The sequence below is a fragment of the Gorilla gorilla genome, chromosome 10 (genome assembly GCF_029281585.2).
Source record: "Gorilla gorilla gorilla isolate KB3781 chromosome 10, NHGRI_mGorGor1-v2.1_pri, whole genome shotgun sequence".
Classification (NCBI taxonomy): domain Eukaryota; kingdom Metazoa; phylum Chordata; class Mammalia; order Primates; family Hominidae; genus Gorilla; species Gorilla gorilla.
Genome location: NC_073234.2, coordinates 88,140,421 through 88,428,778, shown reverse-complemented (window position 1 = coordinate 88,428,778; position 288,358 = coordinate 88,140,421). Strand labels below are relative to the sequence as shown.

Below are 288,358 nucleotides of genomic sequence, written 5' to 3'. Positions count from 1 at the left end.
CGTGTGTCTGTAGTCCCAGCTACTTGGGAGGCTGAGGCAGGAGAATCGCTTGAACTCAGGAGGCAGAGGTTACAGTAAGCCGAGATCACACCGCTACATTCCAGCCTGGGTGACAGGACGAGACTGTGTCTCAAAAAAATATATATATATGTATATATACATTATATATATATACACACACACATATTTTTATTATATATACACTATATATAAATATATATTATATATAATATATATAAATATATATTATATATAATATATAAATATATAATATATAATATATAAATATATGTTATACATAATATATAAATATATAATATATAGTGTATATATAGTGTGTGTGTATATATATATACACACACACACACACAATATAAGTTTGGGTTTCTGGTTGAAGTTTTGCCATTCACTAAATATAATGGTGAAATATTTGCTATCAGAAAGATAGTGAGAAAAGTCACACAAGAAGAGACATACCATCAGAGATGCATAGTCACATTTCAGCATCCAGATTCCTTTCCCTTTACCCTGTTTCAGGATGCTATCTCCCTCTGCTCTCTGGATCTTCCAGCTTTTGCTGGAATTTGCTCAGATGATTTTCCAGACATTTAAACTGATTCATCATCTGTTCCTTTCCAGTTGCTTCTACACATTACTCCAACTTCAGAAGGCAAAAATTATGTTCAATAGATTGTAGGCAAAAATCGGACCTTATTCTATTTTACTTGACCTTTATCTTCTTAGGATCAAACCATACAGCACTATAATCTATACTACATGGGAAATATGTTTCCACACTGAACCATTTAAACAAATACATATTGTCCCTACTGGGGGCAAAATGTATTTTACTGCTGGTAGTTTTATATTTAATTGAAACTTTTACAGCTACAGAAATAAGTGACTGTGTGTTTAGACCAGCTCAAAATGTTCTATATCCATTCAAATTATTTGCATATTTCAGAGTAGTTCAGGAGATTTCATTTTATTTCCTGTTTAGAAACAGTCTCAGTGTGGACTTTTTTTGGAAAATTAAAATGGGATGATTTTCTTTGTTCTTACCTGTATACAGGACTATGGCATGCTTTATACACAGTTCTAAAATAAACAAGATCTCTTTTATGAGCTACTTCTTCCTGTTTGAATAATTTTATTAACTCATATAGAATGCAAGGTGAAGCTTCTGAAACCTCTACTTGAATAACTTTGGCAAGTTTCACTTCTATACCCATGAAATAGATGCAAGCCCCCCAGAAATAGTAATCCCTATAAACCAAATCATTTTCCCTAAGAATTGGAAGCTATTGACATTGTAATACCTTGCAAGAGTGTTTGTAGCTTTACATGATGATCATTATTAATATAAATGACTGCAATATAATTATGAGTTGCCTAGGTAAAAAAAGAAAAGATCTAGAATAATTACAAATAAGTAACATGTAAGCCTGAGTTGCTAGCTGAAAACAGAAGGTAATTCTGCTTAATAAAAATCACTTTCGAGAGATGCAGCAGATTATAAAACAACTAATTATTATCAGACCCTATCCTGGTAAGAATGAGTATTTCAAAAACACCCAGAGGTATATACGGTCATCAACCAAAAATTGATTATGCACAGGTGGATTGCCCACATTGCAGTCTCCAGTCACAGCAGATTTCCTTGCTCAGCTGCTTAACACCCCCTTAGGCAAACTCTGCTCTCCAGTATAGCATTTCTGTTGCTCAGTCAGGCTGCCCTACTCTTTTCAAATTATGCAAGGTCTTGGGCAGCCCAGTCCTCCTGTCCCGGCTCTGCAAAGTACAATCAACCTCGCCTAGCCTCCCACTTCCTTTGCATTCTCAGGTGGCTCTCCTAGGTCTTCAGGTGAGTGCATGCCTCCAAAACATTTCTACTTTACTTTCCATTAGGAGTCTTAACTGTTCCCTGAAGTGCCCTATGAACAAACACAAATCTCTTTCTAATCCCTTCTCATCAGGGGATTGGGAGAGTCTAAACTGACCCAGAGACATTTCTAGTTTTCAAAAGTAATTCTTGGAGGCTGCCCTGAAAAGGGTCAGGGGCACAAAAACCGCAAAATGGAAAATTAGAAAGCCCTCATATCATTCTAACCAAGGCCAGGAAAACATTGGAAGGACATGTACTTTTAAGGACTCCTAATAGGTATACAATTACAACATATTTAGGAACTTAGAACAATTATAATCAAGAATTCATATGATTCTTTTCAAATTACTGCTATGTTTAAGGACTCATAAAACTAATAACTATGCGTGTTGATGTCACTCCTGTATTTACAATGGCAAAGAGGTTACCTGGTGCAAAATACAACTCAACCAATAACTACTGTTAGAAAATATTCATATAGAGAACTAATCCAGGTGCCTCTTGTTTATAGTTTATGAATATCCTTATTTGATCTACTGGGGGAAAAAACAACTGGGTGTTAGTAATTAATAAAACAGTTGACATGATAAACACCCCCCAAAAATAATTTCTCTATTTTCTGCAATGTATTGAGTTGACTATAATGCAGTTTGATTCTCCAACTGAAATAGAGAAATTAGAAAATACATTCAAAATACTACAATAAATTTATTTTTCTAATAAAGTTAGATTTTATTTTATGTCATCACTAATGGGAGCTCTATTCTTTCTCTTTTAGTCCATTTTTTCCTTCTTTCTTTGCTCCATGTATCATTCGTACTTACAGAGAGTCAACTCCATGCCAGGCACTAAGAAAACACAAAATACTCCCTATATTTGCTTTCGTTACCTATGTTTTTGATGTCATATTCAAGAAAATCTTTGCACAGATTAATGCCCTGAAGCATTTCCCCAAAGATTCCTTCTAGTAGTTTCACACTTTCTGGTCTTAGTTTTAAGTATCTAATATATTTTTGTTTGATTTTTGTAAGGGTGAGAGATAGGGTTCTAGTTTCATTATTCTGTGTATATCCAGTTTTCCTAGCACCATTTATAACAGACAAATGGACTTACATGAAGCAAAGCAGCTTCTTGAAAGTGAAGGAAATGATCAATGTAGTGAAGAGACAATCTACAGAATGAGAGAGAATACTGTAAAGTATCTATCTGAAAATGGATTAATAACCAGAATATACAAGAAATTCAAACAACTCAATAGCAAAGAAGGAACCAAACAAATAATTTAATTTAGAGAATGAACAAAATATTTCAATAGACATTTCTCAAAAGAAGACATACAAATGGTCAACAGGTACATGAAAAATGCTTAATATCACTAATGGTTAGAGAAATACAATTCAAAATCACAATGAAGTATCATCTCACCCAAGTTAAAATGGCTTGTAACAAAAAGACAAAAAATAATGGAGGCTGGTGAGGATGTGGAGAAAGGAAAATCGTTATACACTGTTGGTGGGGATGTAAATTAATATAGCCACTATGGAAAATAGTATGGAGATTCTTCAAAAAATTAAAAATAGAACTGCCATATGGTCCAACAATCCTATGACTGAGTATATATTCAAAAGAAAGGAAATCTGTATATCAAAGATATATGTGCTCTCCCGTGATTATTGCAGCACTATTTATGACAGAAAAATATGAAATCAATGTAATTTTTCATAAATGGATGAATGGATAAAAAAAGTGAGATTTATACACAATGGAATATTATTTATCTCAAAAAATAATGAAGTCTTGTCTTTTGCAGCAACATGGATGGAACTAGACATCATTATTTTATACAAAATAAGTCTGGCGTAGGCAGAAAAATATTACATATTCTCATTTATATATGGGAGTTGAAAAGTGGATCTCATAAAGATAGAGTAGATTAGTGGTTATTAGAAGCTGAGAAGCATAGAAGGGAGGGGAGAATGAAAATAGGCTGGTTAATGGGTGTGAAATTACAGTTTGATAGAAGAAATAAGATCTAGTGTTTGATAGTTCGGTAGGGTGACAATAGTTAAGAGTAATCTACTGCATATTTCGAAATAGCTAGAAGAGAATAACCAAAGTGTTCCCTGCACAAAAAGATACATATTTGAAATAATGGATATCCCAATTGCCCCAGACTTGATTATTACACAGTGTATGAATGTGTCAAAATGTTACATGTACCCTGAAAATATGTATAACTGTTATGCATCAATAAAAATATAATTCCTATAGTTAAATTATGGTTGTCACAAAAGCAACTTATTATAGGGAACATGATCTTTTTGGGGGCATCAGGAAAGGCTGTTCTGAGTAAGTGGCCTTTGAATGGAGATCTGAGAGACACTACTTTAGATCAGATTCATCGGAGTACAGATACAGATGATTTTTTGTACAAGTGATTTATTAAGTGGATTCTCTCAGGAGTGGGAATAGCAGAAGAGGAAAGGAGGCAAGAGCTAAACAAATGTGTGATCTGGGGCAAAGCAACAGACAGCACTAGATAGAGCGCAATTCTGCAAAGAAATTATCAGCTGTGGGCTCTTATGTGTAAAGGCATAGAGAAAGCAGTTAAGGAAGTACATAGATTGATAAAAAGAGATTCGGGTAGACCTGGGCAGAACACTGACAGTATCTGCTGCTGGTACCTCTCATTTCAAAAGGACTGATACAGTAACATGTGCAAAGCTACTAGCAAGTATTCTAGGCAGAGGAATATTACATACCAAGGCACTGTGATAGAATAAAGCATTCAAAGAACTAAATTAAGTCCAGTGAAGAGAACATAGTGAGGCAAGTAAATAGCACAAAGTGAAGCTGCAGAGGTAAGATAAACTAAACCATCTTAGGCTATGTAGGCTATACAATCCAGAATAATACTATCTATTCAAATAAATAAATCCCAAAATGTCAATGGCTTAACATAATGTTTATTTCTCATTTACTTGACATTCTAATATAGTTATTTGTGATTGATTAGATGGCTTTTTGCATGGGATAATTCAAGACTCAAGTTTTTTTCTGTTTTCTGATTCTCTCATCTCTGTGACCTTAAAGTTGGCTGTGTCCATGCAGGAGATAAAAGAGAGAATTGAGAAACTGCAATGATTCTTTAAAACCCTGGCTTAGAAAGGATAATTATGACTTCCACTCATATTTCTTAGAGAACTAGTAAAAAAGGAAAGAAACTGGGAAATGTAAGTCCACGTTAGGTCATTGCTTTGACAGGTCCACACTATGTTGCTTTAAGGATTTCAGTTTTGGGTGGTTTGTTTTTTGTTGTTGTTGTTTTTTGTTTGTTTGTTTGTTTTTGACAGAGTTTTACTCTTGTTGCCCAGGCTGGAATGCAGTAGTGGGATCTCGGCTCACCACAACCTCTGCCTCATGGCCTCAAGCAATTCTCCTGCCTCAGCCTCCCGAGTAGCTGGGATTACAGTCATGTGCTACCACACCTGGCTAATTTTGTATTTTTAGTAGATTCGGGGTTTCTCCATGTTGGTCAGGCTGGTCTCGGACTGCCACCTGCCTCAGCCTCCCAAAGTGCTAGGATTATAGGCTTGAGCCACCGCGCCCGGCAGGGTGGTTTGTTTTATGTATAATTGAAACAAGGGCTTATGTGTTGAGGCTCTCCAATGTTCAACTGGTAGACAGAAAATAATGAGACTGCATGAAAGAGTAACATCCAGTTAGAGTTAAAAAATGTTAGGATACTGCATGTAATGGTTCACAAAAGAAAGGAGAGACAGACAGGCAACCTACAAAATGGGAGAAAATTTTCGCAACCTACTCATCTGACAAAGGGCTAATATCCAGAATCTACAATGAACTCAAACAAATTTACAAGAAAAAAGCAAACAACCCCATCAAAAAGTGGGCGAAGGACATGAACAGACACTTCTCAAAAGAAGACATTTATGCAGCCAAAAAACACAGGAAAAAATGCTCATCATCACTGGCCATCAGAGAAATGCAAATCAAAACCACAATTAGATACCATCTCACACCAGTTAGAATGGCAATCATTAAAAAGTCAGGAAACAACAGGTGCTGGAGAGGATGTGGAGAAATAGGAACACTTTTACACTGTTGGTGGGACTGTAAACTAGTTCAACCATTGTGGAAGTCAGTGTGGCGATTCCTCAGGGATCTAGCACTAGAAATACCATTTGACCCAGCCATCCCATTACTGGGTATATACCCAAAGGACTATAAATCATGCTGCTATAAAGACACATGCACACGTATGTTTATTGCGGCATTATTCACAATAGCAAAGACTTGGAACCAACACAAATGTCCAACAATGATAGACTGGATTAAGAAAATGTGGCACATATACACCATGGAATACTATGCAGCCATAAAAAAGGATGAGTTCATGTCCTTTGTAGGGACATGGATGAAATTGGAAATCATCATTCTCAGTAAACTATCGCAAGAACAAAAAACCAAACACCGCATATTCTCACTCATAGGTGGGAGTTGAACAATGAGATCACATGGACACAGGAAGGGGAATATCACACTCTGGGGACTGTGGTGGGGTGGGGGGAGGGGGAGGGATAGCATTGGGAGATATACCTAATGCTAGATGACGAGTTAGTGGGTGCAGCACACCAGCATGGCACATGTATACATATGTAACTAACCCGCACAATGTGCACATGTACCCTAAAACTTAAAGTATAAAAAAAAAAAAAAAAGAAATAATCCAGGCACAGAAAGAAAAAAAAAAGAAAAGAAAGGAGAGACAGAATATTCCAATGTGAGCATTATCAATATGTCAAATACTACTGAGAAATAAGGATGGGACATAAAAAATAACAATTGGCTTGATGGGATTGAGTCTTTGATGACCTAGGGTGGAGGGTTTTAGCAGAGTGACATGGGTGGAAGTCAACTCAGAACAGATTGAGGAGAGAGTAAAAGGATAACAAGTAGAGACAATTAGTAGAAGCAATTCTTCTGGGATGTTCCACTGTTAAGTGTGGGAAGGAAATAGGGTGGTGAGTGACAAGTATTGAGGGTGCAGAGAGGATTCTTTCCAGTGTTTTGGGATTAATATTTTCTTATGTTTATTTTGTTAGTTTGCTATTATCTATAATTTAAATATATTTAATGAGAAGATCCAGGGAAAGTTTGAATATACAGGAGAGAGCAGGCATAATTAACATAATCTGGACTCTGAACAGGTGAGACAAAAGAAGTACGGGTAGAGGAAATGGCTACAAGAGAGAAAGGAGAACACTTTTCTTATTATAAGACCAAAGAAGGAGGATAGAGTGGTACAAATATAAGACTGTCATAAAAGTTTATGGAAAGAAAATTGGAGTTTCCATTTAATACCCTCCCCCTCATTTTTTTCTGTAAACTGGAAAGTATATTCATTTGCTGAAAACTAGAATTCAGAATGGGAATGGGGTATGTCAGAGAATAATTGAGGTTTGAAATAATGTTCACACATTTAGAGGACTGAATTGACCATAGGAACATAAGAAGAATTTTGAGCAATATAGAGATTCCAAATATAACAGGTAATTATTAATTTATGATTTATGGCATTATTAATTTCCCCTATTAATCTTTTCACAGAGCATTTGCATGCATACATAGTGAAAGTGGATAGTTGAGATCAACCAGGATTGGAATTTTGTTAAATAAAATAAATACGTGTAAAGACTAAAGGGCAAGGAAGTTTAAAGTATAGCAAGATATGGTAGAAATTATAAAAGCTACATGGACTCTAAACTGGATTAAAGACAGAGAGAAAGGAATAAAGATGACAAACTGAGAAACTGGAAGAAAGCAGAGCCTTAAATGGACGAGAGGTCCCAAAGGGAAAAGGGGTTAATGGAACCTGCACAGGCAACATAGAATAGGAGGTTGTGGCTAAGGAGTGCAATGACCGAATCAGCCCTTTTGAAATCAGAGAAGTTTGTGTGTTTCTGGTTATTTCTAAGATGGCAGCTGAGGTGTGATAAGTGTTGAAATTCATGAGAGGTGACATAAAAGCATTAAGAAACCACAGGGTTTCTCCATGGGGATGTTGGAGTCATCCAGGACGGGCCAGGTGCCAAGATATTTGCAAAAGGAGAGAGGAGTCTTGAAAACTGTGCATGTGCGACAATTTACAAAATGGTTGTTCTGAACCAGGTTCTTTGAAAAGTGCTGACTGTTTAGGAGTGAGTAAAAGTAAAACTTTCATATCCCCGGAGAGTGTGGATCAGAGCTACAAGTCACCTGGGGGCATCAAGTTAATGTATTGCCACATGGGCCTTGTTGCCCATAGAACCAAATCTATTTCTGCACATATCCAGACTGTCCCTAGGTCCACTTTATTTATTTTATTTATTTATTTATTTATTTATTTATTTATTTATTTATTTATTTATTTATTTATTTTTTGAAACAGAGTCTCCCTCTGTCACCCAGGCTGGAGTGCAATGGTGCAATCTCGTCTGTCTGCAACCTCCACCTCCCAGGTTCAAGTGATTCTCCTGCCTCAGCCTCTCAAGTAGCTGGGATTACAGGAACATGCCACCACACCCAGCTAATTTTTGTATTTTTAGTAGAGATGGGGTTTCACCATGTTGGTCAGGCTGGTCTTGAACTCCTGACCTAGTGATCCACCCGCCTCGGCCTCCCAAAGTTCTGGGATTACAGGAGTGAGCCACCGCACCTGACTGGTCCACTTTATTGAGAAGAGCACTCCAATTTAGGAAACCATTTCTTTTCTATTTTACAGTGCTCATTGGAAGAAAAATGTGTCCCAGGATCAAATTATTTTTGGACAAACTACATACTTCATTTACTTTTTATAGGTCATCATATTATACAAAATTCTGAGATATCCTGCAGAAATTTTTTAAATCTCTAAATTATTTAATCATGAACCCATTTTTATATTACATCTATTGAAATGATTTAGCAAAATATTGCAACACAATAACAATACAAGCTATAACTTACTAAGTATTCACCAAGGCTATATAGAGTATTTTACACACAATATTTTATCAAATCCACACAGTAATTTATTAAGTGGGGCCAGGCATAGTGGCTCATGCCTGTAGTCCTAGCTACTCATGAGGCTGAGGTGGGAGGATTGAGTCCAGGAGACTGAGTCTGCAGTGAGCCATGATTGCACCACTGCACTCCAGCCTGGGTAACAGAGTGAGACACTGTCAAAGAAAGAAGGAAAGGGAGGAAGAAGGAAGGAAGGAAGGAAGGAAGGAAGGAAGGAAGGAAGGAAGGAAGGAAGGAAGGAAGGAAGGAAGGAAGGAAAGAAAGGAGGGAGGGAGGGAGGGAAATGCATAGTTTCTTATTCAAAAATTATTGAGAATTTCAAGAGAGTAATCGCACAGCATTAAACAGGGCCCTTTGGGAGCATGGAATTTTGCACAACTAAACAGATAGTATGCACATGAAGCCACCTTTGTCACTATTAACACTGCCTTCACATATGCTATGGTCACTATAAAAAGAAACTGGATGTCATTGTAGTGGATAACATTATCATTTAAACTATTGAGCAATCTCCCTAAATAGAATAGCTCACACACACTTCCAGTTTAAAAATTTTGCACCCACTGTTGTGAAGGCCAGAGCCTGCCTCTTAATCAGTATTTGTTTAAAACAATGAAATATTAATTTGAACTAATGTTCATTACCATCACCATTTTATGGTTCCAAAGTCATCATGAGCCTAAATGACTTACTGTTTTGGAGTCCAACTCACTATTCTGGATGCTGAAACATTTTTTTCCTTCAAAATCAATTGAAATTATTCTAATACTAAGTGCTGTAAATGATTAATAGCAAAATCAATTTGAAAGACACTGCATATAAAAGACTTTTTAGAATGTATAAATTTGAGAAGATAAATGGTCAGAGCAGCCACTTACTCAACAAATATTTGTTGAACAGCTACATTTCTACAGAAAAATAGGATATCTATTATAATTTCAAAGGATGATTTGGCTGAAAAATCATGGGGATTAATTAAGCATCATTGTACTGAGTCCCATGAAGAATTCTGAATTAGTGAAGCAAATACAAATGATCATCAAAATTGAGTATAATCCTTGAAACTAAAATCTCTTTTGTCAAGAGCTACCTGCATTTAATGTGTTCATTGTTATGTAATCCTGTCATATGTTCTAATATTTTTTCTTTTTATGACAAAATTTAAACATTTCCCTAAAAAATTTGTTGATTGAGTCATACTACTTTGAGTTATTTGCCTGTTCTAAACTTGCCTTGATTGACTTAAATTGGGTGTATATGGCCATGGTAAATGAGCAGCACACAGTAAATTCTGAGCATACACAGGTTGATGGTCACAATCAAACAAAATTTACGCAAAATTAAATTGACATTTACTGGTTTGTATGATCATTATTATACTGTAGGGTAATTAAGTGTAAATATTAGGGAGTTAACCAAAAGGGCTGAAATTAGTATTACCTTTAAAAAATATAGTAGTACTATAATTAGCTCTGAGTCAGGATGTTTCATGGAAAATAAGAAGCCTTCCTTTAGGGATCTATTGAATCCAGACCATTTTCTCCAGCTTTCTAAAATTGGCTTGGTTGCAGATGATAGGGGAAAAGAGCAGGTTTGTAGAGTGATATATAAGGTATGATAAGATATTTTCTTTGGGACCCCTCTTTCCCCCATTAAATTCATGCAGCTGGATCCAGAGGGCAAATACATTCAGGTAGCAGGTGCACTCTCCCAGAAAAATATGAACTTGATATGTGCTTTCCTGTTTGTTCTGTCTGACAGATGTAACCAAGTCGTGGTACTGGGAAAGATACACAGCAGACACTGGGAACAGAACTAGAGAGACAGGATACAATTTTCATGATCAAAATATTGGACTATCATAATGAAGAATAATCTTATAGATTAAGACAATGTTTGGCCACTGAGTCAAAGTTGGGAAAGGTTAGGGAGAAATAAGGAGTGCAGTGTATGATTTTCTGTCACTGTCAGAAACCTTGCAGACATATAGTGTGTCTGTGTTGGTATGGTTAAAGGTGCAGAATCAAAAGCCACATGACACTAAAAATACAGAAAATGGGGTAAGATGAGTGAATATTATAGTACTTACAAATGACAGGACTTGGAAATAATTAAGTGTGAAAAGAAGGAGAGGGAAAAGATTCAACCAGGGTTCCAAGATGCAAAAAAAAGTGACAAAAAGAATGATGGTTTATAACTAGAAAGAAAAAACACAAGGGAAGATGATAAGTAAGTTCAGTTTGTCCATTTGTATTAGAGGTGACATCAGAGCACTCAAGGCAAATTTTCATTAATTCATGTGAGTAAATTTGGGTTGGAGAGAAGGCTCACAAATGGAGATACAGATGTGAGGACAATTTGCATAAAAATGATAGTTGGAAATCATGAAAATAGATGAAATGATAATAGAGAAGGCAGTAAGGATAAAAATTGCTAATCATCTACATGAAAGTGGGGGGAAAAAGCAATTGTGGATTGTGCTTCGAGAATCAGAACCCTAAAAATATATTGCTACAGACTACAAAGGGAAAGAATATTCAAATCTTAATCTCCTAACAGCCCAACTTCAAAATGTAAATGAATTCAAATTTTCTTGTTAAATAACAGGACCTCAATCACCATCCCACTTCATTGGTCAATACAATCTCTTTTGCAGGTGAAGGAGCTTATTTGTTTCCTCTGCAGTCATTGTGTTAAATAAGAGTTGCAGGTATCTCTGTATTTGACAAGCAAAGTGCTGACTTGATTTTCCTTTGATCAATATTAAAATTATTCTTTCTCTTTGTATTTTCTGTCACACAATTATATCTATAGTATCCCGTAAAATATGGCTGTGTGGGAAACATTAATTGTACTATTATTTGATTCCCTTTCCTTTATGATTCTCTAGTGACTCTTCTTTGAAAGAACCTAGTAATACTGTGCATTTCGTTGATATGTTGCTTGTCTTGTGTTTTCCCTTGATGTCTCTGAAATTATAGCTCAAATGTTAATAGAAATCTCCGTATTTTAATAGGATTCTCTTGTCTACAAACTCAATATCAACTCAATTATATATTCTAAAAAGCTATTTACAGCTTTAAACCTAATGCAAATCAGGAAATTTAAGAACTGTGAGTTACTCAACAGTAATAAGAATTTCATAAATAGAAGATGACTTTTGTCTAATAGAGATAAATTACTCAACATTTTAACTCTATGCTAATTCTAATAACAGCATTATACCATGAAAATGAACTCAGAACTTAGGAACATTATCATTGGAGATATCAAGAAAATTGGTTGTTCACTTCTTAAACAGTTGAAATGCCTTTTATTATTGCCATATTCTATCTGACCAAAAAAACTCAACCATATTCCAGCATGAAGCACTTTAATGATGTTATATAAAAATTCAACCAATGAACAAGAGAGATTATTTCTAAATTTAATCAGTCTCCATTCTAGACCTATTCATAATAGTAGAAAATGAAACTTGATGATATCATAGACGTGATTTCATTTTTATTATAAGAATGCCTTTTCTAATTGGAAAGAAAATATATATACCATGGAAAGACTGAGAAAGAGATTATTTCCAATTCTGAGACTTTCTAGTAAATTTGAAAAGAAAGTAATGCATTGTTTTATTGAAAGCCCTACATATGTTTAAGGTGATTAATTTCTCTTCCAGTTCAGTTCTTTTCTTTGCTTGACCCTTTCCCTTTTGTGTCTGTATGAATTCACATGTGCATAAATGTGATATATTGCTCGCTGACCTCATATTTGAGAGGCTGACCAGAGAAATGTGTGAGAAAAATCAGTCCCACTCCTTTTGAAGTAATCAAGATCTCTATGTCTCTGGTAACTTTTGTTTCAATTGTATTTTTAATAAGTTTGGGTTTTTTAATTATTATTTTGATATTATTTGCTATATTGAATTATTTGGCTAATAAGAATAAGAGGAGAAAAATATATAAGAATAAATACTGAAAATGAAAAGAAAGAAAAACAACTGTGAAAAACAGCTATTTATAGCAAGAGATCAGAGTAAAATTTTTACTTCCTATCCATATCTTAAAAATATTCTCTCTCTCCTTGCCTCCCTTCTTCTTCCTATGTCCATCTCATACTCTCTCCCTCTCTCTATAAGGCTGGAAGAAAGAAAAGTATCCCTTGTCCCCTTCTACAAAGAACAATAAAGAAAATGACAATTTAAATAAAGTGTTTTAGAGTGCTAATTTCTTGGCCAAGTTTTGATATATTAAGTAGTATAGTGTCTTCTTTGCTCAATCATCAATTTATTAACAGAGTAAAGCTCTTAAAAAATTAATAAAAATATAGACCTGGAATCAGATACAGAAAAAAATTCTTTTTACCAAACATATTATAAAAATATGTTAAATACAATTATTAAGGACAACATTCATCTTGAGAAGGAAGTTGGAGACAATAAATGGACAGAAAACATGATCTGGTATTTTGCAAAAATATGTTTAAATAAAACAATATGCAGACAGATTATTCTTTCATGTGTAGAGAGCTGCCAAGGGATGCACAACTTGTTTGCCTTTCTTTGAAACTCCAGCACAACAAGAAAAGGACAGTGGTGCTGGCAAAGGGAGAGTGCTGAGGAACACTGAGATGTAGATCTCCAGTTGGGTCTCCCTTGAACGAACACATCTGTATGCAAAGCTGTTTCTAAGAGCATGCCACAGAAAAATAGACTGCATGCTGAAGCCAGAGCATTTCTCCTGCAGCACCAGGTAATACTAAACTGAGTGGGTTTTTCATTGCAACTCTGATCCTTGGCGGAAAAAGCTCTAAGTCACAAAGATTAAGACCACCTATTCAGGCTGAGCATGGTGGCTAATGCCAGTAATCCTAGCGATTTGAGAGGCCCAGTCGGACGGATCACCTGAGGTCAGGAGTTCAAGATCAGCTTGGCGAACATGATGAAACTCCGTATCTACTAAAAATACAAAAAATTAGCTGGGTGTGGCGGGGGGCACCTGTAATCCTGGCTACTCGGGAGGCTGAAGCAGAAGAATTGCTTGAACCTAGGAGGTGAAGGTTGCAGTGAACTGAGATCGTGCCATTGCACTCCAGCCTGGGCAACAAGAGCAAAACTCCACCTCATAAAAAAAATAAAAACCACCTATGACAGAAATTTTACAGATAATCCATACTCTGTGATTAGAAATTAAGTGTATAGCTATGAACAATTTATTATAATCTGAATTGGTTTTTTAGTAACTCACCTTTTTTAAGTTACTCCTTAAACAAATCTCTATAATGATGTTAAAGTGGCTACAGGGGAACTCAATAATTGTGTCTTCTTTCAGTACTAACATAGCTTCACAAAATATGTTAGAGATTAATGTTTTCACTTTATAGAAAAGTGCATTAAAGCCAAATGAAAGAAAGGTATTCTGTCACTATTATATAACTGAGGGCTGTCGAATCAGCCAAAATTTCATTCCTCTGCGATACTTTTAACTTAAATTTAAAATATTGACTTTCATGAAAGCCTAATACATTAATGAAGCAAACACATATTAAAAAATAAGCCACTGAAGGCAACTGTATTCCTCTGCTTTCATGCTGCTGATAAAAACATACCCGAGACTGGTCAATTTACAAAAGAAAGAGGTTTATTGGACGCACAGTTCGACATGTCAGGAGAGGACTCACAATCATCGTGGAAGGTGATAGGCACATCTCACATAGTAGCAGAAAAGAGAAGTGTTACCATGGTCTTGGGAAACTCCACCCCTGTGACTTTGCAGGGAACAGCTTCCCTCCCAGCTTCTTTCACAGGCTGGCATGGAGTGTCTACGGGTTTTCCAGCAGCATGGTGCAAGTTGTCAGTGGATCTACCACTCTAAATTCTGGAGGATGGTGGCCCTCTTCTCACAGCTTCATTAGCTGATGACCCGGTAGGAACATTGTGTGGGGGCTCAGGCCCCACATTTACCTTCTGCACTGCCCTAGCAGAGGTTCTCCATGAGGGCCCCATCCCTGGAATAAACTTCTGCCTTGACATCCAGGCATTTCCATACATCCTCGGAAATCCACGTGGAGGTTCCCAAACCCCAATTATTGACTTCTGTGCACGCACGGACTCAACATCATGTGGAAGCTGTCAAGCCTTGGTGTCTGCACCTTCTGAAGCAACAGCTGGAACTGTACCTTTGCCCCTTTTAGTCACAGCTGGAGCAGCTGGGATGCAGGGCACCAAGTCCCTAGGCTTGCATACAGCATGGAGACCCTAGGCCCAGCCCACAAAACCATTTTCTCCTAGGTGTTCAGGCCTGTGATGGGAAGGGCTGCCATGAAGGCCTCTGACATGCCTTGGAAACATTTTCCCCATTGTTTAGGGATTAACATTTGACTCCTCATTACTTATGCAAATTTCTGCAACTGGCTTGAATTTCTCCTCAGAAAATGGGTTTTTATTTTCTATCACATTGTCAGGCTGCAAATTTTCCAAACTTTTATGCTCTGCTTCCCTTATAAAACTGAATGCCTTTAACAGCACCCAAGTCACCTCTTGACTGGTTTGCTGCCTAGAAATATCTTCTGCCGGATACCCTAAATCATCTCTTTCAAGTTCATAGTTCTACAAATCTCTAGGACAGGGGCACAATTCCTCTAGTCTCTTTGCTAAAACAATGAGTCACCTTTGCTCCAGTTCCCAACAAGCTCCTCATCTTCATCTGAGACCACCTCAGCCTGGATTTCATTGTCCATATCATTATCAGCATTTTGGTAAAAGCCATTCAACAAGTCTCTAGGAAGTTCCAAACTTTCCCACATTTTCCTATCTTCTTCTGAGCCCTCCAAACTGTTCCAGCCTCTGCCTGTTACCCAGTTCCAAAGTTGCTTTCATATTTTCGGGTATGTTTTCAGTAGCGCTCCACTCTACTGGTACCAATTTACTTTACTGCTCAGTTTTCACACAGATGATAAAGACATACCCAGGTTTGGGCAATTTACAAAAGAAAGAGACTTATCAGACTCATAGTTCTACGTGGCTGGGGAGGTCTCACAATCATGATGGAAGGTGAACGGCACGTCTCACATGGTGGAAGACAAGAGAAGAGAGCTTGTGCAGGAAAACTCTCCCTTATAATAGCCATCAGATATCAGGAGACTTAATATCATGAGAATAGCACGGGAAAGACCTGTCCCCATGATTCAATTACTTGTGTGGGAAAACTCCCCCTTATAATAACCATCAAATATCATGAGACTTACTCAATATCATGAGAACAGCATAGGAAAGACCTGCCTTCATGATTCAATAACCTCCCACTGGGTCCCTCCCACAACACATGGGAATTTAAGATGAGATCTGAGTAGAGACACAGCCAAACCATATCAGCAACCAATGTCATTTCAAGTAAATAATATACCCAAATCAGCTGTTTAACAAATATCAAGGGGCAGATGGGGGCTTTACTGTTGTTAATAGCACATGCCTCTTTTTAGGTTACAGTCACGATAGCTTAGCTATACACAGTAGAGTTGCATATAAACGCCTGAAAATAACAGACGGTATTTTAAACAAACATATTTCCCACTGTATCATCAGCATAAAGTTAGATACAGATTGCCTGTTTTCACTCTGATGCAGCATCAGTGAACTCATCAATGGCACATCTTTATTAAACTGAGTATTAATTATAACTCTACTATGTCTTCAGAGTGTAATGTCAGAGGTAAAACTGTTGCTGCTTTTTAAAAAATATTAATAAACCAATTATTTTTCTTCACTTTGTCAAATTTTAAATATAAGTTCTGTTTTGACTAATGTAGCAATTAAATTTGTTCAAATTGTAATCTAGATACACAGGCACATTAGCATAAATGTGCTTCTCTTCACATATCCTGACAGAGAAAAGTAATAACCAAATGGAAGAGAGTGAAATATAACTCAGAATTCTCTGGAGACCTCTGTCCTATTCTGCTGATTGGGAAGTTTCTAGCTCTTAAATTATATAGGAATTAAATAGTATACCCTTAAGCCTAGCCCACAGGATTTACAAGCTCTAAATTCCAGTATTTATTTTATGTATTCCCTATGATAAAAGTATCAATAAACTACAGATTTTTTTCCTGAAAACCATTTTTTAATTTAAAAACAAAGATTCAGCATTTCTAATGCTTAGTGGTAAGATTAGGAAATGTTACACAAACCATTACTTGTGAGATGTGACTTGGCAACACATGTATCCAAGGGCCTAATTTTCAACTCCAAACTATTAGATGAGTACAGTAAGTGAAAAAAAAAAAATTTCTACAGCATTTGCCTTGCAATTAAATGGGGAATTAATGTTTGAGTAGGAAGACATATTTGTGAAAAAGTAGTATATAAAATTACTGAATATTAAGATAAATAATTTTATATTATTTATAATTATATTAATATAAAATAAAAGCATACAAAATATCAACATAATTTTAAGTATAGACCCAAATACACACTAATGAACTTATAGATTTTTTAATTCCCCAAGAATGTTTGAGTATATTAATTATAATATTAACTATTCAGAATTTCAATTAATTAAATATATGGTTATTCACAATCTACTATATCCTATGACAAAGTATATAGCAATAAAAACAAGATAAAAATTCTTACTTTTCTATGTCTTAAAGTTCTTCATATTTAAATGTTGAAAAAATTACTTTATAATTTAATAATATTGAAAACGTTTTAAAATTATTTTTAATATACTTTGTGTTTTCATATTTAAGAGAATTTTATATTTTTTAATTTTATATTTTTTGATATATTTTAGATTTAAGAGAATTTTGTGACTGGCTAGCATAACGTCCTCAAAGTGTATACATGCTGTAGCATACATCAAAATTTCCTTCCTTTTGAATAAAGGCTGAATAAAATTGTATGCATATACCATACTTTACGTATCCATTCATCTGTCCATGGGTATTTGGATTACTTCCACATTTTAACTACTATGAATAATGCTTCTATGTACATGAGTGCTATGGTCTGAATGTTTGCGCCCTCTGAAAATTTGTATACGCAAACCTAATCAACAATGTGATGGCATTAGAAGGTGGAGTTTTCGGGAGGTGATTAGGTCATGATGGTAAAGACCTCTCAAATAGATTAGAGCCCTTTGTGAAAGAGGTCTACAGAACTGATTCACTCCTTCCGCCATGTAAGGACACAGTGAGAAAGCACTGCCTATGAAACAGAAAGTAAACCCTCACGTGACACTGAAAGGATGAGTGCCTTGATCTTAGACTTCTCAGCTGTCAAAATTGTGAAAAATATATTTCTGTTGTTTATAAGCTAATCAGTTGATTTTTTTTTTATAACAGCCTAAAGGGACTCAGACAATAAATATACAAATCTCTTTTGAGACTGTGATTTTCATTCTTGGGGGTATATACACAGAAGTAGAATTGCTGGATCATATGAAATTCTATTTTGTATTTTTTTAGGAACCACCATACTCTTCCACATCACCTCTATCATACTACATTTCCACTAACAGGACACAAGTGTTCCAATTTCTCCACATCCTCACCAACACTTGTTATTTTAAGTATGTGTGTGTTTTTATAATAGTCATCCTAATCGCTGTGAAATGATATCTCATTGTGGTGTTGATTTCATTTCCCTAATCATCAGTGATGCTGAGCATCTTTTCATGTGCTTATTGCCCATTCATATATTTTCTTTGTAGAAATGTCTTTTCAAGTCCTTTGCCTACTTTTGAATTGAGTTATTTGGTTTTGTGTTGGTTTTTTGGCTATTGAGTTGTAGGAGTTCTATATATATTCTGAATATTAACCTCCTGTCAAATATGTGATCTATAAATATTTTCTCCCATTCCATAAGTTGTCTTCTCACGCTACTGATAGTCTCCTTTCATGAACAAAAGTTTTAATTTTTATAAAGTCTATTTTTTATATTTTTTCTTTTGTTGCCTGTGCTTCTAATGTCTTATCCAAAAAACTCATTGCCAAATGCAACGTCATGAAACATTTGTCCTATGTTTTCTCCTAAAGTTTTATAGTGTGATGTCTCCTACATTTAGAATTTTTATCCATTTTGAATTACTTTTTATGTCATGTTAAGTAAGTGTCCAATGCCATTCTTTTGCATGAAGATATTCCATTTTCACAGCACCATTTGTTGAAAACACTATATTATCCCTAGGATAACCTTGATATCTGTTCAAAAATCATTTTATAATATATGTAAAGGTTTTTTTCTGGACTCTGTGTTCTATATTACCTTGAGCTATATGTCTGTAATTACACTAACACTAGTCTCTTTTGTTACTATAGCTTTGTAGTAAGTTTTGAAGCCAGGAACTATAGTTCTCCAACTTTGTTCTTCTTTTTAAGATAATTATGGCTATTAAGGATCTTTTAAAATTCTGTAAAATTTTAAGATGGATTTTTCTATTTCTGCAAACATGTAATTTTGATAAGAATTACAGTGAATCTGTAGATTGTTTTGTGGAGTATTGGCATCTTAAGTCTTCAATCCATGATTATGGAATATTTTTCTATTTATTTGTGTATTCTTTAATTTGTTTCAGCAACGTTTTATTATTTTTATGGTACAAATCTTCCATCACCCTGGTTAATTTGTTTCAGCAATGTTTTATCATTTTTATTGCACAAATCTTTCATTTCCCTGGTTAAGTGAATTCCTACAACTTTCATTGTTTTTGATGCTATTGTAAATGGAATTGTTTTCTTAATTTTTTTCATATTGTACATTGCTAATGTATAGAAATGCAAGTGATTTTTGTACATTGACTTTGTAACCTGCTACTTCATTAAATTTGTTTATTTGTTGTAATAGGTTCCTGTGGAATTTTTAGGGTTTTTTAAATATAAGATAATATCATTCTCAAACAGAGATAATTTTACTTCTTCCTTTCCAGTGTGAATGTCCTTTATTTCTTTTTCTTGCCTGATATATCTGGCTAGGACTTCTGGTACTATCTGGAAGAGAAGTGCCAAGAGTAGGTACCTTTGCCTTGTTCCTGCTCTTGAAGAAAACACTTTCATTCTTTAATCACTGAATATGATTTTGACTGTGGGTTTTTTTATATGGCCTTTATTGTTTTGAGGTAAATTTGTTCTATACCTATTCATTGAATTTTTTTATCATGAAAGACTGTTGAACTTTATCAAATGTTTCTCTGCATCAATTAAAATGATCCTATTGTCCACCACGTTCATTCTGTTAATGTGTTGCATTACTTTGATTTATTTTTGTATATGAAATTATTCTTGCATTTCAGGAATAAATCCCTATTTATGATATATAATTGATATGGTTTGGCTGTGTCCCCACCAAATCTCATCTTGAATTCCCACGTGCTGTGGGAAGAACACAGTGGGAGTTTATTGAATCATGGTGGCAGGTCTTTCCCATGCTGTTCTCATGATAGTGAATAAGTCTCACGAGATCTGACGGCTTTATAAGGCAGACTTTTCCTGCACAAGCTCTATTTTTGCCTGTTGCCATCCATGTAAGATGTGACTTGCTCCTCCTTGCTTTCTCCATGATTGGGAGGCCTCCCCAGCCATGTGGAACTGTAAGTCCCATTAAACCTCTTCCTTTTGTAAATTGCCTGGTTTCAAGTATATCTTTATTAGCATCATGAAAACAGACAAATACAGTAAATCAGTACCAGTAGAGTGGGGCACTGTTGAAAAGATACCCAAAAATGTGAAAGTGACTTTGGAACAGATAACAGGCAGAGATTGGAACAGTTTGTAGGCTTCTGAAGAAGACAAAAAAATGTGGGAAAGTTTGGAACTTCCTAGAGACTTGTTGACTGGCTTTGCCCAAAATACTGATAGCAATATGGACAATAAAGTCCAGGCCAAGGTGGTCTCAGATGGAGATCAGGAAATTGTTGGGAACTGAAGCCAAGATGACTCTTGTTATGCTTTAGCAAAGAGACTGGTGGAATTGTGGCCCTGCCTAGAGATTTGTGGAACTTTGAACTTGAAAGAGGTGATTTAAGGTATCTGGCAGAAGATATTTCTAAGCAGCAAAGTATTCGAGAGATGACTTTAGTGCTGTTAAAGGCATTCATTTTTATAAGCGAAGCAGAGCATAAAAGTTTGGAAAATTTGCAGCCTGACAATGTGATAGAAAAGCAAATTCCATTTTCTGAGCAGAAATCCAAGCTGGCTGTAGAAATTTGCAAAAGTAATAAGGAGCTGAATGTTAATCCTCAAGACAACGGGGAAAATATTTCCAGGGCATGTCAGATGTCTTCATGGCAGCCCTTCCCATTACAGAACCAGATACCTAGGAGGAAAAAGTGGTTTCATGGGCCAAGCCCAGTACTCATGCTGTGTGCAGCCTAGGGATGTGATGCCCAGTATCCCATTTGCTCCAGCAGTGGCTGAAAGGGGGCAATGTAGAGCAAAGGTCATGGCTTCAGAGGGTGCCAGCCTCAAGCCTTGACAGCTTCAATGTGGTGTTGAGTCTGCCAGTATACAGAAGTCAAGAATTTGAGTTTGGGATCCTCTGCCTAGATTTCAGAGGTTGCATGGAAACACTTGGAAGTCAAGGCAGAAATTTGCTGCAGGGATGGGGCTCTCATGGAGAACCTATTCTAGGGAAGTGCAGAAGGGAAGTGTAGGGACCGAGCCCCCACGCAGAGTCCCTGCTGGGGCACCACCTAGTGGAGCTGTGAGAAGAGGGCCACCCATCCTCCAGATCCCAGAATGGTAGATCCACGGACAGCTTGCAACACACACCTGGAAAAGCTGCAGACACTCCATGCCAGCCTATGAAAGCAGCCAGGAGAGAGGCTGTACCCTGCAAAACCACAGGGGCGGAGCTTCCCAATACCATGGCAGCCCACCCCTTGTATCAGCGTGACCTGGATGTGAGACACAGAGTGAAAGGAAGTCATTTTGGAGATTTAAGATTTGACTGCCTCGCTGGATTTCGGACTTGTGTGGGGCCTGTACCCCCTTTGTTTTGGCCAATTTCTCCTATGGCTTTATTTACCCAATGCCTGTACCCCCATTGTATTTAGGAAGTAACTAACGTGCTTTTGATTTTACAGGCTCATAGGCAGAAGGGACTTGCCTTGTCACAGATGAGACGTTAGACTGTGGTCTATTGAGTTAACACTGAAATGAGTTAAGACTTCGGGGGACTGTTGGGAAGGCAAAATTGGTTTTGAAATGTGAGGACATGAGATTTGGGAGGGGCCAGGGACAGAATGCTATGGTTTGGCTGTGTCCCCAACCAAATCTCATCGTGTATCCCCACTTGTTGTGGGAGGAACCCATTGGGAGGTAATTGAATTATGGGGGCAATTCTCTCCTGTGCTGTTTTCATGCTAGTAAGTCTCATAAGATCTGATGGTCATTATTAGGGGGAGTTTCCCTGCACAAGCTATCTTTTTGTCTGCTCTCATCCATGTGAGATGTAACTTGCTCCTCCTCTCCTTCTGCCATGATTGTGAGGCCTCCCCAGCCATGTGGAACTGTAAGTCCCATTAAACCTCTGTGTTTTGTATATTGCCCAGTCTTGAATATGTCTTTATTAGCAGCATGAAAACAGACTAATATAATAATGCTATTACTATGTTCTTGAATTTGGTTTACTAGTATTTTGTAAAGGAGTTTTACATCAATGTTCATAAGGAATGTTGACCTATAATTTTCTTTTCTTTTAATATGTTTGTCTGGCTTTGATTTCAGGACAAGGCTGGTTCATAGATTTAGCAAGTTTTTCCTTCTCTTTAATTGTTTGGAATAATTTGAAAGGTTTGATGTTAGTTGTGTTTTAACTGTTTGGTAGAATTCAGCAGTGAAGTCATCAAATCAAGGGCATTCATTTGTTGATTTTTTATATCTGATTAAATCACCTTATTATGAGTTTTATATTTCTTCATGATTCAGTTGTGGTAAGATTCGTGTTTCTAGGAATTTGTTCATTTCATCTCAGCTATACAATATTTTTTGCCATTAATTGTTCTAAGTACTCTTTTATTCTCCTTTTGATTTCTGCAGAATTGAAAATAATGTTTCAATTTCATTTCTGATTTTAGTAAATTGAGTCTTCTCAATCTGGCTAAAGGTTTGTCTACTCTGTTGACATTATCTGAGAACCAACATTTGGTTTCATTGCTTTTCTCCATTTTTCAATACTTTCTTTCATTTCTCTCTGATTTAATTATTTTCTTATTTCTTCTAGCTTTGTGTTTAATTTGTTCTTTTTTTCTGGTTCTTTAATTTGCAAAGTCAGGTTGTAGATTTGAGATCTTTCTTATTTTTTAGTGTAAGCACATATAGCAATAAATGTTTTCCTTTGCACTGCTTTTGCTGCATCCTGTAAGTTTTAACATGCTATGTTTTTGTTTTTAGTTATAACTAATCGCTTTCTAATTTCCCTTGTGATGTCTTCTTTGTTCATTAGCTGAATGTGTTATTTTCACAAATTTGTAAGTTTTCCTGTTTTGTTTCTATTATTGGTTTCTAACATTATCCCATTGTGGCCAGAGAATATACTTTGTGTAACATCTATCTTTTCAAATATATTGAGACTTAATTTGTGGCTTAGCATATAATTTATATTGGAAAATGCCCCATGTTTACTGGAAAAGTATGTATTTTGTTGTTGGTAGAGTGTTCTGTGTGTGTATGTTAGATCTAGCTAGTTTGTTGTATTTATTTATTTTTTTTTATTTTTGTAGGTACATAGTACGTGTATATATTTGTGAGGTACATGACATTTTCATTATGTTATGTACATCCTGTTTTCTTACTAATCTGTCTGGTTATCTATATTAAGAGTGAACTATTAAAGTCTCAAGCTATTATTATTGAACTGTGTATTTCTCCTTTCAAGTCTATCAATTTTTGCTTCATATATTTTGATGGTACATTATTATGTGTATAAATGTTTATAAATAGTATCTCTTCTTGCTGTATTAAAATTTTGCTTAAAATATGATGTCTTTCTTTGTCTTTTGTAAACTTTTATGATTTCAAATATATTTATCTCATATTATTAAAGCCACTCCTGCTCTTTTTGGGTTACTACTTGCATGGAATTTTCTTTTCTTTTTTATTATTATTATACATTAAGTTCTGGGGTACATGGGCAGAAAGTGCAGTTTTGTTACATAGGAAATTACATGCCATGGTGGTTTGCTGCACCCATCAACCCGTCACCTACATTACATATTTCTCCTAATATTATCCCTCCCCTCACCCCTCACACTCCAACACACCCCGGTGTGTGATGTTCTCCTCCCTATGTCCATGTGTTCTTATTGTTCAACACCCACTTATGAGTGAGAACATGCGGTGTTTGGTTTGCTGTTCTTGTGATAGTTTGCTGAGAATGATGGTTTCCGACTTCATCCATGTCCCTGCAAAGTACATGAACTCATCCTTTTTTATGGCTGCATAGTGGAATTTTATTTTCTATCCTCTCATTTTTAAAATTTATATATCTATTTGTATCTAAAGTGAGTCTCTTGTAGATAGCATACAGTTATGTCATGTTTGTTTAATCCATTCTGCCTATCTTTATCTTTTGATTAGAGTTTAGTCCATTTACATTCAAAGTAATTACTGATAGGGAGAAACTTATTTTTGTATTTTGCTATTTATTTTCTCCATACTATATGGCGTTATTTGTTCCTCATTTGTTGCATTGCTATATTTTCAGTTTAATTAACTTTTTTTGCAGTGAAATATTCTCATTTTCCTTTTCATTTTTTTAGTGTGCATTCTGTAACTATTTTCTTGGTTGTTACAATGGGTATTACATTTAACAGTATGAAGTTATAATATTTTGTTTTTAATTCATACTAGTTCTCCTTCAATGACACATAAAATAAAAACCCTGGTCCCTTTCAGCTCCTTTCTCACTCCTTTCAACTATTAATTTCACAAAATTATATATTTATATGTTGTGTGTCCCAAAACATAAACTAATAGTTGGTTTTAATGCATGAATCTCTTAAATAATGTAGAAAACAAAATGTAGAGTTATAAATTAAAGTTACAACCCACTAGCTTTTAGACTAATAATTGCTTAGTAATGTACTAGTCTTTTAAATCATATAAAAAACAAAAAGTTAGGTTACAAAGCATTGTGATGATAATTTTAGCTTTTATTATTTCCCATGTCTTTACCTTTATTAATATGTTTATTTCTTCAGTTGCTGTGTAAGGTACTTTTGTTGAACATGTCAGCCTACTGACTTCTGGCCTTCAAAGTTTTCAATGAAATATTTGCTAATAATATTACAAATTATTCTTAACTTATGATGGGATTACATCCTGTTAACCCATTATAAATCAAAAGTATTGTAAGCGAAAACTGCAATGTAAGTGAAAAACTGCAACCCTAACTGTTTATTATGGGTTACTAATACGCTAATAAACCATTAAAAAGCCAAAAAACTATAAGTCAAACCATCATAAGTTCAGATGCTCCTTAACTTATGATGAGGTTACAGCTCAATAAACCTACTGTCAATGTGAAAAATTACCAAGGAAAACCATTGTTAATTAGTTGCAGTAAGGACCCCTTGAATGTGATGAATCACTTCTCTTTTTTATTTTCTTTGCTTTCAAGATTCTCTCTTTGCCTTGGATTTCAAAAGTTTAATTATAATGTTCTCTGGGCTGGTCCGCTTAAGTTTATCCTGCTTGAGGTTTGTTGAGTTTCCTGGTTGTTTATATTTATGTCTTTCATTAAACTTAGGAAGTTTTATTGCCATTATTTCCTCAGATAAGCCCTTTACCCTTTTCTTTCTCTTCTCATTCTGAGACTGCCATACTTGTCATGTTGGTCCACTTGATTAAGTCCCACAGGTTCATTAGACTGTTTACCTTTCTTCAATCTTTCTCCTTTTAATGCAAAAATTTCAATTGTTATATCTTCAAGTTTACTGATTTTTTTTGCCTTGTTAAATCTGCATTTCAATTTCTTTAGTAATTTTTTATTTCAATTATTGTATCTTCAGCTCTAGAATTTTTGTTTTAGGTTTTCTTTCTTATTGATTGATTGATTAATTTTTGAGACAGGCTCTGGCTCTGTCACCCAGGCTAGAATGCAATGGCATAATCGTGGCTTACTGCAAGGTCTGCCTCCCATGCTGAAACCGTCCTCCCACCTCAGCCTGCCAAGTAGCTGGGAGTACAGGTGCCCCCCACCAGACCTGGCTAATATTTTTCTATTTGTGGTAAAGATAAAAATTATCATGTTGCCTGGGCTTGTCTCGAACTCCTGAGCTCAAGCGATCCTCCCGCCTGAGCCTCCCAAAGTGTTGGGATTACAGGCGTGATCTGCCATGCCCAGCCTGTCTTTCTTTTCATTCATATTTCCATTTTGTTCATACATTATTTTCTTGACTTTCTCCATGTTTTCATTTAGTTATTTGAGCATCTTGAAGACAGTTTTTTTTAAAGTCTTCGTCTAGTAGGTCAACTCTCTGGTCTTTCTAAGTAACAGTTTCCTTTGGTTTATTTTTATTTCCTTGAGTAGATGATACTTTTCTGTTTCTTTGTATGCCCTAAAAGTTTTTTTCCTCAGTACTGGAAATTTAAATGTAATAACATGGTAACTCTGGAAATTAGATGCTCCCCTTTCCCTATGGTTTTGGTTCGGTTTGGTTTTCATTGTTGTAGGCTTTCTCTATGCCAAAGACCCTTCTGAGGTGTAAATTTAGGGTCCTCTCAGATTTTTTTATGCGCCTGTTTCTTTCCCTGGGTATACACAGTGGCTTTCTAACTTCCCCTGTAAATGCAGTGGCTTTTGAATATCATAGGCTTTAATGTTTAGCTCACAAATGGGGCAAAACAGAGAGAGAGAGAGAGAAGAGGGTTTAAAAAAAGGCACTAGCCATTTAAATCCCCTGGAAGCTGCTTTAGCCAGAGGGCGTGCGAGTTGCAACAGTGTGTGTGTCAGGGGCGGGGGCACGCAACAATGGCTACCTGCCTCTGTTTATGCACCTCCATAATAAGAAGCAGCAATCAGCGATTAGAGCACAGATCCCAGATATTTGGAGGATAGAGTCTTTATTGCCTACTCTAGCTTCCATAAGCTATGTACAAGCTACTTCTGCAATTCCTCTGCCTACCATGGGGCTGAGGATAGAGGATAGATAGCTTCTATTGAGCCAAGAGCTGAAATTAACTGCAATTTATTATTCAGATCTTCTCTTGGGAGTTACAACTTTCAATAGATTAGAGTTTCAAAATAATTACATCAGACAGATTTAGCTAATACAATTGTTTTTCTAAATAGAGAGACAGGCTCCTGAGGCTTTCTACTCAGCCATCTTCCCAGAATTCTATAAGGAAGATATATTTATGTAATGTAAATTAAAATGTCTATATAAAAATGTCTACTATTGGTTATTTTTAAGCTAATGTTTTAGTATTCTTGATGCTTATCCCTAAAGTTATAAGGTCAAATATTTCACTGCCAATTACGGTGCTTTTTTAAATTAAAGCCATTTTCTACACGTTCAGTTAGAATACATTATTCCCTCAGGTTACTTCTATATACCCTTTATGTTTATTTCTGCTATTTCATATAACATTGTATAACTGACAGCAAGAGCTTTGTCTTATTTGTACCTAGACTAGTTTCACATATAAACATAAAAGTTTATCTGTAGTCTGCCTATAGACTGAAAATAAGACATAACTATTCAAGGAATTCGTAACTAAGTGGACAAATTACTATTATAAGAGTAAGTGATACATTATTAAAAATCAAAAAAATAGCATGGTAGAAATATGGACCAAGAGCTACATATGTCAAGCACAAGACCAACTCTGTTGTAGTAATATTTTCTTCACTTTTCAGATTTGAAAACTAGAATATAGACCAGTGGTTTTTGGTCTTTGAAAGTGTTCGTATTGCTATATATATATATCCAAATAAAAGCAGCCATAAAATAAAACAGAGATTTCAACCTAAAGTTTTTAATTTAGTTCTTTCATGCTGGAACTGAAAAACTTAACATTCTATTATTATGCCATGCTCTTCTTTTGTTCTACCTTACCCTGTTTATTTAATATTTCAGTAAATTTATGTTCATTATTTGAAACCAAACATTATCACCTCCTGTACCAAACATTATCATTGTAAAACCTATAGTCTTTCATAGTGCTTCTTTAACATATGTCTGTCATAACAGTTACCAAATCATATTGAATTTGGTTGTATCTCTTACTTTTCACATTGTTAACTTTTTCTAAAGCAACAAATATGCCTGACTTACTAAGTTTCTGGCACTCAGCCCAATCCCTGACTCTTGACAAATTCCCAATAAAAGATGATATAGAGGGCAGCAGTTAGAACTAGGATGGGAAACATTTTCTCAGTAGTGAAGTATATTCCATAGCTTGGAATTACAAATAAAAGAGTACGGTGTTTAAGGACAGTGATGCCAGTCTGGCTGGAATAAACTATTTAGGAAAACAACATATGGTCTTATGTAATATTTAATTCAACTAGCAGAATTGAGTAATAGAAAGCTCTAGTGAGTGTCAGAAAAATTATAATTTAAGATTTCAATCAGTTCAAACCACTATATTTAAAGTACTGCCAGAAGGAAAAACAGTATGTATCATGTGTAGATGCAGACATCAGTTTTGACAGGTGAAATTATGAGTAAACTGATTTCAACAAATTCTGGGTCAGTACATTCTAACAGTTAGCACAAAATCGACCACTATATCATTTAGCTTCTTGTCACTTTGTCATGCCCAACAATAGATTTTTTATAATACTTAATACAATGTAAATGTTATGCAAATAATTGTTATGCTGTATTGGTTCTTTGTTTGTATGATTTTTTATTGTTATTTGTTATTTTTTGTATTAACTTTCAAATATTTTCAATCCATAGTTGGTTAAATCTGCAGATGTAGAACCCAAAGATACAAAGGGCTAACTGTAGTCCTAAATTAGACTCAGAAATGTTCTTATAAATCCAGAAATTATATTTTAAATATTATTTTTAGTTTTATTAATACTTTTATATGTTTATACAATACAATGTGATGTTTTGATATATGTTTACAATGTGGAATGATTAAGTCAGGTTAATTCACAAATCCATCACCTCATATACTTACCATTTTTTGTAGGAAAAACATTTAAAATTTACTCTCTTGACAATTTTGAAATATACAATGCATTTTTTATTATATCGACCATTCTGTGAAACAGATAAATAAAGCTTTCTCCTCCTGTCTAACTGAAATATGTACCTTTTGATCAATATCTCTCTTCTCCCTAACCACACACCTCTCCCAGGCTTTGGTAACCAACTCCCTACTTCTATGAGTTCAACTTTTTTAGACTTGGTATATAGTTGAGATTATGAAGCATTTGTCTTTCTGTGCCTAGCTTATTTCGCTTAGCATAACATTCTCCAGGTTCATTCATGTTGTCTCAAATGGCAGGATTCCTTCCCCCCTTTGTAAGGCTGACTAGAATTCCACCGTGTATGTATACCACATTTTCTTTATCCATTCAACTGATGATGGACACCTAGGTTGCTTCCATGTCTTAGCTATTGTGAATAATGCTGCAAAGAAAATGAGCGTGCAGATATCTCTTTTGCCTACAGTTTTCAGTACTTTTGGATATATACTCAGTAGTAGTATTACTGAATCATACAGTAATTCTATTTTTAGTTTTCTGAGGAAACTCCACACTGTTTAACAAAATAACTGTATTAATTTGCATTTCTACCAACAGTGTGCAAGGGTTTCTTTTTCATCAGACACTCAACCAAAACTTGTTAACTTTTATCCTTTTGATAATTGCCACTCTAACACCATGAGGTAATATCTTATTGTGATTTTAATTTTTTATTTCCCTGATGATTAGTGATGATGACCTTTTTTTCCACATACCTTGTATGTCTTTGAGAAGTATCTAGATCCTTTGCACATTTTTTGATTAGGTTGTTTGTTTTAAGCTATTTAGTTGTTTGAATTACTTATACATTTTGGATATTAACTCCTTAATATCCAAATACCATGGTTATGGTTACAAATATTTTCTCACAATCCATGGGTTGTCTCTTCACTCAATTAATTGTTTCCTTTCCTACACAAAAGCTTTTTGAGTTCGATGCATTCTACTTGTTTATTTTTGCTTTTGTTGCCTGTGCTTTTGAAGTCATAGCCAAGAAATCTTTGTCTAGAACAAAGTTGTGGAGCATTTCCCCTATGTTTTATTCCAGTAATTTTACAGCTCCAGTTCTAACATTAAAGTCTTTAATCCAGGTTAAGGTGATTTTTGTATATGGTATAAGATACATTTCCAGTTTTATTCTTGTAGATGTTCAGTTTTCCCAACACAATTTATTAAAGAGATTCCCCTTTTCCCATTGAACGTTCTTGGCATCTTTGTCAAAAATTAATTGATCATAAATGCACAGGCTTAACGGACCACAAATGCAGTACCATGCTGCTGTAATTACTATAGCTTTGTGGGAGATTCTGAAATTAGATAGTGTGTTGTCTCCAGCTTTATTCTTTTTCATCATGATTGCTTTGGCTATTTGAGGTGTTTTGTAGATACACATAAAATTTAGAATTTTTTTTCTATTTCCATTTAAAATGACATTGGAATTTTGACAGAGATTGTGCTGAATATGTGATCTACATATTTGAGTAGTATGGTCATTTTAAAAAATAAATTCTTACAACCTATGAAAATGGGATGCTTTTCCATCTATTGTGACACATACAATTTCTTTCATCAATATTATAGTTTTCAGTATACAGACCATTTCCCTACTTGGTTAAATATAATCCTAAGTATTTTTTATGTGATTGTGAATAAAATTGACTTAATTTCTTTTCAGGTAGTTTGCTCTTAGTTTAAAAAAATACTACTAATTTTCATGTTGATGTACTCTGAACACATCGATTTATTTTAACAATTTTATTAGTTGGTGGAGTATTTAGTATATACATACATACATACATACACATATATATATAAAATCATGTCATCAGCAAAAAGATAATTCTACTTTTTTCTTTTTATTTGGATGTTATTATTATTATTAATTTGTCCAATTGCTTTGGCTAGAACTTTTAGTACTATGCTGAATAGAAGTGATGAGAGTGAGCATCTTTAGCTTGTTTCTAACTTTAGAATAAGAGATTTTGACTTTTCAGCACTGAGCATGATGTTACCTGTGGGCTTATCATATATGGCATTATTGTATTGAGGTACAATCTTTCTATGCCCAATATTTTGAGAGTTTTTTTAATGAAAAAATGTTGAATTTTGTCAAATGCTTTTTCTCCATCTGTATGTCCATATCTCTCCAAAGGCTTGGAAAGCTTTTAGACAGTATTTCTTTAAATAAACTTTCTTTTCCTTTGTCTTCACTTCTCTTTTGGGTACTCCAATAATTTGTATACTTCTAGGTTTGATGGTGTCTCATAGATCCCTTCTGGTTTCTTCAATCTTTTTCAATTTTTTTTGTCTTTTTTTTTCCTCTAATTGGCTAATTTAAAATGACTTGTCTTCAAGCTCACTAATTCTGTCTTCTGTCTAATCAAGTCTGTTGTTGAAATTCTCTATTGATTTTTTTCACTTCTGTCATTGTATTCTTCAGCTCCAAGATGTCTGTTAGGTTCTTTTTCATGTTTTCTATTTCTTTAGATAACTTTTTATTTTATTTATATGTGGTTTTTCTAATTTCATGTAGATGTCTATCTGTATGCTCTTGCATCTTACTGAGCTTCTTTAAGATTATTATTTTGAATTCTTTTTTAGGCAATTATTATAGCTCCATTCTTTTGGGTATTGATTATTGAACTTTATGTGTTTTCCTTGATAATGTCATGTTTGCTTAATTTCTTTTCTTTTTTTGAGACAAGGTCTCCCTCTGTCACTCAGGCTGGAGTGCAGTGGCACAATCATAATCCACTGCAGCCTTAGACTCCTGGGCTCAAGCGGTCCTCCTGCAGCACCCTCATTCTTTGTTAGTCATGTAGTTTTGTATTGGTGTCTGTGCATTTGAAGGAGTAAACCAATCTTTGAGTCTTACAGACTGATTTTGGCAAGTGAAATTATTTTTCTGTTACATAATCTGGGCTGATTAAATTGTCTATGGGGTTGCAGTTGAGTGGTATTTGATATGGGTCACATAGCTGACGCTGGGTTCATGGGAGAGACCACAGTTAGTGGGCCTATTCCCAGGGACTCTAGTAGGCATGTGTGTTATCTGTTTCCTGGGTGGACTTGACCGTCTCCAGAACTTTGGTCTGTGGGGTTGGCACTGGGATGAGAATACACTTCAGTGTTTACAGATCACAGGCTGGTTGCCAAGTGTGCTTATGAGTGTGATTTCTTTCAAATCTCTGGAATGGCTCCTGTTGAATCACTGGATGAGTTCCTGGGCTGACCATTTTACCCCAGTCCATGGCTGAGATGGGCTGAAACTGAGACATGGGGTTGTTTCAGGTCCATAGCCAAGACAAAAATCTTCAAGCCTGTCTTTGGGTTCATGAATAGGTGTTTCTTTATGGTGGGTTCCTGAGTTGGCAGGCCTGCTCTCATACTGTAGTTGAAAGGGACTGGAGCAAATTTGTAAGGATGTGTCAAGATCAACGTGGCTTTGAAGTGAGGGCATCAGCCTGCAGGAGTGCTGCTGTACATGCCTCTCCAGGTCCTCAGAAAGGCTCACCTACTCTTAGTCTACTGATGAGAGGAGCCAGACCAAGACCTAGGGCTATTTGAGGATATGCTGAGGGACAGAGGCTGGCAAACCTGCCACAGGGATTCAGATGCATCTGTCTACCAGTACAACAGCTAGGCAAAACCACTCAAATACTACAGCTGGAAGGGGCTAAAGCTGAGCTTCAGGGCTCTGCTATGGGGCTGATATTGATAAGTCCAACCTGGTGGCACCAGTTCTTCCCTATGTTCTCCCGACACTTTCCTATGTCGGAAAGATTGCTCACAGATGGCAGCTAGGAGAGGTTGGAGCTCAGATTCAGGGCCCTTTATGTAACTGCTGTGGAATAGATGCCAGCAAGTGTGTCCATATAGGTCTTCTAGGAATTTTTTACATAGATGAGATAACCCCAGGGCAGAGAGGAGTTGGAACTGAGACAGGACTCCTTCAAAATTGGCTATGGGATGGAAACTGGCTGCCTGTTCAGTTGGCACAGATAAGTGCACCTCCCAACAGTTTTTTGTGTATGTGTGTGTGCAATCTGGATTACTTTCAGCCTACATTACAGAGGTGATGGAGTGGAGCTTCAGGGCCCCTTTAGAACCTGCTGTGGAATAGAAGCTGGCATGTCTATCACAGTAGCACTGATTAGGGTAATCTCCCAGACGTTTTACGTACATGTGGGACAACATCTTGGCAGCAGCCAAGAGAAGCTGGAGTTAGGAGAGGGACCCTTCAGGATATACTAGAGTAAGAAGGCCAGCATGCCTGTCCTGATGGCTGAGAGGAACTAGTCCTCAGCAGTTCTGTGTGGGCAGGGTAACTCTTGGGCTGTGGCAGAAAGGTACTGAAGCCAAGACAGGGCCTCATCAAGATCTTCTGTGAAATGAAGGTCAGCAAGCCTGTCCTGATGGTTCAGATAGGCCAATCTCCCAAGGGATCCCTGTCCCCCGACTATAGTGAGTTTGCCTGGAGCTGATACTGAGCTCCTTTAAGATCTGCTTAAAGAAGACATGAAAACTGGCACGCCTGTCCTTGTGGCTCAGACAGGTGCCTCTTTAAGCACTACCATAGCACAGGCTGTGGCAGAAAGGTACTGGAGCCAAGACAAGGCCCCTTTAGCATCTGCTGTGGGACACAGGCTGGTTAGACTGTCTCAGTGTCACAGAGGTGCAGATGGGCGAGTCTCATTTGAGTCATTTTGCAAGCAATACTGCGCTGAGACCACAGCTGAGTGGGACTGGAGCTGAATTACAGGATAACTTTTGGGTCCACTGCCAAGAACAATATGGGTGGTCAGACAAGCCTGTCTGCTGGGGCACCAGTGTGCCTGATTCCTGCTGGACCCCTTGGCAGATAGTTTTGGTAGTACACTCGAAACTTAATGGGCCTGTAACCAAGCCATTTGGGGAACAGAAGCACTTCTAGATCTGATACATGTAGCACAATCAGCAGATCTGTCAGCTGGGTGTGAGTCTGCATGCTCATAACCACCATCCTACATCTTGGACTCCACTGGGGTTATACAGCCTCCTACCTGAAACTTAAGACTCCCACAAAGAGACTTTTTTCCATGGGTTGGTACAGAATCTTGTTGTTTGGAGAGAATTCAAGTGGGTAGCAAACTATCCCACCATCTTGCTGACATCAACCTCAAGGAACTAATTTATCTTAAAAAATCTATTCTGTTTATCAAAAAGTCCTAAAAACAATGAGTTAGCCCCACCATCTCTGAAAGTACTGTATTCTCTTAAAACAAAACAGGACTTTTAGATCTAAAGCAGAAGATGTATAAGATGAGCCTTTTCCCACTAACAAGCTACCAAAGACAGTCAAAGTACACAAGCCCCATGATCAAAATTTGGAAAATTTGACACCATAAAGATAACTGCAATGGACTCAAGCATATCAAATATGTCCTAACTTTATTAATGACATTCAAAAAGAAAAACTCAAATTGGTTTCCATATCAAAGATAGTAGATAACTAATTCACCGTTTTGAAAAAAGTAAGTAAAAAAAAAAATGAGCTAGCATTGACTCTGCCTTTTTTCTATAACTGTCCTCTGTGTAACCAAGTAGCAGATGAGGAGATGTTTCCATTATAGAAACATTCCAGAGAATAAATGAATATAGTTATTAGAGTATTAAAATTTTGCAAGTCCTACTGAATTAATACATCCAGGAATTGATGAGAATCAATGACAGCTACCATCACAAAAAGAGAAACAAGTGGATTTCTCATGCTGGATATACAACTACCCTTAAAGGTCTTTCAAAAAATAATTTTTTAAAAAAGAAACAAACAAAACAAAATATTTAGCAGTGACCCTGAATCTAATTAAACTTTTAGATTTTTATAGTATCTCTAGGTAATACAGAGAAAAGATAAATATTTTATATCACGTGTATACAGTGAGCAATACCTTCATGATATGAAACTTTGCAGAGCAAATAACAGAGTTTATCCAACAAATAACTAGAAGAAAACAAACCTGAATAAAAATTAAAAGAGGTGCAAGGTTGCAGTTTAAGCCATTTGCGATGCATGTTCCTTATTGAAATGATCTTGATTCAAACAATGAGAGAGAAATAGAGAAAAAGAGAAAAAAGACAAAATATTCACCAACAAGGAAGACCAAAATAATATCAAAAAAATGAAAATTAACTAGATATTACAGAATTGTTTATTAATTTTAGGTGGGATAAAGGTATTGTAGACATTTTTTAGAGTCTTAAAGTTTGGAAGAAACATTAAAACATTTATGAAAATATGATGTAAAGCCTGTCATTTGTTTCAAAGTAATGTTGTGGGGGTGAGATTGTACTGAGTGAAAGTTGACTAGTATTGGGTAGGGTTGGGTAGTGGGTGGAGGAATTAGGTTTGGGAAAATCAATGAGCTTGGCCATGCTGATTATTGTTGATACTGAGTGATTGGTATGTGAAGGTTCTTTATAGTTTTATCTCTATTTTTGTCTATGTTTGAAACTTTCCATAATAAAAAATTTTAAGAAAACACAAAACATAAAGATAAGTAGAAAAGTCATTATGCAGAAGTTTTTAAACTGCTACTAAGATGGGAGCCAAGATGGCTGACTAGACACAGCCAGGAGAAACACTCCCAACTAGAGACAGGGACATCAGAAACACTAGCAAACTCCAAATAGATCTTCAGAGAGACTATAATAAGACTGAACAGAGGGAGAATGCAGACACTGGGCTGAAGGAGGAGGAAACTGGGAAACCTGTACAGGGCTGCTGAACTCCAGCAATTGTTCACGGCCTCCAGCAACTTCTGGGAAAAGGGCATATTGAACAGGTGAGGAGTTCCTTAATCTTGTAATGAATCTCTGGAATTCTAGCAGCAGGAGACCCCAAGACTTCCACAGACACTAGAGCTGGCAGGGAGAGCTGCTTAGAACAATAGCAGGGGCAGGACTCCAACCTGTATGGAGCCTAAAAAGTTTGGCATGGGAACAGTTGCAGTGGGGCATGGCCAGGGACACTCATTCCCCAAGGTTTGCCATGCTCTTTGTAGAGAAGGCTAAAGGAGGCTTTAGCCTCTGAGTGACGGTCAGATCTGGATAGAACAGAGCATTTGTTCTCATGGGATGAGGCAAGTCTCTTCTGAACACCATCCTGTCTGCTGACCTCTCTTAGGATCCCAGCCTGGAAATACCTGATGTAGTGCAGCCTTAGACGCCCAACCAGGATGTTTTCCTGGGGAAAACATCATCATAGCTCCTTGGACAGCAGATTGTGCCTGTCACAGAGCTCAAGGAGACTGGTCTCCACTGATACACACCAGCCCACCTACAGCCTTGCCCCACTGTAGCCATCCCCTGCCACTCTGCTAGCATATCTTCCCCCATGCATCTCCCACCAATTTGTCTATTTGTGTACACAAGTGAACCTCACCTCTCTTTCCCCACTGATGTGCATGTGCACATGCACCTCACCACCTCACCACTACCAGCATGAGCACACACCGTTATCCTACCCCAGCTGACATGTGGGCATCCTGCTCCACCGCTGCCAGAGACAGCACAAATGCTTGAATAGACTCCAGCAACCTCATCCCCACCAGTGCCCTGTCTCCTCCATGCTGGTGGCAGGGGCAGTGCAAGTACTCACAGGAACACCACTGACTTGCTCCTGCCGGTGCACTGACCATGGCAACTGGCATGCACCCCACCACACCATGGCTGCTGGCACATATGAGCAAGCATAGATGTCACTGCCACTGTGCCAACGAAGCACTTTGGCCAACATGCACCACTGAAGTGTTGTGGTAAGTAGACTGGAAACATTTCAATACTGCCAGTACAGCAGGTACGTAACCTAAAGGGAACAGAGAACTAAGCAAGGGTCCCAGTACTAGTCCCTTAAAATATAAAATAGGATATATATACATATATACACACACACACACACACACACACACACACACAATATACAGCTCTGTATATGTGGAGATAGATATAGATATATCTATCCCTATATAGATCTGCTGTATAGATATATTTATATCTATATAGAGAGAGGGATGGGGAATTTATTATGTATTATCTCACATGATCACAAGGTTCCACAATAGGGGATCTGCAAGCTGAGGAGTTTATTAAGTATTAACTCACATGATCACAAGGTTCCAAAACAGGACATCTGGAAGCTGAGGAGGAAGGAGAGCCAGTCTGAGCCCCCAAACTGTAAAACTTGGAGTCCAATGTTTGAGGGCAGGAAGCATCCAGCATGGGAGAAAGATGTAAGCTGGGAGGCTAGGTCAGCCTAGTCAGCCTAGTCTTCTCACATTTTTCTGCCTGCTTCATATTCTAGCTGAGCTGGCAGCTGATTCAACGGTGGTCACCCAGATTAAGGGTGGGTCTGCCTTTCCTAACCCACTGACTCAAATGTTAATCTCCTTCGGCAACACCCTCACAGACACATCCAAGATAAATACTTTGCATCCTTCAATCCAATCAAGTTGACACTTTGTATTACCCATCACAGGAACCCATCAGGTTAACAGCAGACATTTCAGCAGTATCCCTACAAGCCAGAAGAGATTGGAGGCCTATATTCACCATACATAAAGCAATAAAATTCCAACCAGGCAATGTATATCCAGCCAGACTAAACTTCATAAATAAAGAAGAAACATCCTTTCCAGACAAACACATGCTATGGAAATTTGTCACCACCAGACCTACCTTAAAAGAGGTCCTTGAAGGAGTGCTAAATATGAAAATGAAAACATTACTGGCCACCAAAAAACACACTTCAGTACATAGAACATTGATACTATAAAGCAACTACATAATCAAGTCAGCATGATAACCAGCTAACAACACAATGACAGGATCAAATCTGTCCACAACAATATTAACCTTGAATGTAAATGGGCTAAATACCCCCAGTTAAGAGTGGCAGGTTGGATAAAAAAGCAAGACCCAAATGCATGCTGTCTTTACGAAACCCATTTCACATGCAATGACAACCATATGTTCAAAGTAAAGGGTGGGAGAGAAATCTATCAAGCCAACAGAAAAACAAAAAAGCGAGGTTGCTATTCTAATTTCAGACAAAACAGATTTTAAATTAATAATCAAATAAAAAAAAGAGGGTCATTAAATAATGGTGAAGGATTTAATTCAATAAGAAGATCTAACTATTCTAAATATATGTGCATCCAATACAGGAGCACCCAGATTTATAAAATGAGTTCTTAGAGAATTATGAATAAACTTTGATAATCACACAATAATATTGAGAGACTTTAATATACCCACTGGAAGTATTAGATAAGTCACTGGGGCAGAAAACTAAAAAAGAGTTTCAGGACCTGAAATCAACAGTTTACCAGATGGACCTAAGAGATGTCTATATACAAATCTCTCCACCCAAAATTTACAGAATATACATTCTTCACATCTGCACATGGCACATATTCTAAAATAAGCCACATAATTGGCCATAAAATAATTCTCAGCAAATAAAATAAATCATACCAACCACATTCTTTGACTATAATGCAATAAAAATGGAAATCAATACTAAGAAGATCGCTCAAAACCATACAAGTACATGGAAGTTAAACAACCTCCTCCTAAACATCTTCTGGGCAAACAATGAAAATAGAGCAGAAATCAAGAAATTCTTTGAAATTAATAAGAACAAGGATACAACATACCAGAATTTCTAGGACATAAAAATGTTTACATTCCCACATCAAAAAATTAGGAAAGACTCAAATTAACAACCTAACATCACACCTAGAGGAACTAGAATAACAAGAGCAAACCAATCGCAAAGCTAGCAGAAGACAGAAAATAACCAAAATCCGAGCTGAACTAAAGGATACTGAGTTGCAAAAGAACCACATAAATGATTGACCAATCTAGGAATTGGTTCATTGAAATAATTAATATGATAGACAGACCACTAGCTAGACTAATAAAGAAGAAAATGATCCAAATAAACGCAATCAGAAATGACAAAGGGGACATTAACATGGACCCCACAGAAATAAAAAAATGCCTCACAGACTGTTATGTACACCTCTATGCATACAAACTAGAAAATCAACAAGAAATGGATAAATTCCTGGAATCATACAACTTCCAAGATTTAGGTAGGAAGAAATTGATACCCTGAGCAGACCAATAATAAATTCTGAAATTAAATCAGCAATACAAAGCTTGCCAGGTAGAAAAAGCTCAGGAGATGGATTCACAGCTCAATTCAAACTGATGAGTAAAGAAGAGCTGGCACCATTCCTACTGAAACTATTCCAAAATGTTGAGGGGGAGGGACTCCTCCCTAACTCTTTCTAGGAGGCCAAAATCATTCTGATATGAAAACCTGGCAGAGACAGAACAAAATAAAAAAGAAAACTTCAGACCAATATCCTTGGTTAAAATACATGCAAAAATCCTCAATGAGATATTAGCAAACTGACTCCAACAGCACATCAAAAAGCTAATCCCGCCACAATCAAATAGGCTTACCCTTAGGATGCAAGTTTGGGTCAACATATACAAATCAATAAATATGTTTCATCACATAAACAGAAGTAAAGACAAAAACTACATCATTCTCTCAATAGATGCAGAAAATGCTTTTCAGTAAATCAAACATCCCTTCATGTTAAAACCCCTCAATAACCTAGGAATTGAAGAAATATAATTCAAAATAATAACAGACATTTATGAGAAACCAACAGCCAACATCAAACTGGATGGGTAAAAACTGGAAGCATTCATCTTGAGAACCAAAGTAAGACAAGGATGCCCACTGTCACAACTCCTATTCAACATAGTACTGGAAGCCCTAGCCAGAGAAATCAGGCAAGAGAAATAAATAAAAACCATCCAAATAAGAAGATAGAATGTCAAACTATCTCTGTTTGCAGATGATCTGATTCTATACCTAGAACACCTCATAGTTTCTGCCCAAAAGTTCCTATATCTGATAAATAACTTCAGTGAAGTTTTAGAATATATAATTAATGTAGAAAAATTAGTAGCATTTCTATATATCAAAAATGTCCAAGCTGAGAGACGAATCAAGAATGCAATTCTATTCACAATAGCCACAAAAAGAGTAAAATGTCTAGGAACACAGCTCAACAAGGAGTGAAAGATCTCCCCAACGAGAATTATGAAATACTGCTAAAATAAATCAGAGATGGGGGAGGTGACCAAGATGGCCAACTAGAAGCAGCCAGTATTTGTGGCTCTCATGAAGAGGAATGGAAGGGGCGAGTAAACACAGCACCTTCAGCTGAAACATCCGGGTATTTGCATTGGGGATAATCACAAAACAACTCAACCCATGGAGAATGGAGAAAAGTAACGAAGGACAGCAGCCAATCTGGGAGTGATACTGAGCCAAGGGAACCTCCCCATCCCAGGGAAGTAGTTAGTGAATGTGCGACCCCAGGAATCCATACTTCTCTCATGAATTTTTGCAATCTTCAGGTCAAAAGATCCCCTCATGAACCTATTCCACCAAGGCCTTAAGTTTGACAGAGAGCTTCATGGAATCTTGTCAGAGGAGCTGCTCAGGCATGCATGGAGACCCCATGCCATAGGTAGTAGGACTTTCCGGGCAGCCTGGCAAAAACAGCTACAATGCTGGCAAAATGGGAGGTTAGATCCCCCCATATCAGCCTCTCCCTAGGAAAATGGCAGAATCCAGGGGACCAAGCAGCAACAGTCTGCAGGCCCCACTTCCATGGCACGTCACAGCATAAGACCCACTGGCTTGGAATTTTAGCCAGCCACCAGTAGCAGGATTATACCTACCTGAGACAAAGCTCCCAGGGAGAGGGGTGGGCTGTCATCTTTGCTGTTTGAGTAATTTAGCCATTTCAACCTTAGGGCATTGGAGAGTCCAAGCTGACCAGGGCTGCAAGGTATCTTCAAGCACAGCACAGCTGCACTATGAAAATATGGCCAGGCTGCTTTTTAAAGCAGATCCCCCATCCTGTTCATCCTCACTGGGTGAGATCTCCCAACCAGAGTCTCCAACCACCTTCTCCCACCATCAGAGATTTGAAAACTCCCTGGGACAAAGCTCTCAGAGGGAGGAGCATGTCACCATCTTTGCTGTTTTGGCAACTTACCCATCCCAGCCTTCAGGCTTTGGAGAGTCGAAGCTGGCCAGGGGCAGGAGTGGTGTCCCAGCACAGCACATCTGCACTATGAAAATGTGGCCAGACTGCTCAGGTCCTCGATCCCGCAACTCCTCACTGGGTGTAACTCCCAAACCAGGGCCTCCAGGGAACCCCACCGGTGTTCTCTTCCCAACAGAGATTTGAACACTCTCTAGGACAGAGCTCCCAGTAGGTGGAGCAGGTCACCATCTTTGCTGTTCAGATGACTTAGCTGTTCCAGCCTTTTGGCTTTGGATAGCCCAAGCCAATCAGGGCAGAAGCAGTCACCCAACACAGCACAGCTACTCTATAAAAATGTGGCCAGACTGCTTGTTTAAGTGGGTTTCTGATCTCATTCCTCCTCAATGAGTGGAACCTCCCTACTGGGGACTCCAGCCACCTACTATACGTGTGTTCAGACTGGCAACAAGTCCATACCTCCCTAAGATGGAGCTCCCAGAGGGAGGTGCAGGCTGCCTTCTTTGCAGATTCACAGCCTTCGCTGGTGCTACCTCCAGGTACTGGAAAATCCAAGGTGACTAGGGACTGGAGTAGACTTCTAGCATACCACAGCAGCCCTCTGGAAAAGTGGCCAGATTGTTATGTGGGTGCTTTTTCTGATATCTAATGCTATGCAGAAAGCAGAGGATCCTCTCCCATCTGAGTGATCACTCCTGCTTGTAGGGCACAGAAAAGGCACCCAGACCTGCATCAGCAAGCCTGCACCTTTCAAGTCCTTGATGGTGGCACTAATCACCACAGTCCCTCCAGATACGCGATACTGTTTTTGATTTACTATTTTTTTAGGTTGAGGCAGCTCTAATGGCTTCCATTTGGTTTTTCCTACCACAATAGCCCTCACCCTTACCAGTCAGGGAGCCAATGTGGGGATTCTGAGACCAAATCAAGATTCCTCAGAATTAGTTCCTAGCACGTTTGCCTGGAAAACTCTAGGATCTATTCTTTTTAGAATTGTCTCAGGGTCTTAAGCTACTATTGCAAAACATACTAAAACTTTTGCTTTATTTTTTTTTCAAGCCTCTGTCTAATGGTGATTTTTTTTTTCCCTTAGCAATAGGTGAGGATCTTTTTTTCTTCCTTCAGCCTTTGTAGAAAACATGATAACACAACCTTTTTTCAGGCACCAAGGAATTGAGGTCATCTCTTTTCTTTGATAAGAGTTTCAAGAAACAAACCGAGTAGTCCTATAGTTCCATGAGATAAAATAAGAGCCTCAGAGTTTAAGAACTACCAGCAAAAGCTGAAATAGACTCAAAACCAGTCTGGAAACCAAGAGGCACTGGCCAGGAGTAACCTTATCAAGTTCTCACAATGGGAGCAGTCTACCAAGGATTGCCATCCTGGACATGTCATTGGATGCTTGGTGCCACAGTTCATTGACCTAAGATATTTCTGATAACACTGAAGAGTAACGTCTTAGCTATTCCTGTTATATCTGTGATTTTGCATTACTCTCTAAACAGTCAAGTTCAGATTGGAGAATCTGATTGATTTAGTCTAAATCATATGATGCTTTGCAGTCTAATTGTAGGAGCTGGATTACCACCTCTTTCTTAGATTCTCAGAATGCTGTTCTCCCAAAAAATAACAGAAAATGTGTTCAGATAATAATAGCCAAAATAGTCCAATGGTCACTATGCCACCCTTGCAAAAAAATGTGTTCAGTAACCTATTGTATAGCCAAAATTGTATAGCCAAAATGTGTTCAGTAGCCTAGTCACCGAGATGAAACCTTATTCCCAAGGCAGTTTATATACCAATGCTTCACTTGACAATCTGTCTTTCAAAATGAGCTGAGTGACAGAAAAACTTACTGCCTATGAAGAAAGGCTGTGTAGTTAAACCAGCTATGATTTCATATCCTAGCTTTACCTATCACAAGATGTGAAACTGTGGGCAGTTATTTAACCTTTGGTTAAATTTGGTTTTATTGTCTATAAAATTGAGATTAAGATAGTATTTACCTCAATGGGGTAGAATCTTAAGGGGCACATAGCCATTCCTGGCACATAGTAAGTGTTTAGAAAATGTATGCATTATTACTGATATAATTTCTGCTAGTAACAGTGTTATAAAAGAAAAGAAATAGAAATAAAAAGAAATATTTATAATTATTGCTGACAACTATAAAATAAAACAATTTTTTTAAATGAAAAGAGTGAAATTACACTTTGAAGGTCAATTTGAGTTTTATCATTGGTTCCTCTTTACTAAGGCATTTCTCCATTTCCCAAGATTTACAATGGAGTTTTATACCCTGAGCTAGATAATCTTGTAGGAACCAAATAGCACCTTCAGAATGGACCCAAAGCATCTCCTGATAGTTCTTAGATTTGTGTAATAATCTGGAAAGCAATAATGTATTTATAAATGTTCTATTTTATCTGTTGCAAAACACCTGGGAACAGTATAATTTGTATTAATTTAAATGCCCAGAGATCACTATATATTACATCCAATGCAAATGCTTCTTTCTGTCCTTCCTCTTCTGATCAGCCAGATTAATTTTTCAATTTAGTTTAAATATTAGTAGCTTTTCTTTATCATCCCTTTTTCCCCTTCTCACAACAGAGCTGAGAGCTCCCTCTCCATGTGATATAACATAATATTTTAGATAGTTAAAAATTTTCTTTAAACCACTGAATTTCCTAGTCATGTCTCTGGAGAAAAGCGATTATTCAATTAATGTTGGGCACTACATAAACTAATTAATTCTATGAAGGAGGCATCAGGCTCAAAGTGAAGATTTTTTTAAAAATTTGGTATTAAAATGAAATGATTGTAGCTCACACTTATTAAAAAAAATCTATTAAAACTTAGAGTGAACATTAATTTTGGTCTCTATTCTGCTTTAAGATTGAAGAGATTGCTAAAAACAAAAATCACCATTGATCATCTCATTGAATTTTTTATTGAAATTACATAAATTATAGTTATTCTAAACTGTTATACTATCTATAAATAAGCTATTATTACTAACCATCTGTTCTACCATATGATGTTATAGTTTTGATTATGCAAATAAAAGTTTACTGTAGAAAAATATTAAATTGCAGAATTTTGTCAAAAGAAGGTATAAAATTGTTTATGTTTTGTGGGGTAATATATAACTTAGCACTAACTTATATATAGCATAATACATGTATAATATACCATTTATCAATTATTTATATACTAAAATGAATATATGCATACATAGGCATTTGTATGTATTTTTAAATTCAGACTCAAAATCAATTCATGGCATTTTCATGAATAATAGGAAATTACAACCCCATAAAAATAAGACAGTAAAATTTCCATTTCCTGAATTCAAAATTTCTAGACTTATAAGTTAACATCCAGTCATAGGAAGTACAACAATATACTCAGCCCATTTTTTTATCAAAAAATGAAATATAATGACCTAAGTCTTTATATTTATTACTATCTTGGTACATACACATTTTTGGAGACTTCACTAGAAACTCTCCTTTTTCATTCTTTAAAGCTAATCTCAAATAATTCTCTCATGACTAACCTACATCCTCATTCAAAGCATTGTTAATAGAATACACATAAAATTTACCTTCAATTTCCATAGTAATCACTCTGATTTACATAAAATTTACATAATAACCATTATAATTAAGTAGCATTATAGTAATGGTTATAAAAACAACCATCATAAATAGCATACACTGAAATAAGCTTGGCAGACACAGGAGCTTTAAGTAATATCCATATTTAATTGTTTTATATTACTGGAAATATATGTATGCCACTAATCTCTTGTAATATTTGTGTTTAACTTCAGCACGCAGCTGTAGAAATATATTACTTTTTAATTTTGAGAATAATATAAAGTATTCTGATGATCTGTTAACCAGGAATGTATTAACATATTTTCCATTTGTGACCAATAGTTAGAAACAAGTGAAGGGATTAAATTACCAATTATTTATTCTCACTGTGTCATTGTAATATGTTTCTTTTTTAATTCTCACAGTTGATTCATCTTTTTGGATCAATTTTATTTCTTGTCTTTAATCTTTATTATTTTTATTAAATGGTCTTTCACTCCAACACTTTTAGTCTGTTTTTTTTCCTTCCAGAATGTTTCAGTCTCTTATTTGATATGCTACTGTGCAAATAATGAATGAAGAGCATGACATGCAGTGAGAGTAATATTTCTTTACATAGAGGATGTATTAATTGGGATTAGCGTCAAAGAAACAATTGCACTGGACAGAGTTAAATAAGCAAGATTAAATAAGCAAGTCTTATTGAAGACTATTGCAATAAGTGGAGAGAGATTAAATTAAACCCTATTGAAATAAAAAGATGGGGTACACTACTGGAAAAGGACTGCAGTACATGAGGGAAAGGGTGGTCATTGTAATTAGGCCATCTACACTTGCTACTTGGTGATACCAAAATTATGCTTCTAACCTCCATAAAAATAGGAAGGGAGACGTGCGAATTTTCTTTTCTTTTTAAAATTGTTTTTTACTGTGGTAAGAATATTTAACATGAGAACTATGGTGTTAATGAATTTTTAAGTGTGCAATATTGTTAATTGTAGGCACAATGTTGTACAGCAGATTTCTAGAACTTATTCCTCTCAATAACTGACATTTTATACCCATTGAAAAGCAACTCCCTGTCACCACCTCCTCCCACTTCTGGCAACCATCATTCTACTCTCTATTTCTATAAGATTGGCTATTTTAAGTATCTCATATAAGGGGAATTATATGAGATAATAATGATAATTATGATCATGATAATTATGATGATATAATATATGATATTATTATGATGATATGATATGATCATTATGTGACTGATAATTTCATTTAGCAAGATGTCCTCCAGGATCATCCTTATTGTCACATATAGCAAAATTTATCTTTTAAGACTAAATCAGTTTCCGTTTTATGTATACACTATATTCCTTCTTTCATTCACCTGTTGATTGACATTTAGGTTGTTTCCATAACATGGCTATTGTAAATTATGCTGCAAAGATAATAAGAGTGCAGATTACCTCTTCAAGATCCTGATTTCAATTCTTTTGGATATATATCCAGAAGTGGTATTCATGGATCATATGGTGTAATCCTAAGGCAATTTTTTGAGGAATAATCATACTGCTTTCAATAGTAGCAGCACCAGTTTACATTCCCAACCATGCACAAGTTTTCCCACTGGTCCATTTCCTCACTAACACATCTTTTTATATTTTTAAATAATAGTTATATTAACATACTGAAGGTGATATCTCATTGTGATTATAACTTACATTTCTCTGATGATTAGTGATGCTGAGCATCTTTTCATATACTTGTAGGCTATTTGCATGTTTTCTTTGGAGAAATATCTATTCATATCCCCTCATCCATTTTTAATGCAGTTAGCGTTTCTTTATTTATTTTTGCTATTGAGTTGTAGGAATTCTTTGTTATTTTGGATATCAAAACTTTATCAGATAGAAATATGGTTTGCAAATAGTTTCTCCAATTCTATAGGTTGGTGTTTCACTCTGTTGATTGTTTCCTTTGCTGTGCACAAGCTGTTCAGTTTGATGTAGTTCCACATACCTACTCTTGCTTTTATTTCTTGTGCTTTTGTTGTCATATCCAAAAAATTGTTTCCAAGCTCAATGTAATAAAGGTTTTCCCCTTTTTTGGTATGTTTTCTTCTAGAAGTTTTACAGTTTCAGGCCTTAATTTCAAATCTTAACCTACTTTCTGTTGATTTTTGTATAGTGTAAGATATACACTATACTCATTCTTTTACTTGTAAATATTTAATTTTCCCAACAACATTTGTTGAAGAGACTGTCCTTTCTCTATTGTGTATTCTTAGAAGCCTTGCAAAATATTAGTTGATCATAAATGTGTGGATTTATTTCTGGGCTCTCTATTCTGTCCCATTAGTTTATATGTCTATTTTTATGCCAGCAGCACACTGCTTTAATTACTATAGCTTTAAAATATATTTTGAAATCAGGAAGCACAATCCTCCAGGTCTGTTCCTCTTGCCCAGGTCTCTTCCTCAGCTTTGTCTATTCAGAGTCTTTTGTGATTCCATATGAATATTAGGATAATATATTTATATTTCTATATTAAATGCTATTGGAATTTTGATGGGGATTTAAACTCATTTTATGAAGACAGCATTACCCTGATTCCAAGGCCAAAGAGAATACAAGAAAAAAAATCTCTAATAAATATAGATACGATGAGCACCATCCAAATACTGGCAAACCAAATCAAACAGTACACTGAAAGAAATATATATATATTTATTTATATATTTATATATGTAATATATATATTTCATTTAGTGTACTATGACCATGTGGCATTTACCTCTGGGACATAAGGATGGTTATGATTCAACATACACAAAGCAATTAACATGATGTACCATATTAATAAACTGAACGATAAAAATCATGTTCTTATTTCAGTAGATCCAGAGAAGATATTTGACAAAATTTAACACCCTTTCATGATTTAACTCTCAACAAACTAGGTACAAAAGAAGTTTACCTGAATGTAGTAAAGCCCAGATTAGAAAATCCCACACCTAAAATCATACTTAATGATGAAAAACTGAAAGCAGTTTTCCCTCTAAGATTAGGAACAAAGCAAGGATACCCAGTCTTGCCACTTCTATCCTAAATAGTACTGGCAGTTCTAGTTAGAGAAATAAGGCAAGAAAAAGAAATAAAAGCCATCCAAATTAAGAAGTTAGAAGTAAAACTGTTTTCAGATAACATGATCTAACATGCAGAAAATTCTAAAGGCTCTACAAAAAAACTTTATTACCAATTAATGAGTACAGCATACAAAATCAACACATAACATATAAAAATTGTGTAATTACATACTAACAATGAACCATCTGAAAAATAAATTAAGAAATCAATCCCTTTTACAATAGCATCTAAAGGAATAAACTACTTAGAGGTAGACAAAACCAAAGAGATGGAAGACTTGTACACTTAAAACTACAAGCCATAGATGAAAGAAATTAAAGCCATAAATAAATAGAAAGATATCCAATGTTGCTGGATTGGAAGACATACTATTATTAAAGATGATCATACTACTCAGGAATTGTTTTTCTTAATGATTACATTTCAAAGGCATGGCTCCCAGATCCTTGAGAAAGACATTGCTAGGTGAAAAACTTGCCAGAATCTGGGAAAAGAATCATATCTTGAAGGAGAAATGCTTGAAGAAAAAGGAGGTTGGGGGCTATAGTCAGGAAGAAATCCATCTAAAGTTTTTAGTCAAGCTGAGGGGAGTATTAAGGCCATCTTGTTCACTAAGTTTGGCTACAAATATAAGAAAGCCCAAAAGAACAATGGCTTAATTTTTTTTAATGTTCCTATATCTCTCACATATAGACACGGATATTTGCAGTCCACAGTGAAGGGCAGTTCTGTCCTAGAAAGTATTCAAATCTATGTCCCTTCCAGATCCAGATAATCATTCCCCAATTCCTAGGGGGTGATCGTTTTCTCTATAGCTTAGCAGCTGTCCTATTCCCATTTTAGGCAGCAGAAAATGGAAAAACTAAGGAGAAAGGATGACAGAAGAAAGGAAACAGTAATAAATATAAATGTCTTGCATTTACTGTCTCTTGAGGAAAGTTCCTAGAAGCTGCCATAGGACATATCTTTTTATATTCTTTGCTCAGATAATTCTGTCACAATACAATATTTTGGTCAACTAAATACCTTTCACACTTTACTTTTTTTCCCACAGATACAACACGCTTATTATCTCCTCAGAGAATGCAATCTCAATGTCCCATCCAGTTACCAGATGCAGTTCAATGTTAGAAACTCTGGGGGATGTGTTATTCTTTCTATCGTGTCAGCTTGTTCTAGCAACTCATAGTACATTAACTTATGAATCAAGTGACAAATTCTCTGTCCCTATTCTAGTATTGAATGCAAAATGGGAATGGGGTAAGTCTATTTGGAATAATTTTAGATTTATAAAAAGTTGCAAAAATAGTACAAGGAGTTTCTTTATACCCTTCACTAAGCTTACAACAATATTTGAATCTTGCATAATCATTGCAGAATTTCATATTTGTGCAAAAGGAAACTAAAGATTTTTTTTTAAGACCTTTCAAAATCTCTCACCATTGCCTTTTTGTTGTGGTTACAAGATCCAATCCAGGATCTCTTATTGCATCTAGTCATCATAGTCTCCTCTGATCTGGAACAGTGTCTTAGAGTATTTTCTTTTGGGGAGTGTGTGTGTGTGTGTGTGTGTGTGCGCGCGCGCGCGCACTAAAATTCTGAAGAGATTTGGTCACATAGTTTGTAGAATGTTCCTCACCTTCAGTTTTACTGATTTTTTTTTCTCATGTTGAGACTTGGGTAATGGATTTTATGAAAGAACATCACAGTGGCGAAGTGCTCTTCTCAGCACATCATATCATATCAATGTGACTTATCACTTTTGTTGTTGATCTTGATCATTTGGTTAAGGTAATGTCTGACAGGTTTCTTTATTGTCAGTTACTTGAACTTTTTTTTTTTTTTCTTTTTTTGAGACGGAGTCTCGCTCTGTCGCCCAGGCTGGAGTGCAGCGGCGCGATCTCCGCTCACTGCAAGCTCCGTCTCCCGGGTTCACGCCATTCTCCTGCCTCAGCCTCCCGAGTACCTGGGACTACGGGCTCCTCCCACAACGCCCGGCTAATTTTTTTTTTTTTTTTTTTAAGTAGAGACGGGGGTTTCACTGTGTTAGCCAGGATGGTCTCGATCTCCTGACCTTGTGATCCGCCTGCCTCGGCCTCCCAAAGTGCTGGGATTACACGCGTGAGCCACCGCGCCGGCCGTTACTTGAACTTTTTAAACCTATCCTTTGGAAACCAGTCACTAAGTCCAGCCCACATTCAAGTGTGTGACGGGGGCGTTAAGCTGCCCCTCTTGGAGGAAGTAGTATCTACATGAATTATTTGGAAATTTACTGAAAGGAAGATTTGTCTCTTCTCCATTTATTTATGTATTCATTCCTTTATTCTTATCAGCATGGACACAGTTATATTTATCATTACTTTAGATTATAATCTAATAAATGCTATATATTCTTGCTCAAATTTTTCCCACTTTGGTTATTAGAAGCTCTTTCAGATTGGCTCCTGTCTCTCTTACATGCCCACCAGCATTTTGTTTTTAAGTACTTCTTTACATTCCAGCATGGAAGATTCTCCAGGTTCAGCTTATATTTTCCCTGCACCAACTCTAAAATTATGTTTCTTCCTAAAAAAAATTACAAACACAAACATTGGTTCATTATAACAGAGAATGTTATTTGGATGCTAATATCTGGGCACTTAGTATGCCTATTGCTACTAAAGTGTCATTACCTCTGGGCCCTCTCCACCAACAGATGGGAAATATATGTATAAACATTAACACATATATATACACACACATTTATATTTGTTTTTCTATGTATGCCTATATTATAATAAACATAAATTTATGCTGATATTGTCAGATATATTTATAATGGAATAATATAACCCTATAAAGGGAACCAACAAGCATAAATTAAAAGCATAGACAAAACAGCACAGTAGGATATATTTACTGTAAAACATAATTTCAAAACACCATCCACAAATTCCTTGATACACATATCTATCTCCCCTAGAATATAGGCTGGATTTAGAGACTGGCTTCTAATAAATAAAATAATAGAATGTAGCAGAAATGACACTGTGTGACATTAAAGGTAGTTTAGAAAAGGCACCAGATTGTCCAGCTGGCTCTCTCTCAGAACGCTCACTCTTGAAACCCAACTACTATGCTGTAAGGAAACTCATGTGAAGGGCCATTTAAACAAACTCACATTGACAGACAGGGGTCCCCAATATTTTTGGCACCAGGGACCAGTTTCACGGAAGACAATTTTTCTACAGACAGAAGGTGGTAGGGGAGTGGGGGTTTCAAGATGAATCTGTTCCACCTCAGATGATCAGGCATTAGTTGCATTCTCATGAGGAGTGTGCAACTTAGATCCCTCCCATGTGCCCTTCACAACAGGGTTCTCACTCCTATGAGACTCTAATGCACTGCTGATCTGACAGGAGGCGGAGCTCAGGCGGTTATTCTCGCTAGCCCACTGCTCACCCTGCTGGGCAGCCCAGGTCCTACCAGGCCACAGACTGGTGCCGGTCTAACGCCTGTGGTTTAGCGACCCTTGTTTTATGTGATCCTGCCCTTGAGCTGTCCCAAATGATGAGGAGTAGATCAGAGGTGAACTAATCCCACCCAAATATGCCCAAATCACAAATTCATTAGCAAAATAAATGGTATTGCTGTGCTCGAAGTCACAGTTTTAGGGGTAGCTTATTATACAGAAATAAATAACTGAACAATTGAAATGTGTATATGTTTTTCAGTAGGATTCAAAATGATACTATATATAGATTTATTACACATGTGTGGTAATAGTGCTTCAACATGAATGGGAAAGATAAGCCAGAAGTTCAGAATGGTGGGAAATTGTTGAGAAAGAATAAGAATGGGCTTGGGAGCATCCAAGGGAGGTGTGGGCCCAGGGAGCTGTAATGTTTTTGTTATTTTTTGTTTGTTTGTTTTAGAGATGGGGTTCTTGCTGTGTTGCCCAGGCTTGTCTTCAATTCCTGAGCTCAAGTGATCCTCTCACCTCAGCCTTTCAAGTAGCAGGGACCATATGTGAGCACCACAATGCCTGGCTATTAGTTTTTTTTTTAAATGTGACCTGCAAAAAACTATAATTTGATAAAGCTAAATGGTGGGAATATAAGTTTCTGTTATATTATCCAACATATTCTGGTACTATTAGATTATGTCCTGATAAGAAAAGTAATTAATTTGTCACCTAAAGTAAAAAAGAGAGATTAAATTTCACAAAGGTAGCACAGTATAGTGAATAAAGGCTGAAGCTTGGAATTAGAAAACTTGGTTTTTCAATTTGGATTTTTATGGATGCTAATCATTCACTAGTAGCAATCATGTTACAGACAAACACTGGGGACCAAATAAGAATCAAAAGGTATCACTAGTTTTGTAATAGATAAAACTAAGACATCCATTTCAACAGAGCCTTGTATCTCTATCCCTGACTCTAGGCCTCAGAACTCCAGTGTCCCTGACGCCAACTGAAGCACAGGACAAAAGATGGAACCAATGAATAACAACTGTTTGGATAGCTTACTGCATGGAATTTCATAACCAACACTACGTTTGATTTCAGATTCTGCCACTTGCTAGTTTGTGACCTCACATAAAATATTTAAACAGTCTAAGCCTCAAAGTTTTCATATTCAGAAAAAGAGGGTATTTACATCTCCCTGTGGGGTTTTATGAGGATTAGAATTAAGGTGCTTGGCTGGGTGCGGTGGCTCACGCCTGTAATCCTAGCACATTGGGAGGCCAAGGCTGGTGGATCACCTGAGGTCAGGAGTTCGAGACCAGCCTGGCCAACATGGTGAAAGCTTGGCTCTACTAAAAATACAAAAGTTAGGCAGGCTTGGTGGTGGGTGCCTATAATCCCAGCTACTTGGGAGGCCGAGGCAGGAGAATTGCTTGAACCCAGGAGGCGGAGGTTGCAGTGAGCTGAGATTGGGCCACTGCACTCTAGCCTGGGTGACAGAGTGAGACTCCATTTCCAAAAAAAAAAAAAAGATAAAGGTGCTTATTTTTCAGGACAGGTATATAAACAGACACCCAAAAATAAGCCATAGTTTTAAATACTGAAGTCAATCCCTCTTAGAGCTATTCCAAAGATATGTTGAATATTTACCAAATCCGAGGAATATCTGTTCATCTTATGGATGATTATTTTAAACTAATCCTACAAGCATAAATGAATGCAAGATAAATGTAAATTATCATCATATAGAATAGCATATGAATTATGATAATTTTTAAATACAGCTTCAATATGCTCAAAAATATTATTTATATTGATTTTAACACAAAATAGATGGCCCACAATTTGTATGACTTACAATTATATATAACCCAATTAATTGGAATACAATTGTCTAATGCTTTTTAGAACAAACATGAAAATTGATCACTCATTGCTAAGAACTAAACATTGTTGGAATAAAACTGGAGTAAAAATAGGGGATGATAACTCCTCTGGATACATGTTTGGACAGTTTAGGATGAGTGGCCTTTCTGACCAGGACAATATGTCCAGTAATGATGAGGTCAGATGGCAATTCTCTCCTAATCAAAGGATATCTACTCATTCTTCTCCTCAAACCCAGCCCGAAGGAACATTTCTGTTACTGTGTTGACACAGAGAAAGCAAATTTTAACGAAAAGATTATGAGCTTTGTAAGTCAGATAGAGATTCTTAAGTCCGATCCCATCACTTCTCAATATGTGTGAACCCAAGGATAGTAATGCCCACCTCATTATGTTGTTTTGGAAATTAAATGTAGTAATATATGTAAAAACACACAATACAAATTGGTGCTCAGTTAACATTAGTTCATTTTCACTTTTCCCATTGGTTTCAAGAAATATCCGATTATTGCTTTGTTTAAGCTCAAAATAAGGTGAATTGTTACAGCATGCAAAGACACAAATTTTCCAGGTGTGGGTTAATGCCAAGATGACTGAACTATACATAAAGACAGTTATGATCAGAGTTATGATCAGCTAACATCTCTGATCTAAAAATCTCATTTATCCGAACCTCTGCACATAGTAATAAACAGTTTTATTCTCTCATTGAATTAGGAGAAAATTTTCTAAACACCTCCTGGAAATTCGGGGGTACAAATATGAAGACCAAGTAGAATACACCAGACTGGGAAATCGTGGGTTATAATAAGATGGAAAACAACAGAGGATCACTTGGTGGCATCCTCTAATCTAATCACTGTGAGCGGATTACGTGGGCACAGAGGACATAGCAGGTATTATGTTCCTTATGCATTCATTCAGTCTGATGAGACAGGGACACAGTGCAGACCATCTTTTGGAACAGCTCTGCCATCAAAATGGTGTCCAACAGACATTTTACACTGAAAAGATTCCTCCCACAGGAACTGTCAAGGTGCACTAGGGAATTTCCAGTTCTAGAAACTGTGGGGCTTTGGTTGATAATAATTAGTTCTTGGACTCATTTGCATGCCACGGGAGAGAATTATTGCCAGACCCTTGTATTTATAGCTTCCCAGGTGAGAAATTTGAAAGTCCTGAAGGTAACAGAATTTCAAAGTAAAATTTTTGCACTTCCTCATTGCAAATGAGTACACGTGGAGGTAATCTCCAACATGAGAGAATAATTTATAGGAATATAGAAAGTCCCTATTAAGAACGTATAGGGAACTTATAATTCTCTAAAAAGGATATGGATATGGAACAATTAATGGATACAGAATCTTAAGAAACAAAAAAGTAGCTAAAGTAGATAAAAATTCAGAATGAGTATGCTTTTCTACCTTAGAAAATAGACTGGGATTATTATAGAACAAAGAAAGGAAAAGAGTCAAATTGCAAAACACAAATAGCAAAAGATTATCAGACTGAAAAGAAGGCACATAGCAAATGTGAACTATCAGGACCTAGTTTATGACCAGCTGAATTAAATCAATATGACACATCTCTAATACAACATGTCATCGTACACACAGCTCAGCTCTCTGTGTCCTTCTGTTGTTTGTGATAAGAGCAATCATCCTATTTCCCATTGTTCTTTAAAATATAAACACAGCTAAGACCAGAATCAACATGACCAAAAAGACTACCAAAATGTGCTGATAACTAAGACGTTCCATAACTGTCACATTTAGATTCTCATTACAAAATAATCCCAAACAAAACCAATAAGCAACTACAGATTATTTTCAAAAAATGTAAATATTTGTACAAATATAAAATATTTTCATGTAAAAATATAAATGTAAAATGTAAAAATATAAAATAATGTAATTATATAAAATAATGCATAAAATATAAAATCATTTTACAAATGTTGAATGTCTCCATTCCAAGTGATCTATAATTCTCTACTTATTCATTTATAATATTCATATTAAAAAGGCAGTATCTTAATTTCCCTTTAAAAATGTTCAAATTATGCCTCTTAATGTCAGTCAGAGAATGGGAATTAACATGGGGTCAAAAATGTGAGAAAAGTATGACTACTTTGTCGTTTATTTCTAATTTTGGTTTGAAATAAACCAGCAAAGAAATCTTCAATGACATAGATATCATTTTCTTCAAATGGTGCCATGCTTAGGTGTATCAGAATTGCTTCTGGGGAAAAACGGCTGTAATATACAAATATGTGAGTTATACACTTGAAAAATTTTCCAAGTAGAATCTTCAATCTAACCAAATTTGTCATAAGTTGAATAGATATTGTTTCAAAACCTGCTACTATTTCAGAAGCTAGAATGACTTTTTCTTACTTCATGTTTGCTGCTATAACAGATATACCACCAACTGAGTGAATTATAGAAAAACAGGTATTGATGGGACGTATCTCAAAATAATAAGAGCTATCTATGACGAAACCATAGCCAATATCATACTGAATGGGCAAAAACTGGAAGCATTCCCTTTGAAAGCTGGCACAAGACAGGGATGCCCTCTCTCACCACTCCTATTCAACATAGTGTTGGAGGTTCTGGCCAGGGCAATCAGGCAGGAGAAGGAAATAAAGGGTATTCAATTAGGAAAAGAGGAAGTCAAATTGTCCCTGTTTGCAGATGACATGATTGTATATCTACAAAACACCATCATCTCAGCCCAAAATCTCCTTAAGCAGATGGGCAACTTCAGCAGTCTCAGGATACAAAATCAATGTGCAAAAATCACAAGCATTCTTATACACCAACAGACAAAAAGAGAGCAAAATCATGAGTGAACTCCCATTCACAATTACTTCAAAGAGAATAAAATACCTAGGAATCCAACTTACAAGGGACGTGAAGGACCTCTTTAAGGAGAACTACAAACCACTGCTCAATGAAATAAAAGAGGATACAAACAAATGGAAGAACGTTCCATGCTCATGGGTAGGAAGAATCAACATCGTGAAAATGGCCATACTGCCCAAGGTAATTTATGATTCAATGCCATCCCCATCAAGCTACCAATGACTTTCTTCACAGAATTGGAAAAAACTACTTTAAAGTTCATATGGAACCAAAAAAGAGCCCACATTGCCAAGTCCATCCTAAGCCAAAAGAACAAAGCTGGAGGCATCACACTACCTGACTTCAAACTATACTACAAGGCTACAGTAACCAAAACAGCATGGTACTGGTACCAAACAGAGATATAGACCAATGGAACAGAACAGAGCCCTCAGAAATAATGCTGCATATCTACAACCATCTGATCTTTGACAAACCTGACAAAAACAAGAAAAGGGGAAAGGATTCCCTATTTAATAAATGCTGCTGGGAAAACTGGCTAGCCATATGTAGAAAGCTGAAACTGGATCCCTTCCTTACACCTTATACAAAAGTTAATTCAAGATGGATTAAAGACTTAAATGTTAGACCTGAAACCATAAAAACCCTAGAAGAAAACCTAGGCAATACCATTCAGGACATAGGCATGGGCAAAGACTTCATGACTAAAACTCCAAATGCAATGGCAACAAAAGCCAAAATTGACAAATGGGATCTAATTAAACTAAAGAGCTTCTGCACAGCAAAAGAAACTACCATCAGAGTGAACAGGCAACCCACAAAATAGGAGAAAATTGTTGCAATCCACTCATCTGACAAAGGGCTAATATCCAGAATCTACAAAGAACTCAAACAAATTTACAAGATAAAAACAAACAACCCCATCAACAAGTGGGCAAAGGATATGATCAGACACTTCTCAAAAGAAGACATTTATGCAGCCAAAAGACACATGAAAAAATGCTTATCATCACTGGCCATCAGAGAAATGCAAATCAAAACCACAATGAGATACTATCTCACAGCAGTTAGAATGGTGATCATTAAAAAGTCAGGAAACAACAGGTGCTGGAGAGGATGTGGAGAAATAGGAACACTTTTACACTGTTGGTGGGACTGTAAACTAGTTCAACCATTGTGGAAGTCAGTGTGGTGATTCCTCAGGGATCTAGAACTAGAAATACCATTTCTAGTTCTAGACCCAGCCATCCCATTACTGGGTATATACCCAAAGGATTATTAATCATGCTACTATAAAGACACATGCACACCTATGTTCACTGCAGCACTATTCACAATAGCAAAGACTTGGAACCAACCCAAATGTCCAACAATGATAGACTGGATTAAGAAAATGTGGCACATATACACCATGGAATACTGTGCAGCCATAAAAAATGATGAGTTCATGTCCTTTGTAGGGACATGGATGAAGCTGGAAACCATCATTCTCGGCAAGCTATCGCAAGGACAAAAAACCAAACACTGCATGTTCTCACTCATAGGTGGGAATTGAACAATGAGAACACATGGACACTGGAAGGGGAACATCATACATTGTGGCCTGCTGTGGGGTGGGGGGAGCGGGGAGGGATAGCATTAGGAGATATACCTAATGTTAAATGACGAGTTAATGAGTGCAGCACACCAACATGGCACATGTATACATATGTAACTAACCTGCACATTGTGCACATGTACCCTAAAACTTAAAGTATAATTTAAAAAAAAAAGAAAAAAGGAACAGAAATGTACTTTCTCTCAGTCTGGAGGCTTGGAAGTAAAAGACCAAGGTGCTGACAGGTTTGGTTGTCTGGTAAGGGCTGCTGTCTGTTTCCAAGATGGCATCTTGTTGTTGCATCCTCTGAAGGAAGGAATGCTATGTTTTCACCCAGCAGAAGGCAGAAGTGCAAGATTGCCAAATGTTGCGTGAAGCCTTAATCCCACATAAGGGAGGAGCCCTCATAACCCAGTCATCTCTTAAGGCCTCACTTTGGCCATTATCTATCACACTGACCATTAAATTTCAACACCTGAATTTTGAAGGTGACACATTCAAACAATAGCTACATTCTTAATTAAAACATAACTGCTAGAAGGCAAGAATGTAATTCTACATTCTGTTTTTTTTTTCCTTCTGGTGTTATAGCATTCTTCCATCTGCATATTAGAAGATCAAAGATAGTAATTATTTGACAGAAATAATTCTTGTGATTTTAAGTATAGGCTCTAGAAAATCTAAGTGGCCCGAATTTAACTGTTAGTATTCCCCAAATTTAACTGTATTTAACTGTTAGTATATTTTTACCTTCCACTCCTTCCTTTCTACCAACCACTTCTCATTTCACATCTTTGCTTCCTTTTCTTTTATTCTTTATTTTCTAACTATGCCTTCCTATAAAATGAAAAAAAAAATGACCCAGTGACCATTTTTTTTATTCCCACTGACGGCACTCACAGCTAACAGGGTTACTTAACACTGTCCTATTCCCTAGGAAACAGGGAAGCAATGTTGAATTGAGTTAGCTTCATCTGAAAAGATGGGTATTAACCCCTGGCCAGAGTACAGGTGAAACAAAATTTACTGATAACAATAACTCCTTTTTGGCTCTAGTGTCATTCACCATTTTTAATCCATCAGAGAATTCCTATTCATTGATATCAGTGTCTTTAGTACATCTTGCTACTATCATTTATCGATTTCATTTTAACATATAACTGAAGAAATTCATTTTTACCTAGGAACATAGTTTTTTAAAACAGGTAAATTTATTAGTTCTCTTGTTAAAAATTCTTATCATTTGAAAGAAAACACTGTTTTTTGTCCTCCCATGCAAACAGCCTATATGGGACTATATTAAACTAGGTCTGCTTTAGTCTTTTATAGTCTACCTGCTAATATCTGCCCAAACGGAAAAAACAACAAAAACTCAGAAGATTTTTCTGAGTTCAATGTTTCTTCACAAAGGGAGAATTTATAAGTATTCATCAATATAAATCACAGGACGAGAATATAATTAAAGTCATTAAGAATGCACTTTGTAGAGCTCTCCTCTAGCATCTCTTGGCTTTTAGACATTGATTAAATAAGAAGACACTTTGAAAAGGATGGAATCTCTGATGCATTTGAAATATTCAAGTTTTAAGGAATCTATTTTAGATAAAATGAGAACCCTTGCTGATCCTGGCCCACTTTTAAAGACACATTCAAACCCTAAGCTTTTGTTATTTCTAAAATAGATTGTTAAGTGATTTTCCTTTATATTTTCTCCCTTTCTTCCTGAAAGGACCAACATCTAAACACCGACATTGGTTTGTAATGGAATTTCTGGAAATACAGAGGATGGTTACAAATATTCTTAGACTTTTTACTTACAAAATAGGTCTTGTGTGGCTTTTTGATCTTGTGTTTGTATATGCCAATATTCTAATTGTTCAAATGAATACAATACACAAATAGCAATCAAATAAACTGAGTTGTGGATGCTAATCAAATGCAGTACTTGACATTCTGAGCTTCACATTTCCTCAGACATCAGTACAAATTTCTGGACATCATGCACTTTTTTGAATTTCACAATGAGAAACAAGAACATGCTGATCACAGAGAAATGGTCATCTTTCTGTTAAACTAAATTTACCTTCTCTTCCATTTCTTTACATCACTAACAATAGGTTTTTTAGTCCAACTGTAATAATACTTCTGCTGTGAACATACACTTCCCTGTAGGAAAGTAAAAACAGGCAATTGACCCTGGGGTGACTCAGAAGAAAATAAATATACACACATATGCAACTTATACAGAAATAGGAAAGAAAACTTGTAATGATTAGCAAGGTGATTATACACATGTCAGAATATAAGTGTTATGAATGTCTATCAACATTAGATTTTCCGGTCTTCTTAATATCATTGTCACTCAGCTAATGAGAAGAATCATCAAGCTTTTCAGAGAAAAAGAAAGGAGACCAGTAACTAAGAGTTAAACTTTCTCAAGTAGAGTATCCTTAAAGTAGCACAGTTACAATAGGAAACATAAATCAATACACTTTATTTGCCAATAATATCCATAAGCAAAAATAATCATTTCACAATGAGAAATTTCCAAGGTCCAATAACACATTAAAAGTATTGTCATTTGTTATAATTGGTATTAAGACTAATACAACTAACGTTCACCTACTTTTCTCAAGTAAGGTAAGTATGGAAAACATTCCTGTAATTGATTTCCACATATGTTTTATAATAAAGCAGCTTATTTGCTTAATGAAGTATTAGCCATTCTATGTAAATAAATAGAACTGTCTAGGTCATTAGTAATGAAACTTATTTTGACCTTAAATGAAATCTTACTGTATTTAGTGTTCTCATTAATTTATAGATTTTCTAAATATCAGTAACTTTATATATCCCTGGATTTTGATATATTCTTGGATGTAGGGAGTTGCGAACAAGAGATTCCACTCTTGGAAAAGTGAAAAAGTTTAGTAATGAGAATAAACACAGTTTGTAGAATTGCTAGGAATGCTGATGAAAAACTGTCTTGGCTAGGCTTCCAAAAGTGACTTTTTGGAATACCACAGTGGTTCAGAGCCTGAAGGGGGTCAACATCATGATCTTTGCCAAAAATTTACATGTCCCAAAAATATTCCTTCTCCTCTCATTACTCAAGTATAAACCAAAGTATTATATGAGTGTATTTGATTTTCCAAAACTAATCTGTAACTGTAGCTACCCAGGGACTGAGAATAGTAAATTGTGCATCTCCAGTTTCTATATTCCAGTAAAAAAGTATTGAAATGACTTTTGAGAAAACCAGTTCACTTTCTTTAATTATACTTGAAAACCAAAATGTTTATAGTACGGGCTAAATCAACCAAAATTTCATCCCACTGAAGGCAATTTGGTTTTACCATGGACCACCACAATTTACTATGAAAGCATTTTTTTTTGCATAATTTCCAGCTGAAAGGAATGAATGAATCATGAGAAATCCATCATCATTCATTGAAAAAAAAATCCTAAAATTGCTAATACTTCTCCTATTTATTGATGGAAGGTCAAAATGGTAATTTTCATTTATCAAATGTGAAAATCATGTCCATGAGACAGAGCACTAGTCAATCTGAAATTTATTATATTTCATACACGAGTTTAGACTATCATTTCTTGCGTATCAACCCAAGCATACTGTGAGAGTTTTAAATAAGAATCTTAATAAAGCTATTATAGTTATGTTTTAAAGAAGTGGATTTGTTTAAATATATATGAAAATTTTATAAAAAAATAAAACAGCAATCGATGACACAAAAATAAATTTTGAACATTTTATTATAATTTTAAATAATACACAGGTTGATGTTGAAGGGCGAAATGCTAATTCTCATTTGGCTTATGTCTTCTCCAACAAGGGGAAACTAGGGAAGTTTAAGGATATCTAGAAGCCCTAGATGGCACTAATAGGGATACTGTAGAAATTATATGCTTGGGTTTTACAAAGTTATTCATCTGGCAGATTGTGGCAGGGTGGGAAGTACAATCAATTGAGTTTAGGTGGTTGAATAATCAAAGCCACATTTTTATTTTGATGTCAACCTAGAAAAAAACTGATGTATGAGAAAGATACGAACCTTGAACATGGGGTATTAAATATTTCAGTTACAATAAAATGAGTTATTATTTACTGAAAGTTTTAAAGGCACATTTGCATCTCATCCAGTTTTCAGAATTACACAATGAAATATACGAATTTAGTTTCTACATTTTACAGATGAGGAAACTGAAGTGTACAGAATATGTTACTTGCCAAAGGTAAACAGACAATAACTGGTAGGGTCAATATTTGAATTCATGCAATCTGATCAGCCTTTTACTATGCTACTGCTAGAAAGTCAAATAAATACATAGATGATGAGCTATATTAAACGCTATTGGCCAAATAAGTATGCATGCAGGTGACAGATGAATTAAAACTAAGATTTAAAAATAAAATAGGTATGTGAAACTTCTTTATTCGGTTTCCAGACTGCAACCACGCTGGTTCCCAATGTTGCCTTAGTAATTTTTTTAATAATCCGTACAATCTGTACAACACAATGTTCACAACATATCCCTTTGAGAAAAGTTTAGCGAATAGCATAAAAATGGTGTGATATAAAATCCAATTTCATTGGAGTCCTTACATTTGTTAGACCATGCCCTTAATAACATGCTTAGTACCCCCCTACCCAGGCCATGGTTCAGTAAATATATTACAGTTTCACCCACTGAGAGGTTATTTTTACAGAGATAAAGTGTAATTCCATACATGTAATACCTGGTCATCATCTTATGTCTTGAGATTAGTACAGTAATATTGTAATGTTGGCATGAGTGACATTTTACCAATTCCCGAATATTAGTCTGAAAACTACCTCTCGCCATAAAAGCTATGAGGTAACTATGCAGGATTTTCCTGGTGATATGGCTGTGGCTCCAAGAGTCTCAGAAAATCCTAACTCAGGCTTTCCCACAATCTGATATGATCTACATTAGACAAGCTGACCACTTGCCACCCTTGAGATTCTCTCCTGGAGAGGAGCTATAAAAGACTGGAGATGCCATATTTACTGAAAATTCTGTCCTTGTCATCTTAAATCTTTTGCTGAAATGTCTATCCTATAAACCTAAGGCAGTAAGTAAAATTTCAAAAATCTTTTTCATTTTTAACTCCCCCACATTGGACTATTTATCACAAAGTAGATTTTTTAAGCACCTAATTTATTGTACAAAAGATTGAGAAAAGGTCCCTGACTGTATCTCTGGGACTAATTCTAAGCCCAGAGAAGATATCATTTCCAAACAGATCCCAAACTCTTCCATGGGAAGGTGAGTTAGAATTACTAAAGAACACCTCCACATTCTTGCCTCCAACTCAAGTAAAATAGCACATGGCTTATGCATTATAGATTCTGTCAACACTTGCTGTGTTAACTGTAGCTACCAACACCAGCTGACTATAACATAAAGCAATGGTTCTCAAACAGGCTGCACATTAAACTTTAATGTTTAAAACGTGGAAGCCCTGAAACCTTCCCTAAGGTTTAAAACGTGGAAAAGCCTTTAAAACGTGGAAGCCCTGAAACCTTCCCTAAAGCTATTCATTCAGTTCATGTGGAAGGGGACCCAGGCATTTCTGTTTTTGAAAGCTCCCCAGGTTTTCCTACTGCATTGCCAGGATTGAGAGTCACTAAGGTAAATGATCAGAGATTGCCTTATCATCGTTGGGCCATCGTTCCAGGAACCAGGTGAATCTTATTAGGTCCATTTAATGAATTTCCCAAAGACTAAATTTACCATGGTTCACATTATTTTTTTAAATTGTATCATGCCCTACCCAAAGCTTTTCCAAGCATCTGTCATTGATGACTATATCAATAATGCTATCAATTTTCAATGCTCTATATATCCTCCACTCATCCAACCTGCATTAAACCTCTTCTTCTAAAACCTTCTCACCGTGCCCTTTGGTGAAAAATATTATCTTCAATAACGAAGAATATTTTTCCCCTATGATATCTTTTCTTTTACAGTGGATTGCTAAGGTTATAAGTCTCTCTCCTCTCTAATTCTTCCTGTAGGAGTTTCAAATTTATTGGTATTTTATTTTTGTTATATTTTATTTTTAATTGTTATATTTTATATTTAAAAGTAAATGTCTTTGCATATTGATTTTTATCTTTATAAGCTTCTGTTATCTGTTTATATTTTCAAGTGAATTTTCTATTTTTTAAACACATTAAACATTATTATTTTATATTCTGGGTTTGACTATCCCCCAAAATCAAAGGTCTTCACTGGTTTGAGTCTACTAGGGCTATAATTTTTTTTTCTGACTCTTATTCAGAGTGCATTGTTTTCTTCTGTGTTTTGTAAATTTTGACCCGGCACTCTTGTTTTGGAATTTCAACTGCACAAATTCTTTGAGGACTAGTTTGAAACTGCATTCTTTTAGAGAGTCTTTATTAAATTCTTCAGAACCTAGAGGCATTTTGAACAGTTTCAAGTTAAATTCTCTACTTAAGAAGTTTCTGTTTATACATGTTTTATAATATGAGCCACAGATTTGTGGGGGCAGATTTGTAGTTACTCCTTTGCAAGAATTTCATTTTTATCCACCTAGCATGGACATGGGAAAGAAGGATGGGCAAATTTATTTTTCATTTACCCATACACAAATGAGTAAATGAAATCACTTTCTGGGGTCTTCTCTCCATCAGAGGCTCCTATATACTTTATCTCCAGCCTATCTCATCATGATTCCACAACTGCAAAATTGAAGCTTATGAACAATAGCATTAAAATCCCTATTTTTACATTGTTTTAGATCTCTGTAGTTTTCTTACTTTCCTCTCAGTCTGGTGACTTTTTTTAAGACTTATTTTCTTATAGGAGTTTAAGGTTCCCAGCAAAATTGTTCAGAAAGTACAGACATTTTCCATATACCTCTGTCTCCAAACATGGACAGATCCCTATCAACATCCCTGAACTAGTACATTTATCATAATTGATGAACCTATATTGACATATGATGATCACCCAAAGTCCATACTTTACATTAAGGTTTACTTTGGGTGTTATATATTCTATGGGTTTGATTAAATATATAATGACATATATCCATCATTATATTAATAGTATTATGCAGAGTATTGCCCTAAAAATCCTCTGTTCTCTGCCTATCTATCCCTCCTTCCCCATGAACTCCTGGAAACCGCTGATCTTTTTACTGTCTTCAAAATTTTGCCTCTTCCAGAATATCATATAGTTAAAATGGTAAAGTATGTTGCCTTTAGAGATTGACTCCTTTCACTTAATCATATGCATATAAGTTTCCTCTGTGTGTTTTCGTGCTTGATAGCTCATTTCTTTCAGCACTGCATAACGTTCCATTGTCTGGACATACCACAATTTATTTTTCCACTCACCCACTGAAAGACATTTTGGTTGCTACCAAGTTTTGGTAATTATGAATAAAGTTGCTATAAATATCGTATTAACCTTGGTTTTTTTAGTTGTTTTCAGGGATAGAGATAGAGTGACATAAATAATTCTATACTACCAGAAATGAAAACTTATAAAATTATTCATATTTTGCTTTTCCGAGGATGTATATCCTGAAAAAAGATTGTGGACACATTAGAGCCAGTGAAGACCTGTCATATGGTAAACAAAATATTTATTTTGTAATCTTCAAAAACAGAATTAGAATTCACAAATTAAAAAAAAAAAAGCTTGAGGTTCATGTACACAATGCTTATAGTATTCTGTTTTCTATGAGATGAACAGACATAAGTAATAGAGTTTAATGTCAATTCAATACTAGGACAAACATTCAAAAAATTGGTTTAAAAATGGAGGTAGTAAACCTACCTTCCACTGAAAATGTTTTAGAAAAGCTAAATAATTACTTTGTAATTTAATATAGAACAACATATTATTTGGTGTTTGACTAGATTATAAATTATCTTTCACTTTAGTATGCAAACTTTATCAATCAATGATTTTTAAGTCATGTTAATTTAATAAAAAAACTAAAAAAAATGACGACTAATTCTCTTCAGGTTCACATGACCGAAATGTTTTCCAAGTTAATTTCATCATTACAGTCTGTAAATCAGGCATTTTTTCAGTTAAATGATCGTTAAGTAGAGTGATGTTTTCTAAATATATCTTGATTCTGTTCAATGTGAAATTACTCTAGCAGACAAAAAATAAATCGAACTTTATTTTTGTTATATATTTCCAAATTCTCATGTGTTTCAACAATTGTCAAGTTAAAGATTTCCAGGTTTCCTTTTTGGTTTTGTTTTATTTGTTTATTTTTTACTTCTAACTTGTATATCAGAAAGAGTATGGTCAACAATTTAAAATAAAGGTACTTCAGTTGCATGACGTTAATATTGAATGTTTAGAGTTTGCTTATGTGGAGAAATTAGTATTCGGGTTTAACAACAGTATTGTAACAAATTGAACCAAAAATTATATCAAATTCTAAGTATAAATAAAGGCACAGCATCAAAAACTAGCCCAAATTTGCATGTGTATCTCTTAATAACCTTGCATATGAAATTGTCATTTTCTATAGAAGCTGCATAGCATTTGTTTCTTATAAACTTTTCATTTGTTTGCTTGCCTTTATGTTGTTGTGTTTCAGGAAATCCCATTTCATGTTTCTTGTCACAATGTGTTCCTAGAAAACAAGTCATAAAATAGTAGTGTTATAATTGCATGTTGTGTTCCTGACCAAAAATTCAGCCTTGAATAAATCTTAGCCTGAAATAAAATGGCATAAAGGCAAAAACATAAAAAATACAAATCTGTAATTATTTAAATAATACAAAATGCTCTGATAATGTAAAATAAACATAAATGTCATGTGCTTATTGATTATGGGGGGAATCCTATAGCAATGTTAGATATGACTATTCTACTTTAAATTTTATCTAAAACTAGTAGCTTAGCTAGAAGAGGCATCAAGCATTTACTTAGGAGTGATTTTTCTTTATGTTCTTAAAATTTAGGATATGTGGGAGATGATGATCCTGGTATCTTTAAAAAGGTTTATAAGGGTCTCTGAACCATACTCTTATTTTTTCCCCCGAAATAAATTTCTCAGTGGCAGAAACTTTAAAAAAAAAATCATTATTCTGACCTTGGAAGTAGAATTTAAGTAGTATATTTACTGCTTCTGGTTTTGTTTTACCCACTGAAAAGCATTTAAAATATGAGGTGCTATATTTTACCCATCTCCAGCAAGAAGGAAACAGTTTTATTCATCATCTTCAAGATTTATTTTATCTACTGAGTTTTCACAACACTCCCTGATTCAAATGCTTAAATGCTTATTGCCCTTTTTAGCATTTAACCTTCCCACCCAAAGTCAGTTCCATGTGTCTTTGAATAAACCAAGAAGAAAGGGGAGGTTGGAATGACTTTTTATTTTTTTAAGTAATGTCCTACCGGGATGAATTGATGACTTCATCATAGTGAAAGCTAAAGGGGTGAAGACTATATCCCAATAACGGTTAATAGCTACTGAAAACTGTTAGGCATCAGAAACTGTGATAGGTACCACATGCACTTTATTTCCCACCCCCATGCCAACCTTTGCAAAATGTTTTTATTATTTCTCTTCTAAAGATAAATAAATCAGGGTACAGAGAATTTAAATAATTTTTTCAAGATCATACACAAAATGAATGAAAAACTGGACTTTGAACTGAGGCAGCCTGTCTTCTAAAATCTGCACTCTTTCCCCTCCCACACTGACTTTTTCTAGGAACCTAGAAAGTGTTAGGAAAAATTACTTGGGGCTTAATACCAAGAAAAGCATATTTGATAGGTAATTTGTTTTCATGCAATTTCACAACATCTAATAAGTGGGTATTTTATGAACATCATGTTATGCTGATTGCATGCAGTATTCAAAAATCTTTAAGATGACATTGTATGTTCGATATGCTTATACTATAGAAACTAAGTAAAGGAATGTAATCTATCTGTGCCAATTCCATCCTAGTTTTGATGCATTTGTCAATTATATACATCCTGATTCTGCTTTCAGAATCAGATAAAACCAATAAAATGAAGATTGTTAATCTTTTTCTTCCTGTAACATAGCAAACAACCTTGCTAAGGTGATTTCCACATTCTGTTTTCCCATTGAAGAAATTTTCAGAGAATCATTAAATAGATGAGTTTAGCTTCAGCTGAAACTATCACAAGGACAAAAAACCAAACACCGCATGTTCTCACTCATAGGTGGGAATTGAACAATGAGAACACGTGGACACAGGAAGGGGAACATCACACGCCGGGGCCTGTTGTGGGGTGGGGGAAGGGGGGAGGGATAGCATTAGGAGATATACCTAATGTTAAATGATGAGTTAATGGGTGCAGCACACCAACATGGCACATGTATACATATGTAACTAACCTGCACATTGTGCACACGTACCCTAAAACTTAAGTATAATAAAAAAAAAATAAAATAAAAATAAAAAAATGATTTGATTTATTTTGCAACTAAACCACACAGTGTGGAGGGAGTAGATTTTTGTTACAGGATGCCAACCTTCATTCACCAACCTACATGGCTTAGGCAAATTCTACTAAGAATGTCTCTTGATGGGCATAATACTGAATCACAGACACCACTGAGATTTCCCCCGCTGAACTATAGCCACTAGATAAACTCCCAAAGTTAACTAGTCTCAGTCTAGAGATTTTAGACTTTAGCACTGTGTACTTGGATACTTTTAAATACATTCTGGATGTTCCAACCAGCATTTTCATTCAAGTGTCTAACCAAAAAGCAAATCCAAAAGTTATATTTGTTGAGCTCTTTAACCCTAACCAAAGCAAATATAAAACTGTTTATTGAGCCACTAACTGAATGAGGTTTTGTGCTGGGCTTTTTTTAATATGTTTGGGGTTTCTTTCATAATTCAGCCAACTAGGTTAAGAAAGAAAAAAAATCTAAATATGTCTCAACCAAAAAGGTACAAAAACAGCATAAAATATTTTTCTAAACCAAACTTAAGCCAAACTGGTAATTAATTGAATTCAAATTTGTGAGAGATAGGCGTGAGGAGAAGTATTGCATTGGCTTCACATATGGCATTGCAGTGATTTGAAGATACTCTTGTGATACTAAACATCAATAATGAATTTCAGCAACTCATCCCTCAGGCACGGTTATGTCTGACTACCTCTTGATATTTTGCTAAAATGCTTTTCACTTGAATTTTTTCCACAGTTCAGAAAACCAAAATGAATTCTCTCTTCTCTCTCTCTCTCCCTCTCTCTTCTCTCTGTTCCTCTCTCTCTCTCACACACACACACATGCACACACACGTGCACACATGATAGCTCCAATCGCATTGTTTAAGAAAAAAACAAAACTTAAAAGTTACTGTGAGTTCTACTAGGTATGCATTTCTCACTGTCACTTTCAAGATCTTCTATAATATAGCTCTCTTGGTCTATTTTGTGTTGCTATAACAGAATATCTAAGACTGGGTAATTTATAAATAAAAGAGGTTTATTTGATTCATGATTCTGGTGGCTGGAAAGTCAAAGATTGGGCAGCTGCAACTGATGAGGGCTTCATGCCGCTTCCGTTCTTGGCAAATGTAGAAGTCTGGGGTGGTGTGTGCAAAAAGATCACGTGGTAAAAGAGGTAGAAAGAAAGAGAAACCAAAGAAGCCAGACTCTTTTTAACAACTCTCTTGCTCTTACAGCAACAAATCCATTTCCACAAGAGTGGGAACTCACTCATGCCTGAGGAAGGGCTTTAATCTATTCATAAGAGATCCAGACCTGTGACCTAAACATGTCATACTAGGCCTTACCCCCCAATACTGCCACAATGGGGATCAAATTTTAACACGAGTTTTGTTGAGGGCAAACCATATCTAAACCACAGAAATGGTCTTAATCTACCTTTACAACATTGCAACATAAATTACTCCTCTAGAAATCCTGTTGCCACTAAATTGAAATAATTTACTGCAACCAGTTGTAACCAATTGTAACCAATTGAAATAATTTACTGTAATTGGCTAAAAGTAACCAATAACCTTCTATTCCTGTGGCTTGGTTAATACTGTTCTTATATTGGGAAATTCAGTTGTTAAGGCTTTGTTAAGCCAAATGTGGTCCATGGACTAAGGGCTTTGGCATCACCTGAAGGCTGATTGGAAACTTATCTCATGCCCACTCCAGATCGATTGAATCAAAATATTCATGTTAATAAGATCTTAGGTATGGCATATGTACATTAAGGTTTGAGCCATTTCAAATAATACTTTTTCTGTGACATCTGACTGATGTAATAGTTTCCTCTTTTGATCTTCATATTCAGAAATTGTCATCATTTTTTAAGTCTATAAGTATTTATTAAGCTGCTACTATGTTTCAGGCAAAACTGAGGAGAGCTAGTGTTTAAACTGAGACTGGTTAACTTTTGAGAGCTTATCTGGTGGCTGTAGATCAGCAAGGAAATTCCAGTGGTGTCTGGGACTCAATATGTGTATTTCCATCAGGAAACATTCTCAGTAGAATTTTCCTAAGCCATGTAGGTTGGTGAATAAAGGGAACTTGGGGAGTTGACCTAACATAACAACAATCCACACCTTTCACCTTGTGTTATTTGCAAATCAAATTTTAAAAAATGGAAAGCTCTCATTTATAGATGAGGAGTTGTAAAAATGCAAATAGTTTGAACTATCTGAAGGGTGAATTATAGATGGGAAAACAGTAGAAAGTGGAAAAGGTAATCAGAGGCCTAATTATTCAACTGAAAAAATGACGATATATAATATATCCAAAAGTATTAGATGCAAGGCAATAATTGCCTTTTATGGTAGATTATTTTTCCAGAGATTCAAAAAGGAATTGTGCAGTGGAAGTAAAGTTAATATTAAGAAGACTAGATAGGAGGTTGTTATAAAAATTCGAATTAAGAAGATTAGAAATTTGAACTAGAGAGTAATGGTAGACATCTATTCATTCATTCAACAGGTATTTATTGAGATTCTTTGAAATGCAGTGAATTGCAACCAAGACAATCTAGATAGTAAAACTTGTTTCACAACTATTTCACTTAAAGTTATAAGTTTGCTAGCTACATCACAGGTCTTCTACATTTTTATAGGAAATAGTTTTATCAAATTCTTTGTCATGTGTGGATCACCATATCTTCCAGACCCTTGTAATTGTTTGTCACCCACTGCCAGAATTCAAAGCCAATACCACATATGGCACATATTTTATTAAAGCAACTGTCAGTTCTGGTGCCTATTTTTCTACAGAGGCCATCCATTCAGCTTATCAAGGTTCCCAACCCTGGGATTGCTCAGATTCCTCTCTGTTCCACCAACGCAGTTGCTGAGAGTTAGCCTGCCTTTGCAAGAGCTCTTCCAAGCAATGGCAAGAGGATAGTTTCTGAGTTATTCTCCCTTTATTCCATAAAGCATCCAGCATTATAAGTAGAAGATACTCAATATATTTTTGTTGAAGCAAGCCAATATACCCGTTATTGCATATTTCATTATTATACTCTTAGCTCCAAACAGGATACGTTTAACAACTTTGTGTGTGTGTGCATATGTGTGCACATGTGTATGTGGGTGTGGGTTTATGTGGGGGGTGTGATTATACCACTCTTCATTTGTTATTTTACTTTCACTATTTTAAAAACCGAACTTGGATTTCCAGTTCTGGTTCAGCATGAAGTTGACAGTTCATCCTAAGAATAAGTAAAAAGCTGAACAAACTGAAAAATTAACAACTGTTTTTATATCTGCAAGATAAGTGAGGTTACAGGGCAAACCACTACCCCCAAATTGGAGTGACCTCTCATGTTCTGCATAATAAATATTACATACACACACACATATACATGTAATACATAAAATATATAAATACAATGAACATACTAAGAAAGGAGAGAGAGTAGAATCTCATAAAATCCCCAATTACATCCACAAAAAGCAAAAAAGTGTGAAAGAAAAAAATGGGAATGAAGACAAGGGCAATAAATAGAAAACCAAAACAAATATGGTAGATACTAATCCAACTATATCAATAATCACTGTAAATATCAATGGTCTATATACAAATTAAAAGACAAACATTGTCAGATTCTATCTAAAAGCAAGACCTAACTCTATGTAGTCTACAAGAAAGCTATTTAAATATAAAGACATATGTAGAAAAAAAGTAAATAAATGAAGAAAGATATACCATGTAAAGACTAATCAAAAGAAAGTGGGAATAGGTATTTATTTTCAGAGTTAGACATCAGATCAACAAAAATTATTAAGAATGCAGAGGGGTATCACATGATGATAAAAGGGTTAAACCTCCAAAAAGACATAACAATTCTCAACGTGCATGTACCTACTAATAGAACGTCAAAATATGTGAGGCAAAAACTGGAAGAATTGCAAGAAGAAAGTGATAAAGCCACTATTACAGTTAGAGACTTCATTATCCTTCTGTCAGAAATGAACAAATCTAGTAGACAGAAAATTGGTAAGGACAAAATCGAACTCAACAACACATCAATTAACTGGATATAATGGATGTATATAAACTACTCCATCCAACAAAGTATATAAACTACTTCATCCAACAAAGGCAGAATACACATTATTTTCAAGCTCACACGGAACATTCACAAGATAGACTACATTATGGGCAATAAAACATATGTACCTTAACAAATTTCAAAGAATAGAAATCATACAATATCTGCTCTCAGACAGCAATAGCGTTAAATTAGAAATTAATAACAGAATATCTGGAAAATATTAAACATAATTGGAGATATCAACCATGTTTTTAAAAAATATATGAGTCAAAGAACTCTTAAAAACAATTTTAAAAATATATTTTAAACTAAATGAAAATAAAAACACAATTCATCAACATTTATGAAATGCAATTAGAGCAGTGCTTACTCTTACCATATAACCCAGCAATTGGGCCCCTTGGTGTTTACCCAAAGATGTTGAAAACTTAGGTCCACACAAAAAATCCTTCACATGGATGCTTATAGCAGCTTTATTCATACTTGCCAAAAATTTGAAGCAACTAAGATGTCCATTGATAGCTGAATGGATAAACTAGTATATCCAGATAATAGCATATTATTCAACACTAAAAAGAAATGACCTATCAAGCCATAAAAATGGAGGCAATATAAACACATGTTACTAAGTGAAAGAAAGGCAATATACTATATGATTCTAACAATATGGCATTCCGCAAGAGGCAAAACTATGGAGATAGTAAAAATGTTAGTGGTTGCCAGGAGTTAGTGGAGGGGAGGAAAAAATTAACAGATGAAGCACAGAGTATTTTTAGGGAAGTGAAACTATTCTGTATGATAATATAATGATGGATACATGTCGTTATACATTTATCCAAACCCAGAGAATGTATGAAACCAAGAGTATATCCTCCTGTAAACTATGGACTTTGGGTGATAATGATGTAACAATGTAGGTTCATGAATTGTAACAAATGTACCACTCTAGTGGAGGATGTTGATACTGGGGGAGGTCATGTATTGTGGGAGCAGAATATACGCTTAATCTCTGTATCTTCTGCTTGGTTTTTGCTATGAACCTAAAACTGCTCTAAAAAGGAAAGTCTATTTAGAAAAAAATGAACTCAAGTGGTATTTACCATTGGATATTTAAAATAAATGGACAGTTGTTTGTTATAATGGTAAGTTATTATTTTCATGTTGAACCTTCATATAGAAGCAAGTTCAAATATAATACATTCACTAGAGAATTATCTATACTTTTCACTAACTTTTATTATTCTGATACAATAATAACAACTATTATTTAACAAGTGCCTATATGTGCTGGTACATTTATGCATTTAACTTAAAATTATTTTGTTATCTTAATAACTTCTATGAGGTGGTCATTAATATTATGCAGATGTTGACGATTAGAAAACTAAGAGATAAAGAAGACAAAAAAAAAAAAGTTGTCCAAAGTCATATATTTTACAATTAGTAGAAACAGAATTTGATAACAGAAAGTTGATTCCTGAGCCTACTTATTCTTAAACGCTATATAATTGATATGCTTTGGCTGTGTCCCCACCGAAATCTCATCTTGAGTTGTAACTCCCACAATTCCCATGTGTCATGGGAGGAACCTGGTGGGAGGTATTTGAATCATGGGGGTGGGGCTTTCCCGTGCAGTTCTCATGATAGTGAATAAGTCTCAGGAGATTGAATGGTTTTAAAAATAGGAGTTTCCCTGCACAAGCTTTCTCTTTTTGCCTGCTGCCATCCATGTAAGGTGTGACTTGTTCCTCCTTGCCTTCTGTCATGATTGTGAGGCATACCTAGCCATGTGTAACTGTAAGTCCATGAAACCTCTTTTTCTTCCCAGTCTTGCTTATATCTTTATCAGCAGCATGTAAATGGACTAATACAATAATATTACCTCTATTTTATATTTTTTAATTTATATTTTTATAATTTTATTTATTTAAATTTGTGTTTTATTTCAATAGGTTTTTGGGGAACCAGTAGTATTTTGTTACAAGAATAAGTTATTTAGTGGTTATTTCTGAGATTCTGGTGCACCCATCAACCAAGCAGTGTACACTATACCCAAATTATGGTCTTTTATCCCTCACCCTCTCCCACTCTTTCCCCTGAGTCCCCAAAGTCCATTGTATCATTCTTATGCCTTTACATCCTCATAGCTTAGCTCCCAACTATGAATGAGAACATATGATATTTGGTTTCCATTCCTGAGTTACTTCACTTAGAATAACAATCTCCAATCTCATCCAAGTTGCTGTGAATGTTTTTATTTAATTTCTTTTTATGGCTGAGTAGTATTCCATGGGGTATGTATACATACACACACACACACACACATGTATATAAGTATATATATATGTATATGTAGATATATACATATGTATTTATATAGGTATATATGCATGTGTATATATACTTTTTTGAATATATATATATATCTATATATATACTTTTTTGAATAATGAATTTTTTCCTTTGGGTAGTGGGATTTCCTAGTAGTGGGATTTCTTCATCAAATGGTAGATCTATTTTTAGTTCTTTAAGGAATCTCCACAGTTTTCCATAGTGATTGTACTAGCTAACATTCCCACCAACAGTATAAAAGGGTTCCCTTTCACCACATCTTCACCAACATCTATTATTTTCTGATTTTTTTTTATTATGGTCATTCTTGCAAGAGTGAGGTGGTATCACATTGCAGTTTTATTTGCATTTCCTTGATAATTAGTGATGTTGAGCATTTTCTCATATATTTGGTGGGCATTTGTGTATCTTCTTTTGAGAATTTTCTATTCATGTTCTTAGCCCACTTTTTGATGGAATTGTTTGCTTTTTTCTTGCTGATTTGTTTGAGTTGTTTAAAACCATAGCCAACATTATACTCAATGGGGAAAAGTTGAAAGCATTTCCCTGAGAACTGAAACAAGGCAAGGATGCCCACTTTCACCACTTTGATTCAACATGGTACTGGAAGTCCTAGCCAGAGCAATTAAACAAAATAAAGAAATCAAGGGGATGCAAATTGGTAAAGAGGATGTCAAACTGTCACTGGTTACTGATGATATGATCATATGCCTAGAAAACCCTAATTACTCAATCAAAAAGCTCCTAGAACTGATATTTGAATTCAGCAAAGTTTCAGGATACAAAATTAATGTACAGAAATCAATAGTTCTGCCACACACAAACAATGACCAAACTGAGAAACAAATCAAGAATTCAATCCCTTTTACAAAGCTGAAAAAAAAAAATAAAATAAATAAACTTAGGAACACACTTAGCCAAGGAAATGAGATGTCTACAAGGAAAACTACAAAACACTGCTGAATGAAATCATAGACAACACAGACAAATGGAAACAGATCCCATGCTCATAGATGGGTAGAATAAGTATTATGAAAATGACCAAATTACCAAAAGTGATCTACAAATCAATGCAATTCCCATCAAAATACCAGCATCATTCTTCACAGAACTAGGAAAAACAATCCTAAAATTCATATGGAACCAAAAAAAGAACTCACATAGCCAAAGCAGAACTAAGAAAAAAAAAAACTGGAGACTTCACATTACCCAACATCAAACTATACTATAAGGCCATAGTTATCAAAACAGCATGGTACTGGTATAAAAATAGGCACATAGACCAATGGAACAGAACTCCAAAATAAAGCCAAATACTTCAAGCCAACTGATCTTTAACAAAGTGAAAAAAACATAAAGTAGGGAAAAAGACACCCTATTCAACAAATAGTGCTAGGCTAATGGCAAGCCACCTGTAGAAGAATGAAACTGGATCCCCATCCCTAACCTTATACAAAAATCAACTCAAGATAGATCAAAGACCTAACTCTAAGACATGAAATGATAAAAATTCTAAACGATATCTTTGGAAAAACCTTTGCAGACATTGGCTTAGGCAAATACTTCATGACCAAGAACCCAAAAGCAAATGCAGCAAAAACAAAGATAAATACATGAGACTTAATTAAACTAAAAAGCTTCTACACAACAAAAGAAATAATTAACAGAGTTAACAGACAACCCACAGAGTGGGAGAAAATCTTCACAATATTCTCTCTTTAAAACGTGAACGCTTATCAAATGCTAAAATCAAGGCATAGAATTTGCACTGAACAAGAATGTACACTCTGAGTTGAGATTTCTCATTATTAGTACTATTGACATTTTAGACTAAACCTTATTGTAGGGGAGCTGTTCTGTGCATTTTAAGGTGCTTAGTGCATTTTAAGGCTTTTACCCAATAGATTCCAGTAACACCCCCAACCTATGACAGTCAAAAATGTCTCTAGATATTTCCAAGTATGTCCTGTGAGGAAAAAAATCACGCTCTGTTAAGAACCTGTCATATTTTTTCCCAATTTAAATGAGAATGTATTGAGATTGTCATTAGTCTTTGATGCAGCCTCATATTAGGTATTGTTAGTTGATTTTGCTTCATCAAGATATAGCTCAAATTGAGAACATTTTATTCTGGAAACTCCCTATCTTGTTTTCACATCAGGATGTCTTTTTAGGGGTGAAAGCTATTTTTAGAAGTTCTTTTCTGTCAGTCCCTTAATTCAATCTTTCATGATATCCATCAATGGACAAAAAATAAAAGACCACAATGAGCCATAATAATCCATGGAAAAAGATGTTTCAAGAAGCCCCCCTTCTCCTGAAGCTATTGCAAATGAGCCATTATGTGCAAGTTCTTAAGGAGTAGCTCTCAGGTAATAATGGTTTTTTTAAGTGAATTTCTGGTCTTACACATGAGAATGTAAGTAAATGTAATTGCTCTTCATCAGCTTATCAGATAGCTAGCTTTATACAGGATATGAACTATGTTAAGAAAGTTCCAAGACAATGTAAGACATTGTTAGTAACATTTGTTTCCCTCAAATCACCATGATTTGAGAACCATGATGGCTGTGGCTACATTAGTGTACACTTGCAGCCATTTTCATTCTTTCTCTTGTAAGAATGTATCACATTATTATCACAATCAACTAACACTATTATAATCAACCACATCATCATCTGTGCACATATGGTCACATGAGGATGAGTGACAGGTGTAAGTGCAGATTCCATGGAGAATGAGACAGTTTTCTCTAATAATTATTCTCATTCACAGGCCCTTTTATAAACTCCTAGGTTTGTGAACCAAAGCTTTGTGTTCAGCAAACTGTGGGAGGAAATGCTTATTAAATAGATCATGGGTAATTTTCCATTGGACATCTGAGTCACCTACCAAGATGTCATAAACATTAGACTGTGGAAAGCAGTTCCATGTGTTAGAAGTAAGATGTGACCCTTTATATTCTAATCAGAATGAAGAAGCTCAAAGTTCCAAGTGGACATTTTACAGTATAGGTAGAAAAGTCCTGTACAAAGTATCCTTGTTTCCTAACAGTTTACTGTGCAGAGAACAGTAAGCTTTCTTTAAAAAGTCAAATTTTTAGGTATTTTTTTAGTTAACTTTTTCATAGTGTTCTTCTTCCTCTTATGTTCTTATGATTATTTCATAAACAGAAATAAATTAGTTCAATTGCTGTTTTGATTTTGACTAGTTTCAAATGAATATGTAAATTACCATTTTTATTATTTCTTCATACTTGAAATTTGTCAAATACCTTGATACTTGGTTTTCTTAATACCTTTATTAAGGTTAATAACAGTTTTCTTAATACATTTATTGTAGAAAATTAAATTTCAGTCATGGTGTCTGAACAATCAAAATATATTTTCATAAAGTACTAGTCCTTCTATATTAGTTGTCTATTGCTATATAATACAACACCTCAAATTTCAGTGGCTTGTAATAACTATTTATATGGCTCATGAATCGGCAGGTTAATTTGACAGCTCTACTAATCTTAGCTTGGCTCACTCATGCATCTGCAGTCAGCTCATGGGTCAACTTGGAATTGGCTGGTCTAGCAAGGTCTAGGCTAAGGCAATACAGCTCTACTTCACATAGCCTCTTACTCTCTAGCATGCCAACGCAGCTTATTCACATTGCATTGGGTAGTGTTCCAAGATAGTGAACAGAAATGTTCAAGGCTCTTGAGGGCTAAGCTTGGAAATGGCATGTAACATCTGCTGCATTTTATTGGCCAAACCAAGTCCCAAGACCAGTCCAGATATAGGAAGAGGGGAAAGAGACTCCATCTCCTGGTGAGAGAAGCAACAAAGTCAGCAAAAAGGCATATATAGGAAGAAATGACTGTGGCCCTTTCTGCAATCAACCACACCTCTGTTAGTGACAACTTTGACATTTTGAATGTAAGCAAAATGAGCCTGTGTATTTACAACTATGTTGTCAACATGTGGTAGGTGTAGATTGATCCTGTTTAGCAATTAGATAACCCACTGTGAAGTTGATAAGACTGACAAGATTACAGATATAATATGGGAGATTGCCCTTTTTGTGGAAAGGGTTGAACATTTCATGATTTATGCGAAAATCCTTTCTGTACTAATAAACATGACAGGAGAGAAACAGTAACAGAGAAAAATTTGAGCAATGTCTTTCAAATTTAGGCCTATTTTGATGGAGTTCATGTGATGTAGTACCCTATGGATTATTATATTTTTTAAGTCAGTGGGGTCTCAGTACATAGACGGTATTTGAAGGAGATGAAAATGAGGCGGAATGTTCTGCTCTTTAATGTAGGAAAAATTGTAATGTGCACACCTTCCATTTCAATAGAAAAGCCCCATGCAAATGTAGTATTCCAAGCAGAACTAAGAGTCACTACAATACTGCCTAGTAATACTACTTCTAAAAAGCTATCATAATGCATAGCTGGATTTCAGCAGTCTTATTGCTCATGAATGTTCAAATTGCTGTGAAAACATATTTAGAATAATTATCTGTTTTAAGCTACAACAAAGATATTTTCTTTTTTCCTAGTTAACTATGGAAATATGTACAAGTGGAAATATCAAAATTTAGAAAGCAGAATTAAAACATCACCTGTGTTATGAAAGTGAATGGTAGACTACGAAGTGAAACAGCAATTATAGACAACTATACACTAAAGGTATACACATTTTTTTGGACCCAATCAAATGTGGTAGATTCCTTCAATCCTTTGGAAGAACAACTACTTGCATTGGTAGATAACTGCTGACCACATATGAGGAATGCTGTGAACTAAGGTCAGTAATTAAAAAGAAAAAAATTCACGTGTATATCACTTTGCAAAGTGTGTTCATATAATTTTTATCATGTTATTCTCATCAAACCTGTAAGGAATACAGAGCATTATAATTGCTTCATTTTATATGAAAACATTGAAGCTCAGAGAGATAGATGACTTATCAAATGTCATACTGTTCATATATGGAAGACCATGGGAAATATGTGGGTTTTCTTATTACACATCTAGGACTTTTCTTCATACATTATAACTTTTTCATCACATAACTGCAAACACCAACAGCAATGGAGATGTACCTTTGGTCCTTATTTAAATGAAACTAGATTCCAAGTGTAGCAAATTGTAAGATGGTTTAGAAGTCTAAAGGACCTCCTAGGGGAAACTCATGCTGGGAGACAGAGGCAGGAATGCTAAAGTTTATTCAACAAGAAAATTTTACTTATTAAATACCAATAATAATTTTGAATGTGGTGGCCATCACTTAAAGCCATCTTAAGGTCAGCCTTGTGTATGCATGGATTCATTCCTGGTCCTGGGGAAAGAATGAGAGGGCTGTGGTTAAGAAAATTTAAAAGAACAATTTTTTTTTTTGAGACAGAGTTTCACTCTTGTTGCCCAGGCTGGAGTGCAATGCCACTATCTTGGCTCACTGCAACCTCTGCCTTCCAAGTTCAAGTGATTCTCCTGCCTCAGCCTCCCAAGTAGCTGGGATCACAGGTGCCTGCTCTCAAGCCCAGCTAATTTTTGTGTTTTTAGTAGAGACAGTGTTTTGCCATGTTGGCCAGCCTGGTCTTGAACTCCTGATATCAGATGATCCACCCGCTTCGGCCTCCCAAAGTGCTGGGATTACAGGTGTGAGCCCCAATATTTCAATACATTCTGTAAATTTTGCACAGTAACAACACAACATTGCTATAAGATCCCTTTTTCTGAAAGTAAACTAAAGGAGGGATAGGTATTCTTCCTCTCCCCACAGTTCCAAAGATCAACAGCTTTATACTAGTGTTGATTCTCACTTAATGAAGGTATTAGTTCATTCTCACACTACTATAAAGAACTACCTGAGGTTGGGTAACTTATAAAGGAAAGAGGTTTAATTGACTCATAGCTCTGCAGACTCTACAGGAGGCATGGCAGAGGAGGCCTCAGAAAACTTACAATCATGGCAGAAGGTGAAGGGGAAGCCAACATATCTTACATGACAGGAGCAGGAGGAAGAGGTTGAAGAGGGAAGTGCTACACACTTTAAAACAAGCATATCTCGTGAGAACTCACTCATTATCATGAGAACAGCAAGAAGGATATCCGCCCCCATGATCCAATCACCTCCCACCACATCCCTCCCCCAAAATTAGGGATACAATTCAACATGAGATTTGGGTGGGACACAGACCCAAACCATATCAGTGCATGACTGCAGTGACTGTTGGCTCTATATTGGTGACTGGTAGGAGACTGATTTCCTGCTGTGTGGTGGCAATGTCTAGTGGAAGACCACGGTATGAGCAAAGCAATAGGCTGAGAAAGTGTCTTCATGAGTACAATGTGACCAAAACTTATACTTCGTCTGAGATATTTGTAATAAATGTAACTATTTCTACTTCCTAAAATAAAACACAACTTCGCTCTTTGGTTGCTTTCACCATGTAAGTTACTCTATCCTATTCAAAGATACTCAGTATAGTCAAAGGGTTTTCCAGAAAAATTCAAGTCCCTCTCCCCTCCAAAGTTCAGGAACTGTGAAGGAAAACAGTATTGCAAGACTTTTCAACCATGTACATTCACCCCTTGCTAACATCTTTCCCTTTAGGATTTCGTGCATTTCAAAATCAGGGGAGAGATATGGAATTCATCGATGGCCTCCTGGCAAGGAACTTTCTTTCCCTTGGCCCATGAACTGCACTGACTGTCTGTACTTTATTGTCTGGTATATAACTTGGTTCACCTGATGTTCTGTATATATGCTGCCACTTGTTTCCATAACCATGGATCTTTCCATTCTGTGTAGTTGGAGCTACCCTCACTCTATGACCTGCTAGCATAAAGTCAAAATTTCTTATTGATTGGACTTCTTTTTTTTTGTTTTTTTGTTTTTTTGTTTTTTTTTTTTTGAGATAGAGTCTTACTCTGTCACCCAGGCTGGACGCAATGGCATGATCATGTCTCACTGCAACCTCCCCCAGGGTTCTAGTGATCTCCTACCTCAGCCTCCTGAGTAGCTGGGATTACAGGTGCCCACGACCACCCCCAGGTAATTTTTTTGTATTTTTAGTAGAGATGGAATTTTGCCATGTTGGCCAGGCTGGTCGTGAACTCCTAACCTCAGGTGATCCGCCTGCCTTGGCCTCCCAAAGTGCTAGGATTACAGGCATGAGCCACCATGTACAGCCTAACTAGACTTCTTATACTTCCTAAACATCAAGACAACACAGGGGTTTGGACTGTCTTCACTGCACCATGATAAGGAGTTTAAGACACTGTGTGAGTTTGCCCAGAGGCACCTATGTAGACGCACCCACAGAAGTTGATCCCATATTACTTCCATGCCATAGGAGACACAGAGCCATGACAAATACAACATTTCTCTGGAAGGTTTGTAGTCTCCCGAGGACACAACTACAGAAATGAGGCACTAAACATAACCTGAGTGTTTCCACATTTTTATATTCACTTCATGAGCCTTAAAAACTCAGGTTTTGCCAAAGCGGTGACATCTTTTTCTAGACATTATCTTCCTCTCCCCTTGAAGCCCTAAATGCTTCTGCTTAAACAGATGAAATGTATAAAGTAGCTAGGAAATGTTAGTATATTATTTGAAATAAAACTGAATTGATTTCTTCTTTCAAAAATAGATTATTCACATCATTATCAAATGTAATTTATACCTGAAGATTCATTTGGAAAGGTTGCCATAATTGGTCATTAAAAAGTTGGACACCTGAGCCAATACAATTTGAGTCGTTATTGCAAATGTGATGTCAGCTGTGCCTACAAGCAGATGAAATCTAAGAAACTAGCTTGTAAAACTTTGTTGCACTGGGGTGGACACATGACCCAAAAAGCTTATTTAGCCCAGTGATTTTCAGACTGCACCCCACACTGAGATCCAAATCTGTTTCTAGGAAACCCACTTGACAATAGGAGCATTTGTATTGGTTTACATAATAGCATTTCAATTAAAATATAATACAAAGGAAACATTAATTCTTACAAAAATATATAGATGATACAGTGAGAAAGAGATAAAGAAGTAGGTAGATAAATGAAAATATCTGTTTTAACCCATAAATTAAGTGCTTTCCTGACACGCAAATTCATACTAGTTTATGGCAATATGCTGCTCATGGTGGAAAAAGAGGACTAACTTGATTTTCTTTTGTAGAACAATTACTGTTCTAAGCACAGTGCATGTTACTTTTACCATTTATTTCTCACAGGAATCATTTGCAATGGTATTACGATCCCCATTTTACAAACAGAAACAGGCTCAGCAAGGTTAAGATGCTAGCTCAGAGTCAGAGAGCTTGAAAGACAGAAATAGTTTTCAAGTTAACTCATGTGTGTCTGAACTAAAAGTCCATACTTTCCCTCTACACCTATTATCACCATGTTGCTTATAACATGGTACTGAGTGCTGTGTAGTACAGACACATTCACATTAGGTATAACATCTAGAAAAATATGTAGATTCCACTTACTGCTACAATATCTGTGGTTCAAGAAAAGGCAATCTGTAATTTAAACTGGGAAATAAAAATCACCAATTTTTTTGTACTACAAAATTGTAATATGTATGGCTCTACTTTAAAAGTCTGTCTAATTCCTTAGCATTGAATAAAATTCTGTTAATTATAGCTGTTTTATGAAAAGATATAATCTTATACCTACCCTGCAAATATTCCACAATATGCATATTGGGGAAATAAAATGAATGTTGAAATGGAATGTTGAAAATTAGTATTCATTATTTTATTCCCCAAATATGCATAATTTGAGACAATGTATTGCCTAGTATTACACCATGTAACTTTTTAAAGACAAAGACCTGATCTGTATTTTCTTATTTTCTCATATCATTCAATGTTTTTGTATATTCAATATTCTTATATTATTCAATATTATTCAATATTCTTACAAATTTACTCTCTAAAATAATGCTACATTAATGTAAGTCAATTACATTTATTTCATTATATGATCAATTTCATTTCACAAGACATTGTGGCTGAAGAGTTAGCCAAAATTTATTAATGAAATAGAAAATCAAATAAAAAGCTGACTATGAACTATCAACAAGGAATCATAAAGAGACATCCAAGATGAAAACAGTAAATAAGAAATTAGTCACGAGAGGGGCCACTGCATTGTAATTAAGAATTGAAAGCACGGGATTTGACAGCAAGACTAAGTCCCAGATGTACCATTTACCAACAAGCTTATCAAGTAATTTAATTTCTGGAATTCTCCATTTTCATATCTTTAAAACAAGGATAATAATGTTTATTTCCTATAGTTATTATCAGTATTAAATAAAATTGCATATGAAAACAATTTAAGATATATAGTTGACCCTTAAGCAATGCAGAGGTTAGGGATGCTGAATTCCCATGCAGAGGATATGGAAGGAGAAGCAGGACAGGAAGGCACATTTGCTGTAATTTTCATTACAAAACATACACGCATAAGTGGACCCATGCAATTCAAACCCATATTGTTTAAGGGTCAACTGAAGAATGTGTCTTAATCCCTTTTCTGATGCTTATAACAATACCTAAAACTGGGTAATTTATAAAGAAAAAAATATTTCTTACAGCTACAGAGGCTAAGAAGACCAAACTTGAAGGGGCATATCTGGTGAGAGCCTTCATTCTTTTGGGTATTCTGAAGTATCTGGGGCACTGGGTATCACATGGCAATGGGGTTGAGTGTGCTAATATGCTATGCTCAGGTCTCTCTCTTCTTACAAAGTCACCAGTTCCTCTCCTCTGATAACCCATCTATCCATTAACCCTTTAAACCATTAATCCATTAATGGATTAGTTCATTCATGAGTGCAGAGCCCTCGTGATCCAGTCAGCTGTTAAAGATCCCACCTATCCATAGTACCATATTGGGAATTATGTCTGAAAATGAGTTTTGGAGGAGACATTCAACCTATACAGAATACTATATTCAAAGTTATAATTGTTAAAATTCATTTTTATATTTCAGATTAAACTGGTTTAACCATATTGCATAGGTGGCCAGACCAAATACTCACAGTCATTGTAATGAGAGGCATTGTAATGTATTAGCTAGACTATGTTTGTGCCAAAAAAGTAGGTGAGAGGTAAGGAGGAGCCAGCCGGGGTGAGCGCTCCAATTATACACCTTTCCTTAACCATAGGCCCAGAGATTTTCCAAGAACTACTCCTTGTTTTTCAGTCAGCACACTTGAAACTCTCCAAATTTATATGTCATCTTTTATATGTTTTATACTGGCATTTCCTCCTACTAATGGAATTTGCTAATCCATTATAAATCCCTTTCTCAGGATTTTTTTTTTTTTTTGTTCTAGACATTATTTTAGGTGATAAGATAGGACATTGAAAAAACTAGAAATTTGTCACGGAAATTATGCTCAATACATAACAAGCAGTAGAAACAAATAAAGAAACAAGCAGATATCAATGAAAATAAGACAAGGTGGCATGATAGCAATTACGACTGGCAGTTTAAGAGTAGTTAGGAGCTAGTGTTTAGAAATCTGCCTTGAAGAGAGCCCCAATTTCCATGTGGTAACCTGACCATATTGGGGAATTGATTTCAGTCCTCTGATTCTCAGTTTCCCTACATATAAATTAGAAACAAGAAAGTTAACTATTTCAAAAGGCTATTGAGACTATTACATGCAATGTTATATACAACATATTTAGAACAGAGCTTGAAACATACTTTAGATTAAGTAGTCAGTGCAGACTTTTCCAACAAAGTGATAGGCTAAGACTTGAATAAGAAAGAGTAGATGGTTTTTAAAAGGTTTGAGCAGAACATTTAGGGCAGAAGAAATAGCTCATAAAAAGGCTCTTATTTAGAAACGAAGTTTGAGTTTTTAGGAAAAAAAAGGAAGGCCATTTGTATCTGAAGCATGGTGATCAAGTGTTTGAGTGGGAGGGTGCTACACCTTGTGAGCTCTTGATGGAGCATTGGATTCATTCTGGGTTTCATGGGTTGTCTTCAGAGGAATTTAATTGAAAAGTGAAATGATGTGCTGGGCATAAGAGGATGTCGTAGTACTTAGTCGTCATGATAATGGCTTGGAGCAGAATCATAGCTGTGTGATGGAGGAAATTAGGTAGATTCCAGAGCAGAAAGAAAAGGTGCCAAAATGGAGAAGAAGGAGTTGTGAGTGAAGAAAGAAGAACACTGTAAAACATGGTGTCCCCATACACATAAGAAGAATGTATTTCAAGAAGTAGAAAAAATTCTACTCTGTCAAACGTTGCTGAGAAATTGGATAAAATGAAGACAGCCAAGTGACAGTTCATTACTTGATGATGGTCACTGAAAACCTTGAACAAAATAGTTTTAGAGAAATTCTGTAGATAAAAGACTGGGTAGGGCAAGGAGACAGAATGGTAGACTATGAAGTGAAACAGCAATTATAGACAACTATTCTGAGAAGTTATACCTGAAAAATGGACTAAGTGGAGAAGACTGTAGGATCAAAGAGATTTTGGTACTTTGTTTTGTTTTGTTTTGGTTTGATTTTGGTTGTGCTGATTATTATTGTTTTTAATATGGAAAATATTATTAGAGCATCAGCCTTTATTTTCTAAAATTATTTGTAATTTTTGGTCAGCAAAGACACATAACAACACCTTTCACCTATCCACACACTTCTAACTTTCTATTTTCCAGGTTGTTAATGAGTTTGAGCCTTTTAAATACTTAAATGTTTTCTATAATTTCCAGAAGTTGAGGCCGGGAAGAGGAAGCAAGCATGTGTGTTCACTATTTCACTATCTTGACTTACTCTTGTATTTGTAATTATAAAAATATTAGAATTAAGATGTCAGTGGTGCCTGGAGCCCACCTCATTTCAATGTGTTTAATTAGAGAAAATAAAGGCCAAATCAAAAGATTATAAAAGTGACATTGTGCCTGTCACTTTCCTTTGTGTTTATTTCAACTATTTAGCGATTTCAATGTTGTTTTCACTGTTGATCTCCATTAAGTGATCACTTATATGTCCAAATATGCATATACCCAAATAATTCAGTAATGTGGATCATACTGAGGTTTGAATTATACATGTCCCTTCAATATATCTACTCTCCAGTTTTCCAGTGCTCAGGAACTTACAGCTCCATTGTATACTTCGCACCTGATATGGCATTTCAATAGTGCACAGCATTTCTAAAGTGACACATTGAGAAGATAACAACATCATCTAAGAAATATTCTTTTAAAAAATGTTTTATTTTCTTGAGGAAATAATCATAAAAATCCGAATTGAGATTCATACAGCAGAACAACTGCTTTGGTCTCTATAAAAATGTCAATGTTATACAGACAAATAGAAGGCTGATCTGTTCTGGACTGAAAGAGATAAAATAGAGGTGACAATGAAACAATGCATACTTGCTATTAGATCTTGGGTTTAAAAAATGGTTAAAAAGGAAAGCATTCAGACAATTAGGGATATTTGAATATTACATAATTTGAACTATGTAATAGATAAAAATATTGTATCAATGTTACATTTCCCTGGTGTTATAATTATTATTGTGGTTATGAAAAGAATTCTTGTGTTTTTAGGAGCCAGATTCAGAACTATTTATATGACTTATTTTGTTTTACTGTAATTTATTCATACATGCTTCAGAAGGGACTAATGGGTTGACAGAGAGAGAAGAATAAAATAAACAAAAGGAGCAAAATCTTACATTTGGTACATCTAGGTAAGATAAGTTTTTATATTATAATTTTTTAATTTTTTGAGATTTATACAATTTTCTAAGACTCTAAATAAAAATATAAATAGCACATACATAAATAAACCATTCTTATGCTACTATCCATATTCAGAAATCTAATCTGGACACAAATGTAGATAGTATTCACTGTGTAATAAACTGTAGTTTAGTTTTGCTAACAAGACTCCAAAATCTGTGTGGGCAAGAAATAAGTTATATCTCTCTTTATCAATGCACTAAGCTCTAGAAAAAAATAATTGCAGATAACAGAAACTCAATGAATGTTTGTTAACATAAAACCCATAAAATTGCTAAAAGCCTTGATGAAGCTGCTAAACAAAAACGCCTAAACTCTCTGATGGAATACATATAGTCTACACAAGTTTTTTGCAATTTTGGAAACTATATCTTAAACCAGATAGATGAGTAAAGGATCCAGCCCAGATATCAAATCATCATCACAGCCTTAGAAGTAAAATAACTGATGAACAACTTTATACCATTCATAACCAGGCTGCTGTTGAACATTGTTCAACAAACAAGTATGAAGAAATCTTTTACTTACAAATAATATCATAGAAAATATATCAATACAAATCATCAAAATTCAAATACTTTTAAAGTTAAATTCATCATTTTAGCTGCATAAAAATGTACTATTTCATTTTTAGAGGACACAAGAATCCACAAAAATATGTAATGTCAAGCCTTTTTGTTGTCAGTAAATAAACTCCTGAGGATTTTAAAGGGCTTGAAAGATTAGGTATCATCAATTTGTAACTTTTCCTTTTTGTTGCTTTGAAAGAACTATTTATACAAGTCCATTTTGTACACTTTATAAAGAATCCTCTCTAATCTGTCTCTCAAAGAACCCTTCATTGTGTGAGAAGGTTGGGAAAAGGTTAGAACCAATCAGCAGCATTGGCTTCAATACCTATCATCTCTGACTTCTTCCACTTTTAAGACTCTAAAAAATAATCAAGATAAAAATTTTATTCTTGTGCTTTCAATAGGCAAATTTTCCGTGATTCTCCTCTTAATGTTACAACATGTAAAGTAATGTGAAATTAATCAGAGTGTTCCATTCATTCATGGTAGGAAAATAAAGGTATAAAATATACAGTGACAATTTGTGTAGAACCATGAATTTTTATTTTGCCAAGTTTCACAGAATTCCTCATCGTTCTTTGTAAAGTGTCTCATCTCCCCTCAATACCACCATCTCTCAACATGACCCCCACCTATCATTACAATCAGTAAATGAATATTAGATAAAAAATAAGTCACGTTCCTCAGCACCAACGGAAAATTAGAAAATACACTCTTGTGCAAAATGAAAATATAGCTTTACATCTTACAAAATAGTTTCCTTTGATATTTTGTTTTTATTTTAGCAAGCTGCTGTTGTTACTTTTATTGAGCAACTCTATCTTTTAGAAGCTATGTAGACTGTATATTAACCCCCTGCTAAGATCAGGCTTTAACAAAACTGTAAAAATGGGGGTGGAAAGACAGCAATTGAAGCTATGTTTAAATATGCAATTTTAGAAAACTATACTAGAAAATATGACATATAGGTGAACATTTGTTTAAAATATACTTCTCCAACAAAAATATTTATAGTGACCTAGGATTAATACTCAACACAGGAAGGAAAAGTGTATTAGTCTGTGTTGCTATAAAGAAATACATGACCTGGGTAATTTTTAAAGAAAATACATTTATTTGGCTTATGGTTCTGCAAGCTGTACAAGCATGGTACCTGCATCTTCTCCTGGTGAGGCCTCAGGGAGCCTGCAATTATGGCAGAAGGCAAAAGGGAAGCTGGCATATCACATGGCAAGAAGGAGCAAGAGAGTGGGGAGGTGACAGGCTCTTTTAAACAACCAGATCTCACATGAACTCAGAGAGTGAAAACTCACCCATTACCATGAGGACAGCACCAAGGCACCCTTGCCACCCAAACACCTCCAACTAGGCTCACCTCTAACCTTGGAGATCACATTTCAACATGAGATTTGGAGGGGACAAAAACATCCAAACTATATCACAAGGCTTTTCTTCCTACTTATACAATCTTTTTAAGATTCTCAAGAGCATCACTGGATCATAAATTTTTTTTTCTTTCATTGTATAGTTCTTTCACATATTTAAATGTTAAAAATATCTTTACTTCCTATTTTTATTCCATGTATACTTTCATGGAATAAAAAACTATCAGTACTCTAAAAAACTACCACCTCAGCCTTCATACAGACATTAGCCCCTTTTTGATGCTTCTAGACTTTTAATTATGTATCCTCTAAAATCTTGACCCATTTCTTTTTATTTTACCATTTAAAATACTGTTTTAAGGCCGGGTGCTGTGGCTCACCTCTGTAACCCCAGCACTTTGAAAGGCCAAGGTGGGTGGATCTTGAGGTCAAGAGATCGAGACCATCCTGACCAATGTGGTGAAACTCCATATCTCCTAAAAATACAAAAATTAGCTGGGCGTGGTGGTGCACACCTGTAGTCCCAGCTACTCAGGGGGCTGAGGGAGGAGAATCGTTTGAACCCGGGAGGCTGAGATTGCAATGAGCTGAGATTGCACCACTGCACTCCAGCCTGGCGACAAAGTGAGACTCCATCTCAAAAAAAAAAAAAAAAATACTATTTTATTTTATTTTAACTGATGCTCCTAGATCAACTGAACTGAATTCAAGAGATAACTAAGTAGGGCATAAATTGATAACTCTCCTATATTGCAGATATTTTCACTATTGTTGAAAATATAAAAACCCACTTACTTATGCTTATTATTTCTTCTCACTCTTTAAATAGCAGAATGCTATATATCAAGCATGCTTAGGTTTTTCTGTCTAATAGGAGCCAGCAGGATGTGAATAAAAATTTCAATTACCCAATTGCTGCTAAACAAATCATATGTACCAAAGTAGACAATATAATCAATAATATGGTCAATTTATTCTTACACTATATATCTGAGTGTTTAATATATTTTAATTTATCTTTAGCATATTCCTTTAAACGGGGTTACACTTTTATTTTCTAATATCTAAACTGAAATTCTATATGGACAAATTTTCCAGATTTGATCTATACTAGTCTTCACATTCCACATATAACTAAATTGGTATCTCCAACATAAACTCTAAAATTTAGCGTAAATTCATTAAGTGCCTTCTTGATTATCTTTTGGTTTATATATTTCTTCACTCAGTTTTTAACATACACATGTCTTTTGTAAACAGTTTAACATCCACACACCCTTTGCTAAAGAAGATTTGAATTTAGGCATAACATCACTCTACTGTTGTCCTGGAGAGACCCACAAAGCATTTCAACTATACATGCAGATTTTGAATATCTTTATAACACTGCCATGGAAATCCCCAATCTGCTTTTGCATCTGTGAAAATGAAGAGTGTCATCAACAAAAAATGGACTATGAAGATAGTGCAAGCCTTTTATTCTTATGAGTTCCTTTCTAGTATCTGATGTTATTGGAGTAGAGACTGCTTAGGACAAAGAAAAACTAGGCCAAGTTTAGAACCAGCCAGTTTATTATTCCCTTTATGTTCACTGATGTACCACTTTCAGTAATAAGCCTTTATTCCTTGATTTAGCAACTCAAAGTCATGAAATTAAAATGACTAAGGAAAACATATTGCAGACTGTTTATCTTTGTAAGGTAGATGCTTTAGAAATATCAGCTATGTGTTTAAACCAAGAAAGGTAACAAAACAATACAATTCTTAATTACTGTTGATTTAATTCTGGAATTTATATTTACTGAGAATTTTTTTAGTAACACAGTTAGATTACATAGAAATTCAATGTAGACACAGAACTATTGAGAGAGAGTCAGTAGCCAGGAATTTCTAGTAAAATAATACAAGGATCCTTGCTTCAGACCACGTATTTTTTGTTGTTGTTGTTGTTGTTTTGCCACGCATACAACTCTTTCCAATCCTTTCACTCTTTCCCAAATTTAGACTATCTGCTTAAAACTCCACTTCATTGCAGAGAAAACTGCAAAAGTTATGTGCTATTCTTATACCTCAAAAACACATATACTGATTTCCAGTTTCAGCTCCAACGCATAAAGAGCTAAAAGTAATTATTCCCATCCTTACAAGAAAAAAAGCTGAAGAGACTAAAAAGCAATATTTTTTTTTTGAATTCGTGATAGAATTGAAGTCACAGGGTGAACTGTCATCCCAAAATCTGGAAATACAGGCAAACACAGAGAGTCACAGCTAATATTTACTTGCTGGAATCAGAAGCAAATAAAAACATAAACTGTAGAAACACACAAATGGCAAAATTGACAAAGTGCTGCAGGCTGATTGTGGGCTATGATGAGAGTGAGAACTTTGGGGAATACAACCTTGCAGTGGGGAGAAGCCGCACACTTTTATGGTTTTTATCTTAAGGAATCCCACTAGGTTCTCAAGAGGAAGAACCAAGAGAAATCCCTCAGGGATCTGAGAGGGGAAAGGAAAGAATAATCATTGTGCAATATGACCAGAGCATTCTCCATAACACAAGCCTACTCCCCAGAGGAAAATAATTTACCACAGTCTTATCCCACCTGAGAGAAGGGTATTCTCAGACTTCATCCTTCTCTAGCCTTCCGGTCTCACCTAAAGAAAGGGAAAACAGCTTCACATTTGTGAAGGCCAAGTTCCAGGGACACAGGCTCACTACAAATCTGAGTTTTAGTCAGATTATAAAACAATCACTCTTCTCCACATGTTAGCCCTGCACCAGCAGGACTCTAGTATAGTAACAATGGATAATAGATGAAGGAGCTGAAAGAAAAAGACTCTACATAAGGACTTAGGAAAGTTCAAAGACATCAGGAAAAAAAAAAGAGAAGGAAAAAGAAAGCAGTATTAAGATTTGAAGCCTCTGACACCTACAGCTTTACAAAATATTAAACACAGTTCTAATTCTTGCCAGATTAACACATAACCTCACGCTAAAGACATATTTACCTCAGTTCCTATTATCTAATATATTAGGCAAAGGTTACAAGTTACATCAAAGGCTAGTAAAAGCACACCTGAAGAGCTAAGGAAACATATGAACCAGGTTCAAAAGATGACACAGATTTTGGAATTATCAGAGTAATCAAAATAACTGTGATGAATATATTAAGGGTTCTAATAAAAAAAGCAGACAGTGTAAGAATATATTGGTAACACAACAGAAATAAAACCACACATCTACAACCATCTGGTCTTTGACAAACCTGACAAAACCAAACAATGGGGAAAGGATTCTCTATTTAATAAATGGCGTTGGGAAAACTGGCTAGCCATATGCAGAAAACTGAAACTGGACTCCTTCCTTACTTACATCTTATACAAAAATTAACTCAATATGGATTAGACTTAAATGTAAGACCTAAAACCATAATAACCCCAGACCATACTATTCAGGACATAGGCATGGGCAAAGACTTCATGACTAAAACTCCAAATGCAATGGCAACAAAAGCCAAAATTGGCAAATGGGATCTAATTAAACTAAAGAGCTTCTGCACAGAAAAAGAAACTATCATCAGAGTGAACGGGCAACCTACAGAATGGCAGAAAATTTTCACAATCTGTCCATCTTACAAAGGGCTAATATCCAGAATCTACAAGGAATTTAAACAAATTTACAAAAATAAAAAAACATCAAAAAGTGGGTGAAGGATATGATCAGACACTTCTCAAAAGAAGACACGCATATGGCCAAAAAACATATGAAAAAAAGCTCATCATCACTGGTCATTAGAGAAATGCAAATCAAAACCACAATCAGATACCATCTTATGTCAGTTTAAATGGCAATCATTAAAATGTCAGGAAACAACAGATGTTGGAGAGGATTTGGAGAAATAGGAATGCTTTTACACTGTTGGTGGGAGTGTAAATTCATTCAACCATTGTGTAAGACAGTGGGGTGATTCCTTAAGGATCTAGAAACAGAAATAATATTTTACCCAGCAATCCCATTACTGGGTATATATTCAAAGGATTATAAATCATTCTACTATAAAGACACATGCACACATATGTTTGTTGCAGCACTATCCACAATAACAAAGATTTGGAACCAACCCAAATGATGATAGACTGTATAAAGAAAATGTGGCACACATACACCATAGAATGCTATGCAGCCATGAAAAAGGATGAGTTCATGTCCTTTGCAGGGACATGGATGAAGCTGGATACCATCATTCTCAGCAAACTAACACAGGAACAGAAAATCAAACACTGCAAGTTCTCATTCACACGTGGGAGTTGAACCATGAGAACTCATGGACACAGGGAGGGGAACATCACACATCGGGGCCTATTGGGGATTGGGGTCCTGGGGGAGGGATAGCATTAGGATAAACACCCAATGTAGATGACAGGTTGATAGGTGCAACAAACACACGTGTATGCATGGCATGTGTATACCTATGTAACAAACCTGCATGTTCTGCATATGTAACCCAGAACTTAAAATATAATAAAAAATGAAATTAAAAAACTTTAAAAATAACATATTGGTATTGTAAACAGTTAATTGAAGAGTCTAAGGAAATAATCAAAACTAAACGCTATAAATTAAAAAAAATGGTAACAGAAATTAAGAATGCTTTTAGTAGGTTTATCTGAAGACTGGATATGGCTCAATAGAGAACCAATGAGCATTAAGATAGTTTGATAAAAACATTCCAAATTTAAATACAAATAGAAAAAATAATAAAAACAAGGGAACAGAATATGTAAAAATGGTGGGACAATTACAAAAATTTTAATCTGTGTTTAATTGAAAATATACATGCACTAATTGGAACATCAGTAAGACAATGAGAGAAAGAGAATATGAGTGGAGTAGAAGAAATATTTGAGATAGTAATGGCTATGATTTTCCAAAATTAAAAAATGATATCAAACCACAGATTCAAGAAGCAGAGAAGAGCAAACATGATAAATTCCAAAACATCTACACTTAGACATATCACATTTAAACTGAAAATTATCAAAGACAAAGCAAAAGTCTTGACAGAAACAAGAGAAAGGAAAAAATATAAAACTTCCCTCTAAAAGACCAAGAATATAAATTACAGTAGACTTCCTGGAGAAGATGGCAGATAAGAAGCAGGGTTAACATGTCTCTCCCATTTGGATGGATAGAGCAGTTTGTAGAGATTCACACTGCAAACTTTTGTTCCAAGAACTACTGCAGGACTGTACCAGGAAAACTGAAGGAATTCACGGATCCTTTGAAGGAAAACAGCATGCCCTGAAAACTCAGTGAGACAGGCGAAAAACTCCCAACACAAAAGACAAAAACTATTGGGAGTTTTATGGCTCCACCCATCACCTGGGAAACCAGAATACTTCCCCTGACCAACTTAGGGCAAGCTCAAATCCCACTGCTAATACTACAGCTAGTACTTTCTTAAAAGCACCACCTCCTGGCTGGAGGCTAACCAAACTCAGGCCATTACAGCAACTCATGTCAGAATAACCCTGCTCCCAGGAAGGAGAAAACAACAGTTAGTATTGCTGCCTGCAACATCCTGGCTAATCAGAGGTCCTGAGTCTGTCCAAGTAAAAACTTCACTGCTAACACAACCAGCGTTCAAGAAAGCCAGCACCCTAAACCTATCTACAACTAAGGATACCCACAGAGTCTACATCCCTCCCTTGACATCTCCACCAGAGCAGGTGCTGGTATCGATGGCTGGGAGACCTAAAGAATGGTCATATCACTGGACTGTGCACACATTCCCCAGCACCAGCCCATGCCTGCTAGCCCCTCTGGATGGCTAGAACCAAAAGACAATAACAACCACTGCAATCAGACTTTCAGAAAGCCCCATCCCTAAAGGAAGGGGGAGAGTATCACATTAAGGGATCACCTGTGGAACAAAAGAATCTGAGCAGCAGGTCTTGAGTTCCAGATCTCTTTGCAGGAGCAGAGACATCATAGCAATGCTGGATGCAGTAGGAAAATTCTGCGTCTATACCCTAACAGGCAGACAGCTTCTGTGACGGTGGCGGGCTTTGGAGAAGGGGTCATTTTTCTCCCTGGTACTGCACTGCAGACACAGCTGGGGCTTTCTCCACAGGAAAGTGACATAGAGGCACCTATAGATAGCCTTTCTGGAACAACCCAGGGTAAGTGCAGCCCCACAAGAGGACCACGCCCCAGATTCAGGCCTGCACAAGAGGCAGAATCACAATTTCTCCCTACTTGGAACATCAACATTCCTATTCAAGAGGTGCCTGTCTAATCTGAATAGCTGAAACATTAGGACAGACATGAGGCTGTAAGATGAATAGCTTTCCTACTGACCTGGTAGGCGAGTTGAGGTGGTTCTCATTCTTCATCCTGATAAAACATCACCATATGTAATTGAGAGCTCCACCAGCCACATTCACCAAGGCTAAGACCTTGGCCCACCTTTGGGTATTACATCTACCTACCTGCCTTAGCCACAACTGATGCCTACCCAGGGATACTTCCTTTATTGACCTGAGGCCTGAATCACCAACTCACTAAATAAAAGACTGGGGAAATAAATAAATAAATACCATGAGAGAATGAGAGGAGCTTCAAGAGATCCCTGCCATTCCAACTCCATAACAGTCAGTGAACTCACCTACACATCAAGAATATAACAGCTACAACCAGCATCAGAGAAAGCCAACACACAAAGACTCTCTATAACTAAGTAACAGAGTCTTCACCCCTACAAGCATGAAGAATCAAATTAGGCTAATATAAACATTAAAGTCTGATTCCTATGAGGGAAAAAAATTAAATTAAAAAAAAAAACAATCCCACCAAAAATAAATTCAAGAACAATTTGAAGAAATAATCTACCGAAATGAGAAGGAATCAGAAAAGTAATTCTGGTTGTATGACAAAATAGGGTTTTATAACATCCCCAAATGATCACACTAGCTTCCAGCAGTGAATTCAAACCAAGAAGAAATCTCTGAATTGCCAGATAAAGAATTCAGAAGGTTGAATGGATTGTTAAGCTTAACTATTAAGGTACTCAAGGACATCCTAGAGAAAGATGAAAACTAATTTAAAGAAATTCTAAAAAACAATTAAAAATATGGATGAAAAATTTACCAGAGAAATAGATGTAATTAAAAAAATACAGTCACAATTTCTGGAACTCAAAGACAAACTTAGGGAAATACAAAATGCAGTTGAAAGTTTGAACAATAGACTAGAATAAATAGAAGAAAGAACTTCAGAGCTCAAAGACAAGGCTTTTGAACTAACTTAATCAGACAAAGAAAAAAAACATTTAAATGAAAAAAGCCTCTAAGAAATTTGGGATTATGTTAAATGGACAAACCTAAGAATAATTGGTGTTCCTGGAGAAGAAGATAAATTTAAAAGTTTGGAAAATTTATTTGAGAGAAAAATTGAGGGAAACTCCCCTGGCCTTTCTAGAGACTCAGACATCCAAATACAAGAAGCTCAATGAACTCCTTGGAAATTCTTTACAAAAATATCATTGCCTCATCACATAGTCTTCAGATTATCTGAAGTCAAGACAAAGGATAGAATCTTAAGAGCTCTGAGAAAAAGCATTAGATAACCTATAAAGGAACATCTATCAGATGAACAGCTGATTTATCAGCAGAAACCTTACAAGTCAGAAGAGACTGGGATCCTATCTTTAGCCTCCATAAACTAAATAATTGTCAGCCAAGGATTTTGTATCCAGCAAAACAAAGATTCACAAATGAAGGAGAGATAAAGTCTTTTTCACACACATGAATGCTGAGAGAATTTACTACTACCAAACAAGTACTACAAGAAATGCAAAAGGGGGCCGGGCGCGGTGGCTCACGCCTGTAATCCCAGCACTTTGGGAGGCCGAGGCGGGCGGATCACGAGGTCAAGAGATCGAGACCATCCTGGCTAACACGGTGAAACCCTGTCTCTACTAAAAATACAAAAAATTAGCCGGGCGTGGTGGCGGGCGCCTGTAGTCCCAGCTACTCGGGAGGCTGAGGCAGGAGAATGGCATGAACCTGGGAGGCGGAGCTTGCAGTGAGCCGAGATTGCGCCACTGCACTCCAGCCTGGGTGACAAAGCGAGACTCCGTCTCAAAAAAAAAAAAAAAAGAAATGCAAAAGGGGTTCTAAATCTTGAAACAAAACCTCGAAATACATCAAAATAGAATCTCCTTAAAGGTTCTGTTCACAGGGCCTATAAAACAATAACACAATGAAAAATACAAGGCACTTAGGCAACAATTAACATGATTAATAGAATAGGACATCACATCTCAATACTAAAGTTGAATGTAAATAGTCTAAATGCTCCACTTAAAAAACACAGATTGGCAGAACGGGTAGAAAGTCGACCAACCATCTGCTGTCTTACCTAACTTATAAGGACTTACATAAACTTAAGGTAAAGGGGTAGAAAAAGATATCCCACACAAATGGAAACTAAAAGCCAGCAGGAGTAGATATTCTTATATCAGACAAAATAGACTTTAAAGAGACAACAGTTAAAAAAAAAAGACAAAAAAGGGCATTATATAATGATAAAAATTATTAGTTGAACAGGAAAATAACACAATCCTAAATATTTATGCATGTAACACTGGAGCTCCCAAATTCATAAAACAATTACTGCTAGACCTAAGAAATGAGGTAGATAGCAACACAGCAATAGTGGGAGACTTCAGAACTCCACTGACAGCACTAGTCAGGACATCAAGAAAGAAAGTCAACAAAGAAACAATGGACTTAATGGCAGAGCACTGTGGCTCATGCCTGTAATCCTAGCACTTTGGGAGCCTGAGGCAGATGGATCACATGAGCTCAGGAGTTCAAGACCAGCCTGACCAACATGGTGAAACCTCATCTCTACTATAATAAAAATACAAAAATTAACCAAGCATGATGGCACACACCTATAGTCCCAGCTACTTGAGAGGCTGAGGCATGACAATGGCTTGAACCTGGGAGGCAGAGGTTGCAGTGAGCCAAGACCGTGCCAGTACACTCTAGCCTGGGTGACAAAGTGAGACTCTGTTTCCAAAAAAAAAAAAGAAAAGAAAAGAAAAGAAAAGAAAGGAAAAAAGGAAACTATACCCTAAAACAGATGGACTTAACAGATATTTATAGAACATTCTGCTCAACAACTGCAGAAGTATACACTCTTCACCACCATCTGGAACATTCTCCAAGATAGGCCATATGAAAGACTACAAAACAAGTCTCAATAAATTTAAGAAAATCAAAATCATATTAAGTATCATTTCAGACCACAGTGAAATAAAACTGGAAATTAATTCCAAACGAACCCTCAAAATTATACAAATACATGGAAATTAAACAACCCACCCTTGATTGATCTTTGGGTTAACAATAAAATCAAGATGGAAATTCAAAAATTCTTTGAACTGAATGAAAATAATGACAAAACTTATCAAACCTCTGTGACATAGCAAAAGCAGTGCTAGGAGGAAAGTTCATACCATTAAATGTCTACATTAAAAAATCTGAAAAAGCACAAATAGACAACCTAATGTCACACCTCAAGGAACTAGAGAAACAAAAACAAACCAAACTTAACCCAGCAGAAGAAAATAAATAACAAATATCAGAACAGAGCTAAATGTAATTAAAACAACAACAAAATAAATAAATGAAACAGAAAGCTAGTTCTTTGAGATGCTAAACAAAATGGATAGATCATTACTGAGACTGACCAAGAAAAGGAGAGAGAAGATACAAATAAACTCAATAAGGGGTTAACATACAGAGGCCAATAAATGTGATACATCACGTAAACAGAATTAAAAACAAAAATCACATGATCATCTCAATAGAAACAGAAAAATGCATTTGACAAAATCCAGCATCTCTTTATAAAAAAACCCTCAGCAAAACTGACATAGAAGGAACATACCTCAAAGTAATACAAGCCATATATGACAAACCCACTGCCAATATCATACTAAATGGGGAAGAGTTGACAGAATTCCTCTTGAGAGCTGAAAGAAGACAAAGATTCCCACTCTCACCCCTTCTATTCAACATAGTACTGGAAGTCCTGGCCAGAGCAATCAGACAAGAAAAAGAAATAAGGGCATCCAAATTGGAAAAGAGGAAATCAAACTGTAACTCTTCACTGATGATAGAATTGTGTGGGGAAAAGAAAGAGAAATCAGACTGTTACTGTGTCTATGTAGAAAGAAGTAGACATAAGAGACTCCATTTTATTCTGTACTAAGAAAAATTCTTCTGCCTTGAGATGCTGTTAATCTGTAACCCTACCCCCAACCCTGTGCTCCCTGAAACATGTGCTGTGTCAACTCAGGGTTAAATGGATTAAGGGCTGTGCAGAATATGCTTTGTTAAACAAATGCTTGAAAGTAGCATGCTTGTTAAGAGTCATCACCACTCCCTAATCTCAAGTACCCAGAAACACAATACACTGAGGAAGTCCGCAGGGACCTCTGTCTAGGAAAGCCAGGTATTGTCCAAGGTTTCTCCCCATGTGACAGACTGATTATGGCCTCCTGGGAAGGGAAAGACCTGACCATCCCCCAGCCTGACACCTGTAAAGGGTCTGTGCTGAGGAGGATTAGTAAAAGAGGAAGGAAGGCCTCTTTGCAGTTGAGATTAAGAGGAAGGCATCTGTCTCCTGCTCCTCCCTGAGCAATGGAATGCCTTAGTGTAAAACCCCATTGTATATTCCATCTACTGAGATGGGGAAAACTGCCTTAGAGCTGGAGGTGGGACATGCTGGCAGCAATACTGCTCTTTAAGGCATGGAGATGTTTATGTATATGCACATCAAAAGCACAGCACTTTTTTCTTTACCTTGTTTATGATGCAGAGACATTTGTTCACGTTTTCCTGATGACCTTCTCCCCACTATTACCCTATTGTCCTGCCACATCCGCCTCTCCAAGAAATGCCCGATAATGATCAATAAATACTAAAGGAACTCAGAGACTGGTGCTGGCGCGGGTCCTCCATATGCTGAGTGCCAGTTCCCCGGGCCCACTTTTCTTTCTCTATACTTTGTCTCTGTGTCTCTTTCTTTTCTTAAGTCTCTCATCCCATCCGATGAGAAACGCCCACAAGTGTGGAGGGGCAGGCCACCCCTTCAGAATTATATACCAGAAAGCACTAAAGACCCATGCAAAAACCTCCTAAATCTGATAAGTGAATTCAGTAAAGTTTCTGGATACAAAAATCAATGCACACAAATCAGGAGCAACTGCTGTATACTAACAATGACCAAGCTGGGAATCAAATCAAGAACTCAGTTCCGGCCAGGCACAGTGGCTTATGCCTGTAATCCCAGCACTTTGGAAGGCCGAGGCGGGTGGATCACTTGAGGTCAGGAGTTTGAGACCAGCCTGGCCAACATGCTGAAACCCTGTCTCTACTAAAATATAAAAATTAGCAGGGTGTGTTGGTGTGAGCCTGTAATCCCAGCTACTTGGCAGCTCAAGCAGGAGAATCGCTTGAATCCCAGAGCAGTGAGCTGAGATCGTGCCACTGCACTCCAGCCTGGGTGACAGAGCAAAAATCCATCTCAAATAAAATAATAAAAGAAAAGAACTCAGTCTTTTTTGCAACAGCTGAAAAAAAAATATTAAGGAATATACTTAACCAAGGAGGTGAAAGATCTCTACAAGAAAAACTACAAAACACTGCTGAAAGAAATTACAGATGACACTAACAAATTGTACTAGTATAAAAATATGCTTGTAGACCAATGGAACAAAATAGAGAACCCAGAAATAAAGCCAAATACTTACAGCCAACTGACATTCGACAAAGCATACAAAAACACAAAATGGGTAAAGGACACCCTACTCAACAAATGGTGCTGGGATAATTGGCAAGCCACATGTAGAAGAATGAAACTGGATACTCATCTCTTACCTTACACAAAAATTGACTCAAGATAAATGAAGGACTTAAATCTAATACCTGAAGCTATAAAAATACTATAAGAACATTGAAAAAACTCTTCTAGACATTGACTCAGGCAAAGATTTCATGACCAAGAATCCAAAAGCAAATGCAACAATAAGAAAAATAAATAAAAGGAACATGACTAAAAAGTTTCTGCACAGCAAAAGAAATAATCAGTGTCAGGCCTCTGAGCCCAAACTAAGCCATCATATCCCCTGTGACCTGCACATACACATCCAGATGGCCAGTTCCTGCCTTAACTGATGACATTCCACCACAAAAGAAATGAAAATGGCCTGTTCCTGCCTTAACTGATGACATTCCACCACAAAAGAAATGAAAATGGCCTGTTCCTGCCTTAACTGATGACATTATCTTGTGAAATTCCTTCTCCTGGCTCATCCTGGCTCAAAAGCTCCCCTACTGAGCACCTTGTGACCCCCACTCCTGCCCGCCAGAGAACAACCCCCCTTTGACTGTAATTTTCATTTACCTACCCAAATCCTATAAAATGGCCCCACCCCATCTCCCTTTGCTGACTCTCTTTTCGGACTCAGCCCGCCTTCACCCAGGTGAAATAAATAGCCTTGTTGCTCACACAGAGACTGTTTGGTGGTCTCTTCACATGGACACGAGTGAAATTTGGTGCCGTGACTTAGATTGGGGGACCTCCCTTGTGAGATCAATCCCCTGTCCTCCTGCTGTTTGTTCCATGAGAAAGATCCACCTACGACCTCTGGTCCTCAGACCAACCAGCCCAAGGAACATCTCACCAATTTTAAATCCAGTAAGTGGCCTCTTTACTCTCTTCTCCGACCTCTCTCACTATCTCTCAACCTCTTTCTCCTTTCAATCTTGGTGCCACACTTCAATCTCTCCCTTCTCTTAATTTCAGTTCCTTTCCTTTTCTGGTAGAGACGTAGGAGATGTGTTTTATCCATGGACCCAAAACTTCGGCGCTGGTCACGGACTTGGGAAGACAGTCTTCCCTTGGTGTTTAATCACGCAGGGATGCCTGCCTGATTATTCACCCACATTTCAGAGGTGCCTGACCACACGGGGATGCCTGCCTTGGTCCTTCACCCTTAGTGGCAAGCACCACTTTTCTGGGGGGCAAGAAACTCCCAACCCCTTATCTCCATGTCTGTACCCCTTCTCTGCTTTTCTGGGGGGCAAGAACCCCCCAACCTCTTCTTCACCCTTAGTGGCAAGTACCGCTTTTCTAGGGGGCAAGAACCCCCTGAACCCTTCTCTCCATGTCTCTACCCCTTTTCCACTTTTCTGTGGGGCAAGAACCCCCTAACCCCTTCTCCTTCAACCTTAGCAGCAAATACTGCTTTTCTAGGGGACAAGAACCCCCCGACCCCTTCTCTCCGTGTCTCTACCCCTTCTCCACTTCTCTGGAGGGCAAGAACCCCCCGCCAACCCCTTCTCTCCGTGTCTCTACTCTCTTTTTTCTGGGCTTGCCTCCTTCACTATGGGTAAGCTTCCACCCTCCATTCCTCCCTCTTCGCCCTTAGCCTGTGTTCTCAAGAACTTAAAACCTCTTCAACTCACACCTGACCTAAAACCTAAACGCCTTATTTTCTTCTACAATGCTGCTTGACCCCAATACAAACTTGACATTGGCTCTAAATGGCCAGAAAATGGCACTTTTGATTCTTCCATTCTACAAGATCTAGATAATTCTTGTCTTAAAATGGGCAAACGGTCTGAGGTGCCTGACATCCAGGCATTCTTTTACACATCGGTCCCTCCCTACTCTCTGTTCCCAATGTGACTCATCCCAAATTATCCTTTTTCCCCTTCCACATGTTCTCTCAGTCCCAACCCCAAGCGTAGCTGAGTCTTTCTAATCTTCCTTTTCTACAGACCCATCTGACCTCTCCCCTCCTCCCCAGGCTGTTCCTCACCAGGCCGAGCTAGGTCCCAATTCTTCCTCAGCCTCTACTCCCCAACCCTGTAATCCTTTTATCACCTCCCCTCCTCACACCCGGTCCAGCTTACAGTTTCGTTCCGTGACTAGCCCTCCCCCACCTGCCCAGCAATTTCCTCTTAAAAAGGTGGCTGAAGCTAAAGGCATAGTCAAGATTAATGCTCCTTTTTCTTTATCTGACCTCTCCCAAATCAGTTAGCATTTAGGCTCTTTCATCAAATATGAAAAACCTAGCCCAGTTCATGGCTCGTTCAGCAGCAACCCTGAGACGCTTTACGGCCCTAGACCCTAAAAGGTCAAAAGACAGTCTTATTCTCAATATACATTTTATCACCCAATCCGCTCCTGACATTAAATAAAACTCCAAAAATTAAATTCCAGCCCTCAAACCCCACAACAAGACTTAATTAACCTCACCTTCAAGGTGTACAATAACAGAGTAGAGGCAGCCAAGTAGCAATGTATTTCTGAGTTGCAATTCCTTTCCTCCACCGTGAGACAAACCCCAGCCACATCTCCAGCACATAGGAACTCCAAATGCCTGAACCACAGCTGCAGGGGTTCCTCCAGAACCTCCTCCCCCAGGAGCCTGCTACAAGTGCCAGAAATCTGGCCACTGGGCCAAGGAATGCCCACAGCCCAGGATTCCTTGTAAGCCACGTCCCATCTGTGCAGGACCCCACTGAAAATCAGACTGTTCAACTCACCTGGCAGCCACTCCCAGAGCCCCTGGAACTCTGGCCCAAGGCTCTCTGACTGACTCCTTCCCAGATCTTCTTGGCTTAGCAGCTGAAGACTGACACTGCCCAATCACCTCGGAAGCCTACAGGACCATCACAGATGCTCTCGGTAACTCTCACAGTGGAGGGTAAGTCCATCCCCTTCTTAGTCAATACAGAGGCTACCCACTCCACATTACCTTCTTTTCAAGGGCCTGTTTCCCTTGCCACCATAACTGTTGTGGGTATTGATGGCCAGGCTTCTAAACCTCTTAAAACTCCCCACCTCTGTTGCCAACTTAGAAAACATTCTTTTATGCACTCTTTTTTAATTATCCCCACCTGCCCAGTTCCCTTATTAGCTACAGCCACACCTCATTGCTGCCCTTTTCCCCAGGTCAAAATCTCCTTCGCATCCTCCTCTAGTATCCCCCCACCTTAACCCACAAGTATAAGATACCTCTACTCCCTCCTTGGCAACTGATCATGCACCCCTTACAATCTCATTAAAACCTAATCACCCTTACCCCCCTCAATACCAATATCCCATCCCACATCATGCTTTAAAAAGATTAAAGCCTGTTATCACTCACCTACTACAGCATGGCCTTTTAAAGCCTATAAACTCCCCTTACAATTCTCCCATTTCACCTGTCCTAAAACCAGACAAGGCTCACACGTTAGTTCAAGATCTGTGCCTTATCAACTGAATTGTTTTGCCTATCCACCCCATGGTGCCAAACCCATATACTCTCCTATCCTCAATACCTCCCTCCACAATCCATTATTCTGTTCTAGATCTCAAACATGCTTTCTTTACTATTCCTTTGCACCCTTCAGCCCAGCCTCTCTTCACTTTCACTTGGACTGACCCTGACACCCATCAGGCTCAGCAAATTACCTGGGCTATACTGCTTCAAGTCTTCACAGGCAGCCCCCATTACTTCAGTCAAGCCCAAATTTCTTCCTCATCCGTTACCTATCTAGTCATTCTCAAAAAAACACATGTGCTCTCCCTACTGATTGTGTCTGGCTAATCTCCCAAACCCCAATCCCTTCTACAAAACAATAACTCCTTTCCTTCCTAGGCATGGTTAGATACTTTCGACTTTAGATACCTGGTTTTGCCATCCTGACAAAACCATTATATAAACTCACAAAAGGAAACCTAGCTGACCCCATAGATCCTAAATCCTTTCCCCACTCCTCTTCCCGTTCCTTGAAGACAGCCTTAGAGACTGCTCTCACCCTAGCTCTCCCTGATTCATCCCAACCCTTTTCGTTACCCACAGCCAAAGTGCAGGGGTGTGCAGTCAGAATTCTTACACAAGAACTGGAACTGTGCCCTGTAGCCTTTTTATCCAAACAACTTGACCTTACTGTTTTGCCTAGCCCTCAAGTCTGTGTGTGGTGGCCGCTGACGCACTAATACTTTTAGAGGCCCTTAAAATCACAAACTATACTCAACTCACTCTCTACAGTTCTCATAACTTCCAAAATCTATTTTCTTCCTCACACCTGATGCATATACTTCCTGCTCCCCAGCTCCTTCAGCTGTACTCACTCTTTGTTGAGTCTCCCACAATTACCATTGTTCCTGGCCTGGACTTCAATCTGGCCTCCCACATTATTCCTGATACCACACCTGATCCCCATGACTGTATCTCTCTGATCTATCTGACATTCACCCCATTTCCTCATATTTCCTTCTTTCCTGTTCCTCACCCTGATCACGCTCAGTTTATTGATGGCAGTTCCACCAGGCCTAATCGCCACACACCAGCAAGGGCAGGCTATGCTATAGCACAAGCCACGAGCCTGCCTCTTAGAACCTCTCATTTCCTTTCCATCGTGGAAATCTATCCTCAAGGAAATAACTTTTCAGTGTTCCATCTGTTATTCTACCACTTCTCAGGGATTCCTCACGCCCCCTTCCTTTCCTACACATCAAGCTCAGGGATTTGCCCCTGCCCAGGACTGGCAAATTGGCTTTACTCACATTCCTCAAGTCAGGAAATTAAAATACCTCTTAGTCTGAGTAGACACTTTCAATGGATAGGTAGAGGCCTTTCCCACAGGGTCTGAGAAGGCCACCACAGTCATTTCTTCCCTTCTGTCAGACATAATTCCTCGGTTTGGCCTTCCCACCTCTATACAGTCTGATAGCAGACCAGCCTTTATTAGTCAAATCACCCAACCAGTTTTTAGGCTCTTGGTATTCAATGAAATCTTTATATCCCTTACCATCCTCAATCATCAGGAAAAGTAGAATGGACAAACGGTCTTTTAAAAACACAGCCACCAACTTAAAAAGGACTGGACAATACTTTTACCACTTGCCTTTCTCAGAATTCGGGCCTGTCCTCAGAATGCTACAAGGTACAGCCCATTTGAGCTCCTGTATAGATGCTCCTTTTTATCAAGCCCTAGTCTCATTTCAGACACCAGACCAACTTGGACTGTGCCCCAAAAAACTTGTCATCCCTACTATCTTCTGACTAGTCATACTCCTATTCACCATTCTCAACTACCTCATACATGCCCTGCTCTTGTTTACACTGCCAGTTTACACTGTTTCTCCAAGCCACCACAGCTGATATCTCCTAGTGCTATCCCCAAACTGCCACTCTTAACTCTTGAAGCAAATAAATAATCTTTGCTGGCAGGACTATGCTGAACCTCCTTAGTCACTCTCTAATCAGACGTCCTGGGTCCTCCCAATTCTTAGACCTTTAATACCGGTTTTTCTCCTTCTCTTATTCCATTTAGTTTCTCAATTCATACAAAACCATATCCAGGCCATCACCAATAATTCTAAATGACAAACGTTTCTTCTCACAGTCCCACAATATCACCCCTTACCACAAAATCTTCCTTCAGCTTAATCTCTCCCACTCTAGGTTCCCACACCGCCCCTAATCCTGCTCAAAGCAGCCCTGAGAAACATCGCCCATTATCTCTCCATACCACCCCCCAAAATTTTCCCAACACTTTACCATTATTTTGTTTTATTTTTCTTATTAATATAAGAAGACAGGAATGTCAGGCCTCTGAGCCCAAGCTAAGCCATCATATCCCCTGTGACCTGCACGTACACATCCAGATGGCCAGTTCCTGCCTTAACTGATGACATTCCACCACAAAGGAAATGAAAATGGCCTGTTCCTGCCTTAACTGATGACATTATCTTGTGAAATTCCTTCTCCTGGCTCATCCTGGCTCAAAAGCTCCCCTATTGAGCACCTTGTGACCCTCATTCCTGCCTGCCAGGGAACAACCCCCGCTTTGACTGTAATTTTCATTTACCTACCCAAATCCTATAAAAGTGCCCCACCCCTATCTCCCTTCACTGACTCTCTTTTCGGACTCGGCCCGCCTGCACCCAGGTGAAATAAACAGCCTTGTTGCTCACACAAAGCCTGTTTGGTGGTCTCTTCACACAGACACGAGTGAAAATCAGCAGAGTAAAAAGACAACCCACAGAGAGGGAGAAAATATTTTCAAACTATGCCTCAGACAAAGGACTAAAATGCAGAATCTACAAGGAACTCAAGCAAATAAGCAAGATAAAAACTAATAATCCCATCAAAAAGTGGGCAAAGGTCATGACTAGACAATTCTCAAAAGAAGATATACAAATGGCCAGCAAACATATGAAAACATTATCAACATCACTAATTATCAAGGAAATGAAATTAAAACCATAGTGAGATACCACCTTACTCCTGCAAGAATGGCCATAATTTAAAAATCAAAAAATAATAGATGTTGGCATGGATGTGGTGAAAAGGGAACACTTCTACACTGCTAGTGAGAATGCAAACTAGTAAAACCACTATAAAAAACAGTATGGAGGCTCCTTAAAGAATTTAAAGTAGAACTACAATTTGAACCCAGAAATTCCAGTACTGAGGTATCTACCCAAAGGAAAAGAAGTTATTTTCATGCGCGTCTGTGTGAAGAGACCACCAAACAGGCTTTATGTGAGCAACATGGCTGTTTATTTCACCTGGGTGCAGGCGGGCTGAGTCCGAAAAGAGAGTCAGCGAAGGGAGATAAGGGTGGGGCCGTTTTATAGGATTTGGGTAGGTAAAGGAAAATTACAGTCAAAGGGGGTTTGTTCTCTGGCGGGTAGGAGTGGGGGTCGCAAGGTGCTCAGTGGGGGTGCTTTTTGAGCCAGGATGAGCCAGGAAAAGGACTTTCACAAGGTAACGTCATCAGTCAAGGCAAGGACCGGCCATTTATACTTCTTTTGTGGTGGAATGTCATCAGTTAAGGTGGGGCAGGGCATATTCACTTCTTTTATGATTCTTTAGTTACTTCAGGCCATCTGGGCATATACGTGCAGGTCACAGGGGATGCGATGGCTTGGCTTGGGCTCAGAGGCCTGACAGTTATTATATGAAAAGTATACCTGTACATGCATGTTGATAGCAGCACAATTCAAAATTGCAAAAATATGGAACCAACGTAAATGTCCATTGGCCAATGAGTGGATAAAGAAAATGTAGTACATATACACCACGGAATACTACTCAGCCATTAAAAACATGAAATAATGACATTTTCAGCAACTTGGATGCAATTGGAAACCATTATTCCAAGTGAAGTAACTCAGGAATGGAAAACCAAATATAGCACATTCTCACTTACACTGGAAACTAAGTTGTGAGACTGCAAAGGCATAGGAATGATATAATGGACTTTGGGGACTGAGGAAGAAGGATGGGAGTGGAGTGAGGGATGGGAGACTACACATTGGGTATAGTGTACACTCCCTGGGTGACAGGTGCACCAAAATCTCAGAAATTGCCACTAAAGAACTTATCCATATAACTAAAATTACCTGTTCCCCAAAAACTATTGAAATAATTTTTTTAAAAAAAAAGAAATAAAAAGAATTCTAGTAGACTTCCTCTCAGAAAGCAAGCAAGTAAAGACGAGTGAAGTGAAATATTTAAATTGCTGAAAGAAATAAGCCACCTATTTAGATTTCTATATGCAGTAAAATTATTTAAACTGAAGGAAAAATACAAATGCTCAACAAATTCTCTAAGGATCTCTTAGACAAACAAAAATTAAGGACTCTATTAAACAAACAAAAACTAAGGGAATTCATTGCCAACACACCTGACCCACAAGAAATGTAAGAACAAGAAGTTATTTGGAGAGAAGGAAAATGATATAGAGTAGAAATTCAATCCATTTTTTTAAGGAAAAGTCTTGGAAAAAGAATAAAGAAAAGTAAAATGCAATCTTTTATTTTTTTCAATCTTAACCGATATAATTTTTAAAAATTATAATAGTAGCCATGCACTGAATTATAGCATATAGATTAGTAAAATGAATGACAGCAATGACATAAACGATGGGAGGGAGGAATTGGGAATACTCTATTATAAGTTACCTGCACCATTCATGAAGTGGTATAGTGTTACTTGAAAGTGAACTTAGATTAGTTAAACATGTATATGACAAATTCTAGCGTAACCACTACCAAAATTTATAAAGAAATGTAATTGATATGGGATATGAGAGAAAATGAAATGCTTAATTATAGCCAAAGAAGGGGAAAAAAAGATTAGAAAAAAGCAACAAAGAAATAGCACTGCATAAAGAAATAGTTACAAATATGGCAGATATTGATCCAACATAAAAACAATCACTTTGAGTGTGAATTGTCTAAATATACTAATTAAAAGGTAGAAATAATCAGATTAGAGGGGAAAAAGAAAAACAACACCATGAGATTTATGAGAAATTCACTTAAATATAAAAACTCAAATACGTTAGAAGAAAAGAGATGGCAAAAAATACACAATGCTAACACTAATTTTAAAAGGGCCTATATTGATTTCAGACAAAGCCGACTTTACAATAAGAATCAAGAATAAAGAAGGGCATTACATAAAAATAAAAAGGTTGTTTCCTCAAGAGGACACTGAACAATCTTTAATGTATATGTACCTAAACACAGAGTGTCAACACGTGAAGCAAAAACTGACTAACTGCAAAAAGAAATAGATTAATCCAGTATTTTAGTTGGATACCTCTTTACCCCTCTGTAACAGGTAGATAGAACAAGCAGACAGAAAATTAGTAAGTATACAGTTTACCTAAACACTCTCAGTTAACTCAATCCAGTTAACATTTACAGAATACTCCATCCAACAACAGAATATATTCTTCTCAAGCTCATGTAAAGCACTCATCAATGAATAGCAATTTATACAAAGTATATTCTCAAACCACACTGGAATCAAACTAGAAATCAATAACAAATAATAGCTTAAAAATCCTCACATATTTGGAAATTAAACAATATTTCTGTAGGTAACATTTTGGTCAAATAATCCTCAAGTGATATTTTAAAATATGTTGAACTAAATGAAAATAAAAGTACAACTTAATAAAATGTGTGGGATGCAGCAATAGCATTACTTTGACAGAAATTAAAATGTGTATATTAGAATATATGGTACATCTTAAATTAATAACCTAAGCTTATGCTTGAGAAGACTAGCAAAGAAAGGGCAATAAGGGCAATATTAGCCTAAAGCAAATAGAACACAAAGAAATAATATAAACTTCATCAGAATTCAATAAAATTGTAAACTAAAAAATCAATAGAATAAATCACACAAAAAACAAAAGCTAGTTCTTTGAAAGATCAATAACATTGACAAATTTCCAGCCAGGTAGGCCAACCAAAAGTAAGAGAGAGAAGACACAAATTGCTGACTACAGAAGAGAAAAAGAGATCACCACTACGTACCACCTGGATATTAAAAGAATAATAAAGAAATACTATAAACACCACTATGCCCACAAAATTTTGTAACTTAGGCAAAATAGACCACCTTTTTAAAAGATGCAAACTACTAAGATAAAGACAAGGAGAAATAAGTAACCTAAATGGCCACTATCATTAAAAATATTAAATAATTGACCTATATCATTAAATAAAATTAAGGAAATTACATGATTGGCCTATATTATTAAAGAAGTTAAATAATTAATAACCTAAGGAAAAAAAACAAAGCGGCAGACTCAGATAATTTCACTGGTAAAATCTACCAGTGAATTCTCTTTAATAAATAAATTATAGCAATTTACCAACATCTCTTCCAAAGACTCAGAGGGAACACTTCTAACTCATTCTATGGGGCTACCATCACCAAAATAATGGAACTAAATAAACATTTAACAGGAGGAAAATTGCATACCAATATCTGTTTTAATAACAGATAGGTGCAAAACCCTCAATAAAATATTAGCAAATCTTATCCAACAATCCGTAAAAGAATTATACACCACCATTATATCAGATTTATTCCAGATATACATGGCTAGTTCAATTACAAAATCACTACAGTCCACCATATCAATAGGCTCAAGAAAAAAAAATTGGTGGAGAAAAAGCATTTGAAAAAATCTGATTTATTTATCATAAAATATCTTAGCAAATAAAAATAGAGAACTTTTTCAACTTGATAAAGAATATCTATAAAAACCTTACAACTAATATTATATTTAATGGTGAGAATCCGTATGGTTTTCTCTGAAGATCATGGACAATGTAAATATATCCTCTCTCACCAGTCTTATTCAATTTATAGTGGGAGTTAGATAACAGGAAAAAATAAAAGTTATACAGATTGAGAGGAAGAAAAACAAAAACTGTTTCACTTAGCAGATAACATGATTGTCTATGAAGAAAATCCCCCCCAAATAAACAAACCAAAAAACTCCAGGAAATAAGTTTATATAGCATGGTCACAAGACACAAGTTCAACATACAAATGTAATTGTTTTCGTATAAAACAGCAGTGAATATTTGGAACTTGAGATCGATTTTTTTAAAAAGCAAAATTTACAATAAGCATTCCAAAAAAATAAAATACATGCACATTCATTAAAATATACACAGAATCTATATAGAGAAAACCATAAAATCCTGATAAAATAAATTTAACAATAAATAAATGCAGATATATTTTATATTTATGGATTGGAAGACTCAATATTCTTAAAATACCAATTCTTTACATCTTGAGCTATAGATTCAACACAATCCTAGTCAAATTCCCAGTAAGTTATTCGTAGTTTTTGAAAAATTGATTCTAAAATTAAAAGGAGAAAAAAAATCTAGAAGATCCAGCACAATATTAAGAACAAATTTGAAAACCTCACGTTACCTGATTTCATGGTTTGCTATAAAGCTATAATAATCAAGAGCATATAATATGGAATGAAATAGAAAGTCACAATAAGACTCACATAAATATAAACTAATGTTAGACAGTACCCCCAAAAAAGGCAATTCAACAAAAGTTTCTGGTGTAAGTGGACCTATAATATGCAAAGAAAAGAATCTAGACACAGACTTGACACCTTTTACAAAAATTAACTCAAAATATACCATACATCTAAATGTGAAATGGAAAGCGATAAATCTTCGAGAGAATCTGGGTGACCTGGGTTTGCCAATACATTTTTATATAAATATAGTTAAAGCATGATTCACAAAGAAAATATTGATAAGTTGAACTTCAAGTAAATAAAAAATTTCTTCTCCGTGAAAGAGACAGTGGAGAGAATCAAAAAACAGGCTAAAACCTGGGAGAAAATGGTTGCAAAAGACATATCTGATAAAAGACTTATATTCCAAATAAACAGAAAACTGACACATCAACAATCAGAATACAAACATCCTAATTTGAAAGTGGGCAAAAAAATTACACAGCCACCTGGCCGAAAAAGATATAGAGTACTAAGAGCAAAAATGATGGCAAAAGTAATTCCACAGTCCCATTCATCCACAGAAACATCAAAAAATTAAGTAAAACTGTCAGAATTAATATTGTCCAAACACTAAAGAGTAGTCAGAGCTTTACAGCAATCAAGTGAATGCTGAAAGAAGAAAAAGGCAACTGTAAAGTAACAAGAAAACTTCACAGCATTTTTACCTGTCCTTACTATACTCCCCTATTCAATTCAGAGCTGATCTTGAAGATGGAAGCCCATAGTCCAAATATGAAACACTGTTCCCTGGTTATAGAGAGAGCAGATGAGAATTTGTCCTTAAAGAATTGAGTTTGTCTGTTTTGACCTATTTAAAAGCTGCCTGAAGGCCCAGCACAAGTAACATGTCTTTGTTTTCCCTTACTCAGAATTACCCGAAATAGAGTCACCCATCATTTCTCAAAAGCATTGTAAAGCGCATAAACAACTTGCTGCCAACTGGGGCAAAATATTACATTTGAGGCAAAAAATAAATAACTAAATAAAGTGTGTCAAAAGCCTGGAAGGAAAAGCTGAGGAGAATATTTTTGGGGGAAATTGTGACATCCAAAAGGGCAAGGCTATTTGGAAAGCCATGCATACGTGCATGCCCAGGGCAGAATTCATACTCAGAAAGACTTGAGAAAACCCTACATTTTGATCTCTGGTTGATCTACAGTCAGCAGAAGCAGGAAGTGAAAACTAAGATGGAGTTGTAAACTGGCTGCCTGGCGAAGTGTTGAAAGAGTGCTGCAGCATAGAACTAAGCGACAAAAATGGGAGTTTCCTTCCCTCACTTCGTTCCTTCCTTCCTTCTTTCCTTCCTTCTTTCCTTCCTTCCTTCCTTCCTTCCTTCCTCCCTCCCTCCCTGCCTCCCTCCTTTCCTCTCTCCCTCTCTCCCTTCCTCTCTTCTTTCTTTTTCTTTCTTTCTTTCTTCTTTCTTTCATTTCCTTTCTTCTTCTTCATTTTAGTTATGTCGTGTTCCTTTATTATTCAGTGAGAAATATTTTATAATCTCTCGTGTGATTTTTTTCCCACTAATATAAGAGTTATTCAGGTTAATTTATAAATATTTTGGAATTTACTTAATACCTTACTCTCACTGATCCCTAATTTAATACCATTGAAGACAAGAAACAAAACTTTGTATGCTTTAATCCTTGAAATTTATCAAGATATGTTTGTGTTTTGTGTCCGACCATGTAATATATGTACAGGTAGACTTTACCAACTCTAATACTGCTATAGTATACTAATAATATACTAGTACTATTAGAATTAGCATACTAATACTCTACTATTAGTATTACTATATCAGTACTATTAGTATTAGCATACTAATAGTACTAGTACACTAATATTGCTAGTATAGTAATACTATGTAATTGTATATAATTAGTATTAGTATACCTATACTAATCCTATTATACTATTAGTATTACACATATACTATTAGTATACTATACTAATAGTATAATGTACTAGTATAGGTATACTAATATATAGGTATACTATTATATAGGTATATTAGGTATGTAGGTATACTAATATATAATATACTAATAGTATACATATAATACTAATAGTATAATAGGATTAGTATAGGTATACTAATACTAATAAAATTCTAATACTGCTATGATAATATGTATTGTATGCATATAATACTAATAGTATAATAGGATTAGCATAGGTATACTATTAGTATAGTATAATAGTATTAGTATAGGAATACTAATGGTATAATAGTTTTAGTATAGTTATACTAATACTAATACAATTCCAACACTGCTATAGTATCAGAGTTGCTAACTCATATATGTGTACATATATTCTATGGTAGGCCATAAAACACAATTCAATATAGAATTGAACAATTAAGTTAAAGGATGGTGAATAGAGGGGATCCAGTCTTCTCACTTTCGGAGTGGGAATTTACAGATAAGCAATGTGATGAGATCAGAATAATTGATGCGGTAATGGGTTACAGTTGAAGACATCAACAGACATTCATATTTAACTTATAAAGAGACAGTTCCAAACACATACATATATAAAGATATTTGTATATACAAGAGTTAGCATATACTAAATATTTCCTTGCTCTGTCAGCTGAGAGGGCCTAGAAGAAATGTTACACCCCAGTAGGGATAAACAACTCACTTCGCACCCAGATATTGGTTTCTAATATCATTCTCCATGAAAAATAACCAGGGCTTCTTGGACAAAAAAAAATGGCTAATACTGGGAATGCGGTAGGAAATACAGAAAGAAAGAAAAACAGGGAACACAAAAAGCAAGTGAAATACAGAAATACAGAAGAGGAGTCCGGAGTATTCTGCTTCAGAAAATAAGAAAGTGCCAAAAAGAAAGGAAAAAAGGGAACACAAAAAGCAAGTGAAACAACTTGCAATGACCAAATTTAGAACAATTTGAACAAGAAAATATATAAAATGATATTAGATGTAACTCAAAGTTTCAATATATATCTACGAAATCATACTGATAAAAATAATTGATTGAATAAATAAGATGGGAAGGGAGGACAAATCTCAGGAGGAAAAGTGAAACTATTGACTCCTTAAGTGTGGGCTTCACATAGGGACTTTCTTCAAAAGAGTACAGAATTTAAAGTGAGAAATAAGAAGAGTAACTTTATAGTGGAGAAACCTGACAAATGTTTTCTCCTCCAGGTGATCAAGGTCAACATCAATAGTGCTAAGTCAAACTGATATTGTGTGTCCTTGGTTTGATGAGATGAGAAGGGCACTTTGCCTCTATAATCTTCCTTCCAAAAACATATAACCTGTTAAAAAACGTCAGATATATCCCAATAGAGGAACATTCTGAAACATACATGACCAACACTTCTCAAAACTATCAAGATTATGAAAAACAAGGAAATTTTAAGAAACTGTCACAACCAAGAGAAGCCTTAAGGAGATATTGACAGCTAAGCATAATGTGGTGTCCTGGTTAGGGATCCTAGAACGGGATCCTTCCATTAGATAAAAATGAAGAAAATCTGAGTAAAGTATGGGCTTAATTAAAGTCTTCTCACTGTAATAACTATAGCATACTAATGTAAGATATTAATAACAGGGGTAACTAAGTTTGAGATATATGCAAACACTCCATACTATCTTCACAATTTTTATGTAAATCCAAAACTGATTTATTTACCTTATTTATATTATTATTTTCATTATATTTAGAGACTGGGCCTCGCTCTCTTGCCCAGACTAGAGTGCAGTGGCAGGATCATAACTGAATGCAGCCTCAAACTCCTGGGTTTAAGCCATCCTCCTGTCTCACCCTGTTGAGTAGGTAGGACTACAGGCACGTGCCACCATGCTCAGCTAATTTTTATCATCATTTTTCTATAAAGACAGGGTCTCACTAAGTAGCCCAGGCTAGTCTCCAATTCCTGGCCTCAAGCAATCCTCCCACCTCAGCCTCCCAAATTGCTAGGATTAGAGGCATGAGCCACTGCACCCAGGCCCTAAACTGCTTTAAAAATAAAGTTCGCTTTGAAAAAATATATAAGCTCCCATCCCCCTCAATAAACACAATCTCACACACACACTTTTTCCATGTGAAGGAGTGTGAAGATAGGGAGAGCTCCTCAGCACTAAGCAACAGAGGTTCTTGAGGTTCGGAAAGTATATAGAAGCAGCATCTATACAAAAGATAATCATCCAATTAGTGGTTCCATGACTGGGTTGAATGGCCATCATCATGCTGTGCATGTTTAAGACTAGAGAGTGTTTATTATTAGGGTTTGTTATTTTCTACCCCCTCTCCCAGTGGTGGGCACCACAGAAGGACATAGACATTTAGAAATTCTAAACAGATATTATTCTGGCCTTTATTTCTGTTCACATCCCTGCAGATACTAATGTGTTCACTTCTCCCTTGCTACTCACAATTTGGTGTTCTTACAGTTCTTCTTGAGCCTGATGACACCAGAAGCCTTAGGACCTATGATTAACTCAGTAAAAGAAGCCATATTCTTCATTAGTCAAGCCGAACAACTTGCATGACCTGTGATGAACCCCTGCTGCTACCACAACAGTAGCTCTGAGATATATTGATAAGATCTTTCTATAGCCCTGAATTCTTCATCCATGCCTTAAATATAGTTATTCCGCATAAATGTCTATAAAGAGAAGACTAGTTGTAAAATGCTTTCACTTGCATATGCAATAGGTTATCTACAAATTGGCTGATGGCACCTGTCAAGTAGGCAGGAGATGTTTTACACAACAATAAGAGGACTTCCACTTCCAGTTAGAATTTTAAAAGTAATAATGTTGGGAGAACTATAAAGCTGGAAATAAGCTGAACAAACTACTCAACAATAAAAAAATGCAGACAGTTAAGAATGCAAAGAAATCTAAATGAGCTAATATCCAGACAGTGACAAGCCCTTTCTATAAGAAAACATATCACCACTGCATTTATTCCTGGTGAAGAACAAGAAGAAATAATTGATCGAGGACAGGATAAACCAGATAAATGTATATCAAACTTTTTGTGGCTACATGTGAGCTAATATGATGAATTAGAATCCCAAAGAGCCCCAGCCACAGGGCAATATGTATTCACCTACCAATTCTCTTCATAGACTCCAGTCACTAGACTTCCTGTCTCACCAAAGGGAGTTGAGGGAAACGTGATCAACAGAGTTCAGGGTTTTGAGGAAATAGACTAAAAATTCTGCACTAGAACAGGAGTAGAAGGAAAGGGGAACAAAAGCTATGCTACTTCAGAAACACTTCCGAAGGTTATAGCTTGGAGACACAGGCACACTAAACAAATTCAGGAGTAGTTGGCCAAAGACTGAGTTAAAAAGGTAAAGAAACTGACAGGACCTCCTTGAGGCAGATGGGGCCTTCCCCTAGGACAAAGCAACACCTGACTGAAGAATGGAGTTGGGACAAAATATCTGAGAGAAATTTCTATAAAAGGGTAAATCAACAGCTACAGAAAGCTGGGAGCCCACATACATAAATATATATATTTTAAAAGACTAATAACCATTTAAAACAAAATAATAAAATGAATTGTGAGGTTTCTGCATATGGAATGGTGTAATATGTGACAGGAGCAAAAAGGGAGGAAAGGGTAAATGAAACAATACTATTGAAAGGCTTATACATTTGCCATGAAGCCACATAATATTATTTAAAGGTAGATTATGATGACATAGACAGTTAATACTTTATAATAATTACTAAAACATAAAATAGAAAACTATAGGTAATAATCCAATAGAGAGATACAGCAGTAGGTACCCCAGTATTATTCTATTTTTCCCTGTTATCTTGGGGATTCCCTATGATAAAATGAAATGCTAAAAAATGCCTGACTGAAAAGAAGTCAGGAAAGGAAGAACAGAGAAACAAAGAATAGACAGAACAAATGTAAAACAAATACCAAGATAGTAGACTTAAATATAAACATATCCATTATGAAATTAAACGTAAATGGACCAAATACACTAAATAAAGGGAGAGATTGTCAGATTAGATGAAAAAAAACAAAACCACCTATATTTTACATACAAGAAATACTGCAGACTTCTGGTTTCAGTTCTGACATGCAAAGAGCCACTCCTATATTTAAAACCAGAAAAAGCTAGAAAAACTGAAAATCAGGGACTTTTTTTGGACCCATAATAAAGTTGGAGATCACAGGGCAAACCACCATCCTTCAATCCAGAAAATCAGGCACATCTGAAAAGATACAGCTGCAATCTGCCTACCTGAAGCAGAAACTACTGAAGCCAGAAACTGGCAGAAACACTGGGAATTGGGATAAATTGTAGGAGGCTTATTATGGACTAGTTGGAGAGTAAGAAACTCCTAGGAGACACAGTCTTGGGGTGGAATGGGGGACAAACTTTCCTAAATTTCCTCTCCATGATTTCCACCGGTTTCTCACTTTGACAATCCACGACAAATCCCCCCTGGTGACTGTCAGGGAAGGGCAAGAGTAGCCCTTGCGTACAATCATCACAATATTTCCCCTAATCTTTTAGGCAAAGGACTTAGCCACAGTGCAAACTTCAAACTTCAGAAGAGAATTTCTCCTCCTTATTCCAGTCACTAGACTTCCTGTCTCACCAAAGGGAGTTGGGGGAAACATGGTCAACGGAGTTCAGGGTTTCGAGGAAATAGACTGAAAATTCTGTACTAGAACAGGAGTAGGAGGAAGGGGAATAAAAGCTATGTTATTTCAGAAACACTTGTGAAGGTCATACCTTGGAGATACAGGCCCACTAAGCAGCAGATTAATGAGAAGATTACAAAATTATCCCCTTCCCTTTATATTTGAGTATTATGCCAACAGGAATCCAGTGTAAAGATAGTGCGTTACAGCCGAATGAGATGCAAAACAGGCTTTCTGAAGAAGAGTACATAGGGAAGCCCAAAGATAACAGGTAAAAATACAATAACACTTGGGTATCTACTGCTGTAATCAACACTAAACACAGGCTGTTAGTCAGATTAACATAAATCCTCACACTAATGGCATATTTACTTTGTTTCCACCAGCTTCTCACAGTGAGATTTCCAGAATTTCCACCAGCTTCTCACAGTGATAATCCAAGAGACATCTTCCAGGTGACCCAGGGAGGGAAGGGAAATAGTAGCCTAATGCAATATATCTGGCTTTCAACAACATTTACAAGTCCCAAAAGGGAAGTAAAAACACACTCTGGAGAAAGAAAACAGAGTTTCATCAGAACCACACTAAGATAAGAAACAGATATGGGAATCATCAGACAGGGAATTTAAAATAACTATGATTAATATGTTAAGGGCTCTAATGCCACAAGTGTATAAGAAGCAAGAACAGATGGGTAATGTAAACAGGGAGATGGAAACTATAAAAAAAAGAGTCAAGAGGAAATGCTAGATATAGAAAAACACAGACACAGAATTAAAGTATGCTTTCAACGAACTCACCAAAAAACTGGACATGGCCAAGGAAAGAATCAGTGCACTTGAAAACAGAACAATAGAACACTCACAACTGTAATGCAAAGAGAAACAAGAATAGAAAACAAAATAGAACAGGACATCTCAAAATTGTGAGACAATACCAAAAGATATAACATATATGAAATTGGAATGTCAAAAAGAGAAAAGAGAAAAAGAAACATTTAATGTAACAATGACCAAAAATTTTCTAAAATTAGTGACAGACACCAGACTGCAAATTCAGGAAGTTAGTACCAAGCAAGAGAAATACCACCCACCCCACACCAAAAAAAAACAAAAAAAACAAAAAACATACGCACACACAGGCATATTATATTCAAATCGTCAAAGTTCGGAAAACAAGAAACATTTTAAATATAAGGCATAGATTGAATGTAAAAGGGCACATATATATCTATTTCTATGTCTATATACACCATAAATACGGTAACCATATGAAAGTCAACATGGCTATATTATTATCAGGCAAATTAAGGAGTATAATCAGAAGTAGAGACATTTCATAATGATAAAAAGTCAAATTATTAGAGACATACTAATGTACCTAAAACAGAGTATGTGAACCTAATAACAAAGATTCAAATTCATGAAGTGAAAATATAACTAAAGAAAGAAACAGACAAGTCCATAATCGCATTGGAAGTTTTAACATGCTCCTGTCAGTAATTGACAGAACAATGAAAGAAATGCTGTTTATGGTAAAGAATATTTGAAAAACACTATCAACATCCTGTACCTAATTTATATTTATAGAAAACAACACCTATCAGAATCATAATATACATTTTTTAACTGCACATATATTATCTGGTGGGCTATAAAACACATCTCAATAAATTTCAAGGGACTGAAAAATACAAAGTCTTGCTTTCTGACTACAATGGTGTTAAATTAGATTTCTAATTAAATTATATTAGATATCAATAAGGATAAAATACAAATAAAATGCCTCAAATAATTTCAATATTTGAAATTAAGATACTCATTTCTGAATAACTCATAGGTCAAAAAAGAAATACATAGGAAATTAGAAAATATTTGTTACCAAATAATAATAAAATGCAACATAGAATTAGTGGAATGGAGATAGATATGGCTATAATAAAGAGAAAGACTCCATTTTTGATGTTTCACTACTGACAGCTTACAAGCCTATCCTCCCCCTTCCTCTTTTGTCCTACATCTAGCCAAGCCAATTAAAAAGTTTACCTACCTCCTTCCGTGGTACTAGCAGAACATTCATATCACTGAAGCTCAGATCCATTTGCACAGGCATGAAATCTTCCCATTCCCACCTCTTAGCCATACTAAAAATTAACTCACTCTCTCTGCTTCCCTCAAGTTACCTAAACTGTCTTGAGCCTGTCCTACTTTACCCAGAAAATCCCCCTATATAGGTAATAACCCTTTTCACAGCCTACTGGTGTTTGTGATGTCACCAGTCTCAACTTCTCACACAGTTTTGAGTGGAGAGTTAATCTCACTTTTGGCAATCAGCCACAATCAACTGTGTCGAGTAACATATGCAGCGAAAAAATACAGCTATATGGCTATACTCGAAAAGAAAATGGTCCAAGGTAACATTCAAAGCTTTTAACTCAAGAAGTTAACAGAGTGGCAATTCCAAAATTATTAGAACAAAATGAAATGAAAAAGAAATAACAGCAAGAGTAAATAAAATGGAAATACAATCAAGCAATGCCAAAAATTAGTTTCTTGTAAAAATGAAGAAAATTGATAAAAAATTAGAAAGACTGGTTAATAACAATGTGTGTGTGTGTGTGTGTGTGTGAGAGAGAGAGAGAGAGAGAGAGAGAGACAGAGAGAGAGAGAGAGAGAGAGACTAATAAGACTAATTCCCAATATCAGGAACAAAAGAGAGGAAATTACCAAAGATTCTACAGATATCAAAGGTGGTATTGTGGATAAAGTAATGCTAAGAATTGGACGATTTAGATAAAATAGGCAATCTCCTAGAAAATCACAATTATGAAAAGTGCACAAAAAATAGAAAATGCTAATATATCTACATCTGGAAACTTTATACGCAGTTGTTAGGAACATAAATTTGTATAGCTTTGTAGACTGCCAATCTCTTATGAAGTTAAACCATCATTCACCCAATGGCTCATCAATTTCACTTGTATTTATACAAGAGAAATGAAAACATATATCCAAAAGACTTATTCAAGAATATTCATAGTAGTCATTATAGCCAAATACTGGAGAAACATTTTTCTGCAACAAGTGAATGAAGATAAAATTGCTGACATTTTCAACTATAAAATATAGTATATACCCATAGCATATATAGGGTTTGGTGCTATTTGGGCTTTCAAGCATCTCCTGGGGGTCCTGGAATGTATCTCCTGCAGATAAGGAATGATTACTTATAAGTATACTTATAAGTAGCGTTACTTATTTGCATAGTAAGAAAAATCATGCTTTATTTGCAAGAGGTATATACCAAGACACGCAGAAGGTGCTTGAAATCTCAAATAGCACCAAATCCTATATACACTGCTATGTTTTTTTCTTATGCATGTATACCTGTGATAAGGTTGAAATTATAAACTTAGGCACAGTAAGAGATTAACAACAATAACTAATAATAAAATAGAACACTTACAGCAATATGCCAGCATCACTACTCTTGTGCCTTGGGGCCGTTATTAAGTAAAATAAGGGTTACTTGAACAAAAACACTATGATACCATCACAGTCCATCTGATAACCAATGATGGCCACTGAATGATTAATTGGCAGGTAGACTATGCAGCATGGACATTCCGGACCAAAGGATAATTCACATCCCAAGCAGGATGGAGTAAGGTGGCACAAAATTTCATCATGCTACTCAGAATGCTGTGCAACTTAGAAGTTATGAATTGTTTATTGCTGGAAAGTTTTATTTAATATTTTTAGGCTTGGTTGATTGTATGTAACTAAACCATAGAAATTGAAACCATGAGGCCGGGCGCGGTGGTTCATGCCTGTTAATTCCAGGACTTTGGAAGGCCGAGGTGGGCGGATCACCTGAGGTCGGGAGTTAGAGGCCAGCCTGACCAACATGGAGAAACCACATCTCTACTAAAAAATACAGAATTATCCGGGCGTGGTGGTGCATGTCTGTAATCCCAGCTACTCGGGATGCTGAGGCAGGAGAATCTCTTGAACCTGGGAGGCGGAGGTTGCAGTGAGTCGAGATCGCGCCATTGCACTCCAGCCTAAGCAACAAAAGTGAAACTCCATTTCAAAAAAAAAAAAAAAAGAACAGAAAAGAAAAGAAAAAAGAAATTGAAACCATGGATAAGGAGGACCTAATACACAATGTCATAATACTCAGTAAGAAAAAACATGACCCGCTGATAATGTAACAAAATGAATGAATTCAAAAACTATTATGTGGAGTAAAAGAAGCATGACATATAGTCTATATGAATGCCAAAAAGGAATCAGAAAGCATTTGTCAACGTCAGAGGAGGGTAGAGTTTGAGGTGGGGATTGAATTGAAAGAGGCACTAGGGAGCTTCTTGCAGAGATGAAAATGTTCTGTATCTTGATCAGGATGGTGATTACACAGATACGTACATTTATAAAAACTTGTCAGACTAAATATTTATAGTACATTTATTTTATTTTTTGTAACTGATACTTCCATTAAAATAAAAAAATTAATGAATATTTCTACTTTTTTCCTAAAGAGTTCCAAAGCATTTAACAAAAGTTCCATTTAGTCTCACAGTCTCACTACTCTTCAATTCACTCTTTTAAACTCATCGAAAGTTATTCAGAAGGCCTTTTGAAGCATCTTTTTAAAAAATCAATTCAATATTTCTAACTTCAATAAATGTGCTTTTTAAATATCTTTATTGAATTTTAGGGATGCATCAGGATTTTCTCTGTTCTTGGGTCTTAGTGATCTGACAATTTTTACATGAACCACTTTCTACACAAACACTTTAAAATGTCATTTCAAAAATCTCAGAGCAGTATGCAAAAGAAGCTAATGATAACCAATCCGGTAACAGCAGTTATAACAAAAGATGCTCATAGAAAATTTTCCCACTGAATCTGTTCTTCTCAACACGGTTGAAACCTTTTGATATTAAAGCAAATGATTGATTCAGTCAATAATAATAATTTTAACATTAAATGGCTTTTTACTAAAAGTCAGGTACTTCGCTAAACATTTTTGTATTTGTCCTTTCATGTAATTCTTCTAGTAAATCTATACATACTATTTTTCCTTCCATTCAACAGAAGACTGTCTTAGAGAAATTAAATAAGTTGTTAAAAATTACATAGCTAATCAGTTTCAGAGAAAGCACTAGAACTAAGGAGGGTCAACCTTCAATTCCTTGTGTTTAACTCCTGTGCTGTAATATTGCCCCAATTTAATTTAAATTCTTAATTCAGTAGAATAAAAAAAAAGAGAGTAGCTCAGTTATCTAGAGGCAGAGTAGTGTAGTCTTAAGAGTGTGGTCTCTGGAGCCAGATTGCCTGGGCACAAATTTCTGCTATATGACCTTGAGCAAGTTACCTAATCTCCTTCTGCCTCAATCTTCTAATCTACAAAACAGATGGTCAGGATAACTAAATGAATTAATGCATGCAAAGCAATAAGAACTGTTCCTGACACACTGTAAGTCTATATAAATATTAGTTACTTTTTAAAAATTTGAATAGACTGAAGGAAAATTTGATTAAAAGAATTATCATTTGAATAGCTTCATTTATAAAAACTTCTCTCTGAATCTCGTTGTGTTCTTTGTGTGTGATGAGCTACAAGATTCTATATTCAACCTTAGTTCCTCTGTGAACCTTTGCTTAAGACTTAAAAAATTTCAGTGACATATCATCAGGTTGCTCTACTGCCTGTCCAATTCTATATTCCTTCTCTACCAAAACCCTCTTCTTTCTTTTATTCATAGCCATACTAGTGTACATATTTAATGACTGCAATTTGTTTATCCCATCTCTGTAATATACTATTCATTACTCACATAACCTTATACAAATTCCTCCTACTGCCTGGTGTCACAATTTCATTATCTGTAAAATGGGACCGTGCTTCTGATTCAACTCACAAAGTTATTGTGCACATTGCCTAAATTAATGAAGTAAAAGTGCTTCAAAAAGCAGAATGCCTCATGCAGTTCTCAAATTTCACAAGGGTATTTTGTAGTCAGTAAAAGCTATATGTTTGATTCCGTCTCTGCAGGCTTTGTAGCCTTTTCTGGAAATGTGTCTGTGGGTGTGTCCCATCTCACTCTCTTTTATTCTTTCCCTCAAATGAATTGATGTACTAGAGAAACTTCAGAGACTTATTTTTCTTCTTTTAGAAGTATCTGTTTTGTAAAGAAACTACATTATAAAAGTATGCTATGCCAAAATAATGAGAGATAGTATATTGCGATTTCACATCTTCTGGCAATATAAGAAACTAAAGAAATGAAACATGCAAAGCATATTTCTTGGATGTCTAATTAGTAATTCATCTATTTTTGAGAGCTCATAAAACTAAGAATTGTATTTTGTTTTGTTTTCATGCATCACATCTTTCTCTCTCGTAATGGTGGTGGGTTTGCGTGAAGACATTTATCACATTCTTTAGCTTAATGTCTCACAATCAGTGTGAATTCTATCAGGGATTGTGATGGAAGACACAACTATGGGCCAGAAAAGTGTACCCTAATTACTTCCATTGAAATATTACAGTCTCAAAAAGTGTAAAAAAGATTGAGGACATCAAGTAGGTCAATGCTGACATGTTACCTTCTCAGGCAGTCATAATGCACTGTAGTGTATTTGAAGATTATTCATTCAGTCATGGAATTTTTATTGACTTCCATATGTGAGGGAATTTTCTAGATTCTGGTGACATAGAAGTAAACAAAGCAGAGAGAAATTTCTGCTTTTGGTAAGTTCATAGTCTAACATGCACAGGAAACTTCCATTACACAAAAGAAACCTTATTTGACTTGGGTTAACTCAGTCTATCTCAAACCCTCATAAACTCTCCTCTTAGAAGAAAAATTAAAATATTAGTATCTCAGTGTTATTTGAAAGAGAATTTTAAAAATAGATGGTAGAAAAAACAGCTTTTTGAATCTATGTCTTTTATCTGTTTAACATTTTCCTGAGCTAACAGCACTGTAAATGAGTATCATACCTGGCATATACTCAACCTGCATAGATTGCCTAATAGACATTCTACTTGGGCATTACACATTATGTTTGTGAATTTTGAGTCATCACATGACTTCCCAAAGGATCTCAAGTTGTTACATTTAAGATTAATGAGGCATTGGATATCCATTAAGAAGGTATTTAAGAATATGCATTTAATTAAAATGAATTATGTATATGAGGTAATGCCATTCAACCTTTTTAATTTAGAGAGCTAAATCATGGCTATTTTACTCCTGAGAGGGGTCCTAACTTTGGCAAATTGAATATTGATGTTACAAGACCCAAATAATTAATTCTGGTCAGATTCATTCATAATAGGTATATCCTGAGACTTTGCCCACCAGAGAAAATTAATTCTTTCTTTTTCAGTTGACTATGTGTATGCACTTGCACATGTAATGAGCTAAAAAGAGTAGTGCAATGACATTTATACATAATCCCTGAATACAAAGCAACTGGTAACATCAGTTCTCAAGAAAATACTGACCAGCCACAGCCTTAACTTATTCGTCAGCATTAGTGACTCAGTATGAATGTATTTTTTTAAACTCACACACTATTCATATGCAACACACTTACCATTTATTGACTTAGTAAGGCTTCCAGCGGCATTTTTTTCTGCTCGAGGGAAATGATGCCGGTACTTTTAATTCTACCAGGTTTGCATTCAGAACTGTGTCATGCATCGAATGGGCACGGAAATACCCTGAAAGACAGAAATTACCTTGCTTTTTTTCTATGCCTTATGGTACCTCGTACCAGTAGGCATTCTATTTATGATGAGTTTGGTTGAGCCAACACTTAGTGATTAAAATGTTCTAATACTTTACTTGGATTAAGTTATAAAATCCTTACAATAGCCATATCAGTTAGCTATTACTATTATCCTATTTATATAGATAAGGAAACAGAGACTTAAGAGGTTAAAAAATGTTCTCAAGATCACAGAAATAGTATATGATAAAGCCTGGATTCAAACTGACAATCTGACTACCAAAGCTGCCTCAGGTTTTGCTGTTCTGGTGTGTTAAATGTATAATATTTTACAGTATTATGAGGTCGAAGGACCTCACACTCCATCTCTTTTGTTTGCTTCCTATCCTTGCTCAAAGAACTTGGTAATTTCATAATCATCAATATCAGATTTATTCTGAATCACAATTTTCGGTTCTTTATGTTTTCTAATGAAATCTAATTACTTATAAGTACATGTTCTTTATCTAATAGTAAGTAAATACGCCTAGACCTCTTGAATTAAGTTATTAAATCCTTACATTAAATCCTAAGCCTCTTGAAATATGTGTATGCATATACACATGGCATGCACAGTAATAACTCAAATATGAAGAAAGAGGTGAAACTTCATACAGCCTAATAGGTCTTCATAGAATTAGACCTTTTCTAACAAAAAAAAAAGAAGAAAAATAATATTTAATTAGAAGTTTCTTTTTAGAAATGAAAAGAATCTATTAGTTACCCAGGAGGAAGTAGTGAAATGTCAAGACTAATGTGATTACAGTTTCCTAAAAACATTTCATTTGTTTTTCAATCACAGCCATCACAACTGCAGCCATCTGACTACAAGCATAACAATAACCTTAAAAGGTTTATATCACGTAGTTTATGCTGTACTTGCGCCAAGAGCTTCACAGCAGTTTAATCAATAAAACAGCACAAGCTGTGCACAATTATAATAAAACACCTTAAGAATGATCCACAATTAAAAGGTAGGGCGAAAAGAAGTCCTCAATTTAGATAAACCAACCTGCCACTCAGTTTGATAAAGTTCAGTTGAAGTGTTCTGACACTCTCATGCCACCTATCAGCAGAAAGCTCTCTAGCCTTGAATGTAAATTAACTCTTCAAGTTGTACAAGAGTAAAGAATTATAGGCATCTACTTACATACACTGGAGTATTACTTGTATAATAACAACAAAAACTTCCTATTGAAATTTCACATTGAAGTTTATCCCACAAAGAAACGTCTATATCAATTTTAACAAGTGCTTTGAAGTATATTTCTGAAATGTGACAACTCTTCATTTGAACAAATGAAAATTGATAAACCAGCTTATAATTCATTTAACAATATATAGTGATCACCTCTAATTTGCTAGACAATAGGGATTAACAGCAAATAAGACTTGCTCACTACTCTCTCAGGGCTTGCATTTTTATGATGTCCTGTTCTATACTAGACTTGAAAAATGTGTTAGTGAGAAGAGAGGATGGTGGAGGGGCATACATACAGGTTAGTCTAGACAAAGAGAACACATGTGCAAAATATGGATACCCAAAACAGCCTTACCTTTGAGAATTGAAAGTAGTTTAGAGACAAAGGAGGCACAAAGAGAGAGTAGTGCTATTTAAGGATACTCACTATAAAGTTTTAATACAACGAGTAATATGATTTGAATTTACAAGTTACAACTTAGAAATAATTCCCTGGATCCAGTGACAAGAATAGATAAAAAGAAGCAAAACTGGAGAATATCACATTGTTTCAAAGTAGAAGCTTTGAAGTCTAACTTTTCACAGTAACCTCTGCTCTTGTGGGTGATCTAGACTTGGTAAAGAAGGTGGAATGAGAGTATGAAGACTATTTACAGGGTAGATCTCAAGGTGGCACTTCTTCAATTTTTAGTCTTGACACTTGTTATCAGGTTCATGAGTTAAATAACATTTCCGTGGATGTGCTTCTAAACATTGGTTAGTATATTTTTATACCATTCTTAAAGCATCTAGACATTGTCTTTCTCATTTTCATATTCCCTTAGTTGTTAACTGGGATACAGGGGTGGTGGTCATTCTAGGCTTATGAGTAATACCGAGAATGGAAATCTGCTGTGGAAGTAGGTGCACTAGAAGATAGTGATATTATGTGAAAATTTCATGGAGACTTGATGGGTAGAGAACATGTTATCTGTACATATGCAGCTGTGTCAGCATCAGTGAAAACCTAGTTGAGATCATTCATCTGGCTATAAGTCCTCAGAGTTAGTAGAAGATTTGTAATTTAGAGATGGGATGGTTGAAAGAGCAGCTTTCTACACTGTTACGCTACCTGAGGTCCAAGATCTGTGAAATAAGGCCGATGGAGTATGAGAAAACAGAGTACATGAATGACTTGCAAAGAAGTAGAATTAAACATTTGGAAATAATACAAAGGCTTAAATTTATTAGTTTACTGTTAATCTCCAAAAAAATGAAATATCACTCTTGCTGTGGGAAATGTAAGATTGGAAATAAAGAACATCATGAGACATTCAGTGGTATTTTCAACAGGCCTATCCTAAGCCTGGCTGAAGATTCCTAGTTTGTAGTGCACTGGGAATGTGTCAGGTTGTTGTGCTGCTGTAACAGAATACCACTGGATAAGTAATTTGTAATGAACAGGAATTTATTTCTTACAGTTCTGGATGCTAGAAGGTCCTAGACTGAGTGTTCAGCATCTTGTGGGGACCTTCTTGCTACATCATCCCATGGAAGAAGGTGGAAGGGCAAGAGAGAATGACAGAGAAGAAGAGAGAGCTTTCCCTTTTATTAAAAAAAAAAAAACGAACAACAACAACAACAAAAACCCTCTCCTGAGATAATGGTATTAACCTATTCATGCAGATGGAGCCCTCTTGTTCTAATCAGCTCTCATTAGGCCCTACCTCCCAACACTGTTGCATTAGGGATTGTTTCCAGCACATGATTTTTGGGAGGACACATTTAAATCATAGCAGTTTAGTTATGTTGAGTAAAGCGCAGTTAAGTGCTGCTTTAAATTTTGTTGGCATTTTGAATCAGATGAAATGGTTTCCAGGAAGACCACATAACAAACCAGTGGTAAACAGATGAAATTTCATGGCCGGAAGATAAAGTCTATTCTTCTGTTTTACTTCCTATCACCCCCATCAAAATACTTTAAATATGATTAATCATTCTTGGCAGTCTGATGACCACACAAGTCTTAGATGATCAAAGCTAGAAATCGTTGATCACAAAGTACTCAAGCCATAGAATTATAGTCTTGAAAAATTTTTAAGGTGTAGGCTTTGTAGTTCTGGCTGCCAAAATATAGCTGATGGAAAAATCAAAACTACCAATTCAAGGCCCTCACTTATGTTGGCCTCAGGCACTTTAAACTGTGATGGTCCCATAGTTGTATAGTAGGGCTAGGTATATTTTATATCTCTTCATCAAAAATATTCTGGATCATCACCATTTCTGTTTTATTAACTAGATAACTTCAGGTGAAATAATTTTCTTAGAAAAATAATTTTTGATAGCACAAACTCTAAATATCTGGACCTCCATTATAGGATGATTCTCATCTTAGAATTGGAGGCACAAACTTAAATGCAGCAAGAATGGGTCATATAGGAACAGATTAATAAAACGTTAAGATGCTTGAACATACATGGAGAAAGTAGAGAACTGGATAAAGAAAAATTACTTTCTAGGATGTATATAAAGGACAAGACATGAATTATATGGGCTATCTGGAAAATTTAGGAAATAACTATACAAATTCAACTATTTTGAGTGTCTCCACTCCTGTACCACATCCAATCAAAACGGTATGGCTTTAAATTTGTCCACGGCATGCAAGCTATTAAACACATATCTTCTCAGGCTCACTTATATGTGTTTTGCAGGACATGCTAGACAGACTAGAATAATGATTATATGAGGTCAAAGGAATAAAAATAATAGTATCTCTGTCAGAGAGTTAAATGAGGCAATGCATTTTACAAGGTCTTAGAATAGTGTCCAGGTATGGATAATAAAGACTTGAAATATTTTTATTGTTTGCTATCATATTCATTACATTGTTTTAGATTTTAGCTATGATTGGGAATGACTTAGAGTTGCAATGGCCTACTTGGCTTTAAAAAATTCTTCTTGGTTAACGCTTGGAGAATAATGTTTTAACTACTTTCACTCAATGTTTATATTGAGAGATAATTCATCTGTCTCTCATGTTTCCGCAGATCTTTTCAGCAGATTTGACAGCTTTTGTTTCAGAATTCTTTTATAATGATTTTCTATAGCAGACAGCCTCAAAAGAGGATAGGGATAGTGTCTCCTGGTTCAGAGAGATTTTTTTTGCTGTGAAGAAAATTAACATTTAACCCCAAAATTTGGCTCTGTGGCATAATGAATATTTTATATTAAAAACCCTTAGAGATCAACAAGCACTAGAAGGGACCTGTCCCCTACCTACCTAAAGATAGGACTGACACACCAAGGAGAACAATAGTTCTTACTCTGGCCCCACACTGCCCACACCCGCCATTATCTCATTATCCGTTACAGGAAAGAAAACCAAGAATGTAACCATATCTGAAGAGACCCTTTTTCAAGACAATGTCTGTCTCCAAGGATGATTTAAGGAACATTTAAATTAAAAAAAAAAAACTATTTACATGTTAATTTCTGTTCCCCAATATAATCATTCTACCTAGTAACCCTTTATTGCCTCTCAATAGAATTCTTCTCCCCCTCCCATAACCTGCCTGACCAGGATTCAAGTCCTCATTCTTTCCATACCCTCAAGATGGCATATGAGCTTCTGTGCCTCATTGAGATGTTGGGTCTTCATTCTGAAGGCTCCTGTGTATACACATTAAATAAATTGGTATGCCTTTTCTCCTATTAATGAATCTGCCTCATGTCAGTGATTTTCAACAAATCTTTCAAAGCCCTTGGCCCCCACAGCTCTCTAATATAAAAAAGGTCATATCTACAGGGAAAATAATGAACAGGTTTGCTTGTAGCTCCTTCAAAAGATTGGGGCTTACTTAGCTCAGAGTTCCCTGGCTATCATGCAAATCCGCTGCATGCACCGCTTCTATCTGGCCATTTCACATTGCTCCCATGGGATTTAGGGGACAGGGGGAAATGATGCCAACATGCAGTTTATGCTGCATACTGAGCTATGAGTAACAGTTTTTGTTTTGTTTTGTTTTGTTTTTTGTTGTTGTTTTGTTTTGTTTTAATCTCTGACCCAGGAGTCTAATGTCTTTTGCCAGAAACCACAAAACTGTGATGGGCTTTTTAACTTACAAGCAGGAAAAAACTCTTAAATCTTTCAAAGTTCTTGACAAAGTAGTTATTTTTTAATGGCATAACAGAAGAGACATCTCAGTTAATTTGTGAGAAAATTTTCAAAATATCTCCAGTTTTAGGGATATGCATAGTTTTAATTCAATTTGTTGTATAAGGACCACATCACTACTATGGCATAATTAACTAATTTGTGGCAAAAGAAGACGAGAAGGAGAGTGCAGTTAGATTAAGATATTTTCAAATTCCAGGGGGCCTGCTTATACGGTCTGGATATGAGATCTTCAAAAGAGACGCCAATGTAAGAAAATTTTCTCCACATGAATTTATTATCTCTACCACCCACATGACTGCCCAAGTTTTTATGCTGTACTGCTATCTACCAGATTTTATCTAGAGTATATTCATAGACTGAACCTTTTTCTTTTCACTGCTTAAATTTAATGTTTTCAATTGCCTGGTTCCGTATATCCTCATAGTCTTTTCCAAACTACATTTTCACTTCTTAGATGATGTTTTAGAGTTTCAACCATTCAAGTGGCCAACAAAATCTGACTAAATCCATATACAGTAGCAAACATGTGGTGCTACTATAACTTTAAATAAAAATGATCAAGTGAATAATGAGAAAATGTTATCTGTTCATTAACTTCTTTTCTATCTTTTTGAGATGAAGTCGTGCTCTGTCCCCCATGCTGGAGTATAGTGGCACAATCTCGGCTCACTGCAACCTCCACCTCCCCAGTTCAAGCAATTCTCCAACCTCAGCCTCCCGAACAGCTGCGGACTACAGGCACACACCACCATGCCTAGCTAATTTTTGTATTTTTAGTAAAGACAGGGTTTCACTGTGTGGCCAGGCTGGTCTCAAACTCCTGACCTCAGGTGATCCACCCACCTCGGCCTCCCAAAGTGTTGGGATTACAGGAGTGAGCCACCGTGCCTGGCCAGCTCATTAACTTCTAATGATATTTTAAATTTAGAACTACCCTACAATTAATTAGATAGAATTACTGAAATAATATGATCTATGAACTTAAACTACACTTACCGAGTAGTCCTCCCATCTGCAGTTTTGCAATGCAAGAATGGACTAATACCCTAAGGATTATATTGCAACATTTTATTTGCCACATTGAATGCTAATAGTAAACATCTTATTTTTTGGTATATCATTCTAACTAGAGATGAATTATTTATACATATTTTATTGTGAATATAATGTACACATATTATATATTAATAAATAATTTTTGAAACTTTATTTTCAATTTATATACAACAAATTTACTCTTTGTAATATAAAGTTATGTGAGTTTTGACAAATACAGTCATTCATTTATCACCACAGTTAAGATAGAGAATATTTCATTTGTCTATTCATTCATCAACTGAAGAACATTTCCAGCTTTCAGTGACTATTGTCAGATACAGTAAGTTCTGCTTCAAAGTTTTAATTTCTGACTTCCTTGTTCTTTGTTCTCGAGATCAACTTCCTTGTCCCTTCTCCTAAGCTACCTGCTCTGTAAACAACTTCTCCCGCCAGTCCCAATCTGTAACTCACGTCTCTTCCTTATTTGGAAAGGGTCCTCTTTACTGCTGGCTACCCATTCTGTAAACTGCCCCTACCACTGAAAGAGCTCTTCCCCTGAAACCACCTTTCCCACCTTTGCCATGCCCTGACATGCCCAAACATGCCTTGTACCATAATGGACAGCCTCTCCCTTCCTGCCTAATTAGCCATATTCAATTTTAAACAGTAGCCAATAGGGTCAGTTTAGATTGTGCGGTCCAACTCCAGCCAATGGGGACAGACACAGAAGCAGGGACTAACAGCATTGGGAATAAAAACCCCTGCCCTCCTTTGTTCGATGTGCTCTCACAGTGGCCAAAAGTGTGAGCAAAACCCTTCCACAGAAGTAAATTTGCCTTGCTGAGAAATCCTTCATTGAGTGCTCGTTTTCCTTGCGACTCTGAGCTCTTGTTTCTAACATTATGAATAGGTATGCTATAAATATTAATGTATAGGTTATAATGTGAACATAAATTTTTATTCTCTTGGGCAAATATATAGGAGTGAGATAGCTGGGTCATAAGACAAGTACATTTAACTTACAAAAAACTTCCAAATTCTTGTATCATTTTGTATTCCCACAGGTAAAGTATGAGAGTTCCAATATTCCACATTGTAATGAGCATTCCATATTGTAAGTTAATTTTTTTGTTTTTGTTTTTGATGTTCTAATATTTGTGTAGTGGTATATCGTTCTGAGTTTAATTTTTATTTTCATAATAACTAATAGTTTTGTGCACCTTTACATATGCTTTCTTGCCAACTATATGCTTTCTTGATGGAATGCCTACTCAAATTTATGGCCCATTTCTCAGGGGATGGAGGTTGTTTGATTTCTCATTGTTGACTTTCAAAATTTCCTATATATTCTGATATATATCCTTTAGCAGGTATATGATTTGAAAATATTTTCTCATAATACATGGCTTATGTTTTTTTTTCTTTCACAGTATATTTTATGGAGCAAAATTGTTTATTTTGATAGGTTTATCAGATTTTTTCTTTTTTTATTGATTGTGCTTTTGATGTCTTATCCAAGAATTCTTTCTGCCTAACACAATATAACAAAGGCTGTCTCCTATGTCTTTTTCTAGAAGTTTTATAAACATTTAGAGCTATGTTAATTTTTATATAAGTTGAAAAGTATGGGTTAAATTTCATTTTTATTGCACATGGACATGCAAATTTTCTGCACTATTTGTTTAAAAAATTACTCTTCTCTCTCCATAATTACCATTTTTACCATTATTCTAAAAGTTTACTATATTAATTTGAGTCTATTTCTGAAAGCTCTATTCCATTTCATTAACCTATGAATCTATCATTTCATCAATAGCACAATGTCTTGATTGCTATTGCATTTTAAATTTTTAAATCAGGTAGTTTCAATAATTTAACTTTATTCTTATTTGTTAAATGTTTTTGGCTGTTCTATTTCCTTTGCCTCCCCGTATAAATTTTAAAATCAGTCTTTCGGTATTTACAATAAAATCATGCTGAGATTTTGATTAGAATTTCACTGACATCATAACAATATTGAGTCTCCAGTTCATGAACACGTTAAATCTATTTATTTAGGTATTCATTCTTTGTACTCTTTAATCAATGCTTTGTAGTTTTTAGAATACAGATTTTGCACATTTTGTTAAATTTATATCTAAATATTTTCTTATTAGTGGTATTATAAATGGTGGTTTTTTTAATTCCAAAGTTATTGATAGTGTATAGAAATAAAATATTGATCTTGTGTAATATCTTAGTTTGTTTCGTGCTGTTATGAAAGAATACCACAGACTCGGTAATTTGTAATTAATAGAAATTTATTGGCACATAGTTCTGATGGCCTAGAAGCCCAAGATTGAGGGGTCACTGTCCAGAAAAAGCCTTCTTGCTGTGTCATCTTATCATGGAAGGGCAAAGAGAGAGTGAGAGAGAGCAAAAAGCAACACAGCTTCTTTTTTTATAAGGAACTCACTCTTGTAATAATAACCCCCCCTTTTGAATAATGTCATTAATTTGCTCATGATGACAGAGCCCTCATATCCCTTTTATCTCTTAACAGTTCTACCTCTTAATAATGTTACAATGACAAATCAATTTTAACATGAGTTTGGGTGGAGACAAACATCCAAACTGTAGCATATAAAATGACATGGCTAAACTGACTAATTAATTCTAGGTTTTTTGTAGATTCGGGGAGGGAGATTCATTTTATTGGTAGACAAACTTTAGCTAGGAATAATGAGTTTCATTTCTTTCCTTCTAACTTGGGTAATTTCTGCTGACCTGTCTTCAAGTTTACTGATTTTTTTTTTCTTTGACGTGTCAAGTGTTCTGATAAGCCTGTTAAATACATTCCTTATCTCTGTTATTCTGGTATTCATTTCTAGCATGTACATCTGATTCTTCTATAGTTTCTATCACCCTGATGAAAGTATCTATCTTATATTGCATGTTGTTCATATTTTTTTCAATGTAGCCTTCTACATATTAATCATGCATACTTTGAATTTCCTCTCTAATAGTTTCTGATAGTTTGAGTATCAGTGTCATATTTCTTTGTCTTTTAATAGTGTTTTTTTCTGTCTTTTCTGTATGACTCATAATTTTTTATTTAAAGCCAGACAATTTGTACAGGACAATAGATACTGACGTAAGTAGCTTTTATGGCTAGAAATGGGTATGCCTTGTCTTATTTTAGAAATTTAGTGCATGAATTTGGGTCAATCTAGTCAATAATTGATCAGTGTTGAGATTTGTCATTGCTATTTTTATTCTCAGTGCACTGTAACTTCAAATTCCTCTAGTGTCATCATGTCTTTAGAGTAGGGGTTGGTTCACAGAGAGGCTTCCTTCAGTACCTATTTTACCTTCATCCTAAATCATCCTTTTACATTGCACCTAATAAAGGATCTCTCTGTGCTCTTTTATCTCTTTTAGCAGTATTGCATTGCTACCTGTTATTCAACACTGGTGTTATGAGAGGTGGGGTTGAGGGTATGATGGTTCTCTCTTGTACTGATTTAGTCTAAGTTATAGAAAAGCACTATGCCTCTGAGTCTGGATGGTGTGGCCTCAGAGGTACTGATCCTATCCCAGTGCCAGTTCTGGACCCAATAGGTATTCTTACCCTCCCAACACAGAAAAAGGTTTTCATTTCTGTTTTTTCTTCCCCCAGTCACAAAGTTTTCAGCAATGCCTTAAGGGCACTGGTTGCTGTCTCTGCTTCTTTCCCTAGTTTAAGGCTTTTGTTTTGTAGAGGAGGTGCAGTTTTGTGCTTTTGCCCTGGGTGAGGTTTTGTGCCTTTCTCCACAGTGGCTGTTCTCCTCCTTTAGCCCAGTGTTTTGCCAGAATTTTTTATAAATATTTTTGTGCGCATCCAGTGAGGTCATTATTAATAATTATCTAATTTCATTATAAGTCACATATAAAACAGAATGGTTTTAACAGGTATTACTCAGGGAGACAAATCTTAAACTCAGCAGAGCTCATATTCCTGAAAAATATGTTATCCATTGAATCGCAGATGTTAGAAGATAAAATTAAACCAGATTATTATGAAATGTTATAACTAGGCCATATGATGTAGGATCCTCCCCACCTCCATTTCCCCCTACACTTTCTGTTATGTGAAATGCCTATGGCTTTTCCTACAAAGTACACTGTCAGATGTACTGCATTATGGTTCAGAATGTACCTTAAAACATTACACAAAGTCCTCTTCATTATGGCTCTCAGGATAAGATTCTCTCTAACCATAGGATCCTGAGCAACAAGTTCATTTTTACTTTAAGGACATTCTCACTCCAAAAACTAAACATGGCTACACTGTTGTTTGAAAATCTAGAACCAATTTTAGTAAATGTAGAATATTTTATGCTTTTAAAGTATTGAAGCCCTTACTAACCTAACTTCTAGCTTTATCTAAATCTTCTTATGTAAATATTGTGTATCATTTTACTGTTACTTTATCTTGTTTTATTGGACATTATATGAGCCACCTGAAATCCTTTCTAGAACAAAAGTATTAAAAATAGATTTACAGTTGGTATGAACATGAGTATATCCTGTGGCCTGTACCAGCTCAAAATATACAGTGGTGCTCTTTACAAACTTTGTGCTCAGCGATCTCACACTGGAAACTTGAAATTGGCTATGGTGGAACTATTTACATGATAGAAATCAACAAATATAAAAATTAGGCTTTTATTATTTTTTTCTGGAAAAACAGTTACCAGCATAGCCCTAAGAATATCCATATTTACATTTTAAAATAGAAAAACAATTTTTGGGGCTAAACAGTTTCTAATACAATTTTAATGTTTACTTCATAGTCATTGAAGTAGGACAAGTCCTATACTGGAAAACACAAAAATAATATGACTCTCAGTAGAGCTATGGTGATAGTGTTGAAGCATTAATAAAAGGTCATCATTTACACAATTTTCTCTAAAATCCTTCATAAATCCAGTAGATACTAATATTTTATTTGGTATACAATTATAAGTTATCATTGTCCTCTGATAACAAAACTGGAAGATTATTGTTTCTTGGAATAATTTTATCATAATGCTTCAGTTATAGCCTATTTTGCGTCATATTAACCAGATATCTTTAATAAATTTTTTATGTTGAATATCAGTTATTATGCTATTATTGATTTAGGACTAAAAATATTGGCTTTACTAAAAGCCTTAATTTTATTGTTGTAGTGGATCACCTACAGATTGCCTCAATATTAATCTATTTTTGTAGGCTCAAAAAACTGAACCCCAAGAACTCAAATTTAATAAAAATTCTGTCTTTTGAATTGTATTTATTATATTTCTCCCCTCCTCAACCACCCACCATCTCATCCTCATGATGGGGAGTTATCAAAAGTAATTTCAGAACATGATCTTATCAAATATAATTCTGTAGTGGTTATATTTTTGTTACTGCAACATGGTAGAATAGCCTCGTATGGATTCCCTTCTACTGCCAATACACTTATTAAGAAAACAGCCATTAGATATTCAGCTAAGCTTAAAAGATATGAATGAAAATTTAGTTTTCTAGATTTAAAAAGACAACTCACAATAGCTTCTAGAAGCTCAGGGAAAATAATCGTCAACCTGTAATTCTATATTATGAAATGAACATAGCTAAATAAAGATATGTTAGGACAAAAATTAAAACAAAACAAACAAACAACAAGACTTTATGACTTCTAGCCTTGCACCAAAAATGCCCTTGTAGGATATTCTGCAGTAAGAAGTATGTAGAAAGAAGAAGGGGGGTATCCATCAGAATTGAATTCAGCTGCATGTAAGAGAGATCCCCAAACAAGGGTGTAATGTTAAACCATAAAAGTTTATTTTCAGCACATGAGAATAAGTTCAGATGTGGGAAGTTCAGAGATTTTCAGAGATTTGCAACTACAAAATGTCATCCAAATTATAGCATTTTTCTATTATCCTCTTTCTCTCTTTTTTCTTTTTCTAACAACTGACTGTCTTCCTTATGCTTTCCAGTTAGCTCTTGCATCTCCAGATATTGCATCCACATTTTTAGTCAGGAAGAAAGAGGGAAGTTGTGAAGGAGAATCATCAAATACCAATAAGGTTGTCCCTTTTTATCAGGAAAATGCATTTCCTAGAATCCTTAACAAATATCTTCTGTTTGTATCTCATTGGCCAAAATTACATCACGTGGACAACTCTGCTGTGCACCATTCTAAGTACAGAGGATAAGAAGGATATTGGATGGGTCACATACAAACAGTGCCTGACAAAGCATGAGAGGCAAATAGCAAAGTTAGACAAAACAATTAATAAGCATGGATAAACCTGAATAAGCACAGACATTTAAAAATAAAATTATTTGGAGGAGAGTTTAAAGTATTACTAAAGATATGTTTAACATAGGAGGCAAGTAAGAATTAAAGTCTTCATTTTTGTGATAATGGTAGGAACATTTGTAAACTTTAACTTATGTGTAATTGAATATTGAGCTGAATTTTCCCTGTGGTCTTAGGATTAGCACTAGAAGCCATAACTAGAAATATTAGTAGCACATATGACTTCTATCCACACTGGTGAGAACTAGTCACATAGGCACATCTGTAGGCAAAGAGAGCAAGGAAAGGCAGTTCCTGACTGGTCAGTCACTTTCCAGCAATAAATCTACCCTATGAAAAACAAGACATGATTTTTTTGGGCAAGAGAGGGCCCAAGTGGATCAAGTGTACAGTGGATGTTGGAAGTGTAAAGAAAGAAAGACTTGCATCTCACTCACTCGTTGGGTACTCTACTGAGGCAAAAGGCATGTCGGATTAGTGGATTTACAGCAACACAAAGCGGAACGGAGGAGTTGTGTGTCTGGAGAGTACGTGGGAAAATCTTCACCTCATTTCAGTTCTCATTGGAGTCTCATAAAGAAATTGAATAATAAGTAATGAGATAGTGACATGGGATTGCCCACATAGCTTCAATGCCATGCCATTGGTAGCATTACCTACTGATGGGGCCAAATGAATTTATGTAAATCTGAACAGAGCAGTTCTTGGTAAGAGAGTGAGCTCCGAATAATACTGAACACCATTCCAAATAGCCACAGATGACATCTATATCACCAGAACATCAGTGGGAAGCCACCATCAGCAGAAAAAATCTAACTGAACCAGAACAGCAAAGAAATAAAATGCAGCCAGTTGCACTAGCAAAACTGTGTTTTCTGTGTATAGCTACTCAGTGTGATTCGCAATCCAAATGCATCATAATCACCTGGGAACTTGTTACATATACATGTTTTCAGGCATCCTGGAACCTGCAGGACTTACCGAATGAGAAAGAATAGATTAGAACAACTTTTGCACTTGAAATTCCTTGAGCAACGGACTGAAGTTGTTCAATATAAGAAAATACAATTTAGATTTAATTTGAAATTGAAGCTTTAAATTGGATTATTCCTTTAAAAATAAAAGGAGACAAGAAAGTTATGGAATTCGTTTGACAGACAAGGAACAGAAATTCAGATAGGGTGCCAGATAGGGTGGAGATTTAGTGTGTGTGTTAGACAAAGTGTGAAGTGACACATAGTGTTTTCATGGGGAAGAAAGCTTATCCATGTAAATCAAACCTTACTGTTGCAATCATATCCTTGGCCTCAAAATTCTCATAGCTGTTTGTAATAAAGGGTGTTTAGGCATCTGTAAAAAAAAGCATTATTAGAAATACAGTGTTTTAGAGATAAAGCATTAAACAGCAAAAAGAAAAAAAATAGTAGAAAAATATAACAATGCTGAACTTCATGCGTCCAACAATATAGCCTCCAAATATATAAGGTAAAAATAAACAGAATTATGAGGATGAATTTAAAAATGCACATTTATAACAGAACTATTTTTAATATAACACAATCAGAAAGATAGAAATAAGAAAACTAAATCAAATTAGTAATAATATAGAAAACTAATCAACTCAGTTAATGAGTTATTATCATCTCTTATATGTCAGCTAATATTAGCCAATATCAACTTATATATACGTCAAACCAAATATTTAAAGATCTTTTTTAAAGTTATATAGAAAATTTATAAATATTAATCATTTGCTGAGATAAAAAAGAAGTTGCAACAAAGATGAAATCATTCATATCACCTAGAACATAGAGTTTTCTTATAAAAATAAGATAAAATTGGAACAACAGAAAAATAACTTGCAAGCTACATGTGTATAAATTTTGGTACAAAAGATCAAATTGATATAAAAGATTAAAAATATGTTTCTGGATACCCTTAAAACCAGAGAGAAATTATAAGGAAATTTATATAAATCTATATGTGCTAAATATTTGTGATACTTTTTTAAGAATGAGCATTACAAAAAAATAAGGAATACAAATTTTGAAAAACTGAATAAAAATAAATATGTACATACATAAGAATGAAATACATGAAACAACAAAAGCAGACAAGAAAATGTATAAAAGATTATCAACAAAATGTACTAATGAAAAGAACAAGGTAAATAAAAATGTCTGAAGACATTAAATATTTCAATAAATATAAATAAACTAAGCATATATATTAAAAGAAATGCATTTTCATTTTTTTAAGCAATACATTTTTTAAAGGAGACACATCTGAAAGTCAAAGGTTTCCTAATATTGAAAATAAATGGATTTAAAAATACATTTAGGTTAAATACTACCCAAAATAAACTAAGTATATAGTTATTAATATCAGGTTAAATATGGCTTTATGAAAATATGCTGGGTACAGTGCCTCATGCCTATAATCCTAACCCTTTGGGATGCTGAGGTGGGCAGATCACTTGAGCCCAGGAGTTCAAGACCAGCCTGAGCAAAATGGCAAAACGTCTCTACAAAAAATACAAAAATTAGCTGGGTGTGATGGTGCGCACCTGTACTCCCAGCTATTCATGAGGCTAAGGTGGGAGGATCACCTGAGCTCGGGAAGTTGAGGCTGCAGTGATCTAAGATTGCACCACTGTAGTCCAGCCTTGGCAATGGTAGTGAGACTCTGTCTCTAAATAAATAAATAAATAAATAAATAAATAAATAAATAAATAAATAAAATAAAGAAAACAAAAGACTATTGGCATTAGAGAATTAGTTTAAGGAAGAGAAGTCTAATTCACATCATTAAAATTAAAGTTTTCAGTATGTCAAAGGATATAATCAACACATTGAAAAGACAGGCATAGGAAAAGATATTTTTAAACCTATGATTAACAAATGGACTGTAATTCTAACACTTTAGGAGGCTGAGTTTGAGAGGATTAGTGGAAGCCAGGAGTTCAAGAATGCAGTGAGCTGATCATGCTGCTGCACTCTCACTCAGGCAACAGAGTGAGACCCTGTCTCAAACAGAAGCCCTAAAGATAGAGAAAAAGAAGTACTATTTAAATTTTCAGATGACCAAAAATTTCAGAATGATCTATCAAATTAGAATTAATAAGTGACTCTAGCAAGGCAACTGGATACACGGTGTTTATACAAAACATAATATTTCTATATACTAGCAATTAGTTTTCAAAAGTTTAGATAGCACTTACAAAATCTCTTAAAACACAAAATATTAAAGAATAAATTTGTCAAAAAATATGTAAGACTTTCACAGAAATCTGCACCACAAACTTTAAAAGACCTAGTAAATGTTCATATATTGGAATACTCCATATTGTTAAGATATGGTTTACAAAATTAAAAATGGAGGATATAGTTTAGATATCTCAAGGCCAACAGCCTATAGCCACATAGCCAAAACTCAAGTTATTGTGATTTTCCCCAAAATGCTAGCTCTAATTATTTTTTAAAAAACACAAAACATAATCTTTCTGTTCTTTGACAGCATAAATCAGTCAAATTAAACAAATCAGAGACACACCAATAAGTTTCAACAGTTCTACTTGCCTAAAAGGAATCTAAGTTTATGATAGCCAATCCCAATAAAAATCAATGTATGCCCTCATTTATGCTTTACATGCTGCACTGTAACTGCTCTGACCAGGACGTACCACTTTGGTTTGAGGTCTCCCAGTTTGTGAATGTTTCATTTGTATGCACAATAAACTACAATTTTTATTTTATCTGACTTTATTTTTGACAATATTAATCTCCCTTCCAAACTGATCTATACTCAGAACAGCAATGTAATCTACATGAATAATAAAACATTTTTTATTAAATGAAGCTGTTGATTTTTTTTTGTTATTACTGCCCTAGCCTGCAGTATCCCTGGTAATTGCCAAAAAATAAAAAGTCTGATAAGACTAATTATTGATAAAGATTTGGGAAACAGAAACTCTTACTGGTAAAAAGTAAATTTGTTCAAAGCTTGGATAGCAATTTGGGAAGAGTTAAACAAAGCTGAAGTAATAACTAATCTAAACTATCATTTCATTTTATGGCAAATAGTCTAAGTACACTCTTGCATATATATCCATATATATAATATCCATATATATATATATATATTTATGTCCACATCTAAATAAACTCTTGCATATATATGAACATAAATATATATATACATATATATGCAAGAGTTTACTTAGAATATTTGTGAGAATAAGTTTACTTAGAATTTTGTGAGAATGGATGTAGAATCTGAAGACAGTCATGGGCCACATAATGACATTTCAGTTAACGATGGACTGCATATATGACAGTGGTCTCATAAGATTATAATACCATATTTTTACTATGCCTTTTCTATGTTTAGCCATATTTATATACACAAATATTTGCCTTTGAGTTATAGTTGCCTATAGTTTTCAGCACATTAACATGCTATACAGGTTTGTAGCCTGAGAGTAATAGGCTATATCACATAGCCTGGTATGTAGCAGGCTATACCATCTAGATTTGTGTAACTACCCTCCAGGATGTTCTCACTATGTCAAAATCACCTAATAACACATTCATCAGAATGTATCCATGTCATTGACACATGACTGTACTACTGTTCAAATAAAGACTTCCAAAATGAACACAAGCAATGGCTATTTACTGAGAGATTGCTCCAGCAAGGGAGTCAGCTACCATCGCTTATTTGGCAGAGACTCAAAGGCAGGCAGGGGAGTGGGAAAATGTTATGGTAGAAGAAGGGGAATGTTTGAAGTGTTCTGTGATTGAAAGTTGTTGGAAAGGGAAAGCTGAAAGTGGGCTAACTAGAAGCAAAGCATCTATGTAGTTGGTAAGGGCAGCACATATAACTTTTTCAGGTTGGTCCTGAGTTGGAAACAGGAACAAAAATTAGAGAAGCGAACAGTTATTTGACCAAGTAATTTACTGTTTTGGGCTGACTGAGGCAGAGGTTGTGAGTCAAAGTTCTATTTTTGTTCATACTATGGCTATTGCCCATTTCTATATTCAGTCTATCACTACACTACTGTGAAAACAAGTAAACTAAGTCTTCAAGTATCAAAATAATAATTTATTAAAACATAACATTAGCTGAAAAAGAAGAAAAGCTTTTTAAGTTAGTCTAATATGTTAGGATTTAGGAAAGAATGTTATACTTTATTATGGATGCAAATGTATGCAAGAACAGTAATAAAAATCTTCAGAGAAAAGATATATAGTAAGTTTGATAGTTGTTTGCTTTGAGAAGGAAGGCAAGTAGAGGAGGAGAGTTTAGAGTATAAGATTTTATTTCTCAAAAATAAATCAGAGGCAAATGTGGCAGCTGAGTTTATAGATGTCCATTTTCTGTTTTTAGAATGTTTAAATATTTATCGTTCAAATTTTAACTATCTTTCTTTTTCTCCTCCTCCTCCTCCTCTTCTTTGAATAAATTTTATCCACCTGTTCCCTGCACATTATAATTAGTTCTTAGCAGACATAAATTAGATTGGAGTCAAGATCTCATTGTCCACCACAACCAGGCAGATAACAAAGCCATGTGGATGGGGCCTATATAAAACAATGAGAAATTGTAACGACTGTGATAAAACTGAATACGAATAATCCAATTAAAGACTTTCAAACTGAGGATAATATAAAGCAGTGTGTAAGCAGTGTCTGAGTTGGTCTATGGATTGCTAGGGTTTGAACAGTGTTGTTAAAGATTTTCTTGCGAACTATAATGAACGCAGTGAACAAGGACATATAAAAACCTCAGACAAGCAAGTGCTAATAGGAGCTAGCAAGAATGAGGAAAATCAGAGAAAAATCTTCCAGACCTGCATGAGCTAGATCAGCAGTGCAAGACTGAATCACTCCCTCAATCCACAAGCATTTATGAAGCTTACTGAAAGCCAGGTATTTCGACAAGTGCTACGATTTCAAAGATAACATCAAAGAGGTAACATTAAAAAAAAAGAAGAAAAAAGAGTGCCCTGAATTAAAGAATCTAAAAGAGAGAGCTTGCTTTGAAATGTGTTCAGAAGACAGAAAATAATTGTTTTCCAGGCATAAACATAGTAGGCACTAATTACTTCCAAGTGAGGCTATATACATCAGGGGTTCTTATAAGATCAGGAGATATGCAAAAGGATGGAAAAACACCCCATCCTGATATACGGGAAAGGATAATAAGAAAGTCTACAAGAATGAAGACGTTGAAGAGGTCTATATAGTACTATCAAACAGGTTACTCTCTCAGCCAGTCACCCCTAAAACAAGATGAAAAAAGAAGTGGGTACTTGCATGACACAGATGAAAGAAAGCCAAGCTGCACATCAGCAACAACACTGTGGGGATATAAAGATGGACCTCTTAATGAACAAATGCGTTAAGTATATTCTCCACATCTGTATGTTGGCATAGAATAGATTCCGCTGACATTCAGTTAATCTGAGTCATGTATTGATATCCTAGATTGCTAGCTCCGAATTCTGCTGTTCTCCAAGAATTTACGTGAGTCAACCAGTTATGAGATATTCTTCATGTATTTTGTTTCTATTGATGAAATGTTGATGGTTCCTGTCTTTCTTTCCTCCCTTCCTTCTTTCCTCCTTCCCTCCCTTTTCTTTTTTCTTTTCTTTTCTGTTCTCTTTTCTCTTTTTTCCTTACTTCTTTCCTTCCTTTCTCTCTCTCTCTTTCTTTCATTTCTTTGGAAGGGAAAGTGGAGTTACAATTAGAGTTTTTGGGAAAATGTCATGCATGCTAATATCATCTATCAAATGTGATACATTAGGAAAAAAAGAACTGACGAGTTGGCTGAACATCAGTTCTTTCATTCCACATGGGTAGGACAACTGAGATTTAAAGCCCTAAAGTATATTACATTCTAAGTGCTATGCGTGTCTGAAACATAGAAAAAAAAATAGAGCCGGGCGCGGTGGCTCACGCCTGTAATCCCAGCACTTTGGGAGGCCGAGGCGGGCAGATCACGAGGTCAGGAGATCAAGACCATCCTGGCTAACATGGTGAAACTCCGTCTCTACTAAAAATACAAAAAATTAGCCGGGCGTGGTGGCGGGCGCCTGTAGTCCCAGCTACTCGGGAGGCTGAGGCAGGAGAATGGCGTGAACCTGGGAGGCGGAGCTTGCAGTGAGCTGAGATTGCGCCACTGCACTCCAGCCTGGGCGACAGAGCCAGACTCCGTCTCAAAAAAAAAAAAAAAATAGTGCAATTCTGACATTTATTCAAGAAAAATTTCAAAAAAAATAGCAAAAAACAAGCCCATGTGATTTGACTATTATAGTAACATCAGTGATATTTTAGAAAATGCGTCTAAAAATCCATCAATTTATTTATTTATTTATTTATTTTAGTTTTTTCTTTTAAATGGAGTCTTGCTCTTGTTGCACATGCTGGAGTTCAATGGTGCTATCTCGGTTCACTGTAAACTCCGCCTCCTGGGTTGAAGCGATTCTCCTGCCTCAGCCTCCCCAGTAGCTGGAACTACAGGCTCACACGACACCATGCCCAGCTAATTTTGTATTTTTAGTGGAGACGAGGTTTCGCCATGTTGGCCAGGCTGGTCTCAAACTCCTGACCTCAGGTGATCCATCCACCTCGACCCCCAAAGTGCTGGGATTACAGGCGTGAGCCACCATGCCCGGCCCACATTTTCAAAACAAAAAAAAAATTGGTTTAAGTTCTGGGATACATGTGCAGAACGTGCAGGTTTGTTACATAGACACGTGCCATGGTGGTTTGCTGCACCCATCAACCCATCATCTAGGTTTTAAGCCCCTCATGCATTAGGTATTTGTCTTAATGCCCTCACTTCCCTTGCCCGCTGACCTCCTGACAGGCCCCAGTGTGTGATGTTCTCCTCCCTGTGTCCATGTGTTCTCATTGTTCAACTCCCACTTATGAGTGAGAATATGCGGTATTTGGTAATGTTACAAATTGTTAAATCAGAAGGGAAATTCTTACAACAACACCTTTGTTCAAAATGTTTTTTGAACTCTTTCGGAATTCGTAGTATATTATTTTGAGTACCTCAGACCAATAGTTTCTTTTATGAGAGTAAAATGTTCTTTTAAAACAGCCAAACATTATTTAATGCCAACTTAGGTAAATGAAAGAGGACACTGACAATCTAGTTACTCAAAATTTGCCTCAAAAAGCAACTTTAAAGGGTTCCATAGAAGTTGTGATCAATTAAAACAATTCTGAAAAACATGTATTTAATACCATTTTGGCTACTCCAAAAGATCTCTTTAAATGTATTTTCCAGTACATCCATTTTTTAAAAATTAGAGAAAATACAGGGCTTGGGACTTCATTAACACTTATCAATGAGATTCCATATACAGCTGCAGACAAAATTTTATAGTTTCTCTTTTGATATTAACTACCTAAAAAATGTCAAAGCTTGCTTTATACATTATACATAAAGTTATATGGAAATATGCTGCCCAGTGATTTCATTGGTGAAATAAATTCTGAAATATTATATATTTTCATTTTCAGATACTCCTCTTGGCATTAAACATTATAACATTTTTCTGTAACATCAAAGGCTTAATTTCTGAATTACTTGATATATTAAAAATAATGTATTCCTTCCTTCATTTAATCCAACTTCCTGGAAAGAACAAATTGGAATGTCTTAATATATTAACTTTCTATTAAAATGCATGCAGATTTCTCAGATGTGGAGAACCAATTTGACAGTCTTATGAACTTTATATCTACTAAAATGCCTCCTAGTTGACATAATAGCTTTAGGAGCATTGAATACTAGGATTGAAAGGAATCTGTCAATACATATTTCTCCATATGAGTTATTTCTATATGGAAAGCTGTTTGGATCAAAGAGGATACTGCCTATTTAAATAAATTTATCATTACATCATTTTAATGATAGATAACAATCCTTGAAAATAGTTTAACAGGAATTATAACTTTATCTTTGTTCTACAACCAGCATTATTAATAAAATAATTATGCTTTCTTTATTTTCACCTTTCAGGTAAATATTTCATACTAGTTCTATAGCCATATTCTCAATTAAAATTTACTCTGCACCTCAACATCCTCTTTTCTGAGTCTGTTGAGACTATAAATACAAGAAGGTTGAGGTTATAATCTTTCTCAATTCGCAGTTAAACTCCTGGAAGTGAGGAAATAAATCCATGGACCTCTACTTACACTGCACTGGAAGATTTTCCCCCAAGAACACACCAAAATAATGTGGAAAGGCTAAAGCTGATGTTAAATGTCCCATGCCTAGGCAATCTTTTGCCTATCAACCTGACTCTGAGGTCAGAAAGAATTAAAAAAGGATTAAAGAAAAAATACTGGAAAAGTAATGAGGCACCTGAAATAATGTTCCCTTTTAATTATGTTTATTACCTTTTTCACTTTTTTCAATAATTTTGGATATAATTGATTACAAAGAAGACTAAGTTAAGCCAAATGTCAGAACCAGTTACGAGTGGCCAACTTGTACACTGGTTGGCCAGAGAAAATTCCAATTCTATTGATGCCCACACAAATTAATTTAGCTTTAAGATCTTTTGATGACCTCAATATTTTTAAAGCATTCTTCTTAGCAGCATTCAAGTTTCTATCCAATATTTATTTTTTAAAAAATCACCAAGATCTGAAATAAGTGCTTTGAAAAAATCTCTTTGCATGGCACATAGCAGACACAAACAATTTTATTGAATAAATCAATTTATAAATTTTAAAATGTTCTAAAATTATTTAGCTATATCTCTTAGTGGTAAAATATATTTCTCACCAAATATATATACTTAACATTTCAATTCCATTCAGTAAATGATTAAAAATTACTTCCCCTGGGCCACAATCTGCTGATAAGAAGGTGAATAAGATTCATAACATCAAGGAGTTCTCAAATTATTATGTGAAAAGAAACACCTCCAAGTACTACTTATAACCTCCTTCTTTATGATCTTTTGGGTGTAATTAAGATCCTCTGCAGTAATGAGCAAGTCTTACATTTACAATTGTGTATTAAATGTGAAAGATGCTGACATTGACGGTGATGACATGCTAGGTCAATTGGTGCCAAACCAAAGCAATCAATAGTGTTAACAAAATATGATGGGCTGGTCATAAGGTGGAAAAGCTCGAGCTTTTATGGATGCATAATCAGATACAGTAAGGCCAAATGCCTCTGAATCAAGCAGCCATTACTGCACAGTCATGTTCTCTCTTTAAAATGGTTAAGAACGAACATGATACTATTTGACAAATGTTATACAAGTTCTGTCATAATTGCTATAAAAGCACAGAGATAAATGCATTCTGCAGATATTGAACAGAGAAGAATTTCAGAAAGTAAATTGTGACAGAATTTGAAATTCTCAATATTTATCAAATCCACCAAGACTCAGGAGGAATTTTCAGTAGCAAAAGCATGTTATGGACTGAGATGAAACAGCCAGATAGTGAGACTGAAGAAGTTATTGCACTAACCCCAACTAAATTCTGCTGTCTGAAAAGCCCAGATACTTCACACTGAAGATTCTTCTAACTCTATAGCAAGCACAGTATCTATGTAGCTCCATTCGGAAGTAATTACTAGCTTTTCTTCTACATTCCTTTGGATACACTTTCCAATAGAGTAACATCACCAAAGGCAGAAATTATCAACTGATGGTGCGTTATAACCCAAGCTGTGAGCTTCACATTAGGAAGGATGGAAATACTAGAAGCCATGGGAGCAATAGCAGTTACAGGTGTCCATACCCTGTTTGTTGTTTCATGAACTTCAAACCAGTCCAAATCACCTAAGGGTAGCTTTCTGTCATGCTTCTAGTCTCTGAGGGCAAAAGTTTTCTTCTTTGCCCTACAAAAAAAATTTGATAAACGACATAGACATGAAAAAAATTACTTACAGTCTGTGCACATCAAAAATCTCTCCTGCTAAAAATCTAATAGGATTTCAATAATATCCACAATCTCTGGGGGTGGGGGGTAAGGTGGTCAATGAGAATTTATTGATCCTGTTTATTGGCTACCAACAGATCAAGGTAAATATGTCTTGTGTCAGGAAGAATAAAGGACAACAATAGAAAATAAGAAAAATATAAGGAAAAGAAAAGAACTTAGATCTTGTGAATAGATCTTGCCCTCAAAGTATTTTCAAATTTAACAAAATATAGTCAGAGCAAAATATCCCTGATGTGATCTCTTAATAGACAAATGAAGGAGATGGAAACTGAGAGATGAGGAAGGGAGTTTACACTTAGATTGAAAGCAGGGACAGAAGGGTTGGCTTTAGGGAATACAGTGGGTCTTTGTCACTGCTAGTGCTCCTGAGTTAATAGTGTTTCAAAATTCTGTGGGCAGTGTCTGGTGTGGGTGGGTCATGTCTGAGACTCTACGCCAGAGCATGAGGCAAAAATGCAAAGAGATATCACTTCTGGTGGTGTTGACGGGAGAGGCCCCACCACCACTTTGTATCTTTCACATCATGGTTCACAAGATGTTCTTGATGATGACTGAAAAAAGCAGACAGAACATCTTTTGTCAATAAACTTGGATTCAGAGCTGAGGCTTTTATGCTTGAGGCCATTTCAGGGAAAGAGAGAGGAAAAGCCTGCATTTCTTTAAAAATGTTATGTCTTTTTCCAGAAATGTCATCAAGCTTTCACAGGACACTATATATATATTTTAAAAAATGTACACCTTCAACAATGTGGTGATAATATCTAGCTGTTCTGTAAAGGAAGACTAGAGAAATTTTAGAAAGTCATAGGTTAAGTGGGCATGGCTAATAAGGTTTAAATCAGAAGGTTATGAAAAGTTTTGGGACACTGGGTTATAAGCCTTCGATTTTAACATCAACCTCTGGCTTCTTTACTTGCCAACTGTGTGATTTCTACTTGCCTTCCCATATGTATTGAAATATCTTTTGGTAGAAATGTTAAAAAAGAAAGGTCTAAGAACTTAAATATTGTGAAATGCACAGTCAACACCTTTGTATACAACATAAGAAAAAATTAATGAGATTAGATGTTTAGTACTCCAGGGAACCAAAAGCATGTACTCAAGCTCATACCATTAAATTTAGTCACCTCATCTCTCCTGGATTCACCAAAGCATAGAGGAAATGTGCTGAATGCCGTTAATAATATCTGGTATCTGAATGTGTGAAAAAAGTGATTGCCACAATATTGACTTGAACAAAGTGAAAGAACTGCTGAAAACCAAGAAGAAATTGGCTAACCTGATTAGTCATATCCTTGAGATGAGTGGTGATACATACAGAGAAAGAAATTTGAAAATACCCTGTAATACGTCAGAGATTTGATTCACAATGAAAGGGTTTTCAAAAAAACAAAAAAAAAAGCATTAAAACATCTTGTACGTCATGGGTCCACTTTTAAATTTTGTGTAAATAAGCATGATTTGTACAAAATTAGGCATCTACTGATCTGGATAGAGACATTTCTTCATAAATCACCTTAAGAAATATATTTAAAGAATCTTAAAGTCTACATGTAGAGAAAGAGAGGAATTATCACTGAGAAAATTAAAATAGAAGAAGCTTGCCAGGTTTCCAGGGTTTCTAAAAGAGTAATATGAACATCCGGCTTGCAAGACTATAGATGAAGAATTTGCAGCTATTTCTTCAAAAACAGAACAGGTAATGGCAAAGCAACTGGAGTGAGTCCTTTTATCCAGTGATTGAAATAAGTGGCTGTCAGCAGGACTTTGCATGCAAAACTCAGAAAAGCTCAGATCTAGTGATCTGAAATCTAATTATTCTGATTCTTAAGGAAAGACCTGGAACATTTAAATTCCTAATTAAAAAATTTAGCAATAGTGGGTTGCTGTGGAAAATAGTCCAAAAATAAGAAAACATCGCTCATCAGAGAAACCTGGAATTAAAAAAAATGCTTTCACTGAATTTTTAACTGAGAAAGAAAGTCATAAAAATGAAGCCTTAGGTTTCAAGAAAACATTATTCAAGATAGCATTGATCTTCTAGAAAGTGGTATCGGATCTAAAGATAATGTTTCAAACTAGAAATAAAATTTCATAATAGATATTGTTTTCTTCAGTTCAAACAAATTTTGTAGCCAAATATGAACAAGTGAAGTTCATAAATTCAGATGAGAAGGTTTAAAATTTAGGTAAATTTATTAAACATTAATTCTTAATTGTTTAAAAAAGTGTAATATAGTTGTGTTACTTTTAAAATCTAGAGAATTAGTTATATTTAGTTGAGAATATGTACAATATATTTTATTTTATATAAAATTTTACTATTTTCAATGCGTCTAGCATAAATATGATCATAGGAAAGGCTTTTGAATCAGTTGTCAGAAATTGTGCAATGACTTAAAAAAGTAGAAATGAGTTCCTAATTTAACAAAAGAAGGGTGTATGAATATGACATTCAATAAAGTTGAACTTTTTAAACAACAGACATATAGGAAGTCTCTTTCGGATGTAAAATGTTTATTTGCTTATTTCTCAAGTATTTAAGGAAGGCAAATAAGTAAAACAATAATGTGAAATTACATTTTACTTGATTGATTCCAAATGTATTATATTATAGCTTACTAAGATAAATATGCTTGACACATGCCTATACACATAGTGAAAATAAAGGAAGAAAGAGGAAAGAAGGAAGGAAGGAAGGAAGGAAGGAAATGTTATTCGGACATAAACACTAAAGAGGACTAATACATAAAATCCTGTTACAAACACTAACATTTCAGAATACTTCATATAGATTATGACATACCAAGTTAATCATAAATATGATAAATATGATTATGAGGCCTGTACTGGAACGACTATTGTTTGCATCTCAAAATCTTCCACATATCAAGTTAGTAAAATAGAGACTCAATGGATTATTGGAGAATGCTCTGCTACACAAACTATTCTATGACTGTCTTAATTCATCCATATTTTCTAAACATTTATTTACTTGAATCCTGGACACGTTATTTGTTGTGCAGTTTTATTTCTGCTTACCTTTCAGTTTTATGAGTGCTATTCTCTTCTAAAATTTATGTTAACCTGAAGGTATTTCTATTTTCAATTTCCACAATTTAATTAAGGTAGATGTGTGCATATATGCATGGAAACTATGACTAAATATTAAGAAGATATATTTGTCCATTTGCTCACAAATTACACTTTCATCTTGGAATCAAGATGGTGAAAATCATCAAATATGGCTCTTCGAAAACATACAGATAGATAGATGATAGGTAGATAGATAGATAGATAGATAGATAGATAGATAGATAGATAGATATGACATACATACATATATATTTATATGAATAAAGAAGACAGTGAACTATGCACTTGATGGTTTTACATACTTGCCACATTCATGTAGATCTGGTATGTTCCAGAAAAACATGTTGACTTGGAATATGCATTTCTGTTGGTTGGTTTATTTGTTTTAGTTTAGCTTTGTAAAAGAGCTATGTTTGCATTAAATAATAATCTATAGGAGACATGTTTTCAGTCGAATGCTTTACAAAATACACACATTATTTTTGTTTTTGATAAACCTTTATAACAGAGACAACAATAAATATTACCCTTTAAATATTTTATGGACTATCTTGTAATACTTTGTCAAATACATGTCTTATCAACTTGGGAATTTTGAAGTTAGTAGTTAACTTTGTCATACATATAAGATTTAAAAAAATATTTTCCAATTTCTATTAAAAATAAAATATACTTTTACAAATAAAAAGTATAAATTTTAGAACACATGTGATTGTGATCTCAATAGACTTTAAAAACACCTAAAAATATAAGAAATTGGTATATGGAAGCTGACATGAGAAGGCAATAAACTAAGATAAAAAGGCATTCCTAAAATAGAGATTTTTTGAAAAGCTACATGTAATAAGAAAATAAATGAGTAAATGCAAAATGTGCAAAATAAACGTGTAATGGAAGCAGGAAATATAGTAATACTCTAGGAAATGTAATCAGTAACATGCAGAAAAAAATACAGATAATTTCCTAAAGCACATAAAGAAAAAAGGCATTAAAATAAGGACAGCAAATGCTAGTTGAACTAAAGATAATTGGTGTTTTTAATGATCAAAACCAGTAATTAAACCTATGGTAGAGAAATACTTCCCTGAGCTTACATGACCAAAGATTTCAGATCAATATTATAGGTCTTACTGAGTGTGAGTATTCAGCCATATTTGTAAAGCATACACACACACACACACACACACTCAAACAAATATTTTAGTTTGCTTATACCTTAATATATTGCTCAGGTGTAAAATTGACCATGAGTTTTCTACTCTGTGCTGTTTTCATTCAGTTTTTCATCAGATAAATCTGAGCATTATAAAATAAAAGTATGTAACTTCCCATAATTTTCCATGTTTCATGAATACTTTCTCTAAAATTGAAATTATCCTTCACTTGAAATTTTATTTAAGTTTCTGTAACATGCCCTGGAGCTTTTGACTTTGCTAAGGGTAAATTTTTATCAACCGTTTTCATTTTTTTCTAATGTTATTGTTTTAGTAAGATTTCCTGCTTTTTTGAAGGAAAATGGAGAATGCTCTGCTACACGAACTATTCTATGACTGTCTTAATTCATGCATATTTTCTATTTTTATTTTATTCTATTTATATTTTTGCTAGGGTAAATTTTGACAATTTACAGTTTTCTTCAAAAATGTTTAGGTTTACATTTTTTTTGGTATGAAGCTGTGTATAGTGTTCTCTGAAATGTTAGTTTAAGTTCCTGTAGACCTGAACTCATAACATTTTTCATTCTGAATGTGTTTTTTTCCTCCGTGTCTTCTCTATTTAGTTAGCTCTTAATTATATTTGCCAAAGGCTTGTCTTTTGAAAGACAATTGATATTTTCAAAGAACTTTGCTTTTCTTTTTATTGGTCAATTCTGCTGCTTTATTAATTTCCTATTTCAGTAATTTCTGGTTTAAAATGTATTCTTTCCTTCCTTCTGTTGTTTAGAGGTTTATTTCACTGTTTTTTTAAACTATGTTATTGAATTGTGGGCTTAGTTCCTGTATTTCTCCAGTTCTTGAATAATTATATATAAAGCTATATTTTCACCTGTCACTTCGATCATATGTCAATTTAGTTTTGTATGTAGTAGTTACCCTGGAGTTTGAAGGAAGTGAAGCATCATGGTTTAAACCTTGGACTTTGGAACTAGACTACTTGAATTCAAATCCTATCTTGGTCACATATTAGCTAGGTGAAATATAGCACATTATTTAAGCTCCTTGTGTCTTTAAATGGGATTAATGACAGTGCTGACCACATAAGGTTTTTATGAGGATTAAATATGTGAGCATAAGTGGAATATTTAGAACAGTAACTACACATTGTAAATGCAGAATAAATAGTAGGTATTTTTAATGTTAACATTGACATGTAGGTCTAGATAGTTACCTCCATTAATATGGTTTGGCCGTGTCCCCAACCAAATCTCACCTTAAGTTCCCACATGTTGTGGAAGGGACCTGGTAGGAGGTAATTGAATCATGGGGGCACATCTTTCCCATGCTGTTTTTATGATAGTGAATAAGTCTCACCAGCTCTGATGGCTTTGAAAAATGGGAGTCTCCCTACACAAGCTCATTTTTTGCCTGCTTCCATTCATTTAAGACATGACTTGCTGCTCCTTGCCTTCCACCATGATTGTGAGGCTTCCCCACCCACGTGGAACTGTAAGTCCAATTAAACCTCGTTTGATTGTAAATAGCCCAGGTTTGGGTATGTCTTTATCAGCAGCGTGAATAGTCTAATAAAGCAAATTGGTCCCAGGAGTGGGGTGCTGCTGAAAAAATACCCAAACATGTGGAAGCAACTTTGGAACTGGGTAATAGGCAGAGGTTGGAGCAGATTGGAGGCCTCAGAAGAAGACAGGAAAATGAGAAAAAGTTTGGAACTTCCTAGAGACTTGATGAATGGCTTTGACCAAAAGCCTGATAGCGATATGGACAATAAAGTCAGGCTGAGATGGTCTCAGATGGAGATGAGGTACTTGTTGGGAACTGGAGCAAAGGTGACTCTTTTTATGTTTTACCAAAGAGAATGGCAGCATTTTGCCCTTGAGCTAGAGACTGTGGAACTTTGAACTTGAGAGAGATGATTTAGGGCATCTGGGGGAAGAAACTTCTAAGCAGCAAAGCGTTCAAAAGGTGACTTGGGAGTTATTAAAGGCATTCAGTTTTAGAAGGGAGCCAGAGCATAAAAGTTCAAAACATTTGCAGCCTGATGATGCGACAGAAAAGAACAACCCATTTTCCTAAGAGAAATTCAAGCCTGTGGCAGAAATTGGCGTAAGTAACAGGGAACCAAATGTTAATTCCCAACACCATGGGCAAAATGTCTCCAGGGCATGTCAGAGTTCTACATGGTGGCTCCTCCCATCACAGGCCTGGAAGCCTAAGGAAAAATGGTTTTGTGGGCTTGGCCCAGGGTCCCTGTGCTGTGTGCAATCTAGGGTCTTGGTGCCCTGCAACCCAACTACTCCAGCCATGACTAAAAGGGACCAAGGTACAGCGCAACCTGTTGCTTCAGATGGTGGAAACCCCAAGCCTTGACAGCTTCCACGTGGTGTTGAGCCCGCAGGTGCACAGAAGTCAAGAACTGAGGTTTGAGAACCTCTGCCTAGATTTCAGAAGACGTATGGAAAAGCCTGGACGCCAAGGCAAAAGTTTGCTGCAGGGGCAAAGCACTCATCGAGAAACTCTGCCAGTGCAGTGAAGAAGGGAAATAAGGGGTCAGAGCTCCCACACAGAGTCCCTACCAGGGCACCACTTAGCAGGGCTGTGAGAAGAGGTTCATTGTCTTCCAGATCCCAGAATGGTAGATCCACGACAGCTTGCACCATGCACCTGGAAAAGCAACAGCCACTCAATGCCAGCCCATGAAAGCAGCCGGTGGAGGAGAGGGGGTTATACCCTGCAAAGCCACAGGGGAGGTGCTGCCCAAGACTGGTAACACACCTCTTGCATCAGTATGACCTGGATGTGAGACATGGAGTCAAAGGAGATCATTTTGGAGCTTTAAGATATGACAGCCCCACTGGATTTCGGACTTGCATGGGGCCTATAGCCCCTTTGCATTGGCCGATGTCTCCTATTTGAAATGGCTATATTTATCCAATGTCTGTACCTCCATTGTATCTAGGAAGTAACTAACTTTTGATTTTACAGGCTCATAGGCAGAAGGAACTTGCTTTGTCTCGGATGAGACTTTGTACTGTGAACTTTTGAGTTAATGCTAAAATACGTTAAGATTTTGAGGGAATGTTGGGAAGGCATGATTGGTTTTGAAATGTGAGGACATGAGATGTGGGAGGGGCTAGAATGGAATTATATGGATTGGCTGAGTCCCCACCAAAATCTCATCTTGAATTCCCACGTGTTATGGAAGGGATCTGGTGGAAGGTAATTGAATCATGGGGGCACGTCTTTCCCATGCTGTTCTCATGATAGTGAGTAAGTCTCACCAGAGCTCATGGTTTTGAAAGATGGGAGTTTCCCTGCATAAGCTCTCTTTTTGCCTGCTGCCATTCATGTAAGACATGACTTGCTGCTGCTCCTTGCCTTCCGCCATGATTGTGAGGCTTCCCCAGCCAAGTGGAACTGTAAGTCCAATTAAACCTCTTTCATTTGTAAATTGCCCAGTCTCAGGTATGTTTTTATCAACAGCATGAAAATGAACTAATACATCCATTTTATCTATAAATGCAAGACTTATTTAGAATCATTACTTTTTCTTAAATTTTATGATTGAGAGATATTTTGTTAATTCTTTTGTCAAGTTTTACAGCTACTGCTTCATGATAATTGAACTTCACTCTCACATTATCAACATTTTGAGCATGTTTCTAAGACCCCTTTTAAAACCATTTTTATGAATAAATTACACATATTTAAAAAGCATATGCAACTTTCTTTTTTTTTTGCCAGGGAGTTTTGCTGAGGAAAACACTCCATTGCTTAATATCTAGTAAGCCTAATGAACATAGAATGTAGGAGGTTTTGGAAAACACGTGGCCCGATCACTCAAAGGTCTCCCTTTTTGTTTGGCTTCAATTAGCTTTCAGCACCATTCACAGTTGTAACTTTCTATATGTGTCCTTGGCTGAGGCTTACCTTGTAAATTTTATCTGTTTTCTAACTTTTCGGACCTTGTCACAACGTCTGGTCCTGGGAAAGAGCCTATTTGTTTTTTGTTTTCCTGTTGTTTAAATATTATATTGTTTCTAGATATTTGTTACAGGAAGGTAAGAGTGAAGCATGTGCTCAGCTCACTATCTTGAAACAGAAATTACAATATGTTATTACTTAAACTTAAATCAACACACTTAAATCAAAATTAAATAGGCAAAAAAGCCAAACATTTGTTAGGTATGCTATACAAGAAAAAGAAAGAAAGGTAACTAATATTAATCTCAAAAAATTGAATTTAAAATAGTAAGCAAAATATTGGGGGTAAATTTTTACTCCAATAAAGTTATACATATTTAACTTTAAGTGTCCCAAAACTATATCATCCAAATTAAAAATCACCAAAATACAAAGACAAAAATGTAAGAAATATGAGAAAAATGTGACAGAAATGTTTATATTGATACATTTCTCAGAGTCTGAGAGATCCAAGTTGGTTAAAAATAAAATGTATTCAAATGATGACAACTAACTTTCACACTAAACTTTAATTTTTATAAAATAGATTATATGTCTTTTTAAGCATGTATTAATAAAAGATCACATGTATTCCCACAAATTCTTAATGGATTTGAGACAGCAGAACTTATGTAGCCAACAATATTGGACCAGATTGAAAAATACTACTATATTAAAATTATATAGTTTTCATATGATTTATTACATAATGGCCTGCATGGGATTTTTTAAAGTCAATATGGCAAGGCTTTTTTTTTTTTTAGTTTCTATTATTTATTTGATTGGTTATAATTAGTTTCTTCCAAATTGTGACCAGTGATCATTTTATATGTTACCTGAGGAACTCAGTATGGAAGCCTGAATTAATACAAGATTTTATACTTAGTCTGTAACATGTTTGTATGCCGTATTTCAGCACCTCAGACAGCCTCCTTCACTCTTTGTCCTGTTCTGCATAGTTCCAAAGTCATAACCATTGGTGGTTTTTAATGTCCTTTATCAGATTCTCTTTGGACATGCTTGACTTCATCACTTTTGATTGTCATCAGTTTCATATGCTATTTTGGAGAATTACTTTACATATTCATTTGCAGACATTTTGAAAGAAAATTGTGGAGTCTCTAATATTTTCTCTCACTCTGTCATAATTCCAAGTGACAAGACTGTTATTTGGCCAGTAAAGGGGAAGAACAGCATGCATAGCTGTTATATAGACTTGGGAGTCAAGACAACTGAATGTGAATGCTGGTTCCCTAAATTACACAGTGAGTATTTGGGAAAGTTACCTAAACTTATGAAGATCCAGATTTAAAATATAATTTGCACAGAAAGCCAGTGTTTTCTTAGTAATATTAGTGTGTAGATTATACAAGTTAATACATACAAAATTCCTTATGCAGCAACTAGCATCTAATAAAATACAATAAAGAATAACTAAAACCACTGTAAGTTACATTCAGCTTTCCAAAGTCATGTCAGATTCAAATATATTCTAAGTAGTAATATACACATAGAACCTTTTATATTCCACACAGATATATAATCTATGGAATGTATGAATCAATTTATCTTTTAGTGCACAGTAAAAAGTAAAATACAGAATTGTGTTTTTCAAAACAGAAGTTGCTTCTTGTAAGTGGATTTTCGTACTCAGAGTATATCTTCCCATTTACACTTCTTTCTTTTTCTGGTGTTTTTAATCAGAATATTTCCTATCTCGTCTTGTGAGATCAGTCTCTATTTCTGAAAAGAAAGGAACAGCAAATACTGTGTATATCATAAACTTCTGTGAGTATGGAGGGTGGGAATTAGTATTTGCATATGTAAAAATATTTCATTAGACTTCTAGGTTATTTAGGTTTGTGTAGTTCTCATAGGATTAAAATACTTGAAAATGTTACTAGGATATCTCCACACTAACCTAATTTTTAAAATGGAACTATCAGGTTATTTTAATTACCAAATTATTCAGTTCACAAAAATAACTGCTTGTTTTATAAAAATAATCTATTTTATAAATAATTGACTGATTTTGTGAGTCTTTTGGTATCGCATAGAATTATTCTTTGTGTAAAAGCTTGATGCTGGATACAAATAGCTAATGTTTTCAATTAAAGTAAGCATTTTCTCTATTTTCAGCAGTAGAGTAAGTTCTGACTCATATACATTGCATTTACTAACATTGTAATTGTCACACTGGTAGATTTTTACCCATTTATTTTTTACAGGTGCAAGCATTGTTGGTTTCTTCAGGCATATAAGACATTGAGGTAAAAGTACCAGTGATATTTTAGTCAGTATTTGATAAATATTTTAAAAGCTAAGATTAAAAGATAGTAATGTAGAAGAAAAAACAAAACTATTGGGAGGTAACATAGCATGATTTTTACACATTTAAACAAAATAAGTTTATAGAAACATATATATATATTTAACCACGTGTGTTAGTCAGGGTTCAATTAGAGAAGTGGTGGCTATTGTTCCTGGGTCCTACATGGAAACCTGAAGTTTGCAAGATATTCAGTTAGGAAAAGAAAACTGATATGAAGAGGGGAAAGAAAGAATAATCTGAAACCTGTGAGGCTGAGCTGGAACACAACTGGAAACAGTTTGTCTTCCATACAGAAGGTCATACAGAAAACTGCATTTGTCCCTGACCATTTCCAAGCATCCAGCTTTGATGACTTTAATTCTGAGGATGTCCTGCAGAAGAAGCTAGCACCTTTTTGTCTCAGATAAACACATCCCCTGACTGGGAATTGGAGAAACTGAAAGAGAAAATCTGGCAGAAATAGCATACCCCATGTATTCATTTTCTAGGGCTGCCATGACAAAGTGCCACAAACTAAGTGACTAAAAGCAACAGAAATTTATTGTTGCACATTTCTAGACCTAGTGGTCCAAAACTAACTTGTCAGCAATGGGCAGGAACTCTGTGAAGGTTTTAGGATAGAAATCTTTTTTGCTTCTTTTAATTTCCCTGCTATTCCTTACCTTATAGCTACATCATTCTATTCTCTGCCTCAGTCTTCACATGGCCTTCTCCACTGTGTGCCTGTCACCTCTTTTCTTAACAAAGACAAGGCTGAGTGCAGTGGTTCATGCCTGTAATCTTAGCACTTTGGGAGGCTGAGGAGGGTGGATCACTTGAGCTCAGGAGTTCGAGACCAGCCTGGGCAACATGGAGAAACCCAGTCTCTACAAAAAGTACAAAATTTACCAGGCTTGGTGGCATGCACCTGTGTTCACTGCTACTTGTGGGGCTGAGGCAAAGGACGGCTTGAGCCTTTGAGATGGAGGTTGCAATGAGTGGAGATCACACCACTACATTCCAGACTGGGGGGACAAAATGAGACCCTGTCTCAAAAATTAAAAAAAAAAAAAGACACCAGTTATATAGAATTAAAACCTACTCTATCCAGTATGACCTCATCTTAATTTTTGTATTTTAATTTTTGTTGGTACATAGTAAGTATATATATTTATGAGGTCTATGAGATGTTGTGATACAGGCATACAATAGGTAAAAATTAAATCGGGATAAATGGAGTATCCATCACCTCAAGAATTCATCCTTTGTCTTACAAATAATCCAATTATACTTTCCATTATTTGAAAATGTACAATAATTATTGTTGACTGTAGTCCTCTCATTGTGCTCTCAAATACTCGATTTTATTCATGCTATCTAACTAGTTTTTTGTATCCAGTAACTATCCTCACTTTCCCCTTCTCCCTTACTATTCTTCTCAGCCTCTGGTAACTAAACATTATTCTACACGCTATCTTCATGAGTTCAGTCGTTTTAATTTTTCAGCTCCCACAAATGATTGGCAGCATGTGATATTTGTCTTTCTGTGCCTGCCTTATTTCACTAAACATAATGACCTACAGCTCCATCTATGTTGTTGCAAATCACAAGATGTTATTCTTTTTGGTGACTGAATAGTACTACATTGTGTATACATCTGACACTTTATCCATTCATCTGTTGATGGACACTTAGGTTGCTTATAAATCTGGCTATTGTGAATAGTCCTGAAATAAATAAGGGAATGCAGATATCTGTTTGATATATTGATTACTTTTCTTTGGGGCATATACTTAACAGTGGGATTGCTAAATCATATGGTAGTTCTATTTTTAGTTTTTTGAGGACCTTCCAAACTGTTCTCTATAGTGGATGCACTAATTAACATTCCTATCAACAGAGCCTGTCTTTTGGATAAAAACTGTTTTAAGTGGGGTAATTTGGTATTTTATTGCCTTATTGATTTGCATTTCTCTGTGGTGCAGTGATGTTAAACACCTTTCCATATATCTGTTTGCCATTTTATGTCTTCTTTTGGGAAACATCTATTCAGACCCTTTGTCCATTTTTTAATTGGATTATTAGATTTCTTTCTGTTGAGTTGTTTGAGCTTATAATACGTTCTGGTTATAAATCCCTTGTCGAGTTGGTAGTTTGCAAATATTTTCTGTCATGTTGTGAGTTGTCATTTCACTTTGTTGATTATTACCTTTGCTGTGAAGAAGCAGTTGAACTTGATATAATCACATCTGTTCTTTTTTGCTTTGGTTGCCTGTGCTTGTGGGCTAAGAGGCAAGAAATATTTGCCCAGTTCAATGTCCTAGAGAGGTTCCCAGTTTTTTTTTTTTTTTAGTAGTTCCATAGTTTTAGGTCTTGGATTTAAGTCTTTAATCCATTTTGATTTGATTTTTGCATATGGTGGAAGATAGAGGTCTAGCTTTATTCTTAGGCATATGAATATACAGTTTTCCCAGCACCATCTACTGAAGAGATTGTCCTCTGCCCAATGTACATTCTTGACAGTTTTGTTAAAAATGAGTTCACTGTAGATGTATAAATTTGGGATATTTGTGAAATTTGTCTTTCTGCGCCTACCTTATTTCACTAAGATCATATAATCTGCAAACAAAGATAATTTGACTTCGTTCTTTGCATGCCCTTTGCATGCCCTTTCTTTTTTTTTCTCTGATTGCTCTAGCTAGGACTTCCAGTACTATGTTGAATAACAATAGTGAAAGTTGGAATCCTTGTCTTGTTTTAGATCTTAGAGAAAAGACTTTCAGTTTTTCCTATTCAGTAAAATACAAGATATGGGTCTGTCATATATGGCTTTTATTGCTTTGAGGTATATTCCTTCTATATCCAGTTTTTTGAAAATTTTTATCATGAAGGGGTACTGAACTTTATCAGATGTTTTTTCAGCATCAATTAAAATGCTCATATGGTTTTACTCCTTCTTCCTGTTGATATGATGTATCACATTGATTGATTCACATATGTTGAACCATCCTTGCATCCCTAGGGTAAATCTTACTTGGTTGTGATGAACTGTATTTTTAATGTGTTGTTGACTTCATTTTGTTGGGTTTTTTTTTTTAAGATTTTTGCATCAATATTCATCAGGAATATTGGCCTGTAGTTTTCCTTTTTGATGTATCTTTAGTTTTAGTATCAAAGTAATATTGGCCTCATTGAATGAGTTTGAAAGTATTCCTTCCTCTATTTTTCAGAATAGTGTGAGTAGGATTAGTGATATAATTTGGAAGTTTGTCTCCTCCAAATCTCATGTTAAACTGTAATCCACAATGCTGAAGGTGTTTGCATCATGGGGGCTAATCCCTCATGAATGGTTTAGCATCAACCTCTTGGTGATTAGTGAATTCTCTCACACAAGATCTGATTGTATAAAAGATTGTTGCCCTTCTTTCCCCTTTCTTGATCCGTCTCTTGCCATGTGACATGCCTGCTCCAACTTTGCCTTCTACCATGATTATAAGCTTCCTGAGGTCTCATCAGAAGCTGAGCAGATGCTGGCACCATGCTTCCTCTACAGCCTACTGAACTGTAAGCCAATTAAACCACTTTTCTTTTAAGTTATCCAGTTTCAGATATTTATTTATGGCAATGCAAGAAGAGACTAACAGATAATTGATCCCAGGGAGTGAGGTCTTTCCATTAAGAAATCTAAAAATGTGGAAGCAGCTTTGAAACTGTAACAGGCAGAGGTTGGGAGAATTTGGAGGGCTTCTAAGCCCAACAGGAGATAAGGGAAGGACCGGAAGATGAGGGAAAGTCTGGATCCCCTTAGAGACTGGTTGTTCCACCTCTGTCATCTGACAATGGTTAGAATATGTCTCCTTGGAATTACAAGTGCACAGGACAGCTTTTTTTTTTCCATTGTTTAAGAGTTTTTTTTTTTTTTCTCTTATTCCTCCAAGTTCTGAGCAACTTTTTAGAAAAATACTTTCTGGTGGTAGTTATGTCTCCTTCCCTCTGAAGGTATGTTTTCTGGGAATCCAAAATTCATGTGTTATGGATTCTATTGAAGTTTCCACTCTAAGAAACCAAAGACTTCAACTTGTGCTCCCCATGCCACCAAAAGTCATCAAAACAGAAGTTTTTACCTATTCACAGATTGGCAAATGCCTTTAGGGCAAATGACTTAATGGTTCCACTTAACCTCTCTGGATTTCTAATTCTCTTAAATGCATTTACTGTCTTGTTGGATGTCTTATTATTTAAAATTATTTTAAAATGAGTTATGTCAAACTATTTTAATATTTCCATTAATATGATTACTCTGAACAATCTAACCCACCATTTTTCTAGAAACAAAAGTCCCAATCGAATATCTACTATTTACATGAATATATAAACATGAAATAATTGCTAATGATGTTTTAATAAAGAAAAGAATAAGACCAGCGCCCCATTAAAATGAGTAAATTGTTTGAGTGGCAAATTCACAGTGAAAAAATTACAAAGGGCTAATAAACATACAAAAGGAAGATCATAGACAGTTAAATAGTCTACAATGAGTTCTGTGAGGAAGCCTCACCTGGAGGCTCATAGGAGAAACACATACAAGACATAAAAGACAAACACAATACAGCATCCCTGCTCAATAATGTCTTATTGAGATGATGTTTAAGCTGCTTTTTTGCATCTTTATCCTAAGAACACCAAACTCAACTAATAAATTATTTAAGGCTACATATTGAAAACTTTACATTTCTTATTTTTCTGTTCTTCCATGTCTCTTTGGCTCCAAGAATTTTGCTTACATAATAGATAAAACTTTATCCTTTAGGCCATTTTATAAAAACCTTATTTTGTATCTACATTTTCAGAAGTAAGATATTAAAGCACAATCCATATACGCTAGCAATGTTTAAGTAATAATCAATAATTTGTTTCTAGAAAAATAATCTATTTGACCTGATAGCTCTTTTATCTAGTAATGGAAAAATTAGAAAATGGCCAAAGGAAGGTCTTAATTGATTTTCCTGAAAAAGTTTGTGGAGATATATAATTCACATAGCACAAAATTGAAGCAATAACCTTACCAAATGTGTTTATCTGGCGTTACCACATTTTAGAGTTTACCATTAGTCTCATTATTTATGTATTATGGCAATATTGTTTCAAAAGCGATTTAGAAAAATTCCAATAAAAAATTGGTAAATTTTTTTAGTTTAAATTACTTTTCTTCATTAAAAAACTTTATTATATACTGTTTTTTCATTAGCACATTTGCAAATAAGAGAAAATCAAAATAACTTTTTATCCCCCATTACTTAAATAAAGAAAATATTTTTCTTTCTGGGCCTTCCTTTCTTTTCCCATTTGTGAAATAGAGAGGTCTGAGTAGATCTTTAAAATTTTTAGTTATAAAATTTGAAGCACCTAAGATTTAATGATTTTAAAGAAGAAAATTAATATTCAATTGTTTACCATTTCCATACCATGTATGCCTAACAGCTATTAATAAGTAACATATTTAAAGTGTTACTTATTAACACCTTACTTTGCAAGCCACCAATTACTTCCACTTTCCTTAGCATTCAGATACACTAGCTAAATTCCTTGGGTAACAAAAACACCAGCACGAGTCAGTGTACAGACAAGTAAGATGTTCAATTAAACCACTCAGAATTGTAGAATAGTGATGTATCAAAAAGTTTGATTTGGCAAACCAGATATTTGTAATGTCCAATTTGTTAAAATGTCTCAGACAACAACAAAACACATTGTAGGATTATCTTTTTTGTTCTTGTGTTTAAAATTTCTCCTGATGGTAGGTTAAATTTTCATCAAATTTTAGAAAAACTAAAGTCCATGATAAATGTAAAAGTACACATAAAAAGTTTTCATATGTTTGGAGACAGAGCAACATGACCAAATAGAAGCTTCTACCAACCATCCTTCCTGCAGGATCACCAAATTTAACAATTATCTACACAAAAAAGCACCTTTATAAGAACCAAAAATCAGGTGAGTGATCACAACGCCAATTTTAACTCCATATAACCGAAAAAAACACTGATGGGGGGTAGGAAAGACAGTCTTGAATTGCAGATGCCACTCCTTCCCCATTCCTGGGCAGTTGCCATGTGGTACAAAGAGTGAACCTGTGAGCTAAGAGAAGGCAGAGCACAAGGAATACGGGACTTTAAATTGGAACTCAGTGTTTCCCTGTCACAGTGGAAAACAGCACCTGGCAGAGCTGCGAACATTTAGACCAGCACTAGCCAGAGGGGAATTGCCCATCATGGTGGTCACAACTTGACTTCTAGCAAGTAATGCCACTGTGGGTTAAAGAGTTCTGGCATTCTAAATAAAGTTGAAAGGCAGTCTAGGCCACAAGGACTGTAATTCCTGGACAAGTCTTGATCCTGTGTTGTGGTGCATAGTACCAGCTGGGGTGGCCAAGAGAGTGCTTGTGTCACCCATTCCCAAATCCCAGCAATTTCAGCTTACAGCTCTGGGAGAGAATCTGCCCTTCCATTTGAGGAGAATAGAGGACAAAAAGGAGGACTTTGTCTTGCAACTTGGATATCAGCTCAGCAATAATAGGATAGGGCAATAGGCAGAGTCCTGAGGCCCCCATTTCAGGCCCTAGCTCCAGGCATCTGTAGCTATACCTTCAGCCAGAGTGAACCTGGTGCCGCCAAGGGAATGACCCGTCCCTGGCAGGATTCATTACTAGATGATTAAAGAGCTCTTAGGTCAAGAATAATGAGCAGTGGTGGCCAGATATTACATGCCATGAACTTTGGTTAAGACTCTGAGATGGGCTGACTTCAGGTGTGACCAAGCACATTCCCAGCTGTGGTGGTTATGGGGAGGGACTCCATCTTCTTGAAAAAAGAGAGACTACAGGAAACTTTGTCCTGCAGCTTAGGTACCAGCTGGGCCACAGTGGGGTAGAACACCAACTGAGCTCCTGGGGCTCCTGAATGAAGGACATGGGTCTTGCACAGCATCACTGGACCTGCTCTGGACCACAGGGGAGCACACTGTCCTAAAGGGAGAGTGCCAGGCCTGATGAGCATTCACCACAATTTGACTAAAGAGCTCAAGGGCCTTGAGTGAACATGAGCAATAGCCAGGCAGTACTCACTGAGGGCCTGGGGTGGTGGTGGTCATGAGGAAGAGACTGGTCTGCTTGAGCAAAGGGGAAAGAATGGAAAGACATTTTTCTTGTGGCTTGGGTGTCATCTCAGTTGCAGTAGAATATAGCACCAGTTAGATGCCTAAGGTTCTGGAGTCCAGGCCTTGCCTCCCAGATGACACATCTGAACCTGACTGGGGCTGAGAAAACTTGCCACCATGAAAGGCAGGACAGAAGCCTAGCTGGGTTCATTCTCTGCTAATGATAGATGCATGGGGCCTTGAGGAAACATAGGCAGTGGCCAGGCAGTGGGTACAATAAGCCTTGATCAGGTCCCAGTGCTGTGCTGTCTTAAGGTCTGAACCAGCACAGTCCAGCAGTGGTGACCACAGGGGTGCTTGTGTCACCCCTTCCCCAGCTCCAGGCAGTTTAGCACAGAGAGAGAGAGAGAGAAAGAGAGAGAGAGAGAAAGACTCCATTTGTTTGGCAGAAAGTAAGGGAAGACAACGAGCTTCTTTGTCTGGTAATGCAGAGAAACTTTCAAGATTTTACCCAAAACCACCAAGGCCATACCTATATGAGTCAGTAAAACCCACAGTGTTACTGGGCTTGGGATGACCCCAATAGGGTTTGGCTGTGTCCCCACCCAAATCTCATCTTGAATTGTAGCTCCCATAATTCCCACATGTCATGGGAGGGACCTGGAGGGAGGTAATTGAGTAATGAGGGAGGATCTTTCCCATGCAGTTCTCATAATAGTGAGTTTCATGAGATCCGATGGTTTTACAAGGGGTAGTTCCCTTATGCAAGCTATCTTGCTTGCTGCCAGGTAAGATGTGACTTTGCTCTTTACTCGCCTTTAGCCATGATTGTGAGGCCTCCCCAGCCACATGGCACTGTAAGTCCATTAAACCTCTTTCCTTTATAAATTACTCAGTCTCAATATTGTCTTTATTAACAGTGTAAGAACAGATCAATACAGTAAATTGGTACTGGTAGAGCAAGGTGCTGCTGTAAAGATACCCAAAAATGTGGAAGCAACTTTGGAACTGGGTAACAGGCAGAGGTTAGAACAGTTTAGAGAGCTCAGAAGAAGAAAGGAAGATGTGAAAAAGTTTGGAACTTCCTAGAGACTTGTTGAATGGCTTTGACCAAAATGCTGATAGTGATATGGACAATAAAGTCCAGGCTGAGGTGGTCTCAGATGGAGATGAGGAACTTGTTGGGTACTGGAGCAAAGGTGATTCTTGCTATGCTTTAGCAAAGAGACTGGAAGCATTTTGCCCATGACCTAGAGATTTGTGGAGCTTTGAACTTGAGAGAGGTGATTTCAGGCATCTGGCAGAAGAAATTTCTAAGCAGCAAAGCATTCAGGATGTGACTTGGGTGCTCTTAAAAGCATTCAGGTTTATTCATTCACAAAGATATGGTTTGGAATTAGAAATTATGTTTAAAAGGGAAGCAGAGCATAGAAGTTCAAAAAATTTGCAGCCTGATGATGCAATAGAAAAGAAAACCCCATTTTCTGAGGAGAAATTCAAGCCAGCTACAGAAACGTGCAAAAGTAAAAAGGAGCCAAATGTTAATCTCCAAGACAATGGGGAAAATGTCTCCCAAGGCATGTCAGAGGGCTTCATGGCAGCCCCTCCCATCACAAGCCAGGATGCCTAGGGGGAAAAATGGTTTAAAGGCCTGGGCCCAGGGCCTTTCTGCTTTGTGCAGTCTCGAGACTTGGTTCCCTGCATCCCAGCCATGTCTAGAAGGGGCCAACATACAGCTCAGGCTGTTACGTCAGAGGGTGCAAGCCACAAGCCTTGGTGTCTTACACGTGGTGTTGGGCCTGCAGGTGCACACAAGTCAAGAATTGAGGTTTGGGAACCTCCACCTAAATTTCAGAGGATGTATGGAAATGCCTGGATGTCCAGGCAGAGGTGTGCTGCAGGGGCAGAGTCCTCATGAAGAGCCTCTACCAGGGCAGTGCAGAAGGGAATATGTGAGGTGTAAGCTCCCAAACAGAGTCCCCACTGGGGCACTGCTTAGTGGAGCTATAAAAACAAAGTCACTGTCCTCCAGAACCCAGAATAGTAGATCCCCTGACAGCTTGCACCACGCACCTGGAAATGCCCCAGACACTCAATGCCAGCCCATGAAGGCAGCCAGGAAGGGGCTGTACCCAGAAAAGCCAAAGGGGCAGAGCTGTCTAAGACCATGGGAACCCAACTCTTGCATTAGCGTGACCTGGATTTGAGATATGGAGTCAATGACTGCCCTGCTGGATTTCAGACATGCATGGGTCCTGTAGCCCTTTTGTTTTGGCCAATTTTTCTCATTTGGAAAGGGTGTATTTAACCAATGCCTGTATCCTCAATGTATCTAGGAAGTAACTAACTTGCTTTTGATTTTATAGGCTCATAGGTGAAAGGGACTTGCCTTGTCTCAGATGAGACTTTGGAGTGTGAACTTTTGAGTTAACCTGAAGTGAGTTAAGACTTTGGGGAAGTCATTGGAAGGGCATAATTATGTTTTGAAACGTGAGGACACGAGATTTGGGAGGGGCCAGGGGTGGAATGATATAATTTGGCTGTGTCCCCACCCAAATCTCATCTTGAATTATAGCTCCCAGGTGGGAGGTAGTTGAATCATGGGGTCGAGTCTTTTTCATGCTGTTCTCAGCATCGTGAGTAAATCTCACAAGATCTGATGGTTTTATAAAGGGAATTTCCCCTACACAAGTTCTCTTGCTTGCCTCTATGTAAGGGGTGACTTTGCTCCTCATTTGATTCACCTGCAGCCATGATTGTGAGGCCTCCCCAGCCACGTGGAACTGAAATTCAATTAAACTTTTTTTTGTTGCTGTTATAAATTACCCAGTCTTTGGTTTGTCTTTATTAGCAGCATGAAAACAGATTAATTCACTCCCTAATGCAGACATGGCTGCAGTAACCTACAACTTAGATCACAACACCCAAGTCCCTTTGAATACCTGGAAAGTCATCACAAAAAGGACAGCTACAAATAAGCCCTAATGGTGAAGACTACAATAAATACCTAATTCTTTAGTGCCCAGATACTGAAAAACATCAACAGACTTCAAGGCCATCCAGGAAAACATGACCTCACAAAACAAATTAAATAAGAATCCAGTGACCAATCCTGGAGACACAGAGATATGTGACCTGTCCACAGAGAATTCAAAATAACTGTTTTGAGAATATTCAACGAAATTTAAGATAACACAGAGAAGGAATTCAGAATCCTATTAGATAAATTTTAAAGGAGATTGCAATAATTGAAAAGGGTCAAATAGAAATTCCGAACTTGAAAAATGCAACTGACATACTGAACAATGCATCAAAATCTCTTAACAGCAGAATTAATCAAGCAGAAGGAAGAATTAGTGAGCTTGAAGACAGGCTATTTGAAAATATATAATAAGAATAAAATGATGTGGTTTGACTCTGTGTCCTCACCCAAATGTAACCTTGAATCATAATCCCCACCTGTCAAGAGTGGGACCAGATGGAGATAATTGAATCATAGGGGTGATTTCCCCCATGCTCTTCTTGTGATGATGAGTGAGTCTCACAAGATCTGATGGTTTTATAAACATCTGGCATTTCTCCTGCTTGCACTCACTCTGTCCTACCACCCTTTGAAGAAGGTGCCTGCTTTTCCTTTGCCTTCCACCATAATTGTAGGTTTCCTGAGGCCTCCCCAGCAACGCAAAGCTGTGAGTAAATTAAAATTATTTCCTTTATAAATTACCCAGTCTCGGGTATTTCTTCATAGCAGTGTGAGAATGGACTAATACATAGACAAAAGAAAAAAGACTAAAAAACATGAAGTATACCTACAAAATACAGAAAGCAGCCTCAAAAGAGAAAAATCAGAGAATTATTGGCCTAAAGAAGAGAGAGAGAGATGTGGGGAGAAAGTTTATTTGAAGGAATAATGACAAAGAACTTCCTAAACCTAGAGAAAGATGTCAATATATAAGTTACAAGAATGTTATATAACACCAAGCTGACTTAACCCAAATAAGACTACCTGAAAGCACTTAATAATCAAACTCCCAAAGATCAAGGGTGAAGACAGGATCCTAAATTCAGTAAGAGAAAATAAACAAATAACATACAAAGGAGCTCCAGTACATCTGGCAGCAGACTTTTAGTGGAAATCTTACAGGCCAGAAGAGAGTGGCCTGACATTTTTAAAGTGCTGCAGGAAAAAAACTTTTATCCCAGAATAGTATATCCAATGAAAAATATCCTTCAAATATGAAGGAGAAGTAATATTCTTTTTCAAACAACCAAATGCTGAGGGATTTCATCAACTCCAGACTTTTCCTACATGATATGCGAGCAGGAGTTCTTCAGCCTGAAGGAAAGGATGCTAATGAGCAGTAAGAAATTATCTGAAGGTACAAAACTCACTGGTAATAGTAAGCACATAGAAAACCACAAAGTGTTACAAAAGTCTAATTGTGGTGTGTAACCTACTCATATCTTGACTAGAAAGACTAAAAGACAAACCAAACAAAAATAATAAAACCAACAACATTCAAGATATAGAGAGTACAATAAGATATAAATAGAAATGACTAAAAGTTAAAAAGTGAGGCATTAAGTTAAAGTGTGGAGTTTTTGTTAATTATCTATTTGCTTGTTTTTTGTTTGTTTAAACTATCAGTGTAAAATTATCATCAGTTTAAAATAATGGATTATAAGGTATTATTTTCAAGCCTCATGATAACCTCAAATAAAAAAAATACAAGATATACCCAAAAATTAAAAGCAGGAAATTAAATCATACAAGCACAGAAAATTACCTTCCCTAAAAGGAAGACAGTATGGAAGGAAAGGTGAAAGAGAAGACCACAAAACAACCAGAAAACTAACAAAATGGCAAGAGTAAGTCCTTATTTACCAATAATAGCATTGAATGTAAACTGATTAAACTCTTCAACCAAAAGACATAGAGTGGCTGAATGAACAAAAACTAACAAACACAAAACCCCTCAAGACCCAGCTACCTGTTGCCTATAAAAAACACACTTTGTCTGTAAAGACACACACAGATGGAAAATGAAGAGATGCAAAATGATAATGCATGCAAATGGAAACCAAGAAAGAGTTGGAGGAGATATACGGATATTAGACAAAATAGATTTCAAGACCAAAAGTATAAAAAGAGACAAGAAAGGTCATTATATAATAATAAAGGGGTCAACTCAGGAAGAGGATATATAAATTGAAAATATATATGCACCCAACACTGGAACACACATATAGAGAGAAATTATTAGAGATAAAGAGAGAGATAGATTCAAACATAATAATATCTGGATTCCTTAACACCTAACTTTCAGCATTGGACAATTAATCTAGAAAAAATTAATGAAGAAACATCAAACTTAATCAGTATTACAGACCAAATGGACCTGATAGACATTTATAGAATACTTCCTCCAAAGGCTGCAGAATACAAATTTCTCCTCAGAGCACAGATTATTCTCAAGTAGAGACCATATGTTAGGCCATTAAACAACCCTTAAAAAATTCAGTAAATTGAAATTTTATCTCATATCTTCTCTAACCCCAATAAAATAAAAGTAAAATTCAAGAAGAGAAATTTTTGGAAACTATACAAACACATGGAAATTAAACAATAAGCTCCTGAATGGCCAGTCAGACCAGGAAGAAATTAAGATAAAATTTTAAAAATTCACCAACAAAATGAAAACAGAAACACAATATAGCAAAACCTACGGGATAAAATGAAAGCAGTACCTAGAGGAAAGTTTACAGTAGTAAGCACTTACATCACAAAGAGGAAAAACTTTAAATGAAGAACCTAATGATACAAAAGAGCTAGAAAAGCAAGAGAAAACACAACCCAAAATCAGTAGAGGAGAAGAAATTAAAGAGCAGAGCAGAAAGAAATATAATTGAAGCAAAGACAACAACACAAAAGATTTACAAAACTAAAAGTTTGTTTTCTGAATAAACCCACAATCTTTTAGCCACACTAAGAAAAAGAGAGAGAAGACCAAATAAATCAAATGAGTGATAAAAAAGAGACTTTATAACCAATACTGCAGAAATTGAAAAGATAATTGGAAATTACCATGAGCAACTATATGCCAATAAATGGGATAATCCAGAAGAAATTGATACATTTCTAGATGCATACAACCCACCTAGATTAGACTATGAAGAAATACAAAACATGAGCAAATCAATAACAAATAACAAGATTGAAATTATAATAAAAAGTGTCCCAACACAAATAAGCCAAGATCTCATGGTGTCACTGCTGAATTTTACTAAACATTTAAAGAAAATCTGTCAATCCTACTCAAACTATTCTGAAAAGTGGAAGAGGAGGAATTACTCCAAACTCATTCTATTATGCCACTGTTACCCTGAAACCAAAACTGAACAAAGACACACACATACACAAACTATAGCTCAATATCCATGATGAACATTGATGCAGAAGTCCTAAATAAAATACTACCAAACTGAATTCAATAATACATTAAAAGGATCACTTATCATGACCAAGTGGGATTTATCCCAGGGGTGCAAGAATGATTCAACATATGTAAATCAAGTAATGTGAACATTATATCAACAGAATGAAGGAGAAAAGCCATATAATCATTTCAATTGATGCTGAACAAGCATTTGATAAAATTAAAAATCCCTTTATGACAAAAGCTCTCAAAAACTAGGTATAGAAGAAACATACATTAATACAATGAAATCCATGTACAACAGATTCATGTAGAGTATCTTACTGAATGGAGAAAAACAGAATGCTATTGCTCTAAGATCTGGAATGTGACATAAATGCCAACTTTCAGCACTGTTGTTACTCAACATAGTACTGGAAGTCCTAGCTAAGGCAATCAGACAAGAGAAAAAAGGAAAGGGCATCCAAATTGGAAAAGAAGATGTCAAATAATCCTTGTTTGCAGATAATACAATGTTACGTTTGAAAAAATGTAAAGACTCCATCAAAAATATATTGGAACTGATAAACAAATTCAAGTTTACAGCATTAAAAAAATACAAAAAATCCTTAGCATTTCTATATGCCCAAAGTGAACAATCTGATATAAATGAAGAAAGTAATCCCATTTACAATAACTAAAAATCAAATAAAATACCTAGGAATTAACAAAATAAATGGAAGATCTCTACAATGAATACTATAAAACATTGATGCAAGAAATTAGAGAACACAAAAAATGGAAAGATATTCCATGTTCACGGATTGGAAGAATCTGCATTGTTAAAATGTTCATACTACCCAAAGCAATCTACAGATTCAATGCAATTCCTATCAAAATACTAATGACATTCTTCACAGAAATAGGAAAAAAAATCCCAAAATTTATATAGAACTACAAAAGATCTAGAATAGCCAAAGCTATCATAAGCAAACAGAACAAAACTGGTGGAATTATATTATCCGACTTCATATTATACAACAGTGTTATAGTAACCAAAACAGCATGGCAGTGGCATAAAAACAGACACATAGACCAATGAAACAGAATGGAGTGAAACAGAATGGAGAACCCAGAAACAAATTCATACATCTACAGTGAACTCATTTCTAACAAAGGCGCCAAGAATGTACGTTGGGGAATGGACAATCTCTTCAATAGATGGTGCTGGGAAAACTGGATATTCACATGCAGAAAAAAAAAACTAAAGACCTATCTCCTACCATATACAAAAATCAAATCAAAAATGGACTGAAGACTTAAATCTAAGACCTCAAACTATGGAACTACTAAAAAAAAATTGGGGAACCTCTCCAAGACATTGAAGTGGGCAAAGGTTTCTTGACAAATAGCCCACAAGCATGGGCAACCAGAGCCAATATGGACACATAGGATTACATCATGTTTAAAAGTGTTTGAACAGTAAATAATCAACAAAGTGAAATGACAACCCTCACTATAGGAGAAAATATTTGCAAAGTATCCATTTGACAAGGGATTAATAACCAAAATATCTAAGGAGCTCAGATAATTCTATAGGAAAAAAAATCTAATAATCTGATTTAAAAATAGGTAAAAATCTGAATAGACATTTCTCAAAAGAAGACATACAAACAGCAAACAGATATATCAAAAGGTGCTCAAAATTATTGCTCATCAGAGAAATGTAAGTCAAAACTACAATGAGATATCAACTTACCCCAGGTAAAATGGTTTATATCCAAAAGACAGTCAAAAACAAATGCTGGCGAGGATGTGAAGAAAAGGCAATCTTTGTACACTGTTGGTGGGAATGTAAATTAGTACAACCACTATGGAGAACAGTTTGGAGTTAAGAAGTAAAAATAAATCTACCATATGAGCCAGTAATCCCACTTTTGGCTATATACCCGAAAGAGGATATCAGTATATCGAGGAGATATCAGCACACTCATGTTTATTGCAGCACTATTCACAATAGCCAAGATTTGGATGCAAGATAAGCATCACTTAACAGGTGAATGGATAAAGAAAATGCGGTACATATACACAATAAAATACTATGCAGCCATAAAAAAGAATTGTTGCAGGAAGTCAGGGACCCTGAACGGAAGGACCGGCTGGAGCTGAGGCAGAAGAACATAAATTGTGAAGATTTCATGGACATTTACCAGTTCCCAAAATTAATACTTTTATAATGTCTTGTGCCTGTCTTTACTGCAGTCTCTGAACATAAATTGTGAAGATTTCATGGACATTTATCATTTCTCCAAACAATACTCTTATAATTTCTTATGCCTGTCTTTACTTTAATCTCTCAATCCTGTTATATTCGTAAGCTGAGAATATATGTCACCTCTGGACCACTATTGTACAAATTGATTGTAAAATATGTGTGTTTGGACAATATAAAATCAATGCACACTGATAAAGAACAGAATAACAGCAATTTTCAGAGAACAAGGGAAGATAACCATAAGGTCTGACTGCCTGCGGGGTCAGGCAGAATAGAGCCATATTTTTCTTGTTGCAGAGAGCCTATAGATGGATGTGTGAGTAGGAGAAATATCACTGAATTATTTTCCCAGCAAGGAATATTAATAATTGATAACCCTGGGGAAGGAATGCATTCCTGGGGGTAGATCTATAGAAGGCCGCTCTGGGAGTGTCTGTCTTATGCGGTTGAGATAAGGACTGAAATATGCCCTGGTCTCCTGCAGTACCCTCAGGCTTGCTAGGATTGGGAAATTCCAGCCTGGTAAATTCTAGTCAGACCAGTTGTCTGCTCTCAAAACCTGTTTCCTGTTAAGGTGTTTATCAAGACAATGCATACACAGCAGGGCATAGACCCTCATCAGTAATTCTTGTGACCTACTCTGTTTGTACACCCCCTCCCCTTTTAAAATCCGTAATAAAAACTTGCTGGTTTTGCGGCTCGGGGTCGTCATCATCGTCCTACCAATATGCGATGGCACCCCCGGAGGCCCAGCTGTAAAATTTCTCTCTTTGTACTCTTTCTCTTTATTTCTCAGACCGGCCAACACTTAGGGAAAAATAGAAAAGAACCTACATTGAAATTTTGGGGGCCGCTTCCCCCGATAAAGAATGAGACCCTGTCATTTGCAACAAAATGGATGGAACTGGAAGTGACTAGGTTAAGTGAAATTAGCCATACAGAGAAAGACAAACTTCACACATTCTCACTTATTTGTGGGAGCAAAATATTGAAATAATTCAACAAATGATGACAGAGTAGAATGACGGTTACCAGAGGCTGGGAAGAGTAGTGGGGGTAAGAAGTAGAGATGGTTACTGGATATAAAAAATAGATATAATGAATAAAATCTAGAATTTGATAGTGCAGCAGGGAGGCTATAGTTAATAATATTTAGTATATATTTTTAAATAACTAAGAATATTATTGGATTGTTCATAACACAAAGAATAAATGCTTGAAGTAATGGGTATCGCATTTACCCTGATGTGATTGTTACTCACTGTATGCCCATATCAAAATACACCATGTACTCCAGAAATATATATATATATAGTATATAACCTCATAAATAAAAATTTAGAAATTTAAAAACTGAAAATAATAATTTAAAAAGTGGTAAGTGGATTGTAGCTACCAAAGTCTTCTGTTTCATGAAATAAAGGCACCTCTCAGGCCACTCTGGCTAACAGATATCCCTTATTTCAACAGCTGCATTAATTAAGATTAATTAACATTTTTCCACATGTAAATTAGATAAAATAAAATTGTACTGTACAAAGGAGAAAGCTTCTATTTTGCTTTAGCAATGGTTTGCAGGCACAGTTTAAGAATAATGAAACATTTTTTATTTGTGTTTAAAAAAACTGTCATATAGTCAAAAAAATATTTTTTCCAAAGAAAAGTAATAGATTGACATGATTATCAGTGTATCTTTTAAATATAAAAATATGAAAATGCGATATAATATGAATTTTAATAATTAGTATTCTTTCTATACCTCTATAGCCATGCAAGATAGAAATATAACCCTACAGGAGGGGGCACATGAGAAGGAAGACATCTAATCTCCTGGTAAGCATTAACACTAGAAAAAAGTCTAACAAAAGTTACAATAAAGATAGTATTAGAATATGTTTGTGGCCAGGCAATTAATGATAGTGGGGTTGTAAAACAATACAGACTCCCACTCAGCAACAAGCACAAGGAGAGCCCAAATCTTGGGATATGGATACAGGGCAAGAGCACAGGAAAGGAAGGACTCTAAATTGTGTACCTCAGCTTGATGCCACTCTCCACTATAAGTCCCAGTTTCTTAGTGAACTTAATTTTACTATAGAACTACTTTAGGTCTACTTCATTTCCAGAGCTTATGCACGGGAGAGTAAAGGGATGTGACTTCAGAAGTGTGATGCCCAATACCACCTTGCTATGCATACTTAAGAAGCAACTCCGAAGTTGTTATCAAATAATTTCAATAAATGTTATAAAGATATGTTTGTTTTGTGCCAAGAAGAATGGGAGTTTTGAAGCCATTGGCCGATGTTTCTCACCTTTCAGGCTTCAAATTTAAGTTGAAAATATTCTAATTAGTATTATAATGCATTTAGCTCAGTAAAACCAGAAAACTTCAATCTAAAGTAATTTAACTTACAAAAATGCATTGCTGAACTTAAAATTCAGCCCAAGACTTTGGCAGGCTTCAGGCCACATGTATCAGGGCTCTGGCCTGCTATTCTGTCTTTCACAATACTCATTGTTCTGCTCTGTCACATATTGACTTATCCTCATTCTGACAGCAAACACCTGCAAGACTTTAAAAGTTTCATTCAGACTCCTAAGCAAAAAAAATCCTTCTGGTTTTAGAACTTCTTGAGAGTTAGGCATTTGAGTCCACTCCAAAAATCAATTTCTAGCAACAAAGGTGGATTATATTAGTTATTTCCAATAGAGTAGTTGTTGATGACTTCTACCATACATACAATAATTTGGCCTTAATTCTAAAAGAAAATTTACATTTTGAAAATATATCAACATTATAAGATATATAATGTAATTGGTTGACTTGAATTTGGTTAATCAAAAGATTAAACTCTATATGGCAGATTTGTTGGTTGGTAAGCAAAAGGCATTGCATGATCCTTTTCTGAAACAACTTTTTTCTATGAGCATGCTGTTCCACCAGCTTAGAATACTCTTCCACTCATTTTTATGATGCTCAATTGTTATACTCTGGGTGTAGGCTGAAATTATACCCTCCTCAGAGAACACTGACATTTATAGGTTTCCTGCTTACCTCAATATTCTACCAAAGAATTTTTTAATTGTATTCCTAGCACTTACCATACCTTTAAATAATATATTTATTTGATGATTTTTTAGGTATTTATGTTTACAGCTAGGCTGAGGTTTTCAATGGAGCAGGAACTATGCCTATTTTTTAACCACTATGTAATAGCGAATGCCACAGTGTGTAGCACATAGCAGGTGCTAACTAAACATGTGTTGAAAGAAAGGATTAAATATATTCATGTATAAATTAAAAATTATATACATGAATAAGAATAATCTAACACAAATCTCTACACTAGGGATTTAATATACTATGAGAAAGACATTTCAGATAATCAGATAAGCATCAATTTTAGTGGTTTTGAGATAAATTAGCTACAATTTAGGAAAAAATTCATATAAAAAATAACATTTTATGTGAATTCAAAATTAATTTTACCTTTAAAAATTAACTATAAAAGATAACAATAGAATAAAATAAAGGCCAGTCTTATTCATCTATAAGAAGATTTTAAAAAATCCTTCTAAGCAAGCCATAAAATCCATAATTGCTGAAAGACTAGATTGATACATTTGATTATATAAAACCTACATATAACAAAACCAATAAAAATTTGTATTAATTTTATGTAAAATAATAAGATAAAAATGCATAGTATCCATTATCCTAGATTATATAAGATCTTATTATTGAGAACGGTGAAGGATCTGAGATCTTACCCTACTACCAAGCAACAAGTTCCCCCACAAGATTCATAAATAGTGGGTAAAATACAGGAATAGACATTTTGCAAGAGAAGAAATACAAATGGCCAACAAGCTTATGAAAAAATGCTCAACATCAATAATCATCAGAGAAATGAAAATTAAAACCACAGTGAGATATCTTACACCAGTCAGAATGGGTTTTAAAAAGTTAAAAAATAGCAGATGTTGGTAAGCATGTGGAGAAAAGGTTAAGGCTTGTGCATTGTTGGTGAGAATGTAAATTAGTACAACTTCTACGAAAAACAGTATGGAGAGTTCTCAAAAAACTAAAAACAGAACTACCATTCTATCCCTCAATACCACCACTGGGTATCTAACTCAAAGAAAAAGAAATCAGTATATAAAAAGATACTTGCATTCATATGATCATTGCAAGACTATTCATTCACGATAGCAAGGATATGGAATCAACTTAAGCATCCATCAGTGAAAGCCTAGATAAAGAAAATGTAGTATGTATACACAATGGGATACTATCCAACTATACAAAATAATAAAATCATGTCTTTTACAGCAACATGGATGGAACTGGAGGCCATTATCTTAAATGAAACAACCCAGAAACAGAAAATCAAACACCACATGTTCTCACTTATAAGTGGCAGCTAAATAATGTGTATACATGGACATAGAATATGGAATGATAGGCATCGGAGATTCGGAGGAGTAGGGAGTGAATGATGGGAAATTACTTCATGTACATTGTTTGGGCAATGGAGGCACTGAAGGCCAGAATTCACCACTATGCACTATACTCATGTAACAAAATTTCACTTGTACCCCTTAAATTTATCCACAAAAAAAATTAGTGGACAGTGGTAGAAGACACATAATTCCTGGATCAGAAATGTAAAGCAGTTTATTACCCACAGAAACAACAATAGTCAGAGTATTTTTTTTTACTCCAGTTATCCAAGTCCCAATTCTTACAGGCAATATGAAAAGGGCATATGACAACTGACCATGTAGTGGGTTACATTACAGGAGGACACATCTAAGCTTAGGGATCTCTAATTTCTTATAAAGGGCAGTAAATATATCTGCCATTTGCTTCAGAGGAAGATGATATCTCTGTCTTCCAGGGATGTAAGCCAACCTGTCCTTTGCTACAAAGAAACTCTCTCTCTCTTCAATGCCTGCTGATTATATAAACATTCTATAAACATGCTCCAGAATACAAGGCCATTAGTTCTTCATTCACAAAACATGCAGAAATGCAAAATACCCTTGGAGAATGGTATCTTGATTTTTATCTATTCTAAACCATTCCCTCCCTTAAACAGAGGTTGAATCCCTTCTCAGTTACTCCAGGACATTTTTCCTCTCTCTTACATCAATAATTTTTCACTATCAACTGAATCCCTTGGGTACATAATTACATTGTTTAATTCTCATTCCAGCTTTCATCCCATTTCTCTGCAAAACTTTGCAGCAAAAAGCTTTTTGCATCTTTTCCATCTCCCTCTCTTTCTTCCTTTGTTCTTACATACATTCCAACCAGTATTTTGCTCACAGAATTCCACTGAAACTATCTTTCTAAAGATCATCAGTGGCTTAGGATGACCATATAATTTATCATTTGAACTATGGTACTTAAGAATGAAAAGTGGCATTATTATTAATTAAAACAAGGCAACAAACTGAAAGTGTCAAAGGTGCACTAGGATGGATGCTATCCCTACCAAAATTCTACATGTGGTCAAATCCAATAGTCAATTCAATGTTTTACTTTACTTGGCAAATTAACAGTATAGACATGCATTGATTAGCAACAGGAATACACTCTAAGAAGCACATCATTAGGCAGTCTCATTGTGCACATATCATAGAGTGCACTTACACAAACCTGGATAGTAGAGCCTACTATATACCTGGGATATATGATATTCTTATAGCTCTGTGGCTATAAACCTGTACAGCATGTTACTGTACTGAATTCTGTAAGCAACTGCAACACAATGAGTATTTGCATGGCTAAGGATATCTAAATCTAAAAAAGCGCAAAAATACAGTATAAAATATTTTAAAAGTTACACCTATGTAGAGCACTTACCATGAATGTAGCTTGCAGAAATAGTAGTTGCTCTGGATGAGTCAGTGAGGGAGTGGTGTGAGTGTGAAGGCCTAGGACATTACTGTATACTACTGTAGACTTTATAAACACTGCACTTAGTCTACATAAATTTATTAAAATATTTTATTTTTAAATAATAAATGAACCTTAGTTTACTGTAACTTTTTACTTTATATGCTTTTTTTACTTTTTAAGTTTTTGTAGAAATACTTAATTTAAAACACATTGTACAGCTGTGCAAAAATATTTTTTCTTCACATCCTTATTCTATAAACTTTTTCATTTTTAAAGATTTTTTTAATTTTTAAATTTTTGTTAAAATCTAAGATACAATCACACACATTAGCCTAGGTTTCCAAAGGATTAAGATATTACTGCCTTCTACCTCCACATCTTGTCCCATTGGAAAGCATTAAGGGTGAAAAACATGCATGGAGCTGTCTTCTCCTATGAAAACAATGTCTTATTCTGAAACACCTCCTGATAGACCTGCCAGAAGTTTTTTTACAGTTAAGTTTATTTTTTTAAAAAAGTGGAGGGAGTACACTCTAGCCACAAAAAGTACAGTATGGTAAATGCATAAACCAGTAACATAGTCATTTCTTATTATATCAAGTATTATGTATTGTACAAAATTATATGTGCTATATTTTTATATGACTGGCAGCACACTAGGTTTATTTATGCCAGCACATTACACCACAAGCATGTGAGCAATGTGTTGTGCTATGACATTCTGACAGCTATGATGAAACTAGGCGATAGGAATTTTTCAGCTCCATTATAATCTATGGAACCATGATCGTATAGCAGTCTGTTGTTGACCCAAACGTCCTTATGTGGCATATGACTGTATTTGAAACCACAGATTACATAGTTCCATCACTTGTTTTTTTCTCTGGATATTACAGTCATTGATTGTTCCTTCTCTTAACGTTAGTCTTCTCAACAATATTATTATGAAAGCCGAGGCTTCAATCTCTAATTCTATTCCATTTACTATCTACACTTTCTTTCGTCCTTTGCAATCTCATCAAGTCACATGGCATAAAATATTATCTATATGCCATTGATAAATAAGTTTGTACCAGATCTCCCTTCTGAATTCCATACTACTATATCCAACTACCTTCTCAATATCACCACTTGGATTCTAATAAAGTTATCAAACCATGAATTATTTTAATATAATTCAACAAATGTTGAAAATCTTGACACAGGAAATCAAATATGTCAAGACAGTTGCAGTCTCAGATTATAGTATATTAGCTATCATTCAAGCTTTGGGAAACAGCACATCTGATATCTAACTCTTTGATCTCTTTATTTAAATCACTAACAGAAATATTAGGCTATATAAGACCATTAACAAGTGAATGAATATAAAGTGGGAATTAAAATTGCAAGGAGAGCTTTAAATTCTACCTCCTTTTCCTGCTCCCTAGCTGTGGGATATTACCACATAGCTCAGAGTTCTTATGTTGTGTGGTAAGTAATGATTACACTGGGAGTAGCAGAAAGCTTGACCAAAAATGACTCATATAAATAGGATTACATTTTTCATTTAATAAAAATGCTGGAGGTAGGGAGCTCAGGGCTGCTTGAAATATCCAAAAACATCATCCAAAATTTAAGTTTAGAGTATCTTTCTACTCTGACCTCCTTATTATGTGGTCTGGTCGAAGATGGCTGCTCCTTCTCCTTATCACTATCATACATTGTCCCAGTTGGGAAGAAGGGATAAGAAAACAATTAAGGACAAAAGACAAAACCTTACCTTCACAGGGGTCTGCCTGTTTTATTTCTGAAGACAAATTTCTGAAAGGAAGCCTTCTCTCAGGGACTTACATCTCCATGTTATTAGCCAGAACTGTGTCATATTAACATAACGAGATGCAACAGAGGCTGGAATTTTAGCTAGGAACAGTGAAACCTTGAACAAAACCAGAAACATTTTAGTAACAAATAAGATAAATTGGTTAGTCAAATAACATGCATACCAAAAAAATTAATTGAGATAATGTAAGCCAAAGCACCTACCAAAGTACTTGACAATAGGGGCCTCAGTATATACAGGTCTTGCTGAGCAACATTGTTGAATACAATTTGAATCTGTCCAATACTACCCTTAGCCAATCATAATTTTACTATTTTATTAACAAGGATATCATAGGAGATTTGGGTCCAAAGCTTTGCTCAGACACAGGATTTTGAGAGGAAATTCTAGGTGGCAAGAATTGCCTGACGCAAGAGATAGAGGATAGTAATGAATATATTAAGATGAATGATGATGCATTAACCTAGAGCAAAGGGAGGCTCCAAAAGGTACCAATCATTTACACAATCCAAGGTGTGACAGTAAATGAGCCAAGAATTTTAGTCCATTCTTGTGTTTCTTAACTTTGTGCTCTCTCTATATGCTTCTGTTTTCCATGTGCTCACTAGGAGGCTGGGAGGTCTAACCAAATTTAGTAAGACCCGTTAAGTATCCTAAGCCCCTTGCAGTTCAACAGTGTTAAAAAATGCAAGATATTTTTAATGTGGAAAGCATTCTTTCTTCCACTCTCCACTGAGAGTTTGACAAAGTTTTCCTCAGTTTAAACTTGTAGTTTTTGTGTTTGTTATCTTTTTCAGCACAGTTTGGTCAATCACAAAGTCTCCTACTCCCTGCACAAAATTATACAACCACGGCAACTACCCTTTGAAAAAGAAATATTGCCATAGGGGGAGGCAGCCAACTCACTCAGGCTCAACTAGTCCAGAAGTGCTAAGCAGCTGCAAAGAACATCGAAGGGGAGATGGCTGGGGCTTAGGGCATTTTGAGAAATTAATTTGAGAGACTTTGACTTTCTTCATGAACCCCTCTAGTTGAATAGCACTTTTCATCCCATGGAGCTCCTGCCTGTGGAATTCACTATGGCAGGGGGTCAGCATATCCAATATATGACTGAATTTCAAAAGAAGCTGACTATATGCTAAGAACAAAAAATAGCACTGCTACCTATTTGTCAGGATAAGAGAAATGCATCATGGGCTATGGGATTAAAACATACTCAGCAGGTACCAAGACAAGTTTTCTTTTCTTCTCAATCTAAGGTGTCTTACAGTGGAAACACCGCTAAAATTTCCTCCTGAAATACTAGGTTTGGATTATTTTAATATGTGGATGTTGAGTATAATACATCACTATTTGTTCACTCAAATAGAAAAAATTCAAGCCAAAATAATTGTTATTTTTCATTTCTTATGGAATTTCTGTCAAATATTTTTTAAATGAAAGTTTAACGTATAGGCCTTAGTTTCTTTCTTTGTACTCTTTTTTACTATAAGTGAAACTCATCTTGTTAATTATAACACCTAAGAAACATTATTAGTGTTACTCATTTTATGTAAGACTTGACCTTAGAAATTGTGCAAAATAATTGTAAGAGTAATTACAGTTTTAAAAAATAATATGTTGAGATCTCTTATAAAGCAAAGGTTTACTCCCTAATTTATATTTTTGTTGTTATATTCATACTTTCACATGTGTTTGTGTATATATATATCTGTACAAACATGTTTGTATAGTTGTGCTTATTTTATATTTATATTTTAATATATGAATACATAATGCTCATTTAGATAAATTAGTTTATATATGTATGCCATAAAAAGTTTAAATATATACTTATTAAAAATGAACTATAATACAACTTTGTGAAACTGTTAGTTAAATGGGCTTTTGATTTGTTTTAGAATTTTTCATTTCTTTATTTCTCTAAATTAGTTTTGGAAGACACTGACAAAATTTTTTGAAAATTAGCTCATATTACAGATTTATTACTAAAATATTTAAACATGTCTGGGATATATACATATATATCCAAATATATTCTACCTTCTTTGTTCATATAACTATATCCATATACTACGGAGTGATAATCATGATCCAGAGACCTTATACGAACATCAAGAATAATCATAAATGTAGGCATACTTATGCTTATTTTTAATGTCTAAGGGAATGATTGATTTTTAAATAACTATTTTGTTCCAGACACTAAGTCATTTTATATACACTGAAAATTTATTATTAATATTTTAATTTGATGTAATTCTCACAATGCTCTTTCTCATAGAACTCCATTCATTCTAAAAATAAGAAAACCAACATTTGAAAAAAAATTGGCCTGCCAAAATCAAGCTCTAAAAAGTGGAAGCAATACTAATATTGAGTTTTATGATGTCAGGTTTCATTTTTTAAGGTTAAACTATATTAGCATTGCTCAGAAGTATTATACAATCAACACTGTATTTATAAAAATAGAATATTAGATCATCTTTATGATAAATAGATGAATACAGAGATAACAAACACTATCATCACAAGGTTTCCTCTTAAATAATTTGATTACTTCTGAAAAGAAAGATTTAAGAAATATATCAAAGTCAAGTGTGTCAACAGTAGTAAGGGATGTGTAAAAGAGGTCAAATAATATCTTGAAACATTAATCTGTTTTTCTTTTTCACACTTTATACTACCTGCTAATTTGTTTTTCCAAAAGTTAGAGTCATCCACACTTCCTTGACATAAATTGAGATTATTATAGTATAATTACAAAGAAGAATGAAAAGTCAATGCTTATTTGTTGACCCCCAAATTTGGATTGTCAAGCCCTTAACAGAAACAATGGCTTTGAAAGCTAAGGTTTTATTTTATAATATTATGTTTCAGATGTGCAAAGGGTATACAGAATAATAAAGAATTTGTATTCATCATTCAGATTAATATACTAAATGCTTATAAATATAATTGTTGTATCCTTTGTATTTCCAACCAATCACATTCTCTTTTTTCTCTACCATCTTGAGTTTAGTCACTAATCATTTCCATGTATTTTTGAGTAGTAATATAGTCACATGGTTTACAATTAAACATATAAATAATATATAAAGTTTACTCCTACTCCTGCCTTCATTTACCATATCTCTCCTATTTGCTCCCTCCCTCCCTTGGATGGTTAATTTTTAGTTTTTTATGTGATTATCAGAATTTCATATATCACATTTTTAATACATTTTTTACATATGCATGTCTACCTAAACAAAATATAGTACCTTTCTGCTTATTTTTTAACATCTTATATTCTTCTATAATTTGCTTTATACATTATAGATTATAGTTGTAAATTTTATTTATATTTGTATTATTCAATCCAATTCATTCATTGTTATTGCTGAATAGTACACCAGTATACAAATATAGCACAATTTAAAATCCATTCTATCATGGACATTAGACTGGCCTTGAATTTTGTTGTTGTTGTTCGTTTGTTTGTTCTTTCCAGTCATGAACAATGCCGCTAGGATATTTTACATATCTCTTTGTACACATATTTGAGCATATCTTTATGGTATATACCTAAGAAAGAAATTGCTGGACCACTGAGCCATTTTTTTCCTTCACTAGATATTGCCAAATCATTCTCTAAAGTGGTTTTGCCAATTTGCATTCCCCACCATTTTAGTTTCACTTTATCATTTTCTACTTTCCAGTGCCCTGTGAGTTTTCCTTACTTTTGTAATCTCAGTTATTCATTTAAAAATATTTATCATGTGAAAACCATTTTGGTGTATTTGGTAACAATGCATATGATGTTGATGAAAATCAAGAAAGCCAGAGATAAGGAACTGAACCTGAGAAGATTACACACAAAGATGCAAAGTCAACATTAAGAAACAGCCCAATCTGCGACAGTACGAGACTCCATCTCAAAAATAAATAATAAAATAAAATAAATAAATAAAAATAAAAATAAATAGCCCAAGCTATGTGGAAGTTTCAGAAAATGCTGGATGCTTTCTTTTCACCTACAGTATAATTAAGGGTGATCTCTAAAAGAGAGCTCCAAACCTTTGTACTTGAGTACAATTAGAGAGTAGTGACATGCACCCCTGTTACACATGTTGTTACAGTAGGTAGCTAGTCAAGCTAGTCAAGTATGAGCAGGGCAGGAGAGGGCTTACCCTACACACCAGGAGTGTTGGGCGACCATCAGGTGAGGGTCAGGCGGTGTTAACTGTTTCTCTAAAGTAATAATTGGGCCGGGCACTTTGGCTCACGCCTGCAATCCCAGCACTTTGGGAGGCGGAGGCGGTGGCTCATCTGAGGTCAGGAGTTCCAGACCAGCCTGACCAACATGGTGAAACCCCGTCTCTACCAAAAATACAAAAATTAGCCTGACGTGGTGGTGGGCGCCTGTAATCCCAGTTATTTGGGAGGCTGAGGCAGGAGAATCACTTGAACCTGGGAGGCGGAAGTTGCCGTGAACCGAGATCGGGCCATTGCACTCCAGCCTGGGCAACAAGAGGGAAACTTCATCTCAAATAAATAAATAAACAGTAAAGTAATAATTGGTCACTGCCAGCGCCAGGGAAAGGCTGTCTCCTAGTAGACAGAAAACACCTGAAACTGATCAGCAGCTTCCCAATGAGATCTTAGGCATGGGAAGAAGTAATGCAAGATCCTGGAAGTATGTCAACGCAGAAAACCCCAAGTCAAGAGGTCAAGCTGTGCGTTTAGTTTCTCAAGTCACCTGCTTGGCCCTCTTCCAAGTTGTACTTTCCTTCTTTTCTTTCCTTTTCTTGCAGTTCTAAAGCCTTTTTAAATAAACTTCCACTACTGCTCTGAAATTACCTCGGTCTCTCCTGTCTCAGGCCCCTCAGTCGACTTATTTCTTCTGAGGAGGCGAGGACTGAATTTGCTGCGGACCCGCACTGATACGCAGCCAGTAACTCAGGGTAACTCGGGTTCGTTCTACTGGTAACAATGTCATAAAAGGAACTAAGAGCAAATGACAGAAAGTCAGAATGATGGGAGGAACTGTAAGCCTGTCTTCAACATTGGAATTCTGTAATTTATTCCATTCTTTAAAGACTGATATTGCTCTGCCAGGCAGGCATATTTATTTAAAATAACATGGAGACCCCAAGATTTACAAAAACAATGAAAATGGGACTTTTGAAGGTGTAGTAAATTCTCCCAAATCAGAGAGATTCAAGTAGTGACTGTAATGATATCTGCATTTGGTTTCAGTTTTATTTAAGCCCTAGCCCAGCACTTTCCAAAGATTAGACACCTAGTAAATATTCATCAGTTCAGCTAAGGAATGAAATTATTGACCCTTAAGTCTCTTCTGATGCATAAAAATCTTGCAAATATTTCTAGAGTATTAGCTTTGTATTCACAACCATACTGCAAGTGTCTTAGGAAAAATAGAGTATTTTAGGCTTTTCTATAAGACTGTTAAAAAGTTTCTATAGCTTCTCTAGAATAATAGACACTAATTTCGCCCACATTTCATAGGGAGGTGTTTGACCGCTAGGCAGGGACAGCTGAGAGGGTAGTTGTATATTGTTTTTGCAAATCTTAGAAAATTGAAACAGCCAGGAGTTGGAGGCTGATGAGAGATATAGGGAGAGAGGGACACGTCTACTTCCCCTCAATACCAATGCAAATTACTTTAAACAGACCCCTAGAGCCTGAGAAACCCTGAGGTGGGCCATAAGTATCATGTCTGTGAGAAAAAGAGAGAGAACTTGAAGTTATTTTAGATTCTGCTCAAGAAGATCATCTGGAGGAAGAAGCACACCTTGGCAGAAGGAGGCTTGAGGGAGGTTAAGGGATCAGCCAGAGGCATATTCAGTGGAGAAAACAGAACTGCAGATGAGAGCAATTCCCACATCTCCAGCAGAAAAAATCTGCCTCTTTTTAGCTGAAGAGGTATTGGGTACAGTGAAAAGGATCTGGGAAGGTAAAAAGGAAAGAAGTGTCTCCCCACCTACCCACTATCCTCTTTCCAGATGCACTTTTCCTACTCAGCAGACCTGAACTAAGGTTGAGGCAAATATTTCACTTTGATAGTCAGAGATTTTATTATTACACTGTAATTTTGTTATTACATTATAACAATATTATTATGAGGATATGTTAATTACTGAACTGAGACTATTTGAGAGACTAAAGTGATAAGACGATTTTTAAATATTATTATTATCTTAGAGTGAATAGATAATCCACCCAGGCTACCTCTCTAAATTCATTATATGAGAGAAAAATAACAGCTCTTGGGTTTTGTAGATGCAACTGTGAGGAGAAAATATCTTTATGATTACACTCTGAGTCATGGTTATCCAATATAACAGTTTAATGAACATGAAAGAACTCAGAATTTGGGGTCCGATAGGATGGTATTCTAATCCCTTATTTCGGAATTACTAACAGTATTAACTTGGGTTCCTCTCTTAATTCCTTTGGGTCTCAAGATCTTATCTGAAAAATTCCAACCTATAAAGATTAAAAACAATTAAGTATTTATGTGAAAAACGTATCAGATCGCTTGCCACATAAAAAATGCTCAATATACATAAATTTCTTTCCTATAGCAAATACCAGAGTTCCAAGCACATGAATATGCTCTGTCAATGCATGTGAATTAAACTTGATTCAACTAAACTCTTTTCTTTCATCACTTCTTCATCACAATCAATATGGTATTGATTGAATAGACAAGACAGCAAATTATGGCTTTTGGGCCATTTCTAACCCACCACCTAATTTTGTAAATATAGTTTTACTGGAAAACAACAATACTCATTCTTTACATATACTCTATGATTGCTTTTAGGTAATGAATTGGCATTTTATGCATCGTAAAGGCAGAGTTGAGTAGTAGCAACAAAGAACATAGTGCATGCAAAGCTCAAACTGTTTACTCTCTGTCCCTTTACAGAAAAAGTTTGCTAAACACTAAATTAAAATTAATGAAAGAAAGAGTGAAGGAGGATTGCCCACTGGCTCTTATATTTTTCTGTATGGAAGTGACACACATCACCTTCACTCCTAGTCCTTTATCCAGAGCTATACATATAGCCTCACCCAGCTGCAAGGGGTTGAGGCAGGTGTTCAATATATGCCTTTGCCACATGCATGAAATAGATTACACTTTATAACTATTTTAAAGATAAAGATACAAGGGCTGAGAGAGATGAAGAAACTTGCCTAAGGCTACACAGCTAGTATGGCATGGTCAGATTTGAAACCTAAGCCTTTTAATCTCCACAGACCATGACATCTTTTTGCTATATTCCTTTATTCTCTAAATGTTCTTTATTTTTCTTTATTTCCCCAACTAAACTTGCTATTCCTAATACCAACTTGGTTTTTAACATAATAGATGTTTAATACGATGGAGATTCTTATCTAGTAAGAGATGACCTCACCATAGGATCACTTCATTCTTTGTCTTTTTGTTTGTATATCTAGTTAAGATTGGTAATTTAGAAAGCATTTTTTTTTGTATTTATTTATTTGGCAAGTATTTATTGACTTAGGGTCTAGTAAATACTGAGGATCTAGTAAAAAATTGAATAATACAGTATTTATTTGTGGGTTATCATATAATATTTTCTGGGGAAAGTTTCTTTTCTTTTCTTTTCTTTTTGAGACAGGGTCTTGCTCTGTCGCCCAGGCAGGTGAGCAGTGGCACGATCTCAGCTCACTGTAACCTCTACCTCCCAGGTTCAAGCAATTCTCGTGCCTCAGCCTTCCAAATAGCTGAGATTACAAGCATGCACCACCACACCCGGCTAATTTTTGTATTTTTAGTAGAGAAGGGGTTTCGGCATGTTGGCCGGCCAGGCTGGTCTCGTACTCCTGACCTCAAGTTATCTGCCTGCTTCAGTTTCCCAAAGTGCTGGGATTATAGATGTGAGTCACTGATCCCAGCCCTGGGGAAAATTTGAAAATAATAAAAGATGCTCCATAAGAGTATCTTTTATTCCATAAGAGGAGATACCTTTAATATAAATAGTTATGCTCATGCATAAGAGTTTATTTTTTCAGGTTTCATTTTGCTTTTCTCTTTCTTTTCCTGAATCATTGCAACATAATGAGAGACTTAGGATTTTCTTCATACTCTTAGATGAATGTGACTAATATTCCAAACGAGTCTGTCTTATGTTTTTGTTGTGGTCATAGTTGATTTATATCTAGCACCAACAAGCTAACTAAAAACCATTTGTTTTAATCTGGAATTTTTTTTGCATACACAAGAGTCAGAATATCTTTTTTAAAATGGTTTTGGAGAAAAGGTTTAGAGAAAGAAGGATTTAACACATATTTCAAGTGGAATTTTTTGTCTTATAATTAAATAGCCACAATATAAAAATTTATATGATACAAATTTTCAAAGTCTAAGTGAGAAATAAGCCTCTGATTTTTAATATTAATGTTCTAGTGTAACAAAATACAGAAAAGCATAAATCATAAAAATATTTTATTTTATATTTCAGTGTTTAATAATATACAATATTAACTTCTAGGCTAAACTCATAGAAAGCAGAGAAAAGCAATAGTTGTGTGTTGGGGTTTAAGCCCTCTATTCATTTTTTTTTTTTGGTAAAACTCGTCCAAAAAAGCTCAGAGAATATATCAAAGAGATGGTGAATAGATCCTGCTGAAAAGTTCCACAGGCATATTATTCAAAATTAGATATACTTTTTCTTCTATACCGTTACTCTTGTCCAGAACTTGAAGTAGGCAGCTTTCAGACATGCTGCTTTTTTTTCCCCAGTCGTAGCAAATAAATGGCATACTTATTCATGAGAATCTATTTCTAATTTAGAAGCCCCACCTTTACGTGCACCTTTACCAAGCAAACCTCAGGGGAAAGTAATTAAAACAAGTGTAACGTCGTATGTATGTGTTGTATTCTGGAACTATAGAAATTATTTAATTGCCATTAGAATGGTACCTTTTTCCTATTTTTTGAATTTTAATATGTAATTATGTATTTGCTATTAAATTATCTTTTTCTCAGCCACTGGAATCAGATACTGCTGTGGTGAACATATATTTTCCATAAGTTATCTTTCCAAACTCAAAACTGATTTTATTATTTGCTTCAGTAAGCAACAAAAGGGTACTTAACCAACTATGAAAGATATGTGAATAATGGAAATGTGGACCTAGTGGGAAATAGATGCTTGTAAATAATTCACCAATTTTGCAGATGCACAAATCCATTTTTAAGCTTTCAATATTTACAAGCAGTATAGGATGTGAACACACAGCTTCCAGAAGAGAAAATACTATGGCATTTAAGCATAAGTGAACATAAAACAATCTCAATCACACTAAACACATAAATGCAAACTGAAGCTTCAGTGATGTTTCATATTTTTACTTGTCACATTGGCTAAGATCAAAAATTGTAAAACACTGTATTTTGACCCATTTTTTTTTTTTGAAATAGGCTCTCTCACATATTGCTTGTGAAAATATAAAGGTAAAGCCTCTCTGGATGGTAATTTGTAGTCATTTGTTAAATTATGAATTCATATGTCTTTGACCAGAAGTTTGTGTTTTAGAAATCATTGTATAGATGTAAAGATGTATGTACAATTATATTTTCAGCATTGTTTATAATGGTTTAAAAAAGGAAACAAGTTTAAATATCGATCCATTAGAACTGGTTAAATAAGTTATGGAGTCCTATCTTGCTGCTAAAAGTTTTATGTACTAATACAGAATGATTAGTAAGATGCAGTGTTGAGTAATAAAAGAAAGATGCAAAACAATGTGTGTGGAAAGACTAATGTGTCAAATATTTAAGCAAAACTATATAAAGATATGTGGGATATCTCAGAAGCTGAAAAAAGCAAAAGCAAAAAATAATTGCTCTGGGGGAAGAGGTTGGCCCAGGAAGAAAAGTGAAATAAAATCTTACATTTCAATATATTTAAGTTTTTATAATTTGCATGCAATGCCCATTCAAAAGTGATTAAGAAGATAATAATTTGGGAAGCTATTTTTGAACTGCAGTACAAGAATTACAGACAAGATTATTCCATTATTAATTTCTATAAAAAACAAATATATATCATGAAACTTTGAAATTTATATTTAATACAAATGGATTTTATATTTATTCAAGGGAAATTATGGTATTAATGAGGCTAAATAACTTTAAAAATATGGTTCCGTCTATTCTCCATTCTTACTCCTATCTTTTACAAGGGTTCTAATATTTAATTTTAGATAATGATGCCTCTCCTAAAATTAATCTTGTGCCTTTAATTATTCAAGTATCCAACCTTGCTGAAATCATTCTAATTATTACCACTGCTCAATAGTATTAGTAAAAATTACATTTAAATTCAAAATAATTTAGATATCTTAATATTTCCACAAGCATTTAGCTATTTTTATACTTTCACCTCCTGAGATTAAAAAATAAATAAATAATATTGAACACAGATAATATCATTGTTTTAATTTAAATGATTTTGTATTTTTATCCCTAATGCAATGCCATAGAAGGTGGATTACAATTAGCTCTCTATTTTTTGATTTGTAAATCCCACCTCTTGTATTACCTTTTCATTTACACTTTTAAACATTTTATGATGCTCATATTCTTTTATTATCTGTTAGGTTAATCAGCAGACAAAATGTTATGTACATTTTCTAGTGCATTGCCCTTGAGAAATGAAGCTTATTATTCGTCTTGAATAAATAAATACCATGTAAGATTGTAATGGTAGATTTCAAACAACATGAACTGCCACCCAACATTATCTGGTCTGCTAGATTATGGCATCTATTTTCTAAAAGATTCTATGCCTACATATTGAAAATAATAGTATGTGTTACTGAAAATAACATGTGGCATTTAGAAAACTAAAAAAAAATCTTTACAGTGTCTATTAAATTATCTAACAAATAATTTCAAGACTATGATCCTTCTAGTTAACATTGATTTGAGTGGGAGACAAGAACACAAGTCAGCCTGAAAAATAAAAAGTAGAAATGGGGGCAACACATACACTTCTTTCATGGGTGAGTCTTAAAATTTTGATTTAGGTTAGATAAATTAAATTACTTTGGCCTGTGCTGCCTCTCCCCCACCACAGCAATATTATTCCCAAGAGTCTATTTTCTACTGCTGTATATATGATTTGCAATGATGACATTCAAAGACTTTATATAGCATTTCTCCCTTCTAAGCCATATACAACAGAGGCACAAGACACAGTAAGAAAAAAAATGTCCAGCTTAAATATGAATCTTCATTGAAATTTCTGTTTGTGACTGTTCTAAAATTCTATACCATAAATATTCTGAGATAAGCAAGCTTAAAATATCTTTATTAAAGTTTATCTTAACAAGAAAATAACTTCTTTTCTGTAACCTTTGGAAAGTAATGTCAATGCTTTATTTTTCTTGATAGTGATGCAAAGCAACAATGAAATGCAAAGCCTGGTCATTAATCACATCATAGATTAAAGACGGTATATTTACACTGTGCCCCCAAAAGAGCTCTCTGATGGCTGGAACATTGTGCCCATAATACAATGACTCCACAAATTTTGTTAACTAAATGTCAATTCTGAGCCAGCACTACAGGAAATTTTAATGAAAGATTGAGCAGTACAACAAACTTGGACACTGGTAGTAATTTTCAAGTGAATGGGAAACCAGTAACCACACTCAAAACACATACAGATTCTCCACCCATGTTTTATTTGAACATAGCCAGATTAGCATCTAAAACAAGCCTCTCCTTTCAAGCAGACGGAAACATTGACTTGCATCAAACACTTCAAAAAGTCCAAACATCAAACCTGAAGATTGAATAAGTCAATGTTTTTTTCTTTTGTCCTTTCAGGAAGGGGGAAAACTCAACCACTTCTTGCTCTTCTTTACTCAGGTTTATCTGTTGATTGCTAGCAATTCTGAAAGCTAGCATGGTTTGACCCTGTAGATGGACATACTTGTGACTAGGAACAATTGTTGATGTAATGAAAGTCTTCTTCCTTTTAAATCACATGGACCTTTAGATCAAATTGAAAAATATGCTTATACATTTTTTGAAAACAATACTTCTAATCACATTGCTGTAGTGCTTATTTCTTAAATCCAGTAAGTAAAATTTTTGATATTTTTCTCTTATTTAGTGGGATCTTTTAATAGAAAATGACATGGTTTTCATGGACACAGGAAGGGGAACATCACACACCGGGGCCTGTTGTGGGGTGGGGGGAGAGGGGAGGGATAGCATTAGGAGATACACCTAATGTTAAATGACGAGTTAATGGGTGCAGCACACCAACATGGCACGTGTATACATATGTAACAAACCTGCATGTTGTGCACATGTACCCTAAAACATAAAGTATAATGAAAAAAAAAAAGAAAATGACACGGCTTATTGCCTTCCTGAGTGATGGTGATCAGTGGTAATTCAAGAATTTCTGTACAGAAAACAGGAAAGTGGAAGAGGGGATAATGGGTGCCGGTTGAAGCCGTCTTAAATAGCAAATAAAAGATATTTACTTTGATTGTATTCTCATGTATGAGCAAGACTAATAAAAAATGTCGGGAGGTCTCTAAATCTCCAACAACTCCTCCCAATTTGCCACTGACTCCAACTACAGACAGTGAACTAAAATGCTTTGCAAAAAATTACCCAACCAGAGTACAAGGTCTGTAGGCACTGCAATTTCTGGCAGCAGACAGAGACCACACAATACACTAAGCACTGGCAGAAAATCTCTCAACCTCTTTCTTCCTAGAAATACTTGCAACCAGAAAAGTTTTTGCAAGCCATTGTCAGGTTTTATACAAAGTGTAATTACAAATTTTCTAATATGGGTCAAAATTTAAATGAGTTACTAATTTGATAAAGGACAGCCAAACATCAGATTTCATCAAACTTTTAAACAAATAATTAATGTCTTAACATGTACTTAAAATACTAATTCCATAGTTTAAGTAGAATGTCTCAGTAGCTCAAAATGTCCAATTTAATTCAAATTATGTGTGAAGAAGAAAGTAATTTTCTGAAAAATCACTTAGATTATCTTGAGGACCCAGAAGCAATTTTTGCTTCTCACAACTAATTTGAGATAAGTTTATGCTTATTTTCAATCTTAGGTCTGCTTCCATGGAAAACAGACTCTGAACTGAATATTTACACAGAGGTAGTTTCTTGGGAAGTGTATTATTCTGTTGTCATACTGCTGTAAAAAAAAATACCTGAGACAGGGTAATTTATAAAGAAAAGAGATTTAATTGACTCACAGTTCCGAAAGGCTGGGGAGACCTCAGGGAGGAAGGGGAAGAAGCATGTCCTACATGGTAGCAGGAGTGATAGAGAAGAGCGAGCAAGAGCAGGGAAGACTGCCTTGTAAAACCATCAGATCTTGTGAGAACTCACTCACTGTCAGGAGGACAGCATGGGGGAAACCACTCCCGTGATCTAATCACCACTCTGCCTTGACACGTGGTTATTACAGACCTCTCCCTCAACACGTGGGGATTACAATTCAAGATGAGATTTGAGTGGGGACACAGAGCAAAACCATATCAGGGAGTGTTCTTTATAAAAATGCCTGGATGGATTAAGGAAAGGATTAGTCAGAAGAGAAATTGTGATACAATTGCGTTAAGACCTTGGCCAATACAACAGATTTCAAGAGAGGAGGGCCCTTCAGGATCCTAAATTGAAGCAAGAAGGTACCAAGGTCTAAACTCTTACATAGACAAGTCATTGCATATGGTCTCCCCAGGGAAGAAACAGGACCTTAGACAAGGTACCTCACTTCGGCCGAGGGGAAGTTCTGGAGAAGAACTGACTTGTAAGTCCTTGTTTAGAAACATTTCCAGCAAATGAACAAATGACTGCCTCATTCTGAAGTGGGGGATCTGCATGATACACTACAGGATTTACAGGGCTTTTTTTTTCCGATATAAATCTGAAGTCATTCAATTTTTCATAATGAGAACCCATCAATTGTTAGTTTCTTATATCTGCCATGCAATTATGGGTATACAGAGTTTAATATATTCAGAATATTGTTGACTCTAACACGAACACATCTTGACTATTTGTGAATGTTTGTGTTTTTTATTGACAGAAGGAACTGTTTAGCATCATTGATTTCTCATTAGCAATCTTTAAAACATAGATTTTTGACACAACACACAGTTGCAAATAGACAAAATTTGTCAATACAACTGTCACAGATGAAAAGAAACATCTGACTTTCCTTTTGCAGTTCTGCTTTTCGATCAATATCTGTTTAGGGCTTGGATGAAAGGGTCTCCATGAACAGGTCACAAGCTTTTGTGCTGACATAAATTCTCTGTCTTTGCAGCTGTGTGTTATGTCAAGTCTACACCATCTCTCAGCTGGATTCTTACAATCTTACACATCTTATAAGCTGCCAGTGGTTCCTCTGTGTTCCATCCTTATTTCTCAAAATCTGTTCTCTACATAGGAGCCAGTGAAAATGTGTTAAAATGTGAATTGGAAGACCTCATTCCCCTGCTTAAAATATTTCCATAGCTCCCATTGCACTCTGAATATATTCTGAAGATTTTTATCAGGGCCCACAAGGTCCTTTACCATCTGGCTCCTACCTGCTTCTTTCAAATGCCCTCATAAAATCAACTGAGTTCCTAAGATCAGGCAACACTGGCCTCAGTTCTGTTTGTGTAAAATAATAAACATTTTTGACTCAGAGCCTTTGCACTCTGTGTTATTTATACCTGAATTATCTTCTCCATGAGTCTGGGTAATAAACGTCCTTTCCTTCTTTAATTAAGCTATCCAAGGATAGTTACATATTGCCCTTCCTTCCCTCCTGGGCTTCTATTACTTCTCCAGGTACCTGCTCACACCTTGGCCAACCAAACCAATTTTTCTCTATAACACCTTCATCACAACAATCTGTAGTAATCGTGTTTATGAATTTGATAACATGCTTATTTTCTATCACTTTCACGAGAATGTACACTGCATGTTTTCTTCCTCCAATTTTTAATAATCTGTAACATCTCTCCCAAACAATATTTAATAGACATAGAAAGCACAAAGGGGAGAGCATGTGAAAGCATGATACTTGAATGTTAGCCAAGGACTAGACCGAGAAAAGTGTTTTAGGCCATGTTCAACTTCTGGAGCAATAAAAAACATTGTTAGGATTTTAGGAGTATGGCCTTGAGGTAAGAAGATATGAATATTTCTTTTTTTTTTCAGATAGAATATTCTGTTTGCAACATATACATTTTATTTTATTGATATATTTATTTAAATGGTTATCATTAAATTGCATTCTCATTGCAGATTAACACTAAAATTACCTATGTTTTTGAAGCATTCATATTGGGCCAATTCTTACAAAGTATTTCTATGTATTTGCAATATTTTTGTAAAGTACTCATTAAAAAGTGTGTTTTGATTCTGAGAAGAATCGAATATGACCAAACTGTTTGAAATAGGGCCTATCTCAGGCTCTCCCTAAATTCTTTTTTTTTTTTAATTATTATTATACTTTAAGTTTTAGGGTACATGTGCACAATGTGCAGGTTAGTTACATATGTATACATGTGCCATGCTAGTGTGCTGCACCCATTAACTTGTCATTTAGCATTAGGTATATCTCCTAATGCTATCCCTCCCCCCTCCCCCCACCCCACAACAGTCCCCAGAGTGTGATGTTCCCCTTCCTGTGTTCATGTGTTCTCATTGTTCAATTCCCATCTATGAGTGAGAACATGCGGTGTTTGGTTTTTTGTCCTTGCGATAGTTTGCTGAGAATGATGATTTCCAATTTCATCCATGTCCCTACAAAGGACATGAACTCATCATTTTTTATGGCTGCATAGTATTCCATGTTGTATATGTGCCACATTTTCGTAATCCAGTCTATCATTGTTGGACACAATTGCTTCAAAGAGAATAAAATACTTAGGAATCCAACTTACAAGGGACGTGAAGGACCTCTTCAAGGAGAACTACAAACCACTGCTCAATGAAATAAAAGAGGATACAAACAAATGGAAGAACATTCCATGCTCATGGGTAGGAAGAATCAATATTGTGAAAATGGCCATACTGCCCAAGGTAATTTATAGATTCAATGCCATACCCATCAAGCTACTAACGACTTTCTTCACAGAATTGGAAAAAACTACTTTAAAGTTCATATGGAACCAAAAAAGAGCCAGCATCGCCAAGTCAATCCTAAGCCAAAAGAACAAAGCTGGAGGCATCACGCTACCTGACTTCAAATTATACTACAAGGCTACAGTAACCAAAACTGCATGGTACTGGTACCAAAACAGAGATATAGATCAATGGAACAGAACAGAGCCCTCAGAAATAACGCTGCATATCTACAACTATCTGATCTTTGACAAACCTGAGAAAAACAAGCAATGGGGAAAGGATTCCCTATTTAATAAATGGTGCTGGGAAAACTGGCTAGCCATATGTAGAAAGCTGAAACTGGATCCCTTCCTTACACCTTATACAAAAACTAATTCAAGGTGGATTAAAGACTTAAATGTTAGACCTAAAACCATAAAAACCCTAGAAGAAAACCTAGGCATTACCATTCAGGACATAGGCATGGGCAAGGACTTCATGACTAAAACACCAAAAGCAATGGCAACAAAAGCCAAAATTGACAAATAGGATCTAATTAAACTAAACAGCTTCTGCACAGCAAAAGAAACTACCATCACAGTGAACAGGTAACCTACAAAATGGGAGAAAATTTTCGCAACCTACTCATCTGACAAAGGGCTAATATCCAGAATCTACAATGAACTCAAACAAATTTACAAGAAAAAAACAAACAACCCCATCAAAATGTGGGCCAAGGATATGAACAGACACTTCTGAAAAGAAGACATTTATGCAGCCAAAAGACACATGAAAAAATGCTCATCATCACTGGCCATCAGAGAAATGCAAATCAAAACCACAATGAGATACCATCTCACACCAGTTAGAATGGTGATCATTAAAAAGTCAGGAAACAACAGGTGCTGGAGAGGATGTGGAGAAATAGGAACACTTTTACACTGTTGGTGGGACTGTAAACTAGTTCAACCATTGTGGAAGTCAGTGTGGCGATTCCTCAGGGATCTAGAACCAGAAATACCATTTGACCCAGCCATCCCATTACTGGGTATATACCCAAAGGACAATAAATCATGCTGCTATAAAGACACATGCACACGTATGTTTATTGCGGCATTATTCACAATAGCAAAGACTTGGCTCTCCCTAAATTCTTACCACCATTAATTTTCTTCACAGCACTTGTCCTGATCACATCTATGTATCTGTTTATCTGTTAAGTGCATAACTTCACAGGGCAAAACTGTCTTGTGTTCTCCTTTATCTCTGTCCTTAGAATAGGACTTGGCAAATAGGAAGTGCTCCACAAATATTTGTCAAATTAATGAGTGAATGGATCTCCTGATCTAGGAAATTCAAATATATGGAAGCTACTACTTCCCAGTGAAGCTGAATAAATGAGATCTCTTAGTCACTACAGTCCTTTCACTCTGAAAAGGTAATAAAATCTATCTTTCCTTTAATTCCTTGTATTTAGGTATACAAAATGACTGTCTAATCTAAGGGATTCATATCTTACTAGGAAGTAATTAAACTCTTTTGCAATCTCTTCTATGGTCATGTAAATAATGAATATCTAATTATTACTCAGTAATAGCTGCATTGATAGTTATTGTTTTCTACATATCTTCTTGGTAAATATGTAGTTATCACATAATAGGAGTATATGTGCTGTTTCAAATAAAGCACACACACATTTGTGGGGAACAAGAGAAATTTTTGTCTTTTTGAATAGTTATTCTATTCATGATGCTGAGTAGTACTCATGGCATCATTCAATAAATATTTGTTGAATTAATATGTTACCATAATTTATACTTAGCCGAAGTGAAGGAAAGCTCTTTACTGGGAGAGATATCCATATATGTATCTATTTTTCAGTTAGATTTTATTTTTACCATGGATTTTTACCAAGCATATTAGGGAGGCAGGAGCACTAGATTAGAAGTCAAAATCAGACTTCTCATTCAGGCCCTTCCTTATGTGACTGTATGTAAATACTTTAAACCATCTGGGATACAGCTTCCTGAATTATCAAAAGAACAAAAAGTTACTTTATTTTTTAAGGTTCCTTTTGAAATCAAAACTGTATGTTTTCTTTAACTCTTACCATGAAAGTCCATTTTCATATACATCTGTTTTCAGAGACAATGTGTAGATCAACATAAATTTTTGTCTCTTTTCAAGTATTGTAATGAGAAAGTCAACGAATTAGTCTTTTTAATTCAATTCCCCTTTGTTGTTTGTCTCCTGTCTGAACTATATGACATCTCTCTAATTGCATAATTAAGGGATAATAATTGTATCCATGTTGTTATTAATCTAAGAATTAATAACTGTGTGAGACAGATAGATGAGTTGACTTACAACAGAGGAGTTTTATGCATTTAGGTGCTGTTGATTAAAGCGAGAATATAGTAAAACTACCCAGGCCAGTGTTCTATACTGAAGAGCTAACTCAAGCAACTGCTTGCAAGGCCAGTATGACATGGATATTGTGTTGGCTAATATAGTTTCTATCTGATTCTTGCAGGGATTTTGAGGCAGTTAATGTTCTCTATTAGCCAGTTGGATCAGTTACATGACTTAGCAACCTTTTATTCAATATAGAATTACCAATGTCTTTGACAGTGAGATGGAGTGCTTTATACCTTATAGTATTTAAGCTATTAAAGATTCCATTAAAGAAGAGTTATCAATAGAAAATTATATTCTTTATTATAGTTTATCTAAGAAAAAAATCTAGTGAAACAACCAGTACATAAAATAAGAATGGTTTCCTTCTACATTTCAAGTAAAAGTAATTAAGGTTTTAGTCTTTTTTTATCTCTGTGATGTGAGCTATGAGATTGGACTAAGAGACACCTTAACTACATTCTCTAGTACAGAGGGCATGGTAAAATCAGTCATGTGGTTTCTTCTGTGAGGCTGTCTGGGATATGCCAATACTTTTAGGGGGAGAAATCTTTTCCTCTAACTCATGTGTATGTCTGTTTGTCACCCTAAAACAAACTCTGTTTCCTTTTTCTTCCTCCCCAAATCTGGTTATTAGAATCACTTAAGACCGTTCTTGGTTATTCACCTACAGAACCATGATTGTGTTTGGGAACCCGCCATTGCACTCACATAACGGGGAATTGAAATCATCTCCAGCTCCAGAATACATGTCAACCTAAGATAGTCGTGGCAGTCTGATTCCCTCTACCGATACATTAGTTTATGAATAGGCATGGGAAGCACATCTGACCCCTTTCATTCTTTCATCTTTTCAACAATTATTTTTGATTGACCCCTATGTGCCAGGCACTCTTCAAGGAATTGGAAATACAGGAGGAAATCCAAGTCACTCTACTTCCTAGAGCTCATATTTTAGAGGAACGAAACAAATACAACAAACATAAAGAAGTCAATAAATAATATCTCAGGCCATTAAAAGGGTCATGAAGAAAAATAAAGCCGGGAAAACTGATAAAAAGGAATGTGGGAAAAGGACCCTGTATCAATATATGTGATCAGCAAAGCCCTGCATATTTAGTGGACATGGAAGTTGTGACAAAAAAGTTGGAGGGTGGTGGGACGAGAACACAGATGGATATTATTTTAATACCTATAATTGCTGTGCAACCCTAAGAGACAAGAATATATGGAAAGAATGTAGCATTGTCTAATGTCCTGTGATCTTCATATTTATATAGCAAAGGTATGTTCATACATCATGTAGCAGACAAAAAGAAAACTCACTCAACGAATACAGCCATTTCTATGGGGGTTTTAAGTGATATTTTAATCTCACTTAAAAATTAATATTGGCCAGGCACGGTGGCTCACGCCTGTAATCCCAGCTCTTTGGGAGGCCGAGGCAAGTGGATCACGAGGTCAGGACTTTGAGACAAACCTGGCCAACACGGTGAAACCCTGTCTCTACTAAAATTACAAAAATTAGCCGGGTGCGTTGGCAGACGCCTATAATCCCAGCTACTCAGGAGGCTGAGGCAGCAGAATTGCTTGAACCCGGGAGGCAGAGGTTGCAGTGAGCTGAGATCGTGCCACTGCACTCTAGCCTGGGCAACAGAGCAATACTCTGTCTCAAAAAATAAAAATTAATTAATTAATTAATGTTGATATTACTCAAAAACAAGGTGTGACATACATGAACACATTTTCCTCTGCCTCATGAACTCTGGGCTGTGAACAGGTTTTATTAAATTTCAGTTACTTCAGGCTTCCAAGATGAGAAAGCACCCTTAAAACTTACTTGGAAAGATATTCCTGAAGATTGTGTAATATTATATAATTATTTCCTTATTGCATAGTCATCTCTAAACCCTCAATAAATTTATAATTAACTTTAGGAATATTTGGAACAAGAAAATAAAACCCATACTGTTAATCATTTATATTTAAAAATGTATGAATATTTGGTAATACAAGTACTTGGTAATACAAGTAATGTTAAAGAGAATGTAATCTATTAGACAGCTCTACTCTCTGACTTGTTTAACATGTAAACCTCAACATGTCTATAAAAATTATCGCTTTACTTTGGGAATGTTTTTCATTTGAGATAAACAAACATAGTACTTGAGGAGCAAATTAAATGTATCAAATTTGTAAATACACCTTAAATATTTAATGGAACATAACTAAGATTATTGAATGGAACAAATATTAACCAAAGTTTCCTTAAAGGTAATCATTATAATTACTAGTCTTATAAATAGAATCATAAAGTATATAAGTCAAACTTTTTAAGAATGTGATTTTATAAAATCAATAACTTCAGTAAATTGACTATTTTTTTTAATTGACTAAATGAATAATCTTTAGTGTGCCAAAAAGTAGCTATGTGCACAAAATAAAACTTACATTTGTCAGTGGAGTAAGTTTTGGACAGAGACCTGACTATCATGGGGAAGTTAGCCACAAGGAAAGGCTATCTCTGGCAGTAGGAATAGCAGTTACAAAAGCCCTGAGGCAAGAACATGCCTGCCTGATGTTTGTGGCCAAGTGTGATTGCTGGAATTTGTGCGGCCATCTTGCTCCCAGACCAGAGCATGATGCCTAAAATAGAAAAGGTTAGTCCCCAGGACAAATGTGAAGTAGAAGCCGATTCCTGGAATGCTCTGCCCATCTTAATTATTATTATATAGAATAACAAATGTCCCCTTTTTCCAAAAAAAAAAAAAAAAGTTTGAGTTTGCAGTTATCTGTTGCTTGCAGGTAAAACACCCCAATTCAGGTTACTATTTATATTATTTTAACCTTCTTCAACTTGCCAGTCAATGAGCAGGCAATCTTTACCAGGTAGGTAGACTAGGGTATATGATTTTCAAGTACATTTCCATTTGCAGGTTAAGATGTTTTGTCTAGATTGTCACATAATGACTTACATATTCTTGCCATGTCAGTTTTACACACTTTTTTTTTCCTCTGAGTTTCGTTGAAAGTCTCCTGATGAATTTCTTCTCCTCAGTTTATGAAGAAGTAGACTGAGAGGTTAAATAACTCATACTTGAAAGCAAGGTTTCAAGGGTCAAATCCGTTGCTATTTTATTATACTCAGCTGTTGAAAACTGGTCTTTGGCATAAAGCAGGGGACGGTTGAAATTTTAAAGTCATAAATCTGGGGAAATGAATCTTTAATAAGAGAATTTTCAGCAAACTAATGAGAAAAATGATTTGGTGGAGCAGCCTTCTATACAGAGCTCTTCAAAAAAAATAATAATAAAATAACAACAGAAGAAGAAAAAAAACAACTATCAGTAGCCTCATCTATTAACCTTGTGTTGGAAGAGCTAGGAGCTTGTGGGGGCATTTGAGAGAATGTCTATCATTTGGTAGCTGAGTATTGAGATTCAGTTTTCTGATTACTAAATTATCACGGAGAGTAATGTACACATATAACTGCTAGCATAGCACCTGGCACATAATAGCAGCTTAATACATGATAATCACTCTTGGATAAAATAAGAGCAAAAGTGAGTTGCCCTTTAAAAATTTTACAAGAAATCACTAGAGGAATTGTATTTTTAGAACATTCAGCAACTGATTCTATGCTTTGAAGTTGCATAGAAAAAAATCTTAACTTTTTTTACTAATATATTTAACACCTCCCTCCCTCTTTAACTCTGCTATTATCTTATCTGTCTAACCTCTACCTTCATCACTCAGTCTCTGGTTGATTCTGCCCGGCATCTATTAATATACAGTAATACAATAAAAATAAACGAAGGATTTCATGAAATGTTTGAACATGGTATCGGAGATGAAGATACAGCAGTTAGATAAATTAAAAGTGATAAACAGAAAAAGATGAAGTCAACGGGGATAATAACACAAAACATTCCAAATGGAAAGTATTAAGACATTAAAAGATCAAGACAAGACCTTGAAAAAAATAAATTAACCTCAAATACTTTTATAAAAATGAATCTCTTACGGTCACATTGACAAAGTCCAAATAAAGTAAAGAATTCCATTATGTCATACCATTATCATATATTTTATAGAAAATAGCATTTAATTCATTATTCTTTGAAAAGACAGAACTTAATGACAATTATGAGATATTTTATTAAATATAAGATGAAATAAATTTATCGTCAATTTCAAAATGTAAAAATCCAATTTTTTTCATAATTTCATATGAGAATTTTCTTCCTCTTTTAAGCAATTTTACTGTTATTTGCCTTAATTAAGTTATCTTCTCATGTTAGAACTTCCTGTAAGACAGTACTGTTAAAGGCTATTTCTCAAATTACAAGAGAAGACTGAAAGTAAAAGAAAAAAATCCATTAATTGGGGGGTAGTCAGTAATGGAAGGTTCATAGCCTGAGGAAGATCACAGCAGCAATGTCAGTAAAACTGGCCCTTTCTACTGCTCACAGAAGGAATAAATAATGTTTAATGGCCTGGATGGTTTCCCCACTCAAGCCATCCCTTTGGGCCGTGATTTCATTCAATCACTCAATAAATATTTATTGAGCATTCACAGAGTCAGGTAGGGTCTATTGGGGATACAGTAGTGTACAAAACAGATAAAAATCCTCGTGAAGCTTTTTTTCTAATAGGAGATATACCCAATAAAATCACATGTAAATGAATTATATAGCATGTTTGCTATTAGTAAGTAAGAAAAGAATAACGTAGGTTTGGGGTATATAAAATGTTAGGTGGGGCTATATTGGAAATCTTAAATATGAGCTAGGAAAATCCCCATGAGTGGTTATGAAGTCAACACTGGAAAGAAAAGGGGATAGCTATGAGAACCTCCGTGAAAAAGGCATTCCTAGCAGAGACAATAGTGAGTGAAAGGGCTTAGAAGTGAGAGGATGCTGAGGTGTTCGAAGAACTGGTAGAAGTGCAGAGTGGTTGGAGGCCAGCAAACATGCAGGGGAGGCATGGGAAATACGACTGGAGTTGTGACAGACAACCAGTCTTCCTGAGCCTTGCTTCCTTTTCTGCCAAATAGGTATAATAAAGTTGTTCTCTGCCAAGGATGGCTGTAAGTATTCCATAAGATAATTCTTCCAAAGTACTTAGTACAATGACTGACACACAGTAACTGATTAATAAATTTATATTGTTTGACATTCATGGAAATGGAGCCAAAAAACTATGCATCCCTGATAGCACCAAACATTTGATTCATTTAACTGACTCCCGTAACTCTGACTCCATGACTGCTAGGAAAGCCTGGGATTGTAATTTCATTTCCTCTATGGTTTTACCTACAGGAGGAATATGCCAGTATTACTAATGTAGGTGTTCCAAATTAGATGACATTAAGAGTTCCCTTTCTAAGCTGAAAAACTTTAACTTTGCCACTGAGACTAAGTAATAAGAGTTTGCCAGTGAGAAACAGATCTACTTTTGTCCATTTTGCTTGAAAAATCTGTTTTATAATTTCAGATTACCAGACTCTACCATAGAAAATTCCTTGAAGTTATTCAACTCAGGGCAGCAGCCTTCAGGAAAGCAGGGCTGTCCAGGTACTATGATTATATCACTTTTTATTTTTAAATATTGCAAACACCTGACCACCACTTACCATTACTCAATACTGTCACATACATCATCATATCTTATTCTCTACATTTTTTGTGAGTATGCAAAACAGCTGGTACCATCCTTATTTATTTGTTTATTTTATTTTATTTTATTTTATTTTATTTTATTTTATTTTATTTTATTTTTGAGACAGAGTCTTGCTCTGTTGCCCAGGCTGGAGTGCAGTGTTATGATCTTGGCTCACCACAACCTCCACCTCCCAGGTTCAAGCAATTCTCCTAACTCAGCCTCCGAGTAGGTGGGACTTCAGGCCCACGCCACCATGCCTGGCTAATTTTTATATTTTTAGTAGAGACAGGATTTCACTATGTTGGCCAGGCTGGTCTCAAACTCCTGACCTCGTGATCCGTCCACCTCGGCCTCCCAAAGTGCTGGGATTACAGGCGTGAGCCACCACACCTTATTTTATAAATGCAGAACTAAGACATCGAGAGGTGAAAAGACAGACCTGGACCCTGAACCCAGTTATTCAAACCTCTCATCATGGAAACAAACCTTGGGATCTAGTCCTAGAATCTCCATTATCAGTGATGTGATGTTGAAATATCCTTCCTCTTTGGGTCTTTGTTTCTCCAGGGAGTTGAACTATAATATTTTGAATATAAGGACTCTAGAACTCAGATAATAGTGAAATGAGCAAATTAATAGAATATTTGGTAAGTAAATTAAACTAGACCAGGAATTAACAAAAGAATATATATGTTACAAATGAAAAGAAACACCTCTCCCATCTACCGTGTATAATTTATGTAAAAGAAGTTGAGGAAGTGGGAGAAACAGAGAAAGACAGGCCCTGAACATGTGTATGAAGCAAAGGGATCCCAGGCACATTGACAGCTACTACTTATGTTTCTATTTTTCCCTTGGAGTTATTTCATGGAAAAAAAAAGTTAATTAAACGTATACTTCCCAAACAAAGGGAAATTCAACAAAAGCCTTCCTGAACACTCCAAAAATATCTATTTCTTAAAATTTTTCTGTTTTTTTTAATTGCATTTGTTCTGAGGTACATGATGAAGCAAATTATTGAATTAGTCACTACAATATGTCTGTCCTTTTAAGATCCCACCATGAAATCAATGGTCTGTTTTTGCTGGAGACTTCTATTATCTCTTGGTTCACTGATCTGTGTGTTTATTGGACATGTTGAAGAGGTCTTGAGGGCTTTGGCAGTCCAAGTCCCCTAGAGATTTTCTACCCCGTCATCTTAAAAGGGAACTGTGCTGCATCATATGAAACCACCCTCACTAGTGCAGTGAAGTGGCAGGGAAAAGGAGGGCAGTCAACTCACCTCAAATGACAGAATATGTTCTGGAAAATTGCCTGTCTGGTTTTCTTAATTTTCCTAATGAATCTACACCAGCTATCTGAATACAACAGAGATTTCAAGAAGCTACAATTTTCCTGCTCCACACTACACTGATACTCCAGTTAAATGCATGCATTTAGGGCAAGATAATTGAAAGGATCACAAATTAATTGCACCTGTTTCAAGCTAACATAGAAAAACTCTTTAGGATCCTATGCATTAAAATGTCATTTCTCACAGGAAATATACCAGTGCACATAACCTCAGATTAATACTCTTTTATTGGGGTAGGGAAAACGGGAAAGAAGATCACTTATTCCTAAGAGAATACGTATTTCTATATCCATACATAAAACACTCTTGTATTTTGGTAGCAGGCTTTTAATTATATTCCAGGGAGAGAGTGACTTACATTGATTATTTACTAATAGAATACTGAGAGCATAAAAGAATGTGATTCCCTCCTCTATAAACAATGACAGCATTCATGCTTGTTTGTGCTGGCATTTGAAAACTTCCTCCCTTCTCTTCCCATGATACAAGATTCATTAAAGCATCATCTAAGGTTTTTTGACTTTGAAAAATCAACACAGATTTAAAATGTTCATATAATAAGTGGGCATATGGAAGCCATAGAAACTAAATTAGTCACATCACTGGATTCCACTTCTCCATCTACCTCTGTGGTTTACTGAGAATGTAAGCTTAAATTTTGCCTCAACTTGAATTCTTATACATTAATGTTTTTCCAACAACTGAATATCCATAATGTTATTATACCTGGAATTCTTCATTGCTCCATTTGTTATTCAAATAAGTGAATGCTATTTTCCATTTACTTTCCTTTGAAATAGGTTACTAATAAGTTTAAGATAAATAGGAACAAGAATAGGTGCAACAATATAAAATACAGAAAATAAGTTTGAATAGCTTAATAATTTATTTATTGTAAAATAAATAAGGGAATAGCAAGTGTCACATGTAAATAGACAACATTAAAAGGAAAAAGAAATGACGTTTACTAACGTGTATATGTAACCATAGAAGATATAAGCGATTAAGATATAAGGACCTAATAGAATCTCAGTTACCTGCATCGAGAAAAAAAAAAGTAACATGCAAGTTGGATGGAAAAAGAGATTGTATTTAAATCTTATTTTCAATAGGTTTAGAACTACAAAAGGGATAGATTCTGGTGTATGATACAGTCCCTATCATAGAAGGAACTCAAGTGAAATGAGCATTTGGTCGCCACCTCCTCTCCTCGTCTACAGTAAGAACACGATGTGTTCACTAGAAAGGCTACCAGAAAAAAAAGTGATAGAATCACAGATTCACAGAATTTACAGTATTCATAAATTTAGAGTTGATGATGTTTATGCAGAGTACTTTCATAAAGGTGAGCTATGTAATTATTTGTTTAAGGGAAGAAAGACACAAGTGAATATCATATTTCTTTTGGATTTTAATGTTAAACCTAATCTCTTTGGGACAGAAGAAGAGCAATTACATTTAATATCAATGCTTCCTAAATGTTTTTAAATTGAGCTCTATGATTACTTGTTAGATCATCACTTTCTCTGAGAATAGCCATATGTAAAGCCTATTAAAAATACTCAGGAAATTAAACATATTTATTTTGAATATTTGCAGTTTTTTAGGCATCTCTGAAATCACAAAACAAAGATGAGGATTCACTATTTTACTGCTTTGAGACATTTAAAAATATGTATACCACGGGTAAAAAGCTAATTCTATTCTACTAGATTATCACTCCAAGAGTCATTGAAAATATGTTTGTAAGCCACTAGGTATTTACTTCTAGACTGTAGGCTTTGCTAGGGAGATCACTTTTGAAAGACTGAAATAAAATGATCCCTGATTTTTTTTGTCATTAAAAACCTCTGTTCACAAACTACAAGCCTTAAGGGAGTGAAATCAACCGAAGAAAAATATGTGCTACAAAGGAAGCTGTAGCTCATGTTCTGGTCATTTAGACAAGATTTAATGTCACCACTGATTTACACCATGTATTGTAGTTAAGATAGTAATTGCTACATCACAGTTGATAGTATCTCTAGTACCTCTGAAAGATGTTCTTTTTAAAACACCATTGTACACTAATAAGACACTGGGCCATTACTGGCTTTGTTGTATTTTACTTCTCACACAGTATTTTTTAAAAGGAAATGCAAACACTTTTCCCCTAGAGTTTTAGCGATCCAAATCCTTCTACAGAATCATTCCATAGGCTCACTAAAATTTTACATTCTAAATATGGGTTTCAAGTATTAAGTGCAATGCCTGTCACTGGGGAGTCAGGAATGAATAAGACCAACTCTGCCCTTAAAGAGATTTTAGTTTTTGTGACTGTAAGCAACCACGTGGTTACATGATAATGTGATAATAACATAAGTGCAGTGTGTTATGGAAGAATGAATGAGAACATCAGAAAGAGTTATGAAGGTATCACAGAGGCTTCTGAAAGGGTTTGTTGTTGATAGGGGTTAGCTAAGAGAGAAGGGGAGTGAAAAATATTTTTGAAAGATTAAAGGGATACTCAAAAGTGCAGAGGGAAAAAAAGGAGCGTGGTCATTTAAGCAATCAAAAGTAGTTCGATGTTGCTGGAGCCTATAACATGATGTAGAAGTGTCATTAGGGGAAGACAGACAGTAAAGAGGGACCCAGATCTTAAAGGGTCTGGACTTTATATTGAGGGTCATGGGTGACTACTAAAGGGTTTTATATCAGTCACTTCTTCTGTACCACTGCAGATCTGTCTGGACTGACTTATCTCTGGGACCTCCTGCCATTTTTTCTCTCCAACCAAGCTACTGCTACAGAGATCCACTTTGTGTGGGTTCAGAACAATTTTACACAGGGACATGCGAACAACTACATTCATGTTTGAAACAAATCATGAAGTTTCAAGCCTTCACTGAGTGCTTTTTGCCTCACACTCCATGGCTTCCCTTTTGTAATTGAAGCACGACATGTCACAGGAAAGGATTGGTGCCTCTGAAGTGCAACCAAGAATGTGGGGAAGGTTAGGCCCATCCTTAGAGGACAAAAGTACAAATGGATGCGTCATTCCACACATCTAAAGGTACTAAATACTAAGAACTGAAAATTAACCTAACAAGCTCTTAAATATGTTCCATCATCCTACCTTAATAACAATGTAAAGGACAATTTGAAATAAAAATGTTCAGACTCTTTGCTGTTTTGTACATGTATCAGTTACCTATTGCTTTGTAACAAATTAGTTCAAAATTTGGAAATGTGTCAAAGAATTTCTAGATTTCTGAATTTTAAGCCACCACAGCATAAAAACATATTACACTGTCCAGGGCTTATGAGCCCACTTGCATTCCCTCTCTACCATTGATTAGCTCAGCAGCTTTGCACTGTGAGTGGCCTTATACGTACCTGTATGAACACTCAAACCATACATTCAAGCTGGGTCCATGCACCACACCAATAGCTGATTCTTGGCTAATTCTCAGGCTTGGAGGTACAGAAACCAATTTTGTAGTCTGTCATGGGAGGGTAGACTAGGGAAAGAGACGTGCAAGCTGAAGAAGAATTGTCGTTGGAGCTATTTGGGCAGTGAATTCCAGGTACCCAGAGTGTGTGTGGTCAGAAAAGGAGGGCATGCATTCTGACCAGGCATGTATTTTGTATAGACAATCCCCAGGTAAATGAACTCTTCAATTTGTGGGCGAAGGCCCAGCCAGAGAAGGAAGTAAATGGTGTGGAACTCTACAAAATGTAGGAGCCAAACAACAGCCCCGTATATCTAAAAACAGTACTGGGACAAACTTTGACTAGTGAAATATAGAAGGTGGAAGATATTCTCCTCCCTTATGTCCCCCAAGAAGAATGGCTGTAAAACCCCATAATTAATACAGCTTCTGAAATCCATGAACTTAAGCAGACAACTGCTCCTGATACTAAGTGGTAGCCAGCTTTCACCTTTATATTGGCTCTCCTTTCTTCCCTCACTTCACTTTTTGCCTTTTTCCTCACTTGAGCTTTCTATAGTTACATTCCTTAATAAAACTATAGCAGATTTTTTTTTTTGTCTCAGATTTTGCTTTCTGAGACCCCAAGTTTAAACAAGTTTTCAGCAGAGGAATAACATAACGAGATTTTTTCCTGATAGATAAATGCATTCATTCATCTATTTAACAAATATTTCCTGAGTACCTTGAATAAAAGGAATGTGCAAAGTGGTGAGGATAAATAAATAAGACAGATACGGCCCTATCTTCATGAAGAACATAAACTGGTGGGGAGGGAGTGCAGGGTGGCAGAGAGCTTAACTGGCAGTTCCTATAGAATGCAGTGCGGGATGCAGTGGAAAAGGGCAAGACTCTATTGGAAACCATAAAAGGGATACCTAACCCATTCTTCTAAGCTGATGGCAAGTTTCCCAGAGGAAAAAAAGACTCTAGATTGCAAAAGCCTGGGAATCAGTGACTATTCTTCCATCACCCACATTCATTCCCACTCCTTCCTCCTTTCCCATCTATATTTACCTTTTGTTACATCTTCCAATATGCCAAGCTCTCTCTCACCTATATTATTTCTTTGATCTGAAATGTTTTGCATCACTTCCCTCTCCTACTGCTTAATTCCAATTCTTTTATTCTTTACAGTCCTGATAGAAAGTTCTAGAAAAATGAACAAAGCCCATGCCACAGATGAATTTACGTGCCAGTGTAAGGTGTTTGAACTTCATCCAAAAGAGCGAATAAAATTGTAATATTAGATTAGCACTTTGGGAAGAGTTTTCTGGCTACAGTATAGAGAAATGGAATGAAGTAAGCCCAGAGGCAGAGAAAGCAGCTAAGAAGTTCCAGAAATAAGACAGGAGAGAGATTATGACAGTTTAGTTGAGGGTTTGGGCGGTAAGAAAACAAGAATTAGAGGCATCTGAGAGCATTTTGATAGGAAGAATCGGAAAAATAACGAAAAGAAAGCGAAGAGCAAAGAAAAGTTTCAAAGTCATACCCAGTTTGTACCTTAGCAACCTGGATAGGTGTTGGGCAATGTAATGGGGTTTGCATTGCCACTTAAAATATTCTGTTTACTGAGTCTGGCAACCCCAACTGAGTTAGGGAACACAGAGAAAGAATGTTTCTGAGAATTATGGAAAGGAGTTAGAAACATTTCTGCCACCATTCAAATACGCAAGGATCACTTAGGAACTAAATTCAGGTTAGAAAATTTTGAAAAATTGAGGGTGCTAATCACTCATTTCTCTAAGTTTGAGCAAACTGAGGATAAAAAGGAGCCAAAAGAAGATTTAAGTATGACTTATGATTAATTTATGAATAGTATAGTATAGTACACAGTAACTTCAAAAGAATAGGCTCCCCAGAAAAAGCAGTTAAATCCAGAAGCAAAAGGGAAAAAGAAAACAGAGTTTTTATTCTATTTCTCCCCTTCTGGCCATTCTTCCTACCTGCTCCAACTGTAGACGTTAAAACCCTTTCACACAGAATTAGATCTACACAGAAGATATTTAGCTATCAAATGACAGGGAGAATGTCTCCTATTGCTGGTATGATCAACAGAGAGAAAGAAAGACAGAAACACAGACACATACTATCTCTATCTGTAACCAGAGTTCTATATAAAAAGATCATTACAGTTGTTATGTAGATAATACTTTAAGGAGAAAAAAATTCTGGAAACAGTTTTTGTAGTGGATAAGATAGTGTTCAAACAGAAATTAATAGTGGAAATAGAAAGTATTAGAATTGATAGGGGTGGGATTGTCAGGACATAACAAGTGGGTTTTAGGACAGAGAAGTGTTAACTGTAGTGTCAAGCCCGAGTTGTAGAAGGGACAGCCAAATGACGACATGTGATTGTGAACATGCTAGTGTGTGTGAATGCGTGGATATTCTGGAGGTGTATGTGTGGATAGATAGATAGATAGTCTGGAGGTCAAAGGAGTGATCAAGATAGATCAAAAGAAATATCTGGGAAGATAGCAAACATTGTAGAATAGTTGAATCAAATAGCGTATTTAGCCCTATTTCATCATGATCTACTCTAGAAGCTATTAAAATGAAAACTTGATTTCTTACCCTCCAATAAAGGTGTGAATGAGCGTGTGCCACAGTTATGGCCAGTAAGACATAAGGAAAATTCTAATGTGACTCCTCTTCCTTTTCCTCCTTTTATAAAGTTCAGAACTTAGACCTAAAGCCTGAACTCTAAAATGTAAACCTGAGGACAAAATACTAGATGCTGTGGATGACAGACAAGAAAGATAGAAAGGGAAACATTGAGATGGTGGCATAAGCCCTGCCCTGTCTCCCTCCTAGACCTTATATTATATAATAATAATGAGTATAATGACAACAACAGCATATCCTCTCTCACTTAAGCCACAGTAGCAAAAGTGTTTGTTGGTTAGTTTGTTTGTAACTGAATATATTCTTGACTAATATAGAGAATCATTAGAAAGAGATGATGATGGAAGCACTAGGAGTAGATGAAATTATCCAGCAAGAGTTATAGAGTAAGATAAGAAGAGGTCCTAAGGCAGAATCAATCATGTAGGAACTAATATTCAAGAGAGAAGAGTCTAAAATAAAAATAGTATTGAGAAGTAAACAGACAAGTAAGATCAAGTTGGTAGAATGTGCCACCACTGAATCTCAGGAGGAAAGATAGCATTATTCAAAACAGAGAGGATTGTATAGAGTTAAATGGTGCAGAGAGCTAAAGAAAAAAATGTAAACAGTAATTTGCACTTAGCAACTAGTATTCCACTGGTGACCTTGGAAAGAGCAGTTCTGGTGAAATTTAGGCAGTGGAAGCCATTTCACAGCAGGTAAAAAAGTTGAACAAAAGGTGAAGAAATGGAGAAAAAAGTGTACACATCTCTTGCAAAGGTTTTCCTGTAAAGAGGAGAAAGAAGTCAATAGCTGTTGGGCAATGTAGAGTTGTTGAAGATTTTAAAAAGTACTTTTATTGTTGGTGGTGGGGTTGCTTACTGATTATTTGAAGGTGTCTCGGTGTTAATAGAAATAATATCCAACCAGGTGCACTGACTTATGCCAGTAATCCCAACCCTTTGGGAGGCCAAGGCAGGAGGATCACTTGAGCCCAGGAGTTTGAGGCTGCAGTGAGCTATGATGGCATCATTGCATTCCAGCCTGGGTAACAGAGCAAGATGCTCTCCTCCAACAAAAAAAAAAAATATGATATCATATTAAGTGGACAAAGGTCTCAAAAAGGCAGCAGCATGCCAATTACAAGCAGATGAGATACTTGTTCTATTAAAAAAAAAAGGAAAGAGGGTGTATAGAAGCATGACCAGGAATTAGCATAACTTTGTGTATGAAGTATTACTTTGTATTAAAAAAAATGAGAAGACTAAAAGAAATGTCTTCATAGCAGTCCTGAGAAAACGTTGCGGTTGTCCAGAGATTTAGCAAACCTCTACTCTGCTTTCTGTTTACAGTTATTTGGGATTTTCTTACGTGATTTTTCTTAAGTTATAAACTAGAAGATTTGAGCTATTTCTGGGCTGTTTAGGGACTACATGCACAAATAGTAAGTGAAATTATTCCCCAGAAGTGATTACTAATTTATCAATTGTATATCACAAATTTTTTTAAAGTACCTAATTTTTTGTTGTTATTTTTTCTCAGATTGACTTCTGAATATGAACAGATTCACATTAAGCATTCATAAATAATCAATATTTGGCTTTGTGTAAACTTGATATAGGTTATTTGGCACCATATAGACAAAACTGACTATTTTGCCTTGGATGTTTTATTATCATAGAAAGACAGCCCAAGAAAATTCTCTTTCCAAATTTTGGTTTCTGCCAACATTTTCTTCTAATTACTAATAAGCATAATAAAGTAAAAAAGTAATTCTAGCCCAGTAAGACTGTTACTCCTTCTGTCAAACCAAGTTATTTTAGGAATAATTGCTGTTCTGACTACTGTTGTAGCTTTCCTTAACCCCCTGCAGTGACCTCTCTAGCTTCTAACTTCTCCAGCATTGCCAAAATGCATTATCTTTCAATGAGAAAAGCATTGATTTGTGAACACATAGCCAATCTAAGTTTGTTCGAAAGCTAGGCAGTGGGCAGCCTTCATTTTCACTTCATTACATGCCCAGCATTTTATCAATGCAGCCACATCAAGACCTACAAATTATGTGTCAAGAAGGGGGATCCACAGGATATGCCTTCCTGGGATTTTTTTTTTTTCCTTCTACTTCTGTTGCTTTGGAAATTCACAGATTGGAAGTAAACAACACATGGGTATCCTATATGTAAAAACTCGTCACTCTTTCCATAAAGAAGCGAAAGTGATTGAGCACTTAAATCCACTTTTGAAGATTTTAAGCACTTTCTAAGAGTATTAGAATATGCTTCAGCATTTCATCATGTGCAGGGAGCCTAAATTGTAGATAGTAATCATTTTATTAGCTTTTTAAAGGATTTGTATTACATAGAAAATCAGCAAAGTTTTATTCACATATTGGTTTTGTATGTCAAAAAGATATTCATTTACATCTCTGCTCTTATCAGAGATTTTTAAGTATTCTTAAACAAGAATTTAAAATAGTTTATGTGTCTGATTTGGTGCTTAGAAAATTCTATTTCTTAATAGGTATGTACTGTTTCCCCTTTTACTACTTCTCACTAGTGCTATTTTTTCTGCTTTGCCATATTACCTGCTTACCAATAAATATGTCAAAAAATTGAGATTCTTCATCTGAATCAGTCAAAGGAAATTATTTAGTTCATCTATTAACATTTATTTTTTAAGAACATAACCGGGTTTTATAATAACAACTTTTACAAGAAAGACGAGTTTCCATATACTATTATGGCTCATATTTAAGACCATAGCAGTTCACTGATTTTTCACTCTACATTATCTTTGAAAAAGCATTTTGCAGCATCAAAGTAATGGATCGAATTAATGGTCAAACCCTCCGTTTGTGGGTAAGGATTTTTTTTAAATCAAAAAATATTCACTATAGCATATGTATTTGAACTAGCACGTTGTTTATGGTGCTTCTGTTTAATTCTCATAAGAAAATAACACTACTTTTCTTTTGTAGAGGTTGCTATTCTTTAAAATTCTCATTTGGTGGCAATCTGAAAATAAAAATACTAAGAACTGAAGATCTGTATCAACCTAAATTTGAGACACAGTGGCCCCTTCCCTCTAATCTCTTTATTTGAGTCACTTTGCAAAGCAAATAAAGACCAAGCTCATTCTCTTTGTGCCTTTTTGGTCTCAGTGCACATGGGGAGATACCACAGAGCTTTCAATCAATAGCCTCCCAAATTCCTCAATTACTTTATTCTCGAGGGTCTGTAAAAGACGTGAAAGGGCTTTAGGTCTCCAGCCCACAAGTATGACGGGCAACATCTGTTGCAGTTGTGGCTGAGCTTGCTCTTTATCAATTATACATTTAAATTATACAAAAAGACAATGATACAAACAAAATAATGCAAGTGAATTAGCCATTTTGCTAAATTTTAAACTTTTCCCCAGGAAAATGCACATCAGTGAAATAACCTACATAGACTGTTTGTTTTTAACCTTACATCATTATAGTACTATATGTAAGCAACGAATATGAATTAAACCTGTCACTGTAGTGCATCAAGAGATGCTTTTAAATTGCATGTTATGTCAATGTTTTGATGCATATCTAAAGGAAGCACATACCACATGAAAATATGCTCACTTCTCAGAGAATAGAAATGGCATATTACCAATTTTGTCATTTGGCAGAAAAACGAAACAATTTACTTCTCTTTTTAAATAGCGAGGAAAACCTAAGTAACATTTTTCACAGATCAAAACAGGTAAAGACCCTTGTAAATCTTGCTTCTGCTATAAGAACTTGCAATAACCAGATGTAAGATATTTTGGGGGATTCTACATTATTATGACATTTGTATGAACTTTACAATTTTACTCAGTTATTTAAATGCATTGATAAGCCCATTGTACTTTGCTGTTGTTGTTTTTGGAGGGAGATGTTGTTGTTCCATAGTGTGTTTTATGTAAAAGCATGTCATCTGCAATGTTCTATAATTTTGCTATCACAGTAACTAAATGAGACACATAGTTTAATCTACATTGAAGTTTTATTCATTACTATTTATAAATTACTATTTATACTATTTATTCATAAATATCAGTGAGGTTTTATATATCATTACATAAAATCATTTATTTCAGGAAAGCACATAGAAATGTTTGTATTTATCATACTCATAACCCACTAACTATCTTCTTTTAAAATTATGCAATATTCTCCCTAAGAGAGCTAACAGTCAGTCTCCTCCCCAGTCTTTGCTCTGTGAATGAAAGAGCAGATAAAATGTTTCTCCCTAACCATCTCCACATCCCATTGTCATATAATAGAACCCTGAGTGACTCAATGAGTTACTTCCTTACCAAAGCAACCGATTACATCACCAATGTCCCTATAGAAACATTGGAAAAGAGCCTTAAAAAGATGGAGCTGCTAAATATTTAATTCTGACTAATAGCTGCACTAAGAAGACAATTAGTGAATTTTATTAGTCAGGGTTCAGTCTACATGATTATTTTTAAAGATAAATCTTTATGAAAGTCTAACTTATGTGTTCATTACAGAGCCAGGGTACGGAAGTAGCAGCTAGACATCTTCTGTGAAATGCAAGGCTGTGAAATTCTAAAACTCCTGTATAGGTCAGCCACATTTTTAATTTTAGAGTCTGTACCTCAATGAAATACAGACATTTTAATAAATAAAATGGTTTAAGTCAATAACAAAAGCATAAATTGCATCATCACTTATGAACATCCTTATTATTTTTTTCCTAATTTAGACACTTATTGATGATTTGGCCTTTGCAGATAATGTTCTATTATTCTAATATGGTATATTATCTTTTAATAAACTAAATGAATGGGTTATTTTTATGTTCACTAATCTTTAATATTAACATTTTGGGTAAATATATCATTCCAACACACTGATAAATATAAAGACAGAACTATAAAGAAAGAATATCTTTAGTATAGCAAATAAAAAGAAACGAATCCTTCTCACCGCATCTTTTTCACAAAAATAGAATTGTTAAGACTATTTACTAAGCTGACAGCACTGTTCTACTACAAACTGTATTTCCTAGACTAGTGGATATGGGTTATGGCAAATATATATAGAGAAACAACATGTGAATACCAGTAGAGAGATTATCTAAACTATATATTCATCAATTTTTTTCATGGTTTCAGTGTCTTAGGATCACAACTATTATAACTGCATGGAAACCTGATGATAGACGGTAAACAAGTTTATTAATCTAATAGAAATTTCGCTCTAGCTGTCTTATAACCCCATAGGGATAAGGAGTTTCCTTTTGAAAATAATTTCTTTTGTGAATCAAAAGATTCCACCTGGAATCAAAAGATTGTCCTAGTGACTGCTAAAGAGGATGACGTGAGTTGAATCAAAAAGTAAGGAAAAGTATGAAAAAGCTTTTCGCAGTATAAGGAGCTCTTGCTCCTGAGAGAAGACATTGCCCTAGACAACAGATGACTTATGCCCAAGACTTGATCTAAGTGAGGGTTGAAGCTCACAGAGTCAGAATCAGACACTGTTAAACTAAAGATGGGCTTTTCAAAATACAGAGCCATATTTTAAAAGATGATTTATCTTGTGAAAAATAAATATTAAATTATGAGATTTATTTTTATTTCTCAAAAAATGAAGCTTTTTGGAAAAAGCATTCTTATGAGCCTCTTGACCAATAAATAAAGTTTATTTTGCTGAGAAACTTAAAAAACTTAAGATTCTTCTTCACTGTATCATTTAAATTGCAGGACCAAAAATAAAATGATTCATTTTCACATGTTTGAGACAGAGAGCTGAAAGCTCTACTAAACATAAGAAAATATAATATATTTGAATTATATTCACTGTCAACGGAATGTTGTCTGGAAGTTTCATATGTTAAATATGAGTTTAATTTGAGCATTTCCATTTTTCCAATTTAGGTTGAGATAAGTGTTCTTATGACAACTTATGTTAATAAAGCTAAACCCCAGAGAGTTTATTCAATGAACCAAGGAGCCATGAATATCTCCATGAGGAAGATGATATCATAAATGACATTGATTACTATTGCTTCCTCTTATGTCTAGAATTTTACTGGTTACTTGTCTAAGTGCATAATAATTTTTAGCATTCCTGAATTATTTATTATATGAGTGTTGACTTCTACAGGTACCTAATATGAGATATTGCACGGAATTTTGCAGCAGTACTCTGAAATCACATTGAAAATTGATACATATATGCTGATCTACATGGCTTCTAATACATTATCTCTTGTTGCCTCTGAACATTCCATTTCTGTAAGCAATATAATACACTCAGAAGCCATAAAAGGAGCGGCAGCTGCACAGTGGAGAATCAGCCCATTTAAAGACTAGTCTTACAATCAAGGCTGTATATCTTCAAAATCAACCACAGAGATTTTAGATCACAAAACTGCAGTTCTGATGCCAAGTGCATTTGAGCAACTTGACAATAAATGTAAGCCATGTGATTTTGCGAAGCAATAATATAATTTAACAATAAAAACCCCAGTTGCTTTAAAGTAGAAGAGACTTTAATATTTTTAAGAATGATTTTAGACATAAAAAGGGGTATTTGAAATTTTAGACAAGTAGGGGATATGCAGGGGAGGGCACTTGAATCTATCAATGTGCAGGTCCTTAAACTTGACTTCGCATCTATATTTGCTCTCCATCCCACCCTAGAAGCATTCTATTTCTCTTTTACAAACCTAATAAGCCTATCTTGGATCAGAAAAGAGACACACACTTTCCATTAAGAGAAAAAAAATGAGAGACAGAAAAATAATTTTCAACAAGTTTTCTCCTTTTCTGCTCTAGCTTCTGAAAAATAGCTTTTCTTTGTTACATGCTTTTTCCTCTATGGAATAGTAATCTTGAGCCACTTACAGATTTGGGGGTTAGGATAAAACCAATGTTTCCTCCCAAGAACAAAGCCAGCAGCTGATTTTCCTTGAAGCTTGATGACGGTGATTTAGGCTTCCTATCTTCGAAGAGCAAGGTAGAATATGACAGCTTCTAGTAGCCCACTGGAATTCCCTGAGCTTTCATCTTTGCCTTAGTTTCTCTAAGAGCCACTCTTATTTACTGTTCCTGCTTGTACTGAGAAACTGTGCTTAGGGAGTTTGGCCTCCTTGTTTATTCAGGCAGAGCTAACAAAAAGAAGACCATTTTGTGGATTTTTACAATTTTTAGACATCTAGCTGTGGATATTTGAGTTGAAACGCTAAATATGTGTGCTTGCTTTGCACAGTGCAAATAAAAACTGCTTTTTCAAATTGTCATAAAAACACCAGTATTTTCTCTCTATATATATCTTCTTTTTAATTATAGTTTAAGTTCTGGGATACATATGCAGAACGTGCAGTTTTGTTACATAGGTGTACATGTGCCGTGGTGGTTTGCTTCACCCATCAACCCATCATCTACATTAGGTATTTCTCCTAATGCTATCCCTCCCCTTTCCCCCCACCCCCCGACAGGCCCCGGTGTGTGATGTTCCCCTCCCTGTGTCCATGTGTTCTCATTGTTCAACTCCCACTTTTAATACCAGTATTTTCTACTGAACTGTATTCTTCCTAAAATATGGACAGTTTATCTTTTGAGAGTTGATGGCTGCTTTTATTTGGTAAAAATCATTTCCTTTGTTCCATTTCCTTCTGTCACATTATTCAAGGTAATAAATACTCTATGGCAGAAACTGCTCCTAGGGGAAGTCTGTTTAAACCCAATTGGGGAAATGCTGAACTTTATATATTCAAAAGCTGTCTGTCATCCAACATTGTACTGTCTCGACTGATTCCTGTGAATTACATATTTCTTTATACCTAAAAAAACACCAGGCAAAAATCTACTTTAGATCACTCACATGTCATGTATTGGCAAATTCGAGCATTTTGTCAAACTTTGATATATTTTTAAATAACAGACTTATGAAAATGTACAATTTCACACTTTCTAAATTTCCTTAGTTTGCAGCCTTTCTGGTCATTAATCATTTCTTGCTGACCTTTATGTTTTTACCTTGAGTGGAAATGGACAGTGAACTGAAAAACCTATGATTTCCACGAGGGAAATAAATTAATTAACTGCACACATAGGAGTGAAGAACTCCTGGATTATTAAAGGAGTTCTTCTCCTCTACACCCCATTAGAATCAGTACTTTTGATTACGGGGTGGTGAATAACACATTCTACCAATTAAAGGAAGTATAAAACCTAATACTTGGCTGTGATAATCAGAACACCTGTTAATAAAAAAATATATACATTTTTTAGAGTTGTATAAAGATTAAAAGTAAAAGCAAATAAATGTCATTGACAGGAACCCTTTACTCTATGAATTAGCTGCTTACTATCTCCCTCAGCCTTGGTTTTACAAAATTTTGAAAATTATAAGAATGAAATTAAGCATAAGAGAGCAACCACTACTGGAAGCAAAGCCCAGGATTGAGGATCTACTAAACATGTGCAATTATGGAGGGATCTTATTCCAGTGTTACAATGTTAATGTGAAGCTGCTATTTATGGAAGGGAAATTCACTGTATATCAATTTAGAATTTTAAAGCTAGAAGAAAACCTCAATGGTCATCTAGTCTGACTGTGTTAAATCTCTGGTTTTACACAACCATATAAAAATAGGCAGAATCTTATACTTTCTTAAATAGCAGAATATGTTACATTATTCTTAGATTCATTACTTACTAAAAATTATTTTCAATTTAAACATAATGGCTTTAATGCTTTATTAAAATAAACAAAATATTTTTTGACATTAAGAAAACCAAAATTGATTGTTTCGTCAAGAATGAGATATCATATTCACCTGAAGTAATGAACAAGTATGACTCCTAAAGAAAATACCTAAAAATTATTAAGTAATAAGGGTAATGTCCTTTTATCCTAAAACACATAGTGGGCCGGGCACAGTGGCTCACGCAGGTAATCCCAGCACTTTGGGAGGCCAAGGCGGGCAGATCACGAGGTCAGGAAATCGAGACCATCCTGGATAACACAGTGAAACCCCGTCTCTACTAAAAATACAAAAAATTAGCTGGGCATGGTGGCGGGTACCTGTAGCCCCAGCTACTCAGGAGGTTGAGGGAGCAGAATAGCGTGAACCCGGGAGGCGGAGCTTGCAGTGAGCCGAGATCGCGCCACTGCACTCCAGCCTGGGAAACACAGCAAGACTCCTTCTCGAAAAAAAATATATATATAATAAAAACTAAATAATTTTACAGTATGATACTTACATATTTGTAGACAGATAAATGATTAATGGAACAGTAAAAAAATGCAGAAATAGGTTTTATAGAATATAATATACCAAAAAGAAGAAGTTAAAGCATTAAAATTTATTATAAGAAAATATTTTTAATACTTGGGGTCAGTGATATAATTATATGAAATAAAAAAGGCAACTACTTCATGCATAAAATTACTACCTCATACATAAAGTTAAATTACAAGTGGATTAGTGAATTTAAAATTAAACTATTGTTCCAGTTATACTTCCTGTATAACAAATCACTCCTAAATTTAGAGATATAAAACTCCTCAATATTCAGGACCTCATCAGAAGGCTGAACAGGTGGTGGTGTTTGGGGGCTAGAATCATCTGGAGGTCTCCATTGATTAGTCTGACTCTTGACTGGGAATTCAGTTGATGCTTCCTATCAGGGCCACTTTGCGTGGTCTCTCCCCAGGTCCTGGGTTTCCTCACAGCATGGAAGCCTCAGGGTAGTTGGACTTTTTACATAGAGCCTCAGGACTAAACATCAAGTGATTAGGAAGATAAGGCAGAACTTCTGTTAACTTCTAAGACATAGTCTCAGAAGTCACATATGTTTATTTCTTCACTTTCTATTTTGAAGTGGTTTCTCTGCCCAAATTTACCAGAAAGGGCTATAGACCACTCATTTTGATGGAAGGTTGGCAAAGTCATATTGCAAAGAGCATGTGGGATGAGAAATACTGTTACGGACATCTTTGGAAAAATACATCCTGATATAACATCAAACAGTAAGTAAAAGAGAAAGCGGAAATGAAAAGAGATATTTTTCCAACTTTTATACTGTTAAAAACAGTGGAAAAACTAAAGCTGAGCATAGGCATATTCTAGGATCCAGTAATTTTCCTGCTAGGATGTACTCAAGAGAAATACATTTACTGAAAAATATGTTCCTAGAAACTCTATTGATAATAGCCCCAACTGGAAAATACTCCAATACTCAACAGCAGTTGAATAGATACCTAAATTGGATAGTCATACTTTGGAATATCATACAGTAATGAAACTAAATGATATACAGCTATAATCAATAGTATAAATTAATGAAATAAATATCTTGAGCAAAGGAAATCAGACATAAAAGTGTATCTATTGTTTGATACTATTTATCTAAACACAACAGGATGAATTAATACATTCTGTTATAAATCAAAATAACAATTACCCCATGCAAAGATGAGGATTTATGACTGGAGGAAAGCAAGAAGACCTCTGGGAGTACTACATGATGTTTTGTTTCTTGAGCTAAATGCTGATTATATTTTCAGTTTGTAAAAATTCAATGGCTTACATATTTGTAACATATGTGCTCTTCTATATGTATATTATGTTTCATCAAAATTTACATGAAAATGTGGAAGACAGTAAAAATTTCAAAAATATAACTATTAAATGTTTAAGCTTCTCAATATAAAAATTAATTAAAATAAGTCAAAATAAAATTGGAATAAATGTTTATAATATATATTAAAAAGTTCACTATGTAATATAAAGGATATATACAACTACATAAGAAAATCATTAATATCTCAATAGATGAAAAATTGACAACTTTAAGTTATTCAAAAAGCATACAAACATTTGGAAAAAGAATAAACAAACATTTGGAAAAATTTCTAAATAAACATAATCAAAGAAATGAAAAATAAAGGGAAGAATAACCCAAGTGCTCAAGAATAGTGTATTGAGCATTGATTAGTAAGTAAATGAATCTATTCAATGGATATGTTGTGTTGAGAGGAGAGAACAGCTTACACCTGAGCCCACGTATTTGCCTCAGCCAATAAATATCTTTTCACTGTTACTTCCACCCCCATTTTCCTTGAAGGAATTAATTTTACCTGTTTCTCTTTGCCTCCTCCATGCCCCAGCTCTTCCCTGTTCTTAAGCCCTCCTCCATTTTCACCTTCGTGGATCTGCAAAAGAAAGCATGTTCTTACCCCCTACACAGAAAAAGGTAGCTTCCTTTTCTCCTTTACTTTCTCTACATATGTGCTATATGCCTTCATTTTTTTCTTGCTTTCAATTAATTAAGTCGCTGGGGCAGAATTGACCTTCTGCCTCACTCTCCATCCAACTTGCAATTTGGTTAGGCATTTGTAAGTTATAAATGCAACTAAGCGCTAAGTGAGCCCAAGCAAACAGATTCAATTATCTTGTTCTCGCTCAGTAGTCATGCATAAATGTGCAGTTTCCATGTGTTTCTTTGTTAGATTTAGGGTATGAGCCTATTTGTCATTTTGCCCTCAGATCTTTTCCTCACTCCTTCACTACAAATTGTATTTCTCAGACTTCTGTGCTCCTTGATTCCCATGTTGGTTTGGTCCATAGGAAGCACTGAAAGGAAAATTGGAAAAAAAATAAATAAATAAAGAGAGGAGAAGCATGGAATTACTTTCTTTATCCACATTCCTTGTCTGCTTCACTTGGCATCTCTGACATGTTTTTCATAGATACAGCTCCAGCCTGGTGTCCTTATTACTAGGTCTTAGATCAGGTCTTAGAGAATCTTCCTTTTACCCTTCTTCTTTAGGGGTGAAAGAGGCTTCTGTTAGTCTCTGAGTAATGGGCAGAGGCTGTAAGAGTGTGGAGGGTTCAAAAGAAGACAGGAAGATGAGGGAAAGTTTGGAACTTCCTAGAGACTAACTGAATGGTTATGTCCAAAATGCTGGTAGAATGCACAATGAAGTCCAGGCTGATGATATCTCAGAAGAAAATGAAAAACTTATTGGGAACTGAAGGAAAGGTCATTTTTGTTATTCCTTAGAAAAGAGCTTGGCTGCATTGTGCCCCTATTGTAGGGGTCTGTGGAACTTTGAACATGGAGAATGATAATATAGGGTATCTGACGGAAGAAATTTCTAAGAAGTAAAGCATTTAAGATGTTATCTGGCTATTTCTAATAATCTACACTCACACACATGAGCAAAGAAATGACCAGAAGTTGGAACTTATATTTAAAAGGAAAGCAGAACATAAAAGATTAAAAAATTTGCAGCCTGGACATGTGGTAGAAAAGAAAAGACCATTTTCAGGGAAGGAATTCAAGCACGTTGCAAAAATTTACATAAGTTATCAGCCAAATGCTGATAATCAAGACAATGGAGAAAAGGACTGGAAAGCATTTCAGAGATCTTCACAGTAGCCCCTCCCATGACCAGCCTGGAGGCCAAGGAGGACTGAATGGCTTTGTGAGACAAGCCCAGGGCTTCCATTGCCCTGCACAGTATGGGGACATTGCTCCCTGATCCTGACCACTCTAGCACCAGTCATGGCTCAAAGGGACCCAGGTACAGCTCAAGTTGCTGTTTCAGAGAATGCAAGCCATAAGCCTTGGCAGCTTCCAAACCCAGAGGTGTTAAGCCTCTGGGTGTGAAAAATGAAAGAGTTGAGGCTGCGAGCCTCTGTCTAGATTTCACAGGATGTATGGAAAATCCTGAATGTCCAGGCAGACGCCTGCTGCAGTAGCTGAGCCCTCATGGAGAACCTCTAGTAGGGCAGTGCAGATGGGAAATGTGGAGATCCCCCACACAGAGTTCTCCAAGGGACTCTGCCTAGTGGAGCTGTGAGAAGAGGGCCACCATTTTCCAGATCCTAGAATGGTAGATCCACTAACAGCTTGCATCCTGCACCTGAAAAAGCCACAAGCATTCAATACCAGGCCTTCAGGGTAGCCACAGTGGCTGAACCTTGTGAAGCCACAGGGGCAGAGCTGCTGAAGACCTTGGGAGCTCACTCCTCACACCAGTGTGCCCTGGATGTGGGACATGGAGTCAAATGAGATTATTTTTAAGCTTTAAAATTTAATGACTGCCCTGCTGGTTTTCCAACTTGCATGGGGCCTGTAACCTCTTTCTTTTGGCAGATTTCTCCCTTTTGGAATAAGAAAGTTTACCCAATGTTTGTATCCCCCATTGTATCTTGGAAGTAACTAATTTGCTTTTTATTTCACAGCCATTTTATTTCATATGTGGAAAGGACTAACCTTGTCTCAAGTGAGATTTTGGACTTTGGACTTCTCAGTTAATTCTGGAATGAGTTAAGAATTTTGGGATTTTTGGGAAAGCATGATTGTATTTTGCAATGTGAGAAGGACATGAGAGTTGGGGGTCAGGGGCAGAATAATGTGGTTTGGATCTGTGTCCCCATCAAATCTTATGTCAAATTATAGTCCCCAGTGTTGAAGGTGGGGCCTAGTGGGAGGTGATTGGATCATGAGGTGGATTTCTCATGAATGGTTTAGTACCAACCCCTTGGTGCTATTCTCATAATAGTTAGTGAGTTACGAGATCTGGTTGTTTAAAAGTATGTAATACCTCCCCTCTCTCTCTCTTGCTCCTGCTCCCACCATGTGAGAGGCCTCGCTCCCCCTTTGACTTCTGCCATAATTGTAAGTTCCATGAGGCTGCCCCAGAAGCAAGTAGATGCCAGAATCATGCTTCCTGTACACTCTGCAGAATCATGAGCCAATTAAAACCCTTCTTTATAAGTTTCCCAGTCTCCATTATCTCTTTATAGCAATATGAATATGGATAAATGCAAGATGCTTTTTAAAAAGTTAAATATCTAACAAAAACAAATATAATGTATTTCTCTGCCGCTTAATAAAATGGTCAATCAATAAAAATACACCACCTTCTAGAGATGGCATTCAATAAGATTGGAACACAAAGCCTAGCTTAATGTTCAAACAAATATTAATATAAGTATTAAATTATAAATGATAGACATAAGACATGACCATATTATGTTTGTTGGCATTTGGTAAGTTACAGAATAAATAATCTAAAAATTTTACTTTTAGTTTTTTTCCTCCTTCCCCCTAACTAAGACTCCTATATCTGGCAAAACTGTTTTTCAAAAGTAAGCAGAAAATTAAGGCATTTCTAGACAAACAAAAGCTAAGACAGTCTGTTATCACTAGACCTGCCTTTCAAGAAATGCTCAAGGGAGGCTGGGCATGGTGGCTCACACCTGTAATTCCAGCACTTCGGGAGGCCAAGGCAGGCAGATCACTTGAGGTCCAGAGTTCGAGACCAGCCTGGACAAGATGGTGAAATCCTGTCTCTGCTAAAAATACAAAAATTAGCCTGGCATGGTGGCATATGCCTGTAATCCCAGCTACTCAGGAGGCTGAGGCAGGAGAATCACTTGAACCAGGGAGGCAGAGGTTGCCATGAGCCTAGATGGCCCCCCTAGCCTGGGCAACAGAGCGAGACTCCATCTTAAAAAAAATAAAAAAGAAATGTAATTATATCAGTCAAGGTGAATATATGAGCAATTATAAGATAAATATTATTGTTACAATGGTTTATAATTCCACTTTTTATTTTTTAATAATATTCTATGTATTGAATAAACCTAAATATAAATATCCAAAAAAGATATAAGGCTAATATATTTAAAAAAACAATTATTAGTCTAAAAGCTAGTATGACTGTAACCTGGTTTATAATTCCACACTTGTTTTCTATAACATTAGAGAGACTAATTCATCTAAAAGAATTATTACCTTATGTTTTGGGACACACAGTATATAACGTTATAATTATGTGATATCACCAACAACTGAAAGATGTTGGAAAAGAGCTGCTAAAGGACAAGCGTTTTTATATGCTGCTGAAATTAATCTGATATATATTCAAATTAGAGTGGTATATCCTTAGGATATTGAGTAGTCACAAAGCAAATAGTTGTAGAATATATACAAAAGGAATAAAAAAGAATTTCAGTATTTTATTACAAAGAATAAACAACATAAAAGAAGACATTAACACAAGAAATAAATACCTATAAGGCTGTAAAAAACAAATAGCAAAATGTTAGAAGTCCCTTTTTGTCAGTGATTACAACTGTGCCTCAATATCCACAGGGAATTGGTTTCAGAATGTCCCATTGATACCAAATTCCACTGACACCAACATCTCTTATATAAAGTGGTATAGAAATGGTCTTATGTAAAATGGTAAGAAAAAAATGTCTATACATGTTCAGTACAGGAGCAACCATCCATTTTTTTAAATATTTTTGATCTACAGTTTGTTGAATTCACAAATTCAGAACCCACAGATACAGAGGGCCAATTCTACTTTCAACATAAATGGTTTAAATTATCTAATCACAAAACAGAGATTGACAGAATAGATTTTAAAAATTATTCAACTATATGTTGTCTGCAAGAGGTTCCCTTTAGGTCCAATGACACAAATAGATTGAAAGTGAAAGGATGAAAAAAGATATTTCATGCAAATAGTAACCAAGAGAGAGCAGGAGTGGCTGGATTAATATCAAAGGATAGAGATTGAAGGGAGAAATAAACAGTTTCATGATAATAGTTAGAGATTTTAATACTTTACTCTTGATAATGGATAGAACAACCAGACAAAAACTAAGTGAGAAAATATAGGATTAAAACAACACAATAAACTAACTAGGTATAGCAGACATATAAAAAGCATTCTACCAAAAGCAGCATATACATTCTTCTCTAGTGCATATGGGAATTTTTCCAGAATAGAGTATATATAGGCCACAAATTGTTTTGATGTATTTTAGAAAGATACAGATAGACATCACATGCAAAGTATTTTCTTTAACCACAATAGGATGAAGTTAGTTCATAGATTCATGGAAATTAAACAACATTCTCTTAAACAGCCAATGAATCAAAGACAAACTCAAAAGGGACATTGGAAAATACTTAGAGACTAAGGAAAATCAAAACATAACATACTAAACTGTATGAGTGGCAATGAAAAGCAGTGCTAATGGGGAAATTTATAGCTAGAAACACTTACATTAAACATAAGTTCTTAAATTAACAGCTTAACTTTATAACTCATGAAAATGGAAAGAGAACAAACTAAGCCAAGGTAGAAAAAGGAAAAAATAATAATAATGATTACATAGACATAAATGAAATTAAAAAATAGGAAAGCAATAGAGAAAATCAATGAAATCAAAAGTTGTTTTCTTGAAAAGCTCAACTAAATTGACAAAATCTTAGCTATATGGACTAGGAAAAAAAATTCAAAATACTAGAATCGGAAATGAAATTTGGGATGTTACTACTGATTCTACAAAAATAAAAACCATTATAGAGAGTGTTATGATAAATTCTATACCAACCAACTGGATAATTTAGATGAAATGGACAAAATCCTAAAAACACAAAAGCTACCAACACTAAAGCACAAAGACATAGAAAATCTGTATACACCTACAGCTAGTGAGGAAATTTAATCAGTAATAAAAAAAGTCCTGGATCTGATGGCTTCATTGGTGAATTGTACCTAACATTTAAATAACTAACACAAATTCTCCAACTTTTCTCAAAAGATGTAGAAGGGAAAACACTTTGTAACACATTCTATGAGGCCAACATTACTTGCTAACAAAGTCAGACAAAGACACCACAAGAAAAGAAAGCTACCAATCAATATCCTTTATAAACACTGATGCAAAATCATCAACAAATACTAGCAAATGAAATTCAGCAATATATTTAAAGGATTATAGACCATGATCAAGTGGGATTTATTTCTGGAATGCAAGGATGGTTTAACATATGAAAATTGATCTGTGTAATACATTACATTAACAGACTGGTAGGGAAAAACACATGATCATCTCAATTGATGCTGAGAAAGCATTTGACACAATTTAACACCCTATCAATAAGCTGGGAATAAAAGAAAACTACCTCATCATATAAAAGCTATATATGAAAAGCCCACATACTATACAATGGTAAAGGGCTAAAAGGTTTTACTGTCATAACAGGAACATAGCAAGGATCCTTGCTTTCACCACTTCCATTCAACATAGTACTTGAAATTCTAGCTAGAACAATTAGGCAAGAAAAAGAAATTAAGCCATCAAAATTGAAAAGGAAGAAAAAAAATTCCTTTTTATAGATGTTACAATCTTATATGTAGGAGGCTCTAAAGAGTCCTATACACGAATTGAGCACAGTAGCAGAATTCAGCTAAACAAACAAAAATCAATTGCATTCTTATGCACTAACAGTGAGCAATCTGAAAAAGAAATGATAAAAATAATAAAATAATTTCACTTGCATAGAATTCACAAAGAATAAAAGCTTAGAAATTAGGCAATAAGATGAAAGAATTGTACAATGAAAACAACAAAATATTGCTGAGAAATTAAAGAAGACAAATTAGTGGAAACACATCTTCTATTCATTGATTGAAGGACTTAATATTTTTCAGATGTCAATACTGCCCAAAGTGATCTACAGATTCAATGCCATTTCTACTAAAATCCCAATGACATCTTTTGGAGAAATAGAAGTATCTATTGTAAAATTCATATGTAATTAAAAGGTACCACAGATATCTTAAAAAAAAAACTGAAAGAGAACAAAGTGGGAGGACTCACATTTCATGAATTCAAAATTTGCTACAAAGCTATAGGAATCAAAACAGCCTGATACTGGCATAAAGGCAGACATGTAGACTAAGGAAATAAAATACAAGCCTAGAAATAAATGTTCAGATGTATGTCAAAAGATAATTTTTGACAAGGGTGCCAAAACCATTCAATAGAGAAAGGACAGTCTTTTCAATAAATGATGCTGGGAAAACTGTATATTCACATGCAAAATAATAAAGTCAGACACTTACCTAACACCATATACAAAACTAACTCAAAATGGATCAAAAATCTAAATATAAGACATAAAACTATAAAACTCTTAGAAGAAAACATAGGGCAAAACTTAATGATATTATATTTGGCAATGATTTTTTGGATATAAAACCACAGGCACAGGCAATCAAAGAAAAATACAGATAAATTGGACTTCATATTGTTTTAATTGTGTAACTAAAGACAAGATCAACAGAGTAAAAAGGCAACCTGAAGAATGGAAAATAATATTTGCAAAATATAATATTTGAGATACATACACAGAGAGAGAGAGAGAGAATGTATATACAGGATATATAGAATATATAAGGAATTCCTGAAAACAACAAAAAAACAACATATTCAAACATAGGCAAGGATTTGAATGAACATTTCTTCAAAGAAGATATATAAATGGCCAATAAACACATAAAAAGATTTTCAACATCACTAATTATTATGGAAATGCAAATCAAAATTACAATGAGATAACACCTCACACCCATTAGGATAGCTAGTATTAAAAAAAAAAAAAAGCAGAAAATAACAAGTGTTGGTAATGATGTGGAGAAATTGGAACACTTGTTCACTGTTGGTAGGATTGTAAAATATATATACTGTTAAAAACAGTATGGCAGTTTCTCAAAAAATTAAAAATGAAATTACAATATGATCTAGCATTTTCTTTTCTGAGTATATACCAAAACAAATTGAAAACAGGATCTCAAAGAGATAGTTGTATAACCATGTTCATAGCAGCAATATTCACAATAGCTAATATGTGGAAACAAATCAGATGTACATCAACAGATGACTAGATAAGCCAAATGTGGCATATGCATACAATAAAATATTATTCAACCTTAGAAAAAAGTATAATTATGACATATTCTACATGGATTAATTTTGAGGACATTATACTAAGTGAAATAAGCCAGTTTCCAAAAGACAAATACTATATGGTTTCCCTTATATGAGATCCTAGAGTAGTCCAAATCACAGAGACAGAAAGTAGAATGATGATTGCCAAGAGAAGGAGGAAATGGGGAGTTACTGTTTAATGTATATAGAGTTTCAGTTTTATTATGAAAATAATTATAAAGATGTATGGAGGTGATGGTTGTAAAACAGTATGAATTATTTAATATGACTGAACTTTACACTTAAAATGATTAAGAGGGTAAAGGCTACATTATGTGCATTTCACCACAATAAAATAAATTGAAAAAAAAAATTCAGTACCTTGAGCCAGTATCAGTCTGAGCTGACTGCCTGGGGAATGTATTTGTAAATTTCTCTGTGTTCATGGCTAGTTGACTATTGTCATATATAGTTTTCAGAAGAAACAAAACATATTTCAAATTTAAAATACATGCTCAGTGTTACATATAAGTGAATTAATATTCTGCCATTAATTGTTCCATAAAAATACTCCGAACTTTGTGGTATAAAACGGCAACTGTTGACTAGAAAATCAGGTAAGACACTATGGAAACAGCTTTTCTCTGCTCCATGAAGTCTGGGACCAAGACAGAAACCGAAGCTCTACTTGGACAACACTGATCTCAGGGTAAAGGAAAAAGAGTAAGAGAGGTGATAAAGGTATGTTTTGGTTCATAAATCTGTTCAGTGTTGCTCACATGCCATTAATGTGGAAGGAATATATGATCCTCCCACTGGAAGCACTGCAAATCACAAGGTAATGGGTAGGAATGCACAGTCATTTTGGAGGGTTGTAAGAAGTGGCAGTAATAGATTCTATCTCTTGCTACCGTTGCAGAATTTTCTCCTCAGTTTGGCTAAAACCAGTCTCTTGTCATACGGCCAGGAAAGATAAGGCTCGCGGACACAAAGAAGGGTGAGGAAAATGGAATTTACTGGGTGAAAAGGATAATGGAAAAATAACTCTCAGCAAAGCAAGATAGAGTCCCGCTAGCAGATTTCCTGCCTCACAGATTGAATTCCAGGTCACCACCCAGGAAATGAAGAGGCCAGGCTCCTCCCCACTGCGAACCAGCGCAAACTTCCCGAAGCTCCACCCTGTCCTCCCAGTGCGCAGGTGGGCATTGCTCAGGGATAATCAGTCAGGAAAGGGCGGGCTTCATCCAGGACCAGCAGTCCAGTTTTTCAGCCTTCAGGCTGTTTTAGACTTGAAGGCAGGGTTTCCCTGGAGACCCTTGGCTGTCTCCTGTCTCTGTCACTACGATTTGTAGTGATCTTTTCCAATCTCCAGATAGTTCTTAAGACCCTGTAGCTTTGGGAATCTACTGTTCTAGGCTTGAACTCTAAACAAACTAAAAAAAAAAAAATACAAATTATATTTTACAAAACATTTCTCTTGAGCCATCTCAATATGCCTCTTAAATGATCTTCATAGATTTATGAGTATGCCTTTGCCAACAAAAACAATAACATGCAAATTGTAAATCTTTCAGAGTGGAAAACAAAGACTGATGACGATTCCTGCACTCACCTCCCAGATCAAACCGACAATTACCCAGCAGGTTTCCCAGAGCATTACAGATTTTCAGAGGAACAACTTCTGTATATGCGTATGTGCTTAAGCAAATATTTATTTGTCACCCTTTACCTTAATTACAGCTACTTATTTCCAAGTGGTTATTTCAAGTGAAAGGCAGAAGGGCTGTAGGAATGAAGCATGTCAGACTCTCTGAAAGTGTGAGTAACAATGGAAATGCAAAGTATTCTTAGCATTGAATAATGACAATCTAATAAAAGCTACAAATGATGAGGTTGTCCGCAATATTGTTTGGTTATCATTAACAAATCACATTATCTTCCCCTTCTCTCTGTAGCAATCAGTCTCCTGAAGCAAACTACATGTAAATTCTTTTGACAGAAGGCAATTCCTTTTCTCTATTTCCTCCTTAACTCCATAATGAAATCCTAATGAATACTAAAGGTTTCTGTGAGTAGTACAATATTCAGCTATTGTATTACTGATTGAAAAGAACTTGCTGCATATTCAGAGAGATATAAAGGACTTGATTTTCAAACAAATAGTTTTGATAGGCAGATTCAGGACAAATCTAAATTGTATTTAATTATGCTACTGTTGCAGTGCTCTTAAAACAATTTTTCACATGTCAAGTTATTATCTTTAATATCTTTAAGAACTATTGTAATATGTAGAGCCTATTTCCTGATTAGCTACATCCATTTTAATACTATTTCCACCTATCAGTACTATGGGAATAATGGCATAATGGTAGTCTAGGAAGTCAAAATATTGTCCTAAATAAACCCTTTAGGGATAAAGTCTTGGAACACGTATGCCTAAAGGGAGGGGTGTCTTCTAGCACTAATTTGATGGCCTTTCTAAAAACAAAAATACTTTTGTTTTCATGCACTCTCAATTGCCTACAGGTCTAAACTCAGTTTTGTAAGGAAATATATATATGTGGAGAAAAATAAAAATAAAACTATATATAATGAAATATATATATATATATATATATATATATATATATATATATATAATGAAAAATGTGCTGTTTCAAGGGTGTTTATTACGGCATCCCAACCTAATGAATGACTTGCTGTAGCCAAAAGCTTTAGGCTTCAAACCTGAACACTTCTACATATAACTCATCCTGTGTGCTCACTGTACCTTTACAGTGTTAACAGAGAAAAATATGAATACATCCAAAAAGTTTTAACTCAGAAGAAAAAGCAAATGTGATTTTTTTTAAGTTAGACTTCAAAATAAACTCAGTGGGAAATTATTGCCACTTGGAAAGAATTAGCTTCATTATACTCTATGTCTTTACAGTCAGGAGCCTAATAATATAATTTCCTTGAATTTTCACCTTTTGGTGTTATTTCCATTTTTATTAGTTTCACTTTAATCCGTCTTTTATGTTTTCCTAAATATAGTTTTGATTCCTCTTTATTTAGTCATTGAAAAACAAAACAGAATGAGTGACCCAATAGATCTTTGAATTAGACTAGTGGGCATTTCACATTTATCATTTTCTTTAACTTACAAAATGAAAAACCATTTGTATCCAAGTTTGGCTACCAAAAGGAAGTTTACCAAGATGCTATTTGTTTTAATTTTGTTATTAATCTATCATCTTGAAACCACATTTTGTTCACTTGAAGTTTTCAAATAGTGTTATCTTCTGTGATCACACTAATTTCATTCCACAATTGGCAAATTCTTAAACCAAATGGTAGAGTCTATGTAGAAACAAAGTGATATAAATTTTTTTATAACTTTTTCTTCTAATTTCTTTAAGAACTACTGTGAGGTGCTCTTTAATTATGGAAATAATTACGCCTTATATAGCTATTAAGAACCAACTCAAAATGAGCCATCTCAGCTTGGTCTTGTATTTCAAAGGAATAAAACTCACTGTACAAATATATGAATAATAAGATACTCATAAAATAAGAGGTTAATCATGAGAAAAATATGGTTTTAAATGTGTGACTGAAAACTACAGAAACACTGAAGTACAATCAAGGTGATGAGGGTATAATCTCTATAGCAGGTACTAGAATGTGATTGTAATTAAGAAAGGTGGAACCCAATCAACTGTATTATAAACTGTCAAAAGAAAGTATTTAGAGTAAAGTACATGAAAAGATAATTCAGATATGTGAAAATACAAATGACTAATGAATAAGATTGTACGTTCATCTAGTAACTTGATTAAAAATAATGAGATGTTATTTTTGCCTATCAATTTGTCAGTTTATCAATAGAATAATACCAAATGCTTGCATCAGTTAAACAATGAAAGTAACCTCACACATTTCTGCTGGAATATAAATTTTTGCCCTTTCCAAAATGCAATTAATAAAAATGTATTAATAACTTTTGAGTATATTTATAATATTTTTATTAAAACTACTTTTAAGGAGTTATTCTATGGGGATTGTGTCTCAAAATGTATAAAATTATATACCAAGCTGTTTACTGCATTTGTTAATGATAAAAAGTTATAAATAACCCAAATGCCAAGAATGAGAGACTGATTAAATATATACATTATTTGATATGATGAATTATTAGCAGTCTTCAATTATATTTTTGGAGAATTTAATAGCATGATAAGGTATAAAAATATGTACATTTTAATTCATTTTACTATTCAATTATGTTACCTTTATGTATAGAAATATGCTAGTTAAGAACATTAAAATGTTAAACATTGTCATCTTTATATTCTGACATTGTGGTTAATTTTTGCTTAATTACTAACATACATAATATATAAATGCTTAAGCATTATCTTTATTTTGGCAATGTTTATTTATATTTACTTCTTAATAGGTTCGCAAACTTCAGGTAGACCTCTAATACTTGCTTTTTAAAAAATTAACAGTACTGGCTGGGCGCAGTGGCTTACACCCGTAATCCCAGCACTTGGGAGGCCAAGGCAGGTGGATCACAAGGTTAGGAGTTTGAAACCAGCCTGACTAACATGGTAAAACCCCGTCTCTACTAAAAATACAAAAAATTAGCTGGGCTTGGTGGTGCATGCCTGTAATCCCAGCTACTCAGGAGGCTGAGGCAGGAGAATCACTTGAACCCAGGAGGCAGAGGTTGCACTGAGCCCAGATTAAGCCACTGCATTCCAGTCCAGCCCGGGCGACGGAGCAAGACTCCATCTCAAAAAAAAAAAAAAAAAATTAACAGTATGTTATTATAATTTAATTCTGTTGTATGTAACTGTTGGTCATTTCCCTTTACTCTCACAAGAGTTGTTTTTTGCTGCATAATAAACCATATCAAAACTCAGTGGCTTAAAAGAGCGTTCAAGGATAAGCTCACAATTCTGTGGGTCAACAACTTAGGTTAGGCTTAAATGGACAACACTTATTATGCTGGTTTCCCTATGTACACATGTACAGCTAGAATCACCTCACAGACTTATGTGGAACTTGGACACTCAAGGATGGCATTCCTTACAAGTTTGGCGATACGTGCTGGCTGTCGGTAAGTGTTGGCTGTCAGCTCAGGTTATAAAGTTAACTGGAAAAACATGTTTTCAGCCAGTTGGCATGGGCTTGTACAAATAGTGGCAGTCACAGAGTTTCCATGAGCCACAAGCTCCAATAAACAAGCATTTTTTAAGTTTCTTCTTGAAACACGTTTGCTGTTGTCCCATTGGCCAAAGCATGTGGTAAGGCCCAGAGTCAGTAAGCAAAGGTGCTATCTAAACACATGGATTAAGGAAGGGATAAATAAAAGCTGGGATTTTTACTGCTACAATCTACTATACTTTTCTATTTTATTCTATATACACTCAGCCCTCTGTATCAGTGGGTTCCTCAACTGTGGATTCAACCAAACACAGATGGAAAATACTTTTCAAATAATTATGTCTGTACAGAACCTGACAGACATTTTTATTGTTATTATTCTCTAAACAATACAGCATATCAACTATTTACATAGCATTTACATTGTGTGAGGTATTATAAGTAATCTCGAGATAAGTTAAAGTTTACAGGAGGATGTGCATAGGTTATATGCAAATACTACACCATTTGGTAGCAGGGACTTGAGCAACTGCAGATTTCAGTATCCAAGGGAGGTCTGGAACCGATCTCAAACAACAAATAGAGATGACTGTATTACCACAGCTTGTTTATCCACATTCTTCTCAACATTTAGATGGTTTCTGGAATTTGTTTTTATGAACAGTTTTATTATGAATGCTTTTGTATGTCTTCTGTTTATAGGTGCAAGAAGTTATCTTAGATCCTTAACTAGGTGTAGAATTTCTGGGAAAATATATGAGTAGTCAATTGTATAGAATAATGTCATTTTTTTCCCATCAAGATTGGTTCAACTGTACTCCCACTGACAATGCGGGGCACACACAATTGAAACAAATCATTAACAGCTGTGTAGTTTTATTAAAAAATATATCATTTTATCTTTTTATTTTTTTCCTTTTTGAAATGGAATCTCACTCTTTCGCCCAGGCTGCAGTGCAATGACATGATCTCAGCTCATCACAACCTCCGCCTCCCAGGTTCAAGCAATTCTCCTGCCTCAGCCTCCTGAGTAGCTGGAATTACAGGTGCCCACCACCATGCCTGGCTAATTTTTGTATTTTCAGTACAGACAGGGTTTTGCCATGCTGGCCAGGCTAGTCTCGACCTCCCGACCTCAAGTGATCTGCCCACCTGAGCCTCCCAAAGTGCTGGGATTACAGGTATGAGCCACCCACCCCAGCCCATTTTATCTTTATTATTGAAAAATAACAGTTTAGTTACAAAGTAACAAAGGTAGTTTGAGTTAAGTAAGGAATGGGCTACATTAAACATACAATATGAATGCTAGAATGTGTAACTGTTTGCTCATTACTTTATTCATTCAAAAACATGTGTTAGGTACCTTATAGGACACTGTGTTAAGGGCTAGATATAATTTTTAAGACGTGATCTTTGTCTTCAAGGGCTTATGATTTATTCCAGAGTTTGAAAAAATAAATAATTAACAGAAACAGCTAACACTTACATCGTGCTTTCTATGTACTAGATGCTGTTCCAAGTACTCTGCATATATTAACTCACTTAATCCTCACAATAGTCCTATGAGAGGGATACTGTTTTCATCCCCATTTTACAGATAAGGAAACTGAGGCCGAGGTTAGTATTTTACACAAGATCAACCAGCTAGTAAATAGTGGAGCCAGGACTCAAACCCAGGCACTCTGTTCTCAGAAGCTTCATCTACCCCTTAATCCCCAACTACCCCTTAACTCTTCTATTCATTCAAGAAGTAGTGAAACAAATATGAACAGCAATATGCTCAGCAGATTAACATATAATAGAAATCTGCTTATTTGAATGTGGACCTGACCTATTTAATAAAATCTCCAAGGTTTTTATCCCATAACTAACAAATCACATAGCAAATGAAAATAAATACAATCATGACATGTGATCTTTTTCTTTGGTTTTTAGCCAATTATGATTAGACAGAAAACAAGTGTTTTAATATGCTAAATGAACTCTGCTTAACTTAAATAAGAGTTATTGTTCTTCTTTTCCATTATGCGAATCAAATATGGCAGACATATATGCAGGTTGAGTATCCCTTATCCAAAATGCTTAGGACCAGAGTGTTTTGGATTTCAGATTTTTTCAGATTTTGTAATATTTGCCTTATTTACTGGTTGAGCATCCCAAATCCCAAAATCTGAAATCTGAAATGCTTCTATTAGCATTTATTTTGAGCATCACGTTGGTGCTCAATAAAAGTTTCAGATTTTGAACAATTTCAGATTTGAGATTTGAGATGCTCAAACTATATATGTATACATATTTACATAGGTATATGTATATATACACACATATCACATCTTATATATTACATACTGCTTGCTATGTACAATATATTATTTAGTACATTTTATGTTATATATATGTAAACAAACACATATGTATGTATAAAACAGTGAAGATTTATCATTTTGCATTCTTCATTATCCATTTTCCCTAAAAGCAGCTTTATTTATTTTGAAAAATTACCCATTTCAAGTAAAGAGCGGTCTTGTTGGAACAGTAAACTTGGATGCTGATATTGTTTGGCTATGTGTCCCCATCCAAATCTCATCACAAATTGTAATCTTCACATGTGGAGGGAGGGACTTGTATTCCCAACTGGTAGAGAGAGGAAAGTGATAGGATTTGGGAGAGGTTTCTTCCATGCTATTTTCATGACAGTGAGTGAGTCTCATGAGATCTGATAGTTTTAAAAGTGGCAGTTTTTTTCTGTGTTCACATTCATGCTGTTTCCTGCTGCCTTGTGAAGAAGGAGGCTGCTTCCCCTTCTGCCATGATTGTAAGTTTCCTGAGGTCTCCCTAGCCATGCTTCTATTATGCCTGCGGGACTTTGAGTCAGTTAAACCTCTTTCCTTTATAATTACACAGTCTCAGGTAATATTCTTTACAGTGGTGTGAAAACAGACTAATACAGATGCCCTGCTTTCCACTAATGGGACCCAAAGGAATATCTCAAGGAGGCCTTCTTTAACCACAAAGGTACAGTCAAAGCAGAGTTATGTGAAAGGCATCCCAAGTATTATGAGACTTGGCTGCCGCAGTGGGTCATTTGCAATCCAAAGGAATCATACTCTCTCAATATACTGCTCACTAGAACAAAGTATTCTTTGTTTATTATAATAACATGATGTCTTAATGGATAGTCCTATAATTATTCTAAGAATTTCATACATTGGATGTGTTCAGTATTTTGATGCTCAGAGATAGCAAATTATAAATAATATAAAAAATTCAGTACAGTATTGTATATGCTAAGTCAGAAACTACTCATTTATTTCTCAATTCCCTATTCTTTCCCTCCTGAATACCAGGCTACAGTTTATTTCCTAACCTCCCATGCATTTAGATGTGGTCATCTAAGTTATTCCTGGTCAATGGAATGAAGAAAAAGTGAGGCACTCCACACCCAAGACTAATTCATAAAACTTTCCATGCAGCTACCCTCTCTCCTCTTCCATCTGTCACTCATTATTGATTCCCAGAGCAACCTTCAAAGTCAAAAGGGAAGTTGCCAAATCCTACATCAACCTGAGTCTCTGGTGACAATGTTGCCATTTATACTTGCTATTTCCTCTTGTCTGAAAGTTCTTCCACCGATATCTCCTAATTCTGCCTCTACCTCTGTGAGGCTTCTGCTTAAATACTACTTTATGGACAAGGCCTTCCCAATATATCTTATTTAAAGTAGCAGCATACTTGAGGACACTCTGTGCCTTCTTTTTCTGATTCATTTTTCTCCTATAACATTACTTTCTTGCACACTTCTTTTGTTGTCTATTACCTGGCTCTATCTACTAGAATATATGCTTCACAAAGGATGAAGCTCATCCCTCATGAGCTACAATTTTTTTTCAATGCTATGTACTTATAACTAAATAGAATGCTACAATGAATATTTGTTGAATGCATGAATGAATGAATAAACGGCTATTGGGCATTGTGCTTGAATTTCAAGATATTACATATGTTAAGTGGAACCATGAAAAGAGAAATCTTATATATTAATGTTTTCAAGAGTTAAGGGATATATTTTTAAAACAACATAAGTACAATGAGAGATAAAGAAAAAACTTCCCTTAGAGAGAGAGTTAGTATATAAATTAGAAAAAAAAGGAGAAATGACAGAGAATAATTACGAGGAAAGTTCAAAGGCAGATTGGTTTAAACATTACTTGTAAATTGTCTCCATTTTGATTCGCTAGTGATTCTTGTTCTGTCACATGGATTATAGAGCAGGATGAAAGGTGAGCAGAAAAAGAAATACCAGACATTTAAATTATAACCCAGCAAAAAGGTCAAAGAAATGCTGCTTAGCACTTTTCTTCTTAGGATAGAGGAAATATTAAAAGAACTAACAGCTCAAGAATAGAAGAGCATTTGCTACATTCATGCCAAACTCAAATTGGTTTCCAGAGAAATAATAAAAATGACATTCTTTTTGCAAACAAAAAAATGCAGAAATAAAAATGCAATATTACAAATAGAAAACAGCCATCCCTCTGACTAAGTGTCCATTTCATGGGTCTGCTTCATCAGTTGTTGTGTTTCCCAATCAGTTACTGTTACATATCACCCAACAGATTAGAATTCATTGGAACGGTCTAGCTGACTTGATATGATCATGGAGAAAAAGAGGCCTTATTTATCTGCAAGTTCTGCATTTTTGAATTACTATTACTTTATAAGAATGAAAAAGGATTTTTTAAAAAACATAAATGTAGATTTTAGCCAATTTCTAAATTATCTTGTTACTCTTATTATATATACACAGAGAGATGACAAAAAGCTAGATTATAAGAGGTTGGAACCAGAAAACAATGAGAAAAGAATATCTGTGTCACAACCAATGTATGTGACTTTTTCCATTTAATGCTTCTATCAGTCAGAGTATGCCATGTTGCACTGAAATAATACATACTCCACGATCTCAATGGCTTAAAGCAATAAAAGTTTATTTGCATGTTACATGTCCACCAAGGGTTTGCTAAGGGCTTTACTCTAGTGGTTCCCATGATAAAACATTTACTAGAACATTACCAATGATCATAGCAGACAAAAAGAGAAGGTAACAAACCACACAAGTGATATATTAAAATTTTTGCCTACATACTAATGACCAAAGCATATATGTAGCCTCACCTAACTCCAAACGGGCTTAGTCACGCAATCCAACCAGGTGCACAGGAAGAAAATCGAAATATCTGCTGGATAGAAATAGCAAATACTACAATGCTAATAAAAATCTACTTGAGTAGTGAAACTAAGCCTCAGGGAAGTTAAATAACTTACTCAATGACACTTGTAAGTAGCATAGTCAGTTTTGAAATTCAGGCTTTTCTGACTGTAGGAAAGAAAGCAATAAGAATTAGCAGATGGTGAGGATGAGACCTTGATTAATTCAATATTACTAATCCCTTGCTACTGAAAGTGTTGTTTGTGGAACAGCAGCACAGCATCACCGGAGAATTTATTAGAAAGGCACAATCTCAGCCCCACCCCAGATACTAAATCAGAATCTGCCTTTTAACAAGGTCTCCTGGTGATTCATATGTACATTAAAGTTTCAGACGTACTGTCCTAAACTTTATCTCTAAGCGCATATTAAGTTACATTGGAAATAATCCATTATGGTCCCCTGCTCCAAGTCTACACCTATCCATTAATGAGGCCTTCCACCAGATTTACCACCATCACCATCACCCAGGTGTTTCTGGGACTCCCGTGTAGGAACACAATAAGTACACTTATCTTTCTTCAACTTTAGCACACTACTCTTTACTTTCCCCATACTCCATGATCTTCAGGCACAGTGACCCCTTCTTCCTTCCTCTGTTAGTCCTTGGGACCACAGATACATCTTACTGTCTGTGTCAGGGTTGAGGAATGGATGAAAAATGAATATCTAGAACTCATGTCACCATTAACCCCTGGGTCTCTCAGCAGCAGTGCTTTGTGGACAAACACGTTTGTCCATATATGCAGCTCATTCATCTTTTCATTTAGAAACACTTTTCAAATGGCTCAAGATCAGTTTATGGAGCAAGTGTGTGCATTCTCCTCATCTCTATCATCCTCATAGCTTTTTTTCTCTTCCCAAGAACATTAACCCCAAAAGAATCCCCTTTAGTCAAAAATAAATAAATAAATAAACCCTCCCATGCATGTTTAATCACGTAAAAAACACTTCAGGTAAGGGAGACTACAGACTAGCAGAAATTATCTCTTGTAATTAATATATCTAGGCTATCAAAGAGAAAATTATCATTTTGAATAAATCTAAAGACTCTTATTTGGACAAGTGATATGGTTTCATACTATTTTCAATCCAAATAGTTACCAAAGAGGATATTGTCTTTGAGTGTCTTGGCATCTTTCTGCTATACATAATAAATTAAAATTTCATAAGAATATCTATAATTTAAAAAAGATAAAGAATGAAAAGAAAAAGACAGATAATAAATATACATTAATAGGACAGAATGCAATACATAAAATATAAGCAGACTTGGCCTGGTATGGTGGCTCATGCCTGTAATACCAGCTACTTGGAAGGCTGAGGCAGGAGGATTGCTTGAAGGCAAGAATTTGACAACAGCCTAGGCAATATAGTGAGACCCCAGCTCTTACAGAAATACAAAAGTAAAACAAAAATTTTCTTAAGAAATATAAGCAGATATGAGTTTTCTAACACAAGGCTATCCTTCTTTGTTTTAGAAACAAATTCCTCTTACTTCCAATTTTGGTTGCAATGCCCACCTAGACATAACATTTTCCAAACCATATGACTAAGTTTTAGCCAAAGGATATGAGCAAGTTTCAGGTCACATTCTTAAAAGAGGAAGGCTACTTGCCTTCTACATATTCTTTTTTCCTCCTAAGCTGAGAAATAGCAACAAGCAGAACAATCACCTTGAATCCAAGGATGAAATTTATGCTGATGATGAATAAGCAACGTTTTCAAACCTGATTATATACCAGCTTAGATTTTTAAGCAGAGGAGAAATAAATCTTCTGTCTTGTTTAATTCACTGCTAATTGATCTCTCAAAGCATTTACATTCATATTCTAATATAAGACTTAATACAAAAATTGTTTCAACAAAACCTAACCAAATAAAGAAAACATATATACTGAGGGTCTTGCTTGCCTGCTGACTGAGAACTAAAAACAGCAGAATTATTACACAAGAACAAAAAAAAGACAGCTGTATTTCACTTTTAAAAAGAAACAGTTTTTTCTTTAAAAAATAAATTTGGAAAGGCATTTACATTTTTCATAGATATAAAACAAAATTTATTTGCAAAATATTTTTATATCTAGTGAGTGAGGATCTTTTAAGTCTATACAATTTATTTTTTTCATTTAATAAAGTACATCATGTAGACCTTTAAATCTCTTCTCCTTCCAGATTTTATTTCTTAAAATGAAACCATCATGTTCCCCAGCTCCAATATATCCTGCCAATTTTTATTTCTGCTTCTTTCTGCCATCATATTAGTCTCTTCTTTGCGGTGCCTTTCATGTGAATTTCTTCTGTTTCACTTCACTGTTCTATTCAAATTCTTACCTACTTCTTCCAGGGCTCTTGAAATAATAACACTCTATGTGGCCATTACTCCAGCTCCAGCCTCTAGTTGCCTCTAACCTCTTGCTCTTTCTCTTCTCCCAGTTCAGAATTTACTGGGACTTACTTTAAAATAAATAAATAAATCATTTTTGTGTAAATCACCTCTTTTCTCAAATACCTTTAAAAGTTATAGCAGAAATTTCAAATTTGTATGACTACAACCTATTTTAATGTGTTTCTTAAGTTTCTCAGTAGTCGTCCATACAGTCCTCTGTGCTTCATCCGAAGACAACTGCTCTTTAATTACTAAGTACAACCCATGTATTCACACCTCCTCCATTTGCCTATTCTACATGTGCCTGAAAAGCATTCTGCATGCAAAATTCCCTAAAGGCTATTTTTCCTGCAAAACTCACATGGCCCCCCACTCTTTCCATTAGACTTTCTTCAGCTGTCCTAAAACCAATCTCTCTGCTTCTGATTTCCCAGGGTTCTTATTGTCTGTTCCATTCACTTGGATTTTCTATTATTTCTCATCCTTCAAGGGTCACCAGCAGACACCAATCAATTATTAAATATGTTTAACCTACCATGCAGAAAGTACTTGGCCTTACGTTGGGAATTCAAAGAACCAAAAGATATGATCATTTTAAGGACCTACAATTTGGAAAGACCCATCATGAAAATTTTAAAGGATAAATTACATTTAGCATTCTTGGGATTCAGAATAGGACACATTAATAGCTGTAGCTCTTACCCCAGCACCCTGGGGATTTTATCATTTTGTCTTCTTTCTTCTTAACATCAATTAAACTACTCTCAATAATTTATATTGAAAGCTTTTGGAATTAATACCATTTAGAAGACAAAGTTTTTGCCCCTGTCCAAATCAAAGCAAAATAGAAGTGAAGTAAGACATGAAGCACCTTACTTACTGTCATAGGGAAACCTCACACTCTTTGGTCTGTTTGGTTTAAAAAAAAATGCCGACTTTCTCACTCCTTGCTATTTTTGTAGGTTCTTTGGAAATCTCACTATTACTCTCTTACCTGAAGTTTCCTTGACTCACACAAATGCACTCTACTTTGGGGTTTGCCTATTCCTTCTTCAGGTTCTAGGAATTAGTGTTTTGCTTCTGGTTCCTCTGCTGAGTTCAGATATGCCTGTAGAGGTGTGAACTGGACTCAGCAGGGGAGTGTCCCTCTAGGAGTACACCAGAGCAGGACACACACCCTGCACTGGTTTCCTTTGCCCATGTTCTATATCTGGTCAATGGGAGAAAACACCCATTCTTTGTTCAGGCAAATGACCAATGTAAGGCTAATCCCACCCTAAGCAGGTGACTAGCCCATCTAGATTTCCAAGGCATGTGTGAAAGATTAGTCAATTGTATTGCCATAACTAAGAGTGTAGATATCACACTCTCCTGGTTAGGGTTGTCAGATTTACCACTTTAAAGTATAGGACTTTCAGTTAAATTTGAACTTTAGATAAATAACAGATGTTTTTTAAATTCTAAATTTGATTTTTATTTATTATGTTTTCTAAATACTAATTATGCAAAAATTCAAAATAAATATATAAAAATCAAGTAATACATGCTTTTTTTTTTTTTTTTTTTTTTTTTTTTTTTTTTTTTTTTTTTTGAGACGGAGTCTCACTCTGTTGCCTAGGCTGGAGAGCAGTGGCGCAATCTTGGTTCACTGCAAGCTCTGCCTCCCAGGTTCATGCCATTCTCCTGCTTCAACCTACCAAGTAGCTGGGACTACAGGTGCCCACCACCACACCCAGCTAATTTTTTTGTATTTTTAGTAGAGATGGGGTTTCACCGTGTTAACCAGGATGGCCTCAATCTCCTGACCTCGTGATCCGCCCACTGTGGCCTCCTAAAGTGCTGGGATTACAGGCGTGAGCCACCACACCTGGCCATACATGCTTATTTTGATGAAACTATAGTAATTTACTGAAGTATATAAGTTAAAAAAGAAAGTCACTCCCTCAAAGAGCAGTCACTATTAATAGTATTCTTCTAGACCCTTTTTCTATTCAAGGATATGTTTTCATGTCAGTATATGAAGATTACACTCATTACCCTTAACTGCAGTATTGTATTCTATAGTATGAATGCATCACAATTTATCTATTTTCTTATTGATAGGCATTTAGAGAGTCTCCAAGTTTAAACTATTTTAAATATGCTTATACCTATGCATTATGTTATTTTTTGCTCTTAAATTGTATTTTTTAATTGATACATAGTGTTTGTACATATTAATGGGGTACATATGATATTTTGACACATGCATACAATGTATAAATGCATAATGATCAAATCAGGATATTTAGGCCATCCATCCCCTTGAACATTTATAATTTCTTTGAATAGGAACTATTTTAAATATTCTTTTCTAGGTATTTTGAAATATACAAAATATTACTGTTAATTATAGTCCCCTCAATATGGATGCAACTTGAGGTGATCATGTTAAGTGAAATAAGCCAGGCACAGGAAGACAAATATCATACATTCTCACCCATATGTGGGAGCTACAAATCTGATCTCATGGATGTCAAGAAATTGGGAAGGGTGTGGGGTGTAGGAGGGGATAAAGGGGAGTTTTTAATGTGTACAGAAATATGATTTAATATAAGGAATAAGTTATAGTGTCAGATATCATTTTTAATATAAGTATGTGCTTTGAAACATTTTGGATATATTCTTACTAAAAGACTATTCGTTCATTATTCAGCCATTCTAATTCAGCTTGGGTATCACATATTTTATCTTTAAACCTTTTAGTAGGGTTTACTAGGAAATCCTACTCCTAATACTTCTGTTGTCATCACTGCCCCACTATTCTTCAAACTAGGCAATGGTTTTAGGTAGAGAGGGACATCCTCAGCACTCTCCTTGAGTGATGGTACACATGGATCTCTTAGCTTTATACCAAAAATGAAAAATCATTTTCACAAATCTACCAATCTCCACTCTTTAAAATATTTTAAGGTGGGGCACAGTGACTCATGCCTGTAATCCCAGCACTTTAGGAGGCCAAGGTGGGCATATCACCTGAGGCCAGGAGTTCAAGACCAGCCTGACCAACATGGTGAAACCCCATCTCTACTAAAAATACCAAATTAGCCAGGCATGGTGCCACACACCTATAATCCCAGCTACTTGGGAGGCTGAGGCAGGAGAATCACTTGAACCCGGGAGGCAGAGGTTGCAGTGAGCCAAGATTGTGCCATTGCACTGCAGCCTGGTCAACAAGAGTGAAACTCCATCTCAAAAAAAAAAAAAACAAAATTAAATAATCAACTTTATGGTGACTACTTTTCTCAATATCTTTTGAAAACTTGCATTTTGGTTTAGTAGAGATGCAAGGGTAAAAGCACTCTTATGCCTTGCTGGTAAAAATGTTAACTGTTACAACCATGTTTGTATACAACCTAAGTCTACTATATTAAAATAAAAAATACCTAGACACTTTGGAAATTGCTTTTCTGAGAAGAATTTATCCACCATATGATATGCACATGCACATACACACATATAAATATGTAACATGACACTAGTAGAAAGGTTTTATAAAAAGATTAGTCTAGCAGTATTGATTACAGAAGAAAAAATGAAAAAACTTTACTAAAAATGTAAATTAGCACCAGTATAGGAATGGCTGAATAATTTGTAATACAAACCTCAATCTAGAATATTAAAAAGACTAAATTAGAACTTTACCAGTTGACTTGGAAAGATTTCCATAAGCTATAGTTGAGTGCAAAAAAAGAAAATCTAAATTCACAAAAAAGTGTATACTATGACCCATTGCTGAAAAATAATAATTTATTTTAAAAACCCACTAGGTATATTAATATATGCATTTTTTCTTATAACTTTGGAAAATAAAGAAAATACAGAAGAATACATATGCTTATGTTTATGACATGGCCATTGGGGTAAATAATGTAGAGATAGGAAAATCAAGTGGAAGGGCATATTTTAGAAAATTTTTGGGGTGGAGCCAAGATGGCTGAATAGGAGCAGCTCAAGTCTACAGCTCCCAGCATGAGCAATGCAGAAGATGGGTGATTTCTGCATTTCCAGCTGAGGTACCGGGTACATCTCACTGGGAAGTGTCGAACAGTGGGTGCAGGACAGTAGATGCAGTGGACCGAGCATAAGACAAAGCAGGGCGAGGCATCATCGCACCTAGGAAGCACAAGGGGTCAGGGAATTCCCTTTCCTAGTAAAAACAGGGGTGACAGATGGCACCTGGAAAATCGGGTCACTCCCACCCTAATACTATGCTTTTCCAACGGTCTTAGCAAATGGCACACCAGGAGATTATATCCCACACCTGGCTCAGAGGGTCCTATGCCCATGGAGCCTCGCTCATTGCTAGCACAGCAGTCTGAGATCAAACTGCAAGGTGGCAGCGAGGCTGGGGGAGGGGCACCCACCATTGCCGAGGCTTGAGTAGGTAAACAAAGCGGCCAGGAAGCTCGAACTGGGTGGAGCCCACTGCAGCTCAAGGAGGCCTGCCTGCCTCAGGAGACTCCACCTCTGGGGGCAGGGCATAGCCAAACAAAAGGCAGCAAAAAACTCTGCAGACTTAAATGTCCCTGTCTGACAGCTTTGAAGAGAGTAGTGGTTCTCCCAGCATGCAGCTGGAGATCAGAGAATGGACAGACTGCCTCCTCAAGTGGGTCCCTGACCCCCAAGTAGCCTAACTGGGAGGCACCCCCCAGTACGGGCAGACCAACACCTCACATGGCTGGGTACTCCTCTGAGACAAAACTTTCAGAGGAACGATCAGGCAGTAACATTTGCTGTTCACCAATATCTGCTGTTCTGCAGCCTCTGCTGGGGATACCCAGGCAAACAGGCTCTGGAGGGGACCTCCAGCAAACTCTAACAGACCTGCAGCTGAGGGTCCTGACTGTTAGAAGGAAAACTACAAACAGAAAAGACATCTGCACCAAAACCCCATCTGTACATCACCATCGTCAAAGACCAAAGGTAAATAAAACCACAAAGATGGGGAAAAAACAGAGCAGAAAAACTGGAAACTCTAAAAAGCAGAGCACCTCTCCTCCTCCAAAGGAATGCAGCTCATCACCAGCAATGGAACAAAGCTAGACAGAGAATGACTTTGGCAAATCGAAAGAAGGCTTCAGATAATCAAACTACTCCAAGCTAAAGGAAGAAGTTCAAACCCATGGCAAAGAAGCTAAAAACCTTGAAAAAAAAATTAGATGAATGGCCAAATAGAATAACCAATGCAGAGAAGTCCTTAAAGGACCTGATGGAGCTGGAAACCACGGCACGAGAACTACATGATGAATGCACAAGCCTCAGTAGCCAATTTGATCAATGGAAGAAAGGGTATCAGTGATAGAAGATCAAATGAATGAAATTAAGTGAGAAGAGAATTTTAGAGAAAAAAGAGTAAAAAGAAATGAACAAAGCCACCAAGAAATATGGGACTATGTGAAAAGACCAAATCTACGTCTGATCGGTGTACCTGAAAGTGACGGGGAGAATGGAACCAAGTTGGAAAACACTCTGCATGATATTATCCAGGAGAACTTCCCCAATCTAGCAAGGTAGGCCAACATTCAAATTCAAGAAATACAGAGAACGCCACAAAGATACTCCTCGAGAAGAGCAACTCCAAAACACATAATTGTCAGATTCACCAAAGTTGAAATGAAGGAAAAAATGTTAAGGGCAGCCAGAGAGAAAGGTCGGGTTATCCACAAAGGGAAGCCCATCAGATTAAGAGCTGATCTCTTGGCAGAAGCTCTAAGATCCAGAAGAGAGTGGGGGCCAATATTCAACGTTCTTAGAAGAATTTTCAACCCAGAATTTCATATCCAGCCAAACTAAGCTTCATAAGTGAAGGAGAAATAAAATACTTTACAGACAAGCAAATGCTGAGAGATTTTGTCACCACCAAGCCTGCCCTAAAAGAGCTCCTGAAAGAAGCACTAAACATGGAAAGGAACAACCAGTACCAGCCACTGCAAAAACATGCCAAATTGTAAAGAACATCGAGGCTAGGAAGAAACTGCATCAACTAATGAGCAAAATAACAAGCTAACATCATAATCACAGAATCAAATTCACACATAAAAATATTAATGTTAAATGTAAATGGGCAAAATGCTCCAATTAAAATACACAGACTGACAAATTGGATAAAGAGTCAAGATCCAGCAGTGTGCTGTATTGAGGAAACCCATCTCATGTGCAGAGACACACATAGGCTCAAAATAAAGGGATGGAGGAAGATCTACCAAGCAAATGGAAAACAAAAAAAGTCAGGAGTTGCAATCCTAGTCTCTGATAAAACAGACTTTAAACCAACAAAGATCAAAAGAGACAAAGAAAGCCATTACATAATGGTAAAGGGATCAATTCAACAAGAAGAGCTAACTATCCTAAATAAATATGCACCTAATACAGGAGCACCCAGATTCATAAAGCAAGTCCTTAGAGACCTACAAAGAGACTTAGACTCCCACACAATAATAATGGGAGACTTTAACACCCCACTGTCAACATTAGACAGATCAACGAGACACAAAAGTTAACAAGGATATCCAGGAATTGAACTCAGCTCTGCAACAAGTGGACCTAATAGACATCTACAAAACTCTCCACCCCAAATCAACAGAATATACATTCTTCTCAGCACCACATTGCACTTATTCTGAAATTGACCACATAGTTGGAAGTAAAGCAGTCCTCAGCAAATGTAAAAGAACAGAAATTATAACAAACTGTCTCTCAGAACATAGTGCAATCAAACTAGAACTCAGGATTAAGAATCTCACTCAAAACCGCTCAGCTACACGGAAACTGAACAACCTGCTCCTGAACGACTACTGGGTACATAATGAAATGAAGGCAGAAATAAAGATGTTCTTTGAAACCAATGAGAACAAAGACACAACATACCAGAATCTCTGGGACACATTTAAAGCAGTGTGTAGACGGAAATTTATAGCACTATATGCCCACAAGAGAAAGCAGGAAAGATCGAAAATTGACACCCTAACATCACAATTAAAAGAACTAGAAAAGCAAGAGCAAACACATTCAAAAGCTAGCAGAAGGCAAGAAATAACTAAAATAAGAGCAGAACTGAAGGAAATAGAGACATAAAAACCCTTCGAAAAATCCATGAATCCAGGAGCTTGTTTTTTTGAAAAGATCAACAAAATTGATAGACTGCTAGCAAGACTAATAAAGAAGAAAAGAGAGAAGAATCAAATAGATGCAATAAAAAATGATAACGGGGATATCACCACTGACCCCACAGAAATACAAACTACAATCAGAGAATACTATAAACATGTCTACGCAAATAAACTAGAAAATCTAGAAGAAATGGATAAATTCCTTGACACATACACCCTCTCAAGACTAAACCAGGAAGAAGTTGAATCTCTGAATAGACCAATAACAGGCTCTGAAATTGAGGCAATAATTAATAGCTTACCAACCAAAAAAAGTCCAGGACCAGATGGATTCACAGCCGAATTCTACCAGAGGTACAAGGAGGAACTGGTACCATTCCTTCTGAAACTATTCCCATCAATAGAAAAAGAGGGAATCCTTCCTAACTCATTTTATAAAGCCAGGAACATCCTGATACCAAAGACTGGCAGAGACACAACCAAAAAAGAGAATTTTAGACCAATATTCCTGATGAACATTGATGCAAAAATCCTCAATAAAATACTGGCAAACCGAACCCAACAGCACATCAAAAACCTTACCCGCCATGATCAAGTGGGCTTCATCCCTGGGATGCAAGGCTGGTTCAACATTCACAAATCAATAAACATAATCCAGCATATAAACAGAACCAATGACAAAAACCACACAATTATCTCAATAGATGCAGAAAAGGCCTTTGACAAAATTCAACAACCTTCATGCTGAAAACTCTCAATAAATTAGGTATTGATGGGACGTATCTCAAAATAATAAGAGCTATCTATGACAAACCCACAGCCAATATCATACTGAATGGACAAAAACTGGAAGCATTCCCTTTGAAAACTGGCACAAGACAGGGATGCCCTCTCTCACCACTCCTATTGAACATAGTATTGGAAGTTATGGCCGGGGCAATCAGGCAGGAGAAGGAAATAAAGGGCATTCAATTAGGAAAAGAGGAAGTCAAATTGTCCCTGCTTGCAGATGACATGATTGTATATCTAGAAAACCCCATTTTCTTAGCCCAAAATCTCCTTAACCTGATAGGCAACTTCAGCAAAGTCTCAGGATAAAAAATCAATGTGCAAAAATCACAAGCATTCTTATACACCAATAACAGACAAACAGAGAGCCAAATCATGAGTGAATTCCCATTCACAATTGCTTTAAAGAGAATAAAATACCTAGGAATCCAACTTACAAGGGATGTGAAGGACCTCTTCAAGGAGAACTACAAATCACTGTTCAATGAAATAAAAGAGGATACAAACAAATGGAAGAACATTCCATGCTCATGGGTAGGAAGAATCAACATCGTGAAAATGGCCATACTGCCCAAGGTAATTTATAGATTCAATGCCATACTCATCAAGCTACCAATGACTTTCTTCACAGAACTGGAAAAAACTACTTTAAAGTTCATATGGAACCAAAAAAGAGCCCGAATTGCCAAGTCAATCCTAAGCCAAAAGAACAAAGCTGGAGGCATCACGCTACCTGACTTCAAACTATACTACAAGGCTACAGTAACCAAAACAGCATGGTACTGGTACCACAACAGAGATATAGACCAATGGAACAGAACAGAGCCCTCAGAAATAATACCACACATCTACAACCATCTGATCTTTGACAAACCTGAGAAAAACAAGCAATGGGGAAAGGATTCCCTATTTAATAAATGGTGCTGGGAAAACTGGCTAGCCATATGTAGAAAGCTGAAACTGAATCCCTTTCTTACACCTTATACAAAAATTAATACCAGATGGATTAAAGACTTAAATGTTAGACCTCAAACCGTAAAAACCCTAGAAGAAAACCTAGGCATTACCATTCAGGACACAGGCATGGGCAAGGACTTCATGTCTAAAACACCAAAAGCAATGGCAACAAAAGCCAAAATTGACAAATCGGATCTAATTATACTAAAGGGCTTCTGCACAGCAAAAGAAACTACCATCAGAGTGAACAGGCAACCTACACAATGGGAGAAAATTTTTACAATCTACTCATCTGACAAAGGGCTAATATCCAGAATCTACAATGAACTCAAACAAATTTACAAGAAAAAAACAACCCATCCAAAAGTGGGTGAAGGATATGAACAGACACTTCTCAAAAGAAGACATTTATGCAGCCAAAAGACACATGAAAAAATGCTCATCATCACTGGCCATCAGAGAAATGCAAATCAAAACCACAATGAGATACCATCTCACACCAGTTAGAATGGTGATCATTAAAAAGTCAGGAAACCACAGGTGCTGGAGAGGATGTGGAGAAATAGGAACACTTTTACACTGTTGGTGGGACTGTAAACTAGCTCAACCATTGTGGAAGTCAGTGTGGCGATTCCTCCGGGATCTAGAACCAGAAATACCATTTGACCCAGCAATCCCATTACTGGGTATATACCCAAAGGACAATAAATCATGCTGCTATAAAGACACATGCACACGTATGTTTATTGCGGCACTATTCACAATTGCAAAGACTTGGAACCAACCCAAATGTCCAACAATGATAGACTGGATTAAGAAAATGTGGCACATATACACCATGGAATACTATGCAGCCATAAAAAATGATGGGTTCATGTCCTTTGTAGGGAGATGGATGAAGCTGGAAACCGTCATTCTCAGCAAATTATCGCAAGGACAAAAAACCAAACACCACATGTTCTCACTCATAGGTAGGAATTGAACAGTGAGAACACATGGACACAGGAAAGGGAACATCACACAGCAGGGCCTGTTGTGGGGTGGGGAGAGGGGGGAGGGATAGCATTAGGAGATATACCTAATGTTAAATGACGAGTTAATGGGTGCAGCACACCAACATGGCACATGTATACGTATGTAACAAACCTGCATGTTGTGCACATGTACCCTGAAACTTAAAGTATAATAAAAAAAAAAGAAAATTTTTAGGATAAAAAAGGTTTGCAAAATTATATGATTTTAAAACATTTAAATATGTATGCATTTATACACATGTAGATATAAAAAATATTAAAAATCTACTCTTTAAGAAATTTAGAAAATAATGGGTTTTTATTGCTAAAAGCAAACTTCTCTTTTTCAGTGTACAAATTCCACTTTCAAAAGCTCTTTTACAACATATTGATTCTTTCCTTTAAACCACTTAGATCTATCCTTTATTATTGATTTTCGTACATAACCTTTACCCTAAGGCTTCAGGCTAATTTTGTATAAGTAAATTGTTCAATCATTAAAATAGTTTAAATACCACAGAAAGTAGTTTCAGTTGTTTATAGGCATATATGGTAACAAAAGACAAATAAATAAATAAATAAATAAATAAATAAATAAATAAATAAATAATAGCTTTATTCTAAATCCTAAAAGGCAGACAAGTTGATTTTCAGGGAGACAACAGTGAACAGAGAAAATTGAAATCCAACAGGAACTTTCTTAAATTGCTCCTACAAATCACAAAACTTACAAACCTATTTATGCCAGCATATAACATATTTTTCCCTCTTGGGTTAGAAGAGATGGTTTCTCCCTTCTAAGCATAGTCCTTTAATAATCTGCTTTGGGACCTCTTCACTTTTGCATTCTGATGATCCTTATGCAATTAATTATTGCCTTTAATTCCTATTTGTGTGCCAGTTCCTATTGCCTGGATCCATCTCTGTAACATAAAATTACACAAAGTCATCCTTAAACTCTAAAGTTGCCTCCAGCTTATCTCCACACTCTTCTTTACATCTAACTTTAAGAAATAATTGTTCATAATTGCTATCTCTGTTTCTTCAGCTCCAGTCACTCCTCAATGTATTCCAAAATGGCTTTCACTCTTGTCTACAGTGAAAATTTCCACTGATGTCACCACACCACTGACCTTCATGCCAAAAAATTTATGAATATTATTCTCTTGTCTTATTAAAGTTTCCACAGCACCTGACAATATTGACCAGTCCATAATGTCTAGTGTCCCTGACATCATCCTTCTCTTTTCTGGGTTTCTGTGACATAACCCACTCTTTGTTTCCCAACTGTATCTTTGTTCTCTTTTCAATCTCTTGCTTATGTCCATTCTCCTAGATGTGGTTATTTAATGGTGCAATTTTTCATGGCTGGATGTCTTCTCTTCTCTCTGATTCTCTCTCTCTAAGCAATCAGACCCATGCCCTTAAATACCATCTAGATGCTGGTGACTTCCATCTTTGTGGCTCCAGCTGAAGTCTCTTCTCTGGACTACACATCTAACTGCCTGCTCAACTTACCTGGATGCCAAAAGCATTTCAAACTCCTCATATCCAAGGTTCAGCATATTATCTTCCTTCTAAACTTTGATACTCTTTCACACTTCAGGTACCACACATCCTGCAGATGCATGAACCAGAAACCTAGGAGTCATTATTATTCCCTCTCATTCTTTCATAATTATTTAATCATTAAATCATTTAAGTTAATCACCCAAATATATTTTAAACTTCTATTCTTATTACCATCTCATCTGCAACCAGTCCTTATCCAAGCTACTCTCATCTACTTCCTGCGTAATATTTATAATGTATTAAAAATATAAATTAATATTATTATAGTTATTAGTTAACCTACTAACTGCTTTGCCTTCATCCATATTAGATGCCTCCCACTATTCTTCAAACTAGGCAATGGTTTTTCCAGTAATAAATCTGATCAGGTCACTTTCTGCTTAAAATTCAATAACTTTAGATTGTCCTTAGGAAAAATCCCAAGATCCTTATTTTTGCCTACAAGGTCCTGTATTATCTGACCCTTGCCATCTTCTTAGTCTTATCTTTCAGATCTTCTTTTCTCAGATAAATATTTTTTAATCTCACAGTCCTTTTAGATCTTCCTTTTGTCACGGAAATATTTTTTAACTTCACAATCCTAGTGAACTTGGTTTATTTTATCTTCTCAGGGAATCATATTTTCTTCCTTCTGAGTACCCTCAGTTTTTAATTAAATATCTATTAATGCCTACGCCTTTCATTTGTAGTCTCCTTTAGAACAGGGAGAGTTTATATTTTCTCACCATTGCATTTCTAGCTGAAGGCCCTCGACATGGCACTTAATCAGTACCAAAAATTGTTTATTAAATGAACGAAGAAAAACAAAAACATAATAATGTAATCATTGAGAGAACAAACTCTCTAAAGTCAGATACACTGCAGTTCAAATTCCAGCTCTATGCTGACTAGTTACATGGGTAGTATCTCCTAGTCTCCCCATCTATACTAAGGAAACAATAATCCTCACTTCATATAGTTATTAAAAATATCAATAGCTAGTTTAAGTAATCTGGGTTTGTAACTGTATTAATTACTTTTACATTAATTATCTTACTTAAAATTATTAATGTCATGGCTGGACACAGTGGAATTACACACTTGTAATTCCAGCACTTTGGGAGGCCAAGGTGGGCGGATCACTTGAGGTCAGGAGTTCGAGACCAGCCGGGCCAACATGGTGAAAACCCATATCTAATAAAAATACAAAAATTAGCCAGGCATGGTGGTGTGCACCTGTGGTCCCAGCTACTCAGGAGGCTGAGGCAGGAGAATTGCTTGAACCTGAGAAGTGGAGGCTGATGTGAGCCAAGATTGCACCACTGCACTCCAGCCTGGGGGACTGAGTGAGACCCTGTCTGAAAAAAAAAAAAAAAAAAAAAGGAAAGAAAAAGGAAAGAAAAGAAATTAGTACCATGAGGTAGGTATTCAAAATAATTCCAATTTTAGAAGTGAGGAATCAAAAATTTCAAGGGTTGGATAACTTTACCAAGGTTACACAGGCAGTAAATGGAAGAGTTATGAGTAAAACAAGTCTGTTTGACTCCAAAGTTTATTTTTTAGCCTTATTGCTTTAGTCATTATGCTTCCCCCTATATTTAAATAATGGGTGGCTCAATTTAGATCCTATATACACTGCTTATTATGGTGTCCGGCACATAGTAAATCTTCCAAGAGTAGTTTATTATTTTTCTTGATATTACTAATTTTATTAACTACTAATATTAATTAATGTTATTATTATTACCACAGCTAAGATCTACGAAATTCAAATACTACATTTCCATTTTCCTGGAGGATAAATGCATACACTCAATAAGTCCCCTGTCAATGCCAACTGCTACAGAGCTGGTGGCTTACATCTAACATAGTGAAGCATTCTTCCCAGTCTTCAAAATCCCTACAAATTATGTTATATCCAAGAGTGCTGCCCAGTATCTCCAACAAGAGAAACTTATCCTCCTCAGTACTCAGTGCAACTTGAACTTCCACTAAAGATAGGGTAATTAATCATAGGTCATGAAGCACCATTGCTTTTTACTATTATTTTTCTTCTAAGGTTAGAGGCGCCTTGGCATTCCAACTGAATTATAATTTTGCCGAACTCCAGCATCTTGCTACTTTGCAATCCCTAAGCACCCAACCAAATGCTTTGCATGCCATTAGCAAAGGAACAAATATTTGTTAACTGATTGAAAAGAGGCAAAAATAATAATCATAAAAAATTTTACATCCTCTTCAGAGACCAAAATATTAATGTTCAGATGTGAGTAGATTATAGGAGGGATGTTTTAAGTTCAAAGAAAGTTCATTCAGAGGAATGGTTTTTTCAGAAGCTTCTCAACAGACAGGTTAATTTCTCACTATGACTACTGATTTCCACAGAGACACTATCATAGCTTACAGGGACATTTCTGTATTTTGAAATCTATAAAATCGTAATAGAATATTTCTTAATAGAGATTTAAGTGACTGGTTTTCCAAGGGCTATTGACATTATCTATATCTCTTGCAATTATAATTATAGCCTGTACACTAATATAAACAAAACAGTGAATGTATGACTGTGAGTTATGAAAATAAAAATATCCTTGTAGAAATATATCTCCATATACATTGAAGAAGGATTTTGAAACACTTGCAATATTAATAGATAAGTATAAGATGTTCCTAATTAACAATAAGTAAACACATACACACAAGTATGTCAATAAGTTTATTAGTTGTGTTTTTTGACCTACATATACCTAACTCTTTTGTAGTTCCTATTTGTTCCCACCGCCCCTTTTCACTGTGAAAAAAATGGTATCTTAGTGAGTGCTGTCAAGTTCATATGAACCTGTTTATTCTATGAACTGATAAGGTTATTTGCCATTAAATTAAAATCTTACAATCTTTGACATTGAATTAAAATCTTGCAATCAATACTAGGGTCCCAGATTTTCTTATAATTGTGGTTTAGAGGTAGAAATTGGTTGGAAAGGGGAAAAGGGAAGATAGAATAGACTTGGAGATGTTTTGAAACTGCACTTTCATGGCAAGTATACTGATTTGTTTAGATGAAATATTTTCTTGGATTGTCTTTTGAGTAAACTATTGGAGAATATGTTTGGGGGAGGCTAAAACTGCCTTCCACTTCCCTAGTATGTACACCTAATTTTTATGGTGGTGAACCATGAACATGCTGGCCAAATAATTCACAAAGGACATTCTAGGTGTTTCTAACTTGCTCAAATCAGTAATTAATAATAATAATAATAATAATAATGTTAACTTTCTGTTTAGGCAGCCTCTAGCTAGTCAAAGCTTTTCCTGGATTTATTTGTGCCTAAAGAGTAACCGAAAATACATTTATTTTAAACTTCATATATGTGTAAAAACTTTGGAGTCGTAAATTTTAGGTAAAGGACTTTCTTGCTGACATTGTTCACTAATATAACAGTATATTACTCAGTTATTTTGCAAATAATATGCTTGACTAAGGAGGGCACATATATATATATATCTTTTCTGCAAGTATGTCTTTCAGAAAGGCTAGCCAAATTGTCAGTTCAGAAACTTAAATTTTAGTGTTTTTTTCCTGGTCTCATGTAAACAATGTTTCTCCAGAAATACTTACAAACACATTGTTTAATCAAGGGAACTGTAAAATAAAGAAATCTGTAGAGTGTTATAGAAACAAATACTAATGACTAATAGCATTAAAACTCACATGATATTTCAAGAATATAAAATGTTATAAAACAGATAATCTATAGCAGAGCTATGTCATGATAAAGTTACAAGATACCGAGAATACTTTTAACCACTGACAACAGTCACTGCCATTTGTTAAGTCATATTGGTAAATATCTTGCTTATCTTCATCATTTTTCCAAATGAGAGAACAACAGCACAGACAGGCCAAGTTTCACTTGTCTAAGATAAAATCACCAGATATTAAAATATTCATCACTAACATCAAAATTTTTTATAGTTATTAAATGCATGTTTCTTTTTTTTTTTTTTTTTTTTTTTTTTTTGAGACGGAGTCTTGCTCTGTCACCCAGGCTGGAGTGCAGTGGTGTGATCTCAGCTCACTGCAAGCTCCGCCTCCCGGGTTCACGCCATTCTCCTGCCTCAACCTCCCAAGTAGCTGGGACTACAGGCGCCCGCCACTGCGCCCAGCTAATTTTTTTTTTTTATTGTATTTTTAGTAGAGACGGGTTTTCACCTTGGTCTCGATATCCAGACCTCGTGATCCGCCCGCCTCGGCCTCCCAAAGTGCTGGGATTACAGGCGTGAGCCACCACGCCCGGCCAAATGTATGTTTCTTTATTGATACAATTTTGAGATACAGTTACTAATTGTAGGTTTCTTTATTGATACATTAAATAACAAGAGCTGAGTGTCCAATAAGTATAATGTAATGATGGATGTAAACAATAGTTCAAGAAATCTGCAACAACTGTCAATCTGACCTATCTGTAATTTTCCTTTTTTATTTTTAAATTTTATTTTTTGTTCAGGGGTATATGTGCAAGTTTGTTAGATAAACTGTGTGTCATGGGAGTTTGTAATATGGATTATTATGTCACCAAGGGAATAAGCATAGTATTCAATATGTCTTTCTTCTCTCCCTCCTCCCACGATCCACCCTCAAGTGGGCCCCTTGTCTGTTGTTCCCCTCTGTGTCCATGTGTTCTCATTGTTCAGCTCCCACTTATAGGTGAGAACATGTGGTATTATGTTTTCTGCTCCTGTATTAGTTTACTTAGGATAATGGCCTCCAGCTCTACCAATGTTGCTGCAAACAACATGATCTCATTCTTCTTTATGGTTGCATAATATTCCATGGTGTATATGTACCATATTTTCTTTCTCCAGTCTACCATTGATGGGCATTTAGGTTGATTCCAAGTGTTTGATATTGTGAATTGTGCTGCAGTTGTGCAAAATAGAAACCATTCTACCATAAAGTCAGATGCACACATATTCTGAATATTGCTTAATATTGTTCAATCAATATTCTGCATATGTGTGCATGTGACTTTATGGTAGAATGATTTCTATTTATTTCTGTATTTACCCAATGATGAGATTTTTGGGTTGATTGGTAATTGTGTTTTAAGTTATTTGAGGAATTGCCACACTGCTCTCCATAATGGCTGAACTAATTTACATTCCCACCAGCAGATTCTCCACAACCTTGGTAGCATCTGTTATTTTTTTACTTTTTAATGATAGCCATTCTGGTGTGAGATGGTATGTCATTGTTTTAATTTGCACTTCTCTAATGATTAGTAATGTTGAGCATTTTTTTCATATGCTTGTTGGCCATGTGTATGTCTTCTTTTGAAAAGTGTCTGTTCATGTCCTTTGCTCACTTTTTAATGGGGTGGTTTGCTTTTTGCTTATTAATTTGTTTAAGTTTCTTTTACATTCTGGATAGTAGACCTCTGCCAGGTGCATAGTTTGCCAATATTTTCTTCCATTCTGTAGGTTGTCTGTTTACTCAATAGTTTCTTTTGCTGCACAGAAGCTCCTAGTTTAATTAGGTCCCATTTGTCAATTTTTGTTTTTGTTACAATTGCTTTTGGTGTTTTGTCATGAAATCTTTGCCAGACCCTATGTCCAGAATGGTATTTCCTAGAATATATTCCAGGGTTTTTATAGTTTTAGGTTCCACATTTAAGTATTTAATCCATCTTGAATTAATTTTTGTATATTGTATAAGGAAGGGTCCAGTTTCAATCTTCTGCATATGGCTAGCCAGTTATTGCAGCAGCATTTATTGAATAGAGAGTGCTTTCCCCATTGCATGTTTTTGTCAACTTTGTCAAAGATCAGATGGTTATAGATGTGCAGCATTATGTCTGGGGTCTCTATTCTGTTCCATTGGTCTGTGTTGTTGGTCTGTTGTTGTGCCAGTACCATGCTGTTTGATTACTGTAGCAATGTAATGTAGTTTGAACTCAGGTAATGTGATGCCTCAAGCTTTGTTCTTTTGTCTTAGGATTGCTCTAGGTATTTGGGCTCTTTTTTTGTTCCATATGAGTTTTAAAAGAGGTTTTTCTAATTCTGTGAAGAATGTCATTGGTAGTTTGATAGGAAAAGCATTGAATCTATAAATTGCTTTGGGCAGTATGGCCATTTTAACAATATTGATTCTTTCTATTCATGAGGATGGAATGTTTTTTCCATTTGTTTGTATTATCTCTGATTTCTTTCAAATGTGTTCTTCACCTCTCTTTGTACAGATCATTCACTTCCTCGGTTACCTGTATTCCTAGGTATTTTATTCTTTCTGTGGCTATTTTGAATGAGACTGTGTTCCTAAATTGGCTCTTAGCTTGGATGTTGTTGGTGAATAGGCATGATACTGAATTTTGTACATAGATTTCGTATCCCGAAACTGTGCTAAAGTTGTTTGTCAGATCACAGAGTTCCTCAGCAGAGATTATGGGGTTTTCTATTACTGACTTATATCATCTGTAAGAAAGAATAGTTTGACTTCCTCTCTTCATATTTAAATACCTTCATTTCTTTCTCTTGCCTGAGTGCCCTGGCCAGGATATCCAGTTAGAGTGGGCATCCCTGTCTTGTTCCAGTTTATAGGGCAAATGCTTCTAGCTTTTGCTCATTCATTATGATGTTAGTGGTGGGCTTAACATAGATAGCTCTTATTATTCTGAATCATGTTCCTTCAGTGCCTAGTTTGTTCAAGGTTTTTAACATGAAGTGATGTTATATTTTATTGATAGCCTTTTCTACATCTGTTGAAATAATCATGCAGTTTTTGTTTTTAGCTGTCTTTATGTGATGAATCACTTTCATTGATTTGCATATGTTGAACTAACCTTGCATCCCAGGGATAAAGCCTACTTGATCTTGGTGAATTAGCTTTTTGATGTGTATATATATTTGGTTTGCTAGTATTTTGTTGAGAATTTTTGCACCTATATTCATCAAGGATATTGGCCTGAAGTTTTATTTTTTTTGTTGTGTCTCTTGCAGGATAATGCTGGCCTCATAGAATGAGTTAGAAAAGAGTTTCTCCTCAATTTTTTAGAATAAAAAAGTTCACAATAAAAAGTTTCAGTAGCAATATTACCTGCTCTTCTTCATACATCTGACAGAATTTGACTGTGAATCTGTCTGGTCCTGGACTTTTTTGATTGGTAGGTGTTGTAAATCTGGTTCAGTTTTGGAATTCATTGTTGGTCTGTTCAGAGATTCAGTTTCTTCCTGGTTCCTGCTTCAGTCTAGGGAGGTAGTATGTATCCAGGAATTTATTCATTTCTTCTAGGTTTTCTAGTTTGTGTGCAGATACATGTCCATAGTAGTCACTGATTATTTCTTCGTATTTCTGTGGGGTCAGTAGTAATGTCCCCTTTGTCAGTTCTGATTATGTTTATTTGAATCTTTTCTCTTTCTTTCATATTATTCTAGTTAACAGTCCATGTTGTTAACTTTTTCAAAGAACAAACTCCTGGAATTTTTTATCTTTTGTTTGGTTTTTCTTATCTCAGTTTCCTTCAGTTTGGCTTTGATTTTGGTTATTTCTTGTCTTCTGCTAGGTTTGGATTGGCTTGCACTTGTTTCTGCAGTTCCTCTAGGTGTAATGTAATATTGTTAATTTGAGATCTTCCTAACTTTTTCATGTGGGCATTCAGCGCTGTAATCTTCCCTCTTAACATCACCTTATCTGTGTCCCAGAGATTCTGGTAAGTTGTATCTTTGTTCTCATTAGTTTCAAATGTTTTCTTGATTTCTGCTTTTATTTCATTATCTACCTGAAAGTTATTCAGAAGGAAGTTGTTTAATTTCCATGAAATTGTATGACTTTGAGTGATTTTCTTAATTTGTGTTTTTATTGCAGTGTGGTCTGAAAGTGTGGTTAGTATGGTTTCAGTGTTTTGTTTTATCTTGTTTTAAATTGCTGAGGATTGTTTTATGTCTGATTGTGTGGCCACTTTTAGAGTTTGTGCCATGTGATGATGAGAAGAATGTATATTCTGTTATTTTGGGGTGGAGAGCTCTGTAGATGTCTGTTAGGCTTATTTAGTCTGGTGTTGAGTTCAGGTCTTGAACATCTTTGTTAATTTTCCATCTCAATGATCTCTCTAATATTGTCACTCAGGTATTGAAGTCTCCCATTATTATAGTGTTGAAATCTAAGTTTCTTTATAGGTCTCTAAGAGCTTTCTTTATATAGCTGGATGCTCCTCTGTTGGGTGCGTATATATTTAAGATAGTTAGCTTTTCTTGTTGAATTGAACTGTTTACCATTATGTGATGCCCTTCTTTGTCTTTTTGGAGTTTTGTTGATTTAAACTCTGTTGTGTCTGAAATTAGGGTTATAATCCCTGCTTTTTTCAGTTTTACATTTACTCCGTAGATCTTTCTCTATCTCTTTATTTTGAGCCTATGGGTGTCACTGCACGCGAGATGAGTCTCTTGAAGAGAGCATACCATTGGGTCTTGATTCCTTACCAAGCTTGCCACTCTCTGCCTTTTACTTGAGGCATTTATCCCATTTACGTTCATGGTTAATATTGATATGTGAGGATTTGATTCTGTCATTGTCTTGTTAGCTGATTATTATACAGACTTGTTTATGTGGTTATTTTGTAGTGTCAATGGTCTGTGTATTTAAGTGTATTTTTGTAGTGACTGGTAACAGTATTTCCTTTTCATATTTAGTGCTTTTTCAGGAGGTAGTTCCGGTGGTAATGAATTCCCTCAGTATTTGCATGTCTGAAAAAGATCTTATTTCTCTTTCACTTATGAAGCCTAGTTTGGCTGGATATGAAATTCTTGATTGGAAATTTCTGTCTTTAAGAATACTGAATATAGGCCCCCAATCTCTTCTAGCTTGTAGAGTTTCTGCTGAAAGGTTTGTTGTTAGCCTGACTTGGTTCCCTTTGTAGATGATCTACTCCTTCTTGGAGGTGGCCAAGAAACAGATCTTGTGTAGTACCTCACAGGGGTTCTCTGCATTTCCTGAATTTGAATGTTGGCCTCTCTAGTGAGGTTTGAGAACTTTTCCTTGACAATATCCTGAAATACGTTTTCCAAGTTACTTGCTTTCTCCCTTTCTCTTTCAGGGATGCCAGTGAGTTATAAATTTGGTCTCTTTACAGAATCCCATATTTCTTAAAGTTTTTTCTCATTCTTCTTTACGCCTTTTTCTTTCTTTTTGTTTGACTGAGTCAGTTCAGAGAGCTCAGTTCGAGCTCTGAGATTCTTTTCTCACCTTGGTCTATTCTGGTGTTAATACTTGTGATTGCATTAGAAAATTCTTTTAGTGTTTTTCAGCTCTATCAGATCATTTTGTTTTTTTCCTTATAATGGCCATTTTGTCTATTAGCTCCTCTATCATTTCATTGTAATCTCTTAGATTCCTTACACTGGGTTTTGGCTTTCTCCTGAATCTCGATGGTCTTTATTCTTATCCATATTCTGAATCACATTTCTGTCATTTCAAACATTTCAGTGTGATTAAGAATGCTTGCTGGGGAACTAGGATGATCATTTGGAAGAAAAAAGACAGGCAGGCCTTTTAAGTTTCCAGAGTTCTTGCACTGGCTCTTTCTCATCTGTGTAGGCTGATGCTCCTTTAACTGCTTTGTCATTTGAATGCAGTGAGTAGACTTCCTTTCTGGATGTTTTTCAGAGGGCCAGGGCTTAGTGCAGAGTCTTTATTTGTAGCTGAATCCTTGTCCTTGGTTTCACAGGGGGTATATTATTCAAGTATTTTGGGTGTTGAAGTTTGGGCTGTGATCCAGTAGATGGTGCATAAGCATACTGCCCAGTATATAGGCTCTTGCTCAGCCACTTGGCTCCTCTGTATTTCTCACCATTGCAACCATGCTCCCTCTCAATGTGCTGAAAGTGTAGGCTCCTCTCCCACTTGACTGCTGGCTGCAGATCCTGGCTTGGCACTCCCAGGCTACACATTGCAGCTCTGGGATGAGCTCAGGCTTTATGTTCCCCACCAGCTTGGAGGCAGAGGAAGAAGACTCCTTGGCAGTGGTTGTGGTAGAGGGCCTTTTATTTGTCTCTTGTGTCTCCACCCCAGCAAAATGCAGAGCTGTTATCAATCACTGTGATCAGCCTGGGAGGAAGCAGATGTACTGTGGGCCCAAGCCAGGGAGCGGGAGGCCTGCCTGGTGATAAGCAGGGCTTCAGGGATGTCATGTTTGAGATAGAGTGGTTCCTTCTCCTTTGGGCCACTGCAGCTTGCTGGCAGTATGGTTTTTAAAGCACTCAGGGTCTTCCCTCCTTCCCCAGTCCAAGGGCAGCATGGGCAGTACCAGTGCAGTGGCCATGGCAGAAGGGCTTTTGGTTAACTCTGCAGCTCCAACTCAGAGAAACATGGAGCCACTGGTAACGAGAATGTTCAGCCATGGGTTGGGTGGCTGTCCCTCTGGCCTGAGCTGGGGCTTCACTTGTTAAGGATCAGGGGATTGAGAACTCACAGGGAGGAGAGACTGAACTCTTCTGTATGGTGATTGTCAAGTCCTAGAAATGTGAATGAAGTCCCCAGGCTCTTTGTTTTGTCCCCCGATGAATGGCAGCATGGTCAGAACTGCTGCTGTGGCAGTGGCAGAGGGGCTGTTGCTTGCCTCTGGTAGCCTTTACTCAGGGAAACACAAAGCAACTACCAGTGGGTATGTTAAGCCAAGAGTGGGGCAGCTGTTCTGCAGTCCTGAGCCAGGATCCCTGCCTGGTAGAGTGAGGAATAGAATCTCACAGGGAAGAGACTGGACTCTTCTCTGTATGGTGGCTGTGGTATGCTGGAAGTGCCAGTGTAGCAACCAGGCCCTTTGTTCCTTCCCCAGCCTGAGGGTGGTTAGCGTGGGACCATCATGCAGCTTCAACGGTGGAGGGGCTATGGGTTGTCTCTGGGATTTCCTCCTCAGAGAAATGTGGAGCCATCTCTGACTGAAGTGTTCCAGCAGGGGCAAGGTAGTTGTCCTGAGGTCCCAGGTCAAGAGGCCCCAGCCAGTGAGGAGAAGCAGGAATGGGGACCTGTGTGGGAAACAGTCTGGCTGTGTTTCCTTGGGGCAGCTGCACTGTGCTGGGAATCCATGCCAGTCCCTAATCACTACTCACCCTCCAGAGCCTGAGGACAGCAGTGGCAAGGGCTACAGGGCAGCAAAAGAGGCAGCCTGCCTCTCCCCATAAGAGCTCTGTCCCAGGGAAGTGCAGAGCTGCTACCAGCTTGAGAGTCCAGGTGGGGCTGATGTGGTCACACTAGGATCCCAGCTCAGTGGTCCTTATCCTGTAAGGTGCAGTGAGCATGAGGCTTGCAGTTCATTGCTGCTTAGCCCCATAGATTTGACCCCTTTCCTAGAGACATGAGAGGGAGCCTGACCTCCCCTATTGCTGGATCTGTAGCTGCTAATGCCATGATGCCCAGGGATGCAAGGATCTCAGAATTCCACAGATGCAGGAGCAGTGTCTCTACCCAGAATTCACATAGCTCTCTGTGTCAGTCTGGAAGCCCCAGCTGGGGGACTCACAGGGGATCTCCTGAGTCCAGGGTTGCAAAGTCGCATGGCAGAAGTGTGGGTCCCTAAAAACTCTCACTCACTCACCATTTTCCAATAGTGGACAGGCCTCCTCTGTCTCTGTGCCATTCCCAGGTAAGCAATCATCCTGTCTCATTCCTCTGTTCTCCATGGGTTAAATTGTTTCCTTGAACAATCCCAATTTGTCCACCTAGATGTACCCGTTGAAGAGCCAGTATTTATTCGCCACTCTTTCTTCTGTCCATGAGAGTGGCACACACTAGCTGCTTCTAGTCAGCCATCTTGGCCCTCTCCAAATTGTCTAATACATTTTTATTACCTTATTCCACAATTGTTTGCTCATCTAAGAATTTATTATTCTTCAATAATGTTATAAAGAAATATTAAATATTGAGGTTTTGAAAAGGAGCCCATGTCTTACCTATACGAAATAAATTTTATTCAATGACTCAGAGAGAAATTGAATCTCTTTCAGTAGATTCTAGACAACCTACCACCAATTTCTGAAGTGCATATATATTTTCTCAACATTTACTTAATTTTTAAAACACATCTGGAGAAAAACAGGGAAAATTAACTCTACATCAGGTAACAATGTAAAAATGGAACAGAGTCTTATAAAGCACACTCTCCAAAATAGAATAATTATTCCCCCCAAAAAAATCCTTATTGCTATAAAGTATCTAAAAATTTTGTTTATAATTAACTGATATTTTTTATTTTATTTTTTAATGGGCAAGCAATAATGCACTTATTTATGGGGTACACAGTGATGTTTTGATACACATAATGTATCCTTAATACCTTTAAAATACACAATTAAACTTGTGAGAAGGTGAGGGACATCTCCAGACACCAAAAACCAAAGAGGAAGCAGAAAACTCGAGTAACAAATAAATGTTATGGTCTGATAATCACAGTAAGCTGTTCTGGTAAGAAGAAAAAAATCTTATAGTTGAGTTAAGAAAAGTGACAATAAAAAAATAAAGAAGGAAAGAATGAAACAGAGAAGGAAGGATATAAAAAGAAGAGAAAAATAAATGAAAGGAGATACCAGACAATGATGAAAGGGTGTACAGAAAATTTAAAGAGTGATATGATAGAGGATGACTAGATGGCTCCTTTGGATTCAATAGTCAGGGTTTCAGCATGTTGACATTTTCTGAGATGTGAATAATATAAAATGAGATAGTCCCACAAAAACCAGGGCAAAGAATATTTCAGGCAGGGGAAATAATATTATTATCTATGAAATTTCATGCAGTCATTAAAGAGATCACAGAAGATTTATTGAAGGAAAATGTCCAAAATAAATTATGAGGTGAATTTTCCTTTCAGAAGTCAAAGTATATATAGTGTGGTGCATTTCTGTAGAGAAAGAGGGACATACAGAAGCAAAAATAATTGTGAGAATAGACAACTAATGCTTTTAGTAGTTATCTATGAGATAGATTTATGAATAATGCTTATATTAATTTTATGTTAAATTTTTCAGATGAACCTGCATTATCTTGAAATAAGAGAAAAGTAAATATTAAAACAATTAACATCTTATTTGAAATTCTAGTAGGAACACCCCACTGTGATCAAGGCCCCCCATTCCATTCATCTATGCCCCTCAATCAAAACACCAGGCCCTTAATTTTGAAATGACAAACTACTCTTTGACAACGTTTCTCATTTGTGGTAAGATGGACTAAATTAAAATCACGCAATGAGGAAAATGAATATGCTCTAATCTCAGTAATTATGCAACAGTTATCTGTTCCTGACTTCCATAGTAAGCTTTCCAGAAATTGATCTCACTGCAAAATTAGCACCAGTGACTCAGAATAAGATGAGATAGGAGTTTCCCCACCAGCTATTTCGAGGCCATATCCCCAAGTGTGATATGCTATTTCCCAAAGCTCACAAATGACAGTCATTAAGAATTTGTCTTAGATGTTCTCAGAGGTAACTTTGATTTTCAGAATGAAAGCAAATGTTTAATTACTGGGGAAGTATGGGCTCAGTCTTATTTACACTAGAATACTAGGTGAAGAAATCCAATCTTTCTCTGTTTCCCTTGGGAGGTCTGCAGCTGGTGTACATCTCTTCTTTCTCTCCAGGCTAAGAGACACATCGATCCAGTCTGTTACTTAATTCTGCCTCTCTCATGCTCCCATAATGTACTCAGGATTTATGTTTACAGAAGACTAACAAAATTGCAGAGTAGCATCTACAGCAACATAGAGAACATTATTTCTCTAAATAAAGGGAATTATTTGCTACTGGCAAGATTACTCACTCAGAACATAGCTCATTGCTTTCTTGGACTTCACCTATGTTTAGAACATGAACAAATCTTAGAAATAGTAAATCTAACAATCTGCAGATTTTCTAAGAAAAACGTTACTGTTCTTTTCAGCAACACAAATATTTTTGGGTTTTTTTCCCCCCGCTTGAGGCTTTCCTACATGATTCTGTATGAGGTACTGATTTCATGAATATTACAACACTTTTATTGCCCTTATTAGAGGTTCCAGACTGACACCCTAACTTTCCTAGGGTGGTAAAAACAGGTTATAGCCTCACAGATCTTGTTTCCTCATCAGGGGTACGTACACAAGAAGATTTCAATTCCCGATCTCCTTTGCAGTTAGGTTAGGGTTAAAATGCCCGTGAAGCATGAGCGGACATTGTATATCTTTTCCCATCCCAATCTCTAAAATCTTCGGGGCAATTCAGCTCCCTTCCTTTTTCCAGGCTGTGTGACTGAAAGTGAATCCTGAAACTGCTGACTCTCACAATTGTCAGAGGTGTTTGAACCAGGACAACTCCATCTTGAATAGGGGCTGGGTAAAATAAGTCTGTGACCTACTGGGCTGCATTCCCAGGAGGTTAGGCATTCTAAGTCACAGAATGAGATAGGAGGTGGGCACAAGGTAAAGGTCAAAAAGACCTTGCTGATAAAAGGATGCAGTAAAGAAGCCAGTGACCAAAACCCACCAAAACCGAGATGGCGAAGAAAGTGACCTCTGGTCATCTCACTGCTCATTAGAGAGAAATTACAATGCATTATGTGCTAAAAGACACCCCCACCAGTGCCGTGACAGTTTACAGATGCCATGGCAATGTCTGGAAGTTACCCTATATGGTCTAAAAAGGGGAGGAACCCTCAGTTCTGGGAATTGCCCACCCCTTTCCCAGAAAACTCATGAATAATCCACCCCTTGTTTAGCATATAATCAAGAAATAACCAAAAAATAGCCAACCAGCAGCCCTCTGGGCTGCTCTGCCTATACAGTAGCCATTCTTTTAGTCCTTTGCTTTCTTAATCAACTTTCTGTCACTTTACTCTATGGACTCGCCCTGAATTATTTCTTGCACGAAGTCCAAACAACTCTCTCTTGGGGTCTGGATTGGGACCCTTTTCCAGTAACACTATGACTGGTTCCTGGATCCCAGGATCCCAGCTTGCGAGAAATTTGCCCAGGAGAGACTCTTGACCTACTTCTGACTTACCGAAAGTGAGAAATACATTATTATAATTAATGTGTTAGGCTGCTGAGATTTGGGGGTACTTGGGTTGTAGCTGCACTAGTTGCCCTAAATATACTGAGTTTTCTCATCTCTAACAGGGGCACTACTCTGTACACTACAGGGATGTTGTGAGTATTAAATGACCAGATGCATTCAAAATGCCTAGAGGAGTATATCATCTTCATTCGTGTTGTCAAAGAGCCTATTCTTTGGGGGTTTTATACTATCTGGCTTGGTTCCATTGTAAGGATGGACCTCACATCTCCAATTCACATCCTCCTTTAGATCTCTTCCAATCTCCACAGTTGTAACACCAACCAAGTCATCAATCTCATCCCTTCTCCTTTTTCGCTCAAGACATTTCACTTTTAGATAGCGAGTGCATTTGAAACTATTACTTACTAGGTGCTAAAATTAGTTTAAAAGGTTACCTTACTCCAGGGATATTTGCAACTTAAGAATGGTGCTTAGTGATTGAATGGCCTTTGAGACAAAAAACAATATTGAAGTTCTGATTGTGAAATTAGAAAGAAGCAAGTAACTTGTTGGCACGCTGGAAATTATAACAATTTAATGTTGAGCACTAACTATTCACCAGGTTCTGAATGAAACACTTCAGATCATCTCATCACCAGAGTACACCAGTGAGATAGGTACAGTAAAGTATAGAGTGTATACATAGGGAAAGCTGATTTTCTAAGTGAAGGAACTGAGGCTGTGTGTGGTTAAGTGACAGGCCCATGGTCAGACACAGTAGGTAGAGAAGCTAGAAAGAGAACCCTGCTCAGACTGGCTGGCTGAAGTTCATGCCTTTCTTGTACTATGCTGCCTCCTGAGATTTGGAGCTGGCTACATAGTGAGCATATTTATAAGTTATTTTTCCTTATCCTTTCTTAATATTGTCCTTCCTATCTTATCTAGTACAAAAGACCATCCGTTCTGCTTTGTGAGAAGGACCGTACTCATGCTTGACAAGTGGAATTTAGACCAATTGTTGCTGGGAGGCAGGCAGCCTCATCCACTCCCATACAAGACACAAAGCATTAGCTAGGTGTGCCTAAAAAGTTATCTGTGACGTTTTTAAAAAGTAATTGCTCAGACTCATTACTGAAGAAATATAGATAAAAACAAAGTCTTCTCCTAACACAGAAAAGATTACCACAAAAGTAGTAGAGAAAAAACAAATTTGCTACTGAAAGAAACATTAAATCGGAATGTGATGAGTATCACAGGCAATCCACCAACAGACTGCAAAGACAGAAAAAAATCTTACCTTTTTATCTAGGCAGGTAGATACAGCCCATTATATATATGTCTTCAAGATAAACAATAACTAGTCTTTAAGTAAGAGGACTAGACAATGCCATGTTTTTAATACACATAATTCATCCTAAATTCACCTGGTAATTAAGATACTATATGTGTTAATTTATTGACTTTATACAAAGAAAAAACAAATTTCTCCTATCTTTATGACAGAAGTTAATTTTGGAGGTTGGAGCAAAGAGCTCCTGGAAGTTAGGCTCCTCTCCTTCCACAGACACTGGGAGATGTTGGCACTATCTCACTTGATGTTTACATTTCAAAGAAATGGTCCCAAGTACTTAAGAAAAACATTCCTGAGTTTTAAAAGTGGCAAGAGACTTATTTAGCTATTAAAAGGATTTATTTATGTTTAAACCAAAAGAAGAAAGAACTTAAAAGTTTTCTAAAGTAAATGCTTTAAGAAAATAGAATGGAGGAAAATGTCTACATATTTTCAACAGAGATAATTATCTTTTTTTTATTTGTATTTGTCAATTCACCATTTACCAATATGAATTGATTAATTTGTTCTGGGTTGGAATCAAGGACTCCAAATCCTCCTGAAAGTAGCATCTGAGAACAGACCTAGATAAGTAATTGGTCCATCACTGTCCACAACAATTCCCCAGAAATAGATGTGAACAGGAAAATAATGAGCACTCATTGATTAAAAGAGCATGTGTTCTGTAGTAGGAATTGGGGTAATGGAGTCACAGAATAATTTGACTCATTTAAATCAATTTAGTAACTGCTGACACCAGGATACCAGGGTTGGAGAAATGTAGGGGAATTTCATGTAGATGAGTCAAGACTTATTTGACTTCCAGAAACAGAAATACAACGTAAACTAATAATATGCAGAATCAGGAAAGGCTTAAATAATTAAGATATAGCAAGGTTGGAGGGGCAGCAACCACAACACTTTTAGACTCTCTTTTGTTGTCTCTAATTTATTCTCTTTTATTGAAGATTGATAACAGCCCCTTCCCCACCGCCAGTGGACAGGACATATAACTTGCAAGCATGTGCAAGGCAAATCAAGGCCAAGGCCAAAGCCTGACTGATTCGACAGGTAAAGTTACAGCAAGCCACTTTTAAATTCAGACAGTTTATGACTTACATTGACAGTGAAAGGAAAAGTTAAGTCAAAGGTGCCAGCTCCCCAGGGTTTTGTAGCACTCACCAAAAAGCAAGACACTGAAGCATGAGGGGACCAGATGACTACAGTGTGAGTTGTGAGATACCCTGTTGATGAAGAGCCAATTCTAGACAGCAGTTAAGTGTTTTTACAATCTGCAGCTCTATTCCTAGGGGAGGATAAAAGGGCAAGGCAATGCCTCATCAGCATCAAAGTGTGGATGAGAAACTGTCTCATGACTGACTCCTAGTAAAGATGGGGAAGCAAGGGGGTGATGGCTTCGTAGTAGCTCCTTATAGGCCTCGCATCCTGTTCTGGGAGACTTGGAAGGCATTCTGCCAAGACTCAGAATTGCTGGAGTTGCTATTCTGAGTCTTGGCACAAGCATTTGTCTGTGTGGCCTGTGCAGGCATGTGCAAGGTCATCAGGGCACCATGGTGGGGTCACTGCATTATAATAATAACTAACCACCCCTAATTTTAAAAATCTTACTCATTTGCTAGAGAGACACAATGATTTAGAAGCACATTTTCTAAATCCACGTTCTTAAAAAAATACTTGAAAAGAGACTCGTTGATCCAGCTTAAATTAGGTACCCACATTTGGACCAATCAAAAGTCTCAGACTATGGCAGTATTTTCCCACAAGTTTAAGGGAAACAGGGGAATAGATATATTAAAATAAACACACACACATATATATATTACATATATATATTTAATATTCAGAATCCCCTGAGTGCTCACTCAGAATCTCCTGGCCATCAGCACAGTATAAAAGTCCCTGAAAAGAGCTTCAAGGAAAAGGAGGTAATGCAGAAGAATAATATAGTTCAACAAGACAGTAAATGGTACATTTCCTATTGTCTTGGAGATTTACAAAGTCCCCAAAATTGAGAGCAGTTAGTAATCAATAACTTACTGATAATGATTGCAGAGTTTAAGACATATCTCCACAGAAACTACACAGAGGTAACCTATGACTCCTAACAAATTCTACCTTCAATCTATACAAGTGTTTCCAAAATATTGAGTAGAAATAACATCAAGTATCCTTTGAGGATAATTAATAATTTTGAAGTGAGCTATGTCCTTTCCCTCTCTTCTCTCACTTCCCCAGCTCATGTGCCAAGTTAGGAGACCCATGACAACCTTCATAGTGATGGTGTTTGACAATAAGCAAAAGAGATTACAATTTCTTTCTCTGGTAAGACAATTAATGAGTCTATTAACCATATAAGCCCTCCTAGCACTAGAATAGAGAATGAGAGAATTCCTCTAACTTGAGTCTCCTGGAGTTTGGGAGCCAGAGACTAGACCCAGACTTTCATCTACAGAAATCTAAAGGTAGAAAGTTGAATGAAGAAGGTTGCAGTGAAGGCAGCCTGCATTCCACTGCTGCCTGGGCAGGAGTGAGTGTGTCCCATGAGCCCAGTTCAGCTGGAAAGGAGCCTGTTACAGAGGGCTGCCTGTTAGGATGAAGAGGCCAGGGATGTACCATTGGAGACAGTAGCAAGGAAATAATAAGTGGTCAACAGGAGAGCACCTCATCCAGAGAACACAATGTAGTATGTTCTGTGAGAGGTCTCTGAAGAGACCAAAGACATCCCAGGAGAGACAAAGCCCTATGTTCCAAAGACAGAAGGTATTAATATCCAGCACCAATAATCCAATGGTCTTTAAATTACTGAAATCTCTTACATCATAACCTATGGCATAAAATACGCTTTACATAGCAATCTGGTACACACACACACACTCTCTCACTCTCTCTCCTCTCTTTCTCTCCTTCTGTCTCTTTGTAAAATGTTGCTGAGGGAGAGAATTAAAATTTCACCAATTAATGCATATCTTTATTGTAAAAGATAAAATATATTATAAAGTGTTATGTAAATTTATGCTAATCAACTTAATTTTATAATATGTTCATAATCAATTAAATTCAGTATAAACTTTGAATGGATCTTGACCCATCAGCCTCCTAGGAGCCAGAAGGAGCAAAATTCGTGCAAAGAAAGTGGAGTAAGAAAAGCAGTAAAGCAGAACTTTACCTGCTGTTGACCTGCAGGGTTTGGGCTCAGGCTTTAAATTGTACAACAGATTGAAGTTATGATTTTATACTTGACTCGATTTTTTTAAATCTGTTCTCACATCCCCAACACACTTGGAAAAAAGGTGACATCTTCCTGACTCATTATACTGGGGTGAGCACAGGAGAATGACCTAACCTCTTAAAAGACCATATTTGGAAAAATAAAATAGAGCTATTTTCTCTTTGTACTCTTATTAAGTTCAGCCAATGCAATAAACTTGTCTCATAATAATAGTTAGCCTTTATAAAGACCTTAACTATGTGTCAGCTGTTTCCAAGACCATTACCTCATTTAATCTTAACAATAGGTACTCATAAAGTACTTATTAAGAGGAGTTTGATGGTTTCAAGTTGAGTGGTGCAGTTTTCTTGTCCTCTAACCCTTGAAGCACAATACTCAGTGTCAACTGTTAGAGATATTTGTGACAGAAACTCAGAGTGAAAAGAAAGAGGACAACATAAATGCCTAAGGGTGAAGGGCTCAAGGAGGATCTCTTTTATGTAGGTAGACAGGGAAGTGTCACTGAGGAAATAGCTTGAGAGGCAGCTTCTGCATGTAAAGGCAAGACTACCAGGAAAAATTAAATTGTAAAAATATTGCTGGGGGTTTGTGTTTTCTCTCATGGAGTTCAAGAATACAGCAACGGAACTGAGAGCTATTGATGTTATATTTGCATGAAGAAGCTTAAGAAGTTTCACCAGCTAAAATGAGGTAGGGCTAGGATTTGAATCCAGACTAACTCTCAAGTTCATGCTACTGAACTTAGTTTGTAGACACTATTCTAATTGCTAAAATGAATAGAAACCTGCATTATCTGATTGTGAAGCTTATAAACCTGGCTGTCCCTGTTACCTAAAACTGTATTACAGGCCACGCCCAGTGGCTCACGCCTGTAATCCCAGCACTTTGGGAGGCCGAGGCGGGTGGATCGCTTGAGGTCAGGAGTTCCAGACCAGCCTGGCCAACATGGAGAAATCCCATCTCTAATAAAAATACAACAATTAGCTGGGCCTGGTGACACATGCCTGTAGTCCCAGCTACTCGGGAGGCTGAGGCAGGAGAATCGCTTGAACTTCGGAGGTGGAGGTGGCAGTGAGCTGAGATCTCGCCATTGCACTGCAGGCTGGGCAACAAGAGTGAAACTCCATCTCAAAAAAAAAAAAAAAGAAAGTGTATTACAGAAGTTCGTTTATTATTCTTAAGAATTCCGGAGAGCTTTTTGTGTAACATTTACTCTGCCATGGAAATTACCAAAGAGTTTGATAGCATAAAATATTGTAATGGACAAACTGTTCCTCATAAGGATGTCACAATCTTTCACTGTTTGTCCACATCTACTTAAGAAATTATTAACAGCCGGGAGCCCTAAGGTATATTCTCAAGAGTACTTCATTTTCAGGCAATTTTTTCTAATTGCTCATGTCACTATGATTCAGGAATAGGCTCTTAATGCAGAAATTCAATGTATTTTGTAATTGGCTTCACATTTTCTCAGAAAAAAATTCTATGTGCTTCGATGTATATATGTATGTAGCTCTCTGTACTATCACAATAGAATGAGGAAATGAGAAGCAGCAGGTAATCTATTCAAAGCACCTCTGGAATGCTGATAGAAAGAGAAAGAATATGTGTGAATAACTGAAACTCATACACTGAGTCAAAACTCATAGAACTACTCAGAAATCCAGAAGGGTTCCTATACAATTTTTGTTAAAATAAAATGATATATAAAAGGTTAGGATGACACCTTTAAAACTACCATTTCACAAGATATTATAACTTTATCTGTAGTTAAGTTTAACTTAGTCACAAGACTTAGAACTAGCTCATGTTGACATACAGGCTGAGTTAATGTTGAAAACATGTAATGGTAATCACAAAATCTCAAAATATTAATTAATCTGATAAAGTTTCAACAATGAAGCAGTGGTTTTAAGGCAGTGAGCAGATACAAAAAGAAAAATAAGGAAAGTTTTTCCTTCTCTTGAAGTGAATTTTGTTGTTGCTGTAAAGAGACTTTTATATGTCACTGCCTTCTTAACAGGGCTCCTCCAAATCCTTCCACTTACAGACAGAATATATAAAGATATTAACTTCAAAATCATTTCCAACAAACTAAACTAAGGCAACAAAACTTTTCCCTATCACAGTAAGCAGCCTTCAGATATTTCATATCAAAAGATAAACAGTAAAACATGCATTATTATTTTTCCATTACACATGCCAGCTTTACTTTAAATTATGCATTATTCTTTCCATTTTTGAATAATTTGATTAAGTTTTAGGAAAATAATTATTTCTTAAGATGTCTTAAGATTTTATCAGCATTGCGTTTATTAGCATTCATTGTTTTTCAACTTTACATTTTTGTAGAGATGTCTGGAAATACAAGGTATAAAGAAAATATATCTTGTGGAAATAATAACAATAAGCCAAACTGAGAAATGAGAAATTCTAGAGGTAGAAAGAAATTTAGAGATAGCTAGTCCAATCACATTGTTTACAGATGAATAAACTAAGGTTTAAAGAAATGTGTATAAGCTGGTTGACCCCCCTCATCCAAAAAGGTTATCAAAATACACATTGAGTTTAATAGTCTTTCTATTATCTAATATTGCCATTCTTTAGCTAGAGATTCTTTTCGTAAGCATTTTATTCCTTTACTCATTTAATTTATCTGTGAAGAATAAGAGACTGTACTATACTTTATATATCAATGTCTTGCTTGATTAAATTATAACAGATAACTATCTTTCAACATTGACTGGAAGCTACCCAACTACTGAATCCAAGACCAAACACTATTTTATTAATAGTTGGGTGTCATATCTGACCTTCTAAAGTGACAGAAGATTTTTGTTTTTCCAAATAAATATAAAAAATTCATGAAAGTGTTTTTGTAAGGAGCTTATTACCTATAAAGGTATAGCCTTTTAAGACATACTTTAGTATAAAATATGTATAACTCCCTTATAGACTATTAATAGGTTTCCAGAATGTTTAGCACACTAAATGTGTTAGAGAACAAACTGGAATGTTGATCATAAGTTTTGTTTCAGATCTGTTTTTTTTTTTAAATTGTGGGACAATTTTCTTAGATTATTTATTTCTAAATTCATCTGATAGGAAAGAATTGGTTAGATCATCCAAAATGATCTTGTATCGAAGAAAAACAAATAACATTCATTTATAATCATAATAACAAACTAATTTACTCCAGTGATTCAGGTAAGCATTAATTATACCAGAGTGTAATGCAAATACAATAAAACATGTCTGCACATGAATTCAGATTTATCTACTGGACATTTTTTCCATCAACTAAAGAAGAATGTGAACTGTGATATATAGGGACCTAGATAAAAAGATCAAGATGTTAGACTCTACCTTAGTGAGTGAACAAAATATTAATGGATTGATTAAATATATATATATATATAAGAGCCAATACCTATTTGAAAGCTGGTAGTCAGAACTTGTTTAAAATTTTTCAAGAAGAACCACAGAGGAAAGTTTCCATATAATGAATTTCTTCATTGCCATAACTTCATTTATTCAACAAATTTTTATTGAACATATACTTTGTGCCAGGTTCTCTTCAGGATGCTGAGGATATAGCAATGAACAAAATTATCTGTCCTCACAGAGCTTATGTTCTGTTGTAAGGAAACACATAAAATGCTATATATCAGGGGGTGAATGTCACGTGCATCTGTGTGAAGAGACCACCAAACAGGCTTTGTGTGAGCAATAAAGCTTTTTAATCACCTGGGTGCAGGTGGGCTGAGTCCAAGGGAGATAGGGGTGGGGACTTTTTATAGGATTTCTGTGGGTAGTGGAAAATTACAGTCAAAGGGGGTTGTTCTCTGGCAGGCAGGGGTGGGGGTCACAAGGTGCTCAGTGGGGGAGGTTCTGAGCCAGGAGAAGGAATTTCACAAGGTAATGTCATCAGTTAAAGCAGGAACTGGCCATTATCACATTATCACTTCTTTTGTGATTCTTCAGTTACTTCAGGTCATCTGGATATATACATGCAGGCCTGGGCTCAGAGGCCTGACATTCCTGTCTTCTTATATGAATAAGAAAAATAACATAAAATAGTGTTGAAGTGTTGGGGCAGCAAAAATTTTTGAGGGGAGGTATGGAGAGATAATGGTTGATGTTTCTCAGGGCTGCTTCGAGCAGGATTAGGGGTGGCGTGGGAACCTAGAGTGGGAGACATTAAGCTGAAGGAAGATTTTGTGGTAAGGCGTGATATTGTGGGGTTGTTAGAAAGAGCATTTGTGTATAGAATGATTGGTGATGGCCTGGATATGGTTTTGGATGAATTGAGAAACTAAACGGAAGACACAAGGTCTGAATAAGAGAAGGAGAAAAACAGGTATTAAAGGACAAAGAATTGGGAGGACCCAGTGAGAGACAGGACTAGCTGGATTTCCTAGGCCGACTAAGAATCCCTAAGCCTAGCTGGGAAGGTGACCACTTCCACCTTTAAACACAGGACTTGCAACTTAGCTCACACCCAACCAATCAGATAGCAAAGAGAGCTCACTAAAATGCTAATTAGGCAAAAACAGGAGGTAAGGAAATAGCCAATCATCTATTGCCTGAGAGCACAGTGGGAGGGACAATGATCAGGATACAAACCCAGGCATTCGAGGTGGCAATGGCTACGCTCTTTGGGTCCCCTCCCTTTGTATGGGAGCTCTGTCTTCACTCTATTAAATCTTGCAACTGCACTCTCTTTTGGTCCGTGTTTGTTACAGCTCGAGCTGAGCTTTCGCTCACCGTCTACCACTGCTGTTTGCTGCTATTGCAGACCTGCCACTGACTTCCATCCCTCCCAATCCAGCAGGGTGTCTGCTGTGCTCCTGATCCAGCGAGGCACCCATTGCCGCTCCCGATCAGGCTAAAGGCTTGCCATTGTTCCTGCACAGCTAACTGCCTGGGTTCGTCCTAATCGAGCTGAACACTAGTCACTGGGTTCCACAGTTCTCTTCCGTGACCCATGGCTTCTAATAGAGCTATAACACTCACCACATGGCCCAAGATTCCATTCCTTGGAACCTGTGAGGCCAAGAACCCCAGGTCAGAGAACTCGAGGCTTGCCGCCATTTTGGAAGTGCCAGCCATCATCTTGGGAGTTCTGGGAGCAAGGACCCCCAGTAACACCAGAACATCCAATTAGAGAGTGACCATGGGGGTTCAGCATAATTACTTGCTTGGTTGGCAAGTTTTGGGGCTCTATGCTTGAGTTTTTTTATGTTGTCATACACCAGGCCAGATTGATGTAGGTAAAAACAAAACTCTTCATTTGAAAATATACAGAGTCCTCCTTTTTCAGCAATGAGTAAGTCAAGGCCTCCGCAGTTTTGGAGGACAACTGCAGCTAGAGAATCATCTTGGGTCTGAAGGACTGATAAAGTTTGATAGAGCCCAAAAAACTCACCAACAAGAAAGTAATTACGCTGCACCCCCTTGGTCATTCTCTAATTGGATGTCGTGGGTGCTCCCATTTCTCTGTCTTTTAATACCTGTTTTTCTCCTTCTCTTATTCTGACCTTGTGTCTTCCATTTAGTTTCTCAATTCATCCAAAACCATATCCAGGCCATCACCAATCATTCTATATGACAAATGCTCCTTCTAATGAGGGAAGAGAGAGACCCTCTCATGTTGTTTTATATTGTTTTATACGCAGTACCTGTTTTAAGAAAAAAACAAAGAAGTGAAATCAAAGACAGGCAGCCAGGCGCCAGGCCCAAAACCAGGCCTGGGCCTGCCTGGCCTAAACCTAGTAGCTAAAAATCAACTCATGACTTAGAAACCAATGTTATCCATAGATTACAGACATTGTATAAAAGAACACTGTGAAATTACTCCCTGGTCTGTTCTGTTCCACTCTGACCACTGATGCATGCAGCCCATCACGTACCCCCTGCTTGCTCAAATCAATCACGACCCTTTCATGTGAAACCCTTAGAGTTGTGAGCCCTTAAAAGGGACAGGAATTGCTCACTCGGGGAGCTCGGATTTTAAGACAGTAGCTTGCCAATGCTCCCAGCTGAATAAAGCCCTTCCTTCTACAACTCGGTGTCCGAGAGGTTTTGTCTGTGGCTCGTCCTGCTACATTTCTTGGTTCCCTGACCGGGAAGCAAGGTGACTGATGCATGGCCAAGGCAGCCCCTTAGGCGGCTTAGGCCTGTCCTGTGGAGCGTCCCTGTGGGGGACTCCAGCCAGCCTGAGTAACGCAATCCAAGTAGTGCTCCCAGGTAGGCAACTACCCCAGTGGAACGCCTCGCCAGAGCAGCGCGTAGCAGGCCCCCATGGAGGATTAACACAGTGGCTGAACACCGGGAAGGAACTGGCACTTGGAGTCCGGACATCTGAAACTTGGTAAGACTAGTCTCTGGAACTTGCCCACTCCATTTGAGTGGAAGCATGGTCTGATCACCCACAGCATGCCTTTATCAGCACTTTGGCTTTGGTTTTGGTTTTGACTTGGTTTGAATTGCTTGACAGGACTGGTCTTGGGAACTTGCCCACTCCATTTGAGTGGAAGCGTGGCCTGATCACCCACAGTGTGCCTGTACTGGCACTTTGGTTTTTGTTTTTGACTTGACTTAGATTGCTTGATACTTTGGTTTCAGTTTTTGACCTGGCTTGGATTTCTGGATACTCTGATTTTGGTTTTGATTTTGGTTTGGTGTAAACTGCAAAAGTGTGTGTGTGGCCTTTTTTACCTGTTCTTTGTTTTGTGGTGTGTGCGTGGTGTGAGCATGGTGTTTTGTCTCAAAGAAGTATGGATCAGGATCAAAGTAAGCCCAACCCACTATGTTGAAAAATTTCAAGAAAGGATTTAAGGGATATTACAGTGTTACTGTGGCACCAGGAAAACTTAAAACTTTGTGTGAAATAGACTGGCCAGCATTAGAGGTGGGTTGGCCATCAGAAGGAAGCCTAGACAGTTTCCTTGTTTCAAAGGTATGGCAGAAGGTAACCTGTAAGCCAAAGCACCCAGACCAGTTTCCCTACATACACAGTTACAGCTGCTTTTAGACCCCCTTCCCCCCACAGTAGCTAAGAGAACAGCAGCATAAGCGGCTGGAAGAGGCAAGGAAGGACAAGCAGAGAGAAAAAGAGGCCATCTACACCGATTCTAAGTTAATTTAGACTAAACAAGCTCTTATTAACAGCAAAGGATAATTGAAATCCCAAACTTACAAGGTTTTCAACGAAAGTAAAGTTTGCTAAAAGTTAACAGTATCACATGTATTATAGTAACTCCTAATCTTGTGGCCTTAGATAGTCTAGTCCACAGACATAAAGGAAGCTCACTTTAAAAAAAAAATGGTTATCTTCAGAAAAAAAAAAAAAAAAGGAAAAAAAGGGGAGGCAGAATTTATATAAAAAGAGTGTTCTATGGTAAATTCTTGTCCTGAAAGAAATTAACTGGTTGTTGAAAGAAAAAAAATGTTTTTAATAAGTCAGAAAGTTAAGACATGTCAAAAAATTGTCTACAAAAGTCATGAAAGAAAAAAAGTTATAAAAAACAAATTTATGCAAAAAAAGTTGTATAATTTAAAAGTAATAAGGCCTCCTGAGTACTATTGAAGAAATAGTTTATGTGCAAGGTGTATAAAAAAAGTAAAATATACCTTTGGTAAAAAGATTATAAGGAGGCGTAAGAATGTGGATTTTTACCTACATTAAAAAGTTAAAAAAAATTATTGTTTTAAAAGTTTAAGCAAGTTTTAAAATGTTAATCGTAAAAAAAAATTATGTGTTTAAACATATTAGCTAAAGTTAAAAATGTACCATCCAGTTTTTCTGTGAACTGGACATTAAAGTAAAAATGCAACAAGTTTTTCTTAAAGCACCAACCTGCTCTTTAACAAAAATTATAAAAAGTTAAAAAGAGTCTATAAAATCTTACCTTATGGTGAAACATGAAAAGTTGGATAAATATGTCTACAAGGTTTTATTAAAATTAAGTTTAACATTAATAACACACTAATATAAAGGTAAAATTTAACTTATCTGGTATAAAAATCATACAAGAAGCATTGTTAAATATAAAATGGTGTTTAGCTCTCTTTGGTCTAAAAACTAATAAAAATAGGTGCTAAAGGAAACATTCATTCTACTAGAGGATCATAGAAGTTAAAGACTTAAAACAAACTTTGGCAATTAAGACAGCATACCAAGATACAAATGCCTGGTTGAAATGGATCGAATATTCCATCTGCATGTTAAACAAAAGCAATTGTTATGCTTGTGCACATGGCAGGCCAGAGGCCCTGATTGTCCCCCTTCTACTAAGGTGGTCCTCCAGTCGACCAGGCGTGGGTGGCACAGTAGCTCTTTTCCAGGATTCTACAGCCTGGAGTAATAAGTCATGCCAAGCTCTCTCTGCTATATCCCGAAGTCCCTTCGAGTCAGCCCCTGAGGGCCATCCAGCTTCTGTCTCCCAACACTAAGTTCACTTCATGTCTCTCACGGCAGGGAGGAGACTTAGCATTCCTTGGAAACCTGAAGGGATGCAGTGAGCTTAAGAATTTTCAAGAGCTTATCAATCAGTCATCCCTTGTTCATCCCTGAGTGGATGTGTGTGGTATTGTGATGGACCTTTACTAGGCACTCTGCCAAATAACTAGAGTGGCACTTGTACTTTGGTCCAATTGGCTATCCCTTTCACCCTGGCATTTCATCAACAAGAGGAAAAATAAAAAAATAAGACATCGTAAAGCAAGAGAAGCCCCTTATAAGTTTTTCAACTCTCGCATCTATTTAGATGCAATTGGAGCCCTGCAAGGAATACCAGATCAATTTAAAGCTTGAAATCAAATAGTTACAGGATTTAAGTCAATATTTTAGTAGATTACAGTCAATAAAAATATAAATTAGATAAACTACATGTATTACAACCAAAAGCAACAAGCTTTTCATGAGTTAAAAAAAAACAACTCAGGTCGTCTCCAGACCTGGGGCTACCTGACCTGACAAAACTTTTTACACTCTATGTGTCAAAAAAAAAAAAAAATAGCAGTTGGAGTTTTAACCCAGACTGTAGGGCCGTGGCCAAGGCCAGTGGGCTATCTCTCAAAACAACTAGATGGGGTTTCCAAAGGCTGGCCCCCATGTCCAAGGGCCCTGGCAGCAATGGCCCTATTAGCACAAGAAGCAGATAAGCTAACTCAGGCAAAACCTAAACATAAAGTCCCCCCATGCGGTGGTGATTTTAATAAATACCAAAGGACACAATTAGCTAATGAATGCTAGACTAATTAGATACCAAAGCTTGCTCT

At 35.9% G+C, this 288,358-nt stretch overlaps 1 long non-coding RNA gene across 3 annotated transcripts; it reads right to left on the bottom strand.

Moving 5' to 3' along the window:
* Positions 1-66,117: 66,117 nt before the first annotated feature.
* LOC109029098 (uncharacterized) lies at positions 66,118-189,712 on the bottom strand. 3 transcript variants are annotated; one of them, XR_002008109.2, is made up of 5 exons: positions 189,586-189,712; positions 184,684-184,839; positions 140,917-140,981; positions 126,741-126,867; positions 66,118-66,510 (listed from the first exon to the last, which is right to left on the bottom strand). It is a non-coding gene; the product is annotated as an uncharacterized lncRNA (long non-coding RNA). The 3 variants fall into 3 exon arrangements; XR_010129255.1 differs by lacking the exon at positions 66,118-66,510 and adding an exon at positions 123,014-123,212; XR_010129254.1 differs by lacking the exon at positions 140,917-140,981.
* Positions 189,713-288,358: the final 98,646 nt, after the last annotated feature.